At 36.9% G+C, this 288,358-nt stretch overlaps 8 protein-coding genes, 2 long non-coding RNA genes and 1 pseudogene across 20 annotated transcripts; 4 read left to right on the forward strand and 7 right to left on the reverse strand.

The window, feature by feature from the left end:
* Positions 1-18,357: 18,357 nt before the first annotated feature.
* On the reverse strand, positions 18,358-18,492 carry LOC119629916 (U1 spliceosomal RNA; annotated as a pseudogene).
* Positions 18,493-24,982: 6,490 nt separating this feature from the next.
* Positions 24,983-101,015, reverse strand: LOC101742262 (transmembrane protein 151B). Of its 2 annotated transcripts, none has more exons than XM_021349392.3 (8): positions 100,696-101,015; positions 54,019-54,167; positions 40,190-40,393; positions 35,171-35,255; positions 33,398-33,563; positions 31,794-31,917; positions 31,326-31,446; positions 24,983-31,246 (listed from the first exon to the last, which is right to left on the reverse strand). In XM_021349392.3, exons 1-8 carry the CDS (start codon positions 100,744-100,746, stop codon positions 30,356-30,358), a joined length of 1,791 nt encoding a protein of 596 aa, XP_021205067.1. In that variant the 5' UTR covers positions 100,747-101,015; the 3' UTR covers positions 24,983-30,355. The 2 variants fall into 2 exon arrangements, with proteins under 2 accessions (XP_021205067.1, XP_062529603.1); XM_062673619.1 differs by having other exon boundaries at positions 40,190-40,408; positions 100,696-101,009.
* A 16,680-nt stretch (positions 101,016-117,695) lies between these two features.
* Positions 117,696-142,886, forward strand: LOC101740328 (uncharacterized). 3 transcript variants are annotated; one of them, XM_004928151.5, is made up of 5 exons: positions 117,696-118,015; positions 136,090-136,183; positions 138,334-138,564; positions 140,561-140,690; positions 142,628-142,886. In XM_004928151.5, exons 2-5 carry the CDS (start codon positions 136,115-136,117, stop codon positions 142,726-142,728), a joined length of 531 nt encoding a protein of 176 aa, XP_004928208.1. In that variant the 5' UTR covers positions 117,696-118,015; positions 136,090-136,114; the 3' UTR covers positions 142,729-142,886. The 3 variants fall into 3 exon arrangements, with proteins under 3 accessions (XP_004928208.1, XP_012547457.1, XP_021205064.1); XM_012692003.4 differs by lacking the exon at positions 117,696-118,015 and adding an exon at positions 135,886-135,950; XM_021349389.3 differs by lacking the exon at positions 117,696-118,015 and adding an exon at positions 135,893-135,955.
* Positions 142,627-144,864, reverse strand: LOC101740195 (uncharacterized). The gene has a single exon (XM_004928150.4). It carries the CDS (start codon positions 144,810-144,812, stop codon positions 143,214-143,216), a length of 1,599 nt encoding a protein of 532 aa, XP_004928207.2. The 5' UTR covers positions 144,813-144,864; the 3' UTR covers positions 142,627-143,213.
* Positions 144,865-164,195: 19,331 nt separating this feature from the next.
* On the forward strand, positions 164,196-170,192 carry LOC105841941 (uncharacterized). The gene is made up of 4 exons (XM_038017375.2): positions 164,196-164,739; positions 166,772-166,895; positions 168,728-168,908; positions 169,912-170,192. The coding sequence occupies exons 1-4, from the start codon at positions 164,332-164,334 to the stop codon at positions 170,021-170,023; spliced, it is 825 nt and encodes a 274-aa protein (XP_037873303.1). The 5' UTR covers positions 164,196-164,331; the 3' UTR covers positions 170,024-170,192.
* LOC101740460 (multiple coagulation factor deficiency protein 2 homolog) lies at positions 170,024-183,656 on the reverse strand. 3 transcript variants are annotated; one of them, XM_021349416.3, is made up of 5 exons: positions 183,554-183,656; positions 175,571-175,724; positions 174,896-175,031; positions 173,902-173,992; positions 170,024-171,334 (listed from the first exon to the last, which is right to left on the reverse strand). In XM_021349416.3, the coding sequence occupies exons 1-5, from the start codon at positions 183,618-183,620 to the stop codon at positions 171,189-171,191; spliced, it is 594 nt and encodes a 197-aa protein (XP_021205091.1). In that variant the 5' UTR covers positions 183,621-183,656; the 3' UTR covers positions 170,024-171,188. The 3 variants fall into 3 exon arrangements, with proteins under 3 accessions (XP_021205091.1, XP_062529777.1, XP_004928209.1); XM_062673793.1 differs by lacking the exon at positions 183,554-183,656 and adding an exon at positions 182,545-182,672; XM_004928152.2 differs by lacking the exon at positions 183,554-183,656 and adding an exon at positions 179,950-180,141.
* A 12,301-nt stretch (positions 183,657-195,957) lies between these two features.
* LOC101742548 (homeobox protein unc-42) lies at positions 195,958-229,322 on the forward strand. Of its 2 annotated transcripts, none has more exons than XM_021349403.3 (6): positions 195,958-196,569; positions 213,874-214,043; positions 215,673-215,780; positions 220,328-220,495; positions 223,360-223,519; positions 227,066-229,322. In XM_021349403.3, exons 1-6 carry the CDS (start codon positions 196,047-196,049, stop codon positions 227,173-227,175), a joined length of 1,239 nt encoding a protein of 412 aa, XP_021205078.1. In that variant the 5' UTR covers positions 195,958-196,046; the 3' UTR covers positions 227,176-229,322. The 2 variants fall into 2 exon arrangements, with proteins under 2 accessions (XP_021205078.1, XP_012547476.2); XM_012692022.4 differs by having other exon boundaries at positions 223,378-223,519.
* On the reverse strand, positions 203,979-205,584 carry LOC101740683 (uncharacterized). The gene is made up of 3 exons (XR_209851.4): positions 205,290-205,584; positions 204,827-204,919; positions 203,979-204,274 (listed from the first exon to the last, which is right to left on the reverse strand). It is a non-coding gene; the product is annotated as an uncharacterized LOC101740683 (long non-coding RNA).
* A 1,597-nt stretch (positions 229,323-230,919) lies between the features above and the next one.
* On the reverse strand, positions 230,920-265,096 carry LOC101740787 (cilia- and flagella-associated protein 61). 2 transcript variants are annotated; one of them, XM_062673618.1, is made up of 32 exons: positions 264,868-265,096; positions 263,334-263,468; positions 262,825-262,985; positions 261,529-261,673; positions 260,503-260,638; positions 259,820-259,974; positions 259,177-259,271; positions 258,448-258,601; positions 258,274-258,371; positions 255,960-256,065; positions 255,133-255,244; positions 253,780-253,856; positions 252,514-252,690; positions 252,069-252,147; positions 251,040-251,165; positions 248,827-248,939; positions 247,528-247,659; positions 246,115-246,309; positions 245,310-245,438; positions 244,001-244,161; positions 241,427-241,611; positions 240,586-240,781; positions 239,882-240,051; positions 239,294-239,394; positions 237,163-237,225; positions 236,607-236,739; positions 235,173-235,346; positions 234,168-234,281; positions 233,260-233,364; positions 232,579-232,650; positions 232,186-232,218; positions 230,920-231,211 (listed from the first exon to the last, which is right to left on the reverse strand). In XM_062673618.1, the coding sequence occupies exons 1-32, from the start codon at positions 265,017-265,019 to the stop codon at positions 231,056-231,058; spliced, it is 4,140 nt and encodes a 1,379-aa protein (XP_062529602.1). In that variant the 5' UTR covers positions 265,020-265,096; the 3' UTR covers positions 230,920-231,055. The 2 variants fall into 2 exon arrangements, with proteins under 2 accessions (XP_062529602.1, XP_021205098.2); XM_021349423.3 differs by having other exon boundaries at positions 258,448-258,686; positions 259,172-259,271.
* Positions 265,097-266,345: 1,249 nt separating this feature from the next.
* On the reverse strand, positions 266,346-281,741 carry LOC101740926 (REST corepressor 1). Of its 4 annotated transcripts, none has more exons than XM_038017263.2 (11): positions 281,433-281,741; positions 280,953-281,105; positions 280,660-280,874; positions 280,389-280,577; positions 279,866-279,961; positions 277,977-278,092; positions 277,631-277,862; positions 277,067-277,220; positions 275,641-275,793; positions 273,170-273,258; positions 266,346-272,265 (listed from the first exon to the last, which is right to left on the reverse strand). In XM_038017263.2, the coding sequence occupies exons 1-11, from the start codon at positions 281,536-281,538 to the stop codon at positions 272,173-272,175; spliced, it is 1,596 nt and encodes a 531-aa protein (XP_037873191.1). In that variant the 5' UTR covers positions 281,539-281,741; the 3' UTR covers positions 266,346-272,172. The 4 variants fall into 4 exon arrangements, with proteins under 4 accessions (XP_037873191.1, XP_037873192.1, XP_012547681.1 ...); XM_038017264.2 differs by having other exon boundaries at positions 280,953-281,090; positions 281,433-281,736; XM_012692227.4 differs by lacking the exon at positions 279,866-279,961.
* Positions 281,742-282,494: 753 nt separating this feature from the next.
* On the forward strand, positions 282,495-285,677 carry LOC134200552 (uncharacterized). Its single transcript, XR_009975520.1, has 4 exons — positions 282,495-283,262; positions 283,431-283,502; positions 283,959-284,079; positions 284,171-285,677. It is a non-coding gene; the product is annotated as an uncharacterized LOC134200552 (long non-coding RNA).
* Positions 285,678-288,358: the final 2,681 nt, after the last annotated feature.

Raw genomic sequence — 288,358 nt, forward strand, 5'->3', positions numbered from 1 at the left:
ATCACTGAGCTAACGTTGAAACTCAGCAAACCAGCGATAAATTGTGGTTTTGGATGGGGCTTCATCACCAAATGCAGAAATCATCCGGTCAACACACTGTTTTTGTGTTAAACCACTTCGAAAGTCATAATAAATCATCGCTCTTGAATTTTCTCGAGTCAATTCCATTTTCTCAACGACTAAACAAGTTTGACAAAACCTCGTGACAAGACCGAGAATCTTTTTTTAAATAAATAAATGGTACCTATTCGATTTTTAAAACCAAGGAGTTTTCAATTAAAAATATTTTAATATGACAGGAACAGTGGAAATATTCCATTCCCGATACTTTTAGTGCAGCCTAGTATATATAGGTAGTCGTTATACCATTGAAACCGGAACGAATGTTTGCTTCGCGGCAGAACTAGGTAGGGCTGTCAATGTAAGCTCACAATACGACAATACCAAGTAAAAAAAGGGTGCGTGTACTGCGTAAGAAGTTATACTTTAGTTTTTATAAAATATATTTCGTTTTTTTGTTTTAATATTACATAATTAATAATTAATATTTAACGTTAATAATTTAATAATATTTAGTATGAATTATATTAAATAATAATTTTGTCATTTATATTTCTAAAAAATGAATGCTAATAACACTTTTTTTTACGAGTGTACATGCGCGAAAGTTCACCTGCGGCTATATTCAGACTCGCCAAGTTACGTCGGGCGTATTGTAATGAGCGATTTAGTGGGCAACTTCATTCTGTTAATATTGTCACTGTGCGCGCGCATCGTAAAATTTCACTCTCATCAATTTTTCATAACCCGCCTAAAGAAGTATAACTTCAAACGTACAAATCACTCATGCGTTCAACAGGTGCACCGCCTCACGGAGCACATTCTTGTGGGGCTTAATCGACCAAAACCGTTATACACGGGAGCTCTCTTCTTCGACGTCGCAAAAGCGTTCGACAAAGTCTGGCACAATGGTTTGATTTTCAAACTATTCAACATGGGCGTGCCGGATAGTCTCGTGCTCATCATACGGGACTTCTTGTCGAACCGCTCTTTTCGATATCGAGTCGAGGGAACCCGCTCCTCCCCACGACCTCTCACAGCTGGAGTCCGGCAAGGCTCTGTCCTCTCACCCCTCCTATTTAGCTTATTCGTCAACGATATTCCCCGGTCGCCGCCGACCCATTTAGCTTTATTCGCCGACGACACGACTGTTTACTATTCTAGTAGAAATAAGTCCCTAATCGCGAAGAAGCTTCAGAGCGCAGCCCTAGCCCTAGGACAGTGGTTCCGAAAATGGCGCATAGACATCAACCCAGCGAAAAGTACTGCGGTGCTATTTCAGAGGGGAAGCTCCACACGGATTTCCTCCCGGATTAGGAGGAGGAATCTCACACCCCCGATTACTCTCTTTAGACAACCCATACCCTGGGCCAGGAAGGTCAAGTACCTGGGCGTTACCCTGGATGCATCGATGACATTCCGCCCGCATATAAAATCAGTCCGTGACCGTGCCGCGTTTATTCTCGGTAGACTCTACCCCATGATCTGTAAGCGGAGTAAAATGTCCCTTCGGAACAAGGTGACACTTTACAAAACTTGCATAAGGCCCGTCATGACTTACGCGAGTGTGGTGTTCGCTCACGCGGCCCGCACACACATAGACACCCTCCAATCCCTACAATCCCGCTTTTGCAGGTTAGCTGTCGGGGCTCCGTGGTTCGTGAGGAACGTTGACCTACACGACGACCTGGGCCTCGAATCAATTCGGAAATACATGAAGTCAGCGTCGGAACGATACTTCGATAAGGCTATGCGTCATGATAATCGCCTTATCGTTGCCGCCGCTGACTACTCCCCGAATCCTGATCATGCAGGAGCCAGTCACCGTCGACGCCCTAGACACGTCCTTACGGATCCATCAGATCCAATAACCTTTGCATTAGATGCCTTCAGCTCTAATACTAGGGGCAGGCTTAGGGACCCCGGTAACCGTACTCGTCGAACTCGACAAAGAGGTCGACGTGCAACCTAACCCATGCATCAGCCCGCTGAGTTTCTCGCCGGATCTTCTCAGCGGGTCGCGATTCCGATCCGGTAGTAGATTCATTCGCGAAACAATTGCTCTTGAGTTGTTAGGTCTCCTTCGGAGGCGCTCGGGCAGTTGTTAGCAAATCCCACCCCTCTTGGCTGAGCCTTTGCTCGCCCACCTGTCCTGGTGAAACTGGAAAGGCCTTCGGGCCACCAGTAAACTTTCAATCATAAAAAAAAAAATAAAAAAAAAAAAAAAAAAAAAAAAAATAACTTCAAAAACTAAACAAAAAAAACTAAACAAATAAATAACAAGAAGTAAATCCGCAATTTATCAATTTAGTTACTTGTAAATTTGTAAACCAACAATACAAGCAATCAAGATGATTGTAACCTTCGAAACTGTACGAGTTAACGGCTCGAATTTAATTAATTATAGCCAAAGGTTAATTGGACGATGTTCGAATAAGCTCTATAGTTCAGATTACTGAGTAATTGTGACCAAGTATTGTATAAATGTTATCGTGATGATAAAATTTGTAACGCTTCTTGCTAAACCTAATCTATCTAATCATAAAGGCTTTTTGGGCTTAAGGATAAAAAACTTTATTATCGTTTTATGCAATTAGAAAAATACGCTACAATTTTCAGGTTATAAGCCTTTTGAAGCGGGTTCCTGCGGTGTCTGAATGGAAGATAATTAAAGGATTAAGAATGGAATATGAGTAAAACGAACAGTTAGAGAAAAATAGATATATTAATGAAACCGGGAATAATTAATTACTCAATTAAGAGCTTAGGAAGCTCCGGGTTAGCCGTGAGCTCGTTTGTCCAAAGAATCCATCCAGAAGCGATACAATTTTATAACATCATAGTGTATTATTATAGGTAATAGGTATTTTATTTACTAAATAAGTAACACAACGTAATCGGGATATAGTCTAGTGATAAATTAACGCATTGAAAACATAACGAAGGACGAAGGCGACTCTTTATTCAGCTTGGCAAGAGCTGTCTCTAGACGCGCCAGGGTGTCGCCAGGGAGACGTCCAAGGACGCGCAGCCGCCTCCTAGTCTCGGCCGAAATCGAAATTAATTTTCAAAGCCATAGGGTCGTACAGTAGGAACAACATAATAAGAAAACAACACTGAAATTGTCTTTGAATTTTGAGATTTAAAAGTATCATTTGAGATATTTGGTACGCTTATGCAAAACATCAGACTGTAAGTTATCCGGTTATACCAGTACTTAACATATTTTTAATAGTATTATATTTTTTTGTATTGATCTATTACATATGTGAATCTATGTTCCCTCCTTACTTGTTGTTCAGCAGATAGCAGGGTCCATAGACTTGAATCTCGTCACTCATTTTGAGATATTACCTTGCGGTAGAAATGGTAGGTATATGTCGTCGAATTAATACAAAGAAAGAATAGGCGAAGATGGCAGTACTTATCCGCTTACAATGTAGGATACATTCCAATACATACAAAAATTTCAGATTAAAAATAAACCTCAAAAAACTCATCATTAATGAAATAATTTAAATATTTTTACGTTAGAAGTAAATTTGAAGCCAATATCCGAAATGAATTTACTTAGGGCTTCTTAGAAAGAAAAAGATTTCCCTTGGTACAAAGATCCAGCTTTTGTAAAGTTACATGACGCTGTTAAATGTAAGTATAAAGTTATTTTAGTTTTGTGGCAAAATGTATTTAATATGAATGCTTTCTTAAAAAAATACATAGTTTTTTTTTTTCGAAGTGACGTGAAACTGCTTAATTAATTATCCTAAATTAACATATATATAAAAAAATACATAATAAAAATAAGAACCATTTGGCACACACGGTGCTCTATATTTGAATAGATCTAGAATTCTAGACCAAGGTTTAAGCTTCGTAATACATAACCCAGATCTTATGGCAAGCAAACTTAAACACCGTATGTACATTACAAGCAACCTTGGATTCAATTCAAAAACAATATCGAGGGACATGTCGTTTTATAGTTAATGATAGGCACGACGGGTCTTAACTCGCTGGTTTAGTTGCGATTGCATGACGTAATATAGAAAGTCATGGTAAAACGAAGATTTTAGGAAAACAAAGGAAAATAGTCTTTGTTCCGATGCGGTTAAATGGAAATTTGTATGTGCTGGATTTTGTTTGCGATATATATACGCAGACACCAAGGAGCCTCCGTGGCGACTGCTTGGCGTCTTATGGAAGACTCACAACAACGAGAAAATCGAAAGGTATAAGTTCTTTTTTCTTTGTTTCGGTCGTGTTCTAAAAATACATGGAAGGCCTTTGCGAAAGAGGATATGTGAGTAAAGATATGACTTATAATAGAAAAAGAAGAAATACTGTCCCGCCCCCCTTCATATTGGAATAAGGACAGGAATAAGAAGCGAAAGTTTTTGTTTTTTTTTTCAAATATCTTGATGGCTTTGGTAAAATTGTTATATCCTTAGATTGAGTTTGCGTTTGGGCCATAGTAGCCGTTGTTAATCTTATGCTAAAATTTCTAAAATCTTAATAGTCGCCTAAAATTAATTCATGTACATTTTCCGCAGATGTATTTTGAATGTGATCGAAGTCTCGTTTTTGGAATTAGACAGTTTGTGAACACAAAATGCTAATTTGACAAAACGACTCGCTTACTAAGAAAAGGTTGCTTACTTAATTTCTTTCAGGTATTATATATTTTTTCAATCATATCTATATATTTTGATAGAAAACGAAGACTTGTGTTTATACTTATTTTGATATAAATCCTATTAAGTCGCATTTCGGTTTGCCGACTCTTGTTAGGGCTAATGTTAGCAACGTCTCCAGATTAAAGTCCCGTGAGCTTACCTACTCTTTCGGCGAATCTAGCATGACCCATTGAAGTCATTAGAATAGGTAGAAAAAACTCTTTGAAAGCGTATTTACAGGCTTCTTTGATACCAGTTTCGTTGTTGTTTGGTAAGTAAAGTAGGTAGGTAAAGTGGTAGCAAATCATGGTGCTGAAAACGTCTCTAGACCACCAAAAAATCCTCCATCCTAATGAAGCCTGTAATAACATACAATTGATCGTGTAGCGTGTATTCTCAAAGCCGAAATAACTCACTAAAATTTCATAAGAAATATTCATTGACTGCTCTTTTCATTGTATAGATTGGTGAACAAGCTTTCTACCCACCTGGTTTTAAGTTGTTATTGGAGCTAATAGACATTAAAACGTGTTGGTTGCCGAACCATGAGATACAACGTGAAAGACTCAACTGTATTGTAAAATAACTATTTCATCCCTCAACTACCTAACAACCTGATACATTGACTGATCGTTTTGGATAATGTTTGGTGATTTGACCGCTTTATCAACAGTAAGCGGTCCCTACACCTACAATAATATTGTACAATACATTTTATTGCAATAACATTGAACTCAACTATTAGTTCAATTATTGCGCAATCTTCAATATTAACCCTAAACAGTAAATAATATTTTCCAATGCGCAATAATTGATCGTCTAGGTTGCCGCTTAGAATAGAAACGAAAATTTTGACAAGTCACATTTGTTTTTTAAAGGTATCCGACAATAATGAAATAAAGAACAAACTGGTTTAACAGAAAAAAAAAGTTCTATTTACCTTGTGAAAAATGAAAATTTGTACTGTATAAACGAACGAAAATTCAAAACGTAATATTAATTTGGACGCTTTCTGCAAAAGTTAAAGCTTATAATTCGTTATGACGAATGGCGTAGGATTAAATTGTGGGGTTTTGACAAAAATCCTATGCTAATTCAGGAATTAATGTTCAGTTTTGTATAATTGGAGTATTCATTTAAATTCCTGAATAAAATTTACTAATTAGATTTTATTTTTGTTTTGGATATTGACCTTACAGATACAGACCTTAAACACACAAAAAGAACGTTATAGTAATAATGTAACAGTAATAGTTAACTCAGTCATTTAAGATGACGAAAAGGATAGTATCAAATGTTAGATAATAAAAATGTTCTTCACATTCACTGATGTCTCCGCATTAACACACTTGTTGAACGTCAAAAAATTACATTAAAGGCTACCAAAGACTTCCGAACCAGTAACAGCTCTAAGAAAAACCGAGTTGGAATTTCATGGGACCCAAATGTAAGGGTGCACATAGTTCCCTAAAAAAACGATGTATTGGATACGGGTATTGCAAGCTTTGTTCGTATTTCCTCCTATGAATATTCTACGCATCGAATCTGTGGTTTTATTTTCTTTTAACTAAACTCACTTTCTTCACTTTTTGCTTTTTATTAAAATCTACTAAAAATGTAATGCTGCAGAATTACATTCACCCACTAGGATAAACAACAACATTTGGACTGTTGCGTCGGTCTAATAAGTAATACTACCAACTTGGTAGAACATTCACCTTTTCTAGTCGTTCTCTATAGACAAGAACTAATTATACGAATTCTTGATAAATAAATTCTAATAAGTTTTAACAATATTACTGGTGGTAGGACCTCTTGTGAGTCCGCACGGGTAGATACCACCACCCTGCCTATTTCTGCCATGAAGCAGTCATGCGTTTCGGTTTGAAGGGTGGGGCAGCCGTTGTAACTATACTGAGACCTTAGAACTGATATTTCAAGGTAGTAGCGGCATTTGCGTTGTAGATGTCTATCCGGTGAACACTTAACACCAGGTGGGCTGTGACCTCGTCCACCCATATATGCAAGAAAAAAAAAATCTCTTTCTGTTAACGTACTGATTGGCTTTACTGATCATGCCTACTATCCGAGCACATATTCAGTATGGTGATCCAATATTCAATCACAACCGAAACCGGCAAAGTGGAAACTACTATTTTGCCTAAAACTTGGTAACCCTGCATGTAATATTCATAGGGCATGACACAGCGCCCGCGAACCCTTTCATACCAAGTTATCTCGTCGTAACTGGATGAATTAAACATCAACATTATGAAGACATTATACGCTGGCATGTAATCTCAGCTTTTTAGGTTAAGCGTCTTCTTCGTACAGACAGATAAAGACGAGGTGAGAAAATGCAATCTTTTTTTCAAGATTAAGACTGTTTTCAAAAGTTTTAGTGGTAGCATTAAATGCTTGTTCTGATTATTTATATTGTGGTGTAGATGTATGTTTGTGTTTGATTGATGAATAAAATAATATTTCAGATTCCACAAGCAACGATTATTCGTTGCGCTAAACGTATCCGAAACACAGACGAGAGATAGTTCAGATAAAAGTTCTTTATAATTCAATATTAAGTGAAATCAATTTTAAGTTTATTAATCACGATACCGAAAGAAAATACTAAGAATAAGTTTCAGACCCTGAATATCAAATGCTCGAATTATTTCACGATGACAGTAACTGACTTTGGGCAGGTTATGCACTCAAAGCCCGTAGTGCAATAGTCAGGCTCTCTACTCGACAAATGACTTAATAATCCTGATTTTTATGTATAGCTTTTCATCTGTAACCTCGCACGTGGAATACACTTCATATCATGTGGGCGGAGACGCTCGCTCAGTAGTAGGATAAAAAGTAGCCGATATTCTTCACCGGGGCTCGATTTATTTCCATACCGAATTTCGTAAAAATCGCTTCAGTGCTTTGGCTGTGATAATATACCAGACCGAGTAACGTTCCTAGTGATAATATTATTTGCTATGCGACTTCTAACATCGAACAGCATAAAACTAAAATCATATTTTCTAAATGAACAATTCATAAGAAAATGAATAAAAGCGATAAGGCTTTATTGTGCATATGGAAAATTTCGTTGGCCAACTTAGAGCTATTTAGATGATTTGCAAAAATCTGACTACATCTACAAATATTGGGTGTGGGTATTGAATAAAAAAACGACGGAAAATCAGTCATATTTTGCTGTAGTTTCACTGCTTAAAAAAGGGTTTTCTTTCCGAAATTTAGTTATTTATATAATGTTGCATCATGAAAAGCAATGTAGCATTAACAGAAATGGTACAAAGGTAAGTTTATATTGAACTTTGTCATTGTAAAATTTCACTTTAGTCCTGAGATGTGATTTCGTAAAGCTGATTAAGCTTTAGTTCATCCCAAGAGGACAGTTTCACCTCAGAATGATCCTACATGACAAAGTAATTGGATATGTAAATAGCACCTGTTAAAATAAGGAATGATGTATAGGTTGGGAGAATTTAATGGAAGGATAACACAAAATGATAACAAAACCAAAATTGACTTCAACGAAACAGAATAAAATGACAACTTAACGATATAGTACGTACACGTACTTAGTACGTACTTTTACGATTAAGGAATAATAGAATCGAATAATAATAATCAAACCCCCAAGATCTATAAATTTATGTATTTGTTATAAGTAGGGCGTATTCTAAATTTTCACGGGTAGTGATAACCACTAGTTTACCCATTATGTGTCACGAAGTAACCATGCATTTTGAAAGATGAAACGTCTATTGCTGAATATCATTGATACGTTGTGATATCTATGAGTTCCAGTAACCACATGGCACCAGATAAGCACTGAGCTCGTTTATCCATATATTTAATTAAAAAAAGCACTGAAACAAAACCAAACAGTACAACGGATAATCAAATAACGGCTCAAATCCATTTACGTAACACATTGTACTACTAATTTTGAAACTATTTTGTACAAAGCGAACAATACAGCGAAAACAAAGGAAGTTTTCATTAAACGCGTTTTCATAATACCTAATATTATTCAACATTACGTAATTACTGAGTTTGTCGGACCTTAGTTGTGTGGGCAATAATGGGTTTTGGCCGACCGCTCCGTTTCAACTTCAAACCGAATATAACCCTTTAAAGACTTAAGGACACGTTTTCAGTTATTGAACATAACGAGTTTGTGGCCACAATTTCGTTTGCCCCAAACAACATGATTAAAGTACATTATAAATTTCACGTGTCTTATCAATAAATGTGGTGTGGTGTTTAGAGGAAGTCTGAAAGTGGCACCTGTGACAGAGAAGTTGGCAGAAGTTGGAAGTGCACGTTTGGGATGCTATTGGGATGGTATGTGCATGTGTTGAGACGAAATGACAATGAGGTTGGTAAGAGAATGTTAACTGTGAATGTGGAAGGCTATAGAGGAAGAGGTAGATCTAAGAAGAGATGGAACACTAGGAACAAACATAGGCTTACGTTGCCGGCGGCTCGAATTAAGAAAATAAGCAACTCTTTTAGGGGGCTGGGTGTACAGCTTTTCAACAAGATCCCACTAAACGTTCAACTACTACCTGTTCACAGATTTAAGAAAACTGTTAAGGAACGTTTGTGCAACAAGGCATATTATAAAGTTAAGGATTATTTACTAGATGGCACTACGTGGGAATGAGGCGCTCGCTCCTGGCCTTTTCATTTTTCATTATTATTATTATTTTTTTAATTGTATTTTTTTGACTTGTTTTTTCTTTTATTGTGAATATTTCTATTTATTAAAAAAAAAGAAAATATTTGAGAAAAATCAAAAAAAAAGCCCGCTGAGTTTGTTTCGCCGGTTCTTCTCAGGACTGTGGCTTTTTTTGGAACCGGTGGTAGAGTTAACATTGTTATTTGTATTTTGACATTCAACAAGTGTGTCATACTGACATCTAAGTTGAAATAAATGATTTTGAATTTGAATTTGAATTTGAATTTGGATGGATTGCGTGAAAGACGATATGTGTAAGAGGGATGTAAGGGTGTAAGACGATATGTGGTGAAAGGACCTCTTGTGAGTCTGCAAGCGTAGGTACCACCGACCTGCCTATTTCTGCTGTGAAGTATTAATGCGTTTCAGTTTAAAGGGTGGGGCAGCCGCTGTAACTATACTGATACCTTAAAACTTATATCTCAAGATGGGTAGCGCATTTACGTTGTAGATGCCTACGGGCTCCAGTAAGCACTTAATACCAGGTGGCCTGTGAGCTCGTCTACTCATGTAAGCAATAAAAAAAGGGAAGTAAGCGAGTCTGCGTACAGGGGCAATAAAAAAGATGCGTGGTGTCGTGGGACACCGGATAGGAACGAAGTTCCTTATTATAAAAATATTAATTTTAAGTTCTATTCGAGGTATAAAGAAAATAAAACTGGAGATTTGGCAACAACCCACGGTCATTCGGTAACGTACGAACTTATTGTGGTAGACTTCATTCACGGTTATTTGTTAAGAGTTAGTGTATTGCGCAAACGAACGCTCTGAGATCGTGGTCAATGAATGATAAAAAAAATATGTTATTTTTTGTACGTTATTACAAAACTAAGTCGTACACTGTGTGCATCACTAATAAAAATCTTACGTTACGGACGTTTTTTCCCGGTTAGGGTACCCCTCCGCATCGTCCCATAAGGAACTTCGTTCCAAAAAATAATAATAATTTAAGAATATACTTTTAAGAACAAATTTATTTTCTCATCAGAATTAACAGTACTGATATGTAGAATGGCGTTTGTCAATGAGCGATGAAGACGGTTCATGTTAAATATGCTGACGTACTTCCAATCATTCACGAATACTTTTGCGCAATACCAATACTTATGTCAGTGACAATAAAGATTCCCACTGTACCGAGTATTCTGCTCGACTTCATTTCGAGTTTTGAGCATCAGTTCAAACAATCGAACCGGAGCAACTATTATTAGATCTTGTTCAATTATTTCCGCAGTTCGGAAGGGAAGTTTGAAATCGAAACTGGATTTCGATTGGGTAATAGTCGTGAAGGGAGATTTCCTCTGAAAAATTAATGTTTTTAAGAATTATAAATAATTTCTTTGGAATTATGTTGAAGCTACTCGCTGAACTGATCCGAAAATGAAATGGATTTTTTTTCGACTAACCTGGATATTCAAGACGGGAGCTAGATTTTACGATTACTTCTCTATTACTTGCTCGTAAACGTAACCTATTGTAGGGGGTGAGACTAGCTGATTGTATGAGTTTTGACATTGACAACACTTACTTATCAATTTCCGACAGCAATCATCATCCTTACTCCAATGGAAAGATGACTACTTGGATATTCTCGAAGTCATCAATGACGTCATGGATCCATAAATCCTTAAGTTAACCATAAGGTTAAGAGTATTAAATAAGCATAATTAATACTCTCTCTAATAAGCATAAGCTTATTTAATTGTCATCTGTCCTTAATAAGTATACCAAATTTCGAGTAAATCCGAACTTTTGAAGGGGGTCCAAATCATGTGCAAAGATTCTGTGACATACATACGTCTGAAGCTAATAAAAGCGTATTAAAAGTGTATCGTAGCGCTACATGGCGTAGCGGTTAATATCTCAATTCTATCGTATAAAAACTACACCAACCTTAAAACCTAAAGTAAGCATCGACTGTGGCAAACACTTTATAGCAGGCGCAATACAAGAGAGACCTTTTTAAATAATCTAGACCTTTTAAATAACTTTGCAGGTCTAAGATTAATAATAAATGGTTTTTGCTTATAGTCGTTTATTGAGAAGCGCTTACAGAAGAAACATCAGGCGACATTTAAAATTAATGAAAAAGCTCCTCTCCAAGATTTTCATGTAGGTATTATGGCTGAAATGAAAACAAATCTTGTTTCGTGCTTATTTCGTGAGCGGAAGTTTCCAGTTTTCCCGGAGCTGATTTTTCAGAAATCGTAACAGGCAAACTTTGGGGTCGGATATAATTATTGTAGTTTTTCAACGCTTAAAGTAAAGCTTGAGAGTAAATGAATGCATTTTCATTCTCTGCAGTGGATATATTTTAGAAATTTTGAAAGGGCTCACTGAAGCCCAAGAAAACACAACACCATCGCTAATAATAACAACCTGCCTAAACTAGAATTATTTCGTGACAAATATAGGCAAAGTTTTAGTGCCTATCTGAGTGGAATCACACTAGTAAGTACCTTTCTTTTTTTTTTGTCAGGTGGAAATCTCCGGACTCCCACCCTCCACTGGGGATGGAGGGTGGGGCATATCGGAGTCGAACCGACTAAAACCTCCTGTCGCTCAACAACCAACGTCCAACCCTCGCATGAGACAGAACTCATGAAAAGGCAAGGGGAGGAGAGTGAAGCGTTTAGTGCGGAGCACGTCTTTCCCATCACCCTCCCCCTCGGGACGCCGGGCCAGTGATCGTCGGCGCCACGACCACCAGCCCTCTCGGTCGGCAGGCTGTCCGAAGCCCGCCTAGATGGCGCCGGTTTGAATAGGTTATCCTACGAAATACCCCGCTGGGTCAAAACCAGCGTGGGTCGAGGATAGCCGGCCTTCCATCACACGGATGCTCTTGCGTAAAACGCGTGCAGAGCAGCTTGCACGTCGTCTTCTTAAGCCCCCTTCGCCGGGCCCCAGACCGACATATGAGGGGGACCCGAAACACTTAAAAGGCCAGGGCTAGGGCGAGATCCGCCTCCCTGGCCCCCGTTCGACGGCAGCGGGCTTGTGCGTCTCTCACGCGCCCCGCCGCCTCCTTCTGCGAGATGGTGCACTCGCAGAAGTCGAGCATCGCCCTAGTAAGTACCTACATTAATTTTAATGTTACAAGTTTTCACTTCTTTCAGTGTAGAATCGTTCGCACGTCGATCTTTTTTTTCCACCTTGTCCCACTAAGTGGGATCGGTACAACTAATTTTTCTCTTCCGTTCTCTTCTATCAGCTATCATCTCAACCGTCACTCCTCTCTCTCTCTCTCTCTCATATCGTCATTCACACACTACTATCGACTTCTTCCCCCTCTACCTTGCACTACCATTCTCATACTTCCGCTCTTTAATTTGTTAATTACCAGGGTCACTGTCACACTTTCTGACTACCTACACAGAATCTGAATATAATAAAAATTAATTCACTTCACTGTCGTGTTATTCGCTACGACCGAGTGTATATGTTATTTTCTAAGCTTCCACATTATGCTTGGATTATCCGTTATAGCTTATGGTATTATATTTGCAACGCTAATATATAAAACGATGCAAATTCCATTTTACGTTTTAATTAAAACATGACGTACACAAGGCAGCGGCTTGGCTCTGCCCCTGGCATTGCTGAAGTCCATGGGCGACGGTAACCACTCACCATCAGGTGGGCCGTATGCTTGTCTGTCTACAAGGGCAATAAAAAAAAAGCGGCTGACCCCACTCTTAAAACCTAAACGCATTACTGCTTCACAGCAGAAATAGGCAGGGTGGTGGTACCTACCCGTGCGGACTCACAAGAAGTCCTACCACCAGTAATTACGCAAATTATAATTTTGCGGGTTTGATTTTTATTACATGATGCTATTCCTTCACCGTGGAAGTCAATCGTGAACATTTGTTAAGTACGTATTTCATTATAAAAATTGGTATCCGCCTGTGGGATTCGAACACCGCTGCATCGCCAGATACGAATGCGCTGGACGTCTTATCCTTTACGCCAAGACAACTTTAACACGATGATATTTTTAAATTGTATTCAAGCGTTTCAATGATTGTTTTGAGTTTTCTAAAGAATTAAAAAAATGGGTTTGCTTATGGTAATGTGATCGATTTGAAACTTTTTAAAATTACTGTCATTATGTCTGAGAATCTTTCCGGTAAATTATCATAGATAAACGACCGATACCGAACGATTGATACCTTCATCTCGTTTTTAGCCTCGCACCGCCCGCCACCGGAGTAGAGTTCATCCATACTACTTTGAGCCACTGTGATCATCCACAGTGCGTTTCCAGAGGTATTTTTTGCCACGTACTATCCGGCTTTGGAATGAGCTCCCCACCACGGTGTTTCCCGAGCGCTATGACATGTCCTTCTTCAAACGAGACTTGTGGAGAGTATTAAGCGGTAGACAGCGGCTTGGATCTGCCTCTGGGATTGCAGAAGTCCATGGGCGGCGGTAACCACTCACCATCAGGTGGGCCGTATGCTCGCCTGCCTAAAAGGGAAATAAAAAAATAAAAAAATTGACCGCTGAATCTTTTGAGTGAAAGGGGTTCATACAAGTAATGATATATACAGAGAAGTGTGCTTGGAGTACACTTGTTACCGATGACTCTTTTTTTTTAAATAAGGAAACCCAATTAAGTTGTTATATACCAATACTTACTTTACACTATTTTTATAAAATAATTAAGCCCGCTAGTTAACTTGGACTAAACAGTACCGCAAATAGGATTCTTTAAAATAGCTTCTAGCAAATTTGAACTTAGTTCATTGGCGTTAAAGATTATAATTGAAATATAACTCAACAGCAAAATTCAATAGCTGACAACGATTAATTGGATCGAACGACTCTGGAAACGTTACTTTTCGCAGCCCCGCATTCTATCTTGTTACACGAATCATAATCAATCAAACGTAGCGAGTAAATAGATCACTTAATCCTTTGCGTCAATACCAATTGATGTTACTTCCTGGTAAGCTTTCGTCAACATTGATTTAATATGAGCATGTATGGATACATTTCGCAACACTCTTCAGCTGTTTCATTTTTTTTATACGCTTTTATTAGCTTCATATGGAATTTTTGAACATGATTTTGACCCACTTCAAAACGTCGGATTAACTCAAAATTTGGCATACTTATTAAGGACCGATGACAATTCAATATTTTAAACAGTTTGATCCGTTATCTTAAATAGGATAATCCTGATTAGCGATTTTTTGTTTTCCTGATACTCGGAGTGTCTGCGTCAAGACCAAGAAGGGGTGGGAAAGGGACTACCAGGCGAGCCGATAGCCTATTTTTATCCTGAAAACACTGCGATATTCAAGCGAGGTTAAAATGAACAATATAATCGTATTGTTATCGGTTCTTGATGCGTGTGCAAAATTTTAAAGTTAATAAAATAATAAAATTAAGTACAAATAAACAAACATACCAAGAGATCGGAGTCTCAATGGTATCATTCGTAACGACGTTCCACCGTTCAAATAATCGATTCGCAGTAGAAATACTTAGGCAAGCGGTGATTCAAGTTACTATCCTTTAAATTATTCTGTAATCGGAATTATTATCTACATCTACACTTAGTCTGGCCATAAATACTGTTACAATTAAAAATAAAGAATATAATACATTTGAATTTGGAATCTGTCATTTTTATATGATTGCTCATTGTGTTTTCTTATTTTGGCGCCAATATATTGTACATTATTTTGCGATATTAAAATGGAGTGCCTTGCAACCCTTTGCGTGATCGAGAAACAGACATTCAAATGTATAATATTATACATATAATATTATTATAACAGTTAATAATATGATTATATTTAATATTAGTATTGTTATAAATATATAAATAAATATAAAAATTACTATTAGAAATATTGGCATAAAAGATATCCGACCTTATGCCCCTAATGTTGAAATATAAAGTGGCTGGCGGTAATCATAAAATGATGGGAAAGAACGTTTATAACGATGTGGCGTCGATCTGTCGCGACAGTGGGACGCCCAGTCCTAACAACCTTATTGAAAGGAAATCAACGAGCATGTTTTGTTATTTTCGTTGAGATCAAAAGTCTTCTTACGCATCTTCGCAATACTTTCTAATGGTAGTGTTTTTTCTATTAATTTAAGAAAATAGTTTGTGCTCGTGTTATTGGAATAGAGTACACGGCGAACATTCCGAATTCTTAACTACTGTAACAAAGATACTGACTCTGACAGCGGGAATCGAATCATTTGACGAACGAAGCAACTGAAGCTTTTTTTATTTTTATTACTCGACCCCTTAGACATCTATAACGTAAATGCTCCACCCACCTTGAGATATAAGTTCTAAAGTCTCAAGTATAGTTACAACGGATGCCCCACCCTTCAAATCGAAACGCTTTACTGCGTCACGGCAGAAATGGGCAGTGTGGTGGTACTTACCCGCGCGGGCTCACAAGAGGTCCTACCGCCAGTTATTTTATAAATCCATCTTAAGTATTTCCTGGATTTGAAGAAGTATAGTTTATTTTAACACAGCTTATTCAGATTGGTGTGGGACTTCTGTGTCGACCATCTTTGAATGTCATTTTCAATGACTTCAAGGCGTCCATTTATCTTGAACATTTGCAGACGGTCCGATGACAATGCAAGAATTTTAATCTTTGCCCTAATATCCTAACCAGTATTAACATAATAAAAAAATCCAAAATGTCAATATGGTTTTCTATTATATAATAATTGAAGTGTGTTTTTCGGTTTTTTAAACTACATTTCTGGTCATATAATTAAGAAAGATTAAAAATTCTAGGTTTTTGTAGACTAAATAATACCAAACTTAGTGTTTTGTTGTGTTTTTTCTTAGAAGTATTTAGTTGCGTTATAATCTAATCTATAAACTAGAAGAGAACAAACGGGTTTGGAAGGTAAAATAAAATCTTATTTTTTTTGCTTTTAATGTGAACTGGGTAAAGAAAAAAACCAATTTAAATCATGTTGTACTAAAAATAATTACTTAGTGGCGTGTTCACGATTTTTAATTACTGCTTAGTCTTTGTTTTGGTGCTTTGAAATACAAAAAAGAAAAACATACATACATACTTGTCAGTTTGAAAAAATCTTCTCTTTAAATGTGAGATATTACAAAGTATCAGTAAATGCTGTTTATAGACTTTTTAAATATACTTGAATGCACGTATCAGTATGTCACTTACCCTCGGCTATTTAATCAACAACGTAGTCAATGAAAATTAAAAGAATTTAAAACGACTGGTCGCGTTCTCACGTACTTATCAACTTAATATAATTTATTCATGACAAAACTACTTTAACATCGGAATGATACAACATGGTTAGAATAGAATATTCTAGAACAGTTTATTACATAAATAAGCCTCTATATAAATAAGCCTATATATGTTTAAGTGGCTCACATTTATTCCGCTGCACTGATAGATTAAAAGCTCGTACATTATTCTCTGTCCCTGTACATATTAGTCTCAAATATTAAGTGTATTATCTATGTATTAGTCTAGCCCCACCTCTCATATCCGCTAGCTGATACTACAACCAGATTTTACTGGTGGTAGGACCTCATGTGAGTCCATACGGGTAGGTACCACCACCCTACCTATTTTTGCGATGATTTAAATTAGTTTTTTTCTTTACCTAGTTCACATTAAAAGCAAAAAAATTAAGATTTTATTTTACCTTCGAAACCCGTTTGTTCTATTCTAGTTTATAGATTAGATTATAACGCAACTAAATACTTCTAAGAAAAAACAGAACAAAACACTAAGTTTGGTATTATTTAGGCTACAAAAACCTAGAACTTTTAATCTTTCTTAATTATATGACCAGAAATGTAGTTTAAAAAACCGAAAAACACACTTCAATTATTATATAATAGAAAACCATATTGACATTATTGATTTTTTTATTATGTTAATACTGGTTAGGATATTAGGGCAAAGATTAAAATTCTTGCATTGTCATCGAACCGTCTGCAAATGTTCAAGATAAATGGACGCCTTGAAAACATTGACAATGACATTCAAAGATTGTCGACACAGAAGTCCCACACCAATCTGAATAAGCTGTGTTAAAATAAACTATACTTCTTCAAATCCAGGAAATAAGATGGATTTATAAAATAACTGGCGGTAGGACCTCTTGTGAGTCCGCGCGGGTAAGTACCACCACCCTGCCCATTTCTGCCGTGAAGCAGTGATGCGTTTCGGTTTGAAGGGTGGGCCAGCCGTTGTAACTATAGTTGAGATCTTAGAACTTATATCTCAAGGTGGGTGGCACATTTACGTCGTAGATGTCTATGGGCTCCAGTAACCACTTAACACCAGGTGGGCTGTGAGCTCGTCCACCCAACGAAGTAATAAAAAAAATTGTTAATAATAATGCAACCTTACAACTCTAAAATACTTCTAATGTTAGCCTGCACGATAACCGACAAACAAATCAATAAAGTTGATATATCTTTCACTGCGTAACAGGTATAATGTCTGAAGCGGTCACCCGTGCTGACATGATCAAAGCGACCCGGTCTTTGATGTGCTTCCGAGCGCAGCCGCTCACAGCCATATGCGAGGTCAATAATATAATTATAAGACGAATTCCGGTTTCAAACTTTCGCAAAATAATTAAAAAACTTTTCGAAATTGCACGAACAATATTCTCTGACAGCAAAAACGGAGAGCGTGTGCGAATGAAAATTTAAATTACGTTGTTTATTCTCGTGAATTTTAGCCGATGAAATTTTAACAAAAAAAAAAGTGTAGTATCGGTGGAACACCGGATAGGAATGAAATCCCATATTATAAAAATATTAATTTTAAGTACTATTCGAGGTCTCGAGGTATAAAGAAAATAATTATTCGGGTATACATTTAATACTATGATTTTTTATTGATAAAAATAATCACAAGGGTCAACCACTCCGCAGTGCAATGGAGCAGACTCGCCCTGGGGGAACCGCCTGCATGATCACGGTGTCCCTCTACGCCAGGTAAGTATGAATCAACAAGAGAAATACGAGAACGTCTATCAACTGTGTAACATCTCGTCACCGCGATTCAGGAATTGTTGAATTTACGTACAGCGACATCTGTTGATAACAAACTAAATAGGAAAAAATCTTACGTTACGGACGTTTTTTCCTGGTTAAAAAAACGGCTCGGAAAAAAAAACACCTCGTACCCAATTACGGTCTATTCCAAAATTAATAAGGCATTTCAAAGAGAACATCGAATTTCAATTTTGAATTTCACGTCAATGTATTTTTGAATTATTATTTTTTCTCCACAATCAGTCTTTGACGAATCGTTTCTGAACGTGAATTAGCCACTCGAGTAAAAGGAACAAGGAAATTCATCTTCAATTCGTTCACATTACAGTCTCGCTGAGTCGTATCGTAAAGCCGACTTACGAAGCGTAAATTCGGGCCTGTTGTGAAATTCTTTGTGAGTAAAAATCAAAGAGCCCGCCTTTTGAGTTTCTTCTTAATTATTCAAGTTAATTACGAGATACGTGTCTGAATAAAAATGGTGGAGGGCAAAAATATTAAAGGAACTTCGTTTAAAGGCCAGAAAATCGAAATTTTACTGGTGGTAGGATCTTTTGTGAGTCCGCACGGGTAGGTACCACCACTCCGCCTATTTTTGCCGTGAAGCAGTAATGCGTTTCGGTTTGAAGGCTGGGGCAGCCGTTGTAACTATACTTGAGACCGTAGAACTTATATCTTAAAGTGGGGGGCGCATTTAAGTTATATATGTCTATGGGCTCCGGTAAACACTTAATACCAGGTGGGCTGTGAGCTCGTACACCCATCTAAACAATAAAAAAAAGAACTCCTGCACTCTTTATTAACTGCATTAGTTGTAAGGTTATTGTAGTTTAACAAATAATTGGCTAAGCGTTAAAGAAATAAGATAACAAAAAGATTGTTGTTGACGTAGACACTTCGTAGCGGTCGTAGCAAGTCTACGAACTATTGAACTACGAGCTTGTTTGAGACAGGGAGACCATTAATCAACGGTATCCAAGTTCCTTTACTCGGCCTATCTTGATTTTTCCCAAATTATTTAGTAACTACAATTAGAATTTTCCTTGAAGAGACCCGTTAGAACAGTTTGTAAATTGGTGTGAAAAAACATTTTATCTAAGCTTTGTTATTGGGCTTTCGGATAATATCGGTTTTCTTCATGACGTTATTATATTACAACATGTATTGTATTGCCAGAGCAATTTAGTAATAAGCCTCATTTAATATATTTTACGAGATGATCTAGAATTAGGTAACTGTAATACAGCAGAGAAAGTCGGGTTAGTGGTGCTATTTATTTGCTCAGTTGCCATTAGATATGATTTAAAAGTCGATAACAAAGATCGAGCCATGTTTACAAACGTACTAAGCACTTTATTTATGAAACTTCGCGCCTTTCAAATTGTTGTGTAAGTATAACCCCAAATCCAGATTTATTTTTATATTTGTTTTTATTATTTTCATCTGATCATGTTTAATATACAATCAAAATTATTTTCCTGTAGACAAGAATTGCCTGTAAGACAGTAATAATTTAATATCTAGTCGGTCATGATCACGTGATGAGAAATTAGATAAATACAGGAATTCCAAAGAGTTTCAATGTATGACAGTCGTAGCAAACGTCTCTTACAGAGACAGTACTGTTTGTTATTACATTTTAGTACACCATAAATATTAACATCAATATGAAATTGAGGCTGTCAACGCCAAAGTGGCCTAAGCTTACCTGAGCTTATTATAGTAAGTATGGAGACAATGAGGTCTGAATTTACTTTTACACTGCCTCATAGGCAAAAACAAAACGCCCAAAAATAATAGTGACAAAGCCATCTGCTATCTATGGGCGAAGCTAGGCATAGGCTAATTTTTACTGGTGGTAGGACCTTTCGGGAGTCCGCACGGGTAGGTACCACCTCCCTGCCTATTTCAGCCGTGAAGCAGTAATGCGTTTCGGTTTGAAGGGTGGGGTAGCCGTTGTAACTATACTGAGACCTTAGAGCTTATATCTCGAGGTGCGTGGCGCATTTACGTTGTAGATGTCCATGGGCTCCAGTAACCACTTAACACCAGGTGGGCTGTGAGCTCGTCCACTCATCTAAGCAATAAAAATAAAAAAATAGGCCGGTTTTGCATCAAAATTTATTATGTTTTAAATAAATTGCAATATAGTAGAACCACGAATATGAAAAAATGTAGGATAGGCCACTTTTGTGCTGACAGCCTCAATTAAGATTCTGTTTTAATGTTAAATGAGTATTCAAATAAGATACGGGACTTATAAATGCTACGTACATACGCCTACGACACATTCAATTTCAGTAACTACATATTTAGGTGCCTTTGATTATGCCTATATACGAGCAATTATGTGAATATTGTTTAGAATTCATAATTTTATATTCAAGCTCTAATGAGCTTATTGTGGAACTCAACGCTAATGGAAGCTTGGTTCGGGGACATGATATAATTGGATTATCGTGAACGAGTTCTCTCTAAAACTGTTAAATGAAGTTATCGATTTGTTATTTGTATCTTCTAACGCTATGATGATAAAATTTTAATATATCTTTTTAATATTTTACCCTTTTATTTTTATTTATTGAGAAAACACAAAACCATAGTAACAAATTTGAGTGAATATATTTTTAGTTCATAAACTTGTATAAGTATGTATTTATTTCCAGTTTTCTGGTTAATTTTCTAATAAATTTTTCATCGACGAACACTAGAACATGTTCTAAGTGTTCATTGAAAGCCGCTGTTGTTTCTTCAAAATGCATAAATGTTGTTTCTCTTATGAAATGCTTTATAATAATAATAATAACCAGGAACACGTCACACACGATCATCGGGCCCCAATCTAGGATTTCCTATACTATGTATTTATTTTTTTATTGCTTAGATGAGTGGATGAGCTCACAGACCACCTGGTGTTAAGTGGTTACTGGAGCCCATAGACATTGACACCCACCTTGAGATACAAGTTCTAAGGTCTCAAGTATAGTTACAACGGCTGCCCCACCCTTCAAACCGAAACGCATTACTGGTTCACGGCAGAAATGGGCAGGGTGGTGGTACCCACCCGCGCGGACTCACAAGAGGTCCTACCACCAGTAATAAAATGTGAACAAGAAGCTGATTAATATTAATACTTATATACGTTTTAATGTATATGTCGGCGCAACGCACGTCACATTTAGTTAACTAAAAACAATTAAAGCTTACTATTTCCTTAATATTACACATATTAACGATTGTTTAAGACAGTATTCAAGAGAATTCATGGCTAAACTACCTACACTTTCTACTATAAATACGAGTGACTATTGTCGCACAAAATCATTATGGATCCTCCCGATCCATTAACGTTAGATACCACAAGCACCGATCACCGTCCTCGTCGAACCCGTTGCTTGAAGGGCTCGACGAGTGAATTAACTCATAGACACAGCCCACTGAGTTTCTCGCCGGATCTGCTCAGTCTCGCGTTTCCGATCCGGTGGTAGATTCTGCGAAGCACTGCTCTTTCTAGGACCGGTGTTAGCAACACTCCTGGTTTGGCCCCCCTGTGCTTACCTACGTCAAGGAGAAGCTGAAATAGCCTCTGAAGGCTATCAGCATAGGTAGGGAAAAAAACGCACAAAACATTCCGGCCCGAGCAATCGGATGGGGTGGAGCTCTTTGTTGTTGTCGCTGTACACTTGAAATGTAATAAATGGAATTCATTGGAAAACTGAGTCTTAATTACGGTCACCATGGAAGGCAATGATAATCATGAAGCGAATGGCATCAGCAACGCTGACGTCACCACTTTAAAAACACCATGGACCCAGCGTCTCCGTCATATATATAAATACATAGATATTAAACGCGTAGACAAAGAGCAAACAAATATCTTCATCACACGAATGTTTGCCCAACGTGGTAATCGATTCCACGACCCTCGCTCCCAGCAATCAAGGACACTAGCTCGAGGCAGAAAATAATTATTTTCGGGTAACACTAGTTTGGCCTGTAAGTATCATTGCATCAGTTTATTGGTAGATAAGGAACTGCACTTTGGCCCTTAGTGTTACTTTCAAATAAATTTCGATTATATAAAGCTCTGGCTGCAAAATGTTGAGATGATTTACATTTAAAAAAAAAAAAAAAAAACTATGCTACGTAAAATGAAAGGTATAAAGTCCGCCCGAACTCTTATCAAATCAGTGAAGCTTACTTGATTCGCATTGTTCATGAATTTTTTTATGAACAATTTTAAAACCTCTATTCTTCGCTACTACAAAAAATACGTTTATAACTTGTTCTCTGTGACGAATGCACGTGTCTTTTTTTTTACTAAATCACTCTGACTGATTCAATGGCACGTTCACGCATTCAAAGAGAAAACAAACTCGATATGAAGATTTACGGGGTTTCGCTGTTCGCATGATTGGAGTCGCAAAAACATAAATATTTTAGCAGTTTCCATGTCATACATCAAATAATTTCGTCTGCGGTTTTGAGTTCACACGTGTGTTCGTAATTATCTATATTTCTATACTAATATTATAAAGAGGAAAGATTTGTTTGTTTGTTTGTATTAAATAGGCTCCGAAACTACTAAACCGATTTGAAAAATTCTTTCATTTTTTGAAGCTACACTATTCCCGAGTGGTATAGGCTATAATCTTGAAAAAAATTAGGTATCCTTACTAAAACTCCAATAATATAACCCAAGGTGTAAAATAATTACCTAAAATATTCTTTACATCGCGTGTCTTGCAAAAACTATTGATGATAGAATAAAATAATCTACTACGACTTTGTAGAACACATTATCATTTACAAAAAGTGTCGTGACAGGATATGTCTAACTGTTATAGTTATGCCGCAATAAGTGTTCTTTTATTTAAAAAATAAAACAATGTCAAATATCGTTGAAATTTTTGTTAGACCCGAGCGGAGCCCGGAGCGGGCCACTAGTTCGTTATATATACGTTATATTATATATTGTAAAAGCGTTGGTATCTATGTATATAAATCTAAGTGAATATCACTCATTCACACAAATCCGTTTGAAGAAGAGTTCTAATATCCATCTTGGAGGTTCGTCATACCCATAATACCATGACCCTATATAGTACCCTTCCAATTTCTGCCATGAAGCAGTAGCATCAACATGTAATAAGTTTGAGAAAGATTTGGCAGAGGCAATTAATAATTGGTTCTGGTGTCTGGTGAGCTACATAGAGAAAAACAGTAATCAACTCATAAGGTTTGCACAATTATTGTTTGTCAATTTTTAAATGTATCAAAATGATATTATAATGTATTCTTTTTGAAACGCCATAAACTCAGTTTTTATTTTTTATTGCTTATATGGGTATCTATCTAAATCTTTCTCAAACTTATTACATGTTGATGCTACTGCTTCATGGCAGAAATTGGAAGGGTACTATATAGGGTCATGGTATTATGGGTATGACGATTAATATTACCATTTACACTTACATTAATATTACTGATTAATATTACCATTTACTTACATTAATATTACTGATTAATATTACCCGGACAAGCTCACGGCCCACCTGGTGTTAAGTGGTTACCGGAGCCCATAGACATCTACAACGTAAATGCCGCCACCCACCTTGAGACATGAGTTGTAAAATCTCACTTTTAACAGTACAACGGCTGCCCCGCCCTTCGAACCGAAACGTCCTGCCACAAGTAAAGTAAGTACAGTATAGTAGTACAAGCATCGTGTATTGTTGAGAGTTTTAATATGAGTCGTGGTTCATATTTTATTATCAACAATTAATATTATAAAAAGTATATTTTAATCAAATAGCATAAGGTTAATTTTAGTATTTCGTCGAATTTGTAACAGGTTTCTTTAGGAAACGAATGATAATGATCCTTATTTGATTATCAAGAAAGAAACAGTCGTATCAGAATGAACTTTTGATCTATTCATTGATGTAGTAAACTTGCCGTGTTCATTGAACCACTAAGGCTCAATATATTTGTGAAAGATCTTCGAAGTTTATCGACAACGCAAGAGAATATCCGAGTGTTCAGGCATTGAAAGTTATTGTTTCTTTTAGTTAATAATCTGAGAGGTGTTTCTATTTATGTAGGTCTATATACTGAAACTGTGCCGGCTAAATAAAACTGTATTCGTCCAAAGGAAAGACCAGGGACAAAAGCAAAGTTGGAAAATCAAGCAAACGTTGGTCACGTAATATTTCGAAAGTGTTTGAAGTTTGAATTAAGGTTTAAAGAGTTGTCAGAGGTGAAAAGTCGTGGACGACTTCAATAGTTAGTCTGATAAAATATCGAAGCATCTAAAAATGATGGCCATTACCAAATTTAACTACAGTCACGAGTCAGTGAGGAAATCGTTGAAAGAAAATTTGTCTTAAATAATACAATCATATTCGGTAACATTGTTTATTGAAAATAATAAACATTTCCTTCATAAATTTACATTCATATTTCAGCATCATTTAAACGGTATTATTTTACATTATTTATTTTTATCTACACATTAAAAGCAAGTACTCGAAGTCGTGGTGTCTATAACAAACTTTACAGAACTACAAATGCCGTTTACTTACAAATATATTTACCTAAACAGCATAAACAAATTGAGCCAGGCTGTTGACGTGCGTGCTCTGGCACAAAATCAATGGATTCAGTTTTCCAAATAAATAATTTCGTGAAATCTTATTCGTAAATTCTCTATGAAAATTGTACATACCAAGTGATATAACCAGTATTTTTCAGACGGCGATAGAAAATTCAGAAAATAATGAAAAGAATTTTAAGTGTAAATAATAAATAAATAATTAACAAACAAGCCTTTATTGCTGTTAGATTTTAAGTTATTTAATTAAACATAAAATGATAACAATAGAGGTAAGAAAACTATAAGTTAACTAAAACGTATTCTCTTCATTCTTAAGTACATGTCCCGTAACATAAAATAGGTTATAGCAAACGGTCTAAAAAAATACTTTGGGCCAATTAATGCGAATCGTGACATTTCAATATTAAATGAATTGATCATCACATTTATGGAGTCAGTCAATTTGGAATTTTGACTTGTGTAAGATAGTAATAAATAGAAAATAGTATAGTGATAGGATCTCGTGCTCAGTCTTATATCGTCTCTTGATGAAGACGTTCGGAAAAGAAATATAGTTCGTAAGTCACAAAGAAATATTTAAAACCGGTTTCTTTTTATTTCGGGAATTTCTACAACTATTCATAGCCCGATACATATTTCTACCAAGCTTCTTCAGTTCACCGATAGATGAAGAAGCTACAGGAGCAAGCGAAATTACACCAGACCATTTTTGTTTGCATACTTTTTAGTCTGCAAAGTTTCCGAATTTTTAATTGAGTTAGCAATGTTCTTTGTTTTGTAGTTCTGTGAAATTTCAGTTCAGACTTTACGCTTCAATTTAAGCAGAAATTTTAACTCTTACACACAAAGATACATGTAAGTGTTAATCCTAGTTATTGGCACTTTATTTTAAAATTTATCACTTTTGTTATTTAATTACAAAGATGGTCATATCAACAAAAGATACCCAAGTATTCTAGAAATAAATTTGCTATAGTATAATACTAGAAATATTATTACAGGAATACTTTTATCCGGTTAATTAAACATCATTTTTATTAAATATGTTGATTAGCATATCCATGATAGCACTTTCAGCTGGATTATGATTTATGGTCAGTTTTAGAGAGTACGGCTTGCTCTAAACGCCATGATAATTTGGAGTCCCTAAAACAATCCGTACGATTGGCAGTGAAAATTTTTCCCATGGAAAGAGTGTGTGCTTCTATTGATAACTGGCCTCAACGTTTAAAGGACTGTATTGCAGCCAATGGAGACCACTTCGAATAAGCTTTTTATACTTTAAATTGTTTTATATTTATGTATTAAACTAACACACTGTAAAAGTAATAAATGTTATTTGCCATAGATTTTTTTTTGTTTTCCTTTGTAACAGTATTTATGGCCAGACTAAGCATATGTCCGGGTGTGCTATGCAGGCTAGCTTCATTCAAAACTATATCCCTTATGTATAAACATAATGTACACCTGCCATATGAATACCTATCTAAATGGAGATTCTAGAAGATTATAGCAAACCATCATGAAGACAACGTTTACACCTTAATCAGTTTATGGTTTACAAAGTGCTGATTGCGAAAATTTTGGAAAAAAATCAGTCATTCGTAACCACGAAAATTGTTTTCGAAGCGTCGAAAATAATTTATTAGCTAGTTAAATAGTTTAGTTTATTTTTACTGCAAAATATAAATGTTTTTTTTGCTGTTGTCAACAATCGATGCCGGAGATGCCGTACAACAAAACACCTGACAATGAATACAAACTCTTTTCAAACCTCGTTTTAGTGCTGATAATACCAAGGAAAATAATCATTACAAAGCCGCAGGTTATAAATGATTTCTGAAATGCACTGTGTAAGCTTCGTATGCTTATCAGTGCGTTGCAAAATTCTCACCATCGTAGTTCATAGTAATCTGTAATAAAATAATAAAAAAGCGACGAAATCGGATAAACCTTCAATTATGATTACGTCTTATTTTATTTACACTTACATTCTAGTTAACTTTAATTTATTTACAAGCAGTCATGAATATATATTTGTAAGCTAGGATTTCAATTTCATGGAGATAATCTTTAATAAGTAATGAAATGAGAAAAGTTTATATTATAAGCAACTTGGACGGGTTTTAGAAATATTTTTTAAAACAAAATACATTTTAGTTGTAACGAGAAAGATTCAAGAAATAGTTCTAAAATAATTTCAATTAGATTAAAATATATTTTTGATACGATTAAAATAATAGAGATCTAATTAATTAGTAGACTTATTTTTTAATATTGGAAAAATTTTCGTCATTTCATTTTTGTTTTGTTTGCAATATTAAAAGGTATTTGCTTGGATGAATTAACCAGCTCTCGGCCGACTGTAAATTGGTTATCGAGACCCATAGACATCACAACCCGAATGTCACCATTCACCTTGAGACATGAAGTGGGAACCTCAATTGGATTGTGGATCGGCTGTTTCATAAAGTGCCTTGTGAACCGCCAGCTGATTAGTAAGGTTTCCATCACGGTCGGTCAGCTGCTGATCTTCTTGTGTACCATAAAGCTGTGCTCAGGCCTTAGAGACCAAGGGTGAGGTTCTCGTTTTGAGCCTTGATATCGCGATGACCTTCGACGGGTCTGGAATAAGGCACTTCTGTTGAAGTTAGTAGCTTAGGGTATCACAGTCATTGAGGGCTACTGTTTCGATATCATGATTATTAAGGCCAGCGTTAGACAAGCTTTGGTCGTCTCCCCCACGGAGTTTATCCTGTATCAGTGACATGAAATGGCTTGATGACATGCCTTGCTCTGCCGTGCGGATTACATCACGAGGAATGCGCGACAACAACCACACATAATCAGATGGACCGTAACCTTGTCTGTTTACATTGGCAATAAAAAGGCTTTAAACACATAGTTATATCGCGGCAGAAATATGCAGGAGTCTGACGAGTTTTTGCCAGCACAAACAACAACTGAACTGAACTGTCGACTATGGCAAAGAAAAACACGATGAACTCTAAAACTGATACCTCTTTATTCCGAAAACAAAGCAATTTATAATCACAAAGTTCTTAATGAAAATAAAATAGAAACTGTATTTTAAATGTTGCTTTTGTTAACAAACAAACGAATTAGTTGTCTTTATTTTATTGCTTCGAATTTTTATTGCTTCAAACTTGTAGTAGGTTTTTTATTTTATTACTTAGCTGGGTGGACGACTTCACGATTACTGTGGTATTTAAGTGATTACAACGTAAATACCGCCACCCACCTTGAGATATGAGTTCTAAGGTCTCAGTATAGTTACAACGGCTACCCCACCCTTGAAACCGAAACGCATGACTGCTTCAATACCGAAACCGGCAGGGTGGTGGTACCCATCCGCGCGAACTCAAGCTCAACGATCAAACGCGGTCTTAAATAGACTTATGAACTATTCATATCATTATTTTTAAATGACATTTAATGATTGTAAGGAGTATATTGAGAGTCCGCTCGGGTAGATGCCATAATATCTATTTGTACTGGGATGGGTCAAACGTTTCTTTTAGAAACTTAGGGGCAGCTATACAATTTCCCCTACTCTGTTCGTCCCGGGTGGAGATCAAGCGTCGGGTGAGAGAGTGCAAATGGAGTGGTTTATTGAGTAAGGTCCCTGGGACCGCGATCTTATCCGCAAACCAACAAAACCCACATACTTCGCCCCTTAGGCGCGGAAATTTCTAATAAGGTTCGGCCTCCGCCCAAAAAAAAAAGCTCCAATATTGACACTTAGATCGTAAGTCTAATAGTAGGTGACGGCATCAACGTTGTGATGTGTATGAGCTCCTATAACTACTTAACACTAAGTAAACAAAAGCTCGCATCTATCCAATAAACAAAAACAAAAAAAAACATTACTAGACTGTCCTTCATTTATATAATATAGCGAAACATTATAACATTTAGTGGATAGAATTAAAATAAAGCTTAAATTATAATTTTTGCATAGTATTTTGCAAATATCTATACTAATATTATAAAGAGGAAAGATTTGTTTGTTTGTTTGTATTGAATAAGCTCCGAAAGTACTGAACCGATTTGAAAAATTCTTTCACTTTTTGGAAGCTACACTATTCTCGAGTGACATAGGCATAATCTTTTTTGAAAAAATTAGGGATCCTTACTAAAACTGTAATAATATAACCCAAGGTGTAAAAAATTACCTAAAATATTCTTTACATCGCGTGCCTGCGAAAACTATTCATTATAGAATAAAATAATGTACTACGACTTTGTTGAACACATTATTATTTACAAAAAATGTCGCGACAGCATATGTTTAACTATTATAATTAAGCCGCAAAAGGTGTGCTTTCATTTAAAAAAATAAAACAACGTCAAATATAGCGGGCTGCTAGTAAATAATAAGTGTAATATAAGAACGAATCGGGTTACAATAGCAAACATCACTTCAGTTTAGGACGTATTGTAAACCCGTGCGGGTAGATGAATCTTCTTATGTATTTCAAATCATTGCTGCTTTTTTACAACGGATTTTGAAGTGGTTCTAACAAAAAATACTTATTTTTAGAGGTATTTATTATGAAATAATGAAGAAAATCAAACAGAGGAAATGGTCCTGTAGACTGAATGAATGATTGTTCAATGCCAAAAATATAATTATGAAGTCTTATTATTTTAATTAGAAATGAAATTTCAGAAAATTTGTTCTCATAATAACATTTCCGACAGGGTATAATTTTAAACAAAAGACCCAATTGTTATTTTCTAATTATGACCGTCTATCTACAACACGTTTCGTTCGAACGATTTTTCCTTAATTAATTAATCCTTCATTATAAAAGCTGCTACAATAAATACACAAATTTTGCGAACATCTTTTGTTTTTATACAATTCTTTGTATTCTTAATAAATACAAGACCGAACGAATATCCCTTAGAATATTATTTTTGGTACCAATCTCACTGAAGATACTTTACCTTATAATTAATATTATTGGTGTATTTTCATTAATCTATACAGCTTAAACAAACACATTTACTTGCTACAATATTAAATGCAAAGCTCTTTCGAACGCTTCGACAAACTCAAAGCTTGTAAATACATCACAAACACTATTATTATATCAGCTTGTGTCACTTTTGAATTTTTCGTTTTTACACTAAACTATGCACCATAAGTCAGCTAGGCGATTCAAAAAGCGCTATAGATGTGTTTCTTCGCCTTCAGTGCAAGACAACCTGACCACTTTGGCCTCAGCTAAAACCCCGACTCCTTCTAAGCACGAACGTCTGTTTGCGACAACATCCCTCAGGAACGCTCTCCTGGAGCCAGCTAAATCGGTACCGGTTATGGACCTGGTCAGCTTTCGCAGAGCCGGTAGCTTCAGCGCTTCCTCGTACGACGGAGGCTCGTCCGTCGGAGTTGTTTGCGATCGACCACCGAAAGGGTCTCTCGAGCAGGTCGGCGATAACTCCGTTGAGTAATATAGCGTCGGCTCTCCGTTGGTGCTTCGAGCCTCATTCAGCTGTTGATAGCTGGACTGGTTCGATGATCTAAAGTCTTCAATGATTTGTCGAGCACTGCGAGCTGTTGTTAAAACACCAGCCCATGAACGTCTGTTCTGCTGTTTCGCTTCATCAGTGCGTGTGTTCGAGCTGATGTTGTAACTGGAATGCGTGCTGGCTATACCAGCCCGCGGTCTCCTCGGCGGCTCATCAAACGACAAGGCCTTGACAGTTGGCCGGTTCGGTCGCGTTTCATTTTCAATATCAACTAGTACGCTATTTGCATTTTCATTAATACCCTCCCTCAGAGCTGCGTCTATACGCATCGCTTCAGAGTATGATGGTACTAAGGCACAGTTTCCTCGGATGGCTGCGAATAGTTCTAAGCTGTCTACAGTGGAGGCGTGAGACAAGGGTAATGTCCTGACAGGGCGCGGTGCCGAGCGGAGTGGTGTACATTGCTCGTCCGCTAGGGCCCACGCGTAATTCGTAGCGGTAACAGGCGGCAATGTATCCGAAACATGAGTGTCTATATCGAGCTGACGACTTGGATCTAATTCGTAATTTGTTCCAAATATTTTCGTTATCTATAAAATGGAGAACAAATGATTACTAATATCATGTTAAAAAAATGTCAAATTTGAAAATAAAATCGTAGTCACTCACTGTGTAATGGACATAGGCAGTGTTACATTCTATTAGAATTCTCAGAGGCCACGACAACAGAAGACAAGACAGTGTCCAGAAGAGAATCTGTGATGAATACCATGGACAGTGGTCGGCGTCTCTGCAACAAAAAAATATTTTTGTTTTTGTAAAACAATTAAATTTTTGGCTATAATCTATACTAATATGTATATAAATCTGCAGTGGTTTTTACGGATGTTCCGTTATAACTACTGAACCATGTATCCGATTGACTTGACACTTGGTATCCATGTAGAAAATACATGTGCTTAATGGATAGGCTAATATTTATATGAGTGTTGGGCTCCCTACCTCCCTACCTGTTGCGGGGGCTTCAATGATGAGAATACTTGTGGGGGTGAGATATAATAATGTTAATTTTAAATGCCTAGCGAAGCGGACGGGTACAGTTAGTCAGTCTATAATATCAGTGACAAAGGTACGTACCTGTAAGCTACCATGTATTCCTTGAACGAACTCACTCCAATTAAGTCTAATCCCTCCCTCATCTCCATGAAATCATCGAATCTTTCATGTTCCGCGAAAAATCTCGAACGCTGGTCCTCGAATTCTGAAAAAACTGTACTGTAAGTTTCATACAAAGCGAACCTAGATTAGATTAAATGAAAACTAAGATAGCTTTATTAATGTATACTCAAATTTTAATTGATGTGAATTAAATTAGATTTTGAATTAACGTGAATTATACTAAATTTCCAAATGATGTGATTTTATATTTTAAAAAACCCATTGCTTTGTTATGTGTATTTATGGTAACAGCTTTTTTAATGAAGGATTAATTAATTAAGCAAAAAGTAATTCAAACAAAACGTTTTGTAGGTAGACGTTCATAATTAGAAAATAACGATTTAGTCTTTTGTTTCAAATTATACCTTGAATGAAATTTAATTTCAAATTATAATAACACGACTTCCTAACTACTGTTTTTTGCAACGAGCAATCCTTCATTAAATCAACAGTAATATTTCCTCTGTATGATTTTCGTCAATATTTTATAAAAACTACCTTTAAAAAGGGGTGTTTTTATTTTATAAACACGCCAAACATAACCTTGTAATGTTCTGAACAATACATATAAAGTGAAAAAGGTTTTGAAATCTAAAAGAGTTGTTTAGTAAAATTTACTTAGTAGAGCTCAAAGCTTTTTGTTATAAGATGGTTACTAGAGCTAATGGGCATCGTTACATGCCAAAAAACATGTCTTGAATCGTGAGATTGAATTTTCTATTCAATTAGAGTAAAGAAAACTTTCGCTTTTGATACGCTATGCAAATAACTTTTTTATATTTTATTGCTTAGATGTGTGGACGAGCTCACAGCCCACCTGGTGTTAAGTGGTTACTGGAGCCCATAGAGATCTACGACGTAAATGCGCCACCCACTTTGAGATATAAGTTCTAAGATCTCGGTACAACGGCTGCCCCACCCTTCAAACTGAAACGCATTACTGCTTCACGGCAGAAATAGGCAGGGTGGTGGTCCCTACCCGCGCGGACTCACAAGAGGTCCTACCACCATAAGTTTGCAATGTTATCGATCAGTCTATCACTATTTATTTGTAATAGTGGCCCCACAGTAGTCGAGATTCGACTATAATTAATTGAAATTATAAGTTTAAACATTATTATGGTTCTATTGTCAAACACTATTATATTTCGATAATATAATCACAGTATTCCGCCAAAACTGCACTATAGATCAATAATATTAAAGACAAACAATATTAATATATTTTCTATCCGACCACAGATTTTAAACAATAACAAAAGTTTCCCAATTGACAGTAAACAATGAGTATATTTTTATGTATGTTCTGTGTTAAATACATGGTAGTGTGTGTAATGTTTTCTTTATTGATTTAAAGTATCTTTTATGCATTATTTTTTAAAAAAAATTAGCATTGTGCACTCCTTCTCTATATTCTCTATAAGTGTGAGAAATTTCATACTCCTCCGTCCGCGCAATTTACGTAAAAAGGGATACAAAGTTTTTGCTTCACGTTTATATATATATTAATATATAGATGTTACCACTGGCAGCTTCGATGTTGGCGAAAGCGAAACCCTTGCTGAACCGGACTTTGGTGATGGGCGTCTTGGTGTCCAGCACGAGATTCCTGGAGGCGTCACGTTGTCCACAACAGGCGTGCGCAAATGATGTACTGGCGCTGTGCGTGTTCACTCTCTCGTAGTACACCTGGCGAACGAAATGTATCCAGTGGGACTATATATGCAGGGTCCATTATAAACCGATTGGCTTAAAGCAAAATAAAAAAAACTTACGAAAATCTTTTGTATTCTGTAAAATATATTTTTTTATTTTTTATTGCTTAGGTGGATGGATGAGCTCACAGCCCACCTGATGTTAAGTGGTTACTGGAGCCCATAGACATCTACAACGTAAATGCGCCACCCACCTCGAGATATAAGTTCTAAGGTCTCACTATAGTCACAACGGCTACCCCACCCTTCGAACCGAAACGCATTACTGCTTCACGGCGGAAATAGGCGGGGTGGTGGTACCTACCCGTGCGGACTCCCAAGAGGTCCTACCATCAGTGATTACGCAAATTAGAATTTTGCGGGTTTGGTTTTTATTACACGATGTTATTCCTACACCGTAAAAATCATTGGTAGCTGGCTTTTGGAAGCCGTCGGATAAGACGTCCAGCATTTAAGTTGTAGATGTCTATGGGCTCCGGTAACCAGTTAACAACAAATGAGCTGTGAGCTCATCCACATATCTAAGCAATAAAATATATCGAATACTCGAGGAGAAATTGGAAATCTATTGCGGATTAGGCAAGGCATATAATATCCTTGAGACATTAATCTATATTCGAATACTGTGAGGGTTTGTCGTATCAATGTTACCCCGGTGAGAGATACCCTTATTGAAGCAATACAATTAAATAGGCGTAGTGATACGGTCACGAACTATTTGTGAACCGATGTTGAGACAGATAATCGAATTCATCAAAATTAAATATGGAATATCTACAAATTGTGAATTTCGAAGTCGTCGTGGCCTAAAGGATAAGACGTCCGGTGCATTCGTATCTAGCGATGCACCGGTGTTCGAATCCCGCAGGCGGGTACCAATTTTTCTAATGAAATACGTACTTAACAAATGTTCACGATTGACTTCCACGGTGAAGGAATAACATCGTGTAATAAAAATCAAGCCGGCAAAATTATAATTTGCGTAATTACTGGTGGTAGGACCTCTTGTGAGTCCGCACGGGTAGGTACCACCGCCCCGCCTATTTCTGCCGTGAAGCAGTAACGCGTTTCGGTTTGAAGGGTGGGGCAGCCGTTATAACTATACTGAGACCTTAGAACTTATATCTCAAGGTGTGTGGCGCATTTACGCTGTAGATGTCTATGGGCTCCAGTAACCACTTAACACCAGGTGGGCTGTGAGCTCGTCCACACATTTAAGCAATAAAAAAATAAAAATGCACCTTTCTTTGCAAAATCTCAATATTTCTTTAAATTCACGTCCAAAAGAAGGACGGGATTTAAAAAAAGAAAACGGAACTAAATTAATTTTATTATTTAAATCATCACGACACTGTATACTATTGCTTGCTCATCTTTGTATCTCAGTTTAAATTCAACATTGAATAAAGATCGCATCGGGAGACCAATTATGAAATTCCAACACCTCATCGACCCGAAGAGTTCTTGTTCACCGGCAAATTAATCTTTCAGCCAATTACAGTGCCGTTAAAATAGAAATCAAGTCGAGGCAAAGTTAGAATTTAAATTCGCATCGAAATTTAGATTTACTCGAAGCTATACCTGAGTTGTTGTGTAGGCATCTCCGTTGCGGTATCGGGTGACTTGGCGTTTTCGACGAACGTAGTGATAGCATATCGCTTTCCACCTACAAAAGGAAATTCAAAATGTCTTTCAAATCGATAAAATGTTATCAAACGGTTGGTCACTTTTAAACTGTTATAGATGATGACCGAGCTTTTGATAACGCCATCTTGTTGTTTCTTAATACGGTTAGTTGCCCTCAATTAAGAAAAATAGTATTATTATTCACCAATAGATGTCGGAAAGAGTTGATTATTGAAAACACGAATAAAACAACATTTTCTGAAAATAAATCGTAGCTAGATCGATTTATCGCCCCCGAAATCCCCTGTATACTAAATTTTATGCAAATCGTTGGAGCCGTTTCCGAGATTCAGATTATATATATACAAGAATTGCTCGTTTAAAGGTATAAGATTTCTCCGCTGAAAAAAAAATGCGAACATATCACCACAGCGGATGGCAAAAAGGTATTTTAAAACTGGTAAAATCGAAAAAACTTTTATCGTGCGATTATGGCCTCATTTTTAAAATAGATAAATTTTAATTATTATTTTGGAGACCTAAACAGTATTTCCAATGCTATCATGTCTTTAAAGGTTTCGAATTTTAAATTTAAAAACGCAATTGGAGATGCATGTCGCATGTATTTCGTAATAATGTCTCACTATGTTTCAACTTGAACGCAGGAACATTCCCATTTTAATTAATGCCCGCGATTCACACCCGCAGGTGGCGGCGCTATGGAAAAGCTCCCTTCGTGTATGCCGCAAGTATTTGACAAATAATAACAGAAGGGGAATCCCCCGCGATTTAATTGGAAACTCGTAGGGAATTCCATGAATTTTGTGTGCGAGCTGAAAAATTTGCTTTATAATTTACATTTTTTTGAGAAAGCTTCAGTCAGCTCTTTGTTAAATTATACTAATGTCGTGAAAGTTCTTAGTTTTGTGCCATATAGACGGACTAGCTCTTTTGAATTTTATATAACGACTATCCCATCTAATAAAGCCGAAACTCATGATCACTTCACGGCAAAAATAGCTAGAGCATTGGCACAAACCAGTTTTTTTGTCTACCTATCTGTTTATAGAGTGAAGCAGCTATTTTAGCTTCATCATGGCCAGTGGACGAGCTGAACCAAATCCAACTCGTGCGAATAAAACAATCGAACACCCAAAATAGCAGTTGAGTTGAATGGCAGTAGCTAGACCTATGAGTTACAACCATACGGCCCAAGTTGAATATGCGACAATATTCTGTCCAGAACTAATTTCACCAAAGAGTAAGATAGAAATTTCATAATTTAAATGGAATTTGACTTAATGTCGACTTAATTTCGATGGCATTCGCGTAGTTATCTGTGTAGTAGTAGTAGTAGTAGTAGTATTTAGTAAACTCAACAGATAACCTAAATAAAATAAAAATAAAACTTTGGTCTGTGAACTCGGCAACATCTGTAGACCAACTTCTTTGGCAATATAGATCTATTTTTTCTACTTATTGTTGTAGATAATGATTTAGAATAGTTTTAAATTTTCTTTGTTACATTTTACATAAATAGGCCTTACTTTATTATACATAGGCGGCACTGAAAATTTCGGGAATTAACGAAGTGACACAACATTAATATTTAAAAATGTATTTATTGCTTTTCGAAGTATTCTCCGCGAAATTTGACACATTTTTCCATACGATGGAACCAATCATTGAAGCAACCATTCCATTCGGAAGTTGGGGTCTCCAAAATGGCCGTTTTGTAGGCGTCCACAGCTTCTTCAGGTGATGAAAATCTCTGTCCACGCAATTTATTCTTTATTTTAGGGAAAGTATAGAAATCATTAGGGCTTAGGTCGGGGCTGTACGGCGAATGGTCTAATAATACTATGTTCTCTTGCTCTAAAAACTCTTTTGTTCTGTGCGCGGTGTGAGAACTCGCATTGTCCACCATTTTTTTGGCAACACTCCGTGAACGAACAATTTTTGTTGGCTTTAACTCATTTTCGAACACCCAAACTCGTGACTGGTTTTTTTGTTTCGGGTTCGTACGCGTATATCCAGGATTCGTCACCTGATACAATGTTGTATACAGTATTAGAGGATCCTGCGTGGAATCTTTTGAGAGTTCTGACGCACCAAGTAACGCGAGCCGCTTTTTGCTCTTCACAGAGCGAATGCGGTATCCATCGGGAAAACAACTTTTTTACACCTAATTGTTCATGCAAGATTATTTGTATTTGACTCATGCCAATGTCTAAAGTTGCCTGAATTTCGCGGTATGTCACATGTCGATCTTCCTCAATCAGCTTACGCACAGCATCAACGTTTTCTTGGGTGACTGCAGTTTTTGGACGACCTTGACGGGGATCATCACTGAGCTTGACACGTCCACGTTGAAACTCAGCAAACCAGCGATAAATTGTGGTTTTGGATGGGGCTTCATCACCAAATGCAGAAATCATCCGGTCAACGCACTGTTTTTGTGTTAAACCACTTCGAAAGTCATAATAAATCATCGCTCTTGAATTTTCTCGAGTCAATTCCATTTTCTCAACGACTAAACAAGTTTGACAAAACCTCGCGACAAGACCGAGAATCTTTTTTTAAATAAATAAATGGTATTCGATTTTTAAAACCAAGGAGTTTTCAATTAAAAAGATTTTAATATGACAGGAACAATGGAAATATTCCATTCCCGATACTTTTAGTGCAGCCTCTATAACACTATTATTTAACGGGTTCTTGCCAAGGGCTTAATAATTCCTGATAATTCGGCGATGTAGCAAACGCAAATGATCATATTAGTGGTATCTATTTAAAACCTTAGATTTTAAGGACTACATATTTAAATCTAAAAAACTTCTGATTATAGGTTTCACACCCAGACTTTTCTATTTCAACGTGGACTTTGATTTAATTTGAAAAAATATAATTTTGTATACCGAAGAACAGAACTATATTAACAATATTATTTTATTTATCAGTGAAAGATTTATCACGCAAGCTGCTTCTTGAATGTATAGATTCCTGGGATTATAAATTGGGGTTTCGGGGCGTGATCACTTTCAAATTCAAATTCAAATTCAAATTCAAATTCAAAATCATTTATTTCAACTTGGATGTCATCAAAAACACACTTGTTGAATGTCAAAATGTAAAAGAAAATGTTAACTCTACCACCGGTTCCAAAAAAGCCACAGTCCTGAGAAGAACCGGCGAAACAAACTCAGCGGGCTTTTTTATGTATTTTCTCAACTATTTTCTTCTTTTTTTTTTTAAACAAGAAAACATATTTACAGTATACAAAAAGACAAGTCAAAAAAATACAATTCAAATAAATAATAATAATAATGAAAAATGAAAAGGCCAGGAGCGAACGCCTCATTCCCACGTAGTGCCATCTAGTAAAAAATCCTTAACTTTATAATATGCCTTGTTGCACAAACGTTCCTTGACAGTTTTCTTAAATCTATGAACAGGTAGTAGTTGAACGTTTTGTGGGATCTTGTTGAAAAGTTGTACACCCAGCCCCCTGAAAGAGTTGCTTATTTTCTTAATTCGAGCCGCCGGCAACGCAAGCCTATGTTTGTTCCTAGTGTTCACATTATGCAAATCGCAGACTCTGGGGAATTCTACAATGTTTTTACGCACGTACAATAAATTTTCAAAAATGTATTGGGACGCTAAAGTTAGAATTTTGATTTCCTTAAACTTGTCCCTCAAGGATTCCCTCGGGTGCATATTATAAATAGCACAAATAGCCCTCTTCTGCAGGATGAAAATTGTTTCGACATCGGCAGCATTGCCCCACAGCAAAATGCCATAGGACATAACACTATGAAAATAACTGAAATAAACTAGACGTGCCGTATCTTCATCAGTATACGTTCGTATTTTTTTTTACCGCAAACGCTGCAGATTTATATATTGCGCGCTTTATATATTGGATGACGGATACATTTTATGTTAAATGTAAATTTATAGTGAAGAGATTTTAGAACGCGTATCCGATTCTGATGAATTACCAAACGTAATACAGTCGGATTAAGAGCCGATATTTAACTCATCAAATAAAAGCTATCTAAGTGCTGACTGACAAAAGTAGATGAAATTAATTGTGTTATTCGCGCAAGGGTTTTTTTATTTAAGAGTAAAGCTTCTAGGTAAACAAAAGGTATGTTGTCAATGGAGACGGATTCTGTTCTGGACCTCAATGATATTGTTTTCGTTTGTTAACCAAGAAAATAAAGATGCGGCGACAGAGGGTTCCAAATACCACTTATTTATTTATTTATTTATTTAATCAACAATGTTTCAACAGCACTTAACTAGACACAGGGTACAGAGGATGTTTTTCACAAACATGAGCCAATTAAAGAAAAACATTATGTTTCCAAAAAATGTTAACATGATTAATGAACACAGGTAGTCCAACTAAGGTATAGGTAAGGCAATTAAATAGGTAGATAAATTTTGTCGAATGATAACTTGCAGAATAAGTTTGAATCTGATTGTGTTGTGTCGATGTGTGTAAGTGCGTGTAAGTGCGTGTGAGTGTATAAAGTGGTTGGTTTACATGGACGCTCAGTATGTGATATGTGACTTCATTCTCATTATAACAGTTAAGAAATTGTAGACGAGAATATCGTTGGAGGTGTAGTAGAAGAGTTTGAGTTTCATCGCCGTCTCGCGATAATAACAAAGCCAAGAGCCGTTCTGCTTATTATACTAATCAATTTTGTAAAAAATGTTCATGTTAAGCTTTGAATTTTTTTTTATTTAAAAAACCACTGACACAGTCGCGACACTTCATGCAAATACACAGGACATCTTGCCCCTTAGGTATTGAATTTCCATGTCAATATTATCTCCTGGCAGTGGAATCCTCGTTGTGTTGTGATCATGAACTCAAGTAACCCCTTAACATGAAATGACCTAACCCGATCTGCCTATTATCTTAGCTAATAAATAAATGAATATAAAATATTCCTGACTCACCAAACCCTTGGAGTGGCATTCCTCATTGCATGAACCCTTGCAGATACTGCAGCCACGTCAACTCTCTTCGTCAGCTGGATCCTGGCAGTGCTGTGATAGCACTCGACCAAATAGACCAAATATAATAATAATACGAACGCAATAGGAATGTATGCGTATCCAACGTCGCAGGGTGACTCGCGTACCGTTCGCTTGATGGGGTGCCTGATGGAGAGAAAACTAATTTAGACGTAAAATATAATAGCAATGTTTGTACACTTTTGATCAACACTAGCTATAGCCAAAATTTGGCTGAACTATTATAGATTATACACATTATAGGATCGTCGTTGCCTAAAGCATAACAGGCTCGCTGTAGTTGTATTGGGCGATGTGTTTACCCTTTGTGTTCAAATCCCGCAAGCAAGTAGTATATTTTCTAAGAAAATGCGTACTTAACACGTGTTCTTAAACGAGTTTCAAGCTGAAGGAAAAACATTGACTATAAAATCAAACCCGCAATTTTATGGTATTGCATACATAGATATGTACCGGCATACTGCCTATTTCTACTGTGAAATAATCATGTATTCTGCTTAAACAATTTTTGGGGGGGCAGTGAAGTCGACTCATTCAAAAAATAAAAAGATGTGTGGTGTCGTGGGACACCGGATAGGAACGAAGTTCCTTATTATAAAAATATTAATTTTATGTTTTATCCGAGGTATAAAGAAAATAAAACTGGAGGTTTCGCAACAACCCATGGTCATTCGGTAACGTGCGAACTTATTTTGGTACACTTCATTCACTATTGTTTGCATAAGAGTTAGTGTATTGCGCAAACGAACGCTCTGAGATCGTGGTCAATGAATGATAAAAAATATGTTAGTTTTTGTACGTTATTACGAAGTTAAGTCGTACACTTTGTGCATTACTAATAAAAATATTACGTTACGGACGTTTTTTTCCCGGTTAGGGTACCCCTCCGCATCGTTCCATAAGGAACTTCGTTCCAAAACATTTATAACTAAACGGTTTTTTTTTTTTTTTTTTTTTTTTTTTTTTGTCAGGAGGAAATCGCCGGACTTCCGCCCTTCACTGGGGATGAAGGGCGGGGCATGTCGGAGTCGAACCGACTAAAACCTCCTGTCTCTCAACAACCAACGTCCAAACCTCGCATGAGACAAAACTCATGAAAAGGCAAAAGGGGGGAAAGTGAAGCGTTTAGTGCGGAGCACATCTCTCCCATCACCCTCCCCCTCGGGACGCCGGACTGGCGGTCGTCGGCGCCACGACCACCAGCCCTCTCGGTCGGCAGGCTATCCGAAGCCCGCCTAGATGGCGCCGGTTAGAATGGTCTATCCTACGGAATACCCCGCTGGGTCAGAACCAGCGTGGGTTGAGGATAGCCGGCCTTCCATCACCCGGATGCTCATGCATAAAACGCGTGCAGAGCAGCTTGCACGTCGTCTTCTTAGGCCCCCTTCGCCGGTCCCCAGGCCGACATGTGAGGGGACCCGAAACACTTAGAGGGCCAGGGCTTGGGCGATATCCGCCTCCCTGGCCCCCGCTCGACGGCGGCGGGCCTGTGCGTCTCTCACGCGCCCCGCCGCCTCCTTCTGCGAGATGGTGCACTCGCAGAAGTCGAGCATCGCCTTCCACGACTCGTCGTCACCGAGCATCGATGCCACAACACTCGGCAACGACAAGTCGTTTCCTATTTTTGCGACGAGGACACGGCGCCACCCCTCCCATGCGGGGCAGGCGACGAGCGTGTGCTCCGCCGTGTCCAAGTCGCAACCACAATGGTGGCACTCTGCCGTCGGCTCGGCTCGGATCCGGTGCAGGAACTCACCGAAGCAACCATGCCCAGTGAGCACCTGCGTGAGCCGGAAAGTGAGGCGTCCTCTGTCACGATTCACCCAGTTCACAAGAACCGGGCGAATCGCCTCGACGGTCCTACGACCAGCCGAAGGATCGGCCAGCCGTCTAGACCATGACTCCAGTACGGACCGCCGAGATTGGGCCCTCCGCGCTCTGACCACACTGGGGCTGGGACGCGCCACGCCCCGTACACGAAGGTCAGCCCGCCACTGATAGTCAGCAGCGAGCGCCTCCGCCTCCAGGACCCAAGGCGGCGTCCCAGCCAGTACACACGCCGCCTCGAAAGAGATGGTGCGATAACCACGGATGACCCTGACCGCGATGGTGCGTTGCGGCCGTTGCAGCAGCTTCGCTACCCCCACGGCCAGGGACTGGCCCCACACGGGCGCCCCGTATAGGGCCATTGATCGCACCACCCCTGTATAGAGACGGCGCGTCACCTGGTCAGGCCCCCCAACATTGGGAAGGAGCCGGCTTAACGCGCCGGCCACCCCCAACAAACGAGGGACCAGATTCTGAAAGTGAGCACGGAAGGTCCAACGACTGTCTAGAATGAGGCCGAGGTACTTCAACTGCACCCCGACCCCGATACGGACGCCTCCAACCACGATATGGGCATCGACAGGTGGCACTCTCCGGGGCCTGTGGAACCACATGGCCTCGGATTTACTGAGCGCCACGTCGAGGCCCAATCTCCTGATTTTGCCGACGACATGCGCCACCCCAGCCGTAGCAAGACGGGCAGACTCAGCAAAACTCCCCCCCCGGGCCACGACCAACGTGTCGTCTGCGTAACAAACTAAACGGTTAACCATATATGACATCATCTTATAATTAGTGTTTTGATTGAAGTGAATTAATGTTGTAATTACTAGAATCTATTTATTGAATTTAAGTAAGATCTTTTCAAACTACTTTTTAGATTGTTTTTTGTTTGTTTGTGTCCTATATATGTGTATACGCTGGAAGCATTCGCGATGCGCGTCGTTTATTTGAATTGAAACTTTGTACAGTTGCTGTTGGCACTTTAGGAAATATTTTTGGCATAGTGCCATCAACTCAACCCGCCAGTAGTTGCAATTAAATTGCCTGTTTCATATAAAATTTCGCGATAGTTGTAAGGTCGTAACATTTTAGTTTCGTCGGATTAGGAAATGCCTTCGGGTGAAATTAAGTTCCGTATTGTAACTTAAATGTGAACGAAGCTACAACGTACGATGTCATTTCCACAGCTCAGTGTCTGCCCACACATTATCGTAATGGAAGGCCTATAAGAATTGTAGGGTTGGGCATTGTATGAATATTTTAATTATATAAATCCTGAAAGTAAATGAGGAATTGTTTGAGATGACCTCAAATCTATCGTCTCTATTATACAAACGCAAAACCTCCAAATGGAGCCAGAATACGTGGAACCACTTTCATCCAGAGTCCATTTCCAGATATTATTATTGGCTTTTATAAATATCTAAATGTTATAATGTAAAGCAATAAAAAATCCGTCAACATTGTCTCTTCATCGCTATGTCCTTCAAAAGTGGTTTTGAAAAATGGGCAAGCATAGCTCTTTGACCTTTCTGGTGTACAAGACCGCATAATCATTAGTAGGAGCACATTCTGTTGTATTTAAAAAACAATCAATCTAACACATGTATAAAATTCAGTTAGATTTACAAATGTGAATGAACAAATCTGGTATACGACGCTGATCACCTCGAGTGCCTACTTCTGCATCCCCTTCACCTGTAGTGATAGTAACCTCATTTGATTTGCCTACCAATTCGTTTACATTTACAGTCGAAGAGGAATTCAATGTGCATATGAGTCTATAAGGCCATTGATGAAAAAATCTGGTATACGACGCTGATCACCACGAGGGATTACTTCTGCTTCCCCTTCATCTGTAGTGATAGTAACCTCATTTTATTTGACTACCAATTCATTCACATTTACGGTCGAAGGGAAATTAAAAAAATCTGATATACGACGCTGATCACCTCGAGTAATTACTTCTGCTTCCACTTCATCTGTAGTAATAGTAACCTCATTTTACTTGCCTAGCGCTTCCACGAAGTGTTATTTTGGATAATGGCATTAGGGCAATTTGGTAGTCCGAATGGATCTTATTTTCCTGCTTGTTTTTCAAAAGACTGATATAGACGGATGAACGAGCTCATGATCCATTGACACTATGAGAACGTCCTCCTCACCCACATTGACATATGAAGTCTTAGTCAAAATTGTGCCAGACTCTCCCAATCTGCTAATCCACTAATAATTATAATACATGACAGCTTTGTTACCACCTCGTGCAGACTCCATAATGAGCCGTAAACTCACATTAAATACTACCTTATGGCAGTTTTTCGAAACATAATAATAATGAATACTGACTTATTCGACTATAGTAAACATTTATAAATATATCTAAATATACCTAAATTTATTAAGCAGTTCTGCTTATTCAGATATGTATTTTAATCTGACAAAGCCAAAATTAGTTGTGACCTCCGTTCCAAACATTGCTTTAAAGCCGATTCGCAATACGGTGAAATCAATTAATCGAGTTTTCATTTTCAATCACACGGTAAAATGTTCGTATTTTATCTTCAGGGCCTTTTTTTCATTCTGGCCAGCCCTAAAATATATCTCCAAAAATGTTTGCCTCGTGCTACGCATTAAGGAACAACACTGTAATCCAAATCGTCATAAACGTGATTCCGAATAAAATTATCATTAAGCATATCCATTACAATTAATTAATAAAACAGAAAAATCTAAAATAACTTTAGTTAGCTCTAATGTTATCGTTATTAAAGTAAACATAAGGTATAGCGATGAAAATTTCTGTTTGAATTAAACTTATCTGTTATTACTATTCTAATCGTTGTATTCATGGTGGTGGTGGACAGGGGAAAGTGGAAAAACATCTTAAGATTGATGAAGCTCATGGGTGATGGTGGTCACGACCCTCAGACATGAGGAACACGATTCGAGGAGGAGGAGTTATTACAGACAAGCTTAGATTATGAAGTATGGATTATTGTCCATACTCATAGTATGGGAAAGCGAGTTTATTTATAACTTTTATCGTCACAATTGCTCAGCATTTTCACAGGTTCAGAAAAGCATGTATGTATTCAAAAAGAAATACCATTCCCAGGATAAAATAAATTTTATACGTTATGGTGACCAAAACCTCACGTAAAAGCTATATAAAAAAAATCTAGCTGTCCATTACACATTCTCTTAAATACATCTAAAGTTTGATTTGCTTATTCTAGCATTTGACAATATTATTACTCGTAGACACAAATGTATTTTTATAAGTATAGAGGTCCCGCAGTAGTCGAAATTCGACTATAGTTAATTGGAATTGTAAGTTTGTACACTATTATGATTGTATTTTATACTTCTATAATCACAAATTCCGCCAAGACTACACTATAAAAAATATTAACAAAGACAAACAATATTTAATCTCAATTTGACAACAGACGTCAAGAACAAAAGTTTGACAATAAATAGTATGCATGCGTGTGTGCGTCAAATACATGGTATGTAGTGTGTGTAATGTTTTTTTTATTGATTTAATGTATCTTTTATGCATTATTTTAAAAAGATATTAGCATTGTGCACTTCTTCTCTATATTCTCTATAAGTGTGGAAAATTTCATACTCCTCGGTCCGCGCAATTTTCGTAAAAAGGGATACAAAGTTTTTGCTTCGCGTATTAATATATAGATTATTAACGCGAAAAATAGCTAGCAAAATTATAAACAGTTAGCCTATGTTATATGCAAAATCATTGTTCTCTTCTATACGGTAAATGTAAATTTCCTCTGCGTACATAAGTCGTTAAATGCCTCACAAGACATTCCTATTTTATGTCTCAAGAAATGTTTTAAGTCTGTTATCTGGATTAAAAAACCATGTAAGCGCGGTGCGCACAAGGCAATAATGGCTTGGTATCCTCCACATTTACCCATTCACTGTCTTTTTAACTGAGTTCCAAAAAAGGGGGAATGTTCTCAATTCGACTGTATTTTTTATGGGTTCTAAAACTTTTTTCTAGGTGAACTGATTTTGATGATTATTTTTTAATCGAAATCTGGCGATTCCGATGTGGTATTATTTTTATCAATTGTATCAAGTTCCGATTAGTAGTTTTTAAGTTATGCCTAATAATTCATATTTCATTGACTTTGATTACATTTTTGGCACTCTTAATTCATTTTATTGAAGTGATAAGTATTATTGTTGTCCAATTTTTTAAATAACAATCTTCAAAAAGGTTACAATAAATAAAAATGGGAAAATACTAGATATTCGCATAACATAACTTTTATTTAAGCGAAATGTATATTCTGTTTTCATTAAAAAATAATATCGTTATTTGGGCGTTCCTTATACGCAGAAATTATTAAAAATATTTGTTTTAATTGATTAAAAGACATACGTAGTTTGTGTATCATATGATAATAAGCAGTAAGGACTTTTTTTTTTCCTACCCAAGCTGATAGCCTTTAGAGGCTACTTCAGCGTAACCGTGGCTAGTAGGTGAGCTCACGGGGCTCAAACCTGATGACGATGCTAACACGAACCCTAGCAAGGGCCGTGCTTCGCAGAATCTACCACCGGATCGGAAACGCGACCCACTGAGAAGATCCGGCGAGAAACTCAGTGGGCTGTGTCTGAGAGCTAGTTTACTCGTCGAGCCCTTCGTCGCAAGCGACGGGTTCGACGAGAACGGTGACCGGTGCTTGAAGTACCTAAAAGCACCGTTAGTGGAAGTGAGGACCTTGATATCAATTGAATCCTAAATACGATCTAGTCTCGTTATGACTTCGAATAGATGAGGGTCGTAACAAAATTGATTTTATATGAAAAAACGGGCGCAAATATTTCTTCATAACAGAGATGTATGTAATATTGACACAAAAATGTACACAGAGAACAGAAATATCAATACGATTCACATATGTACACACATTCACGATTCAACAAATGTACTCTAATTAGAGTTGAGAAAAACTACACAAAGTTTAAATCTACTGGTTTGGAATTTACTTATTGAATAAAGTTAAAATATTACTAATTAGGAATTGCATTTTTTTTTACACGATACACAGCTATCAAATCTACAAATGTTAAGAAATTAGAGAAAGAAGCAATGAATTCTACACAATTGTATGTACATACATACAGTCGTGGTCAACTAATTAGGGACATTCAAGATAGTGAAGGGCTATAACCGGTTATGTACATTTAAATATAAAACCCTATTGATTTCTCAGCACCTATTATTTGCATAATGTGGTCCGATTATTATGCTATAAATGGCTGTAAATAAAAGATTTAATAAATAGAAAAAGTATTTAATATCAAAGATTAAACATGTATTAAATATTAAGGTACAATTCTGTAGTGGACATTTAATTAAGGACAGTAAAGTATAATGAAAAATACAGTTACACAAAACTTATAATCTTCAGTGTTATAATATCTTTAACAGCTCCATTTTATTACGTGTTAAATCAGTACCCAGTAGCAAAACCTTTGTTAGTAATTACCGCTTGACACCGATGTGGCATAGACATTATCAGTTTTTGACATGTTTCGACAGGAATGTTTGCCCATGCCTCACAAAAAGCTTCATGTAGTTCATCCAAATTTGTATTACGATAAGTGGCAACTTTTTTCTTGATTTCGTGCCAAAGGTGCTCAATTGGGTTGAGGTCCGGGCTATTTGCTGACCACTCTAGCACCGATACAAACTGACTGGTAAGAAACGACTTGACTGAATGGGCGGTATGTTTCGGGTCGTTATCCTGCTGAAACGCCCATATAATAGGGAGATGCTCCTCAGCATAGGGAAGCATAGTTTCTTCCAATATTGCCTTGTATTGATGTTGGTCTAAGTTACCCTGAACATTCCTCACAGGTCCCACTCCACGTCCAGAAAATGAACCCCATATTTTAATGTTTCCACCGCCATGTTTCACCTGTTTTTTTGTGAATCTTGGATTCGTTTCCGCTTTTACAGGACGCCGTACATATTGCCTTCCATCTGAAGAAATCAAATTAACCTTGGTCTCGTCAGAAAAAAGTACATGTTGCCATTGGGCGAAGGTCCAATGTCCATATTTACGTGCAAATGGCAAACGAGCATTTCTATGTTCTTTCTTCAACAACGGTACTTTGCGAGCCACTCTTCCGAACAACCCTGCTTCTACCAAACGTCGTCGAATGGTCCTCGCAGATACACCGGCTCTTTCGTTTGCCCCAAACACTTCGTGTTTAATTAAAATAAAGCCTAGAAACGGATCTTTCTTAGCTAACCTGGTTATCATTCTATCTGCTTGCGGAGTCGTTTTTCTCGATATTTTTGTTCTGGACACATTTAAAGCTGTGTTATAGCGCTTGAAATGTTGCACTGCATTGCATACCATAGTTTTTGAACAATTTAAATGTTGTGCTATCCTTCGGTATGACCAACCACGCTCGACAAACTTCATGATAATTTTTCGTAGTGTTGGATCGCAACTTTTATTTTTGCCCATTTTTCTTCAAAATAATTCTCAAAACTTAAAATAAAAAATCTGGATTGCCGCCAAAACGACCACTAAACAATAAGAAAAGAAACAAAAAAGTATTAAAATTCCAATTTAGAAATTAGAACGCATTACCTCAGTGTCCCTAATTAAATGGCCAGCCAGCATTCTTTGAACCAATAGCACTATGATATTGTATCAGCTATACTGTAAAGAGGTTTAATGTTTAAGAAGTTGTTATTGTTTGTATAATCGCGCACATAAATGACTAATTACACTTACATGTAAAAGATATGGAATATTGCTAAGACTCGTTGGAAAATAAAAAAAATATTCACAATTTGGCTAATTAGTTGACCACGACTGTATATGGCCTCAGTTTTCACTATCATCACAAAAACAATACTTATCAGATTTTCAATGAATTTTTAATTTTTTATATGACAATTGAATTTTCTGATTCCCAATTTACTTTTCAATTGATTGAAATTAATTTGTTGGATGATTAAATATATCACTTTTAGAAATAAGACCTAAGGTTCTAAATAGCGCATATTACTTTAAGTCGTACGGGTACCATCTTCCACCCTATTTCTATCGGGGTAAGACAGTCTTTATCACAATGCTAATAATATTTTTACCTCATGTCTTACGGTGAGAGACGGCATTGTTTTTCTACCTTATATAAGGTTCAATAGCCCCTTTATTATTATATACTATATTAATTAACCGGGTGAGCTCGGACTATCGACAACAAAAAGTCAAGAAGACAACAATAGCCCTTAAATAACATTTAATTAATAACAGGATACAATGTTTTCCGTGAAATCATCAACAAGTTTCGAGGATTTTGAGGATACAAGATAAAGCTTAAGTAAGAAAGGACAATTGAATTATTTCCTTTGTAAAATGCTTCGCAAACTTATTCATATTCGAATTACTTACTCTGAGAATCTTGAACTTTCCGCGAGTGAGTTTCATCTCAGATGTGCGGGTTACATTGAGGATTTGTATCTTACGAAAACTTTTCAAAGGAAATAAATTGGGATCTATAATTTATAATCACGGCTTTCATGAGAGAAGTGAAGTACTGACTTTTATGCTTTTTTCTTTTGTTTTGTATTTAATTATCTCCACTAGACTCCGTATTATAATGCCAGAGACGAGCTGAATTCTCTGGAATAATTTAGTTAAGCTCTGGTCATTGTTTTTTTCGCCCGAAATGAAAACAATAAAAAAAGTCGAACTCTGATAAGTTTTTTTTCTTTTTTTTTATTGCCCTTGTAGGCAGACGAGCATACGGCTCACCTGATAGTGAGTGGTTACCGTCGCCCATGGACTTCAGCAATGCCAGTGGCAGAGCCAAGCCGCTGCCTACCGCAAAAGTTTTCGAATAAGCGAAATTATTAAGAGGAATATTTTTTTATACATATCAAACTTTAAACTGTTTTAAAAGAATGGTGAAGGAACACTACTTATCTGCTTAGTGCTGTTTGTTTGCATCATCATTTATTATTTCCATACTGTTGATATATTATGTGTATGTAAGTATATTAGTATGTATTGTATGTATTGTATGTAAGTATGTATATTGGTATATAATTGGTATATATTTCATATTATATGTAAACGGTATATATTTTGTTTATTGTATGTACTGGCCCTGGTGACATACAACGTGCGCACTTTGAGGTTGGACGAGAAGCTAATAGAGCTGGAAGAAGAAATGAACAAGTTGCGCTGGGACGTTATTGGTTTATCGGAGATCCGAAGAGAGGGGGAGGATACGAAAACCTTACAGTCCGGCCACTTGTTCTACTGCCGGGAGGGAGAACAGAAGTCCCAAGGTGGTGTTGGGTTTATCGTCCACAAATCTCTCATAAACAACATTGTGGCCATCGAGAGTGTGTCGAGTAGGGTAGTATACCTTGTCCTCAAAATCTCAAAGCGGTATTCGCTGAAGATTGTACAGGTATACGCCCCATCAACGTCACATCCAGACGATGAAGTGGAAGCTACGTATGAGGACATTAGTAGGGCCATACGTAACTCCCAATCACACTTTACCGTTGTTATGGGAGATTTCAATGCAAAACTGGGCCGTAGAGGCGATGATGAGTTGAAAGTGGGGCCATTTGGATTTGGGCAGCGGAATCCCAGAGGACAGATGCTGGCGGACTTTATGGAGAAGGAAGGACTCTTTATGATGAATTCTTTCTTCAAGAAGCCGCCACAACGGAAATGGACCTGGTTGAGTCCCGACGGTGTAACAAGAAATGAAATCGACTTCATCATGAGCACCAACAGACAGATATTCAACGATGTCTCTGTGATCAACAGTGTTAAAACAGGAAGTGATCACCGAATCGTCAGAGGCATGTTGAATATCAATGTCAGACTGGAAAGATCGCGTCTGATGAAGTCAACGCTTCGACCGTCGAATGCACAAATCCAAAACCCCGAGAGCTTTCAACTCGAATTGGCTAATCGCTCCGAATGGCTAAACAGCTGCGCATCAGTGGACGATGTAAACAGCAGGCTGGTAGAGACTGTCCGTACGGTAGGGTCCAAATTTTTCAAAACCCACCGTAAGAATAGACCTCAGAAACTATCCGACCGCACCCGAAACCTCATGGCTAGTCGACGTTTGATGACGCTCCAAACTTCGGAGGACGCTGAGTCATATAGGCAACTCAATAGACATATCATGAAGTCCTTGCGACACGACCTACGCTCCTTTAATACTCAGCGTATCAAAGAGACGATTGAGCGAAACCAAGGCTCTAAAGTGTTCGCAAGAGACGCTTCTATTGGGCAAAGCCAGCTGACGAAGCTGAAGACCGAAGATGGACGTGTAACGTCGAATAAGTCAGAGGTCCTGCGGGAGATAGAGAGGTTCTACATGCAGCTGTTTACCTCGGTCTCAACTGAACCGCAAGGTTTAGCTGCAGACCCTAGAGCCAAGCTAACCCGACACTACACCGAAGACATCCCAGACATCAGCCTGTACGAGATTAGGATGGCTCTCAAACAGCTTAAGAATAACAAGGCACCGGGCGAGGATGGAATTACTACGGAGCTTCTGAAAGCGGGCGGGACGCCTGTACTGAAAGTCCTTCAGAAGCTCTTCAATTCCTCTTTGCTCGATGGAAAACCGCCACAGGCATGGAGCAGGGGTGTTGTGATCCTGTTCTTCAAAAAAGGTGACAAAACCTTATTGAAGAACTATAGGCCCATAGCACTGCTGAGCCATGTCTACAAGCTGTTCTCGAGAGTCATCACGAAGCGTCTCGAACACAGGTTTGATGACTTCCAGCCTACCGAACAAGCCGGTTTCCGAAAAGGCTACAGTACCATAGACCACATACATACGCTGCGGCAGATTGTACAGAAGACCGAAGAGTACAATCGGCCATTATGCTTAGCGTTTGTGGACTATGAGAAAGCCTTTGATTCCGTCGAAACATGGGCGGTCCTTAGATCTCTCCAGCGGTGCCGTATTGAACACCGGTACATCGAAGTATTGAAGTGTTTGTATAATAACGCCACCATGTCAGTCCGAGTACAGGAGCATTGCACGAAGGAAATCCCTGTAAAAAGAGGAGTGAGACAGGGAGATGTGATATCTCCGAAACTGTTTATCACTGCTCTGGAGGATTCCTTCAAGCTTCTGGAATGGCAAGGACTTGGCATCAATATTAACGGCGAATACATCACTCATCTTCGGTTTGCCGATGACATCGTGGTCATGGCAGAGTCGCTGGAAGATTTAGGGCGTATGCTCGGTGACCTCAGTAGGGTTTCTCAACAAGTGGGTCTTAAAATGAACATGGACAAAACAAAAATCATGTACAATGTCCATGTTGCACCCACCATAGTTACTGTTGGGAGCTCTACTCTTGAAGTTGTTGACGAATATATATACCTAGGACAGGCAGTCCGATTAGGTAGGTCCAACTTTGAGAGAGAGGTCAGTAGACGGATCCAACTCGGCTGGGCAGCGTTCGGTAAACTGCACAACGTCTTCTCGTCCAAAATACCTCAGTGCCTTAAGACAAAGGCGTACAACCAATGTGTGTTACCAGTGATGACTTACGGCTCGGAGACGTGGTGCTTCACTAGGGATCTTTTTAGAAGGCTCAAAGTCGCGCAGCGAGCTATGGAGAGGGCTATGCTCGGCATTTCTCTACGTGATCGAATCCGAAATGAGGAGATCCGTAGAAGAACGAAGGTTGCTGACATAGCCCGTAGAATTAGTGAACTGAAGTGGCAATGGGCCGGCCACATAGCACGAAGAGAGGACGGTCGATGGGGCAGAAAGATCCTGGAGTGGCGACCACGTACTGGCAAGCGCAGTGTGGGACGGCCACCTACTAGATGGACCGACGACCTAGTAAAAAGCGCTGGGTCTCGTTGGATGCAGGTGGCAATGAACCGGTCGCACTGGAAATCTATTGGAGAGGCCTATGTTCAGCAGTGGACGGCGATAGGCTGAAATGATGATGATGATGATTGTATGTATATATTTTCTATAATGTATTATCTATAGTACACCGCAACATACCTGCAATATTTTTTATATTTTCCAGAATTTCTATAAATTAAACGGTTGTCTGGAAGCTGCCGGTATCTGCTTTTTTTTGATTGTTTTTTGAATGTAAATTGTGTTTTGGTGTGCAATAAAGTGTATTCTCTCTCTCTCTCTCTCTCTCTCAATTTTTACCAGTAAATACAAGAGGGTATAAATTTAAATTAATCAAAGACACATGTATAAGCTCAAAAACTCAGATAACATCCATGAGTACAATTCTGTGTAAATAGGTATATACAAACGGTGTTGCTCGTAAATACAAATGGGTTTTCGATATTTTTATTATTGTTATAAAAATAATAGATTAAGTATGCGCGTGTGAAACTATGACAAGTTAATCCAGTAATATATTCAGTCTCGCCACCTGACTAAAACATAATAAATCTGTAGTATAAAAACACGCTGAAAATTATCTTTCAATTTCAGATCTATATACATAAATCATATATTTTATGTAATAAATAAGTATTTATTTATTTGTGAATGATCATCAGGACTTACTAATAAAAATTTAAAATAAACACAATTTACTGTTGCAACTCTAATCAAATGTAATTACAGAATGCCATAAAAAGAAGAAAAAAAACTAGTAGTTTATATAATATAAACCGGGTTCAATGGCGTACATTGGACGAGACCTACATATGTATATCCAGCAGTGGAAAGCTGTGGGTCGACGATGATCACAGCCAAACCAATAAGAACACATACGGAATACTACGGACGATTTTGTTCCGCGAGTATGACAACTGTACCTACAGTATTCGAAATATCGGTAATAATATTAGAATGGCAATAATTAAATTAGTAATAATACTTACTTGCTGAAATCGATGAGGTCTCGATCGATCTCAGCTGTATTGCACCAAGCGACGGAGCCTAGGCACCCCGCGATCATGAGGGTCAGCATGAAGCACTTCCAATTACCTTCGCGGCGTAACACTCCTCCCAAACTCTGCTGTCGTGGACGCTGTGAAGGAAAACGTAATAATTATATCACGCTACGGTGAAAATTTTAGAACAAGATATGAAATCATATCACTACATAGTATTTTTTTTTATTGCTTAGATGGGTGGACGAGCTCACAGCCCACCTGGTGTTAAGTGGTTTCTGGAGCCCATAGACATCTACAACGTAAATGCGCCACCCACCTCGAAAACAAATATAAACAAGTATAAAACAAAGTCGCTTTCTCTGTCCCTATATCCCTATGTATGCCGAACGAGAGGGCTGGTGGTCGTGGCGCCGACGACCGCCAGTCCGGCGTCCCGAGAGGGAGGGTGATGGGAGAGATGTGCTCTGCACTAAGCGCTTCACTTTCCTCCCTTTGCCTTTTCATGAGCTCTGTCTCATGCGAGGTTTGGAAGCTGGTTGTTGAGCGACAGGAGGTTTTAGTCGGTTCGACTCCGACATGCCCCGCCCTCCATCCCCAGTGAAGGGCGGAAGTCCGGCGATTTCTCCCTGAACAAAAAAAAATAAAATATCCCCATGTATGCTTAATTCTTTAAAACTACGCACCGGATTTTGATGCGGTTTTTTTAAATATATAGAGTGATTGAAGAGAAAGGTTTATATGTATAATAACATCCATTAAATAGTGGAGAAATCAATAATAAATTACAGTTTCCGAAGTGAAACGAGGGCGGGTCGCTAGTGTAAAATAGACTGAAGAAATATTATATTATAACTTCAGGCGCCTAGTGTCAATTAGTTTCCGGAATTCATGAGTATCATAACATAATCAACTTATTTTCAATAAAAGTTTTTTTCCATAATTTTTTTCCATTCCTACTCGTCTATTGGTTTTTTTTGCTTAGATGGGTGGAAGTGCTCACAGCCCACCTGGTATTAAGTGGTTACTGGAGCCCATAGACATCTACGATGTAAATGCGCCACCCACCTTGAGATATAAGTCCTAAGGTCTCAGTATGGTTACAACGGCTGCTCCAACCGAAACGCATTACTGCTTTACGGCAGAAATAGGCGGGGTGGTGGTACCTACCCCTGCGGACTCACAATAGGTCCTACCACCAGTAAAAAAAGTTGGATACCTTAAAGTTGCTGAAAACCTTGTTTAATTTAATGAAAATTTCAAAAGAGTCTTTCGTGGTACACTTATTACTCAACCTTGTCGGAAAAATATTCACACCGGCATTTGAAATCGGGTATTCAAATAATCTAAAACAGGCACGCGATCTTATCAGAATTACAAAATACCGAAAGAAAAATATGTTACAGTATAAATATTCTATGAAAATGGAAAAGAAAAAGTGGATTAATAAGGAAAATCGGTCGGCTTCAAAATAACTTCATCGAAGTGTGAAGAAAGCGTTTGGATGTGTTTGTTTGGTAGGAGTACCTTTACAGGGAGGCCCGATCGAGCGATTGGTCCCTTGCTGTTTACATTGCCCTAATAATTTCACCGTGACCCGCGCTCGGTCACCAAATATTTTCCCAACTAATTAAACACTTTCCTAATTTACTATATTGCTACGGTCGGGACGACAATTTGGCGTTCCTTTTAATAGTTCAATTTAGATAATTAGAACTAATTTTATTTCAAAGCAAACTACTAAGACCCTTTTTCTCTCTTTATATTATTTCTTATTATAGATATAAATTATAAAAAAATATGTGATTACATAGTTGAAAAAAACAACTGAATTAAGTTCATTTTGTCTAATTATTAAGAGCTTAAATAAAGAGAATCGGATTTATTCGATATTTCGCACAGTACGGGTTTTAGTAGACTCTTTAGTATGAAAAAAAATTATATTTTGAACTCTGTTCAACCGTGTCGGGTTCTATAAGGAACATACACACATCGACTAAATGTAATCTAGTAAGAGTAATTGCTAATAAGTGCGCAACATAATCATTCTCGTACGCTAAACTTTGAAACTGCACTCAGAAACGCAATATACACGTAAAGAAAAACCTTTATCATTTAAAACTCTTTAGTTTTTAAAAAGGATTTTTCTTCCGTGTCGTTCAGTATCATGGAGGGTTTTTCATTGAGTAAAAAGAGAGTTCTGTTTAATTTATTAATATTGTTTAATTTTTAATATTAATTTTAAAAGAGATTAAGGCCTTTAAGTGTTGTTTTCTTATTATATAACAGAAAACCCAATTAAGTCCTTTATTGTTTATTCATTTTGAAATACTCCATATTATTATTATATGTATACATATAAGCTTTTCGTTCAATTTGAGATTCACTGACCTATTATACCCGTAACCGGATAATAAAAACTGTAAGCTCCTGCGCTTATTGTATGGCTTTTATTATTTTAACGGCCGTCAGATGTAGTGGTAAGTGACATGGTCACTACACAAGGGGGTCGCGGGTTCGAATTCCGCCAAGGGAAGATATTTGTATGATAAATATAAATGTCTTTTCCAGGGTTATGGATGTATATTAAATATGTGTATGTGTATAATAAAAATCTTATATTTATATCCGTTATCTGGTACCTGTAACAAAAGTTCTTTACAAACTTATCACGGGACCAGTTAACGCGGCGTGACTGTTTGTAAATATTTATTTATTATTTATTATTATTATTTATTATTTATTTTATAAAAATTTTGGTAAATATAAATACACATGTATGTGTATTGTTTTTGTTTTAATTACTAATAAATTCATAATTATCTATTTAGAAATGGATCTAATAATTTAGACTATTTAGCTTGTATGTAAACACTTCAATCAGCTATATATGGCGAACGATCCAGCTCCGAAGGACCCCAAAGCACGTCATTACGGATCCTCTCGATCCATTAACGATACTTTTAGGCACCAGAATTATATATAATTTAATTTTACATTTAATACCATCTATTGGCGATATTCAAATAATTCTACCACATAGTGTAAGAGAACAATTATTGTAGGCGAAGTGTTAAGTTTCACAACCAAAATTTTTGTAGGCGAAGTGTTAAGTTTCACAACCACAATTTTCGTAGGCGAAGTGTTAAGTTTCACAACCACAATTTTCGTAGGCGAAGTGTTAAGTTTCACAACCACAATTTTCGTAGGCGAAGTGTTAAGTTTCACAACCAAAATGTTTGTAGGCGAAGTGTTAAGTTTCACAACCAAAATGTTTGTAGGCGAAGTGTTAAGTTTCACAACCACAATTTTCGTAGGCGAAGTGTTAAGTTTCACAACCAAAATTTTCGTAGGCGAAGTGTTAAGTTTCACAACCACAATTTTCCTAGGCGAAGTGTTAAGTTTCACAACCACAATTTTCGTAGGCGAAGTTTTAATGATAGTAAAGATCAACACAAACAAGAGTCGACGAATCGACGAAGATTGCGAAAAAGAATCAACGAAGAATGCAGACGCCGTGTCGTCGCGTCATATCAGTTGACCGTTGAACCCGTGTGTTAGCTAGTTTTATTTGAGTAACGATGCGCGTCGAAGAATCTAGAGTAGAAAAACATTCCAACAGAGATCGTTTATTTATTTATTTGCATTACCGTTTTCGAGACATTTTTCCATTCGCTGATATACGACACTATGACAAAAATACTACATAGTTTCATAGGTTTAGAAATTCGACGAAACAATTATTTAGAAAGTAAAAAAAGATTTAAGTGAAATTATCAAACCGAAAATTTTACAGTTCGAAATACTAAATTGAAAAAAAAAATCATTAAAGTAGTAGTTAGTACCTCTTGAGGGATCGCAAAAAGTTGGATCGTTAAAATTTGTTTCAAATTTGTTCTGATTCAGACGAGAACGAGGCATACTGATCAGGATAAAAAAAAAAAAACAAAATTCGAAGTGAAGCAAATTTCTGATAAAGTGAATCAGCGAAACCGGGTTGAATATTAATGTTTTGTTTATTCATAGAACTGTTATCGAAATCATGCTAGAATTTTACAATACGTTAATAAATATTATTTTAAAATTCTAATTTTAGCATTCTTATTCTAATAGGTTATATAACGTACGAAATTGCAGTTTAGACTTTTTGGCGGGAACGTGAGGAGTGAAGTTGTGTGATTTGTTTTATTTTGTTTATTTAGTGTTTCTTTAGGTTTAAATGTGTAATAACGGTGGTTTATTAACTGTTTAGTATCTGTGGAAGTGCAAAAATGTCGGAAAATAAAACAAAACTGCTGGACGTAATTTCTCGGGATCCTCCAAAAAGTCCCCTGAAAAAGTCTCAGTAAAAGACCATCATTTTATTGAGATTATATTTCATCCCATATCATCTCATTTAATTTCATCCCAGTTGATTAATGTCTCAAATTAATCATCTTGATTTCATTTCACTCCATATTGTAATTTTTCATAAAATTAAGAATATAAATTAAGGCATGACTTAAAGGTCTTAGTTACCAGGTCATAAAATCCCTTAAAAATAATAATAATTGCCGTTTAGAATAAAAACAGTTCTTAATTATTTGTATCAAATAAAATATGCATTTCTGCCAACGAAGTGCCAATTTTTCTTCTTGAAAAAGTCAGATGTCTGGGAGTCATAAACTCTTCAAAAGCATTTTATGCTCCTGCCTATCGGGTATTGAATTTATCCCTGCCAAAAAGTTATCCAAACTTTGGAAAAGTAGAAATCTGCCGGCGCAAAGTCTGGTGAGTCCGATGGATAACGCAAAACTTCCAACCCTAGCTCTCGTCTTGTAGCTTTGAGATCCAAAATTAACTTATACAAATATTTTACATTTATTAATCCACAGCAAATTTTCAACGAAACTTTGAGGATACGATGGTAATAACACCGTTTCAGTCGAAGGTCGTCTGACGTAAACTTTCTAATCGTTTTTCAGAGTTGTCAGTTGGAAACAGCACTTTTATTACTCCAGTATTTTGACTATCATGAATTCTAAACTATATAGATAATTAAATCTTAAGACTTTTGTGGAATGCATCACTTAATGAAATATGAAAAATGATTCACCCAAGAAAAGCTTAAATTATGCAAAGAAATGCAATTCATTCAAGTCCGTTTCACGGGGATTGAGTCATTACAAAAGTTTATTCCAGTCGCTGGGTTGGCACATTTTGAGTTACCTTTTTATGTTTTAAACATAAATTTTAGGTATTTTATGCATTTCAAAGATAAAGGTGAAGATTTTTTTTGTCAACTTCGAAAGGAGTATTTTTTTTTTATTGCCCTTGTAGGCAGACGAGCTTACGGCTCACCTGATGGTGAGCTGTTACCGTCGCCCATGGACTTCAGCAATGCCAAGGAAAGAGCCAAGCCGCTGGCTACCGTTAAGTGCTCCCAACAAGCCTTGCTCCACAAGAAGAACATGTCATAGCGCTCGGGAAACACCGTGGAGGGGAGCTCATTCCAAAGTCGGATGGTACGTGGCAAAAAACAAATCTCTGAAAACGCACTGTGAATGACTGCAGTGGCTCCAGGTAGTATGCATGAACCCTACTCCGAATAAATGGTTTGAATTAAAAAAAGTCCATGTAAGAACATGCAGTTTGAAGTGAGAAACTACTACCAACGCCATTATGTGCCTTGTGTGGATAGAGGAATTACGACTATCCTGCTTATTTCTCACAGCCTAAGAGATTGACCTTGTATTTCGAGATAAACTTATTTATTTACCAGTTAACGAAATTAAGACCCACCTAGCGTTAAGTGGCTACCGGAACCCATAGACATTTTATGATTTTATGTGTTATCATACGATGTAATTTCTTTACGAAATTTCGCGAGCCTTTATCACGTACGTATTTAATTAGAAAAAGTAGTCGTTAGCAGGATAAGAGGCGTTAAAGCCACAATGACCTCTGCCGTTTAGTGGCATTCACGCTGTGATGTCCATATTTACTAATTACTATTTTATACCAGACAGGCCGAAAGCTTATCTGCTCATTTACAAAAGATCGTTTCGCTGTTGCTCATAAGTAGTGCCGTAATTGAATCGGAGAAAACAAACATAACTATAAATTAAGAAATCTGTAACTCACTTTTTTGTAAAAAACAATATAAGTTTTTTCTTATCCGACCACAACCGGGCAACGCAAAGCCGCCATCTCCTGGCCTCATTCTCCATGCTTTTAGGTCTCTCAAACACCGGTCACCATCCAAGAGTTCGACGAGCGAACTAACCCACAAACACAGCCCACTGAGTTTCTCGCCGGATCTTCTCAGTGGGTTGTAGATCCGGTGGTAGATTCTGCGAAGCACTACTTTTGCTAGCGTTTTTTTTTATTGCTTAGACGAGCTCACAGCCCACCTGGTGTTAAGTGGTTACTGGAGCCCATAGACATCTACAAAGTAAATGCGCCACCCACCTCGAGATATAAGTTCTAAGATCTCAGTATAGTTACAACGGCTACCCCACCCTTCGAACCGAAACGCATTACTGCTTCACGGCGGAAATAGGCGGGGTGGTGGTACCTACCCGTGCGGATTCCCAAGAGGTCCTACCACCAGTGAAAAGCGTTAGCAAATTCTTTCAGGCTAAGCCCGTGAGCTCACCTTTTCGTCCGGGCGTAGCTGGAATACCCTCTTAAGCTACCAACGAATAGGTAGGGGGAAAAAATGATAGAAGCTTTTATAAAAGGCGACGTAAATCCGGATAAAAGTTAAAAATCAAAATACGTAATAATAAATTGGCCAAATTTTAATCTAAAACAAGAACAGGCCCCTGTCAATCACAATCGTTTGTTAATTAATTTGTATCTTCAAGTCAATCTGAGTTGCGAACTCCTGAGTAGTCTTCAAGATTGCGAAATAGTTTTTGAAATAACTTCGTTTTAATTATTGTACTTACTATATAAACATAATAAAATTAAAATATGTTTCGTATTAAAGACGGATAGTGGGTATAACGTGGCATTAATCAGTGCAAGCTGTTGTAACATGTGATAAATTCATCCTAGATCGGACAGTTATATTGTTCATATTAATTATTGCATTTTCCTTCGACAGTAACGCTTAGCGCGTTGTCTTTCTTCATTCACGCTGTCGTAGCAAGGATTACCGTAATGACCAACAAAAGGACCGAACAAAAGCCTTCTGTGACATAAACTGTGCATCCGGTGACCAAGACGTATTGTAATACGAGCCGTGCTCCAGAAAGGAACCCATTTGTCAGGGCTTTGAACAACAATACAATAAGACAAACGTACGCTTCGTAATTTTATAGTTTAGTTAGTACATGAGAAACAGAATACTGAATCTAGTTTTTTATTTATTTATTGCTTAGATAAGCGGACGAGCTCACGGCCCACCTGGTGTTGCGTAGCTACCGGAACCCATAGACATCTACAACGTAAATGCCGCCACCACCGAGCAGTATAGTACAACGGCTGCCCCACCCTTCAAACCGAAACGCATTACTGCTTCACGGCAGAAATAGGCAGGGTGGTGTTACCTACCCGTGCGGACTTTTTTTTTTTATTGCTTAGATGAGTGGACGAGCTCACAGCCCACCTGGTGTTAAGTGGTTACTGGAGCCCATAGACATCTACAACGTAAATGCGCCACCCACCTTGAGATATAAGTTCTAAGGTCTCAATTATAGTTACAACGGCTGCCCCACCCTTCAAAACGAAACGCATTACTGCTTCACGGCAGAAATAGGCAGGGTGGTGGTACTTACCCGTGCGGACTCACAAGAGGTCCTACCACCAGTAATTACGCAAATTATAATTTTGCGGGTTTCATTTTTATTACACGATGTTATTCCTTCACCGTGGAAATCAATCGTGAACATTTGTTGAGTACGTATTTCATTAGAAAAATTGGTACCCGCCTGCGGGATTCGAACACCGGTGCATCGCTCAACACGAATGCACCGGACGTCTTATCTGTTAGGCCACGACGACTTCAAAGACCAGACTGACCAGACGTCCTACCACTAGTAAAAGTTAGCGCAAAAATCGCTTTAATATAGATTCTTCTGGTCTAAGTACATGAAGATGCTTGACAAAAACACCTTTGATGTGTGCAAATAATGTTTAAGAGCACATTAAGTTAAATGACGCATTTACGCCGAAATTATATAATATTTAAACTATGAAAAAATAAAAAAAGGTACAATAATTCGAAGGAGAGATTTGTCAAAGAAATATTTATACGCATCGTTTCACATTGACGCCTACAGAATTCGGAGGTACAGGACCGATCTCATTAACCGAATTAAATGCGGTACTTCGCCCCTTTCTCACTCAACAGCCACAAAGGACTTTCCACTACATAATTCTTGAGATAACTTTGAACCGCTTTGAATCTCCGGCTATAAATAAGTATTCGCTTTTGTGAATTATATTTTGAGAGTTGTTCTGTTAATTTAATTGTCCATACTACCATATCTCGTAATGATTGAAATTGTTTTAATTGGTCAAAAAATTTATGGTGCCTGTAGCAAAAAAATCAACGTGGTATGGACATGTGATGCGTAGAGAGAAGATGCTTGTGACTAGGAGATGTATGAAAATGGTAGTGCAAAGTAGAGGGGAAGAGGTCGACCGAAAAATACATGGATGGAGTGTGTGAATGACGATATGAGAGAGAGAGAGAGGAATAAGAGTTGAGATGACGACCCCACCTAGTGGGATAAGGTGGAGAAAAAAAAAAAGAAGAATACTACTGTCAACTTTAAGACGAATTCAATTTAAATATAATTGAATTTGGAATGGCAGACATACCACCATGCATAGCTTAATCGCTTTACAACTGAACTAGGAAAATAAATATAGTCTTTTAATCTTAACTTTTCGTCAATATAGAAATATACATTTTTTTATTGCCCGTGCAAGCAGACGAGCATACGGCCCACCTGATGGTAAGTGGTTACCGTCGCTCATGGACGTCAGCAATGCCACGGACAGAGCCAAGCCGCTGCGTACCGCTAAAGATACGAATAAATCGATTTAATAATACAAACAGTCGGAATAATAAATTAATTAATCGCATGCAATCAATTAGCATTAGTTTCCTTCACAAGTTGCGCCATTACGCAAATAGATCAAACTCTCTGAAGACATTCAAAAGCAAATTGAGCTCTATTAACATTCGTTCTGTGTCTATATATGTATGTAAGAAGGTATTAGTAACACATCGCCCACGAGGTCGTGCGATGCTTTATGCCATAATATTAATCAATCATGTCTAACAAAACCGTGTTCATACAATTTTCTTTTTAAAACGTGTTTCATTAAATATATATTTTTTAATTGCTCGTAGAAGTTTTAAATATTATTAATTGTATCAATACAAAAAGTGTTGATTTGGCATTTAGGAAAATATCAACATGTAAATTGTACTATTATTATTTATAGTTTATTTCAGTTTTTTTTTAAACCATAACATTTTGTTAGTAAGAATTACTTGTAATCTATGTTAGTAATTTAAAAATCTAACACGTAACTATCAGACATATATTATAATATAATCATTACATTTTATTTTTTCTTGCAAGTGCCTGCTCCTAAGGCTATTAATCAGCAGTCCCTCGATTAGTGCGAGTTATTTCACGTTCTCGATAACGTAAAAGTGAAGCTAAATTTGTATGGAGATGGAACCTTTGCCTACGTATGCCGCTAGGGGCGCTGTTCCAACTTCAAACAAATTTGAGCTAACTTTTACGCTATCGAGATAGATAAACTCACACTAAGCATATTATAGAAGACTGTTGCCACTGTCCCGCACTCGACGCAATAGCGATGCACTTCTCTTCCGCATTATTGCAAAGAAGTCATCGGTGTGAGATTTTGTATGTATATGATTTTGTAGGTGTCTGTTATTGCAATTTCGATAAAAAATTCAGCCAAAAAAAAATCGGTTTCGTGACCCAGGATTGACAATGTCGAAATTTGTGTTAAACGCGCTTAAAATTCATGTCACGTATTTCGGAGAGGCGCTCTTCTCATGTCTGCCCTCGTCTGTGTGTTTAATCAGCTCGGATCTTGTACAAATACATCCGTGTAAAGTTTCTGTAATATTAATCGTATTATTGTGATGTGACTTTCTCAATTTTAGAATTAGGTATACACACTAATTCTAGCCGGTTTTGAAAATATATAATAATCATAATTTATTTATTTCTCTCTTAAAATTATAGTATAAATACAAATAGATATTAACCTTATAATTGATTTTGTAAGCCTTTGAAAGAGCTCAAGTCTGTAATAGGTTCAAAGACCTGTATTACTGATCTCCAGGCTCCCTCCTTCGTAACATAGATTAAGTTAGGTTAAGTTGTGAACAGATGCTGTGGACTAGTATTGAGAGATCATTAGGTGTTATCATATAAGAAGGTCATTATGTGTGTGTGTGCGTGCGTGCGTGCGTGCGTGCGTGCGTGCGTGCGCGCGCATGCATGCATGTTGTATTGTGTATGTGTGAGTATCTGCATCTATGTGTGTTCTTTATTACTCTTACATAGGTATGAGTATTTAATTGATATGAAATGTTTTTTATGATACTTTTTAAATTCTGTACCTAACATAGTTTTTTATGTAATTTTTCCGATCAAAAATAATGCGTTTCAATATGAAGATTGGAATAACTGTTCCTGGAACTGGAATACCACTTCAAATTTCAATCTCAAAGTGAGTGGCGACATCCACTTTTGTGATCGCTATGAATTCCGAAAACCATTTAACACCAGGTCGTATATTTAATACAATATCTACTACAAATATACATCAACGGTCCATAAAATATATACATTAATTTTAGTTAATTGTTATTGAAAAGGCTGAGCAAATAATATTCAAATTCTACGACTCGCAAAACCGAACCTTACATACGATGCAAATTTATTTGTCACTAGCTGACCCGGCAGACTTCGTAGTGCCTCAAACGATAAATAAAAGACCTATATAAGCTTTTGTATAAAATAAACTTAACGTCCGACGGGGGACACATCAAAGGAAAAACCAAATTGTTATTTTTATTTAATTACGAGAATTTGCATATTTATCTACCTTTTAAACCTTCTCTGGACTTCCACACATAATTCAAGACCAAAATTAGCCAAATCGGTCCAGCCGTTCTCGAGTTTTAGCGAGACTAACGAACAAGAAGATTATAGAGATTATTTTAATGATAAACTGTGAACTATGTAAAACTTCGTCCGAGACTAAGATGTGATCAAATTACGGAGCAATCTTCGAGTACCCGTGGAGATCCGGGCATAAACTAACTTTAATTAGCTGTCCGATGGCGGTCCGAACACGGTGCGTTGACTGTCGTCACCTAAAACTCAATCTGCGGGAATTAAAATCGTTTGGTTCGTATGATTCCACGTTTCACAACGCCCTCCACACTGCCAGAGACAAGAATATATGGAGAAAGATCGTGCTTGCGAAGGTGATACAAAAGGGTGGTCACGACCCTCAGCAATGAGGAATACGACGCAAGGAGGGTTCGTATTACATATTAACAAATAGTATATTTGGCCTCATAACTTATTCACTTAGACCATTATAATATTAGACAGTACCTTCCAAACGAATTGAATCAATCGTAGCCTAAAGCTCGTCTATCCATCTAAGCAATAAAAAAAAAGTCCGAGCTCACGGCCCACCCGGAGTTAAGCGGTAACCGGAGCCTATAGACATCTACAACGTAAATTCTGCCACCTACCTTGTGATATAAGTTTTAAAGTGTCAGTATAGTTACAACGCCTACCCCACCCTTCAAACCAAAACGCATTACTGCTTCACGGCAGAAATAGGCAGGGTAGCGGTACCTACCCGTGCGGACTCACAAGAGGTTCTACCACCAGTAAAACTTAAAATATAACGTAAAATATATGATTTAAGTCATTCAATTATCATCTAATCACTTACGAAATCCTGAGATTGCTAATTTTAACGACTCGTCCAGTTTTAGGAGCCCTCTGATTGAGAGCTAATGATGATTGGCAGGATTAACTAATGGCTACGGAAGTGCTCTTGACAGACCGACCGTTGTTCTTGTGTTCAATGAAACTTGTTTGGAAATGCTTTATGTAAGTGCATTGTCGTGTTAAATTCTAGAATAAAAGCCATTTACTGTACAATACACTCGTTTCTCTCACAATAATAAAAGCATTGAGTTAAAAATCACGATCAAAATCCAGCTGTTTCATGCGCGGCTCTTGGGATGACGCTCTCGAGAAAGCTTGATTCAACACTTATTCGTTTTTAGTTTTTAAAAAATCTTACCAACGTACCTATATCTATGTGACGTCTTTGTTGACGAGTTATCGCAAATGGCAGCCTGTTAACAACGTTTTAACAACGTTCATGTAAACTGCCAGTACAGACGGGTATTGTGCCTTAAGCGTAGAAGCTCGACGAGAGAAACTAATCCATAGACACCATAGATACACCGAGCCGCGTTTATACTAGGACGCCTCTATCCTATTGCGACGAAGGGTTCGGCGAGTAAATTTACCCACAAACACAGCTCACTGAGTTTTTCGCCGGTTGTTCTCAGTGGGTCGCGATTCTGATTTCAGTTTTAGATTCTAAGCACTACTCTTGCTAGGGCTAGTGTTGGTGAGTTCTCTAAAATGAAGCCCGTGAGCTTAAATATAATAGCTAGGATAGCCTTTTAGATTGGCAGCGAATAGGTTAGGTTAAAAAAATCAGACGCATAATGCTCGTCTGTATTGCAATTGCAATAAAATTTAGAAGTAGAGGTTTTGGTGGTTGACTATGTTTATTAGATCTGATAGATCAATGCGCTGGGAACTCAGTCAATTTACGTATAAGGCAAAATATAAAATATGTATATGAGACTAGTCACGAGATTGTTTTGTCATTATACCTACTATTATTTTCAATATTTCGAATACTTTTTATTTCTTTTCTAAACAGTAAAAGTCAAATTGTTTTAATTACGAACCTAAGAATATACTGAACATACTAATATTATTAGTATAATACGTAAAATGTTGTAATATTAATTTCACTGATAAGTTTTCGCGTATTACCGACATAATAATATGTATTAATTTGTCAACTGTGTTAGTATCAACCGTAACTCAAGTGGAAAGCGGTTTGATGATCCCAAACTTTATTTACCTATATCGGGACGGTCTGGACTGAATCATACAATAATCAACTTAATTAAAATCAATTTGGTCTTACTTGGCCATTGTGGCGTGTTCGTCCGAACTGACAGAAACTTCCACAGATGGCCACTGTAGTTCCGTACAGTGTAGTATTGAATGTACACTGTAGTATTAGAATATTATGTAGAATGTACACTGTAGAATGTCTTATATAACTAAAAACTTTCTATAAATCAGCTAACGATACCTTGGATATTCAAGAATCTTATTCTACTTTATAGGTAGGTAATTGATTTCGCGAGAAAAATATGACAGGAAAAAATAATAGCACAGCCCCAAAACGATGTTAAAATTCTTGTACGTCAGTGATCTGTGGTCAAATCACAATAAATAATGGCAAGGGACTTTTTGGCGGGAACGCGAGGAGTGAAGTTGTGTGATTTGTTTTATTTTGTCTATTTAGTGTTTCTTCGGGTATAAATGTGTAATAATGGTGGTTTATTAACTGTTTAATATCTGTGAAAGTGCACAAATGTGGGAAAATGAAACAAAGCCGCTGGACGTAACTTCTCGGGATCCTCCAAAAAGTCCACTGAAAAAATCTTAGTAAATGTCCACCATTTTACTGAGATTATATTTCATCCCATTTCATTTCATTTAATTTCATCCCAGTTGATTAATGTCTCAAATTAATCATCTTCATTTCATTTCACTCCATAATATCATTTTTCATAAAAATATGAATATAAATTAAAATAAGACATGACCTAAAGGTCTTAGTTACCAGGTCATAAAATCCATTAAAAAAAGTCAGTTCTTTTATAATTTTTTTAAAATTAATTGCCTCAATGGTCATGATTAGAACAAACACTCTTAGGAGTTATAGTCTTGTTTGTCAATGTGGTGTTTCATAATCCGAACATGTTTTCAAAGATATAGTAGGTACCGTACTTAGTTCGTGAAAAATTATAAATCTTATACCTTTAAACGAGCAATTCTTGTATACATATATATAATCTGAATCTCGGAAACGGCCCCAACGATTTTTATACAATTTAGTGTACAGGGGATTTTGGGGGCGATAAATCGATCTAATTAGCGATTAAACAGTAATAGCTACGATTTATTTTCAGAAAATATTGTTTTGTTCGTGTTTTCAATAATCAACTTTATCGATAATGAACTTTAATGAACTTCTCGACATCTATTGGCGAATAATAATACTATTTTTCTTAATTGAGAGCAACTAACTGCTTTAAAGACACAACAAAACGGCGTTATCAAAAAAGCATGCGTATACTTATGTACGCGCGTAAGAAGTTATACTTTATTTTTATTAAATTTATTTCTTTTTTTTTAAATATTAAATAATTAATAATACATATTTAACGTTAATAATTCAATAATATTTAGTATGAATTATATTAAATAATGATTTTCTCATTTATATTACTAAAAAATTAATGCTAATAACACTTTTTTTTACGAGTGTACATGCGCGAAAGTTCACCTGCGGCTATATTCAGACTCGCCAAGTTATGTCAGTCGTATTGTAATCTAATTAAAACTGTAACTTCATTTCTGTTAATTTCACTCTCATCAATTTTTCATAACGCGCCTAAAGAAGTACAACTTAAAAAAAACCGAGCAAAGCTCATCGTCTAGTTATTTATAATTGAACGGACTATATTGATGAAAGCAGCACTATGTCACAGATTAAAATTTTTGAGGCAACGGCTCCATTTTCTTCATGCCTCTGATGATGTCATCCTTGAAAAGCGCGGATATTGTGAATGCTTAAGAAAAGTTTAAATAACTTTATTAAATTAGTCTATAGGTATATTTAAAAAAAGTTTTATAAAAATCACACCCTTTTTTAACCAATGCCCATTAAACGGTAATTTGCACTATATTACCATATAGACGAATAGTACCTTACAGGCCACGTAAATCACATAATGTTTGAAACAACGAAATGTTTCGTAAATAAAAACGCGAGATTAAGCCGTAAAAATACTTTTTATTATGTCTACGACTATCGGAAACCGAAGGACATACTACAGTCTTAACTAGTTAAAATATATATGATGTAAAAACTAGCTAACTAGCTAGCTAGTACTCAAACACGATGGCAAAACAGACGAAACTGAGTTATCAAACAGTTGGTTGTTCGAATCGTTGTAATCTCATTTCGTTGCGCCAAGAGGGTCGAGTAATAGGGTCGTATGTTGTCGTGAGCTGACGAAACTAATTTTCTCATGACGCACCGGGAAAAGGTGTCGTTGCGATGTAAAGGTTTTTAGTCAGAGCAATTCCCTTTAAGGTTTCCTTTTTTTTGTTTTTTTTATTGACAGATGGGTGGACGAGCTCACAGCCCACCTGGTGTTAAGTGGTTACTGGAGCCCATAGACATCCACAACGTAAATGCGCCACCCACCTTGAGATATAAGTTCTAAGGTCTCAGTATAGTTACATACATAGTATAGTTTCTAAGAAAATCGCTTGTTTTTCTAACGGTACTGAATTATTTTCGAATTCACGTTAATATCACGGTGGACTGTTTAAAAACACGTGAAGTCTTTGTACCGTCAGGTAAAAAAAAAGGGGCAGCTATTTCAATAAGCGACCTTTTTGCTGGCAATGGACGGCTCAACTATAGTTTTAATTGATTATTCGACAGCCCAAGTGGAATTTCGTCACCCATTCTGAAACATGAAATTGAAGTCTGATATTGGGGCAACTGTTGTTCTTACAAACAAGAATGAGCGATTTCTTTACAGAAATGCGTATGACAATCTTACGGGCTCTTACAGATATCATATTATAGAAAAGATGTTGTTTATTAAGCGTGTGTTCGTTTTTTTTTCCCTACCTTAACTGGTAACCTTGGAGGGTTTTGCCAGCGTAACCGAGCGGGTAGGTGAGCTCACGGGACTCAAACCGGAGGACGTTGCTAACACTAGCCCTAGCAAGGGCAGTGCTTCGCAGTGTGCAATCGTGAGAACAATCCAAAGTACCAAAGTACCTGTCTCAGGATAGAAAAAAATGACATGACCAGCAAATACTTATCAGAATAATATCTGACAGCGTCGACCTCGGTCACGAATGGCTCGCCTTTGTTTGGTTATCCGGATCAGTGTCAAGTAGAATCCGGTTACCTCAATACATTACATCACAACGAGCAACACTTCGAGTCCAAGGGAGCAGCGTCTTTCAACAAAATGAACGTGAGTAGGCATTTTCATTTTATGAAGCCACCGTTGCTAGCTTCGTATTTTAAAAGTTGATAATTATCTAAGATCGGAAAATCAAGAAAAGCTCATGAATTATAATCAAGGTATCATTGATTTACTTAGCACGTTGGGCATTATTGTTTCTCCCTCTGGCCTATCATATTTAAATATAATATAATAAATATATATTATAGTAAAATGAGGACTACAGAGCAATTTTAATTCTTTCATTTAAAATAGTCAAACATCATACTTAAGGTTGTTAAATATTAAATCGAGTAAGTTGATCTTAAAATTAAATGTGGTGTTATATGGAAAACTACTCAGAGTTAGTAATCAATGATTGAACCGTTCTAGTTCTTAAAGGTGGAAAATAAAACGTAACTAATATAGGTCACCAGGTCACTATTGAGGTGCAGTAATAAACGCGAATAAGTTAACTTTGTGTGTGTGCTTCGGCAAATTCCGGGCTACCAACGTAACGAAACTTTTGAATATATTCCTTTCTTTTTGTTACCACAACAATATAATTGATTTAAATATAAATACTGATCGAATTAACTGCAAAACTTCTTGATACTTGAGGTAGCAAAATTAATTTAATTTTTTTTAATTACTGGTGGTAGGACCTCTTGTGAGTCCGCACGGGTAGCTACCACCAACCCGCTTATTTCTGCCGTGAAGCAATAATGCGTTTCGGGTTGAAGGGCGGGGCAGCCGTTGTAACTATACTGAGACCTTAGAACTCGTATCTCAAGGTGGATGGCGGCATTTACGTTGTAGATATCTATGGGCTCCAGTAACCACCAGGTGGGCTGTGAGCTCGTCCACCCATCTAAGCAATAAAAATAAAATAAAAAAACATTGCATTACGTAATGATTCATAGCGTAACTGAATACAACGTGGCATTTGTTCGATTGAAATTTTTAAGTTCCTAAAATCACCCAGAATTTTCTTGTTTATAATACAATATTTTGTATTGTAATATACTTTGCTATTATAAGATAAGAAGGTAGAAAAAGGTTTCATGTCAAAATATGAAACATAAGAAGTAACTGTGGAGTGGAAGAACAAGTCTTAATTTTATTTTGAAAGCCAGAACTGAACGCCGGCGGATGTGGGCGTAATAACAGGAGATTTATAACTTTATTGGAACAAATTACTTGCTCACCGGGTTTTCCTTTTTGAAAGGTAAGATTTCTTTAATTTTATTTAGTGCATGTAGCATACTATAACTTTTATTATATCGCTAGTTTTTCGATGTGATCTTAAATGAAAATGATCTATCAGGGTATTAGAAGATTTTACGCCAATCCCAAGTCTACCTTGCCAGGAAAGCTTCGTGGGGCTGGGAGCCTGACATTAACCGGGTGTCGGAACAAAATATAACAGTGATACATGCTGTGCGGACGGATTTGTTGTACGAAGTCGAGAGGCAAATTAGTAATACTGTTTATTATTATTCATATACCAGGTACTTATTACGAATCTGAAGTCGATACTATTATAATTAACATTTGTTTCTATCGCAATAATGACTTGTTTTAACTGTTAGAATTACACGGAGTAAGAAGGCAAAGATTGACGCTTTTGAAATGGGGTGTTGTTAGATGTTGCGAATTCTATGGATTGCACGTCGGACCAACTTATCCATTCTGAAGTAACTCGGTATTACTATAAGGGTAACCGCTGTCTGCTTCCAGATTATTCTCAAGTACTTCAGTCACATCGCTCGTAGAGATTCTGATAACATAAAGAAGCTTATGGTGGTCGGTTTAGTTGACGGGAGAAGATCACGCGGTCGCTCACTTATCCGCTGGTCAGAATTGATAAAGACGCTCACCGGCCTGCCAATAACCGACGCTATAAAGATCGCGGAGGATACGAAGACATGGAGAAACATAGTGCTCAACACTTCAGCAATGAAGATACCTAATAAGAAGAACTGTTAGGAAAATAACTGTTAGGTTTTTACTGGTGGTAGGACCTCTTGTGAGTCCGCACGGATAGGTACCACCACCCTGCCTATTTCTGCCGTGAAGCAGTAATGCGTTTCGGTTTGCAGGGTGGGGCAGCCGTTGTAACTATACTTGAGACCTTAGAACTCATATTTCAAGGTGGGTGGCGGCATTTACGTTGTGGATGTCTATGGGCTCCAGTAACCACTTAACACCAGGTGGGCTGTGAGCTCGCCCACTCATCTAAACAAAAAAAAATGTTTACTGCTCAATATCGGCCCATATTCTACTGTGCTATGTACATACATCAGATACATACTATGTGCAAGACAAGAAGAAACACACTCGGACCTTGAACTAAGGTACCTTTAATGAAAATACATCATTTCGACACCTAATGAAATTTGGTATGTTTGTTAATGTCACTAACCACTTAGCCAATGAGGTGTTTCATTTAGCAGATGTGGTGACTATGCCAAATACACAAGATTTTGAAAAACTCTATACTGCCTAGTTTTTCTGCTAGCCAGTCGTGTGTTTCGGCTTGAAAGTTAAGAGAGCCGTGATGCATTTATATTCTAGATTTCAGCCTCACGTCTTAGGGTGGGTGAAAATTGGTCTAGTTATGGTCTGTCTTTTAGCAACAGATACACCGTGAGCTGTTTCTTCACTAATTAAAACAATAAAAAAATAATGAAAGATAAGCTTGAAAAATATTAATAGAATTCGACTACCTACTCTGTGGCAGCAAAGCAATTCAGCGCCAACGCTCATTAAGAATAATAAACGATGCCCGAACAGGGAGAGTTGATGCAGTCAAGTCACGTCCCCTGAAGCCGATCGATCCCTGAATATATAACTGACCAAAGCGTTTGTTTACGAGACTACCCCGATCGTTATTTGGATACCGAATTAGTACCGTTACCCAGTCACATTTCTACATTTGTCTATTATTTGTTGCTAGTTCCACGGTGTTTCCCAAACGCTATGACATGTCCCTCTTCAAACGAGGCTTGTGGAGAGTATTAAGCGATAGGCGGCGGCTTGGCTCTGCCCCTGGCAATGCTGAAGTCCATGGGCGATTGTAACCACTCACCATCAGGTGGGTCGTATGCTCGTTCGTCTGCCTACAAGCGCAATAAAAAAAAAATTTTTTTTTAGCACGATTGAAATACAGGGTGCTCGTAAAGAAGATCATTCTCGTGGAAACACGGAAATCACAACAATGGAGACAATATACATTTACTATCCCTTTCCAATTTGGTGAAGCCGCAGTGTAACGCGAAGATAGTTGGCAGACGCCGACCTTGGAAACTGTTGATTTCGATTATTTTTAAATTGTTATGTCTATGGGCTCCGCTAGCCATTGAATACCATGTCAGCTAAAAGCTCGTCGGCCCATCTATTTTATTTTGGAACGAAGTTCCTTATGGGTCGATGCGGAGGGGTACCCTAACCGGGAAAAAACGTCCGTAACGTAAGATTTTTATTAGTAATGCACACAGTGTACGATTTAACTTTGTAATAACGTACAAATTAGTATTGCACACAGTGTACGACTTAACTTTGTAATAACGTACAAAAAATTAATTTTTTTTATCATTGACCACGATCTCAGAGCGTTCGTTTGCGCAATACACTAACTCTCTGGGTTGTTGCGAAACCTCAGTTTTATTTTCTTTATACTCGAATAGAACTTAAAATTAATATTTTTATAATAAGGAACTTCGTTCCTATACGGTGTCCCACGACACCCCACATCTTTTTATTTTATTTTATTTGGAAGACAAACAGTGAACTTAAACTGTATAAAGTAAAATAGAAATAAAATATGAAATATAAAAAATAAAATGAAATATGCTTCTAAAAAAAAAAAAAACCCGGATCAATAGTGATACTGTTATTGACATTTCTTCAGTAAACACATAAGTTGCTTGTTCAAAGAATCTCTGTATTCTTTCCATAATTCGCTCCCGTGAGTTCCGTGAGACTAACCGCCCGGAATCGTGTTTCCTGTAAGGTGTTTTGTTTTCTTTTGTTTTCCTTTATACGCAGATTCAATAAAAAATACCAAGCTGTTTTGTGTGTGTACAATAGGAAAAGTCGGATTGGTTTATTTAGACGTATGTTTGCGTTGAGAAATAGACACAGACGCAGCTTGAACGTTTTTTATTGCATAGACGGGTGAACAATCTCACAGGCTACCTGGTTAAATTAATTTTAATTAGATACATAGTTAATAATTATTAACAAACATTACTAATGTAAATTAAATTAAAGGTTACTGGGACCTATATAATGCCGTCCCTACGTGAATGCTGTCGTCCACGTTGGGACAGGAAATCTATCTCTAAGTCGCTAAACGACTGTCCCATCCTTCAAATAAGAACGTTCCTGCTTCACGGCAGAAACAGACACTGTGGTGATACTTGAAGTGATACTTGAAGAGCCTAAAAGCACCAAGAGTGGACCCGGGGGATCCGACAAGACATGTTTTGGAGGAGGGCGGCTTTGCTTTGCCCCGTCGTTTGAGTCGGATATGTAGTTAGCAGTGGCCACGATAAGAGGATTATCGTGCCGCGCTGCTTTTTCAAAGTAGCGCTCTGACGCTTTTCTAAGATACTTACGTACAGGTTCTAGATTTAGCTCGTCGTGAAGATTTACATTCCTCACGCACCAGAAATTGTGTTGCAGAAGGCCTATATCCCGTTTTATAATATAGGAGTAACGTATAGTTTGAATTAGAAACCAGGTGCAAAATTTAAAAAAATATAATGAGGTTCGTAATTGCGCTAAATTATATAAGCCGTATTAAACGTATGTAGTACATATTTGGGTGGTTTTACGTGTATGTATGTACATATAGGTGAGTAGTGTGAAGCGAAATTTAGCTACAAGGTTTTTTTACCTTCGAGACCGAGAGTTTTCTAATGTCGACGTACGATGTTATAAGCATATGGAAATGGAAATGTTATAAGCATATGGCCCTTTGGAAGGCATTTTGAAAAGGTAGTACGGATAGAAGGAGTTTTTTTTTTAAAACCTCGATCTTTGCTCAGAGTTACGCATTCAGCTGTTAGTGTAGAAGTGATTTTCAAAGATACCCTCATTTCCCGCCATTCTGCTGTTTCAGCCATGATATTTTTACTGTTCTCGTAGGCAACCTTCTTACTTTTTGGACTGACGGATGATTGAATTGTTTCACTACAACTAGCGTTCACTGGACTTGACAAATCTAAAGATTAAAATTAATTTCGTGTATTATACATTTCTCATTTGCTGTGTCTAAGACATTTCTTTTCTTATAAAGCTGAAAAAAACGTTCCCTAAATGTTTTGTTTAATAACAATTCGTAAATAGCAACTCTATTGATAGACAAGTAATAAGCTATGGCTGTTGTATGTGTATTTTGATGTATCTACTTCGTGTCCCAAATTTGGTAGTGAATTTCCCTTAATAATAATAAGAATAATAAAATCAATTACTGCCTTTCACACTAAATAAAATATAGAAAAGAAAAGAAAACAAGAAAAAGGCAAAAGGAGATGGCTCAGCTAATGTTGTTCAAAGTCGATAAATCGAACAGCGCTGATTTTCAGTCACCCCCGTTTCCCTTTGGTACATTGCGGGAATGAAGGCTAGGTACGTGTGTACAGACTTAGAACATAGTATAAAAAAGTATAAAAATAAAAAAAGAAACAAAACAAAAATGGTCCCTAGTAAATAACTACCATATAGAACTTTTCGACCCATAAACGCCATGGAAATAAAATCAATAATATAAGATCAAACCGCTACCTATTATTTCGAACTATAGACGCGTTCAACAAAATTACATTATTTGAACGTGATACATAAATTGAAGTGTCGGTTTCCGATACCAGGAATATTAAAATTGAGGGACGGCGTCGAAAACAAATTGAGCAGTCGTTTTTTTTATTTTCCTCATACAAACCAGATTTACTGAGAGAATAACATTATAATTTTGCGACGTATTTTCTGAGTTACTTTCATTATTTACTGTGTGACTGTGAGTGACTGTTGCTAAATGTACGAGAAACGCCCATTTTTTAAACTACTCAACATCACCATTCATCAGTTGATGGTACTATGGCAAAAACCTCCTCATAAATGCCAACAACATATTTGGTAAGTTTCACATTAATCGAATGATGATGATGATGACGATGGAGGATGAGGCGAGCCGAAGACCGGGCTCAGTAGTATAGATTGAGAGAGGTCTATGTCCAGCAGTGGATGACTGTGGGCTGATGATGATGACGATGACGACATTGATCGAGTAATCCATATGTAAGTGCGTAGATTACGAACAAAATTCATTTTTTAATGTTAAATCTAAATTTCCTTGTCATGTGTGCCATCATAGCTTTCTTTTTTTTCCATAAAATGGTTGGTTTTGGTATGGTTGGTTGGTTTTTTTTTGCCTAGATGGTTTGACGAGCTCACCACCTGGTGTTAAGTGGTTACCAGAGCTCATACACATCTACAACGTCAATACCGCCACCCATCTTGAGACATGAGTTCTAAGGTCTCACTTTTAACAGTACAAGGGCTGCCCCGCCCTTCAAACCGAACCGCAGTACTGATTCACAGCCGAAATAGGCAGGGTGGTGGTATATACCCGGGCGGACTCACAAGACGTTCTACGCGTTTGCTAACGCTAATAAAGTTTTCGCGCTTTGACTTGAAGGGTTCGCGTGTGACATGTTTTTACTGGTGGTAGGACCTCTTGTGAGTCCGCGCGGGTAGGTACCACCGCCCTGCCTATTTCTGCCGCGAAGCAGTAATGCGTTTCGGTTTGAAGGGTGGGGCAGCCGTTGTAACTATACTGAGATCTTAGAACTTATATCTCAAGGTGGGTGGCGCATTTACGTTGTAGAATGTCCATGAGCTCCAGTAACCACTTAACACCACGTGGGCTGTGAGCTCGTGGACCCATCTAAGCAATAAAAAAAAAAGATCATGGACAACTGAATTAATCAAATAAATACATATCCAGGTTCAACTGACTGACTTATCAAGGCCACTGACTCTAATAACTTGACTTTTAGATAATGGGCTTCAAGCATATACTCAAATTATTATAAAGTAAAAATATTACATTCATATAAAAATCGAATAGCCTACCTGCGACAGTCGTAGGAGAGCGACTCGTGGCTAAAACTTTTACCTTTGTCAAGTAAATTCAATGCTTCTCTTCCAGGATAACTCATTTACTCTCAGTACGTGCAGTAATGGAATAACTGGGATGGAATAAATATGTTTGTGGAGTTTACCAACATATTAAATAGAGAAATTTTGCAATTGTTATTTGCTAGTGAATCGTAAAAGTTTTGAATTTTATTTTATGCCTCTTGTTTTTTTTTATGATTGAAGGATTACTGGGGGCCCGGATGCCTTTTCAGTTTCAGGACAGGTAGGCGAGCAAAGGCTCAGCCAGGGGCGCCTCCGAAGAAGATCTAAGAACTCAAGAGCAACTGCTTCGCGAATGAATCTACTACCGGATCGGGATCGCGCCCACTGAGAAGATCCGTCGAGTAACTCAGCGAGCAGATGCATGGGCTCTTATTGTGCATATTATTATGTGGTTAGTTTCAAATTTTAATCCATACGACGAGGATATACATATATAATAGATTTTTTTTTATTGCTTAGATTGGTGAACGAGCTCACAGCCCACCTGGTGTTAAGTGGTTACTGGAACCCATAGACATCTACAACGTAAATGCGCCATCCACCTTGAGATATAAGTTCTAAGGTTTTAGTATAGTTACAACGGCTACCCCACGGCAGAAATAGGCGGGGTGGTGGTACTTACCCGTGCAGACTCACAAGAAGTCCTACCACCAGTAAAGTAGATATTTTAAGTGGTTTTTATTCGTCTAACTTTGACCAAGGCTTTATATACTAATTTAGCATTATTAGAGTTATTAGAGTCAGTGGCCTTGATAAGTCAGTCAGTTGAACCTGGATATGTATTTATTTGTATAATTCAGTTGTCCATGATCTCTTTTTTTGGAGTTTACTCCTTAAGAATCGATTTACATATATAGGCCCGGGGTATGAAAATTATGGGGACCAAAATCGTACTAGAGAGTATAGCATGTCACACGAAATGCGTTATGCGCCTGATTGGCTGATGGTGATGCGTGCGCGCGCCAATCAGGAGCCAACGCGCGGCCGCGTTATCGCAGGTGACGCCGGGCTGCTGCGCCGGCAGTCCGCCACAAAGCCTCGTACTGATCGCGCGTTTCTCTCATTATTGTATTTTCATATATTTGTTAGTCGTTTGTTTTGTGTCTCGTTAATTTGTTAATAATCTGTAGTGTATCGTGTTGTCGTAATATAGAACTATTTCTCGTATTGTTTCGTTTAATTTACCGACATCGTTTTGCTTGTGGCCGGACGCCGTTCGGGTTCGATTCCTGAACGTATCAACTGTTAGTGGGTTGATACCCGAATATAACCCGCTACAAATCATTTATTAATAAAGCTTATTAAATATAAACAATTCCTTCTATCAGTGAATGGACAACTTATATATTAATTGTAAAAGTGAATTATATAGACTTACTTAATTACCGCATCCACGTGTTCCGCAACTCCCGGATCATTCTCACTAGAATACGTAACTTCCATATTTTACTGTATTCAACTGACACAAATTTATATTTATATCCAGTAAACTCCAGTCGTGCGTCGGAGCGGACACACACACTTTTTTTTATTGCTTATATGGGTGGACGAGCTCACAGCCCACGTAGTGTTAAGTGGTTACTGGAGCCCATGGACATTCTACAACGTAAATGCGCCACCCACCTTGAGATATAAGTTCTAAGATCTCAGTATAGTTACAACGGCTACCCCACGGCAGAAATAGGCGGGGTGGTGGTACTTACCCGTGCAGACTCACAAGAAGTCCTACCACCAGTAAAGTAGATATTTTAAGTGGTTTTTATTCGTCTAACTTTGACCAAGGCTTTATATACTAATTTAGCATTATTAGAGTTATTAGAGTCAGTGGCCTTGATAAGTCAGTCAGTTGAACCTGGATATGTATTTATTTGTATAATTCAGTTGTCCATGATCTCTTTTTTTTATTGCTTATATGGGTGGACGAGCTCACAGCCCACGTAGTGTTAAGTGGTTACTGGAGCCCATGGACATTCTACAACGTAAATGCGCCACCCACCTTGAGATATAAGTTCTAAGATCTCAGTATAGTTACAACGGCTACCCCACGGCAGAAATAGGCGGGGTGGTGGTACTTACCCGTGCAGACTCACAAGAAGTCCTACCACCAGTAAAGTAGATATTTTAAGTGGTTTTTATTCGTCTAACTTTGACCAAGGCTTTATATACTAATTTAGCATTATTAGAGTTATTAGAGTCAGTGGCCTTGATAAGTCAGTCAGTTGAACCTGGATATGTATTTATTTGTATAATTCAGTTGTCCATGATCTCTTTTTTTTATTGCTTATATGGGTGGACGAGCTCACAGCCCACGTAGTGTTAAGTGGTTACTGGAGCCCATGGACATTCTACAACGTAAATGCGCCACCCACCTTGAGATATAAGTTCTAAGATCTCAGTATAGTTACAATGGCTGCCCCACGGCAGAAATAGGCGGGGTGGTGGTACTTACCCGTGCAGACTCACAAGAAGTCCTACCACCAGTAAAGTAGATATTTTAAGTGGTTTTTATTCGTCTAACTTTGACCAAGGCTTTATATACTAATTTAGCATTATTAGAGTTATTAGAGTCAGTGGCCTTGATAAGTCAGTCAGTTGAACCTGGATATGTATTTATTTGTATAATTCAGTTGTCCATGATCTCTTTTTTTTATTGCTTATATGGGTGGACGAGCTCACAGCCCACGTAGTGTTAAGTGGTTACTGGAGCCCATGGACATTCTACAACGTAAATGCGCCACCCACCTTGAGATATAAGTTCTAAGATCTCAGTATAGTTACAATGGCTGCCCCACGGCAGAAATAGGCGGGGTTGTGGTACATACCCGTGCAGACTCACAAGAAGTCCTACCACCAGTAAAGTAGATATTTTAAGTGGTTTTTATTCGTCTAACTTTGACCAAGGCTTTATATACTAATTTAGCATTATTAGAGTTATTAGAGTCAGTGGCCTTGATAAGTCAGTCAGTTGAACCTGGATATGTATTTATTTGTATAATTCAGTTGTCCATGATCTCTTTTTTTTATTGCTTATATGGGTGGACGAGCTCACAGCCCACGTAGTGTTAAGTGGTTACTGGAGCCCATGGACATTCTACAACGTAAATGCGCCACCCACCTTGAGATATAAGTTCTAAGATCTCAGTATAGTTACAATGGCTGCCCCACGGCAGAAATAGGCGGGGTTGTGGTACATACCCGTGCAGACTCACAAGAAGTCCTACCACCAGTAAAGTAGATATTTTAAGTGGTTTTTATTCGTCTAACTTTGACCAAGGCTTTATATACTAATTTAGCACTGCCACGTTATTCAGTTTGCAAGTCGAATGCTTGCTCAGATGTTTGCGAGACATAGTTATATTTTTATTAATTGGACGATACGGGTTTCCAACCCCGGTCTCAAGTAACTACCACCGGATTATCATTTCTTCAACATTGGCCTTTAGTATTAACTATAACGCTTACTGCAATTCTTACTTGAGTAATGTGATAATACACCTTATACTCATCACCTTGTCTTTTTCTGCCTCAAAGTTACCACGAGGTTCGGCAGTAAGAGCAGTAGTTTCGCCGGGACGCCCCCCTGGGACCTGGAGGCGGAAGCGCTCGCTGCGGATTACGCGTGGCGATGCGATCTTTGCTCCAGGGGGGAGCCGCGTCCTGGCGCGGCGGAAGTTCGAGCGCGGAAGCTTCAATCTCGGCGTGCCGTGCTCGAGGCGTGGTCTCGCCGCCTGGCGGACCCCGCCTACGGGCGACGGACCGTCGAGGCGATCCGCCCGGTCCTCTCGGACTGGGTGAATCGCGACCGAGGACGTCTCACCTTCCGAGCGACACAGGTGCTCACGGGACACGGCTGTTTCGGTCGCTACCTGCACCTTGTCGCCCGGAGGGAGCCGACGCCGAAGTGCCACCACTGCAGTGGCTGCAACGAGGACACGGCGGAGCACACGCTCGCGTACTGCCCCGCTTTCGCGGAGCAGCGCCGCGTCCTCGTTGCAAAAATAGGACCGGACTTGTCGCTTCCGACCGTCGTGGCTACGATGCTCGGCAGCGACGAGTCCTGGCAGGCGATGCTCGACTTCTGCGAGTCCACCATCTCGCAGAAGGAGGCGGCGGAACGGGAGAGGGAGAGCTCTTCTTCCCTCTCGGCGCCGTGCCGCCGCCGTCGGGCCGGGGGTCGGAGGAGGGCGTTTGTCCAGCTCCAGCCCCTATGAGGAGGCAGTCTCCTCCCGGTGATGGTCACGGGGCGACCTAAGGGGGTTGAGGCTGCGCCGCACGCTACCGTCACTCTAGCGCGCTGGCACCAGGAGGACGGGACGGCGCGTCGGCGGCTGCGGACTGCGATGCGGTCCGCATTTTCGTCGTCGCTGTCGTCGCCGAACATACTGTTGAAGAGCAACCCGGTCGGCGGTGTATCGCGTTCCGACCCGGCAGGCTGGTTCTGGCCCAGCGGGGTATCCCGGAACACCAGCGGCACCGCCCGGGCGGCCTGGTAGGGCCGCCGTACCGCGGAGACCGACGTCGTTGGTCGTCGACTATCGCCTCGACGACCCGTCGGTCGGGCGTCCTCGGGGTGGCGCCGCGTGTCTGGTTGTAGTGTTGACCGCGGGAACCCCCCTACTCTGAACGGGTTCTGACCCCGGACGGAGATCGGACGTCGGGTGTAAGAGTGCAGGGGAGTCGTTTAGTGGGTGGGCCCTAAAATCCTTGGGCCCGCGATCTGCTCTCAACACCTGCAGATCGTTGAGTCTCACATACCCCGCGCGGCCCCTAGGCGCGGGGACCTCGCAGGAGGTTCGGCCCCCGGCCCGAAAAAAAAAAAAAAAAAAAAAAAAAGTAGTTAAGATTACAGCTGATTCTTCCACTTATGTTTCAGAAGACAGGGGGCATTACAGCAATTATTATCAAAATTTGGTAGATCATGGCTATATAAAGTTGGGCGGCTTTAATTATAAAACCAATATGACTTTTAGCTTTAGTTCCTTGTAATTTGACTTTGTTAAAACTAATAGTAGACTTCGGCTCCGCTACTTCTCCTTGTTGGAGTCCGGTCGCATTTAAGCAGAGTTTTATAGTTTTGAACGTGCTTGTGAAACTTTATACCGCAAACAAGAAGTTTACATCCTAATAGTACTATTCATACTTGCTCCTTTATTTTGAGACTACTGAGATATGTATAATGTATTTTTTTTTATTGCTGTTTCGGGTGAACGAGCTCGTAGCCTACCTGGTGTTAGGTGGTTATCGGAGCCCATAGACATTAACGACGTAAAGGCTGCTCCTTAAAAATGACTACTTAAAAATGACTACTTACTAAACCTAACTTGAGACATGAGTTCTAAAATAATAGGTTGGGGAAAAAGTCTTTTCGCATTATAATAGTATGTATGAACTTGTAATAAAATCTCTTTGTCTATCCTATTTAATACGCAACAAGGTAATGCTGTGTGTGTGGTGGGATTGGAAGGGCATTATTCATTATGAGCTATTACCACCAGGCAGGACCATCGATTTTGAACTCTACTGCGAACAACTGATGAGATTAAAGCAAGAAATTGAGAGAAAGCGGCCGGAATTAATCAACAGAAGGGGTGTGGTTTTTCATCATGATAACGCTAGACCTCACACATCTTTAGCCGCTCAGCAAAAGTCAAGAGAGCTTGGTTGGGAGGTGTTAATGCATCCGCCGTATAGTCCTGACCTTGCACCTTCAGATTTCCACATGTTTCGGTCTCTTCAGAATTCTTTAGGCTGTGTCTGGTTAACATCACGAGAGGACTGCCAAAACCAATTGTCGCGGTATTTTGATCAGAAGCCCCAAAATTTCTATAGCAATGAGATCATGTCCCTACCTACAAGATGGCAAAAAGTTATCGAACAAAATGGTACCTACATACTTCAGTTAAACTTTTTCCCTAACCTATTACAACAGCTGCCTTACCCTTCCTACCGGAACACATTACTGCTTCACGGCAGGAATAGGTAGAGTGTTTGTACCTACCCGTGCGTGATCACAAGATGCTCTACCAGCAAAATACTAGTATTGAAATATCTTTGTATTTTAGCAGGAAAATTATAATGACAGCATTAACAACTTATTTGAAATGAATGAACGGGATCTATAATGACGATTTAAATTCTGCGTACGTGGAATAAGCGGTGTGAAGTAGTGATTTCAACAACATCACGATGTCGAATATGATGACTTTAAATTTGAGATCTATATCTTTTGTCAATGGAATTGGATTATTTGCAAATTAGACTAACTTATAATTTCTTATATTTTATATGACATTGGAAAATTTTTTTTATTAGATTTGATTCAATAAAAAAGCCCTTATACTTACATTTTACAATATGTTTTAATAACATACTGTAAGCATATTGTAATTATGTTTATAATTACTGACGCGACAGCCCGAAAAAACTCCACAAAAAATAACTATTATGCCAGGGTTTTCTCTTGTAGAGTTCTGCATATTTTGTTGAAGTGTAGTTAGGTTGGGATTTCAAGTGTCATTTTGAACAAACGCGTACAAACTACTGCTGTCTGAAAGTATGTATATATGTGTGCTCATAAAGGAATAACTTTACACCGCAACACTAGAGCTCACAGAGGAGTTCTTGTTTAAGCCTTTTTAGCCTTATTCTGCAAATTAAAAGTAACAATGTAAAATAAACCATTTTACCGTTCAATCTTTTTAATGTTATTTTATTATCTTAATTGAATTCAAATCAATGCTATTATTTAATTCATTTCAAAATAAGACTCGTCAAATGCTTCTTGTTTTAAAACCGCGCTAATCATGATAATGCATGAAATTTTTCTACAATAGCTTAAACTGTATTCGTGTCTTTCCTTGTGTTTGAAGTTGGCAGTCAATGCAAAACAAATAACGCGTTGTAATTATTTATAGGCTAAATATAGGTACATATCACTTAAATCAGGCAATGTTATAAATTTGAAAATTTAGTAATAGCTTTGATATTTTCAGTACTACAGCTCAATGCATTTTTAACAGATATTCTAGTATTGTAAACATTCTTGAACATACACAATTAGTTACTGTGCTTGAGTCGACTTGACGAGAGGAAAGGCAAGAGCGGCGGTCACCGACTCCAAATATAACAATAATTGTAACTACATTATATTATTATCGTTACATTAAGTTAGAGAAGAAAACGCAATTATTTTGGAACGAAGTTCCTTATGGGACGATGCGTAGGGGTACCCTAACCGGGAAAAAACGGCCGTAACGTAAGATTTTATGTTTGCTACCTCATAACTTTTGACTAGGTGAATCGATTTTGATGATTCTTTTTTATTAGAACGCTGATGCTTTTCGTGTAGTCTCATTTCAATTTAGTCCAGTTCTGATAATGGTATCCATGAGAAAACCATATAAGCCTTAAATTTGTATTTAGTACGTGCGCGACCAATAGTTAAATAACTCAATATCACGCCAACCGATTTCGATGATTATTGTTTTTAGTGCATATTCATTTGTTTTGGAATAGTTTTTTCTGAAGGCGATTTTTTTTTGTTTTGTTAAAAAAATTGTTTATTATAAATAAACACTTAAATCGTTTCCCAACTTTCATAAAAAAATATCTCCGTAGGTTAAAGGACAAATATAGACAGACTTGTGAATTTTTGTGAAATATGATAATACAATTGACCGACCGTTTCTCAAAGCTTATGTCATCATAACTTAGTAAAGTAATGAATTATTGTCAATAAAATAGCTGCATGTGGCAAAGAATGCCACGAATGTTAGCCCTTAAAGGACAAAGTTTGAGAGCGTGTAGTCGGTGTCTAAACTGCCAATAAATTGTATCCACCCTCTTTTCTTTTCCTTGCTAAAATATTTTCGCTCTACCTAATGTATTTTTTATATTATGCTTATCTTCTATGGTTAACTTAAGTTAACTGGGTCAGTAGGTAAACGGTGTTGAAGTAAGATGATTTCTTTTCCCTGATACGCATCAGTGTTTGGAATTGTGTAAATGATGATGAACCTTAAAAAAAATCTGTCACCGTAACTTTGAGAATCTGATCAATTGAGGGCTGAAGCATAGAAATACAATTTTGATTTTCATTTACATCGAAAGAAGTACATTTTGTATATAGGGAGAATAACATAAATATGCCTTTATTTCATTATTTTCAACACTGGGTAACGGGTATTTATATATATTTTTTTTTTGTCGTTAAGATGGGTGGACGAACTCACAGCACACCTGGTGCTAAGTGGTTACTGGAGCCCATAGACATCTACAACGTAAATGCGCCGCCCAACTTGAGATATAAGTTCTAAGATCTCAGTATAATCCTTACAACGGCTTGTTTGGATTATGTCGCGACCAAAAATGGCTGAAAAGGGCAATAAGTAACTGAACAAAGTAGCACGTATACATTCTAATCAAATGTAAATAAACTACGATAAAACAGTTTTTCCGCCACCTATTATTACAAACAACAGAAACTATTGAACATCGTGAAACTATTCGTTTGCTTGAATTTCGGTAACATTACAGAGTTAAATAAACAGGGTTACGATTGAATACGTATTCGTTCGTCATCAGTGAAACATTCAAAACTAATTATACCTATTATTCCTCGAGCGGTTCAAGTATACAGATTCTCCGATATAATGAATATTGAGACACGCGAGAAACACTAAATAATTTCCAGTAACACAAAGCACCAAATTTTCACTGAAAGACGCTTGAGTCGCTCATTTCTAACAAACAGCAAAGGAAAATATGACCTTGTAGTGAAGGTTGAAGCGGAAATGAGCTCCCGTTCACGAGCTGTCGTACTGAACTTACCTTGAAGACATTAAGGTCAATACTCATCCACACGACCTATACAAAACCGATGAATACACCATGACATATAATTAAAAGTATTGTTTGTGAATTTCTGCCGTGTAGCAGTAATACGTTTCGGTTTGAAGGTTGGGGCAGCCGTTGTAACTATACTTGAGACCTTAGATCTTATATCTCAAGGTGAGTGGCGCATTTACGTTGTAGATGTCTATGGACTCCAGTAACCACTTAACACCAGGTGGGCTGTGTGCTCGTCCACTCATATAAGCAATAAAAAAAAACTTGCAAGTGAATCGAAATTTGGCAGACTTAAATATTCAGATTTGTTTTTCAACAGGTTTAAAATATTCGAATCAGTTTTTGTTATCTTCTGTCGTGTGTAAAGTTTCTAAAATATTCGGGCGATTCGAATAATTTCACGTTCGGGACAACACTGAATTGCAAATTATGGATTTTGGGAACAAGGTCAAGCGTAAAATTCAGTTTCGGTTTGAATAATTAATTGTAAGGTAATGTAATGTCACGTAAACATACCAACCTATATGTTGAGAATTTATCACAAATTAGCTATAATTAATGCCTTCATATGCAGGTTATTTGGGCAAGGTTATATTTTCGGTGGGTAGAGAGAGATATATAGAGTTATTGAGCTTTGTTCATTTTTTTTGGAGCGAAGTTCCTTATGATACGTTGCGGAGGGGTACCCTAACCGGGAAAGAAACGTCCGTAACGTAAGATTTTTATAAGTAATGCACAAAGTGTACGACTTAACTTTGTAATAACGTACAAAAAATAACATCTTTTTTTATCATTCATTGACCACGATCTCAGAGCGTTCGTTTGCGCAATACACTAAATCTTATGCAAACAACCGTGAATGAAGTGTACCACAATAAGTTCGCACTTTACCGAATGACGTTGGCTTATTGCGAAACCTCCAGTTTTATTTTCTTTATACCTCGAATACAACTTAAAATTAATATTTTTATAATAAGGAACTTCGTACCTATCCGGTGTCCCACGACATCACATATCTTTTTTTTTGTTGCTGTTTAAGCAGACGATCATACGGCCCACCTGATGGTAAGTGGTTACCGTCGCTCATGGACGTCAGCAATGCCAGGGGCAGAGCCACGCCGCTACCTACCGTTAAATACTTTCTATAAGTTCAAAGAGTACCTATGCTCATTCAAGAGTATTCAAAAGCTTCAAGAGTGTGCTCATTAATTTGATTTCTTTGTTTGATACAATAAATAAAAACTGTTAAGTGGATGTGCGTTTTTTTGTGCCGGTGGTCGAATCTCCTCCGAGGTCTCCACGCCTAGGGGTTGACTAATGACTTGGATAAAAAGTCGTGAATTTTTTATATCGTTCCGAGGCCTAGATAAATATCTCACAAATTTATTGCCATTTTTGAATCCTTTCGTATATGGAAAAACACAAAGGACTTAGATCGGAGGGTCTGGCAATGTTTTCTGAAGGATAATCTTCTCGTGATTTCCCGTCATTGTATTACAGTTCATAGAGAGCACTTATCTAGAGAATTTCATTAGTCGGCTGATAATATTTTGCGAATGAAATTGCCTCACTAAATAGTTTATGAGGAGCAGAAACACGCATAAAAGATACGAACCTGAGGAAATGTGATTAACAACGATAATATGTTTATGGTGATACCTAGCACGGACCTCTTGATAAGGTAATGATAATCACCGTTCGTTGGTCCAACAACGGATATTTACCAACGTGACCCCACCTTGAGACGTGAGGTCAAAGTCTCAATTTTATTGTTCAATTTCGGTCTCACACTTCAAGCCGGAACGTATGACTGCTTTGCGGCAGTAATAGGCAAGGTAGTAAAATTTAGCATGATCTTAAACTTCATACAACCAAATACAACAATCCCAGCATTGTTTTACAATAGAATATACTGAAGGCTCAAATAAACTTTTAATACCTATTCAAATTCACCGTACTCCAGTTTCGCTCGGTGGTTTACTCTCTGAAACTGACAACGTAAATTCAGTTATTACAGCTGAAAGTCTTGTTTACATCATCAAAGTTTGACATTAAACAAGAAAGGACTCTTACATTTTTTTAAGTATGTTAAGGGATAACGTGACGCATTTTTTGGTAAATGATTCGCAATTTTGTAATAGTTTATTCAAAATGGATTCTCTCAATTTAAATCTCAAAGGCAGGGAACTATAAATATCTCATGGATAGTGGAAGTCCTACCTGATTCTAATAAACCCCTAAAACTCAGCCGATGATCACCAAAATCGCAATTGTTTCAAACGGGAACGTTAGATTGCTTCACAACGGAAATAGGCGGGAGTATGGGTATATATATAACTCATGTGGGTTTATATTATGGATCTTGGCGGACGAATAGGTACGACCATCCTGTCTATTTCTGTTACGGAACAGGAAACTTAGACTACAAGTCTGGATGGTGGCTTTAATATTGTGATATTTATGGCCTAACGAGTCCATTTTAATAGACATCTAATAAAGGCTCTCTGCCATCTGCTAACAACGTGCTATACGCTTCTTTGGACACCTCATGCGGTCTCCAAGATATGAATTAGAGAAGCCCATAACTTTAGGGCGCATAGAGGGCAAGCGCGCCGTGGGTAAAACACCAGCCAAAGGGTCAGATCTGGTTAAAAAATGGTTGGTGGTAGTCTATACCATGTGGTCCATGCTACCCATGATCGAACACTATGAAGGAAATTCACATGTGGTCGCGATCCACAGCAGTGAAGGAGAATCATAAAAATCGTAAATTACAAACAAAAAACTATTACTGAAATGAAAGCACACTCGAGCCCATTGATGTAAACAAGTTTCGAGAATTGGAGCAATGGAGAAGCCGAACAAGACAAATAAATATGTAAATGTTTGGGAGTTGCGGCTCCATTAACAATACAGAAATGGGAACAATTGTACAGGCAAATAACCGGAAAGTATTTGTTTGTTCACATAGATTACTATTTGGTTATGGAAACAATAGTGCTTTCTTCGGTTTACGTGAGTCGTAAGCATAATTAGAACCATACTAAAAGACGGATTACGCTGTGACAATGGAAACTATAAAATGGGCGAAACATCGGAAATAATATTATAAAATATAATGCCAAAAAAAGTAGTTAAATTATTTAGAAATGTTTTAATTTATTCTTCTTTCATTAAGATGTGTTTTTTATTGCACTGCAAAGAGATGTAATGATGAGCTCCCAGCCCGTCTGGCGTGTGTTATCGCCCAATTTGAGCCATAGAGTTAAACTCTTAATTGCTTTCAGATTACGACAGCTCGATTTGGAACCGGGATGAGACAGGTACGATAAACCGACAACCATTAACATGTTTATGAATGTAGATTTCTTTTTATAAAACGATTTTTGTTACGTCATCGTGGACTTCATTACAACGTTATACCAGGCACAATATTACTTAAAAACGAATTAACCGAATATTACGACACACTACAGTAGAAGGAAAGAGAGGTCGAGGAAGATCGCCAACCAGGTGGACGGACATTGTCAAGGAGGCCACAAACACCAGCGTCCCGGGCGCCATTACGCAGGCCGAATGCAGGCAACATTGGAAGAAGCTGGTGCAAAAACTAGACCAAGGTAGTCACGACCCTTAGTAATGAGGAAGCGACGAAGAAGAAGACAGTTGCGACTCACCGATTAGGAGCGAATCGGAAAAATGAATATACTAAAATTTGTTTGCGTTTTCCGTCAAAACTGTCAAGTGTCTTCTGACAGGGGACGTGATTTGTGTTTCCGTTCAAAAGATTCAGGGGTCGGAAACAATTTTCTGTTTAGTAACGATCCTCTCAATTATATATTTTCCTCCGAAAGCTTGGATGTTTTTCAAAACAAAATAGTTCGGACCGCAGGAATATTTTCACCATTTTATTTTGTTTTATCTATTACTGTCTCGTAAGTAGTGGAGAGGGAATTAATATCTAAGAGAAACACTTAAATTTATTATCCTAGGTCCTGTAGGTTTGTAGTTATGGATTTTTTTTATATTAAGATAAAATTGTCGTACAAATAACACAAAATTTAAAATTTACAAAATCTATTACTATAGATCGGCTCTGACAGTAAAATGCGAAAAGAAATATTAAAAGTCTTCAGTTTTATTTTATTAATTAATATTGATTTCATCTGCAGCTAAATTTTACAAAGAAAGCATGCAGTTGTTCACCATTTCAAAATATAACATGTAATAATATTTCAAACACCAACGAGTGCCAAAAAAGTATATGTGTATGTATGTGTGTATAAAACAAATGTTTCCTTTTAGGTTTGTCTAACGTGCACTAAAACATCGTCTATTTAAAATTGATTTAAAGCTTGATATAGCTATTGTTCACACTTTAAGAACCATGAACGTACATTACGCTTGAGTAGTTTCGACGGAAGAGCGAATTTTATAAACTAGTGGTCCCGCAGTTGTCGAAATTCGACTATAATTAATAGAAATTATAAGTTTGAAAATTATTATGATTCTATTGTCAAGTTCTATAATCACAGGAAAATATTAATAACGACAAACAATAGATATTTAATCTATTCTCAATTTGACCAATATGAAAAGTTTGACAATAAACAAACAGTATGCATGCGTGTGTGTGTGTCTAATACATGGTAGTATGTGTAATGTTTTTTTTTATCGCTATATTGTATTTCTTATGTATAATTGAAAAAAAAATGAGCATTCTTCGCTTCTTCTCTATATTCTCAATAAGTGTGAGAAATTTCATACTCCTCCGTCCGCACAATTTTAGAATTTTAGAATTTTAAAAAAGGATCCATAGTTTTTACTTCACGTATTAATATATAGATTTTTTTTATTGGTTCGAAGGGTGGACCGTGGTGGAAGTGGTTACCGAAGCCCATAGACATCTACAAGGTAAATACCGCCACCCACCTTGAGACATGAGTTCGAAACCTCCGTTTTTACAGTACAACGGCCGCCCCGCCCTTCAAACCGAAACGCATTACTGCTTCAGGGCAGAAATAGGCAAAATTAAACGCGAGGTACGACCGGGTTCTTAACGGAAACTAGTTTTTAATTAAAATTTACGACAGCATTAAGGTTCGTGTAAAAATTTTACCACAAAACTCAAGTTTATTCATATATGTGTAGGACACAAATTCGTATGCGGCGTAGAACAATAAGTCCCGGAGATTTTCGTGTTACGATCTGTGCACTCCATTCTTCAGCACGAGGTTGTGTCGGCTGAAAATGGAACGCGCGTATGTAAATGTGCGGATCGGTGCATTCCGAGGAAGATTGGAACGTACACGTGCCTTAGGAATTGAGTAGCTGCTTTTTTTTTTTTGACAAACAGCGGCTTTGTACATATTTTTGACGACTTTTTCTAAATTTCTATATTACTAGTGTTCCCGCGGTAGTCGAAATTCGACTATAATTAATTGAAATTATAAGTTTGAACATTATTATGGTTATATTGTCAAAAACTATTATACTTTCTATAATAACAGATTCCGCCAAGACTACACTATAGACAAATAATATTAAAGACAAACAATATTAATCTATTCTCAATTTGACCACAGACTTTAAACAATAACAAAAGTTTGACAATAAACACAGTACGTAGATATATATGTGTTTGTGTCAAATACATGTTAGTGTGTGTGTGTAAAGTTTTTTATTGATTTAATGCATTATATAAAAAAATTGCATTCTGCACTACTTCTCTATATTCTACAAAGTGTCGGAAATTTCATACTCTTCTGTCCGCGCAATTTTCGTAAAAAGGGATACAAAGTTTTTGCTTCACGTATTAATATATAGATAATTTTGATCGTCTAATATTAGTTCTGTCGAATACACGCAATCCGATATTCTCATCGTGCATTATGTTTTTCTTATTGCCTTTGTAGGCAGACGAGCATACGGTCTACCTGATGGTAAGTGGTCACCGTCGCTCATGGACATCAACAATGCCAGGAGCAGAGCCAAGCCGCTACCTACCAATAAGTAGTCTCCGCAAGCCTCGTTTGAAGAAGGACATGTCATAGCGCTCGGGAAACACCGTGAAGGGGAGTTCATTCCAAAGCCGGATGGTACGTGGCAAAAAAGATCTTTGGAAACGCACTGTGGATGAACGCTCTGAGGGATATGTGTAAACAATCAACTCTGTTGTGACATTTGTACTGAGCACTACTATATTTGTAATTAAAGAATAGAATCTGGTGAGTCTGTAATTTGAAAAAAAGTAATTGAAATAAAAAAGGGTTTATTAAAGAAGAGTTCCTAACAGAACATTAACGAGTGATTTTTAGAATCATTTTCTGTCTGTGTATTTTTTTGATGGTGCGCATCTCCGAAATTAGGGAATGTAGTTTTCACCTGTTAGATGTTCTGCATGTCTGTCACTTTTCCGTGACTAAGCCATTGACTAATTTTTTCGAAATCGTTAAGAAGTACCTATTTCCTAGGAAAAAAGCTAGTAGTCACTTTATATTTAGAATAAGGAACTATATATTGCTAAATATTTTGATAAAAAAAGCTGTGGGTCTATGTTAGCTATCAAAATATACATGAAGATAAGTTGTTTTTAATGATACAAGTTTATGATCATCATGCAGCAAATTTACGTCCTACATGCAAGGCAATATTGGCTCGATATCTTATGGTTCATTAGAACATACGGCAAACATTCATTGATCTCATTGTCAACTTCAATTCCACCGCCAATTTAGAAACCTTAAGGTGCTAACACTTTATATTTTAAAACCTCACTAACCCATAAGTTTCGAGAGATTTCAGTTAAAATCCATCCATTCATACATGCTAGCTTAGCTTTTAACACTAGATTAATCTACAGTGGAGCCTTCAAAGCGACAGAGAACCAATCAGGGGCCAGTATACGTTGCATAGCCGACTGGATTCAATTAAATTATACGAGATTGACGGAAACATAATGGAAGGTTTGATGGAAATAATATAATTTACCAGGCAACATTGTATTAACATGTTTTAAAGTAAAATATAAAATAAGTTTAATTGAGAAATTAGTTTTGTATATTTGCTATCGATTGATATATTTGCATTGTATCAAAAAAAATATTTCATAAATTGCGAATTCCAACTGACAATGGATATTATTTATATATCGTTTCTATTTTCTTATGTTGAATGGTGAAATACAATAGAGATCTTCGGCAGTCCCTTGGAGTAACCAACTCTTGTACTTGTGATTTAAGTTAGTATACTTTCTCCTTTTAACTATTTACAAATGCTTAACAAACGTAACTATCATAAGGTTTTTTTTATGTTATGCACTATTTTCTGTGCATTACGTGTAGTCATCATTTGCTCGTATTTGTATACTGAACATTAACCTCTTATTAAACGTGCGATTTAACTCGTTCGAATTATACGCTTCTCACCCCATTTCTGCCAATATTTACACTAACTAGATACCTACGATATGTATTTTTTTGTGTTTCATAAAAATAAAAAAAGACGTGTGGCACTCGGGGACTGCCGCGGTAAAGCTATTGCAAAGCATTTTTTATCAACTTATGTAATTACAATTAAACAATAATAATTTAATATTAAAACAATAATAAAAATAAGACCACGCTACATTTATAAACATTAACAAAAGCAAAACATTAACTGTCCCCTTCACACTCATAAGCTAGACCGCGTGAGAGAGAGATGGGCAGAGCTTTCATGATGCTCATGCAGTGCGACGTCACGCCGCGCGCTTATTCACAAACACTACACCAGCGCAACGTGTGAATGTGTTGGACGCGAGCTACATAGTAGGCGTAGTGGGAGTGTCAGGTTATTTTCGTTACGGAATTTCTTGATTCAGTCGCCGCGCTCAAGGCCCGCGATAGAAGCTATGCAATAGCTTAAAAATAAAATCGATTGATATGATTGAGTAAAAATCAGTTAGCTAGAAACTTCTTAATTTTATACCAGACAAAGAGCCCCCAAAAGTAAATTATGTTAAAAGACAAGTTTATTTATAATATTAGCTATAGGAATGAAGCACTGACTTAATTAGAGACAAAGTCAACTTAAAACCGAACAAAGAGAAAAGCGAAGGGAGCAAAATATGTTGAATGAATGAACACAACTTGATCGGTCATATTTCGGTAGAATTGAGAAGATTCGTAAAAATAAATTTGTAGATTCCGTTTAAAAACAACTTTGATGATTGGATTTATTATTCATAAAAGTAAATAATCAATATTTACCTTTCATTATAATATATTTCGACACCAGCCTAAATCCTATTTAATACAGAACTTAAATACATATAATATATAATAACATAAACGAAATGTCGAAATTTCGTAGCGACATATTTCAAACAAATATTATGTTTTATTGAAAAAAAAAAGACAAGTAAACGAAGTTGTTTTCCTTCTAATTATAAAAGAAAATGTAATTTACACATTTAATATAACAATTTATGGAAATATTTTTTATAAGGTGTTGAAATTTCCATTAAAACTTACACTGTCGTCATTTGTACCACTATTTTGTTTCATCTAATATAATGTAATTTATTTATTTATTAAGTTGCACCAACAAAGTGATCATCGATACAAAACATTCAACAATTTACAAAAGTTCATGGCAGATGTCACCTCAATTATAGGTACAATCGACAGGGCATTAACAATAAAAAATAAATAAATATAGAACTAAGATTTGATTACATTTGATTGATTGCTTAAGATTACGTTATATTTAATTGGGAAATGATCCGCGACAGATTTTTCCTGTAAGTTGTGAGACAATTAGAAAAAACATCTATTTCACTTAAAATTAATTATAATGCAACATAGTCGAAGAATCTGAATGATCATGCTGGATGGAATGATGGTTGGATTAAAAAATCTGTGTGATGATTTGAACTAGATATTACGTAATTGGTATTGTGATTTTGCTATGACATTGCTATGATATTGCTTTGACACCCTACTGTATTATTTGCGACGACGGTAAACATCTTTAGGATTATCCATTGTTCCCCATAAATCTCAATATTATCAGTAATTTTACGCCGTATTACCAAGATCTTCAATACATAGGCGGCACTGAAAATTTCGGGAATTAACGAAGTGACACAACATTACTATTTAAAAATGTATTTAGTGCTTTTCGAAGTATTCTCCGCGAAATTTGACACATTTTTCCATACGATGGAACCAATCATTGAACCAACCATTCCATTCGGAAGTTGGGGTCTCCAAAATGGCCGTTTTGTAGGCGTCCACAGCTTCTTCAGGTGATGAAAATCTCTGTCCACGCAATTTATTCTTTACTAGCGACCCGCCCTCGCTTCACTTCGGAAACATTAAAACAAACATGAAACCAAAAAAAATAAAATAAAAAAAATATAAAAAAAAAAGTAGCCTATGTTCATCAGGGACAATGTCGGCTTCTAATGGAAAAAGAATTTTTCAAATCGGTCCAGTAGTTTCGGAGCCTATTCGAAACAAACAAACAAATCTTTCCTCTTTATAATATTAGTATAGATTTTAGGGAATGTATAGAAATCATTAGGGCTTAGGTCGGGGCTGTACGGCGAATGGTCTAATAATTCTATGTTTTCTTGCTCTAAAAACTCTTTTATTCTGTGCGCGGTGTGAGAACTCGCATTGTCGTGATAGAGGATGATGCGGCGGTTGCAGTTCTCTTTACGGAGTTCAGAAACGACCTGTGGCAAACAAATGCTAGCATACCATTCTGCATTAACCGTTCTTTGTCCCTCAAGAGGAATAGTCGTAACATGGCCGGTTTTGGAGACAAACGTGGCCACCATTTTTTTTGCAACACTCCGTGAACGAACAATTTTTGTTGGCTTTAACTCGTTTTCGAACACCCAAACTCGTGACTGGTTTTTTGTTTCGGGTTCGTACGCGTATATCCAGGATTCGTCACCCGATACAATGTTGTATACAGCATTTGAGGATCCTGCGTGGTATCTTTCGAGAGTTCTGACGCACCAAGTAACGCGAGCCGCTTTTTGCTCTTCACAGAGCGAATGCGGTATCCATCGGGAAAACAACTTTTTTACACCCAATTGTTCACGCTAGATTATTTGTATTTGACTCATGCCAATGTCTAAAGTTGCCTGGATTCCGCGGTATGTCACATGTCGATCTTCCTCAATCAGCTTACGCACAGCATCAACGTTTTCTTGGGTGACTGCAGTTTTTGGACGACCTTGACGGGGATCATCACTGAGCTTGACACGTCCACGTTGAAACTCAGCAAACCAGCGATAAATTGTGGTTTTGGATGGGGCTGGGCGAAGAAAAAAGTCATGGCTCCGGAATATCCGGGAGTGGACCGGTATTGCCTGCGTCGAACAGCTGTTCCGGCCGGCTGCTGACAGAAACGAATACAGAAAGCTAACGGCCAACCTTCAGGATTGAAGAGGCACTGGAAGAAGAAGAAGAAGAAGATGAGGCTTCATCACCAAATGCAGAAATCATCCGGTCAACACACTGTTTTTGTGTTAAACCACTTCGAAAGTCATAATAAATCATCGCTCTTGAATTTTCTCGAGTCAATTCCATTTTCTCAACGACTAAACAAGTTTGACAAAACCTCGTGACAAGACCGAGAATCTTTTCTTAAATAAATAAATGGTATTCGATTTTTAAAACCAAGGAGTTTTCAATTAAAAAGATTTTAATATGACAGGAACAGTGGAAATATTCCATTCCCGATACTTTTAGTGCAGCCCTCGTACGTGCGGTTTCAACATAGATCTAATCGTACATGGTCGAATGAGTTCATGGCCACGGGGCCTACTATTGCCCACCTTAAGACCTGAATTCGAAAAATGAATTGCTTATTGAACTATAGCTGTCGTGACGTCAGGAAATACGTAAATGAATATAATTATGTAACCGACAGTGTTAATGTAGTTTATTTTTAGTTCTTAGTTTACTAATGCTGATGGTGGTCATTTCTAGGTCTGTGACGTAATTAAAATAGTTGTTAAGCAATTTGGCATTCACGTCAATACTATATTAATGGGCACGATAAATTTGAATCTTCTCATTTACCTACCTACCTAGTCACCTACCTAGTGCCATAACTGATTAACATTTTTATTTATTTCACAACATAGATATATGAGCTCACGACCCACCCACCTGGTATTGAAATGGTGGAACACATAGACATTTACTACTTAAATTCCCCTAGTTGATCATCAGTAGTAACAGGGGTACAGTCGAATCGGAAACTATGGTCATAGTTGCATTTATATTTTGTCAAAAAGTACAAGCGTAATTGAATTGAGACAAGTTACAGTAACGTAACTCTTAACGGCTTAAAATGACAAATTAGTAGTACAATGCTACTTTTACGTTGTTGATGACTCAAAGAAACTAACAAAGATGTTGATACGTAGGTAAAATACTTTGAAAGATATTTCTCAAGATATTAAATTGTCAGTGAGGAAAATCAAAAAAGCAGGCTGACGCAATACTTAAACGGCTCTATGCAAGGCGCTTTTTGGGACCTCGCCTTTAGCTACTGCTGAACATAGACCTCCCGTTTTTATGCTATAACTTGTGATCGCCCGCCATTCTTCATCCATGTTGCCCCCCCCCCCCCCTGCGAGTCAAACATGGGTGTACAATCCCCCAACCTTAATTGGGACAATCCAAAAGAAACTCTAGGGATTCCAAAATAACGGCACATCAAAATATTTTCATCTGTGAGCACGAAAACTGGAGTATTCTAAGGAACGAAAATAATACGAGTATTAAAAAACGCAACACGATATTAAAAACCGTAAAACTATTTTTAAATACATCTAAAATTCGTGAAAATCGAAGAAAATACTATCTAATATTTTACTATTGTTTTTTGCACTGTACGCAATGTATATTCCACAATTGATAGGATCTGTATGTGTTCTCGAGAGAAGGAGGGGAACGGCTGTCAGTTACACCCGCATTACACATACGATGAAGGAATAACATCGTGTAACAAATCAATTCGGTTAAAATTTGCGCACCAACTTTTTTCTCTGTTTTTTGGGTAGATCCTACCATCCTGGCTATTTGAATGTTGAATAAGGAATAACATCATTTTTTTTCATTGCTTTGATGGGAGGACGAGCTCACAGCCCACCTGAAGTTAAGTGGTTACTGGAGCCCATAGACATCTACAACGTAAATGCGCCACCCACCTTGAGATATAAGTTCTAAGGTCTCAAGTATAGTTACAACGGCTGCCCCACCCTTCAAACCGAAACGCATTACTGCTTCACAGCTGAAATAGACGGGGTGATGGTACCTACCCAAGCGGACTCACAAGGGGTCCTACCACCCGCAACAAATCGTGTAACAAATCAATTCGGTTAAAATTTGGGCGCTTACTTTTTTCTGTATTTTTGGATAGATCTTACCATTCTGGCTATTCGAATGTTGAATAATAAGGTAGAATTTCCATTGCTACAATACCAAGGTAAGCTTTACCTCGTGTCCCAAAATGGGTGTCTATGTCTTAGTCATTAAGAATCTTTTTAACATCGCTCCTTTATGATTGTGGCTTCTGAGACATGAGCATTATTTTGATCCTGATCGAGCGATACTACTCTAGCCCGATAACTTATTTTTTTTAGTTTATGGAATGGTTTCTTTTAAAGTGTCAACGAACCGTTGCCCACCAACTCTTGTGGATCCCCAATACTTCTATTCTTCATGCTGCTACCGCCAATAACATATTATCAATCTCGTCACATTTACAAAACAATCCAATTACTTTGACTTTTACTTAGGAAAGTTATATAAACATTGGTACCGTTAGTAATGTGGCCGAAATTTTAATTACAATGAAATATTTATTAAAATGCTGACACTGTACTCGATCAGATTGTTCGAGTCACGTGACAGACAATTAGCTCGTTAAAACGCGCGATTACTTTTTGAAATGTAAAAAAATTGCTTGACACCGATGGATATAATAAAACTTATCTGGTTCAAGCGTTTCGCCAGCATTTTATTTAAAAAAAAAAACAGATTCGCCTACTTTCAAATACCAAAGTTGCTTGACATTATATGATAAAATCACTGTTATTAAATTATTTCTATATTTGCTGGATAATTAATGAAAAGTAAATTATTAATACTGTTTTTTTTTAGATTTCACTAGATATGACTATTTGTGTGGTGTCCATAGCTTTTTATTCACAAATTTTACCTCAGCGTTATTTTCTCTTTTTTTAGATGGGGATTTAGTACTAGCTTATTGAAAAGAAGTCTCCGCTAAATCTAAAAGCAAACTATATCACATTTATTTCGTAAAGCTCCTTTGATTTACTTCGTTAATTACTTTGAGAATCACCTTAACATTGCTTACAAAGTTACTTGATTTCATTTAGACTGAAGTAATTTCTGTGCGAAGTAAAATTAATTTCTAAGCTTCCTTTTTAATTTCCTTTTTGAAAAGTTAGTTTTCCAGTTATCTGTTTTATCTAAGTAGCGTTAACGTCTATTGGTTCTTTCAAATCAGACATATAAGGAATAGAATCTCTTTTTAATAATATTTTTATAAATTACTAGCGGCCCGCTCCGGCTCCAGTCGTGTCTTTAACAAAAATTTCAACGATATTTGACGTTTTTTTTTTTTTTTTTAAATAAAAGAACACTTATTGCGGCATACCTATAATAGTTAGAAATATACTGTTGGGACACTTTTTATAATAAAATAAACTAATAATAATGTGTTCTATAAAGTCGTAGTACATTATTTTATTCTATCATCAATAGTTTTCGCAGGGCGCGCGATGTAAAGAATATTTTAGGTATTTTTTTTACACCGTGGGTTACATTATTGGAATTTTAGTAAGGATCCCTAATTTTTTCAAAAAAGATTATAGCCTATGTCACTCGGGAATAGTGTAGCTTCCAAACAGTGAAAGATTTTTTCAAACCGGTTCAGTAGTTTCGGAGCCTATTCAGTACACAAACAAACAAACAAATCTTTCCTCATTCAGTGAACATTTTTCGCCCCTTTTTTCTCTGGACATTTCAATATTTGTTTTTAATATTTGAATATGCAAAATGTAAGTACTGTATAGGTTGAGGTCGTTTAAAATTTATATAAACGAAAAACAATCCTGTAACTGCTCTTGGAACGGCTCCAGAGCTCAAGGGATTATTAAACACACCTAGATCCATTACTATAACATAGAAGAATTATCGTACCAAGTCTTCATCGTCGTCAGTGAATATGTTCGCTCTGTCTTCGGTACTCATGGCTGCGTTTCAAACATCCAATGCACGCACAATTCATCCATGGCTCACCGGCGAAACACATGAGCCATCATTCATAAACACAACAACTGCATCCCAAGAATCTTAATACTGTACGCGACATTTGATATCTGGCACTAAAAATAAGTCGTTAAACGAATATCGAATTATTTTAGATTTCCGAATTGCCAATTGTTAGTTCGAACGCGTCAAACGAATGGTACGCGAGTTTGTGTGTTTTCTATGAGACGTAACCGGGTGCTCCCTTTGAAGTAGAATCGCTAACTGCGGCTGGTAGCGGCGAGGGCGGGCAGCGGAGGCACTGCAGCGTCTCGTTGCCATAGCAACGGAAAGGTTTTCGCACAACTTGCTTCGAGAAAATATGATATGCATTTTTCTAGACAACTAGTGGTCCCGCGGTAGTCGAAATTCGACTATAATTAATTGAAATTATAAGCTCGTACACTGTTATGATTCTATTGTCAGAGATTATTTTACTTACGTAATTACAGACTTCGCCAAGACTACACTTTAGACAAATATTAGTTAATAATGACAACCAATATATTATAATCACTTCTCAATTTGACCATAGATTATAAGCAATAAGAAAAGTTTAACAATTAGCATGCATGTGTGTGTCAAATACATGGTAGTGTGTGTAATGTTTTCTTTATTGATTTAATGTATCTTTTATGCATTATTTAAAAAAATAATTTGCATTGTGCACTTTTTTTCTATATTCTCTATAAGTGTGGAAAATTTCATACTCCTCTGTCCGCGCAATTTTCGTAAAAAGGGATACAAAGTTTTTGCTTCACGTATTAATATGTAGATAACCGACACGGGAATTGAATTAGGGTGTAAATAGCAATGTGCACATGCAATTCATGCGTATGAAAAGCTGTTGAATATTAATGAAAAGTGCAATTGGATTCGTATTTTTCCTCGTACTACGTGTATAAGTGTATAAATCTGCTTACTAATCATGTTTTTATGTGTGTGTTTATGTTCATTAATGGCTGCATGCTTTTGAAATCACAGTTAAGTCTTTCTCGATAATTTTAAATTGTAACCCGAATAGTATTTTTTTAACACGAGTTCACACACATACTTTTACCAGAATAAAGTTAAATTAATAAATTACTTTTCCATTTTCCGAATAGTGTAAATATTGAAAACGTTTAAAAAAAACAGTTTTAATAATTTCATACAACCACTCTTTTTTTTCAGAATTTTTGAGAGAGTCTTCTAGTTTCTAATTATCTTACCTTGAGAAAAGGTATCCGGCATTTATATATGAAGTTTATTACGTTAGTTAATCGATAAAGTTAAAAGGATATCGGTGCTTTCGTGATATTGTATTTAAACACGCAATGTATTAAACAATTAATTGGGTTTCAAATTTTTCACTTTAGCGCTTTTCGGTATGGTTATCTTTATAGTAAAATGTTTTACATGGTTATAGGGTAAACAAGATTTTTTTATTGCACAATAAAACAATTGTTCCATTTCCACAAGGATTACAAATAATAAAAACTTTTGACTTAATCTGGATACAGTTGCTGCTTGATTTACTTACAATATTAGATTATGGGGAATGTATTTCTTAAGAAGAGACTCAGGAGTAAATCTTTTATAATATTACTGGTTAATTTTTTACTGGTGGTAGTACCTCTTGGGAGTCCGCGCGGGTAGGTACCACCACCCTGCCTATTTCAGCCGTGAAGCGATAATGCGTTTCGGTTTGAAGGGTTGGGCAGCCGTTGGAGCTATATTGAGACTTTAGAACTAATATCTCAAGGTGAGTGGCGGCATTTACGTTATAGATGTCTATGGACTCCGGTAACCACTTAAAACCAGGTGGGCTGTCTACCTGGCTCGTCTACTCATCTAAGCAATAAATAAATAAAAAATAATAATAATTGCATGATATCACTGAATGACAATACAAATATTGATTAATAATCTACAGCTACTTGGAGTAACGCGTTCCATATGCACGTTTAAAATCAATTTGACTATAGATTTTTATTTTTAGTTATTAAGAATTCCGTTTTGAATACGGATAACGTTAAGTCGTAAAGCGAATTTAATGTCTTCGTCTACGACTCGTATAAAGCTCACACAATAGAAGTTATTGTAGAGTTTGGAAATAAAGTGAACCGTTACTATCTGACAGGAAAATAAGTTTAAAGATAACTAATGTTTTTTTAAATGAATGCAGAATGGAATGCCGCTTTTTATTTTACTAGTAACTTTTTTTATATATATTTTTTTTAACTTTGTTATAAATCTTACAACTTTGTTCTGGCGAAATTTAGTCGAGGTCAAAATCGGTTGACGTTGTCCTAAAAAATGCCGAACAAAGAAGAAAATTAAAACTTTTAAATTTTTTCTTTTTATTGTATGTTTATTTATTTAATATATAAATCTACAGCGGTTTGTTCAGATGTTCCGTTATAACTACTGAACTATGCATCCGATTGACTTGAAAATTGGTATCCATGTAGAAAATACATGTACTTAATGGATGGGCTAATATTTATATGAGTGTTGTACTCCCTAATAATAATGACAATAAAAAATAATGCTAATTTTAAATGCCGGCTAGTATATTTATATTTTTATTTGAGTTGCTATTTATTTGTTCTGTAACTCTTACTCGAAAAAGCTATTCGCGTTACAACAGCTTTTTTGTTTTTTTCAATTTCCTTCTTTTTATTTTATTCGATTGTTAGAACGATTTGCGTATAAAGTGACTGCACTAACACTAGTCAATTATTACGAACACTGCACCGGCGTTCTCTCAACAAGCTCGAGAGTGCTATACGTCCTCAAATCTGTGATTGCAGCCCGACGGCGCACTCATATGGATGAACAAATTACCAAGCGTAGATTGGGACATCAAAATCAAAAAGCATTTATTTATTTATTGCTTAGATCAGTGGACGAGCTCACGGCCCACATGGTGTTAACCCACCGGACTTAGACCTCATGTCTCAAGGCGGGTGTCGGTATTTACGTTGTTAATGTCTATGGGCTCCGGTGGTCACTAAACATCAGGTCAGCCGTGAGCTCGTGCACTAAACAACCCAATCTAGCAATAAAAATAAAATCGTACTAAAACTGGACCAGAATTTCGTTTGAATGTACACATTATTTCATATTTAGCCCCTCGGAATTCATTATCCCTTATTTTTTAATGGGCCGAATTCCACCATTGTTTCACGGTGAATTGAGAGGAAATGACGACAAAATAACCGTCTTGTGTCCCTACAATGCGAAGATTTAATTGCTTTATGTAATGTTTTGAAAAAAAATGCCCTCAGTGTGCTTTACCACAATATTGTTAATGAGAATTTTTTTTTATTGCCGTTGTAGGCAGACGAGCATACGGCCTACCTGATGGTAAGTGGTCACCGTCACTCATGGACGTCAGCAATGCCAGGAGCAGAGCCAAGCCACTGCTTGATGTAAGCTTAAAGTTTCTTTAGATAAGTAAACGAGTCAGGACCTTCCGGCTCCTAAACGAGTCAGGTAATAAGTGGTCAGCGCCCATTATCTTCAAGTCCACCTGACACATAAGATTGGAGTTCCAATGGCGTTGTACATCAGCTACCTTTAAGCCTTTAAACCGAAACGCATGATTGTTTTACCGCAGAACTACGCACGACAGTGGTATCAACTCTTGTGGGCTCTGAATTAGTCCAGCCGCTACTGAATCGTCAAATTTTACTGGCCGATGCTCTGAGAACATAGCTGATGACACCAACGAAAAAAAACAATTAGAGTACATAATACGATATTCTATTATAAGCTGACACCGCCCATCAAAAAATTACTAAAAGCCAAATTATATAGTTAAGTAAAAGTATCTAAGTTCTTGGAAGATAATGCTTACGGAGTTTTCTTCTCTTTTTAGAATTATCGTTTCCGGTAAAATCTCAGATATTTAAGGCCTTATTCATTGTTCTTTGTCTTTACGATGTTGATAAGACACGAGCCTGTCTTCTAAAGGGAAAATGTGTACTTAATTGAGAATTTTGGAAACTGTTATATAATGTAAGTATAACACGATTAAATAAATAATATAGTATGAATAGGAAAAGTATTGTTCTTTTTCAAACGAGGCTTGTGGAGAGTATTAAGCAGTGGATAGCGTCTTGGCTCTGCCCTTGGTGTTGCTGAAATCCATGGGCGACCGTAACCCCTCACATCAGGTGGGCCGTATGTTCATCTGTCTACACGGGCAATAAGAAATAAAAAAGTACTTATTAATTAAAACTGCTAATACAGCTATTTAAGCATGCGATTTTTATCGTCAGTATATCACGAGTATTTCTGGAGTTTTACTGTTCACAGTGTTAGGAATTCGTCCAGAAGTCGTTTGCTAAGAAAAAAAAAGCAGCAAACATCAACTAAACATGTAGTCGCCTTCGTAAACGATACGATGTACCACTTCTGTAAATCTTATGTATAAAATTCCCGTGTCACAATGTTAGTTACCATACTCCTCTGAAACGGTTGGACCGATTTTTATGAAATTTTATATGCATGTTCATTAGGTCTGAGAATCGGCTACTATTTATTTTTCATACCCCAAAGTGATAAGGGTTGTCCACCCCTAACGTTTAATTTATATTTTTGGAATTTTTTTTTTGTTATAATGAGGCATCACCTATGTGGTTGAATAAGGTTTTGTTATTTTTATATTCCCTCGTCGTTCACAGCGCTACATGCCTCTTTCACTCATTTACCACATCCTTACACACTTACAGTAAGTTAGTTTTTTTTCTACACTAGAGAGTCCCTAGAAATCTTATATATGGAAAAACAACGTTTGCCGGGTCAGCTAGTAATATCTACTAACAATCGGTGTTGTCTTTTTTTGATGGCTAATAGTTACTTTGATTATGAAATTTTCGCAAAAAAAATATTTTTAGATTTTCCTTGATTGATTCCTTGATGACATTAAAAAAAAAAACAAATTCAAGCTGTTTCTTTAAATTACTCTAATTCGAATTACACTTATCCCAAAACTTAGTTTAATAATAAAACTCACTATAACTCCAACAAAAATACATCATTTAATTTTTATACTCTACGACTCGAATCAAACGGAAATAAGTCCAGAACGCAAAGAACGGACCCGTTATAAATTATTGCTATTAAACATGTGCTCAGAATTATTCCGGATGATAGAGCTAATGCAAATGGGTTAGCTCCATCCTAATGACACGAATTTGTAGTCTCGCCTTTTATACCCACTCTAATGAAGGTTGATTCTGTTTTTTTTATGGTACTAAAGGTCGGAATGATACCGTTATTTAAATGAACGCTGAAAATACGATGCTAATGATTGACGTAATGGTGCCTTTAGCTAATTCATAGAAAAATAGAACCGATAGAAAACAATTTTGATAAATTGCAACCTATTAGTGGATGAACATTTTTCATGTTTATTTAAATACATATCATCTAGTTCGACATTCGCAAAATAACTTTACTATCCGATTCGAAATATAATCCCCACTCTTGCTCACCGTTCGATTTCGTCAACATTTTAGCTTAGAATTAGCTTAATACAATTTAGCTTAAGGCTAAATTGTACCACTTCTAGCTTAAGGCTAAATTGTATCATGTATCTTAAATACGTCAAAGATGTGTAATCAATTACTTTTGTTAATAGGATTGTACATTATGCCAATTAATATCATATTTATAAAAAAAAAACCGAAAAACTACAAAGACTAAAACTGAAGTCGTCGTCGCAAACCAACTATACGAAACGCGTAAGCATGTGCATTTTACAAAATTTAAGCTTATATTTATATAATTTGCGTAATTACTGGTGGTAGTACCTCTTGTGAGTCTGCACGGGTAGGTGCCACGACAACAGGCAGTGCCGTGAAGCAGTAATGAGTTTCAGTTTGAAGGGTGGGGCAGCCGCTGTAACTATACTGAGACCTTAGAACTCATATCTCAAGGTGGATGGCGGCATTTACGTTGTAGATGTCTATGGGCTCCGGTAACCACTTAACACCAGGTGGGCTGTGAGCTCGTCCACCCATCTATGCAATAAAAATAAATAAAAATATTAATTCTTCACGTTTTTAGTCTTCATATGCGTCGTTTGTTACGATTGCGTGCATGAAGATATATGTATAAAGCTCAGTTATCTGTTTCGGGGTTGTAAGGGTGGGCGCCGCGACGTCGCGTCCTAACGGCGTCTCTCTTAATAATACACGAACCCTCTGGACGAAACTATTGGCCTTGCGCGTTGAATATTTACGAGGTATGTGGTTTTTTTTCGTATTTTGATTTTTGTCTCTATTGTCATTTGCAGAAAGTGTACATTGTATTGAATTATCACGTTGTTAATCTCTTTTAAAATAACTTGGATTATTTTTCAGGGCAAATGTTGTTTTCGAAATACCCTTAAATAATTTTAAATTTTATATTTTCTATTGAAGAAAACGAAAAAGAAAACACTGTCCGTGAATATCCAATTACGCACACACATACGCACTTCACACACAAATACCATTCCCTTTCAAGAGTGCCGTGCCAACATTATTTTCCTAGCATTCCCCTGCCCCAGCATTACTCAGCAATATCGACTGGCGAGGGCTGCCAAACTTTAAGCCAAGGTCGGGCTATGCAGCATTCGGACACGGCGGCTATTTAATATTACGTAAATACTTTTAGTTTGCGTAACATGGTAATACTTTAATGGACGCGGTTTGTCTGTTTTTAAATCAAATATTTAATATCAAAATAAATTTGAATCACTATACCATAATAGCTTCGTTCTTAGATTTTAAAATTTTCATTATTGTCCATCGATTTATGGGGCGGGAAGGGGAAGGGAGGTACTATGCTATGACAGCTATGAAAGCTTTAAAAATATATATCTCGCAAATCGTGAATTTATGTTAGGTACTTGGTTTTTTTAACGCTTTCTATTTATGAGTAGTATCTACAAAAAAATATAAGCGTCCAAATCGATAGACCATAACCGAAATTTATCAAATTTTAACCACGTTAGAGGTCACGTCTGTCGCATTATTTCATAACAACGGATTTGAAAAACGATATACTTCAGTAAAACTTAAAGTCTTATGACTACAATGCGTAAGATTAATGACCCACATTTCGTAATATTAGCTATCAATCATTCAGAGTATCGATGTTGATAGATTGATGAAACACACACGTTGTTTTCATAAAGGTACATTAAGTATAATGGCAAAGTTTAACATTTTCGTAATGCGTGATTCATTATGTGTATATCCGAATTAAGAGGTGATATTACCTAAACTCTTGCGATTGCAAATGTTACGAATTTTCTTCCAAGCACGGATTCAATATGTAACTTCAAATTTTGGAAAAAAAATCCGTCGCATTACGAGTAATATATAGTTAGCATCGTGATGGATATCCATATTTGCAGTAATAAGTAAGTAATTTAACACTAATACGGATTTTTTTTATTGCTTAGATGGATGGACGAGCGCACAACCCAATTGGTGTTAAGTGGTTACCGGAGCCCATAGACATCTATAACGTAAATGCTGCCACTCACCTTTAAATATGAGTTTTAAGGTCTCAGTATAGTTACAACGGCTACTTCACCCTTTTAACCGAAACGCATTACTGCTTCACGGCAGAAATATGCAAGGTCCTACCACTAGTAAACAAGTTTGTGTTTTTATTTAGTAGTTCTGCTATTCCAAGCCCTGTCGATAGGGTTTTAGTGGACTGTATAGGGTAATAATTAATTTACAAAAATTCTGAAATTATGTACTAAATTATCTTAAAAAAAGGGGTTTTCCTCATAGATGTAGGTTAGGGCCGGCTGCTCTGTTCGACTTTCGAAAATTTTGGGCGACAGAGGTGATCGCAAACCACAATGCGGATCAGGATTATATAGCTCACTTTCAACCCTACGAGCTCGTTAATTTGGCGGATTAATTACTTTATTTTAATGTAGCGGTTTAAGCGGTTATATTTTGGCTTTTTCATCTTTTGGCGGGAATTGAAAATAATCTCACCACAGATTATATTATAGGTACATTCTTATGCAACTCAAATAAGGATTTATGCGTTAATAATATTTTGCAATATCGGAACTACATAGTGTTACCGTGTAGGTTTGCAAATAAATTAAATACTGGTCAATAAGGGCATCGCCTTGAAACGACTTATAGACCTAAAAATTATTTTTATCTTCGTAATAATTTGTGGAGAGTTACTTTAAGCAATTACTATACTAATAACTATACTGAGACCTCAGAACTTGTATCTCAAGATGGGTGGCGCATTTAGGTTGTAGATGTCTATGGGCTCCAGTAACCACTTAACATCAGGTGGGCTGTGAGCTCATCCACACATCTAAGAAATAAAAAACAAAAAGGCGCCACTGTAAACAGACCATTTAATACTGAGTGGACGCCGACGCTCATGGACATTAAAAAAACCGGGAGCTCAAACAAACCACGAATCCACAAAACTGTCATTAACAAATTTATTAATATTAACTTGTTCCGGACAAACGTGTGATTTTGGGATCCTTATATTCAATACAGCAGTTTTTTAACTTACTTTAAACATAGATAATTTTAGTAACAGAGTGTGTAAGTACTGAAATTCAGAACGCATGTCTCAATGTGAGTGGCGGCATTTAAATTGTTAATGTCTATGGACCCTAGTAATCACTTAACTCCAGGCACAACTCTAGCGACACAATTATTACAAGTTTTATATTTAAATGTTATAAAATGTGTTTATTATACAATTAGAATTCGGATACTATTATAATGAAATACAAGTAAAAAAAAGAATACGACAATCAGTAGTTCAAATTTCAAATTTCCAAAAACTTTTATTACGTTACATTTCATTTCTTACATTCAATTCTTCTCAAACATTACATTTCTAAATACATAATCCGTATTTGTCGTAAGCTGAATGTTTTTATTTTTATTTTGAAGTTAAATAAAGAAATATTATACAGCACTATGTCTATGGGTTACGTTAACCACGTAAGAAAATATTACACAAACAAATAACAAGTAAAAATTCTGTTATAAACAATTCATTTTCATGGACAAAACATATTGTGTCCCTAATATATATATTTCTGCATTTGTCTATTTTACTCGCAATCGTAATATGTGAGTGGTTCGGTCGAGATTGATGACCCGACGTAACACGATACATCTGGTACCTATCTAGTATAATATATGAAATGGAACGACATGCCATAAATATTATTAAATGCGATACATTTCTGATGAAAGTTTCGTCGAATTTCCATATTTATTTTTTACAGATGGGCTCGTGAAATTTATAACATAAGAGCCTACAAGCACCTTGAGGTATGAAATCGAAGTCTCATATGAGTTCAACTCTCATCCTCCAACCTTAACCATTTTGGGAATTTTCTTTATTGTTTATCCACACCATCATGTTTAAAAAGTACTGAATTATTATTTTTACGGCGAAATTTTAGCTATCGTATCTATTTCCAATGTTCTATTATATTCAACACACTAAATTACTAATCTCAACAGAATATATATTTATTGAAAACATTTTTTCTAAACAAAAAATAATACTGCACTCTGAGAGTACGATGCATTTTAATCCCTGAATTGTTATGAAACAATAAATAATACTGAACTCTGAGTATAATGCCACTTAATAACAGAATTGTAATGAAATGTGTTCAAATTTAATTCATTACAAGCCACATCTGCCCTACCATTAAGAAATTCCTACAGCCAAATTGATATACTTATTTCACCTTTACGGCACAAAATAAATAATCGAATGAAACACCACAAGTATTTTTTCGTTCCTTAAATGTGTTATTAAGATTTTGCACGCAGCCAATAACGAAACAAACCAACTGGAGTGAAATGAGCACGGACTAATGGGATGTGAAATGAAATCGGTCCCAACGTGCCGCAGTCTTATATGATGCCATTTTTTTTATTGTTTACATGGATAGACGAGCTCACAGCCCACCCGGTGTTAAGTGGTTACTGGAGCCCACAGACATCTACAACGTCATGCGCCACCCACCTTGAGATATAAGTTCTAAGGTCTCAAGTATAGTTACAAACAGCTGCCCCACCCCTCAAACCGAAACGCAGTACTGCTTCACGGCAGAAATAGGCAGGATGGTGGTACCTACCCGTGCGGACTCACAAGAGGTCCTACCATCAGTAATTACGCAAATTATATAATTATAAGCTTACATTTTGAAATATGCACATGCTTACGCGTTTCGTATATTTCGTTCGTTGGTTCGCGACGACGACTTAAGTTTTAGTCTTTGTAGTTTTTCCGTTTTTTTGTTTTTATAAATATGATATTAATTCTCATAATGTACAATCCTATTAACAAAAGTAATTTATTACTCATCTTTGACGTATTTAAGATACATGATAGAATTTTAAGGCTAAATTGTATTGATTGTTGTCTATTGTTGTTGACGAAATCGAACGGTGAGCAAGAGTGGGGATTATATTTCGAATACCAGTAATTACGCCAATTATAACTTTGCAGGTTTGATTTTTATTACACGATGTTATTCCTTTACCCTGGAAGTCAATCGTGATCATTTGTTGAGTACGTATTTCACTACAAAAATTGGTACCCGCCTGAGATTCGAACACCGGTGCATCGCTCAACACGTATGCACCGGACGTCTTATCCTTTAGGCCACGACGACTATGTTATGTGTTACACATACCTCAACTTATTTATTGTAGTCGCTAAACGAACCAAGTGCTATATAGTTAGCAGGTCAGATTAAGATAGACGAATATTTAAATTTTGACGCAGACTACTAGTCGTAAATCGCTCAGCTTTTCAATTAGGACGAGATCCTGAAAATATACCAACCGCGGGGAATTCAATATCTTGTTCCGAAGTAAACATTCCATTTCCGAGAGTACAGACAGCCTCGGGGCGTCACCGTCGTCATGACTTGCCTCTGATAAAAACATCTTATCTGACGAGTTCGCAATTTCTCTTCATAAACTCAGACTACGGGTGTGAGAGGGATGGGTTTTTAAATAACTAACAAAGACTACGTTACGAATTAGAGATTTTTTTTTCTTTTTCATTAATGTATTTTCATTGCCTAAGTACGTTTTGTCTGTATTGGATTTTAAAGCTAAGGGTTCTTACAAGCTCCCATTGAACAAGCATATGTTGATCTTTAAATTACACGCATAAACCTACACATGTTTATTATTTTATTTATTGATTTATAACTTCATATACTAGAAACTATAAAGGCGGACTTAATGCCATAGGCATTCTCTAACAGTCTACCTTAGGGGAGTGCAGAGATGAAGCTTGGTAGGTGTAGTGTGAAGGTGACATTACTTAAACATATGTGTATATATAACATACATAATATTTATAAATACAAATACTCGTACTTAAATAAATACATATACATAAATATATACATATACATATCATAAATATATACATATAAAAACATATATAAACAAATATTACCAATTAGATGACTCTGCTAACTCTAATTTCTACTATTAAGCTCAATGATTTAAGATCTTCTTCTTCGTCGCTTCCTTATTTTACTGAGGGTCGTTGAGTGATTTAAGATACATTAGCTTCATTTAGAAAGTACATTATATTCGTTTTTAAGCCACATTTGGATAATTTTGATAAAGCGCCTGATGTTCTAATATATCGAACTTTGTATAAACAAATTTGCTTGCTTAATTACAAAGCATTATACTCATACATTGCTTTGAAACATCGAACTGATTTATAGTAAAGCCTAAAAATTTCTAAGTGAAACTGTCAAATTCCCAAATCAAAATCTTCTACGTCATAAATATATATATTTCTGTATACTAGAGGTCCCGCAGTAGTCGAAATTAGACTATAATTAATTAGAATTGTAAGTTTGCACACTATTATGATTGTATTATATACGTCTATAATCACAAATTTCGCCAAGACTACACTATAAAAAATATTAACAAAGACAAACAATATTTAATCTATTCTCAATTTGACCACAGACGTCAAGAACAAAAGTTTGACAATAAGTAGTATGAATGCGTGTGTGCGTCAAATACATGGTATGTAGTGTGTGTAATGTTTTCTTTATTGATTTAATGTATCTTTTATGCATTATTTCAAAAAAATATTAGCATTGTGCACTTCTTCTTTATATTCTCTATAAGTGTGGAAAATATCATACTCCTCCGTCCGCGCAATTTTCGTAAAAAGGGATACAAAGTTTGTGCTTCACGTATTAATATATAGATTATACATTGCTTTGAAACATCGAACTGATTTATAGTAAAGCCTAAAAATTTCTAAGCGAAACTGTGAAATTCCCAAATCAAAATTTTCTACGTCATAATTAAATGCATTTCTGTATATTGTGTGACATGAACTCTACTACTATATACATTGATATACATGTACATATGTATGTAAGCTAGTAAGCTAGAACACAGGCTTGCTTTATGTCCGGAATGGACAGGAGCGTGCTAAGCAATTCATGTAGGCCTGCAATATATGACTATACTACAATTCGAAAACATTAAATTACAAAAACGATTTACTCTTTACTTCTCTTTACTGGTAGGTCGTATTATAAAACCACACGGAATCCTGAAGGATGGAAAAACCCTTTACCAAACAACTGAGATTGATCCACATATGACGTTTATGAGCTCCAATATTAACCCTAGATGGGCCGCAATTGTATTCACTCCTTTCTACTATAAATAAATTTGAAAAATCCGCCTTAAAAATGTTATATTGTTAGTGGATGCTTAATATAACAATGGTTTGCGTGTATAGATGTGCTTAACTTTACATTAGACGGTTTTGTTGTTACGTTAGGAACTTTCTAGAGCCCTAAACTGCTCTTCCGTCCTCTTGTAATCTTTTAGCTCCCCTCCGAAGCGCTCTACCGGCACTTGTTAAAAGTGCACTTTTCAGGCATTTTTTCTCTGCATAACATGACATGCGAGAATCGAGGTCCACAGTCTCTAGGTCACAAAATAATTTGAAGCATTATTCTCGTAACAATCTCGAAACATTTTCAAGTAGGTACTATCTGTATAACATGATATCCGTGCGAATTCAATGCACGTTAAAAAAAAAGGCTTTTTTATATAATGAAATATCTTTTTTTTTATTGCCCTTGTAGGCAGACGAGCAGCACACGGCCTACCTGATGGTGAGTGGGTTACCGTCGCCCATGGACTTCAGCAATGCCAGGGGCAGAGTCGAGCCGCTGCCTACATATGCCTATTAAAATGTAAAGGGTATTGTATGTAGACGTACCTATATGAAATTGTGGTACGATGTTTAAGCCCACACAAGTAGGTACCGCCACCCTGCCTATTTCTGGTACAGCAATAATGCGTTCCAGTTTGAAGAGTGAGGAAACCGTTATTCTATAAAATTGAGACTTAGGACTTATGTATCAAGGTGGACGGCGAAGGAGGATTTACGTTATTGATATCTATGGACCCCGGTAACCACATCCGAGTGTCCATAAGTTCGTTCACATGCCTAAGCGCTAAAAGAAGGAATGTTCTAGAAAATTGTATTCTGTCGTCTGAAACTGAAACATTCTTACACGAACGAAACTATGACTCAGTTTATCGAAGTGACATCATTGTGAAAAGTTAAAGGTCAAAAGATTGCATCATAACTTACATTGTATATTTCAGTCTTCCCGAATAATTGGTATTGCAGTTTAGACAGTATTTTGTTTTTCAAACAATAATGTTGATGGTGACTAGCCCATAGACACAGCCCACTGAGTTTCTCGCCGGATCTTCTCAGTTGGTCGCGATTTCGATCCGATAGTAAATTCAGCGAAGCACTGCTCTTGCTGGGGCTAGTGTTAGCAATTCTTTCAGATTGAGCCCGTGAGCTCACCTACCAGGTTGCGTGCAGTTAAAATAACCGTGAAGCAGTAATGCGTTTCGGTTTGAAGGGTGGGGCAGCCGTTGTAACTATACTGGAGACCTTAGAACTTATCTCAAGGTGGGTGGCGCATTTACGTTGTAGATGTCTATGGGCTCCAGTAACCACTTAACACCAGGTGGGCTGTGAGCTCGTCCACCCATCTAAGTAATAAAAAAGGTCCTTAGGCTACCAACGATTAAGTAGGAGAAAAATTTTTTTGGTGACAATGCATATTGTGAGCACGAAAGGTTCTACCCGTTTCTGTCACGAAGTGGCTTGCGTTATTCAATAGAAGTGAGACTTCGAGGTTGACGTTGGAATTCACGATGTGTCCATCGGCTTCGGTAGCCAATTCACCACATAGACCGTGAACTGATTCGCTCATGTAATGCTATGAAAATGAAAAGCTCAATTCTTAAAATACAAACTGTTGAGTTTTTCGTATCAACATTAATAACACAAAATGTTTAATATTATTGTTATATTATATTTAATACTATAAAACTATGATATCATCAATATAATATATATAAAAATGAATTTTGTTCGTTAGTCTCGCTAAAACTCGAGAACGACTGGATCGATTTGGAAAATTTTGGTCTTGAATTATTTGTGAAAATCCAGAGAAGGTTTAAAAGGTAGATAAATATGAAAATGCTCGGAATTAAATAAAAATAACAATTTTGTTTTCCCTTTGATGTGTCCACCGTTGGACGGATTCCTTTTGTTTGTTTTAAGTTTATTTTATACAGAAGTTTAGGTCTTTTATTTATCGATTGAGGCACTACGAAGTCTGCCGGGTCAGCTAGTTATAAATAAATAAGAAGTAAAAATTGTGTTGTAAATACTTTATAACGGAATCATTAAAAATTCAAGTACATCTTCAGGGTTACTTAGTCAAATACCAAGAACATAATAAGTATGAGTACAAAATTGCGTAATTAAACAACAATACACAGGCGTGACAAAAGTTGACATATGCGTGTGGAATATCTTTAGATAAGTTGTAAAATATGGAGGCTTCGTGATCCAAGTGAATATCTGATGAGATACGATGATAATAAGCTAATAAAAAATATTCCTTCTTTCTCGGAAAATAAATATGTATATCAGATTTATTAAAGATGGCACATCAAAAATATGTATAAATATCAAAACAAAATTACAAAATGTACCCATTTTTATTTTGGGATATGAATACCAAAAGCAAATCTGGTCTGTAGCTTGTGACGTCACAAGATGATGAAGCATACATCAATCGTTTTTGGTCACGTTGAGTACAGGAACCAACCAAACCACAATTTGAGTACAGGAATTCTGGCCTGTATCCACGGCTCCCTAGCCTCCATAATTACAATAGCGATAATTATGACAGGACCCTAATAAATGTAGAAAATTAGTAGTAATAGAATATTACTACAAGAAAATCAATAATTTGAAGCAAGCCAACTTGACGGCTTTGTGGGACAACAATTATAATTAGTAGTGAACAATACACAAAATATTTGTGAATAATAAATAAATTTTAATGTAAAAAAACATTATTCTAATTATAAACAAAGCTTTAATCCTCCAGGCTTACTTAAAAATGTCCCATAATTTTGATTCAGTCTAATACACTATTTCGAACATTCTCATAATACCCTGATAAATGCTACACGAGAATTACAATAATTTATTTCGCTCTCGGCGTTTCATAACGCGACGGGACGCCGCAATACTGCGACTTTATCGCCCTTATTGTATTTATACGTCATAGCAGTAAATAACCCGCAACATTAGTGTTCAAACTTAGGTACTTATTTATCACTATACATACTATTTAAGCGGTGTTTCTAATGAGATACGTGTATGCTTCCATATTTAAATTTCGAAGTTGAGCTAATTTAGAATGCGGTAAAGAGGCGAGAATATCTTCAAAAAGAGAGAGAAAGAGAGAGAGAGAGAGAGTGTGTGTGTGAGAGAGAGGGGAGAGAGATAAAGATGAAAAGGCGTGTATAAGTTCCAATGACTGCCACAGAGGTCTTGAACTCTTTTAACTATTTTCCACTAATGAAAAATATACATCATAATGTTAATGCTACTACCAACTATGAGACCGAAGCCTTAACTTGTATTGTGCAAGGGCTGTCCCATTCATCAAACCGTAACAAACAAGCGCCTCGCAGCAAAACGACTAATTGCCATCCATAAGGTACTACTTAAAAAGTATTTGTCAGGTGTGAAGGTTAATACCGAAGTCACTATCAAACAATCAATAAATAAAAACCAGTTAAAGAATATTTAGGTTGTGACATTGTTTATGATATACAAAGGCAGTTACTTTCAAGACCACCCACTGCTTAGACAGTAAGCGCTAATGAAAAAGTACCTACTAGCGTTACATACTTTTTTAACGGATGATCCGAGAAATAGTAACTAGCTTTTGTTCAATCAATTTGAGTATTATCTTTTTTTAGGTTTTATAAAATAATTATGGTTATATTCAGGCTTAACAGTCGACAACAAAACAACGACGTAACATTTTTTAGTATTTTCTTGTGCCATTTTATTGGTGACCTTGGGGATACGATTCCCCCATCAGTCGCTAGTGTTACCAGAATCAAAATTTACATGAAAGTCAGTTTAATTTTTTTTTATTTCTCTGCCCAGAAATACGTAATGAAACAGAAGATGACAGGACAAAAATATTATATATTTACAAATGTTCCTTATATTATCAGTAAGCTATAATTTTTACCACGACTTTTCATAATTATTTATTTAATAATTACTCATACTTAATTTAGGCTTCATTGGCAATACTGTATTATTTTTAAGAAAATGTTTCTGTACCCAAATTTTTTGATACCACTTTTATTTACATTAAGCTCTAATTAATCTTCCCATAAAAATTATATTTACATTTAAAATTATTTCGGAATAAATCGAGGAAACTATTCCGTTTATATAGCAACACAGTACTAAAGTTAGTAGGTTGGATCGTCGACTTGCGAGGCTCACCGGCCTTGCTCTATGACGTAACCAGCACTGATCCTCACAAGCCGACCGGCGATCGACCGAGACATTGTGCGCTCGCGCATTCGATATATTCTATTTTCGAATTTAAATTTAACAAAATAACCGTTTATAACAGTGCACAGATAATAGCAGTGAAAACGTTTTTTACCGTAGATTTTGGGCATTGTGTTCAAAAATACGTTTGCCTTTTTTGTAATTTTAAAATACTTTACGTACATAGTTTCTAAACGACTAAAACAGAATATTTTGAATTACTTAGGTAAGTCTGTTTTACAATTATGTAAATTAATTAAAAATAAGTACTGGGTAAATTAATATATTTTTTAATAAATATATTTATCGTTTGATCTACTTGTAACAAACATTTACATGTAAAAAAAACAATCGATATTGTATTCACGAACCCGTGTTATTTGGCTACGATAAAACTTTTAATTAGTTCATCAATTAGTATCCAATTTGGCTTTATTCAACATAGATGTTAGTCTATTTCACTTGATTAGATTTAGGATACCACGAAACGAGGTTTCCAATCACAAATACAAACGCTGGCAATCAGTTAGCTGCTAAGGTCTAAATCAGCGGTGAGAATTTCCCAGGAAGTAGCGGGAAAGTGCTGAGCAACAACAGATCTAATTGGCTCGATAGAGACAGGTCGAAGTTCACTGACCTAAAATACGGCTGGAACAATTTTGTACGTCGATTTAGATGATATATTTTTATGAAGACATTATTAGCAAAAGTAATTTTAATAACATTATTTTTTGTGTCATTTTTGCTGAATTCCGACGAGTATATCCGGAACCTATGGACATCAACATGTGATGCCTCGCCCACGAAACATATATATATATATATATATATATATTTAAGTGATTTTATGACCTGGTAACTATTAATTTGACCTGATTAATTTGAGACATTAATCAACTGGGATTAAATTAAATTAAATGAGATGATATGGGATGAAATATAATCTCAGTAAAATGGTGGTCATTTACTGAGATTTTTTCAGTGGACTTTTTGGAGGATCCCGAGAAATTATGTCCAGCGGCTTTGTTTCATTTTCCCACATTTGTGCTCTTTCACAGATATTAAATAGTATATAAACCACCATTATTTCACATTTAAACTTGAAGAAACACTAAATAGACAAAATAAAACAAATTACACAACTTCACTCCTCGCGTACCCGCCAAAAAGTCACCTTGCCCACGAAAGATGCGGTTAAGACCATGGATGATACACTTAATATTTAAGGTTAAGACATGGTTAAGACTCGATTCTCGACTTCTGCGAGTCCACCATCTCGCAGAAGGAGGCGGCGGAACGGGACAGGCAGAGCTCTTCTTCCCTCTCGGCGCCGTGCCGCCACCGCCGAGCCGGGGGTCGGAGGAGGGCGTTTGTCCAACTCCGGCCCCTATGAGGAGGCAGTCTCCTCCCGGTGATGGTCACGGGGCGACCTAAGGGGATTGAAGCTGCGCCGCACGCTACCGTCACTCTAGGAGGATGGGACAGCACGTCGGCGACTGCGGACTGCGATGCGGTCCGCATTTTCGTCGTCGCTGTCGTCGCCGAACATACTGTGGAAGAGCAACCCGGCCGGCGGTGTATCGCGTTCAGATCCGGCAGGCTAGTTCTGGCCCAGCGGGGTATCCCGGAACACCAGCGGTATCGCCCGGGCGGCCTGGTAGGGCCGCCGTACCGCGGAGACCGACGTCGTTGGTCGTCGACTATCGCCTCGACAACCCGTCGGTCGGGCGTCCTCGGGGTGGCGCCGCGTGTCTGGTTGTAGTGTTGACCGCGGGAACCCCCCTACTCTGACCGGGTTTTGACCCCGGACGGAGATCGGACGTCGGGTGTAAGAGTGCAGGGGAGTCGTTTAGTGGGTGGGCCCTAAAATTCCTTGGGCCCGCGGTCTGCTCTCAACACCTGCAGATCGTTGAGTCTCACATACCCCGCGCGCCCCCTAGGCGCAGGAACCTCGTAGGAGGTTCGGCCCCCGGCCCGGAAAAAAAAAAGGTTAAGACTCGATTGTATTCGAATAACAGTTTTATACCCTTCGATGCAGAACGTATAAACTACTAACGCAAGCCGAAGTGAGCGACCCCGGGTGCGACAACCGTAAATTACTCAAATTTAATGTGTCAAATTGACAGTGACAATGTCAGTTTTCAGCAGGCCATCCGTTCATTCTCTAACGTCAGTTGTGCAGAGCTGTACAGAGTTTCAACCAATGAAGTAGGAAGCCTATGGAAATGAAACGTCAACCAAAATTTCGTGCCACTGTGACGTCATCTGGCCACAAAACATGGCGGCTTTAGTGCTGTACAAAAGATTTCAATGTTATCAGGTTTTATCGATAAACGTTCTTGGCTCATTTTATTTTAAATATTGTTGAGTATTATTTATTTGTAGAATTTATACTTTAATGGGAAGTAAGTAGGTATATTGTTATGTGCAAATATGATATGATTTAGATGAGTGAAATCTAAGACAAGTTCGTCCTTCGAATTTGCCAAGTAAACGATATGATGATTTTTAAAAGTTGCTACACTGATTTTATAAAGTTGTCGTTTGTCGCAAAACATAAAGATATGGCGTAGTTCAAAGCCATCAGCCCATTTCTAGCATGCTAAATGTTATCGTATTTTGAGTACGTGTTTTTCTTAGACTATTACAATCTATTTTAATTGTTTTGCTGACTCTAAAGTCCGTAACATACTACCGCAGCGCACCCCAAGGAAGGTGCGCCGCACCATTTGAATCACTTTCGCTTGAGAGTGATTCAAATTTTAAACTTATCAAGGGACCGCGTGAAAAAAAAAACACCTACAGAACATTTATTCATTAATTACAAACGTCATTCCTTGTGACTTCCTCTCTAAAATCACTTAATTATTAAATATTTAACAAATTTACAATAGTGTTTTACTCACTGCGGAATAAAACTATTTTATTTAAATAGTTCCGAAGAGATTTTGTCGGTAGCCTTTTTCCCGAAATATCTAAACAGAATGTCTAAATATGTTTTGATGACATATTTTAAAGCTTATATCAAATTTATTTATTATAAAAAAAAAGAACACAATATTCCTAACCTAAAAGTACATGTTATTATCCGCAACATGCTTCGTCAGATTACAGAAATAAAGTTATCAGCAACATGTTTCGTCAAAAAGTACAATACTTACTTTCAGCTGCAAGCGTCGTCATATTTTAAAGTGGTATTTATGATTAGTGTCATGATCAATAGATTCCGACCGAAAAATGGATTTTTCGGATGAGGGCTCCATAATGAATTTAAATACATATAGATAATAGTTTTAGGACATCGACTTTCTTGAGATCCTATAAAATACGTTTTAATTATTATTTTTGTATGTTTTAAGCATGATAAATTATGAAATTTTATATAATCAATCATATTAAATCGATATCATAGTCAATAAATAATGTACAACCCAAAACAGACGGCCGAACTGACGTGACAATGACATTTGGCGCGCAAAACATGGCGGATTTTCGGCCTCATTAGACGGAGACGGAGACATTTACGTATATTCATGTTTCATTTTATGTACGCACTGAAATACTGTTATATTGTTTTCTTGCGAGTTAAAGTGCTGAGTAAGAACGAGATAGATATATGTTTATGTGTGTGCCTTCAAAATGGGTGCTATTTATATATGCAATTGTACGTATAGAACAATATGTCGTGTCCCTACTATATAGGTCTATGGTTTCAACTAAGTCAGCAGTTTGACGAATAATTAAGAAAATAAAATTTAATTTGTAAATCCCCAGTAACGTCGACAAAATATTGATTGAGATTTCTTTTTTAAGACTTGATCAACTTTTGATTACAAGAACGCTTACACTGACTACGAAACCTCCGTGGTATATTTTATGAATATCAATCACGCGATTCCCAAATTCATTGAGCTATTTCAATATTTTTTTTATTATAAATATAACTAGCTGACCCGGCAGACTTCGTACTCCCTCAATCGATAAATAAAAGACCTAAACTTTTGTATAAAATTAACTTAAAACAAACAAAGGGAATCCGTCCGACGGGGGGGACACCTCTAAGGAAAAACAAAATTGTTATTTTTATTTAATTCCAAGCATTTTCATACTTATCTACCTTTTAAACCTTCTCTGGACTTCCACAAATAATTCAAGATCAAATTTAGCCGAATCGGTCCAGCCGTTCTCGAGTTTTAGCGAGACTAACGAACAGCAATTCATTTTTATATACACTTCTATAGATAGATAAACTAAAATGTACGGACTGTTATAAATTTCAGAAAATTCAAATTTATAGCAACCACGAATGAAAGATGAATGAGTAAGTTGAATGACTCTAACATTTAAATCCGGTAACAATATTTCCATTGCATGTTACCAAAACAAACTTCATTATGGTTAAACAGGTGACACGAACAAGCGTACATTATTAACTACACGTATCGTAGGTGGATTGAGAAGGTCAATAACCCGACATATTATTATCAATACTACTACATCGAACCATCAATGTGTAATAATAGGTTTCAAAGATTTATGGATAATATTTTTAGAACGAGTATTTTATTTATACTCGTAACTATGCGTTGTAGATTTAGATTTATCAAATGTATATTTATGAACGAATAGCTTTGGATGTTTATTTCAAGTATTCTTGTGTTCTATGCTTTTTACGTCATAGAGATCGCGTTGGTCACGATTCGGATTTTTTTGAAATGGAGACTTTAAATCAAAGTTTTGTTCTGTGCATATCATTTAGATGTTTTAATGTAATTATACACTTCTGTACAATATTTAAAAATAAAACCGATTACCATTTTCCATTACAAATAATGATGTATCTTTAATGAGTACTGAACGAGCAACGTCATCGATATTATTCGTCTAGTTAATTGGAAAATATCAAGAACACTTAAATGAGATTAAAATTTACTTCTCGTGCGAAATCGTATTCTCGCATTAAAACTGTATAATCTCAAAACTTACTAATTTTACAGGAGAGTGTTTTAAAGGTTTAAAAAGTGATATTTTTAATATTAATCATCTTTGCCACATTTACTTTTTATTTTTTACCAGTTACATTATCTGTCTTTTAAAGTAAGATAAAATTATATATTAATTTTGTTAGTATGTAGTACCTAGTCAAAACATAGGTAAACAAACAAAAAAAAAAAACTAAAACTAAACTACGCTCTTTTGATAATATTTATGAGAAAAATACTGGTGATACCAAAAGATTCCGCATATTAACTCAATTTCGAATCTTTTTGGAAATTGTGCATTTTAATTCGAAAAGACAAAATGTTTATCTATGCAATATTCGCATAATTGATCACATCTAAAGCGTTTACCATAAATCATGGACGTCACAATCTAAAAGGCGTCCTCTATGAAATAGTTCTTAGACAATGAACGGCAAGACTACGGAATTGCCATTACGCCGTACCACGACTCGAGATTATTTGAATTTTCCATAAGATGACCAATTTGCTTGTTTCATTTCATATATTAGTTAGGACCGTAGGAATATAAAACAAGGACAGTAGGAACATAAAACAAGATTTTAGTATGAAATGGTCCACATAAGAATGAATATTACCTAAGCTATAAATTCGTTACGGACACTGATCACGCAAGTCGTTAGCTTATCTGGCTCTTTCGATTTTTTATTATTACTGTTGTTATTAATCGATTAATATAAATCGATTTAAAAATCGCTTTTATGTAATAGAATAGAAGATTTTCTTAATTTACCGCTGGTAGGACGTCTTGTGTCTTGTGAGTCCGCGCAAGTAGCTACCACCACCTTTTTTTTTTCGGGCAGGGGGCCGTACCTCAAGCGAGGTTTCCGCGCCTAGGGAGTGCGCGTAGTACTTAAAGGTCTGCAGATGTTGAGAGCAGACCGCGGGTACAAGGATGTGTAAGGGCCCTACCCATCAAACGACTCCCCTTATACTCTCTCACCCGACATCCTATTTATACCCGAGGTCAAAACCCAGTCAGGGTAGGGGGGCTCCCACGGTCAACACTACAACCAGACTCGCAGCGTCACCCTAGGACGCCCGACCGACGGGTCGTCGAGGCGATAGTCAACGACTCTACGTCGACTCTCTCGGTGCGGCAGATCGACAAGCCGTCCCAGGCGGTGCCGCTGGTGTTCCGGAATACCCCGCTGGACCCGAACCAGCCTGCCAGATCGGAACGCGATACACCGCCAACCGGTTGTTCTTACACAACAGTTCCGTAGCACTGCTGCCCTGCAGCGCGCTAGAACATAGGTAGCACGCCGCTCGGTCTCTCCCCCTTGGGTCGCCCATTACATTCACCGGTAGATAGGTCGCCACCTACAGGGGCCGGAATCGGGCAAAAGTCCTTCTCCGGCCCCCGACTTGGCGGCGACGGACAGGTCCGGAGAGTTATGAGCTCTCCCTCTCTCATTCCGCCGCCTCCTTCTGCGAGATGGTGGACAATTCGAGCATCGCCTTCCAGAACTGGTCGCTGCCAAACATCGTAGCCACGACGGTACCCCAAGTAAAAATGACTTTTGATGACCGAAACATCACTATTATTATTAGTAAAGCAATAACTAAACTAATATACCTGTATGTATGTACATTTCATGTTATCTTGTTAATAAAATTATCGAAAGCAAGTTTTCCTTTAAAAATAGCTGTAATTATTTAACTGTTAATATAGGATGTAAAGACTTTGGCTGTATACTTCTAGGCACAGTACTAATTAAAACAGGTGTTATTGTTTACGATACGTCACCGCATAATGTTGTGACTCGTCACGGTGACACACATTGAATACACGCTTTAGGTAAAGCATTTTAATGCACTCGATACTGGTTGAAAGTACTGCCAGCAATGAACTGTGGCATGAAGGTAACATAGATAATAAAAAAAGGGTGCGTGTACTTATGTACGCGCGTAAGAAGTTATACTTTATTTTTATTAAATTTATTTCTTTTTTTATTTATTTAAATTTTAATCAATTTGAAAAAAAATCGATTAAACAACATCCTCAAACACGCATATTGGACATTCCTTTTCTTGACATCGTATAAATTCGGTAATTCTCGCTACGGTTCGGAAAGTTCACCTGCGGCTATATTCAGACTCGCCAAGCTACGTCGGTCGTATTGTAATGAGCGATTTAGTGGGCAGCTTCATCCTGTTAATTTTGTGTCACGGTGCGCGCGCATCGTAAAATTTCACTCTCATCAATTTTTCATAACGCGCCTAAAGAAGTATAACTTCAAAAATACCACTATATGTAATATATACATCGACGAACATCAGTGTAATTTGTAGATACCGTTCATTTCAAAAAAATGATGACAAAACAAAAGAACGCATAACTAAATTTTTAATTAATAACAATCATAAGCTGGCTTGTAAGGCGGGTATTATTGTTCAAGATTGACGACAGCATTGTCTTTGTGATTGTGTGTATGATCTGTGGTCCTGAAAAAATTACATTGATTTCTTAACTTTAGAGTTATCCAAGTCCTAATAAACAAAACTGATTGGATTAATTACGAATTTTCACCATAGATTAAATATTAAATCCCTATAAGTGTTTTAATAGGAAATAATTTACTACAAAAAAGAACACAGTCAGATTAAGCTACAAAGCTTGCAACGCGGACTTTTCAGTCGAAAATGACTATAGGGCTCTTTCTGAAAAAGTAACCAGCCAGCGATTTGGCTGGCCCCTGGCATTGCTGACGACCATTAGCGACGATGAACACTCACTATCAGGTGAGCCGTCTGCTCGTCGATCGAGAGGCAATAAAAAAAATGCCAAATTTAAAGGAACATGGCTGCTACCTTGCAGTGTCACCATAACGTTCTGAATCAACTTAGTTCACAATGAATTAAAAAATCCATTTTCTTAAAAACAAATGACGATTAGTGATATTACGATGACGTTTACGTATGGCAATCTACATACACATATCACTCGGTCCTGTGGAACTTATGCCGCATTAGACGTAGCCCGTGGTTTTATCCGAGTTCGACATTTTGTAATTCAGAAATAATGTAACACGTTATATTCTCCCAGTATAAAGAGTTGCTTGTATTCCTTCAAGTCCATTAACTACGAATTGTGGATCTTTTGATATGTAAAGTAGCGAGCCAGCAAACACACTCTCCTATATATTGTGGTAGATAGACCGACGTTACCGCTTGATATCATGTTCACTACAGGTTATATCTACTTTGTATATAAATTCGTTCAGTCATCTTTGCGTGATTAACTCACAAACTTTTTTTTTCTACCTATGTTGATAGCCTTGAGAGACTATTTCAGCTTCGCCCCAGCGTGTAGGTGGGCTCTTAGGGCTCAAACCGGAAGTGTTGCTAACACTGGGCCTAGCAAGAGCAGTGCTTCGCAGAATCTACCACCGCATCGGAAACGCGACCCACTGAGAAGATCTGACGAGAAACTCAGTGGGCTGTATATATGGGTTAATTTACTCGTCGAGCCCTTCGTCGTAAGCGACAGGTTCGGCGAAGACGGCGACCGCTTGAGGTACACTCAAACGCAAACGAAAGGCATTACAGATACATCTACGCGTTCATTTTTAAGAAATCTTTTTTGAAATTATTTGTCCGAAAGCTTACAGTATTAGTGACAGAAAAAACTACATAGTAATTCACTTAAAAATTTTTAATTTTCAAAAAAATGCTGGACAATGTAATAAAAATAAAGCGCACTGCGTTTGATTAAGCCGCTCGCTCCTAATCTTTTCAGTTTTATTTATATTCCTTTTTTGGAATTAAAGTAAGTTTATGATGGCTTAAGATAATTTACATAATAAAATAAAAATACAGGTCCTCAATTTTTTTTCGCTGCTTCTTCTCAGGACCTGTTGGCTCTTAGAATCGGTGAGTTTATCTTTACATTCAATAAGAATGTTAAATGTCATTCAAATCGATTAAATGTTTTTGAATTTGAAATTAACGTTAAGCCTATGACATCGAGAACTTTCAAACATTTATATAAAAAAAAAAACTTCAAAAGATACAAAGTAAAAGTTTGAATTTAATGATAAATAACAACCCACAACCGCCTACAGCTGGATGTCGAGAATGAAACTTGTTTTCGTAATTGGTGTCTAACGATACCATAGTAGGATATTAAATGTTTGTGATTTTTTATTGCTTAAATAGGCCAATAAGTCCACGGCTCACCAAGTGCAACGTGGCTACAGAAGCCCATGGATATCACGACACGAATGTCGCCATCCACACGTCGAAAACTCAATTATATTTTATTACGACTGTCCCAAACTTAAGACCGGAACACATGTGGAACGGAACACAATGAAGTGGTCGTGGCCTAAAGGATAAGACGTCCGGTGTATTCGTATGTAGCTATGCACCGGTGTTCGAATCCCGCCGGCTGGTACCAATTTTTTCAATGAAATACGTACTAACAAATGTTCACGATTGACTTCCACGGTGAAGGAATAACATCGTGTAATAAAAATCAAAACCGCAAAATTATAATTTGCGTCATTACTGGTTGTAGGACCTCTTGCAAATCCGCACGGGCAGGTATTACCACCACCCTGCCTATTTCTAAAAGCAGCAATGCGTTGGAAGCAATAAAAAAAGATGTCTTCTTCCTGACAATAAACAAAATGATAGTAACTACTCGTACGTGCTCACAACACAGCCTTTCAGTAAAAAGTGATTTGCCTCTGCGCAGCTTCACATTAGGAGACTTCAAACCAGATCGCGTAAATGATTCATGGGAATAACGGTCTTCACGATGCTATGTCTCGCGCGGTCTCACACCAAATTAACCATTGTGATAAATTTTAGTTCAGATCCATCACAAGTGGACAACATTACTGATCACGAGCTCAATTTACGGACGAAAATCTTGCGGCTGACCCTACAAATTCAAGTGTCCAAACATTAGCTAGTTATTTAATGTCCAAGTGTCGTGGCTAATCACAAATATTAGGCTTTTGAAAATTGCACGTGATTTATGTTTTATGCTACGGCATTATAACGATTAATTATCAATCATAGCAGTTTGTGGTGTGCGTCCATCAATATATTACCATTATATTATTGGTAATATATCGATGTGTGCGTCATTTAAATTTGGTCGAAGAGTAGACTGTATAGCGAGTCAGGTATGGTCTTATTGGATAAACTGTAATGGTTGAATTTAATTAAATTTTTTCTTTATTGCTTAGATGGGTGGACGAGTTCACAGCCCACCTGGTGTTAAGTGGTTACTGGAGCCCATAGACATTTACAACGTAAATGCGCCACCCACCTTGAGACATAAGTTCTAAGGTCTCAGTATAGTTACAACGGCTGCCCCATCCTTCAAACCTTCAACGGCAGAAATAGGCAGGGTGGTACCTACCCGTGCGGACTCGCAGGATGTCCTACCACCAGTAATTACGCAAATTATAATTTTTCGATTTACGGCAGACTTCGTAGTGTCTCAATCGATAAATAAAAGACCTAAACTTTTGTATAAAATAAACTTAAAACAAACAAAGGGAATCCGCCCGACGGGAGACACATCAAAGGGAAATCAAAATTGTTATTTTTATTTAATTCCAAGCATTTTCATATTTATCTATCTTTTAAACATTCTCTGGACTTCCACAAATAATTCAAGACCAAAATTAGCTAAATCGGTCCAGCCGTTCTCGAGTTCTAGCGAGACTAACGAACAGCAATTCATTTATATATATACCTAGTCAGGTCATAAATTCTGTCACATGTTTAACGTAAAATAATTGAAACAGGTTTATTCATTATGTAACCATTCATATACCAAAATGAACTTAACAAAACATAGATTCTTATGATACTAAAGTTTATTCAAAATGACCTCCGTGACTTTGAATACAGGCCTTCAATCTGCGCGGCCAGTCGTCTCTCGCAGCACGAACGAGGTCCATGTCAATATCGGCGGCTGCCTTAATCAAGGATGTCTTGAGTGACTCCAAATTGGGATGAGGCTTTGAGCCATAGACCTATATAGTAGGGACACGACATATTGTTCTATACGTACAATTGCTTATATAAATAGGACCCATTTTGAAGGTACACACATAAACATATATCTATCTCGTTCTTACTCAGCACTTTAACTCGCAGGAAAACAATATAACAGTATTTCAGTGCGTACATAAAATGAAACATGAATATACGTAAATGTCTCCGTCTCCGTCTAATGAGGCCGAAAATCCGCCATGTTTAGCGCGCCAAATGTCATTGTCACGTCAGTTCGGCCGTCTGTTTTGGGTTGTACATTATTTATTGACTTTGATATCGATTTAATATAATTGATTATATAAAATTTCATAATTTATCATGCTTAAAACATACAAAAATAATAATTAAAACGTATTTTATAGGATCTCAAGAAAGTCGATGTCCTAAAACTATTATCTATATGTATTTAAATTCATTATGGAGCCCTCATCCGAAAAATCCATTTTTCGGTCGGAATCTATTGATCATGACACTAATCATAAATACCACTTTAAAATATGTCATCAAAACATATTTAGACATTCTGTTTAGATATTTCGGGAAAAAGGCTACCGACAAAATCTCTTCGGAACTATTTAAATAAAATAGTTTTATTCCGCAGTGAGTAAAACACTATTGTAAATTTGTTAAATATTTAATAATTAAGTGATTTTAGAGAGGAAGTCACAAGGAATGACGTTTGTAATTAATGAATAAATGTTCTGTAGGTGTTTTTCTTTTCACGCGGTCCCTTGATAAGTTTAAAATTTGAATCACTCAAGCGAAAGTGATTCAAATGGTGCGGCGCACCTTCCTTGGGGTGCGCTGCGGTAGTATGTTACGGACTTTAGAGTCAGCAAAACAATTAAAATAGATTGTAATAGTCTAAGAAAAACACGTACTCAAAATACTATAACATTTAGCATGCTAGAAATGGGCTGATGGCTTTGAACTACGCCATATCTTTATGTTTTGCGACAAACGACAACTTTATAAAATCAGTGTAGCAACTTTTAAAAATCATCATATCGTTTACTTGGCAAATTCGAAGGACGAACTTGTCTTAGATTTCACCCATCTAAATCATATCATATTTGCACTTAACAATATACCTACTTATTTCCCATTAAAGTATAAATTCTACAAATAAATAATACTCAACAATATTTAAAATAAAATGAACCAAGAACGTTTATCGATAAAACCTGATAACATTGAAATCTTTTGTACAGCACTAAAGCCGCCATGTTTTGTGGCCAGATGACGTCACAGTGGCACAATGAAGTAGGAAACCTATGGAAATGAAACGTCGACCAAAATTTCGTGCCACTGTGTTTTTTCATTGGTTCATTTTATTTTAAATCTTGTTGAGTATTATTTATTTGTAGAATTTATACTTTAATGGGAAGTAAGTAGGTATATTGTTATGTGCAAATATGATATGATTTAGATGGGTGAAATCTAAGACAAGTTCGTCCTTCGAATTTGCCAAGTAAACGATATGATGATTTTTAAAAGTTGCTACACTGATTTTATAAAGTTGTCGTTTGTCGCAAAACATAAAGATATGGCGTAGTTCAAAGCCATCAGCCCATTTCTAGCATGCTAAATGTTATCGTATTTTGAGTACGTGTTTTTCTTAGACTATTACAATCTATTTTAATTATTTTGCTGACTCTAAAGTCCGTAACATACTACCGCAGCGCACCCCAAGGAAGGTGCGCCGCACCATTTGAATCACTTTCGCTTGAGAGTGATTCAAATTTTAAACTTATCAAAGGACCGCGTGAAAAAAAAAACACCTACAGAACCATACCCATTCATTAATTACAAACGTCATTCCTTGTGACTTCCTCTCTAAAATCACTTAATTATTAAATATTTAACAAATTTACAATAGTGTTTTACTCACTGCGGAATAAAACTATTTTATTTAAATAGTTCCGAAGAGATTTTGTCGGTAGCCTTTTTCCCGAAATATCTAAACAGAATGTCTAAATATGTTTTGATGACATATTTTAAAGTGGTATTTGTGATTAGTGTCATGATCAATAGATTCCGACCGAAAAATGGATTTTTCGGATGAGGGCTCCATAATGAATTTAAATACATATAGATAATAGTTTTAGGGCATCGACTTTCTTGAGATCCTATAAAATACGTTTTAATTATTATTTTTGTATGTTTTAAGCATGATAAATTATGAAATTTTATATAATCAATCATATTAAACCGATATCAAAGTCAATAAATAATGTACAACCCAAAACAGACGGCCGAACTGACGTGACAATGACATTTGGCGCGCTAAACATGGCGGATTTTCGGCCTCATTAGACGGAGACGGAGATATTTACGTATATTCATGTTTCATTTTATGTACGCACTGAAATACTGTTATATTGTTTTCCTGCGAGTTAAAGTGCTGAGTAAGAACGAGATAGATATATGTTTATGTATGTGCCTTCAAAATGGGTGCTATTTATATAAGCAATTGTACGTATAGAACAATATGTCGTGTCCCTACTATATAGGTCTATGCAGTGGCACGAAATTTTGGTTGACGTTTCATTTCCATAGGTTTCCTACTTCATTGCTTTGAGCACGCTTTTTCCTCCAAGTGTTGCCATATCTTGTAATCTAACGGATTCAAATCTGGACTAGAGGAGGGCCAGTCTTCGTTGAGGATGAAGTCGATTTCACGCGCCGCCAGCCAGTCTTGTGTGCTCTTCGCTCTATGAGCTGGCGCCGAATCTTGTTGGAATACCCAGTGCCTGTTATTGAACATGGTATGAGAAACAGGTTCCACAAGGTTCGTCAGGACTGTATTTTGATACACAACTGCATTCGTTTTTACACCTTTCTCACAAAAATGTACCTCTGTTAAGCCCCAATAAGAAACTCCCAACCATACCATGAGCGACGATGGAAAATGACCTCGTTGACGCGGAATACGGTTGCTCGCTTCTTCACTACTGTGTGCGTACACCTTATCATTTTGTTTATTGTAGCTCTCTTCTACGGTAAAAATTTTTTCATCACAAAAAAGATATTCCCGATATTTTTTTCCCGCGTACCGCTTCAACAAAGCGCGGCATCTCTTCAGTCTCAGGTCCATTAGACGAGCATTCAAACGATGTCTTGTTTTTCTTCGATATGCCCGAAGCCCTAAGTCTTCATTTAACACCCTTTTCACCGTGGTTCTGCTTAACCCCATCTGAAGGGCCAACAGTTTCTGCTTACGTTTGGGATTTCTTTGAATTCGCGCCTTCACAGCTTTTATCACTACTGGAGTCCTAACAGACCGAGGGCGACCACTTCTTGACCTGTCATCTACACTAGAGTCTTCATTGTATCGTTTGATGGTACGATAAACGAATCTTTTGGTTATATTCAAATTTTTCAGTATGTTAAAAATTTGAATTGGCGCGTAACCGCAACGATGCAACGCAATAACCATAGATTATACCTACACCTTTATTGCAACACGGTCTTCTTTAAGCGTCCACTCCATATTTAAAAATGAGTTAAAATTCTAAAAGTATACATTTTTATTTTCATGAACAATTCGAAATTCGAATTCAATAAACTTTTTTGTGGCCAGCATTCTAAAAGAAAAGTTTTTACTGTGTGACAGTACTTATGACCTGACTAGTTATATATTATTTTCGATGTATTAATATTATTGTATAATAACGTTTGTACATTTGTTGTAACTGACGATTTCAATTATAAAGAATTCTAAACGACTTACATACTTTATTCAACTCGTTTCGTCATAGAATGATATATGGCTCGTAACAATTTAGTGAATTGACGCGCGTTTGTTAAATAGGCCCATAAAAATAGTTCGTTTAAATAGCTTAAGGAACACGATGTGTAAGAGCACTGTTTATACAGTGTGTTAAATAAAATACCGAAACAGGAATATATTACTGAACTGATGTAAACAAAAAAAAAACAATTTATTTACTCAGCTAAGAATAAATAAATGAAATTTTTGTTTTGTTTATTTATTTATGTGTGATACTAACAGTACAATATATCCATATAGTAAATTAAAGATATGAACTATTTCACGGACCAAAAATTCTTGTGTCTGGTGGAAATCAGCTGAATATCGCCCTCTACTTTGATGCGCGGTACCGATGATTACACGCGGCATTTTTGATCGACATTTCAATAGAAAAAACGTTTGATCAATAATACCCAAAAATAAATCAAACAGCCTTACACCCTTCGATATGGTATGCATATATAGGTGAATATGAACGAACTCTTTACTGCCATCCTGACAATTCTATTGCGCTATACCTAATGAATGAAGATATTTTTGAAGTCTTTTTGAAGGATTTTTGAATTTATGAAGAATTTTTGAAGTCATCGTAGCCTAAAGTATAAGACGTCCGGTGCATTCGTGTTGAACGATACACCGGTATTCGAATCTCAAGCGGGTACCAATTTTTCTACTGAAATATGTACTCAACAAATGCTCACGATTGACTTCCACGGTGAAGGAATAACATCGTGTAATAAAAATCAAGTCCGCAAAATTATAATCTGCGTAATTACTGGTGGTAGAACCTCTTGTAAGTCCGCGCGGGTAAGCACCACCACTGCCTATTTCTACCGTGGAGCAGTAATGCGTTTCGGTTTGAAGGGTGGGGTAGCCGTTGTAACTATACTGAGACCTTAGAACTTATATATCAAGGTGGGAGGCGCATTTACGTTGTAGATGTTTATGGACTCCAGTAACCACTTAACACCAGGTTGGCTGTGAGTTCGTCCACACATCTAAGCAATAAAAAATATATAAAAAAAAAGTGATTCGTATGGGTTCAAGAATCCACTAATACCTAATGCGCGGAGATAGTCACGTATGCCTACTTATTGTTTTTAAATTACATACTTATAGAACGAACTAAACTGACTCTGAAACTAGTTTCGACCACAAACGTGGTGAGCAATAAGAACTGGTCGACTCGGACCGTGCTAAGTATTCGCGGGGGTGAACAGGTTTTTGCTACACATGCACCTTCTATGCACAGAAAGGCTGCACCTAGTTGATTTTCTAATTCATCGTAAATTTTCTTCGATTATAGTTTTTTATTCTTGATTGAGAGACTTAGATCATATGCCACAGGAAGAGTGACGACAATCACGTAGGTAGTGATATAATTAGGAGCTTTTTTTCCTACCTATTTGCTGATAGCCTAGGGAGAGTGCTATTCCAGCTACGCCTGGACGGGTAGGTGAGCTCATGGGCTCAACCTGAGAGAATATGCTAAAACTAGTCCTAGCAAGCGCAGTGTTTCGCAAAATCTACTAACGGATCGGAATCGCGACCGACTGAGAAGATCCGGCGAGAAATTCAGTACTCTGTGTTTTTGGGTTAGTTCGCTCGTCGAGTTCTTGCTAGCTGGTGCTTGACAGACCTAAAAGCACCGAGAGTAGATCTGGGGGATCCGACAGGACATGTTTCGGTCAAAGGCGACTTTGCGTTGCCCCGCCGTGGTCGGATAAGACTATTACCCTCTTGGAATTTGGCATACGAATGTTCTGTCTAATAAAAAATATTACACAATCACCATTAGTGCCATGCGAAAGGCCTAAGTCGAAACATATTTTTGATTCGACAATCGTCATAAAACACTTCATTGTATTCTTGAATTTCGAATATTCCCGACATACAGACCCGTTACGATTCACAGCTGCTTACAATGCACCCGGCGTTCGCATTCCCTAAAGAATCGGACATAAAAAGAAGAAAGGGATACACGGTGCCACATTTTGCGAGGTCGCTTGTGTTTTATACGGTACTGACCTTGAAGGGCGCGGTCGGGAACCTTAAAGGGCGCACCGAACTCCCGTCACGTACCGCCACGCCAAAATACTTGACAACAGTCCAGTTACAATGCGACACGACAAAATAACAGTTCATGAATGAGTTTTTGAAATCGAATTAATTCATTTGGATGTTCAGTTAAATTTAGATTCGTGTTTTACGATCATTTCTAATGCAGTTCTGAGAACCAACTTATACCCACGCTACGTAATACAATTCACTGTTTAAAAGAATTCTCTGTCGGATTCGTCATTGTGACTGTCTCGAATGAAGAATTACATTCATTTCGTGCATAAGAGTATTGAAAAATTAGACTCGAGGTTATTGACCTTATTTCCTATTAACAGTATTCCCATCTATCTTCCTATTTAACTTTCTAACTGTTAACCTTTATCTCGTATCTTAATGATTGGCTAGTGCCAAAATAATTATGCGTTCTAATTTAAAGTATAAAAACCTATGCTACCGTCGCAATTAAAATTTGAATCTTATCTGAAGGCAGCTTCAGCAGAGCACTTCGTTTACGGTGTTTATAGGCTCTTGTAACCTTTTAAACACGTCCTTACGGATCCATCAGATCCAATAACCTTTGCATTAGACGCCTTCAGCTCTAACACTAGGAGCAGGCTTAGGGACCTCGGTAACCGTAGGTACTCGTCGAACTCAATAAAGAGTTCGACGTGCAAGCTAACCCATGAATCAGTTCGCTGAGTTTCTCGCCGGATCTTCTGAGCGGGTCGAGATTCCGATCCGGTAGTAGATTCATTCGCGAAGTAGCTGCTCTTGAGCTGTTAGGTCTCCGTCGGAGGCGCTCGGGCAGCGGTTAGCAAATCCCACCCCTCTTGGCTGAGCCTTTGCTCGCCAACTGTCCTGGTGAAACTGGAAAGGCCTCCGGGCCACCAGTAATCCTTCAATCATAAAAAAAACCTTTTAATATTAGTTGGGTTTTTATTACACCATAAATTACAAACATAGAAAAAAAATTGATTTTTTAAAATCCATTCTCATTTTTAAACTTGTTACACTTTTAATTATGGCAACATCGACGTGAGAATACCCAAGGCAGGTCAAGTGTGACTCCTCTTTAAACCTCTATAAAGCGGTGCTGTGAACCGAAAAGGTTTCAAAAACCATTTTAAAGGGACTACCTTTTTGTTGTTTTCCGAACTTGGAAAGGTTCAATGCAATTTGGTGCTCATGATAATTATTCTGTGCCCATGAACGTGAAAATAGCACATCGTTTTTAGATTGCGAACGATTCGGTCGTGTAGTTGGGAGTGGGAACTACTTGTAAAGTTACGTTAGTTAATTACTTAATTAGGTTATCAGAAACTTTCTAGGAAAAACTACAGTTTAAAAAAAACAAACAAGAAATACAATAATTAATTATTTTTAAACATTCTAGGACACTAATTTTATTATTTTATTTTACAGAATTTCAGATGACATTACTATCAAGATGACAAGAAAGTTTTTGTTTTGTTTTCCACTTCGCGTGGGAAACGTTGTCTTCGGATTCATTGTTATTGTAAGTTGATTAATTAATTATATTCATTTCACATTTCTTATTTGATATGAAAATGGATATACGAAGTAATATATCCAGAGTTTAAAAAAAAATATGTAAATTTATGACATGAAAAGTCAGGTTTTTTATTATAATTTGTTACACGCTATAAATATATTCACTTAATAATGCTACTTATGGACACTTCTTTTTCCGTGAAAAATCTTGCAGGTGTTAAATAATGATGAAATAACAATTAAAAGGCTAAAAATAAAATTACTACGATACGAAAAAATATATATTTGGCGCCTGATTGAACTTAAGAAATGAATAAACAAATTGCATATTTTTTCTTTCAGGCGCATTCTCCTAATAAATTTAAGGTATTTTAACTTCACCTTCGTTGTATGCATATCTTGTTGGAAATACATGAGTATAAGTTTCATCAAACGATCAGGAAAAAAACGATGACAGCTGTACGATTTTTCAATTGTTTTAGTATGTTTTTTACGCCAAGCTACATTTTGATGATCAATATACCTAATTTATCTAAGCATTAGTTAATCTGACATATTATTATGTTGTAAAGTCCAAATTTTAATAACTTTTTGATAATTTTTTGAGCATTTTCTAATTATCCCCTCCACGTTTATTTCCTAAAAACTTTACTACTATTATAGATATCGATATTATATTGATTTACCTACCAATGAACTACATTGAAATGATACTTTCATACAATGAAAAATTCACCCTAAACGATATTTTAAAACTGAAATTTTCAGGCCTTATAATGGATATGATAAGACGATTCTAGCAATATTTCAATATACATATATTTTAACGAAAGATTCTAAACCATATTTATGTACAGTCGCGTTTAATAAGTTTAAATTACTCATATTTTTGAACAAAAGCGTATTTAGCCCATCTAGCATCTTTTATGCCCTCGCACGTGGTCAAAATAAAATAGGTACAAATGTAACAAGTTAATTGAAAGTGTCGAGGCCAGCGCCCCAAACACAGCTGCGCCCACACCCTGCACTATAGATAAAGCCGCCCGTGTTTTTGAATCAGTTTACGTCGATTGATACGTCACGACGATCCATTAACGGTGCTTTTAGGTACCTCAATCACCGGTCACCGTCCTCGCCGAACCCGTAACTTGCGACGAAGGGCTCGACGAGTAAATTAACCCATAGACACAGCTCACTGAGTTTCTTGCCGGATCTTTTCAGTGGGTCGCGTTTCCGATCCGGTGGTAGATTCCGCGAAGCACTGCTCTTGCTTGCCAGTACTAGCATCACCTCCGGTTTGAGCTCCTAGAGCTCACCTACACACTAGGGTAAAGCTGATATAGCCTCTCAAGGCTATCAATATAGGTAGGAAATAAAAAGATACGTCGCTGTCCGTGAGCACTCGTAAGCATATTTCAACTTACGTAACCATCAGAAGGCGGCAAACGCCACAGGAGACATGAACGTGTTACATGAATGTAACACAAACGTCAAATGTAACAACGTCACGAATGTTAAACGAAAATAAATAATAGCTTAATAGTTGGATTTTCTATAAAAGAGTATTTTGTTAGTTAAAATTTAACTAACAAAATACGCTTTTATATTTAACTAACAAAATACGCTTTTATAGAAAATCCAACTAAAATTAGAAAATCAATTTTAATAAATTTTAATTAAAAATAGTGTAAGAAAAAATGATCTTATTGTAAAAAAGCGTGGGGTGCTTTTCAGGATATTGTCAAAATCTATCCCTTATATCTCTTCTACTCATATCTATTCATAATATATTTATAACTACTGATACCATGCACCCCACGCTTTTTTTACAATAAAATCATTTTTTCTTACTCTACTTTTGATTCAAATTTATTAAAATTTATTTTCTATTTTTTTTTTGGCTTTTCTATAAAAGCGTATTTTGTTAGTTTTTTTAAACTATTATTTGTTTTTAATTTTTTAGTTGAATTTCAAATTTTCAATATGTTTTTCAATTATTTTCTTTTAATTTTTAATTGTCATCGGTCCTTAATAAGTATATCAAATTTCGAGTTAATGCGACGTTTTGAAGGGGGTCAAAATCATGTTCAAAGATTCCGTTACATACATACTGTCTGAAGCTAATAAAAGCGTATTAACATTTTTGTATTACAGATAATAGCTGTAGCGGTATTGGCGTTCAGTCTATTCGAATTGGCAGATAACCTGGTGAATGGCTACAGGGACGACACGAGGTTCCGTGACTTCCAGAACCTTGAAAAAATCTTCGGTTCCGACCGTGACATATTAGTGACATACACTATTATTGTATATTACATGTCCTACATAATTGTGTCTCTATTATTGCTTTTGTTCAGTATTTTACTCGCCTGTGGTGCTTGGAAGGTAATTTTGATATTTTTTTTAAGTGTTTATTATCTAGTTGTGAATAAATATAAAAATGGTCGCTCGAAGGAGTAGTAAGTAGGCAGCCGCTTAGTTATGACCCTGGCATTGCTCATGTCCATGAACAACGGTGACAAGTTACTATCAAGTGGGCCGTATGTTCATTTACATACGATGACATTAAAATAGACCAACAACTATTATTTTATGTCTGTATTCTAATTTTGAATACATAATTTTGGTAATGCTTTTGATTCTCGTATTAAATTTAAAAAGTTTTATTTAGAACGTTCGACTTGTGGGCGAACCCTTTTATTTGTGAAAATAAACATTAGAAATCATTCAAATTCAAAAACAGAACAAGAACCCGATAAATAATAATGTTTACATTTGCCGGAATTTATATTTAGTTTCACAGATTATACTTAGGTTATAGAGATGGCAACAAAACTTTATTTCATAGATTCTATGTATTTTTTTAAACACGTTTTCTAAAATCTAATATCAATTTACGAAACAAGAGCAGAAAACGGAAACGTAGCTAACGTTAATGGAACTCGGAAACTCGTTCAATAAACTAATTGATGACGTGTCTGAAACCAATAAACTCGTATTGGCAGCTCACAATAAAATGAACAACATGATACCTACGTGATCCATTTTGCGTTCTGCCTATAAGTGACGTAATCTAATGAATATATATTTTAGCGGTAGGCAGCGGCTTGGCTCTGCCCCTGGCATTGCTGAAGTTCATGGGCGACGGTAACCACTCACCATCTGGTGGGCCGTATGCTCGTCTGCCTACAAGGGCAATAAAAAAAATAAAAAAAAATTATAATAATAGGTGAAGCAAAAACTTTGTACCCCTTTTTACGAAAATTGCGCGGACGGAGGAGTATGAAATTTTCCACACTTATATAGAGAATATAGAGAAGGAGTGCAGAATGTTAATATTTTTTTTTAATTATACGTTAATAATACATTAAATCAATAAAAAAAACATTACACACACTATAATGTATTTGACACACACACATATATATACGCTTTGTTTATTGTCAAACTTTTGCTTGCAGTCTGTGGTCAAATTGATAATAGGTTAATATTGTTTATCTTTAATATTATTTGTCTATAGTGTAGCCTTGGCGAAATCTGTGATTATAGAAGTACAATAAATACTCTTTGACAATAGAACCATATTAATGTCCAAGCTTATACGGGGGACCACTAGTAATTGCACTGGATTTGTTAGTACCGTTGGAGCTCCGTGATATGCACATTTGGGCTTAAACGGTAAATAAGTGGCATCTTTCTCCTTCTCCAGTCGTACTCCTCATGGCTGAGGGTCGTGAATGCCTACCATTGAAGCAGATAGGATCTTATTTTCCGATTTCCGGCTTAGAGTTTTGATGATATATTTTTAATTCAACAATATTCACATAATCTGTATCCTTTAGTAAAAGACTAAGATGTCTGGTGTGCCTACGTCTATGAAGTAATTCAACCTTGCCAAGGTTTAAATCCTGGAGGCAAGGAGTAATTCGATTTTCGGTTCAAATTAATATTATTAAGAAATACGTTTGCTTTATCGAGATCTATGAGAAAAAAACCTGACTCAGGGTTGTTTAATATGAAATATTTATTACCTTTATTAAATTTAAAAATCTTCACGTCACAAATTGAACAAGGAAAGCGCGTCCTATACTTTTATCAAACTCCATAAATATTGGTTAACAGACAACGTGTTAATTTCACCACCTATTTCTGCGGTGAAGAAGTAATGCGTTTCGGTTTGAAGGGTGGGGAAGCCGTTGTGACTATACTGAGACCTTAGAACTATATCTCAAGGTGTGTGGCGCATTTACGTTATAGATGTCTATGGGCTCCAGTAACCACTTAACCTCAGGTGGGCTGTGAGCTCGTCCACACATCTAAGCAATTAAAAAAATAATAATAATATAAAATTCGATATTTATAATACGTTTATTTTTTGCAGGCCAATTCCTGTTTAGTGAGTACATTCTTCGTGTATAGTTTCTTCCATCTGTTCCTTACAATAGGACTTATTGTGTGGGAGGCTTTAACAGCTGGCTGGATACAACTCGGGCTGATTTTGCTCTCAGATGGTACTTATAATCTTAAATTATTAAGTAATTAAGTAGTATTAAATAATTTAAAAAATATTTTTCTTCTCCTACTAATCTACTTTTGTGAGTCGTTGATATAATTATAGTTTTAATTTACCGATTTAAATTAACCCATTGCCGATTTAATCTTTATTCTTTTTATTTTATAATCTATGATGATTCGACTAATTAACACTATCTAGTCTGGCACTATCTTTGACTTCAGATTTCATCTTCACGTCTATCGCATTTCATTCACATATCAGATTGAACCATAAAATTAGATTGAGTTGTATTTTTATTTCTAACTAAATACGTACTTCTAATACGTACTCAACAAATGTTCACGATTGACTTCCACGGTGAAGGAATAATATCGTGTAATAAAAATGAAACCCGCAAAATTATAATTTGCGTAATTACTGGTGGTAGGACCTCTTGTAAGTCCGCGCGGGTGGGTACCACCAACCTGCCTATTTCTGCCGAGAAGCAGTAATGCGTTTCGGTTTGAAGGGTGGGGGCAGCCGTTGTAACTATACTTGAGACCTTAGAACTTGTATCTCAAGGTGGGTGGCGCATTTACGTTGTGGATGTCTATGGGCTCCAGTAACCACTTAATACCAGGTGGGCTGTGAGCTCGTCCACCCATCGAAGCAATAAAAAAAAAGGCGATTTTCATGTAACAATTACAATTTATAATACTTCGGTGAAAGGACGTTTGAAGCACTTTAGTAACATAACACGGAGGTACATACCTCATAATCAAAAATAACAAATTAAAGTGATTGCCTCGTGTGAATTCTTTATAAGATTTCAATTCACTTTAGAGTAAAACGAATGCATTTTTTATTGAACATCAATATATCTGAGAAGTTCGCTGAATCCCTCGAGTCAACCAAGGCGAATGGATTTGTTCATTTCCTAATCCCATTATTGAAATGAGATTTCGATAAAAAAAATTACCAAGTCATGATTCATTTACTGTAATTTCATATGAATTTTGTTGAAATCGTGGACTCTAGAGGAAGCGCAAAGAAATTATTTTAGTATTACTTATGACAAATATTGTAAAATAGAGTTAAAACAAACAAATCTTCGACTATAAATAAAAGTAAATCTGTAAAAAGCTATCTTTCTTAACGGATAAGACGTCCGGTGCATTCGTATCTGGCGATGCAACAGTGTTCGAATCCCGTAGGCGGGTACCAATTTTTCTAATGAAATACGTACTTGACAAATGTTCACGATTTACTTCCACGGTGAAGGAATAGAATCGTGTCATAAAAATCAAACCCGCAAAATTAAAATTTGCGTAATTACTGGTAGTAGGACTATAGCTTATAAAGTATTTTTTCCAATTTCTCGAGTCGTAGACTTCTTTAAAGTACTTTTAGTCTTGCAATAATCGTTACATTTTTTCCTATGTTTCAAATAATGTACGATTTTTATGGCGACGGACAGCTGTCCAGAAGTCCACAAAGATAATTTTGATTGTAAGATATTATAGCTCAATTTACACGTTAGTTTACTAACCATCACAATTAACAAAATAGCTATCTTCTACACATCTAACATTAAAAGACAGTGGTTAGACTTTAGTCTAGCATGACTACGATAGTAGTACAGCACTCAGAAGCCATTTAAAAAAATATATATAAATTAGTCGGGACGTTTTTAAGTCGTATCATCGAGGAAATATGAAACTCTTTTTTTTTCTTCCTACCTATGCTGATAGCCTTGAGAGGCTATATCAGCTTCGCCCTAGCGTGTAGGTGAGCTCACAGGGCTCAAACCGGAGTGTTGCTAGCATTGGCCCTAGCAAGAGCAGTGCTTCGCAGAATTTACCACCGGGTCGGAAACGCGACCCACTGAGAAGATCCGGCGAGAAACTCAGTGGGCTGTGAGAAACACTAAATTTTATAACCATTTTGTTCCAGTGCTCCTCATTGTTTGCTTGTTCGGCGTCAAATATCTGATGGAAGCCATCCGAACAGGGAACATCTACAGTCGACCGGGAGAAATTTATGATAAGTACTAAAGAGAAACGATACAAGACCAATAAAACACACAATCGAAGAAACTTTGCCAAAATTACCTTTTCTCGCTATGAAATTCTAAAATTTCATTACTATTTTGAATGAAACACGAGTTTAGTTAAGAAATATTTATTTTAATTAAAATAAAATAACTTAATAATAACGCATTTTTATTCAACAACAACTTATTCCTTCTAAAAGACACGAAATCGACAAATATAAATAAAATGAAATAAAAACACATAAATGCAATCGATATTTTTAACACAGAGAGATGTCTTCCTTCCTTCAGATTCTTTTTTTAATATCCACTTCCGTTCCTTCAGATTCACTTTGTACAATTTTACAACGATTATTATCACGTCAAATAATTCCATAAAAATATAGAATTCAGAGATTCACACAATCCTTACTTCAACTATCTTGAATTAACTCAAGAATAAATGTCTCGAATTTGAAACTTAATCACACAAATATAGTATTCAGTCTAAAGATATTTGTGTAGAAACTTGTCAATTGATTCTTCAAGCGTTTCTCTTGAGTCTCTTCTTCTCCGACGACGTCCCAGCATCATGGGTACAACCATGGCCATGGTTGCTGGCACCATACCCGCTCCAACTGCCGCAAGCAGAGTCGAACTGTCAGGAGATGAATTCTGAATAATTTTCCTTCTCACAGCTCTATTTTTATTTGGCCTTATTTGCGTTGCAGCAACTTCTAAATCGTTTTTCTTGTCTAAATCTCGCTTAGACTCCTCGACAGTTTGGAAGCTTTTTTCTACTTCTAATAATCCACCGTGTGACGTTGTCATGTTTGTATGTGCTTTGTCCACTGGCAACACAGTTAAAGCAACTGCTTGATGGGACGTCATTGTTGTGACGTCATTACCGTCTTCCGGAGCTGGGTAGTTCAGCGAACGTTGGCGTTTTTTGTTCTTATAGCCTTTGGTGGTAGAAAGCAAAACCCACTGTCCGTCACTATATGGTGGTCTTGAGGAACGATCACTGTCGTACTCTGGGGAACCTGCATAAACTACTTGTGTTGGTCGACGCAAGGGGCGTTTTTGCATTGAACTTTGTGCTTGATGTAGAGCTTCGTATTCATAAGGGAAATTTGCTGGACGATTGTCAGTAACAACTGAGTCTGACATTCCATAATATCCTTCTTCATCGTTTGTATAGTTTTCATCCGTATCACAGTTCGGCTTATGAGGACGTCGTCCATCATCTGGAGCCCACATAGAAGGATAAGAAGCTTGCTGAGGCTTACTCCATGTTGTAAACGTTGGTTTGGATGGTAATTCCGGTTCATAGTCTTGAGGTACGTGTAACTTGTTATTAATAAAACCTGGACGCGCTAAGCTGGGTCTTTTTTGTTGATAATTGTAACTGCTTCCAGTGCCTTGATGTGATTCAAATCTATCGTCGTCTGGAAGTCGACTATCGTCCTCAGTCCACTGGTTGGGCTTTTGTTTTTTTATATTAGGCTTCCACTTAGATATCTTGCTAGTAGACCAAGCTACAGGTTCTAAAGTTACCCAGCCGTCTTTGTCATCAAAAGGATGCTTATGCTGTTTTACCTTTAGTCTATTCCATGTTGTGAATACATTACCTTTGTCTTCTTCCCCACTTTCCATTTGAGAGAAACGATCGTGTTTGTATTTGTCCTTTTTCAATTTGGCTGCTAATGCTGTGATAGCCTGTAAGCGGTCTAGAGGATAGTCACGAAAGTCCTTTAATTTGTCTTCACCTAGTGCGTATTCATCAAAACCATCTTCTTCTGCGTATCCTTCTTGACACGAAGGTCCGTAACATCTCGGTTCGTTACCATCTAAATCATGAATAATATGAGTCATAAGGTTCTTTACTTCCGCATCGTCCGCTGTGCTTTTGATTCCAAATTTCTTCTTCCACTGTGGTTGTCTATCATGAGCTTCGATAACAGTTATTGAGTCTCGTCCTGGTACTTCTAATTGATACTGCTTCGTTTTCTGATCATAGTTTTCAATTTGAGTAGAATCATTTGGATCGGCCACGGCTAACCCTAATATACAAAACACAACCGATCGCACTGTTATTTTCATCATGATAATTTCACTTTCGTTAGATCGCGTGTCTGCACGCGGGCTGTGCGCGCGTGTACTGAGATCCGCCGGTGACTGCGGCACTCTGATATAGTTTTCTTTTGGATGCACAATAACCCTCCCTGCGCTCTAATGCAATGGTAATTTTAGTTCAGTCACGACGAATAAGCGATATAATTATGTGACGATTGTCGTTTGCTGGCGATTATCTTAATTTGCTATCGCCACTCTCGCAGGGCCGCGACCCGCGCTCGGGTGAAACCGTTTTTCATTTTATGGGATGTTTTCTCCGTGGAATAAGAGAAATGGTTGCAGATGTATCTGTCAAGATAAAAAGTCGTTGCTTTCGTTCGTGTTGCTAAAACAACGCTTTCAAATTAATTTGGTTACTTTCTTTATCCAAAATTACATTTTCGTTTCAGTGCTTTAAAGCGCGGTATAATTTTGTGCTTTATCGAATGAGCTGAAATTTATGTAAGCAACTTAAGACAATTTACATAAAAAATAACGCATGAAAATTTTAAAGTAGAGTGTACATTATGCTGTATTGCACACTAAAACACGATACATTTAAAATTAAGGATTGAGTTTACCAATTTAATCTATCGTGTGCATTAGACATTATTTCTGATAGTTTACACTCGGTTTTTTAAGCATGTTGCCCATCATCAGAATCGGTCCAATTGTCACAAGCGCTACTACACGAACTCTCTCCATAATCGTGCAGATTATTATATCTATCTGGTCACGAATCTACCACGCTCTACTTGTAAGCTGCACTTTTACCAGTCTCCGATACGAATATGTTATGATGCCATTAAAAATGTAGTTTAATTATTGAGAGAGTTATATCATGTTTATTTACTACCTTTATTTATATATTTATGGAACAATAACAACAAACAGTCTGTGAACCATTGGCGTAAAATACACAAACCGAGTTTTGAACTATATTAATGGTTTTTTTAAAAACGACGTCCCTTTTTGAGCGTGATGGTTATGAAAGAAATAACACTTAAAAGATATTTGAAAGACTCAAATACATAATATTGAATAAAAGTAAACTACCTACCTTATCCGTGTTTGAAAATGCTACAAAACATATTTTGGGGAAAGGAAAACGCATAATAAAAGCTAGATGACTTTTTTCAAGCAAAACGAAATATCAAAATCCCATCAATCACTGTCGTATCCAAAAAATTTCGACAGAACTTAAAACTACTACCTCAATATATTGAATAAGCTAATACAACAATAGAAAAGATATTTTCTGAGACCGTCTTGATTGTCGCAATCAGGAGGGCGTCGACCCTCAATTACGGCCATCCATTCTACACAGCCTCATGTGACCACACAAAAATGTTAATCATATTCTCGATCAAGTAACAAATGAAAAATTAAAGAAATAAGATGATACATTCTAAGAAAGACAGTAAACGACTATTCGTTTTATTATTTAAGGTATTATTGTCCAAAGATATATAGATTTTGTTGTTTTCTTCAAAAAAGAAAGCTCTCCGTACTGTCAGTTACTTTATGTTTTTTATCTAATGGCCGTTGACCTTGCTTATTTTCTTTGATTAAAAAATACGTTTCGAGGAGGATGCTAACTTATTATAGAAAGCCAATACTTAATGAAAACAAATCTTTATGGTACCAAACTTTTTTAATCAATGCTAATTAGACCATTTTGTTTATTGACACATTCTATACGGCTATAAAGATATCTACAATGCAACTGAGACTTCATTCTCGTATCTCAGTGTAGTTGGAGACGTGCTGCTGATACCGCCATTCAGCATCAAGCGGACCAATCTCTAACACTGAATTATTTACTGGGCCTAGTAACATGAATGACTGTACCAGATCAAAACCTGATACCAAAATTACAACCTATAATGAAGAAATAAAATATTGGGGGTAGGACCTCTTGTGAGTCCGCACGGGCATGTACCACCACCCTGCCTATTTCTGCCGTGAAGCAGTAATGCGTTTCGGTTTGAAGGGTGGGGCAGCCGTTGTAATTATACTGAGACCTTAGAACTTATATCTCAAGGTGGGTGGCGCATTTACGTTATAGATGTCTATGGGCTCCAGTAACCACTTAACACCAGGTGGTATGTGAACTCGTCCACCCATATAAGCAATAAAAAAAATAGAATTAAAAAAACATATAATAAAAATTGATACAAACCAAATATTCCGCATTGTAAATACTACTATGAAACCTATTGTTTGATATTTCGACACTTTTTGTATAAAAGAAAGTGGGAAATTATTGTTGAGAAACGTGTTGACAAATCTCTTTATTATTTGTAGAAAGCATAAAGGAGTCAGCGGCCGTTAAATTAAGTTCCGCCAATCCAAAATAAAGGTATGTAATCAGACATACTGTTGTTATCATTCGGAGAAAGTACTATATTAATTGGCTTTAAGGGTAAATAGGTATAAAGGTTAAAAATGGTCATTACTACAAATAAAAACTTTGTGATGTATAAGGTAACAGTTTTATTATTAGTATTTTTCTAACTTACAGAAGCCACAGCCTACGTTTTATTCTACTTACGCGCGAGAATATATGAGTGAATGCATGTTAAGGTTTTGTATGTCCATAGTAATCGACTTTTTTAATTTTTTCTTGCACAGAGACAGGTTTATATGGACAATGCCAGTGGACTTGCGACCCTGATGTAGGCTTATGGGATTTTGTAATTATTTATATTCATTACTAGCTGACCCAGACTTCGTAGTGCCTCAATCGATAAATAAAAGACCTAAACTTTTGTATGAAATAAACTTAAAACAAACAAAAAGAATCCGTTGGACGGGGGACACATCAAAGGAAAAACAAAATTGTTTGTTTTTATACAATTCCGAGCATTTTCATATTTTTTCACATTTTAAACCTTCTCTAGACTTCCACAAATAATTCAAGACCAAAATTAGCCAAATTGGTCCAGCCATTCTCGAGTTTTAGCGAGACTAACGAACAGCAATTCATTTTTATATATAGAGATAGTATTAAAAACTTAACGAGAATTAATTGTACAATTTGCATAACAATATTGATTAATTTTCAAAGTTTTGCAATCCCGATATCCCGATATTAGTGAATTCGATGATTTTACATTTATTATTCACGACCCGATCCATAAAACGTTTTTAGCTAAAACAATATCTACATTTCAACCAGTTAATTCGTTGTTGATATCTGGGATCTGTATAGTAATTTTTTTTTTACTGGTATACTCAAGAGACGCAGCCACTACGTTACATTAGACAAAAAATTCGAAAAGGGAACCTGTTCAAAAACAGCTTAAATAATCTCATTAAAACTTTTTGACTAACGTAACTTCATTAAAGTAATTATTAACTGATTGTACTTTATTTGATCTAAGTATACATATTATTATGTATTTATCTTGTTCCAAGTCCTTACGTGTCTTTACCAACACTCAACCCATGGCCTCCCCGAACTTGTCATGGGTTCCGGTGTGATGGGTAAGAACGAGGTTGTACCGATGCAATTGAGACCGGTGATGCTAACTTAGAAAGTTTATTTCTAAATATAGAATGACAAAAATTCACCCTGGCAATTTTGTATGGTAACATTTTTGAACATTAAATTTCAATTACGTTTTTTGAAAAAACCACATCGGCCTCTACCTATATATAACAATTAAAAAAAGCAAAATTTAATATATTCATTTTTATATATTTAAAGAAAATAGATAATTTTAGAAAAAAATATTGTTTTGAATTCAATGAATTTCAGTGGATTAAAAAAAGCTTTAAGGACAGCGTTTCTGGTAACACTGATCGAGACTTTATTCTTACTTTCTGTTCTCCATGGACTCTGGTAAACCAGAAACCAGATAGATAGATGAACCATAAACTTTTTTTTTTTTTATTGCCTTTGTAGGCAGACGGGCATACGGCCCACCTGATGGTGAATGGTTACCGTCGCCCATGGACTTCAGCAATGCCAGGGGCAGAGCCAAGCCGCTGCCTACCGAAAACTTGAACAACCATGAGCACATCTTAGGTGATAAATGCAAAACTGAAACCGATTACCTTTCTCAACAGTCAAAGTATAATAACAACGAAAAAAAAACAGTGCTTAGAAGAAAGCCTGTGATTATTTCAATGTTTTGTATAAACACAGCTTACATTTAGCGCCACTCTCGTAATGCGGTTTGCTTTCTTTGAATCATTTAAGGCTTGCACAGACTAACAAATTGCTACAAAAATTATATATACATATATATTTCAGTTATGAGTTGCAAAATGAGCGAGTTCAATACAGAATTTAACATTATTATTAGAATGAGAATTAATTAAAAAGAAGTAGTAGAATTTTATATGTTTTTCACATGGATTTCAAAATAAATATCATTTTTTCAAATTCTCCGTGGTCTTAGTTAAAATTGCCCTAATATTTATGTGTACATACTTTCCACTAAAAGGTCATTAGTTTATCTAAACACCCAATTGACTTCTTACTGATTTTTAATTCTTCCTACAGCTAAAAAGAAAAACGGTAGCCAAAAATTAGAAGAACCATTTTTGAGAAGAAAAAATCTGTTCGCCTCGCGAACAATCTCTGTATAAGAATGTGTATATGTAGCTATACTATATAGGTTTTCCGTTTTTCACTTATTAAATTGTGTTTACTTGGTGTCTGAAACGACTAATATATATGGATATTTTACTTATTTTTTTAATATCCCTAATTTTTTTTTTTTTTATATGAAGTATTACTGGTGGCCCGGAGGCCTTTCCAGTTTCACCAGGACAGGTGGGCGAGCAAAGGCTCAGCCAGGAGGGGTGGGATTTGCTAACAGCTACCCGAGCGCCTCCGCAGGAGACCTAACAGCTCAAGAGCAGCTGCTTCGCGAATGCATCTACTACCGGATCGGAATCGCGACCCGCTGAGAAGATCCGGCGAGAAACTCAGCGAGCTGATTCATGGGTTAGGTTGCACGGCGAACTCTTTGTCGAGTTCGACGAGTACGGTTATCGGGGTCTCTAAGCCTGCTCCTAGTGTTAGAGCTGAAGGCGTCTAATGCAAAGGTTATTGGATCTGATGGATCCGTAAGGACGTGTCTAGGGCGTCGACGGTGACTGGCTCCTGCGTGATCAGGATTCGGGGAGTAGTCAGCGGCGGCAACGATAAGGCGATTATCATGACGCATAGCCTTATCGAAGTACCGTTCCGACACTGACTTCATGTATTTCTGGATAGATTCGAGGCCCAGGTCGTCGTGTAGGTCAACGTTCCTCACGAACCACGGAGCTCCGACGGCTAATCTGCAAAAGCGGGATTGTAAAGATTGGAGGGTGTCTATGTGTGTGCGGGCCGCGTGAGCGAACACCACACTCGCGTAAGTCATGACGGGCCTAATGCAAGTTTTGTAAAGTGTCACCTTGTTCCGAAGGGACATTTTACTCCGCTTACAGATCATGGGGTAGAGTCTACCGAGAATAAACGCGGCACGGTCACGGACTGATTTTATATGCGGGCGGAATGTCATCGATGCATCCAGGGTAACGCCCAGGTACTTGACCTTCCTGGCCCAGGGTATGGGTTGTCCAAAGAGAGTAATCGGGGGTGCATCCCTAATTATCCACATTATGAATGTATGAAACAAAAATACACAAACAATATGTGTTTACAGAGACAGATCTTATACCTAGAGGCATTATTAAGGGAGGTAACAAAATATATATGCTTTTTTAATAAATACAACCCAAAAACCCACATTTCGTTGAAAGAACTTCATGGTTTACCACGCGCCCAATTTCCCGCGTGTCGATTTTTGTTGTATCTCAGGCACACATTCCCAAAAATTCACTCACATAAATTTTCATAACGCGATAATAAATATTCAAAAACAAACAACAGAATACTCCAACAATCTGTCGTCGGCCTTACGGTAATCGTAACGTTACGTGTCCAACGCCATTATTTTACGGAATACAATTGCATCATGTTCGAAAGTGTAATTGACCATAATACGACACAAGAAAAAAACACTTTCTTCTCAAAATGCTATTAGGAAGTGTATTGCATGTAACGACATAATGTAATAGTGATAACATTAAGTTACATCACGTTTGATGAATCACGGACATGTATTGAGCAAAAAATCAGCTGTGACTTTATTATTAGTTATGTGCTGTACATCTAAATCGCAACTTAAGTTTTGAGTTTAGTATAGAAACATTTTTGCAAAATTATCAATTTTTAATATTTTTAATATATAATATCGTTTATTTCAGTAAAATAGTAAGTAACCTTAATATAACCCTTATAGTAATGTAATCAAGAATTCTAAAGAATTCAGCTTGGTGGCATTTATGTCCTATGTGCTCCGGGTCGACACTACATAAGTTCTGTGTGCTTAGTGCGAGTTTCTTAACGTTCTCGATCGTGTAAAAGTTAACTCTAATTTGTATGGCGTTGGGAACGTTTATCTACGTTTGCCGCTAGAGGCGCTGTTCCAAATGCAAAGTTAACTTTTATGCTATCGAGAACGCTAAAAAACTCGCACTTGGCACACAGAGATCACTGCCTATTCAACGGAAGTAAAAGTAAAGAGGTAAAGGAATCGATTATCTTAGTGCTTTTTTAGTTCAATGACACGTCACTCGACAAAAATATTCCCAGCTTTAGTCCCGCACATAATAAGGTATAGGTTTAAAAAAATACTATAGTATTGGCGACTTGTCAATTATAATAATACGTAATATATATTAATACGTGAAGCAAAAACTTTGTATCCCTTTTTACGAAAATTGCGCGGACGGAGGAGTATGAAATTTTCCACACTAATAGAGAATATAGAGAAGAAGTGCACAATGCTAATATTTTTTTAAATAATGCATAAAAGATACATTAAATCAATAAAGAAAACATTACACACACTACATACCACGTATTTGTCGCACACACGCATGCATACTATTATTGTCAAACTTTTGTTCTTGAAGTCTGTTGTCAAATTGAGAATAGATTAAATATTGTTTGTCTTTGTTAATATTTTTTATAGTGTAGTCTTGGCGAAATTTGTGATTATAGAAATATAAAATATAATCATAATAGTGTTAAACTTACAATTCTAATTAATTATAGTCGAATTTCGACTACTGCGGGACCTCTAGTATAGGTAAATGTATATTAGTTGTGTAATTCTTTTACATTATATTAAAACTCAAATGGAATACGAAATTAGATAATCGTTTTATTTGAAGACAAAACGAATTGCGATAATATTATGATTTCCTCCGGAAAGATTGGGAGGCGTGACGGTCAAGGCTGGCTACGTGGTTTCACTTTCTGATGCCAAAACATTTTCACCGGCCGCTCTCACGGCGACCGCTGCTAGTGAAAATAATTCTACCCTTGCCAGACTACAAGCGAGTTCGAAGATATACATAAATTACCAGTAGTTGCATAATTTTGAAATCAAACTAATAAACAAATCAATTGTTTTTAAAATTCTGAGTTAGGTAGTATTCGAAATTTAAACACCCACAAAAAAAATGCTTACGTGAACTATATATTTCCTTTTTTTTTTCCTACCTAAGCTGATAGCCTTGAGAGGCTATTTCAGCGTAACCGTGACTGTGCGTGACAGCGTGACAGCGTAACCGCGTAGGTGAGCTCACGGGGCTCAAACCTGACGACGATGCTAACACGAACCCTAGTAAGAGCCGTGCTTCGCAGAATCTACCACCGGATCGGAAACGCGACCCACTGAGAAGATCCGGCGAGAAACTCAGTGGGCTGTGTCTGAGAGTTAATTTACTCGTCGAGCCCTCCGTCGCAAGCGACGGGTTCGACAGGAACGGTGACCGGTGCTTGAAGTACCTAAAAGCACCGTTAGTGGATCGGGAGGATCCGAGATGACGTGTTTTGGGCGACGTCGACTGCTTTCCATTCTGATATTTACATGGAAAAGGTTATTATCGAAACCTATAAAAGGCTTAATTTTCTATTTTATTGAGTTATTATTACGCATTTCTTTATTAAATTTAAATGATAGCATACAAATCAAATAAAGAGATCCGTTACTAAAACTAAGAACTCCAAACAAAACATCGCCGAAAGCTAACGTAATTACAGACACTTTACTTTTTACCACGGTTCATAATAGACGCATTATGCTGACTGCAATGACCGTGAAATCATCGTACATTGAACTTCAAAACGAAATCTCTTAGTGGCAGCGGAAAATCAGACAAAGAAAACAAAAGATCTAAGGTTTTTTGTAAATAAAAGTTCGAATGGCAAGCAGGATCTATTAAAATTAACACGTAACGATGTCCCCATAGACAACTCACTGAGTTTCTCGCCGCATCTTCTCAACGGGTCGCGATTCAGATCCGGTGCTAGATTCTGCGAAGCACTGCTCTTGCTAGGGCTAGTGTTAGCCAATTCTCTCAGGTTGAGCCCGTGAGCACACCTACCCGTCCGGGCGTAGCTGGAATGGCCCCTAGGCTACCAGCGAATAGGTAGGAAAAAACGAAACAAAACTGTGTGCTTAGTGCGAGTTTTTTAACGTTCTCGATAGCGTAAAAGTTAGCTCATATTTGTATAGAATAGGACCGTTTGCCTACGTTTGTTGCTAGAGGCGCTATTCAAACTGCATACAAAATTGGGTTAACTTTTACGCTATCGAGAACGTTAAAAAACTCGCACTACGCACACCGATCGCGATGATTCGCATTCTTTGTTTTCGTACTGATTCAAAGTAACGTACCTAAGAGTTCACGGGGTAAGCCGCTAATTTATTTCAGCTTAGAGGACACCGATAACAAGCCTATCGTGTCACCTGATGATGTACTCAGCAGATATCTTCTACCACATTTCCTCGTCAGCATTGCACAGTTCAACAATCGGGACGCGAGTATAACATAATATAGATCATTCATGTATCACACTTTGGAGCAGTGCTCTGAGGCGCTGTTTGAGATGATACAGTCTTCTTCTATTTACATATTATTATTTCATCACACCGCCCGCCACGGGAGAAGTCTATCCAATGATTTGCAAGCGAGGTAAATTGTCCCTACGTCATAAGGTAACACTTACAAAACTTGCATACGCCTGGTCCTATACTATGCAAGTGTAGTGTTCGCTCACGCGGCCCACACTAGCTTGAAACCCCTTCAAGTCATTCAATCACGTTTTTGCATGATAGCCATTGGAACACTGTGGTTCTTGAGGAATGTGGATCTCCATGATGACCTGGAGCTTGACTCAATTAGTAAGTATATTATACAGTCGGCATCAATGCGCCACTTTGAGAAGGCGGCACGACATAAAAACCCTCTTGTCCTGCCCGCCGAAAATTACATACCCGATCCTGTGGACCGTATAGTAAAGGGTCGACGTCGCCCTAAGCACGTCATTACGAATCCTTCCGATCCATAAACGTTGCTTTTAGGTAGCTCAAGCATTGGTCACCGTCCTCGCCGAACCTGTCGCTTGCGACGAAGGGCTCGGCGGGTAAATTAACCCACGGACACAGCTCACTGAGTTTCTCGCCGGATCTTCTCAGTGGGTCGCGTTTCCGATCCGCTGGTAGGTTCTGCGAAGCACTGCTGAGTCCTGAGAGCTCACCTACACGCTAGAGTAACGCTGATATAGCCTCTCAAGGCTATCAGAACAGGTAGAAAAAAAACGGTAGTAGAGTCCATATAATACATACCACCTAATACTCACTGTGTTCATAGCCTCTGTGTTTCGAGATAAATTTTTTGCCACGCATTAACGTCTTTAGAATTAACTTCCTATCTTTCATCTCTTGAGCGCTAGGAAATGTTTTTCTGCAAACGATTTTTGAAGAGTTTCCTCTGCGGTAGGCAGCGCCTTGGCTTATCTAAATTAGATACGGCTACAACTGATTATCAAGCAGCTGTATGCTCGTCTTCCTATGAGCATGACTTTACCCATGGTAGGGCGTCTTGTGAGCCCGCACGTGTAGGTACCACTAATCTATCTACCGTCTAAGAATAATACGTTCCGGTTTGAAAGCCGGACAATCGTTGTACTGCAGAACTGAGGCTAGATCTCATGTCTCAAAGTAGGGGACAGCATTTACGTTATTGATTTCTGCAGCCACTATAGTAAACTTATCACCACTCCATCCACTTATCACTCGTGAGCTCCTATGAACCCGTTAAGTAATTTAAAAAAATTAAAAACACTTGAAGATTAGCAGACTCCATAATGTGGGATACGCTCGCTGCATCTTTTGTGTTAGTATAAAATGTCATAACTTATGATATAATGGTATTACTACCACGTAATATACAAGAGATGTTAGTACGTTATATAATTAATGTTGTTCTAACGAATAATGCTAATATTGAACTTTCCCAGCCTGTACCACCCTGTGTTGCCCATCTAATTAATAACTCTTTCCCGAGATATATCGATGTTAATACTATAACGTCAAATATCATTATAGTAGAAAAAAATGTAAAAGATATAATTTTAATTGGTTCTCCAATATTGTACTTTTAGCTTCAATAATAATAATTATATCATTTATCTCCAAAGAGTTTTGTGTTATCTTATTTTAAATTTAGCGCCATCTGTTATATACCAAATGAACTAGTGAAGCAGCACCTGGAAACAAAACAATGCCATCTATGAATTAATATGCACACTACACAATTATGTTCCTCAATCCAAGCCACTTTGTCACTTTGAGAAATGCAAACTTGATTGTTTACTTGTACCAATAGATGTCACTAATAAGCTTTAGAAATTTTTTAGTATATTTTTACAGAGAAATAATGAAAAGCAGTTGTAATAATAACTCGGGATGGCGGGGTCCCAAATTGGTATCTTCTGCTAAATTGTCGAACACTCTTTTATTATTTGACATTTTATGGGATTTCGCGTTGTCATGTATTCAATGCTTACACGGATCAACACCAAATTTGACTTTGATTGGAAAGCATAAAATTTCGATATTTTAGATCGTAATTAGACGAAAAAAAAATACATGGCATGAAACAGTTTTCTTTTGAACCTTAATAAAATCATCCACATATGAAACAAAATGCATCAGCATCATATTTACACTTTCGTGACATTTTAAGTTTTTCTGGGCTTGTACAAAACACCTGATCGTTGTTTATGACTCGAGTGCCATCTAGTGGCACTGTGTAAACGTAAACACCCCACTCTCATAACGCGGTTTTTTTTTAAGTATTAAAATTATTAAAATTTATAAAAAAATTGAAAAATGAGTATTATTACTATAACTATCACGAAAGCAAACTTTATACCAAAAAAAGGTATTTTATTTTCGTTTTTGTGAATAATTAACCGGAAAAACCTAGTATAAACATTAGGACAAAGAACGAAATTTTTTTTTTTACAGTTGTGTTATGTTCAAATATTAAAAATAAATCTATTAAATTATAATCTAAGATCTAGCCGTATTCACTAATAAGGAAATTAGTAGGAGGACCATAATAACCGAAAAAACCCAAGGGGGCATCGGGCAAGGTGAAATGACATAGACATACCCCGACTAAGTATTTTTTTTTTTTTATATTTTTCTGTATATGTATACATACCAGGTTATAAATAAATGATAACAAAATAATAATAAATTACATTAAAGCTACATTATGCAAAATTGTGTTGGAATTTGATTAATTTATTTAAAAAAAAAAAAACAATATTTTATATGATTGACGGATTATGTACTGTTATCCCGGAGGCATTTCCAGTTTCACCAGAACAGGTGGGCGAGCTAATCCTCTTAAATGCTAAAGTTCTGTTACTGCTAAATTTTCTTACACTTTGAATTTCGCATTCATGATTTTTTTTAAATGCAAATAAATTCGAAATTCTAACTGTATCGCCTAATAAGCACATATTTAATGCATGCATATAAAAAAGTTGCCATAGCAGCGTCTGCTATGGAAATAATAATTAACAGACCAGACTATGACAACCATTTATCCCGAGAAAATGCAAATTGTTTCATTCTTACGGAATCAAAATTTTATTGTGGATGAAACCGCGAGTCACGTTTAGTTATTAATAATTCAAAATCAAATTATTCTGACGTCACGAATATTCATTAATTACAAAGCGCATAATAAGTCTCGTTACACATAAATCGTTCGAAACAACATTCAGTTATATTTAAAAAAAAAAACGCTATAAAAACTGCCTCTGTCTATTGTTCTGTTAAATTTGGTTGGCGTATCGATTTTTTCAACTTATTCCTAAGAATGTTACAGATTTTCGTGTGGCGACTCTTTTATGACTCTTGCTCGTCCTGGACTTATATTGTATACGTTATTGTATGTTAACACTTACTGGTACCTGTTTCTCTACCATAGCGGCTAGATAACGGTATACGACAAGGGTTCCGTGCTGGATGTCTTGTTGTTCTCTTCAATGAAACGATTTGGTTCGTATTTACAGGTTTATTAAAAGATAAAAACTGAAGAACAAATAATCATGAAGTGCAATATGAGTGTAGTAGATAATGTAATCGTTAAAGTTGTATATGCGTTCGCGATCGCTCGATGAAGTGAAGCTCGGTGGTGGGCGAGAATAAAAACTTGTTTGGAGGGGGATTTAGAGATCCTTAACAACAAGTATTACTCAAAATAAACAAAACGAAACAAAAAAATAGTATAATAACAATAGATTAATTGGTGAGAAAAAGTCTTGAAGTCAAATGTGCAAACGCAATAAGATGATACGTGCATTTTCAATGCAAAAGTTCAAAATGGGTTATTTAACCCGTTATGTTATGTTTAGTGTTAATAATAATATTTTATAATAATATTATATTAATTATTGGTATAAAAGCCTTAAAGATTTTACATCCCTTTTCTTCTCTCCTATTTCTGCCACTGCCGTCTGTCATTTTTCCTTTTCTTATTCGAATTCTTCTAATACGTTGAAGTCCTTCTACCTAGATGCGGTATTAGGTCTCTAGTCGTCATAATGGCATCAATTTCCGTAGTCAAGTAGGTATTAAATTGATCTATTTCAATTGTTACTGTGCAATTGTGCTCAGGTTTCCCTTTTCATATCTTAGAAATTAAGTGGCATACCTTTAAGGTTATTGACCACAGGGTATAGCCATAAATAGGTTTCTTAGATTTACTACCACTTTTATTTCAATTGTTTGGTTTGATTACAATATCTGTGGGATATGGCAAACAATTTATTCAATAAATAAATATACGCTCCAGCAATCGACTCCGGCAATGTAAATTTGAAAACAACTATCAACCAAATAGGTACTATTGCCAGCTTGCCAAACGTGAAGAATTTTATGTAGCATTATTTCCATAATTAAGACTAAGGGAAGCATAGGGACAATCAGGAAAACGCTACTGTTGGTAGGGCATCTTATGAGCTCGCAGTGGTAGCTACCACCACACTGCCTATGTCTCAAGATGGGTGGGGCAATTACGTTGTTGACATCTATAAGCTTCGGTGACTATTTAAAACCAGGTGGGCGGTAAATTAATGCACCTCAGCAAGCAATTAAGAAAAAAATAGATAAAAACGAGACACTTGAAAACAACAGTCGAAGTCAAAAGAAACCTACTTTTCCTTAACCTACTTTAAATTTAGAAGTGCAGACAGAATTGTGATTGTTACGTATTGTTATGTCACATGTGTAATCAACAAAACGCTCCACATGTGCACTCAAAGGTGCCGTCATCTCAATTGACACGTTTGACGTAAACAAACATGTTCCGGTGAGTTTGACATTGTTATTCTGTTTTTTTTTATTGCCTAGATGGGTGGACGAGCTCACAGCCCACACAGTTAAGTGGTTACTGGAGCCCATAGATTTCTAGTTCATAAATGTGCCACCCACCTTGAAATATAAGTTCTAAGGTTTTTTTTTTTTTTATGATTGAGAGTTTACTGGTGGCCCGAAGGCCTTTCCAGTTTCACCAGGACAGGTGGGCGAGCAAAGGCTCAGCCAAGAGGGGTGGGATTTGCTAACAACTGCCCGAGCGCCTCCGAAGGAGACCTAACAACTCAAGAGCAATTGTTTCGCGAATGAATCTACTACCGGATCGGAATCGCGACCCGCTGAGAAGATCCGGCGAGAAACTCAGCGGGCTGATGCATGGGTTAGGTTGCACGTCGACCTCTTTGTCGAGTTCGACGAGTACGGTTACCGGGGTCCCTAAGCCTGCCCCTAGTATTAGAGCTGAACGCATCTAATGCAAAGGTTATTGGATCTGATGGATCCGTAAGGACGTGTCTAGGGCGTCGACGGTGACTGGCTCCTGCATGATCAGGATTCGGGGAGTAGTCAGCGGCGGCAACGATAAGGCGATTATCATGACGCATAGCCTTATCGAAGTATCGTTCCGACGCTGACTTCATGTATTTCCGAATTGATTCGAGGCCCAGGTCGTCGTGTAGGTCAACGTTCCTCACGAACCACGGAGCCCCGACAGCTAACCTGCAAAAGCGGGATTGTAGGGATTGGAGGGTGTCTATGTGTGTGCGGGCCGCGTGAGCGAACACCACACTCGCGTAAGTCATGACGGGCCTTATGCAAGTTTTGTAAAGTGTCACCTTGTTCCGAAGGGACATTTTACTCCGCTTACAGATCATGGGGTAGAGTCTACCGAGAATAAACGCGGCACGGTCACGGACTGATTTTATATGCGGGCGGAATGTCATCGATGCATCCAGGGTAACGCCCAGGTACTTGACCTTCCTGGCCCAGGGTATGGGTTGTCTAAAGAGAGTAATCGGGGGTGTGAGATTCCTCCTCCTAATCCGGGAGGAAATCCGTGTGGAGCTTCCCCTCTGAAATAGCACCGCAGTACTTTTCGCTGGGTTGATGTCTATGCGCCATTTTCGGAACCACTGTCCTAGGGCTAGGGCTGCGCTCTGAAGCTTCTTCGCGATTAGGGACTTATTTCTACTAGAATAGTAAACAGTCGTGTCGTCGGCGAATAAAGCTAAATGGGTCGGCGGCGACCGGGGAATATCGTTGACGAATAAGCTAAATAGGAGGGGTGAGAGGACAGAGCCTTGCGGGACTCCAGCTGTGAGAGGTCGTGGGGAGGAGCGGGTTCCCTCGACTCGATATCGAAAAGAGCGGTTCGACAAGAAGTCCCGTATGATGAGCACGAGACTATCCGGCACGCCCATGTTGAATAGTTTGAAAATCAAACCATTGTGCCAGACTTTGTCGAACGCTTTTGCGACGTCGAAGAAGAGAGCTCCCGTGTATAACGGTTTTGGTCGATTAAGCCCCACAAGAATGTGCTCCGTGAGGCGGTGCACCTGTTGAACGCATGAGTGATTTGTACGGAATCCGAATTGTTCATCGATGAGAATGCCCTTGGATGAGACGAAGTCTCTGAGGCGTTTGTAGAGCAGACGCTCATACAGTTTGCCTAGAGACATGAGGAGGCTAATCGGGCGGTAGCTCGTCGGATGATTTTTTGGTTTACCGGGTTTATGTATGCCGATAACGTCCGCTTCTTTCCACACCGCGGGAAAGATACAGTTCGCCATAGCGGCATTGAAAATAGATGCCAACATCAAGATGAGTTGGACGGGTAGAAGTTTAATAACGCGGTTAGATATACCGTCGGAACCGGGAGCCTTGCGAGGACGTAGGTCTTTGATCAAGTCTTTAACTTCTATCGGGGTGACGGGTGGTAACGCATCCGATGGTGGCAAGGAGGCTCTGCGTTCTACCTCACTGTCTACTAATTCTACATGAACAGGGTCCACGGATTGAGTGCTGGGCGTGCACTGGGTTTGCAATGTATCGGCCAGCAGCTCTGCTTTTTCGTCATCATCAAACGCCGCGAGTCGGCCTGAGGGGCCTACGAGGGGGGGCATAGTTACTACCGTATCCGATTTGAGAGTACGAGCTAAGCGGTAGTAAGACCTTTGGGAGGGCGCGAGTCCTTCTAAGAAATCAGACCATCTGGCATCTCGGACTTCGGCGATGCAAGACTTTACGTCGCGTTGTAGGGCACGCATTCGAATACGATTTTCCGCGGTAGGATACCTGTCGTAGGCGCGTATCGAGGCGTTCTTAGCTCTAAGGAGTTCCCTAATATCGTCGGACAATTTGAAGCGGTGAAGGAAGTCCTCCGCTACAACTTGTTTCGATGACCTATCTAATGTCGAAGTGATGTGTGACGTTAAGATGTCTATGGCTTCAGCGGTATCCTGAGGAGACGGGATAGAGTCCGGGTTAAACGGGAGCGATGGTGGATCAGATTCAGCCAGGCTGATGCCCAGCATGTGCCAATCCACCACAGTCCTCGTGACGGGAACGGAATCGGGAGCGCGACCGAGCTTCATAACGACGGGACGGTGGTCTGAATCTAACTCTGAAACTACTTCGATCGAGTGTAAGCGCAGAGTTACGTTTTTTAATAACGCTATGTCAAGTATATCCGGGCGATGCGCGATATTTAGCGGGTAGTGAGTCGGGGTTAGCGGAGCGACGATATCGAAGGCGAGATCATCGACTAACGCGTCAAGCCGCCTGCCATTCGGGGTTGTGGTGTGTGAGTTCCACCTGATGTGTTTACAATTTAGGTCGCCCGCCAGAATGACAGAGCTCCCCATACCGAGGAGCGCCTCGATATTACTGCTCAGAACGATCTTATCCGGTGGAAGATAAACGGACGCGATAACGATGGGCGCGTGTCCCGTCAGTGAGATTCGGCACACTGATGCTTCGATATTAGCGAGCGCGGGAGGATCGAGCGGGACGCAATGCAGGGCTCTTCTATAGTAAATGACGGTACCACCACCACGGGCAGAGAGCCTGTCGTTCCTGACCATGTTATAGTTCGCGATTTTAGGGTCACGGCGCGCGGGCTTAAGTAGGGTCTCCTGCACTAAAAAGATATCAATTTGATGGTCACGCAAAAAGTCAGAAACCTGATCACGTTGATTTGCGAGACCGTAAGCGTTAAAAAATCCTATCGTTACGGATAGGGGCTTTATTCTACTTATATACGCCATTGATTACCGGCGGAGTGAGGGGAGGACGTACGTATTTAATGACGCGTATACGTCGGCGTATTCCTGCACAACGGCGATAAAGTGTTGTGCAGTGGAGGCAGCGCGAATGGCGTCGCCCAAAGCGTTAACGCGCTCAAAGTTGATCGACTGAAAGAAGTCGATCGCTAAAGCGAGATTTTCGGACGCGGTCGGAGGGCAAGTCGCGGGAGAGGGACGAGTCGCGGGGGCGGGACGAATCGCGGAGGAGGGAGTTGTAGCCGTGTTCGTGTACGGCAGCGGTTTTGCCCAGGCCGAGACACTGGGCACCGCCGCCGGAACGAACGCTGGCTTAGCCTGCGACGCAGAGGGTGCCGAGGCTTTGATGTCTGGGCCGGAAGCTCGGAGGCGGTTTTGGCGGGCGACGCGGCGATTTATTTTAGGGGCTCGGGGGCAACCACGGTAATTCGCGGGGTGACCCTGTGTTCGACACAGGACGCAGCTAGGCGGTTCCGTCGCGGTTTTTTGGTCGCGAGCGCAGAGGGCCGTGGCGTGATCGCCCAAACACTTAACACATCGGGGGCGCGCGTGACAGTTACGGGAAGAGTGCCCGTACAATTGACAGTTATGGCACTGGCTAGGAGTGCCTTTTTTATGGGGGGCTTCGACGGCGATACCGGAGAGCCTACAGACGGTCTGTGTGTTGAAGATTTTCTTACCCTTGGGGGTAGGCTGGAGGGTGACTAGAACCATATTATATGGCTCCCTACCGCGACCGGTGTGCATACGGTGCACAGAATTCACTGGAAAGCCCTGTTCTAACAGATCGGCCTTGACGAGCTCTACATCTAACTCTTTAGGGATTCCGCGTATTACAACGCGGAGTTCGCGCTCCTCCTGGAGCGTATAAGTATGGAAACTTATACGTTCCTTACGGAGGTAAGAAGAGAGGGCCCTATGGTCGTCGGATGTTTGAACCTTAATTTGAATGCCGTTCGCGAGGTTACGGGCATTCGTGAAATTTATATTAGGCAAACTCGATCCCAAGCTGCCTTCTCCTGAAGGATAACCGGGGGAGGGGTCTGGGTTTTATTTTGTGCCACCGGACGCGGCGACGGAGTGGCACGGGCTGGGGGCGCAACGGGAGTCTGAGGGCGGGGGCGCGACGCGTTCACGGCTTTGCTAATTTTAGCGGCCGCGGGAGCTCGAGACTCCGCGGCACGCTTCTTACCCTTCTGTACCAGGGTGAATCCATCCGTCGATGAGGCGGGGGCGAGGTCGACCTCCATGTCCGAGTCAGAGTCGGAGCACGAGGAGGCGGGTGCAGGCGACCTACGAGCAAGTGTAGGTGTTTTAGAGGGCGCGACGGAGGCCGCGGGTGATCGCTCAGCTGAAACGATGGTCACGGCGGACGACGCAGCAGCTTTTCTCGCCAGTATAGGCGACACGGGAGCGGCAGGCACGACAGAGGCTGCGGTGCTCAATGCAGAAGCTCTGCACGCAGGTACAGGCGACGCAGGAGCAGCGAGCGCGGCGGAGTCCTCGAGAGGGCTCGCAGTGTGATTGGCCTTGAAGGCCAGAAACTCTGAGGCGAGCTGTGGGTGGCGAAGTCGGAGGAATTCCGCGAATACAGCGTCCATGATCGCTGAGTACCCAGGTGGGGCGGCCCCGGGTCTTGAAAACACTCGCCTTGCGGCGAGGCCCCAACTTCTCGGACCTGAGCGGTTCTATTGAACACAGGTGGCAATGCGGCGCGATTACTACAGGACAAAGAAAAAGCACAACAAAACAGAAATTACAAAAAGAAACAAAACAAATAAATACTTGCAGGAAAACACTTTGTCGGCAAATGTTCCACGAACACAAAAAGAACTAAAACAAAACAAATAAAAGCTTCCAGGAAACACACTTGGTCGGCAGATGTATCACGAACACAGGCCGCGCGAACAATGGCCGGGCTAACAAAAGCCGGGCGAACAAAGACCGGGCGATCGAGTGGACGATGAGCACGTCCGCACGTGACGGGTGCCTCTATCGGAATGAAGTTCTAAGGTCTCAGTATAGTTACAACGGCTACCCCACCCTTCAAACCGAAATGCATTGTTGCTTCACGGCAGAAATAGGCGGAGTGGTGGTGGTGGTGATGATATTCTGTAAAAAATATTCGATTTCATTTCATAACTAACATTCAATACAACGTGATTCTTAGCTTTATTTAAAATTTAATGTAAGTACCAATACTAGAAGGTTCCCGGCATTACCAGTTTCTTGAATTCCAACTCTATGCTCATCATTTAAAATAATAAATTTTATTTCAATTTGAACGGTACATTTGAAATCGTTACAATACAGATTCGCTTCTACGGACTGTACCTATCTAAATATTTAGAGTTCTGTATCAGTAAAAACACAAAAACAATAGACCCATTAGTAGATGTCATCGTGCATGCGACAAACAAAAGCGGTCAGGAAGAGATAAAACAAGTGACAGTAAACGAAGCACCGCATAATATACCGATGCTATCCGTCGATAGCACTACCTGCTTCCTCCAAACATTCGCTTGCCGACATTCAACCAGGATGGTCGCGATCATAATCCTCTTATCCTGCTTAACGCTCGCTTCAGGCGAACACTCGGGAGCATACTCGTCTCCGCAATACGCAAAGAAAATCTTCCCGAAGAAAGGTTACGATACAATTGCCTTGTTGCCGAGAGAAAGACCACCGGCACCTTTCAATGAGAGTCGAGAAACGATATCGAGGTTCGACGCGAATGACACTACTCAGTACGGAAGATCGACTTTCATGGAATCAGCCAGTAATTTCTTCAGCGGCACCGGAGGTCAGGTGATAACGAGCATTGCGAAGGACTTCATAGCGAGGTCCACGGGCAGCAGTCAGGTTGGTTTTGACTGCGTTTCGCAGGTTTGTATAGCACCTCTGTATTTATATCGCACGCTTTTTGCATGAATCCCGCCAGAGCAAAGTTAAAGTAACGTGACAAAAGTCAATATACCAAAATTATTATAAACTAGCGACCCGCCCTCGTTTCGCTTCGGAAACTGTAATTTATTATTGATTTCTCCACTATTTAATGGATGTTATTATACATATAAACCTTCCTCTTCAATCACTCTATCTATTAAAAAAAAAACATCGAAATCCGTTACGTAGTTTTAAAGATTTAAGCATACATAGGGACAGACAGATATAGGGACAGAGAAAGCGACTTTGTTTTATACTATGTAATGATTGTTTGTTTTTTGGTCCACGCCTTTATGGAATTTCGTTCACGTAGACCAAAAATTGTAGAATACAAATATTTGATATTTATCAAAACAAAATTTAATTTTGTTTACTTTCCCGGGATATTCCGAGATTGAACTCCTCATTACAATCAACAAGGATAAATTCAATCTTTCTCTATTTAAGACATCTGATTTTATACCTTTAATCATTACATCGATTTAGACTTTAATCTATAGATCACGATAACTCAAACTATTTTTCCTACCTAGTCGCTGGTAGCCTAAGAGGCTATTCCAACTATCCCGGACGGGTAGGTAAACTCACAAGCTCAACCTGAGAGAATTTGATAACCTTAGCCCAAACAAGAACAGTGCTTAGTAGAATCAACCGCCGGATCGGAATCGCGACTCATTGAGAAGATCCAGCGAAAAATTCACTGGGCTGTGGCTAAGGACTAAAAACCCCTATCTTCACCGCTGCATTCTTGCATAATGTCGTCCCAAAATTTGCTATTGTCGTAAACTGTAAAGCTCTCAAATTCTTCCAACGAAGGAATGTGGAGATAAGACTTGAATAAGTGAGTCACTACTGCAAAAGATAATTTGTTTTAACGAGAAAAAAAACAATACTAGCATCGTAGATTACCGATTCCTAATTTTGTAAATCTGAAGAAAACCACATACACTAACCAATCTTTAAATAGCTTCCGTATTTTTTCTTACTTATGAAGTGTAAGTTTCTATATCGGTGAATTGATAATTAAAATCTTTTCGCTTATTGCTTAGATGAGTAGACTAACTCACGATTTGTCACTTAATAGCAGTGGTTACGGGAGTCCAAAAACATCACAATGGAAATGCCGCAACCTAACTTGAGGTTTATGTTTCAATTGTAAAAACCACAAATAATACTTTATTAGGTAGATTTGATTATTATTACACGATGTTATTCCTTCATAAGAAAAAATTATATCTCCCTGCGGAAATCGAACACCGACATAGGCGCATCGCTTGATAGACCGGGTGTCTTATCTTTTAGGCCACGACAACTTCGCCTTTTCGAGGTATGAATAATACTAACTCACCATGCCATAGCCCGATACTCTAATAATAGCTATTTTAGACACATAAAGAATTATGCAATAATTTATTTTAATTTTATTAAACGCCTAATCGTCCTAGTTACTCATTCGAGACATCGGATAATAAAATGAAAGTAGTTACAACGGCTGCCCTCCCTTCCAACCGAAACGCATTCTTCACGGCAGAAATAGGCAGGGTGGTGGTACCCACACGCGCGGACTCACAAGAGATCCTACCACCAGTATTTTGCGGGTTTCATTTTTATTACACGATGTTATTCCTTCACCCTAGAAGTCAATCATGACCATTTGTTAAGTACGTATTTCATTAGACAAATTGGTACCCGCCTGAGATTCGAACACCGGTGCATCGCTCAACACGAATGCACCGGACATCTTATCCTTTAGGCCACGACGACTTAGCATATACCATTTAGTTATAAAAAAATCGACACTTACCTCTCGCAGCAGAAATTTCATCAAGTAAATTTATTGAATACATGATGATGATGATGATGAACTATAACTGTTACATATTTAATAATAAAAATTGCGTTCATTGCATGTAGCATTCTTCAAAATTTATTTAAATTACATTAAAATTTAATTAGAGCACTTCTGTTGCAGGTCTTAAGTCTGAACCTCACCAATCTGGTTATACTGATAGTTTTGAAAGCGCTGGTGCTCGCCGCCGGATTCTTCGGAGCTGGAGCGTGGAAAGGGGGACATTATTATGGAAGAAGTCTTGAAGGTATGACGGTGATTTTTGTTTCGACAAAATGCATTCTGCCATAATTAAATGTTATTCGAAATTAATATTTGATTGAAACTAGCCTATATTAGTATAATTGTGAACAAGTTCCGAACAATAAATAACATTAGGACCGTCGATCCAGTGAGCAGAACGCTCGACGTAACATATTATATTTACTTACTAACACTATTATTAGTGTTATCACCATATCCTATATTACATAAAATAAGTAATAACACAAATTCTTCTTCTCAATCGTGTCACTCTTGAGAGAGTGGTCGTTATCATCATGTAGTGTTGGAAGGGGCAGACTTGATGCGTCTCACGATGTCGCGCCATCTCTCCCTGCTCGAGGCCATTCTACTGCACTCATTTAGGGGAACTCCTCTACTGCAGTTTTAATTTGGTCGGTCCACCGCATTGGTGAATAACAAAAATATACGTTTATAAATCAATAGAATCTAGCCATATTAATCCTATGCCGTGTAGCCCAAATTAATTTATAAAGTAACTTAAGTAATATAAATTATATCATATTCAATTTAAATATTACGCACAAGCTACCCGCTCTAACAAACCAGCTTTTATATCAGAAGTCGTTGTGGCCTAAAGGATAAGAGGTCCGGTGCATTCGTGTTGAGCGATGCACCGGTGTTCGAATCCCAGGTGGGTACCAATTTTTCTAATGAAATACGTACTTAACAAATGTTCACGATTGACTTCGACGGTGAAGGAATAACATCGTGTAATAAAAATCAAACCGGCAAAATTATAACTTGCGTAATTACTGGTGGTAGAGCCTCTTGTGAGTCCGCACGGGTAGGTACCACCACTCTTCTTATATCTGCCGTGAAGTAATAATGAGTTTCGGTTTGAAGGGTGGGGCAGCCTTTGTAACTATACTGAGACCTTAGAACTCATATCTCAAGGTGGGTGTCGGCATTTACATTGTAGATGTCTATGGGCCCCGGTAACCACTTAACACCAGGTGGGCTGTGAGCTCGTCCACCCATCTATGCAATAAAAAAAAATAAAAAAACACGCCCCTAAGGCTTCACAACAAATAACCGAAATTCTAAACAAAAAAAAACACATATGCTCGTATTGTTCTCAAATTCAAAACTCCGATTCTATCTAATGTGCTTGCTACAATCACACTTAGGCAGCAATTCAACCACGAAAAAACCTTCATTGACATCCAGCATCTGCCACACAAAAGGCACGTGCCGAAACTGACCAGTCCAGACAACTTTAATCCCGTTTACGTCGGATGGATATTTCATGTTTGCTCACAATAATCCCATTGGTAAAGGATTATCTGTTTTTGCGCAGACCACGGCGACCAACCAATATTGCTAATGTTCTTTTCGGAAATCCTTTGTGCGTATTTAGTTTCAAATTTGTTTTTTTTTTATATGCCAAAGCGCCGCCGCGTCGTCAGATGGAAGGAAATATGTGATAAATGTGTTTATAAATAAATGTGATAAATTAACATTTGAAGAGTGGTCAGAAATGAATGGGTTCGTCGTTGGAGTATCTCACCCTATCTCTTGTACACCGGTGGCGTCCTAGTGCTTACAACATGATTCTTTGTTGTTGTGTCAAGAAATCTGTTTTTTTGTTGCAATCCGAGTCACCATAGATAATAAGATACACTTAGACACTACCAGTGGAGTGTCCTTGGGTTTCTAGAATTTTTTTTTAATTATTATTTAACTGCGCATGACTTATGTCAATAAAGATATTTAATATTAAAAAATGTATCCTAAATATTTCTGAGAGTGTTGTGACAGACGTAACCAACAACGTACCCGTACATTTATTTACAGATAATAGTAACGTGTCCTATATTACCGAAGATGAAATCTTGTTATATTTGAGCTACTTGGCTGGCCAACAGAATAAGGATTACGGCTGCCTGTACTTACTGTCTTGTCAGAGACCACACCAGGCTGGCTTATACTCGTCAGGAGCTGATTTACTTCTGCAAGGCACGAAGCTATTCCAAGGGTATGTTAAATTAAATGTGACAATGCATAAATGACATTTATAGTCAGATAAATAGATTGACATCTCAATAATGTTTGACAGTAGCTTTCCTATGCCTCTAGGGTTAGCTGACGTCCGAAGGTAACGGTGATCACTTATCATCATAAATGCTTGTCTGCCATCGACGATTTTTTTTTCTATTGATCACATTATATTTATAAGTTCTCAAAATTCAAAATCTACAATAATATTTATAATAAACTGAAATAAATCAAAAAATCTCACAAAGGCTTCTGCAGATTTCAGATTGAACCAATATTAGAGCTTATCATAAATTCTGTTTGATTTAAAACCTTTTTATATTCTTTGAGTTCAATTTAGCCAGAACCTGTTAATTTAAATAATTCAAGATTATCTCAAAATATCAACTAAGGTAATCAAAGTAGACGTCGCCGGCAAACTGAACGTGAGGTAAAAGTCTCAGCATTCTCGTATTACGCTATTACTTATTATATTTTACATTATATTTACTAATGGTAGGACCTCTTGTGAGTCGGCGCGGGTAGGTACCACCACCCCGCCTATTTCTGCCGTGAAGCACTAATGCGTTTCGGTTTGAAGGGTGGGGCAGCCGTTGTAACTATACTTGAGACCTTAGAACTCATATCTCAAGGTGGGTAGCGCATTTACGTTGTAGATGTCTATGGGCTCCAGTAACCACGTAATACCAGGTGTGCTGTGAGCTCATCCACCAATCTGAGCAATAAAAAAAAATGTATAAACCCTATATCATGATTTCTCACGAATCACGAATTCTTCACGGCAGAAATAGGTAGAACGGAGTTACTCAACCATAACTTGACACCATAAACCCTAGCGGTATTAAAAATTTAGCAAAATTGTTACCAGCCTAAAAAAGCAATTGCCGAATGCTAAATTAATTGTATTATTCTTAAACAAAACCATACTCTTCTTATTTGCGTTGTAATTACCGTTACTGTATATTCATTTTCAATTATTACAGCAATTCCGTCGATTTGGAACAATACGAAAACGTCACGTACGGCATTAAGCACGCCGCTGACTGGGGAGAGAGAGGAATGAACTGCGACACAAGATACAGATGTGGAAAATAATTATAACCAAACACCAACATAATTTATTTAATTCGAGAAAAAAATAGCTCTGTCCTTAAATCAATGAACGTTGATTTACTTTTGCTGTTTTTGTTTTTAATTATATTTTATACAATTTTGTTTTAACATTTTCTATTCGTTCTCTGATTAAAAAAGATCTGTTTGAACTGTAAAATATACATTGTAGCGTAAACTTATGTAATTATTAAACAAATAATTACAGATTACTTGCGAATATACATGTGTTCCGGTCTCAAAAGTATTTTCGTCAACCATAACCCAGGAAAAAATCATAAGGTTGTTGAATTCAAAATGATTAAAAAATGTATTTATTATCAGACGCGTTAATTTATTAATTTAATAAATGCTCGCGCGACAAAGATCAATTCACTCAGTCCAATAATGTTTAACCAAACATTTACTGAGCTAGATAATTATTTCATCAGCAAGATCACTCTGCTGTAGTTTTGACATTGAGAAATTTTTAAGTTCCTGTCTCACTTAATACAAAGTAAATAACACAACCACAGCTGCCGAACAGAATGAAATTATAAAGGAAAAAAATATTTACGTACCTATTACGATTTACTTTAAACACTAAAGTACAAAACTAATTTAAGAACAACAAAACCGAAGTGAAATTTAAATTTAAATTTCTTTCAACTTGCGATCATGGTTGGAACATTAGGTCAAATTAAAAATTGTACGGCCATGGGTCTTTGATACGTGTGTGAAATTTTCAAGTTACTCGGACTTCCCGAAAACTACGTCGAAAGACTCTGTTGCATAGTGAGGCCAAGCTAATAAAATAGTTTGGAAATAAACAAAACAATTAAGAAGCATCATACCTTTAAATATAATAGTTGTTTTCGAATATATTACAAATTTGTTTGTCGATATAGTAATTTAGGAATTAACACACACACACACATTTCAAGAAAAACTACCAAAAATAATTACTTATAATTTTAACGATTAATTTATCTCAAATAATTTTGGCCCCAAATTATTTTCAACGTAAATAATGCTTGAATTCTACGAGTCACTTGCCGAGATTAGCACAGGGGACATTTTCTACGGAATTCAGACTGGTGGTAAGCACTTCAGAGCGAAATCCTGCTTTAGGTCTCGAGTTTCAGGTATCGCACGATAAATTAAAATAGTCCTATTTACTACTATCCTGTGCTCTGTTATCGAGTATTCTTGATGCTTTCTTTGAAGGATTCCTGGCTCTGGCCGCACGGTATTCAGGATACGAGACATAACCGTCGCCGTCTGTGTCATCAAATTGTAAGGTTCGGTCCACCAGCACTGAAATTAAAATATTGTTATTTGACGGATAAGGTTTTTTTCTTCTTTACTTAGACAAGCAAACCAGTCTGCAGTTGCCTATGGCCGCTTACGAAACAGTTACCAGGATACGTAAATATCAATTAAGCGCAATCGCCTACCTTCTATACGTAAGGTCAATAACATTGCTATTTGATTGAGTTCCACGATGAAGGAATAGCATCGTGTAATAAAAATCAAATCCGCAAAATTATAATTTGCGTAATTACTGGTAGTAGGTGGGTCCGCACAGGTAGGTACCACCACCCTGCCTATTTCTGCCGTGAAGCAGTAATGCGTTTCGGTTTGAAAGGTGGGGCAGCCGTTATAACTATAGGTATACTTGATACCCTAGAACTTATATCTCAAGCTGGGTGGTGCATTTACGTTGTGGATGTATATGGGCTCCAGTAACCACTTAACACCAGGTGGGCTGTGAGCTCGTCCACACATTTAAACAATAAAAAAAAGAATATTTCTCAACCTACCCTAACTTATAAATATGAACGCATAAATGCTTCACGGGAGAGGTAAACTATAAGATGATACCAAATCGGCACAATATTCACTACTAAACCTACACAGACACAGATTACGGGAAGAATTGATACAATATTGCCCTTGTAGGCAGACGAGCATACGGCCCACCTGATGGTGAGTGGTTACCGTCGCCCATGGACTTCAGCAATGCCAGGAGCAGAGCCAAGCCGCTGCCTACAAATCTAATAGAATAATATAGGAATGCATCAACTACAAGTTCGAGTTTAAAAGACAATAATGTATTGACAGTACGTTTCGAAAGTGCTATAGAATTTTATTGTAAACTAGCGACCCGCCCTCGCTTCGCTTCGGAAACATTAAATTTTATTATTGACAGCTTAGTACCGCGGTTATTGTCGTAACGCGGGTGACGCCGCGGGGCGAGGCTAGTCTAAAAAAGTAGCATAAGTTACTCCTTATATCATCAGTGAAAGTCTCGTCAAAATCGGTCCAGCCGTTCCAGAGATTAGCCGGAACAAACAGACAGACGGACAGACAAAAATTGTAAAAATTGTTGTTTTGGTGTATGTACCGTATATATAGTTATATTCATATGCATGTAGTGAAAAGCGGTTATTTGAATATTACAAACAGGCACTCAAATTTTATTTATATGTAGGTATAGGTAGCGTCTAAATACAAAATCAAAATAAACTATAACTAATATAATAACTATATACCTAGTCAGGTCATAAATTCTGTCACATGTTTAATGTAAAATAATTGAAACAAGTTTATTCATTATGTAACCATTCATATACCAAAATGAACTTAACAAAACATAGATTCTTATGACACTAAAGTTTATTCAAAATGACCTCCGTGATTTTGAATACAGGCCTTCAATCTGCGCGGACAGTCGTCTATCGCAGCACGAACGAGGTCCATGTCAATATCGGCGGCTGCCTTAATCAAGGATGTCTTGAGTGACTCCAAATTGGGATGAGGCTTTGAGCACGCCTTTTCCTCCAAGTGTTGCCATATCTTGTAATCTAACGGATTCAAATCTGGACTGGAGGAGGGCCAGTCTTCGTGCCGGATGAAGTCGATTTCACGCGCCGCCAGCCAGTCTTGTGTGTTCTTCGCTCTATGAGCTGGCGCCGAATCTTGTTGGAATACCCAGTGCCTGTTATTGAACATGGTATGAGAAACAGGTTCCACAAGGTTCGTCAGGACTGTATTTTGATACACAACCGCATTAGTTTTTACACCTTTCTCACAAAAATGTACCTCTGTTAAGCCCCAATAAGAAACTCCCAACCATACCATGAGCGAGGATGGAAAATGACCTCGTTGGACACGCGGAATACGGTTGCTCGCTTCTTCACTACTGTGTGCGTACACCTTATCATTTTGTTTGTTGTAGCTCTCTTCTACGGTAAAAATTTTTTCATCCGAAAAAAGAATTTCCCGATATTTTTTTCCCGCGTACCGCTTCAACAAAGCGCGGCATCTCTTCAGTCTCAGGTCCATTAGACGAGCATTCAAACGATGTCCTGTTTTTCTTCGATATGCCCGAAGCCCTAAGTCTCCATTTAACACCCTTTTCACCGTGGTGCTGCTTAACCCCATCTGAAGGGTCAACAGTTTCTGCTTACGTTTGCGATTTCTTTGAATTCGCGCCTTCACAGCTTTTATCACTGCTGGAGTCCTAACAGACCGAGGGGGACCACTTCTTGACCTGTCATCTACACTAGAGTCTTCATTGTATCGTTTGATGGTACGATAAACGAATCTTTTGGTTATATTCAAAATTTTCAGTATGTTAAAAATTTGAATTGGCGCGTAACCGCAACGATGCAACGCAATAACTGCAACACGGTCTTCTTTAAGCGTCCACTCCATATTTAAAAATGAGTAAAATTCTAAAAGTATACATTTTTATTTTCATGAACAATTCGAAATTCGAATTCAATACCCTTTTTTGTGGCCAGCATTCTAAAAGAAAAGTTTTTACTGTGTGACAATACTTATGACCTGACTAGTAATGTTTAAAGTACGAAACTCACCAATAAATGAGTCTAAATCGTTTGCCTCCGGTTCTATTGAAGAATCGTCATCTGGATTCGGACTTTCATGGTCTAAAGTGTGATAGACAGCCTACGAATAAAGCATATATGTAGTTTATTTCTATAGATCACAAATCAAACAAACTACAAGATAATCAAACCAAAAATAGTTACGTCAGAAATGCTCTTATAAATTCAAAATACATTTTAAATATACATTAATTAAAACTTTCAAACGAAATCTTTTTGTTGTATAAAATTATAGTACTGTAAGGAAATGAGTAGTACAACTTAAGTAATTACAATAATTTTCTATTACGTTAAGTAGTGGCTTGTCTGTTAGGAACCTGTTGACATGTCCTTCTTCAAACGAGGATTGTGGAGAGTATTAAGCGGTAGGCAGCGGCTTGGCTCTGCCCCTGGCATTGCTGAAGTCCATGGGCGACGGTAACCACTCACCATCAGGTGGGCCGTATGATCGTCTGCCTAAAAGGGCAATAAAAAAAAAATACAAAGGAAATAAAACACTAACTAAAAAAATCTATTATGTTGCTTTTTTTTTCTACCTAAGCTGATAGCCTTGAGAGGCTATATCAGCGGAATTTTAACTAGTAGGTGAACTCACGGGGCTCAAACCTGACGACGTTGCCAACACGAACCCTAGCAAGAGCCGTGCTTCGCAGAATTTACCACCGCATCGGAAACACGACCCACTGAGAAGATCCGGCAAGCAACTCAGTGGGCTGTGTCTGAGGGTTAATTTACGAGAATGATGACCGGTGCTTGAGGTACCTAAAAGCACCGTTAGTGGATAGGGAGGATCCGAAATGACGCGTTTGGGGCGACGTCCACTGCTTTCCATTCTGTCCGCAGGATCGGGAATGTAGTTACCGGCGGTTACGATGAGAGGGTTCTCGCGTCGTGCCGCTTTATCGAAGTGTTATGTTGCAATGAAAACACATAACAACATTAAACAAAACTATACTGTACTTACTTTTAACATTTCCGAGCCGTCCAATTTCGTATTTCTGTCAAAATCATGAATTGAAAAATAATGAAACTCCAATTCTTCGGGTGTCATACTAGCCAACATCGCCGGTGTCAATACCTTTGAGTCCTCCTCTAAATGCCTGGATTATTAAAACAATGGAATCAGTACAAATTCGAGCTATGAATAAATAACGTTATCCTTTAGAACTCAGTTGAAACCTTATAACGAACGATAATACACACTGACAGACATATGCTGTCGCGACACTTTTTGTAAATAATAATTTGTTCTACAAAGTCGCAGTACATTATTTTATTCTATTATATCATCAATAGTTTTCGCAGGACACGCGATCTAAAGAACCTTTTAGGTATTTTTTATACCCTTGCGTTACATTATTGGAGTTTTAGTAAGAATCCCAATTTTTTTTGGAAAAAAATTATAGCCTATGTCACTCGGAAATAGTGTAGCTTCCAAGCAGTGAAAGAATTTTTCAAATCGGTTCAGTAGTTTCGGAGCCTATTCAATACAAACAAACAAACAAACAAATCTTTCCTCTTTGTAATAATAGTATAGAACTTTGTAATATTAGTAATATTAGTATACATTACCACTCTTATGGGCATTTTAACAACATCGCGACTAATATTAAAATTAATCTGTAAAACAACAACTCACTTAGCGTCATGCAGCAGCTGCGAGTCGCCAGTAAAGGAACCTGTCCCCATTGGTTTGTAATGATGGTGAGGACGTTCCACCGGCGTCTGCCCCGGCGGATGATGTGGACCTCGACGGAGCGCAAAAACACCATTAATCATCAGTAAAAGATATGCTGAAAACAAAACAGGCAATTGAATAAATAGCGAATAATTAAAGAGCATAATGATTTTTCTTCTCAGGCGTTTGCACTCTTGGCAGACTAGTCGTGATCATCAGTTTGGGTGGTGGTGCGCTTTACAAAACGTCGCCTTTCCTCGCGGCCCTATCATAGAGAGAAGGAGAGAGAGAGAGAGAGAGAGAGAACATACTTTATTGCACACCAAAACACATAACATCAGAAAACAGTCAACACGCAGATACGTTTGTACAATAGGCGGTCTTATCGCTAAATGCGATCTCTTCCAGACAACCGTTTTATTACCCGAAATTCTGGACAGATAAAGATACAGCAGGTATGTTGCGCTGTATTATTAACAATACATTATTATTATCATAATGATACGATAATGTAAGATGGTGGTGAAATGAGGAAATAGAACTTTCATTAATTATCACTTCAACTACATTTGGCCTTAATCTAAGGGTATTGAGCACAGTTATTTTGTAAACACTGCGCTAGCTCACTAATACGCAAGCTGCATTTGCATCTGGTGGGCCATGGCTCGCTAACTCATCTACACAATAAAAAAAAATATGGAAATTTGACCAAATTGGTAAACGTCAAGATTTTAACACCGAAAACAATTAGTGGCGACCTACAATCATCATCAACCTGTCCGTTGTCGAAAGCTATTGTGTTCGTCCGCATAAAGGGTACGTGGGCAGCTGGTCCACGGGCCTCATGGGGCAACACAACCCCATAACGGGACCCCATGGCGGGACATCCCGTAGGGTCGCAATATTCACACCTCATTTCACAAGCACCCTCCCATTACATTTGTCATCGCCTCGTCGAGAGTACTTGAAAATTAAATATTTGCAATGGCATTCTTTATTCATTCGTAATTAGCTCTATCATTGCCTTATTATTCCTGAATCTAATATGGAACAACTATAATACTAATAGATTAACGATTGATGGTCGACAAATTGATCGCCCCGTTGACCGTAAATGACCAATAACTATTGTAAAAGAAGTACAGGTTGAATTACTCGAGTTAAATAAATAAATAAATATAATGTATTATTTTATTTATATCAAAATACAGTTTAGCTTAGTAAAACTATAGCACAAATTGAGTTGCTCTTATAAAGAGAAATAACATTTAAAGCTATTTCTTCACCACTATTTTTATCTTTTTTATATTTTAATATTTCAAAAATGCTTTTATATTTCTAATGTTTTTATGTTTCAATATTCGAAATTCTATTTATGTCATCTTTATAACATATTAACCTCTTTTAAGATTAATCGTATAGAGGTTACATAAATAAACTTAATGTTCATGTAAAGAAAGTGCACATTCTTTAATTTGTAGATTCTTTAATTTTGCCGCACTTGCCCTTGTTTGGAAAAGAAGTTCGGATGTAATGTGGAATGTTAATAAAGCAATAGTGTCAGAGATAACAAATATGGCGTCTATTGAAGAAAAAAGTTGTGTGACATTATTTGCTAGTTAGAATTTTGTAATTCAATTACAATAAAACATACTTGAAATTCTTCGATGTGCAGAGTAATACACTGGAATTTTATTTGAAATAATTAAAGTGACGAGCTAAAAATCATTATATTCATTTATTTATTTCTTGTATGGACGCACGGTCCATCTGGTGCTTAGTGGTTTCAGAAATTCAAAGACGGAACGTAAATACCATCACCCAGCCACGATGAGACGTAAGCTCAAGTCCCCATTATATAGTATGTGGTACCACCGAACATAAAAAATATGGACAATGCATTAATCTCACTATTGACATTTTTAAGATATGTTTGCATTTTCCGAACAACATACCGACGATCGGACTACAGATCTATTTCACCCGTTCGATGGAAGATCTTCCCTTTGTTGTTAACTCTCAAAATTATATCGACTATTCCAATCTTTCAAACCCAAAACGCTGGTGACTACTTCGAAGCAGATATAAGCTGCGTGGAGGCATCAATTTATGCAGAATTTACCCTAGCTCACGCATTAACAATGACTTCAACATCAATACTAAAAGTAACTCAATTATAAAACATTCATTATCCTAAACAATAATTATTATTAACGATAGCTATTATTGTTTCTAAGTATTGGCGTTTAAGAACTAAAAGGTGACAAATACAGAAAGACCCTGCCTATTTCTGCCGTGAAGCGGTAATGCGTTTCGGTTTGAAGGGTCGAGCAGCCGTTGTACTGTAAAAAACTAAGAACTTAGAACGTTGTAGATGTCTATGGGCTCCGGTAACCACTTAATATCAGGAGGGCCGTGAGCTCGTCCACACATACACCTAAGGAATAAAATAATAATAAAAAACAAACTATTACGACAAAATTTCAATAAATCGAATACAAAATGCACTTTTGATGACCTCGCGCCCCTCTCTGTTCACCAGTCAGAACATTTGCTACGTAGAAAAACGAGCTCTTTAATCGGACCCCACTTTATTACAGAGCGCAGTGTATAAGATAAAGCCGTAAATGGAGTACAAATTATGCGTTCGTGGTGACAAGTGTACGTTCCATATGTCGGGGTGTCCGTACAAAGCATTCTCTGTGATGTTACACACGGCTCCAGCGTTAGACTAACAATTTTGCTAATAACAATTGTTTTAATATCTGTAATGTACATATTATAATTGCTGGAGTATTTTAAAATCGATTGTCTATTTATTAGATTATACACAGTATACAGATCCTGATGGATCAACCTGATTTACTCTCGGTGCTGTTTCACGCTACGAGTTCTAAGATAGCAACGACCAAAGCACCTTCGGGCCAGTTCTCTCGTGAAAGAGTTCATTATAACACTTAGCCTATAGCATCAATTCACTGAACATCACACTAAAACTTCTTAGCGGGTTGCGATTTTGATCCGATGGTAAATGCATTCGCGATGTTGCTTTGAGATCTTAGGCCTCGACTAAGCTCGGACAGTGGTAGTAGCAAGCCCCGAGTCTCTATTCCTCACATTGTAACGTGTATGAACTCCAATCTCCACGTATCAGCATATGGATTATGAGCTCGTCTGCCAAAACTGAATAGTTAAAAATCAAACGATTACAAATCAATAAAAATGTCCAATTGGAAATATTTTATTATTTATTTAACTCTTGGCATAGTAAGGTGGCGATAATGCTTAAGACATTCTCTGCCAGTTAACCAAGGCAGTTATAGAAAGTACTGTGTAAGTACATTCCTTTATTAACGAAAAAAGAATTAAATATGTTTGCAGAAACATATACAACATACTCGGACATACAACGCCATACCTCCATACATGATCTCATACATATAAAATAACAAACAATTTACACACACATATTACATATCCATACATATAAATTCATATACACATTTATCGTCATATATAATTAAAATATAAATACAATTGCACAGATGATTGCAACACATCAGATTGCAATTGTGGTTTTTAAATGTTTCTGCTATGTGTGTTAAGCTTAGCAACCGTGTGTCCCCATAGTCTGGAGCTCAGCTTAGTCGATGCCCCTAACCAGCCCATCGTATTATCGTACAATAAAACCCTAAATCCCGTATGATCACAATGAACTTAACTACGCGCTATGGGTCAAAAATTCCTTTATTCTCTACATTCAACACTGCTTATCTTTTTATACGAAAATGCTTGACTAAATGGTTTGACTAAGACTAAAAAACTAATTGATCTAACAAGTCGGACCAAAAGTACTATTTTTATTCTGAAACCCAGTCATGCTCAGCTGTTATTACATATTCCTAAAACTAAGAAATACACGAATTTGTTGAAAATTTATTAGCGCTACCTGTCGTACGTTGATGTTACTATGAAACCGTCCGTGAAATGTATAGATGATACACATAATGATTAAGGGCTTAATGCTAATAGCAACTGTAAGAACTTTCGTTACGATCGAATGAACTTTTTCGAACTGCATATAAATAGATACGAACATTCATTTTTCTGTATAGTGCACAGAAAATACAATGACAAAAATATTAACTACCTATATATTTTTTTTGGCGTGGACAAAGGCCAGTCACAACGTATTAGAGAATTTTCTTTTAACAATCCAAAAACAAAGAGACGACAAATAAAAAAAGGTGAAAGCCTATAACAACGGAAATAATATGGATCTTAATGCCTTGAAATTCAACGATGTCATTGAAAAATTTAATTATTCGAAAAGAACTTACCAAATCTGGATTTTAATTCAATCATTTTTATATTGATTCATTCATTCCCGTTCTATATCAGTGCCAACAGTATTTCGCGTCTAAATAATCAAATAAATCGCCAACATTTGCACTTTCCTGTATCATTTCTCTAAAATGTTCTATTTGTTTATTAAAAACCCGAACGCACACATTGTGTTATGTCAAAACGGTGACACAATAAATCGATGGTACGACGCTTGCGCAGATACTGCAGGATAAAATGCACCTTAACGTTATCAAATAAAGCTCGAATTCTAATTCAACGATTCATGGCTTTCCACGCATGTCTTTCAAACTTTCGCAGCCTTCACGAATGGATACTAGATGTCAGTACTTGTTCGAAGAGTTTCTTGGGTTGATAAATCGTGGCGAATCGGTTGTTATTTGCGTGCCTTAATAAATCCTATCTAGCTACATAGGAAACTTAAATTATAGAAAAATAATATCTAAAGCATGATAACCCTTACTTTTTTCCCTAGAAGACGCCCATCCACCGTTGGTAGTCACCATGTTTCATGGACATCAAATCCACATAAGAATCTGCTATCGCTTCTAGAAGCTGCTAGAAGTTCTTTCAAATAGCGTGATCACTTACACATCATGGATGGAAGCTCATTCGTACGTGACAGTGAAAATGCACTGTGAACTCTATGAATTAGGGTTCATTTACGGTAAGCTCCGCTGGCAAGTGATGCGGTGGTAAAAATGAGACGAAAGATGATGATAATAAGAGCCTCGTGTACAAATAGTCTGATAGAGAAAAATCACAAAGGTTAATAAAGCGATTTCTTCTTGTACCACATACAGTACAGTCAGTACTACACGAAAAAACCGAAATATTTCAATTTCATGGTCTAAGTGGCAAACACAATATCACTGTTTTTCTACCAAATCACTGATTTTTTTTCTTTTTTTTGTATCTTGGTACCAATTTTTGTAATAATACGACATGTTCACAAATCACTTCCTGTTTTTGTAAGGAAAGGATCGCTGATGGTATGACGACCGCACTGATGGGCGAACTCAAGAGTTCAGTTAAGTGGGTAAGACTTGCTATTAGCAAGTTTTCAATAAATCGAATACAAAATCAAAAGGGCGCTCAGGAAATTATTCCTGAGCGCCCTTAGAGGAGGTCTAACCGCTGTTTCATATGTCCATTTATCACTGGATCGAAATAGTAATCCACTGAGAAAGTCCTAGCAAGAAAGTCAACCGGGAAATTATTTCCGGGAATAACCGGGAATAATCAGAAAAACACGCGCAATATTATAATTTTCGTAATTACGCAAATTAGCGTTTTGCAAAACCTCGTGGAATCGTTACACCACCCTGCCTATTACTGCGTCAATGAAGTCAAGTTATCCGTGTCTATAATCTGGGATGGCCATTGTGTATAGTATCTGTATATGCAGTTAAAAAAAAGCTAGGTTAACTAATGGTGTAACTTTTTTAATGTTTAGTCATGTAATTAGGATTATTATTGTTAACTTTGTATTTGTTTGTATTGTAAGGTTTTCCAGATGGATCTTTCGGATTTACTATTCTAACGAGCATATTATAACCATAATTCATATACCAACCAAAAGTGGACGGTTACTTATACAGGATATATTGGTATTGTATTCTGAATAAGTAACCGTCCACTTTAAAATAATGAGTTATTATGGTCTAAATTTGTTGTTTTGTAATAAAAGCATGCTGCACAGGCCGTATACAGGTGCCTACTCCTGTGTTTTTTTTTTTGCCTACCTAAGCCGATAGCCTTGAGAGGCTATGTCAGCGTAACCGGGCGAGTAGATGTGCTCACGGGGATCAAGCCGGGAATGTTGCTAGCACTGGCCCTAGCAAGAGCAGTGCTTCGCAGAATCTACCACTGGATCGGAAATGCGACCCACTGAGAAGATTCGCCGAGAAAATCAGTGGGCTCTGCAGGTTAATTTACTCGTCGAGCCCTTCATCGCAAGCGACGGGTTCGACGAGGACGGTGGCCGGTGCTTGAGGTACCTAAAAGCACCGTTAATGGATCGGGAGGATCCGTAATGACGTGTTTAGGATGAACTCCTGTCAAATACATCAATGTGCGAAACTTGGTTTTATAATCGAACCCGTAAAATATATATTTGAAGTCATCGTGGTCTGAAGGATAAGACACTCGGTGCATTCGTATCAAGCGGTGCGACTGTGTCGTTGTTCAAAACCAACAGCTACAATATTTATATTGAAATATAATACTAAATAAGAACTTAACATAATATGTTCAATGGAATAGAATCGTGTAATACAAAATCAAACCCGCAAAAATTTTTATTTGCAAACTTCTGGTGGTAGGGCGTCTTGAGAGCCCGCACGGGTAGGTACCACCATCTTGCCAAAATTTTGCGGTGAAGCAATATTGCGCTTCGGTTTGAAAGGTGGAGCAGCCGTTGTGAACTCATGTCTCAATGTGGGTGGCGGCATTTACGTTGTAGATGTCTATGGGCTCCGGTAACCACTTAACACCAGGTGACCGTCCAGCCATTTAAACAATTAATTATATAACTAAACGAAACAAACGAAAATATAAATTGTGATTACTGGTAACCAAACTTTGAGTCCAATCCTGCTTATTTCTGCCTTAGCAACTAGACTTCACATCATAGCTTGAATGATTTATCGTATCTACTTGCGAGTGCCAACTATTTTCCATTCAGGCCACCTACCTATCAGCCTACTGAAACAATAAAACATATATCAGAGTGGAGGGCAGTTACAAAATCTAAAATGAGAATTAATTCGTCAAATAATATCCCTACGAGCGAGACTATTCTACGAACTCATCCACTCCGCATCGTAATATTATTTATACACATACATATGTACATACATATATCGTTTGTCAACAACTGAAAACTGAGCAAAGGCTATGACCAACTTCAATTTTGACCTCTGTAATAACAACGGAAGTCTCATTTTCTTTTAACTCTCATGATTGAAATAGATCTTTATTCCTTTAAAGACAGAAACAGAAATTTGCTGGCACAACAAGAAAACTCGAAAACTAGAACGCACTTTTCACGTTAACGAGAGTTCGGAACGTGGTCTTTCAGTGCAATAAATAAAGTCGAATTTTGTTTGCATCGGTATTTCTGTAAAGGCTTTTCAGTATTATTAGGTTTATGTTTATAGCTCTCTGTTGTGGGGAAGTTAAAAAGAGACGGGTGTATGTAAGCGTGTGAGGGATTGTATGATCGATACAGCGTAGAACGCGCGCTCTCGGCGTGTATACCGAAGGCTTCTCTAATGGTCGTTTTCTTGCATTTGCATGCTAATTGACTTCACCACTTCAGCCTTCTGCGATGTTCCTTTTGTCTCTCGTATGTGTGACGTAAATTGGCACGAATTACCGTCTTGTTGGCTCGTATAGACGAGAAGTTTAGCGAGAAATTTAAACAAGGCTTTGTCTTTCTGCGTCAAAAGTCACGGTCTGTACGAGTAGGTACTGATGTTCAGTTATTGAATAAGTAATTTCTTCTACGTAATGAGTAAATTAATTATTACGTTCTTAAATCTAAAACGTAATAGTTTTTATGAATTTATTTCGTACCTTTTAAATTTCTTCTCCTTTTTCTTCTACCTATTACAACTACAAATAAGAAATTGCGATGAATCATAAAGAGTGCAAATATCGAACACAAAAATACATAAAAATATAAAATCCAAAAAATGAGTACCTAAATAAATTTAATTTGTGAAAGTGAAAAAGTAAGCGTCAGATTTACATAAAAAAAGGATTAATATAGTTCCATAAACCTAAAAAGAAAATTTAAACGGCACCTTTTAATATATTCACAAAACATTTGCTTTCGAACATAAACTCGTAGGTATGTACAAGTAGAAACCTACTAAATGAAACATAAATCCGTGTGCTACGAACAATAAATTTTCGGTTTTCTGTATCAAACGGAGATTTGCGGCGTAAGGGGAGCCGGGAGGCGTTGCTAGGCAACGGCCCCCTCCTACGCCCCCCCACCCGGATCACTTTTAAACTTTTATGTCGGAAAGTTTTTAAGGTTTGCTTGTGGCTCTTAGATTCGCCGTCTTTTTTGTTTTAAGCCTCTTTACGTCGGAAAAACAACGTCGAACCTACATACGACCTTAGAATGTTCGAGAGAAATTGGCAGGTGGGTTCTGGGAAAAGCAATTCTTGTTCGAGATAAATTGATTTACTTTTAAAACATTTTTAAAGCTGAATGCTAGTACTATTATTACTAGTACTAGTACGCGTACGCGTTTCGTTTTACTAGTAGGTACTATTTATTTAACTTACTAAGATAAAAAATATAATATACCTATTCTATTTTTAATAGTATGTTAAACGTCCTGATGCTGAATAAATTTTCTTCACTATACATGAAACTAATTCTAATTTTCACGATAATAATTTAGATTAGAATTGATAAAAATCAATTCTAGAGATTTATCAGTTATTATTATATTAAAATATGTGCTGCAGATACAATAATAATAAGCATGATTTTTAATGTCATTAGCATAATATCATACATTCATGTATACAAGGCACGTATGAACATTATAAAGAATACGAATTAGCTACGAAAAAAATAAGGTTGAAAAAATTTAAAATGTTAACACTGTAACAGTATTCCAATGCGTGCTACTAGAAAAAACACTTAGCTACTTTTTTGAAATTATTCAAAAAAAAAAAACAAGATCCGCGCTATTGACAAGACCTTTATGCGAGGCTGTAAAAGTTTTTAATACAAGAGAGTACTGTGTACAAAATTGATGAGGGAACGTAACCGCGGCGGCAAGCAAACCCGACCCAAAGGTGCTTTTAGCCCCTAATTGTTTAGCTTTTAAGACTACCGCTTGTTCGTTTGACATCGCATGGTACCTATGCTTCAAATAAATCGACGTGTAGAGAAAAAAGGTAAACGTTCGGCACACTTGCGTTGTTTTTTTAAATTATGCAGGTAATTATTTCCGGACATTAGAATTAATTCTTTTTGACTTAAAACTTTAACTTAGCACACCACTAATTATGGATAGTAAAACAATAAACAGAGCTCAATCATAAATACAGCTGCTAAGTACTAAATATGTACAATCAAATAATAAAATTTATATTCTATATAAATGTTTGTTGTCAAAATTGTGACAGCATGCGCATGCGACCTAAAATTTACTTATATCGCTAAACATAAATAAGAGCATGTTTAAATATTTCATAAAGCACCTAAAGAAAAAACTTCAAAAGGGATAATCTTGTCTCTTTTTATTGTGTAGTTAAGTTTGATTTCATGGTCAGGGAAAATTGAAGATAAAATTTATCTATGAGTCCTTATGTCTAAGCGAGTCTATGTTTATGTTTATGATATGTTTCTTGTCAAAAATTTGAACACAAAAACAAAGGAAAAGAAAAAAACGGCTTATTTGAACAATTCTTTCTATGAAAAATATAATTTAAAAAATTTATTTTTAGTTTCTACCTCAAATTGCATTGTTATTCAGTTTTTTCTTTATACTGACAACATATTTAATAAAAGAATACAATGAAATTCGTATCACAAAAAAAATGGCAGAAGGCCAAATCCGAACAGCCACGTGGCAGCAATAAAAAAGTTAACACTTCTAATTTCAAAAAAAGTAGGCGGGACGAACGCGCGCTTCGAATTAGACGGCAATTTTGACAGCGGGACAACTTAGAATTTTCCTGTCAAAATATTTTTGCAAACAATCAATGCCCGGGTATTCGACCTCCCACTTTTGCTATAACAAAACAAAACCACAATTAGCATAATAGTTACTTTGTAGCGTTCATTGTTGTCGACTCGTATAAAAGAATTTCCAACAATTGCTTTCATTTTAACTGTGACGTCATATATAGATGAATTTGTACACATTTAAAACGTAATAATTAATTACTGTTTAACAAATCTGGGACTTCGTGAATTATTTATAAGAGAAAACGACTTAAAAGGATGAATTATAAAATGAACTCTCAAACGTTTCACGGTGCCTGAAAGGGCGTTTATACCTACGTTTGCTTTTAAGGGTCCCACATAAGAGTCTCTTCAGAGTCGAGAAATATACATTATTAAATATGAATGTAGTTCATCATTATGTTTCAATGACGATTAATAGATATTTATGGCAAAAATCGTTAAGTAATGTGGAATAAGTAGGATGCTGCTTATATTTTTTTAAATTGATTACACACAAAAGACAGTGCCGTAGAAAGTAGGATGTACCCAATAAGAATGGTTATAGGGAAATAATTATCTATTGTCTATGAAAATGTTGTTAAATAAAACTGAACGTTGGTATACTCGAAGTAAAAAAACATAAATGAAAACAATGGAATTGAAGTCTCAAGAAATACGACTTTAACATGCCTTCGATAATAGACGTGCATACGGACTATAGGATGGCCAGAATAGATACATAAATTTACAAAATAATGTCTTTCCAATCCTTCGGACCGGGACATATGAATGTTTCGCGGCAGAAACCGGCATAGCGATGGTAAAGACTCATAGTGACTCACATAGCGATACCACTAGCAAAAATGTCGGGTTCAAATTTGAGAATTTACGACTTTAGGAAGAAAACCATAACCTAGCCTTATACTTAATATTATTTTAAAACGAATAACGTAATCGAGCAGCGTATCAATAATAAAACAAGACAAATCGAAAAGTCAATATAAAGGGTAAGGGTGCATTCTAAAATGAAATTGAAATATTCCTTAGAACGACAGTTCGCAACTTCCACTTAGAATTGAACCCTGATTTCCGTCCCATCTACCTCCGTACGGTTCCTACTTGCAGAAGCTTAAGGAGGGAGGAGAAGCTCAAATGATGCTGGTCCGAAAAATTGGTGTACATTCGGGTACGGTTAAACGACGAGGCTCGTGCCGTCGTGGCCATTAAAAACTTATTAAACATCATCTCGAGCAATTACCTCCCCCTCCGCACCCGCTACGTGGGCCCCCTTCGTCTAGTTCATATCCCAGAGCCCAAGCGGGTAAAACACTGAGTGGATTCTTTATGCCTATTTCTGCCACGCAGTTTCGGCGGTTAAACTTAAAAATACTGAATTAAAAAAAAAAATTTTTTAAATCGTTGCCTGTGAATCGATTAGTTTCCTCCATTGCTGTATGAAAGAAGTAAAGACTTCAAAAAAAATCGAAATAAAAATTACCTCAGTAACGGTGAGGCACAGAATGACAAAATATTTTAAATTTGAAAGAGTCACAAATTAATAGAACGTATTAGAAGACACGTATAGGTGTGTCCTATTCCATCTCGAGCTAATATAGTCATTACTAGCTAACTTAATCCTATCACTAATTCAAAGTCTAATTTGCAATCCAATTGCTCATTGCCCAAAAAAGACGACCGATTACTGTAAACCGCAATGGGAATGCGGCCACCTCTGGGTCGAACATTAATTTCTTGATAATCTGACTCGCTTCTTGAATTCAAATATGATTTCGTTTAAGTATGTATTTGTGTATGTGAAATACTAATTTTGTTTATTCAATTCAAAACAGCTTATCGAGTTTTCTATATCTATCTACGATCTAGCTACGATTTATTTTCAGAAAATGTTTTAATCGTGTTTTCAATAATCAACTTTATCGATAACTATGTAACTTACTTGAGACCTTAGAACTTATATAGGTGAGTGACGCATTTACGTTGTGGATGTCTATGGGCTCCAGTAACCACTTAACACTAGGTGAGCTGTGAGCTCGTCCACCCATCTAAGCATCTTAATTGAGAGCAACTAACTGCTTTAAAGACACAACAAGATGGCGATATCAAAATAAAATAAAAATATTATTAATTAAAAATTACAAAAATTTGATGATCATCATCTATTAAATTAATATATATATGAATGCAGAGTACCTTCACGAACCCTCAACCAAATGTATAGTGTATTTGGCAAATATATGCAGAGCTTTGTTGCCTGTTGGCGTAGCTAAACAAACTCTAAAAATACTGACTTTTCTTTCTTAATAGTTGCTGTCTGGGTGGGCCCCAAGTTCCCTGCTCATCGTCAACAACAAATAATTACTTACGACATTTTCTTGTGCATAAGTCACAGTTCATGGCAATTTTAAATGAACTTACTTACCAAATATCATTTGAACACCTTCTTTTTATTGCTTAGATGGGTAGACGAGTTTGCCCACCCATCTTAGTGGTTACCGGAGCCCATAGACATCTACAACGTAAATGCCGCCACCCACCTTGGAATATAAGTTCTAAGGTCTCAGTATAGTACAAGGGCTGCCCCACCCTTCAAACCGAAACGCATTACTGCTTCGCAACAGAAATAGGCAGGGTGGTGGTACCTACCCATGCGTACTCACAAGACGCCCTATCATTTCTAAACTAGATTTTGAATTATAATATTTCGATACATATACGAACAGCAGACTTTAAATCGAACGTTTTCTATCCGGTCAGTGAGATAAATATGAAGAAGGTAGCCCCAGTCGTCTAAGCCGGAAACATCGGATGCGGTGCGCCCACGGGAAGCAGTCACGTCGTCTGCGCGATGAACCAGAATTCGCCCCGCCACTCGTCCGACGCGACCGCTCCTGATATATTTTATTGACGGAAAATTGCATGGGATTGTCGTTGAAAAATAACGTTGACAACGGAAATTGACGTCACAATCTGAAATTTTATATTGGATCATGTAAATATTGTGGAATATTAGGCGTGCTCTCATAAAATTAAGACTAATTGCCTCATATCAATGTCATTTCAGTAAATTGCTTTAAATAAAATGACTCATATTAACTTGATACAGCATATGATTATGTTACCACCAGCTGTAGTATATGAACAAAGTTAAACTATGTACATTAGAGGAATTTAGGTAACCGATGTCGTGAACAATGTAATCAAGCTTAGTACCTATATTGAACAGAAAAAAATACATAAAATAATAATTTTCTGAGATTGTAAATTTTTGTTTGATTTGGACCCTATCCTACAAAGTGAGATTTTATATAGAAATAGCTGACCCGGCAGACTTCGTAGTGCCTCAATCGGTAAATAAAAGACCTAAACTTTTCTATAAAATAAACTTAAAACAAACAAAAGGAATCCGTCCGACGGGGGACACATCAAAGGGAAACATCAAAATTGATATTTTTATTTATTTCCGGGTATTTTCATATTTATCTATCTACCTCTTAAACCTTCCCTGGACTTCCACGAATAATTCAAAACCAAAATTAGCCAAATCAGTCTAGCCGTTCTCGAGTTTTAGCGAGAGTAACGAACAGCAGTTCATTTTATATATATAGATAGGTTTCTACGGTACACGTGCTTTCTTTAGAATTTAACTATAGAAACGAATATAACTTCATGTCTCTGAATAGAAATAATTCCAAGTTCGTTGATCCACTGTGAAATACGTTTCCGATCCGGTAGTAGATTCTGCGAAGCACTGCTCTTGCTAGGGCCAGTGTTAGCTACACTCCTGGTTCGAGCCCCGTGAGCTCACCTACACGTCAAAGGAAAAGCTGAAATATCCTCCCAAGGCTTAACAGCATAGGTAGGAAAAAAATTTGGATCGGAAATGCATGACCAAACTGATTTAAATTAACTAAAAACCTAACATTTTTATGGACTTAATATTACGCCACGATTTTATCATTATAATCTTATTATTATAAATAAAACATTTATAATAAATCTGAAGGAGACTCCGTATTAATCTTACAATCGTTTCGCAAAACCTAACAATTTAGTACAAAAAACCGGGACTATATGATTAGAGGCATAGTTGGACGGGAGATCTAAATAAGGGGGTGGAGAGTAGGCGGCACCGCACATGGCCAAACAAATGTTGCAATTTGTCGCATTGTTATCTTGATGAAATATTTGGACACATTTCGAATTATAACTGAAGCAAACTTTAAAGCTTGTAATGTAAACGTTGAGCAATTAATACTTAATAAAACATACGATATAATAAAATAATAAACATATCTGTCTTCATTGTAATATTGTAAGCTCATAATATATTGTCACTTTTATGCAATCCATGAATAGCAGTTTAATTTTTGTCTAGTTATTTTCTATATTTATGTATCTGAAGTAAAGCTGCTGTATTCTTTGTAAGAGAAGCATTGCTGCTTGAGATGCAGGTTTTATTACCTAGTTCAAGTACAGATGCAAATTATGATTGTGTTTCTACGTCTATGTTAACAATAAATAAATAAATAAAATAAAATAAATTCATTAAAAAAATCTTACCTTAAACTGTTATTTTTATTTTACAAATCTCTCACGTATCGCGATTACTTTAGAGTTTTTGGTGTTAGGGAAAAATGAGTCGTAACAACTCGGCCGCGTCTCGCGAAAACCTGAGATTATTCTTGACCTTTTTGTTTGTCTAAGAGTTTTTGAATTGTCTTAAATTGGCAAAAGACCTCACAGTAAAGTTATATCAGGAGAACACCACAAATACCACCTTAACACGTAGGTATATGCTTGCTAAACTCCAAAATGCTTGAACCAGATTTGACATGTCTTACAAATTTTTTTTATTGCTTAGATGGGTGGACGAGCTCACAGCCCACCTGGTGTTAAGTGGTTACTGGAGCACATAGACAACTACAACGTAAATGCGCCACCCACCTTGAGATATAAATTCTAAAGTCTCAAGTATAGTTACAACGGCTGCCCTACCCAACAAACCGAAACGCATTACTGTTTCACGGCAGAAATAGGCAGGGTGGTGGTATATTGGGCTAGTATTGGATTGCGTATTTCAGATACTGATAATTACTGATAATGAGAGATACCGTTAACAGCCGAAAGACGTGAGAATGCCTTTCTGAAGTTCTTCACATCCAGTAGATTGCTCAAAGGCATGTCTATAAGTAACACAGTAAAGGAAATATCGTCAGTGTGATCGATAGGAAGCATAATTCGTAAAGCATAGTAATACGAATGATTCGCTCTTTGTCTCAGCGAAGTTCATATTTCATTATGTTTCGTGTAGTTTCCTGATAATCGTTCTTCAAACTATTTTTTTTGTATTCAGTAATTCATAGAAAAAATTATTCGTATGTCAGCAGCCATTCACTTGAAAATTATCTTCAGCCCTTTTGAGACTATTGTATTGAAATTTAAAAGGTACGTGTGCTGTATGAATCTTTTGAAAAATCTATCTTTAAATTAGATTTAAAATATGGTGTGCTTCTAAAATCGTAAACAAAATCTCAACAACCATGACAACTTTCATGAAGAAAAAAACACATTCGTACAAATCGGATTAGACAACATGTCTGGTATAGCTTTTGGGAAATGGAACATTTTATGTTCCATACTGTTTAAAATTTTACATGTACTTTTCTTTTTAAATAGATTTTTGCTTTAATCAATAATTGCTTATTTATCTTTGCGATAGTTATACGTTAAATATTAATACCATCATACTAAGAAAGAAGAAACTAAGAAATCTCACAAAGTGAGATCCTTCCTGCAGTTCCTGCATGGTGAACACGTAAACAACAGTAGAGTAGTATATATTAGTATCCTCAAAATTAAAACTGTTTTTTTTTTATTGCTTAGATGGGTGGACGAGCTCACAGCCCACCTGGTGTTAAGTGGTTACTGGAGCACATAGACATCTACAACGTAAATGCGCCACCCACCTTGAGATATAAGTTCTAAAGTCTCAAGTATAGTTACAACGGCTGCCCTACCCAACAAACCGAAACGCATTACTGCTTCACGGCAGGAATAGGCAGGGTGATAGTACCTATCTGCGCGGAATCACAAGTGGTCCTACCACCAGTAATTACGCAAATTATAATTTTGCGGGTTTGATTTGTTTATTTTAAGATTAACTTGTCTCATTGCCGCTATACAGTTCAGTTATTTTAATATCGCCTATCTATGAACTCCGTTGAATTTTAATACACCTGATATGATGCCATTTTATGTTTTAAATACGAAACCTATTTATTTATTTTGTAAAGTGAGTTGTACGATCAAACGGGAACTGATAGATCCGAAAATTAATAATACCATTTTTAAAATCAGATTACCGTCCAGTAATTCTAATCAAATTACAATATATTAAAATATACCAAGCTATTATAGATGTTATAATATTATTGTAATTTAAGAATTGGACACTAATATGTTTAATCATATACTCGTACATGCATTATGACTAGCAGTCATCGGTAGGCAGCGGCTTGGCTCTGCCCCTGGCATTGCTGAAGTCCATGGGCGACGGTAACCACTCACCATCAGGTGGGCCGTATGCTCGTCTACCTACAAGGGCAATAAAAAGAAAAAAGAAAAAAAATCATATTCATACGTTGAATCATATCATTTCTATAATAAACTAGCGACCCGCCCTTGCTTCGCTTCGGAAACATTAAAATACACATGAAACAAAAAAATAAAAAATAAAAATAAAAATTAAAAAAAGTAGCCTATGTTCATCAGGGACAATGTCGGCTTCTAATGGAAAAATAATTTTTCAAATCGGTCCAGTAGTTTCGGAGCCTATTCGAAACAAACAAACAAACAAATCTTTCCTCTTTATAATATTAGTATAGATGAATAAAGCGTTTATTCTAAACCAATGGATAAAACGTTTCAAGGCCCATTTACATTTTCATTTAACGGCCGTCTGGTGTAGTGGTAAGTGACATGGTCACTACACAAGGGGGTCGTGGGCTCGAATCCCGCCAAGGGAAGATATTTGTATGATAAATATAAATGTCTTTTCCAGGGTTATGGATGTATATTAAATATATGTATGTGTATAATAAAAATCTTACATTTATTTCCGTTATGTGGTACCTGTAACACAAGTTCTTTACGAACTTATCACGGGACACATCATGTTTTTGCGATCAATAAATAAACATTTTTTTCTTCTTTCTAAATATCCATCCATTACAAAACTAATATACATTCAACCAAGAAACGTATCTTTGTAAAGATCATCAGCTCTTGGAAACAAAGCTCTAAAAACACATTAGTACACTCTACGTCAGGACAAAAGTTTTTGCCACCATTAAAAGTTTAGGGCTCCTGAGTAAGTTGCGAATCTTTCCTCTAACTAATTTAGATAATGGGCTACGGGAGATCTCTGTAGAGCGCGGCGTCCATCCTTCCCATGGGCTAATTAACCATACAAATATATAAGATTCTAGCGCATTCAATGTAATAAATAATTTTTGTTTGACTATAAAAATGAAGCACTCGATACTGAGGTTCGAATTCAAATATCTCTTCACAACAACAACAAGCTTAACAAGATGTCTCTTCTAATAGTAAGCAGTAGGTTATGATTTGTGTGGTCTTACGTCTATGGTAATACGAAAAACAATACTATCTAATATTTTATTAGGAAAGTGACTAATAAAACAGCGAAACAAAAATCCAACGAGCGACTTAGATATCTTATATCGAACTATACGTACATAATATATCCACAGTCAAGTTTACACTAACATTTCTCTCTGAAGTTGGCTTAAGCCGAAGTCTTACTTCAAGGAGCGGGGAATCAATTAAAACTACTAATAAAGTTCTAAGACATTTCACTTCTCCCCGACTTACACCCCCCGAAACTTCCTTTTAGTTTATAAGTAGAATTCTACTTTGCCTTCCGTCTAATTTATATGCGCGAATTGTTTTAAACATCTAATATCTACAAATTAGCGAAGGAACTCGATTAAATAGTTTGAGATTTTTTAAATGTTATTTAACAGTGTTTCATAAAAACCGTCACATTCTTTCGTTGTAAGCAGGATATGTTGAAAGCCCATACATACATATATCAGCGAGATGTTTTTACAATGCGATCAAGAACTCAACCAATTAAAATTTTGATATTTGGTAAATAGCTCTCAACTTTTTTTTTTTATTGCCTTTGTAGGCAGACGGGCATACGGCCCACCTGATGGTGAGTGGTTACCGTCGCCCATGGACTCCAGCAATGCCAGGGGCAGAGCCAAGCCGCTGCCTACAAACTGTTGCGAACTGTTGCGAATTCGCGCGGACTAAAACGCGAACTTAGTTTTTTTTGCGTAGTTTATTTTATGACACGATAATGTTTCTTCATATTAGAATTAAGTGCATATTGTTTGAGGATAATTACATGCGAGATTTGAATCAGGTATAGTCGCATCGTTAAATTAATTTCTCATGAACATTTACTGGCGGCAAGACGTATTGTTAGTGCACACGGACATCACAATTGTGTCTATTTCTACTGTGAAGCGGTCATTGGTTCCACTTCGAAGGATGATACAGCCGTATACAATTAAATATTCGACCTCATGTCGTAGGGTGGACGGCGCCTATTTCTGCCGTGAAGCAGTAATGCGTTTCGGTTTGAAGGGCGGGGCAGCCGTTGTGACTATACTGAGACCTTAGAAATATATCTCAAGGTGTGTGGCGCATTTACGTTGTAGATGTCTATGGGCTCCAGTAACCACTTAACACTAGGTGGGCTGTGAGCTCGTCCACACATCTAAGCAATAAAAAAAAAAAATGGCTATAATGTCTACGGCTCTCATTAACAATTTAGAACCTCTGGTGGTAGGATGTCTGGTGAATGGCGGCATTTACCTTGTAGTTGTCTATGGGCTCCGGTAACCACTTAATACTAGGTGGGCTGTGAGTTCATCCACCCATCTAAACAATAAATAAAAAAGCAGGTGGACCATGAGCTCTTCTGGCGATTTATTTTTTAGTTTTTAAACCGTATTTATTAAAGTTATTTCTTTAGTTAAGTATTTAAATAAGCGTTTTTCATTTTTATTTTCAACATACAAATATTAAATAATTAAAAACTAATTTCCCAATAGATTTCTTTATTTTATAATGGATATGTCAAGGCATTTCGTGCGGTAATGAAAATAACACATAGATGTAAATAATAAAACAAATACACACAGATGTAAATTTCATGTATTTTAATTTATAAAAAAACAAACGAAAACAAATAATAAGGTCTTCGGGCAGGCTGGTTGCACCACAAGCAGTGACGACAACAGAAGCACTCTCGTCAGCAAAAGTGGTGCTGTTCAGTAAAATTCGTTCACGTTGATACTACACTCCGAGGTCATTGCTGCAGACTTCATTCTCAAGTGAGGAAGAATTGCAGCTCCAGACGATGGAGTTCTCTTGGAGCTCGTTCCGGCTACTCCACACGGACTAGTGGATGACTCCTCTCGTTTCCGTATAACAAAATTCAGGTTCAGTGTGATCAAAATTGTATATCCGAACCATTGAAACATAGTAAAACATTCTGCCAATGAAATAAAAATAATTCAATACCGTGATAGATATCTTTGAATATTAAATGACAATTTCGATTAATACCGAATTTATCTGCGGTATCTATTCGTTGATCTCATTACAAAGTGAGAGAACTTGATACAGCTAATGATATTCATAGCCGTAATGAACAGGGGCTCTGTGCAAAAGGGCTGCTATCTCTAAAATGGATCTTGGACACTTGTCGATCATGTGTATTCATGTTTGTTTTTCATACTTCATATTAGAATACGATGTATATATTTAAATAATTTATTATTATAAACTCTTATATTAACAACCAAAGTTATTTACACACACAAATAACGTCTTTGAATTCTCTAAAAGAATGCGTGTTTTGCTTCAAGAATTCCATACATGATTTTACGTTTTGTGAAACAAAACATGGTGCAATGCATAAACTTTAAACGCAAGATCGACGAGAAGCCGTGGGACAATAAAACAAAGAAAAGCGTATCTCGCCCGGAGCGGTGCGGGCGTCGAGTCGGACGCCGCCAATCAGAAGCGACGGACGATCCTGCCGCCCCATGGGCCCGCCCCCGCTGCTACGCGTCTCGCGACGAGGGTGAACGAGACGCAGCATCCCTATAAAGATTTTACATCGATTACGGGGACGGGCGCAGGCTGTTTCTGTCTCACCCCTGGGCGGGCGACGTGAGTTTCTGTCGCGCAGTCGCGAACAATTAACGCGCGGGGCGGCGCGGCCGATACGCGTCGCACGACGTCACTATAATGTGGTTAGTCAGTGAGCGTCGGAGCCGAGCCGACGGCGACGGCGAGTGTAACGAAGTCGAAGTGAAGAACGCGGGAGAGCCGCGCTGCTCGCTAAGCCAGCGCGCCGGCCACAGCACGGTGGAGTTCAAGAGCACGGCGTGCGCGGGGGCCGGCGAGCCTCACGCGCCGCCTCTCGCCGCCCTGCCGGACCCGCAGCAGTTCAACATCTTCCCGGCCTTCTTCAGCCGCCAACTCAACTTCACGGGTGGCGGTGGCTGCGGACAAGGCTCTAAGATCATGGAGGAGTTGCGGCCGAACCTGGTGGGAGGATTGCTCGGTGTACCTGGCTTGCTGGACGAACACCAGGCGGATGCCAAGTTCCTCACTTCTGGCGGCGAGAGCAAATACACGCCCGACAAGAGCCGTAAGTGCAGCAACGCTTCTTCATCATCGGCGGAAGAATTCGGCGGTCTGTACGGAGGGGAACACGCCGCCACGCCTCCAGCACCTCCACTCAGTAGATCCTTGCATGACAACACAGGTATATTGATAACAGGTACCTTTACATACCTTACTAACATCGAACTTCAAGAATTACTTAGTACTATTTGGTTCTATCGTGGTATTTTTACGATGAAAATTTAAAATATTTTATTTCAATTCGCTTGGCGTTAAACTTCTTTATTGAAAGTCAAAGTCTACTTTACTAAGAAGAGCTACAGATCTAAGATGAACCGACAAAACAAACTCAACGACCTTTATTCCGTGCAGTGTAATCTCCATAACAAACAACAAACGATGATAATCTCATCAAGACCTTCGGCTTTAAGTATCTAAAGAGTCTATATATTTAAAGTTATATATATGTATGTACTTAGTCTGGCCATTAATACTGTTACAATTAAAAATAAACAAAATATTACATTTGAATTTGGAATCTGTCATTTTTATATGATTGCTCATTGAGTTTTCTCATTTTGGCGCCAATACATTGTACAATATTTTGCGATATTAAAATGGAGTGGGGTGATAAAGACAACCGAATCGCTGTGATTGCATTACACAAAGTAGGTATGGAGCCAAATGCAATTTTTAAAACTCTCCATACGCTTGGTATTAGTAAAATGTTTGTGTACCGGGCTATTAATAGGTGCAATGAGACCTCCTCTGTTTGTGACAGAAAAAGATCTGGCCGTCCACGTAGTGTTCGTACGAAAAAGGTGGTCAAAGCAGTAAGGGAATGAATTCGAAGAAATCCTGTTCGAAAGCAAAATATTTTATCTCGGGAGATGAAGATAGCACCTAGAACCATGTCGCGTATTTTAAAAGATGACTTAGGACTTGCAGCCTATAAGAGACGTACTGGTCATTTCTTAACTGATAATTTAAATTAGAATAGGGTGGTAAAATCGAAACAACTACTGAAGCGGTACGCAAAGGGAGGTCATAGAAAAAATTTGTTTACGGATGAGAATTTTTTTACAATGGACAACATTTTAACAAATAAAATGACCGTATTTATGCTCAAAGCTCTAAGGAAGCTTCCCAATTAGTCGACAGAGTGCAACATGGGCACTATCCGACGTTAGTGATGGTTTGGTGGGGTATTAGCTATGAAGAAGTGACTGGGCCATACTTTTGTGAAAAAGGTATCAAAACAAGTGTATCAAGATACCATTCTTGAGAAAGTAGTGAAGCCCCTTTAACAACACCATATTCTATAATCAAGAATGGTCCTTCTAGCAAGACTCGGCGCCAGGTCATAAAGCTCGGTCTACGCAGTCTTGGTTGGAAACGAACGTTTCGAACTTCATCAGAGCTGAAGATCAAGCTGGCCGTCGTCTAGTCCCGATCTTAATCCGCTGGATTATGATTTATGTTCAGTTTTAGAGAGTACAGCTTGCTCTAAACGTCATGATAATTTGGAGTCCCTAAAACAATCCGTACGATTGGCAGTGACAAATTTTCCCATGGAAAGAGTTCGTGCTTCTATTGATAACTGGCCTCAACGTTTAAAGGACTGTATTGCAGCCAACGGAGACTACTTCGAATAAGCTTTTTATACTTTAAATAATTTATATTTATGTATTAAACTAACGCACTGTAAAAGTAATAAATGTTATTTGCCATATATATTTTTTTGTTTTCCTTTGTAACAGTATTTATGGCCAGACTAAGTATATCTGTCAGCAACAACTCTGCTAGAAGTCAACATAAAGAATTAATGAATCGTAATGCATGATATAAAACAAAAAATAATAATATTACCAATTATCAATACTTTATTCTTAATAAATAAAAATGATAATTTATTAGTTTGCTTATGTATATAGTATATTATTGCTTCTTATTTGATTGCTTATTTTAATTGTTCGATAAAGTTAACCGATTGTTATTGTGTGATGTTGGAAGATGGTTCAAAAACGTTTTTGACTTATTTCCGCAACGTAAGAGAAGTCGCGCGTGAGTATCTACCTCAAAAAAAAAATTGTTTTTAATATTATGTATTTTCGGACTATTGCTATAGTAAATTAATTAGCGTGCAACGTGACGAACGTGGAGACACATCAGCCACCTCTCCGGAGACTGATCGATTTGTTTACGCGAAAATATGGATATAGCAACTATATAAAATGCAATTATTATAAAAGCAATTTATATAAAATGAAAAACCAGACATTAAACAAAACTAGTAACCTTTGTTTTTCACCAATCGAATCCAGTTTTGAAACGATCAAATGTATAACAAAAAACTTTCGTTAATCACATGCCTTATTAAAAGATTACTTAAATATAAAAAAAAAAACATTAAGGAAAAGAATTTGAAACGAATAAAAGAATCATTTCTAATTCATTGAAATACAAAAAAAAAAACAGATAAAAAAAATTGATTCTTCAATTATTTTAGTTTTTATTTAATTATCCGTTCAATTTGCGGTATATACAAATCAAATATACTAACACAATCACTTGTCCTGATTCACTGACTGATTCGTGATCAACGGAAATACTTAGCCGTTGAGAAGATTTTAAATGTTGACAGTTGATGCCTTTAAAGTATCCACTAGAGGGCCTTACGATCGTAATACCTAGGAGTCTCCTGCAACCTTTCGATGGAATTGGGATTACTATGATCGACATTACGGGTTGTATTTAGTATCGGTAATTTGGAGAGTTAAATACTGCTAATCCTCAACCGAACCAAGGGGAACCATTCGTTGGGACGAAGACTTATGCATTACAGATCATAATATACGGCTCGTGTGAAGTTCGGCTCTCATCGCTAGGTCAAAGCTTCCATATAATATTTGACTCCAAACAGAAGAGAGCCGTTCGGACTGTTAATAGTTCCGTTTTCTTGTGTCGCTTGGAACCTCTGAACCAACAGAGGGACTTAAGTTCTCTGGGTGTTGTGTACTGTGTATGACATGGGGGAGTGCTCTGAAGAATTGTTTGCTATAGCCTCCACATAACATGCTATATACCATCTGGCTTGAGAATGAACTTGCCTCCACAGTATTTCCTGAGCGTGATGATAAGGATTTCTTCAAACGAGGTTTGATGAAGAACCTCAGCGGACTTGTGTCCATTAGCGACGATGACCTCTTTTCTATTGGTTGGCCGTAACCTCGTCTGCGAAAAGTTATAATAAAGAAAATATTTTGATAGCTTCGTCGCTAAGAGAAATGTATCGAAATCTGTCAATTTATAGCAAAAAAACTCGAACGCTCATACACTTGCGATAGAAGAAATAGTATAATAGGTTGAGGAAAAAGTCTTTTCCCATTATAGTATGTATGAACTTGTAATAAAATTTCTTTGGTATACTATTTGTATCTCGCTGGTTTTGGTATCATTAAAAGTTTAAATTTTAAAGAAGATAATTCCAAATTCAAATTAGGAAAATGTGTGATTTTATTTATTTTTCGTACTATCAAGATGAGTGTATCTAACGAAGAAATTCGATAAATTTTAAAATTTTCCTACCAAAAAGGTAAAAATGCAACGCAAGCCAGGAAAAAAAATTGCGATGTTTATGGACCTAGTGCAGTGTCTGTGAGAGTAGCACAAATTTGGTTTAAGCATTTTCAGTCCGGAAATTTTGATGTCAAAGATGCACGTCGCTCTGGTCGCCCTATTACGGATAAAATGGATGCCATTTTTGAAAAATTTGGAGCAAGTTTGGCATATCAGTAGTTACAACGTAGCTGAAGAACTGGGAATTGACCACAAAACAATTTTGGTGCATTTGAAAAAACTAGGTACACAAAAAAGCTCGATATTTGAGTATCTCACGAGTTCACTGAAATAAACCTAATGAACCGTGTACTCATTTGTGATTCTTTATTACGACGTAATGAAACCGAACCATTTTTGAAGAAGCTGATAGCTGGTGATGAAAAGTGGATTACGTACGACAAGAACGTCCGAAAAAGTCCGCTCAGGCTTCACAGACTGTGGCGAAACCCGGTTAACTCGCAACAAGGTGATGCTATGTGTGTGGTGGGATTGGAAGGGCATTATTCATTATGAGCTGTTACCACCAGGGAGGATCATCGATCCTGAACTCTACCGCGAACAACTGATGAGATTAAAACAAGATGTTGAGAGAAAGCGGCCGAAATTAATCATCAGAAGGGGTGTGGTTTTTGATCATGATAACGCTAGACCTCACACATCTTTAGCCACTCAGCAAAAATTAAGAGAGCTTGGCTTGGATGTGTTAATGCATCCGCCGTCCGTATAGTCCTGACCTGGCACCTTCAGATTTCCACCAGTTTCAGTCTCTTCAGAATTCTTTAGGCAGTGTCAGATTAACATCACGAGAGGATTGCCAAAACCAATTGTCGCGGTATTTTGATCAGAAGCCCCAAAGTTTGTATAGCAATGGGATCATGTTCCTACCCACAAGATGGCAAAAAGCTATCTAACAAAATGGTAACTACATTCTTTAGTTAAATTATATATAAATAAATTATATTAAAAAATGGTGTGAATTTTCTTAAAAAATGCGAAGAAACTTTTTCCCCAACCAATATATGACGGAGTAGATGAGGATATAAGGAGATGGAGAATGTAACGAAGGTGGGCGATCGGCGGTGTTTTTAAAAAGCTGCGGTGGTTCTCGTAGATTCTCTTTTTTTTATTTTTTTTTTATTGCTTAGTTGGGTGTACGAGCTCACAGCCCATCTAGTGCTAAGTGGTTCCTGGAGCCCATATACATCTACAACGTAAATGCGCCACCCACCTTGAGATATAAGTTCTAAGATCTCAGTATAATCACAACGGCTGGCCTACACTTCAGACCGAAACGCATTACTGCTTCACGGTAAAAATAGGCAGGTTGGTGATACCTACCCGTGCGGACTCAGAAGACGTCCCACCCACAGTAATTACGCAAATTATAATTTTGCGGGTTTTGATTTTTATTACACGATATTATTCCTTCACCATGGAAGTCAATCGTGAGAATTTGTTAGGTTCGTATTTCATTACAAAAACTGGTACTTGCCTGCGGGATTCGAACACCGGTGCATCGCAAGATACGAATGCACCGGACGTCTTATCCTTTAGGCCACGACGACTTCAAATTCATTTAAATCGATCATAAATACGAATGGGTACCGATATTTTAATACTTTAAAATCGATTAATAGGTGCACTAACAATCTTCCCCTCCAGTCGCACTCCTCGTGCTTGAAGGTCATGACCCCCTCCATCCATGACTTTCGTCCTGACAATGCTGTGCCATCTCATCCTGGTTTCGGCTACTCTGAGAGCCTCGTAGACGGTGGAATCGAGGGTGATGCGGACCTGGTTATACTAACGCATCGGACTGCGCTCCCGCCCTCTCTTTCCTTCCGCTTTGCCAGTAATCACCAGTTTTTCAAGGTTGTCTTCGTCCTTCCTACCAACATGTCCGAAGTTCTGTAAGATATATTGGTCTGTAATGCGGTTGGCGGTTCATGACATCCGCAGCAATTACCTCCAGCCCTAATAATATGAGAAAAGATTTCAAAGGCAAATAATTCAAATATCTCAAAGAAAATACGTGAAAGACAGCGTCAATGGTGCTAATATTGGTTACGTCAACAGAATAGCTCTTCATTCAGTTACAATGACACAGAAAAACAAACACGAGGTCGCCCTGAGGCTATTTGATGGATTTGATGGAATGGCAACCTGAATAAAAACTCATTGTATACTTGCTGATTTTTGTAACAGAGCTTCGAGACGAAAGCTCATGTAGAGAGAGAGCTAATTTAGACTATAAACTATCTCTGTACAAACATTTATCCAATTCCATTCAGTAATATTTGCGGGATTAAATAAAACATCCCAACATAAAAACTTTCACCTTTAAAATATTTGTAAAGACAATTCCAGCACGCTGAGAGCTTTGAATGCAATATGAACTATGTACATATCTCTATATATTATCATCTGTTCACAAGGTAACAGTTATTTGTCTTCAATTTGATAAATAGTTCATGAACAAATAAAAAATGACCACATACCATTCAATATCTCCTGATTAATATAAATTCAAATGATCAAATCTTTACCATCTAATTCAGTATTCAATACTAGTCTAGCACAGTTCAATTACTTCATTGTCCTAACAAAACCCGCTAAGTAACACGTAGACACTGCTGCCCGGAATATGTGCGTATAATTACAATTTCAATTAGGCTAGTAATATCGCAAACAATCGGCCCGCGGGTGACGTCATGAATACGAAATGTCACTAACGACCTCTCCCCGCACTCGCCCGCTGACCCCATACCTTCCCAAAAACTAGGGTTGCCACGCGCCTCGTATATCTGTTACTTTAATATTTTATATTCTTATTGTATGATGGCATGCCAATTTAACATATACCATATTCGTATCAACGTGAACGATCCATTCCAAATAGTAATTAGACATATATTATAGAAAAAAACACACTAAAATATTCATTCTTGAATTCAAATATTTATTCACTATGCGTCTACATCCCTACAATAAACAAAACGATCATCAAAATTATGTTATAGTCATAATGGCTGTTAACCTTATTAAACAATTGAAAAATAATTGATTTTACCCTTCTGACCTCGAGAGCTATGGAAGAAGATTTTACCACAGATATATATAATGGGACAAATTAGCGTTACAATTAGTGGAGTGATGTCGTGGTTATCAATTTGAGAGAATAGAATAATTATTAAAAGTCATACGTGCTTTGAACGAATAATTTAAATCGGCTAGTTATGTTCTGATACGCGTGGATTTGATATTGAACGAGGTATCACGATCATTGGAATATGCTGTATCTTTCCCGCAAACTGAATAGTTGCTTACCATTTTTTTTGCTGAAAATTGAAGTCATAACTCAGCAAGTGCTTTTTTTTGAAAAGTAGGGTTAGTTGTGGCCGAGGGGCTTTTCCAGCTTAACCAAGACAGGTGGACGAGCATGGGCTCAGCCTGGAGCTGATATGAACATATAAGATACTTTTTTTCTTACCCATGCTGATAACCTTAAGAGGCTATTTCAGCTTCACCATAACGTGTAGGTGAGCTCGCGAGGCTCAAACCGGAATTGTTGCTAACATTGGCCCTAGCAAGAGCAGTGATTCGCAGAATCTACCACTGGATCGGAAACGCGATCCACTGAGAGGATCCGACGAGAAACTCAGTGGGCTGGGTCTATGGGGTTTTATGCGAAAATAGTCACTCGTATTTATAGTAGAACAGTGGAGGTAGTTTAGTCATCAATTCTCTTCTATGGGTTAATTTACTCGTCGAGTCCTTCGTCGTATGCAACGGGTTCGCCGAGGACGGTGACCGGTGCTTGTGGTACATAAAAGCACCGTTAATGGAGCGGGAGGATCCGTATTGACGTGTTTAGGGCGACATCGACTGTTTATAGATGACAATGAAGACAATGAAATTAAAAACGCGGGATTAAATAGTAAAAATAGTTTTAATGCATAACTAGTCTATTAGGATAATAAAATTAACACACAAAGTCTATACATTGTTTTCATAAACTAGCACTGCTGAACTGTTGTAGTCCTAATATTCGTTTGAATTTCGGTAATGTCGTGACAGCCCTAGTTTGTACAACCCTCCGTGGTGCCGGGAGCGAAGGCTGAATTTTCAAGCGACTTCGGTTTCCAGTTCGGGCATGTACGATACACGTACTAAATGTGCATTGAATATATACAGTACTCACGAACATGAACATTCTACGCCGAATCCTGGTGTTATAGATGAAAGACTATTTATTAATATTTGAATTTAAATAATTTGTTGTGAAAATAACAAACAATATCAACGATTACTTGTCATTATTTTTTATAATTATTTGAAATTATGAATTGTTTTTAGCATAGTTTAATTATAGTCAAAATTACGAATTACGAATTTACTGTGGTTGGACCTCTTGTGAGTCCGCGCGGGTAGGTACCACCACCCTACCTATTTCTGTCGTGAAGCAGTAATGTGTTTCGGTTTGAAGGGTGGGGCAGCCGTTGTAACTATACTAGAGACCATAGAACTTATATCTCAATGTGGATAGCGCATTGACGTTGTAGATGTCTATGGACTCCAGTAACCGCTTATCACCAGGTGGGCTGTGAGCTCGTCCACCCATCTAAGCGAAAAAAAAAGTGAAAATTAAACAGAATCCCCTTGTGAATCAAACACATGCAATCCACACATGTGTGAAAACGTCCTGCCAAGTTTCCACATCCGCTGCATGGAAGAATCCTAATCGTCATGCCCCAGTTTCAAGTTTCACTTTAACTCACCATTTAGATAGTATTTAGATTCTTTCTGTAAATAAATTGAATAAGGTCGAGCTTAGGTGTCGCTTGGAGAAAATTTTGCTACGCAAATGCTTCCTGAAAATGACGAGAGAGTAGATCACGTTAGATAAAGACAGTGACTTTAACTTTTAAAAGCGCAGAACCTCGCGAAGATTTGGAACTGCTCGCGCCAACTTCCCAAATAACTAGGCACTTATTTTTCACATCCTACAAAGTCGAACGGATTGAATCAGAATAGATCTCACAGATCGAAACCGTTGAAGTTGCAGAAGGACTTGCAGTATCTCTGTAAGGTCTCCTGTATGTCCCACGGAGACTACTTCAGGAAATTATTCAATATGATACAAGTTTTTCCTTTTCACTATCTCACCAGTTATTGCCGTTGCCGAATTCACTTTTACTAGCTCTTTACTTAATGATCTCTTAAATAATGTAAATACCTTACCAATGGAGATTTTGTCTGTGGAAATTTAGAAAAATCCTTTGCACCGGCTGTGACCCAGCTATTATTGTTGGCAGCGGTAATCCTACTTCATCGAAACAAAGGACATGAGCCACTCTCCATACATTGCACGGCCCACTAAACGAAGTTCAAGGACAGTAATGAAGTTTATATAACAGACTATATATGCCTTTTATAATCAACAAATTAAAATCGATATTGTTCAAAGGGATACAGAGATATTTAAAAAATAAAATAAGAATTTTAGGTTGTAACATATGATTTTACTGTCAATACACTGACACTTTAACTTCATCATCAGCTTAAATCTATATATTAATACGTGAAGCAAAAACTTTGTATCCCTTTTTACGAAAATTGCGGACGGAGGAGTATGAAATTTTCCACACTTATAGAGAATATAGAGAAGAAGTGCAAAATGCTAATATTTTTTAAAAATAATGCATAAAAGATACATTAAATCAATAAAGAAAACATTACACACACTACATACCATGTATTTGACGCACACACGCATGCATACTATTTATCGTCAAACTTTTGTTCTTGACGTCTGTGGTCAAATTGAAAATAGATTAAATATTATTTGTCTTTGTTAATATTTTTTATAGTGTAGTCTTGGCGAAATTTGTGATTATAGAAATATAAAATACAATCAAAATAGTGTACAAACTTACAATTGCAATTAATTATAGTCGAATTTCGACTACTGCGGGACCTCTAGTATTATTTATATTACTACGAGTATACTTTATATTACAACAAATATGAAATGTTTTTTTCTATAGATATTTCATTAATGTCCTTGAGAGCACGAGTAGCTGGGCCGAAAATGGCCCATGTCCTTTGAATCTCAGATTTACATATTAATATGAATTTTTAATAATCACTTTTATGAATCGATGTGATGAAAAGCAACTAATAATTGTTTTTTGAGATAATTTTTTTCGATATAGAATGATTTAATCTTTTAAAACATGGCGCGTTCGATTTTGCATATCTAGAGTTCGTTCGCAAAAAAGAGCCCGACATTATAAAATTATGTCATTTAATTTTGTGCGACAGTCGGAAATGCTCCAATTTAAGCCACTGCTTTATTTTCTTGTTTTGCGGTCTATTTATTAGAGTTGGGACAGAGTGTCATCGATTTTTATCGCTGAAAAGTTGATTAGTTTACGGCGGGCGCATTTTATGCTCAACGATTACTGTTGTTCTACCGTCTAGGCTTTTGAATTTATCCACAGTGTACCAGTGGTAAATTTAGCGGCATCTATTAGCAATTTACTGGTGGTAAAGTTACTACTACCAATCTATCTATATTTATTAAAAATCAGTAAATCCGGATTCAAAGGTGGGATTAGTCATTTTTGACTTTGACTTTTTGTGTCAAAATCAAATATGTATTGTAAATTCCAAACAACATTCCGACTGAACAATATAATTTATTATTACGTATTTAACATTCAATTTAATCTAATTGAGGATAACACCGAAACTGAGAATGAAAAAAAAAGATGATGACTGAATTTACTAAATTGAAAAGTTCAATATCATATCAAACCATTTATATAATACTCGGCTTCCTTCATAACATATTAAATAATACATACAGTACAAACACATGTTAGGATTAAAGAGTAAACCATGGGTCCAGGGGATTTAACACTCAAAATGTAACCATTGACGTACCTAGTCGCGTGGCGGTCGCGTGTGATTCGCACCTGCCTATTCAAGTACAGAGAACCCTTTACAACAAATAACACGGAAGCAATTGTCAACGAACACGAATTTATCAATTGACATATTTAAGTTTCCGTTATAATTCTAGCATATTTCAATGCCTCAATCAATGAACGTGGTAATGTAAGAAATTGTAAGAAATAATTCTGTGTTATATTCTATTTTTTTATTTTCTACATCACTTTAAATGCAATAACAAATAAGATTAGAAAGAAAAAAGCTTTTGTGAAATCATTTATAGGTCCAAATAAGCTTCTCTGATTACGTATGGTAATAAAAAATATCATCGAAAATGATACCTCAAATTGGGTTTATGACGTCACTGCCGCTTTCACAATTGGTGACTATTGCTAGATCATTACGTATCAGTTTTCACTTTACACCAGAAAAAATTTTAGAAGAATATTCTAAGATTTTATAACATAAACTTCCAGGTTTCTGAAATGAAACATACTTACCAGAAATATCATATGGCGCGTGAATTATTTATTACAATATCTAACGGTACAACATGGAGGCATGCAAGTTTGTCATTTCCGTAGACTTCAATAGCAGCTAAATGGGCCACGAGTCGGACTGCCATTTAATAATAAAAAAACATTACCAAAGAATAACACATCAAATCAAAAATAATTAAAGTTTAATCAAGTACGATCTGTGATAAAAACCTGTGATAATAAAAAATAGAAAAAAAAAACAATAATCTCCTTAATAACTAACCAATATGCGCATAGTAATCCACAGTAGGAATGTACTCGACATAATGGAGTGTTCATTGTAGTGACGGCACCTACAAATCCCGTAAACCTATTGTACGGACGTACCCCTTTGTATCAGATGACACTTTAAAAAGTCGACAATGCGACATTTGCAATAAATTGAAAAGTATTAAAAGATAAGAGCTGCTGAGACTAAGGTTTTGATCGATACAAAATTGTAATAAAAAAAATAAAAAAATATTATAAATAATAAATTTAATAAAAATTTCATCGCTAGAATGCGAAATCAAGGTATTTTATAAATTATCACGAACAATGTTTAAGTTTTTCATTGGATTTACGCACATTATTTGTAACCAATTTAGGCGTAATGCGTGTGATTTTTTTTAGTAGCAACAACTACTCCATTACCGCGATCTCAGAAGACTATAATTTAAAACTGTATTTAGAATACTTTAAAAACAGCTTGATAATTTTGTTCATTTAAAAGTGGCCACTTGATAAATGAGGTTAAAAGAAAATCAACAGGAATTACTGTCCCGTAAAATAGAAACACAAGATTGCTTCGCATTAGAAATTGGTTGAAATTTATGAACCAAAGAAAAGCATTCGAAAAAGTTTTAATTATAGCTTTGTTTAAGCAAAAATTATAAGGTATTTAGACCAATGATACAAGTTATTTAGACCTATGAAATAAATGCCCTAACATAAAATGTTATCAGAAAATTAAATGACGTCAATGACGATCGTGGATTTGCGGCATTTGTGTCAATTATAAATCTATTAGTGGAAGGAGACATATGGATGGTCGGAGGGCTAGGCGCCCTCGGGCGCTCCAGAGGTGGTCCAGCCCTTCACTCGAGTGCACAACAAATAACTTTAATTCTTTATTCAAGTGAAATATGTTGACTATTGACAATTATGATTTTATTGAAAAACATGAACACATTATATGTCAGAACAGCTTATCTATTACTAACTGAAATCTTAAAAATGTTAATCATATTTCCTATTAGATTTTATACCTACTCCATACAGAAAAGTAATTAAATAGTTTACTTGAATTAACTATAAAAAAATATATATATATGCTCACTTAAGACGTGTGTGTGCTGGAGATAGTGAGTATCGGAATTTTGTTAACATGCGGCTTACAAATATGTATATTACTAGATATGGCACATATAGATCTATAACTATGGCTAGTAACAAAGCACCAGTTTTTTCGGAAAATGCATTCGACTTTAAATGATTTACAATGACAATTTTATGTGTAGGTATATAAGATGTTTTTGATGTTTTTGTTGCAAACCATACTACTAATCTAATAACATTTCATTATCACAAATCTCTTATGGAATATCTCCTTATCAAAGTCTTCTTATTCAACATATTTTTTTGTAGAACAATAAACGCGTCCCCAGCTTTTAACTTTGACACTTCGGATCCAGTCATCCGACACCTCTCGACCGCCACAGATGGTGCTTTCATGTCAATCGTCATAATTAGGGGATTACGACCCCCTAATGACATGTTACATTGAATCTCTTTTACGCCCACGGACAAATGTTCTACAATTTGTTCTGTAAATAATGAATGTTTGTTCTCGATTATTTTGTTTCGATTCTGCCTTGCACCTTACAGTGTAAGTCTGTAGATGTGTTCTGCTACAAAAAGAAATAGATGCAACTAGTCTTAAAACCGTCGCTATAGGAAATAAAGTGGTAAGCATGTTATTAAATAAAACAAAAACCACGAAAACAAAGTTGTAGCGCCGTGTTGTCTCTATAGTAATATTCTAAAGAGGAAAGATATGTTTGTTTGTTTTTTTTTTTTTTTTTTTATTGCTTAGATCAGTGGACGAGCTCACAGCCCACCTGGTGTTAAGTGGTTACTGGAGCCCATAGACATCTACAACGTAAATGCGCCACCCATATTGAGATATAAGTTCTAAGGTCTCAATTATAGTTACAACGGCTGCCCCACCCTTCAGACCGAAACGCATTACTGCTTCACGGCAGAAATAGGCAGGGTGGTGGTACCTACCCGTGCGGACTCACAAGAGGTCCTACCACCAGTAATTACGCAAATTATAATTTTGCGGGTTTCATTTTTATTACACGATGTTATTCCTTCACCGTGGAAATCAATCGTGAACATTTGTTGATTATTAACTTAAAATATTCTTTACATCGCGTGCCCTGCGAAAACTATTGATGATAGAATAAAATAATGTACTATGATTTTGTAGAACACATTATTATTTACAAAAAGTGTCGCGAGAGCATATGTCTAACTATTATAGTTATGCCGCAATAAGTGTTCTCTTATTTAAAAAAATAAAACAACGTCAAATATCGTTGAAATTTTTGTTAAAGACCCGAGCGGCACCGGAGCGGACCGCTAGTTTTAGGATAAAATTACAACAATTGATGTTTTTTCCGCAGAAATTATATCGAACAAAGTCCTTTTTCATTTTGGTCAACGACCGCGGGTAAAAACGGCAAATAAAATCGTTTCTCTAATAGCTTAATCGGATCCCAGGAAAACGTCAGGTAAAACGAAACCAATATGTTCGCCAGCAAAGCACCTAAAACATGGAAGCGAAAAAAAGCAACCTTTCAAACGTTAAAAGGTCCGCTTAGCGCGGACGCAAACACTTAACTCCGTTTTAATTAGTAAGTAGCTTGGAACACCGTCAAAGGGAATGCATGAATACTTCGAAACCGACCTTCGGCAGTGCTTTTAAAATCTCCCTCGCTTAATTCAGAAGCTCAGAGAAACCGAAGGTAAACTGATTATGTCGCCAATATGAGAATTTTTAGGCAGAAACGGTAAATTTCGAGTTTTATCTTTGATGTTGTATAAAAGCTTTTCGAGTTTGTCTCTCGGGATCGATTTTCTAATTACGAATCGAAGTAAAACATTCGACTTATATCACGAATTTACATTGAATCTATTATTCAAAAACACTTAAAATCGACTATACGATTGTTAGTGGTGTCTGGTACTGATTTTCTAGTTTTATTTATTTATGGATCCGGTATTTCTTATGCTATTATAATCTTTCGAGTTACCAAGAACACGATATTAAAGTTGCAAAGGTTGTTTTTTTCATGTTTTACTCATAAAATTGAAAGTCGAAAATAAATTCGAAAATAAAATCCTAAAAATAAAAAGAAAAAATAATAATATATTAATCCTAATATTGACTATATTGAAAAATCACATACTCTTGTAGCTTTTCTAGTTACACCTAAACAAATACATTGAGCTACCTGTGTGTCAGATATTTCAATCTTGCAACATTGGAAACTGTGTGTGCCATCTATTTCAAAATTATTACTCTTTTGTACCTTGTTGAACTACGAAAAGGCAATAATATTATAAAAAATATGTTTTCGTCAATCACTACATTTAGTTAACACAGACATTCGAGGCTGTGCCTCAGGCCTTCATCACCATCCATAGATTCATACTTTCATCCATAGATGGCCACAAAAAAGAACAAAAATGATCAGATATTTAAAAAAAAGATGCGTGGTGTCGTGGGACACTGGATAGGAACGAAGTTCCTTATTATAAAAATATTAATTTTAAGTTCTATTCAAGGTATAAAGAAAATAAAACTGAAGGTTTTGCAACAACCCACGGTCATTCCGTAACGTGCGAACTTATTGTGGTATACTTAATTCACGGTTGTTTGCATAAGAGTTAGTGTATTGCGCAAACGAACGCTCTGAGGTCGTGGTCAATGAATAATAAAAAAATATGTTATTTTTTGTACGTTATTATAAAGTTAAGTCGTACACTGTGTGCATTACTAATAAAAATCTTACGTTACGGACGTTTTTTCCCGGTTAGGGTACCCCTCCGCATCGTCTCATAAGGAACTTCGTTCCAAAAATTTAGAAGTAATAACAACACCACCTCCCGGTGATCTCTTCAGGCGTTTGCAAGAGTCTCGACGTGAAATCATTAGTTAACAGCGTTAGTTAAAGCAACGCAATTACAATTATGTGCGGCCCGCGCGAACTTGACCTACGGCACGCGGGTCGATGCGCACGAACCGCTTATGCAAATAAGTACCTATGCGGTTTCCTTAAAGTCTGAACTGACAGCCTTTGAGTACGTGTTAGTCTCATTCTTCAGTTTTTTCTTCAGAATTCACCAACATTGATGAAACAAAACAACCGAGTACTAACGACAATTAATAAAATCTTAAATATAAAATATTGCAGTGAATTTTTTTTTTATTGCTTAGTTGGTTGGACGAGCTCACAACCCACCTGGTGTCAAGTGGTTACTGGAGCCCATAGACATCTACAACGTAAATACGCCACCCACCTTGAGATGTACGTTCTAAGGTCTCAGTATAGTTAAAACGGCTGCTCCCCCCTTCAAACCGAAACGCATTACTGCTTCACGGTAAAAATAGGCCGGGTAGTGATACTTACCCGTGCGGACTCACAAGAGGTCCTACCACCAGTAATTACGCAAATTATAATTTCTGCGAGTTTGATTTTTATTACACGATGTTATTCCTTCACCGTGGAAGTCAATTTGTTAAGTACGTATTTCATTAGAAAAATTGGTACCCGCCTGCGAGATTCGAACACCGGTGCATCGTTCGATACGAATTCACCGGACGTCTTATCCTTTAGGCCACGACAACTTTAGTGATGATTTTAATATCGCATTTAAACTCACAAATATCACATGTATTTAAACTTACTCGAAATTCCTACTTGACACCAGTCAATGGTATACTTAGTCTGGCCATAAATACTGAATTAAAAATAAACAAAATATTACATTTGAATTTGGAATCTGTCATTTTTATATGATTGTTAATTGAGTTTTCTCATTTTGGCGCCAATACATTGTTCAATATTTTGCGATATTAAAATGGAGTGGGGTGATAAAGAGAACCAAATCGCTGTGATTGCATTACACAAAGTAGGTATGGAGCCAAATGCAATTTTTAAAACTCTCATTACGCTCGATATTAGTAAAATGTTTGTGTACCGGGCTATTAATAGGTGCAATGAGACCTCCTCTGTTTGTGACAGAAAAAGATCTGGCCATCCACGTACTGTTCGTACGTAAAGGTGGTCAAAGCAGTAAAGGAAAGAATTCGAAAATGGAAAAGAAATTCTGTCCGAAAGCAAAAGATTTTATCTCGGGAGATGAAGATAGCACCTAGAACCATGTCGCGTATTTTAAAAGATGACTTAGGACTTGCAGCCTATAAGAGACGTACTGGTCATTTCTTAACTGATAATTTAAAAGCGAATAGGGTGGTAAAATCGAAACAACTACTGAAGCGGTACGCTAAGGGAGGTCATAGAAAATTTTTGTTTACAGATGAGAATTTTTTTACAATTGAGCAACATTTTAACAAACAAAATGACCGTATTTATGCTCAAAGCTTTAAGGAAGCTTCCCAATTAGTCGACAGAGTGCAACGTGGGCACTATCCGACTTCAGTGATGGTTTGGTGGGGTATTAGCTATGAAGGAGTGACTGAGCCATACTTTTGTGAAAAAGGTATCAAAACATCGGCACAAATGTATCAAGATACCATTCTTGAGAAGGTAGGAAAGCCACTTAACAACACCATGTTCAATAATCAAGAATGATCCTTCCAGCAAGACTCGGCGCCAGGTCATAAAGCTCGACTTACGCAGTCTTGGTTGGAAACGAACGTTTCCGACTTCATCAGAGCTGAAGACTGGCCGTCGTCTAGTCCTGATCTTAATGCGCTGGATTATGATTTATGGTCAGTTTTAGAGAATTCGGCTTGCTCTAAACGCCACGATAATTTGGAGTCCCAAAAACAATCCGTACAATTGGCAGTGAAAATTTTTCTCATGGAAAGAGTGCGTGCTTCTATTGATAACTGGCCTCAACGTTTAAAGGACTGTATTGCAGCCAATGGAGACCACTTCGAATAAGCTTTTTATACTTTAAATTGTTTTTTATTTGTGTATTAAACTAACACACTGTAAAAGTAATAAATGTTGCAATAGATTTATTTTTATTTTTAATTGTAACGGTATTTATGGCCAGACTAAGTATGTATACATGTTCTTTTTTGTCAACAGAGGGAGCGTTTAAAAAGTTAAAGCCGGAGCCTGGTGGGAATGGGTCCGGTGCGTCGAGTGGTAATTCAGCACTATCGCCGGCTCTAGGACCACAGCACGCGGGCCACACGCCAACAACTGCATCATGTCCGACGCCAGCGAGGAGAAGACATCGAACAACATTCACACAGGTTACTCCGACGGTTTCGAAATTACATATAAATCACCAAGTCCGATAACGACTTAGACTGGCAATTTTTTTTTTTATTGCTTATATGACATGAATTGTGTCTAAAGGTATGATTCCGAACTCGGCAACAATAGCCCACTGAGTTACTCACCAGATCTTCTCAGTGGAAGCACGACTCTTGCTAGGGTTCGTGTTAGCAACGTCGTCAGGTTTGAGCCCCGTGAGCTCACCTCCTAGTTAAGGTTACGCTGAAATAGCCTCTCAAGGCTTAGGTAGAAAAACGGCAACAAGCAGCAGAGCTGCCACTAAGGTGCTGCTCGGTAGTGACGCGTTTGACGCCACAGCAAGAGTACCTACGTGAATGCGTTGGTCTCTCGCGGCGGTAGGGTGACACTAACGCGCAGTAATGCTGCCGCTACATTGCTGCCTAGCTCGGAATGTAATCTCATATAAGCTTATAGAGATTGTATGGGGACTAGTAGTGCGGCGACAACACTACTGCGGCAGCACTGCTGCGTGCAGCGTAGTTCGAAATCATACCTTTAAGGTCATGAAATATCCTCGAAAATAATCTTTATACTAGGAAATGAGTTTGCCACTAATAAATAGTCTTGCTGGGTCCCTAGCACGCTAGCCGATGGTAACCGTCTACTATTAGTTCGACTGCTCATCTGTACGTCAATAAAAGTGCACGTTATTAAATAAAATATAGTTAGTGAAGAACGTGAATTAAAAATGTATTTTTGGTTCATTTTTGTTCTTACATGGTACTAGCCCTGCTCGTCCGCTTCGCTGGGCATTCAAAATTAACATTATAATTTTTAGTATTAGGGAGTCCAACACTCATATAAATATTAGCCTATCCATTCATCCAACGAAGAAACAAGCATTGTTGTTTGGATCTAGTTACTATTTCAGGGATTTCAGGTGATACCTATGGGTCTATATTGATAACACAACAAATTAATCTAACTTGACGTATAGACATAAAAAACAAAATATTAGTGAAATAATGGCTGCAGACACACAATCGACGATGTAGTAGCAGATTAAAATGAAAACAATAGTTTAAAAATTTAAAAAAAATACGCTTTTATAGAAAATCCCTAGCCCTTCTACTCATATCTGTTCATAAAATATTTATAACTACTGATACCATGCACCCCACGCCTTTTTTACAATAAAATCATTTTTTCTTACACTGTTATTAATTGAAATTTATTTTCTATTTTTTAGTTGGATTTTCTATAAAAGTGTATTTTGTTAGTTTTTTTTAAACTAATGCATTATTTATTTTTCATTTTCTAGTTGAATTTCAATTTTTTCAATTTTTTTTCTAAATATTGAATTGTCATCGGTCCTTAATAAGTATACCAAATTTCGAGTTAATCCGACGTTTTGAAGGGAGTCAAAATCATGTTCAAAGATTCCGTTACAAGCATACCTACGTAGGTAACATACATACGTCTGAAGCTAATAAAAGTGTATTAAATATTTGGGTCGCTTGTCGATCCCAACGGTGGTACCACTGAACTCGGACACTTTATCTGGATAATTCAGCTATTATAATATATTTGCATTCAAACATTCTTCGAAGCATTAAATTGCATTTACGAATCTTTTCACACAGGAACAATTAGCAGAACTAGAAGCTGCATTCGCAAAGTCACATTACCCGGACATTTACTGTAGGGAGGAGCTGGCGAGGACTACGAAATTAAACGAAGCCAGAATACAGGTCAGTACCATAGAATTAATCACAATCTATACTAATATTATAAAGAGGAAATATTTATTTGTCTGTTTGTATTGAATAGGCTCCGAAACTACTGAGCCGATTTGAAAAATTCTTTCACTGTTTGAAAGCTACACTATTCCCGAGTGACATGGGCTATAATTTTTTTTGAAAAAAATTAGGGATCATTACTAAAACTTCAATAACGTAACCCAAGGTGTAAAAAAATTACCTAAAATATTCTTTACATCGCGTGCCCTGCGAAAACTATTGATGATAAAATAAAATAATGTACTACGACTTTGTAGAACACATTATTATTTAAAAAAACAGTCGCGACAGCATATGTCTAACTATTATATAAAAAAATAAGACAACATCAAATATCGTTGAAATTTTTGTTAAAGGCCCGAGCGAAGCCGGAGCGGGCCGCTTGTTACCAATAAAAGGCTTTCGAACGAACCTTATAGTTTATTTAATTACAACAAAAGTAAATTTTTTTTTATTGCTTAGATGTGTGGACGAGCTCACAGCCCACCTGGTGTTAAGTGGTTACTGGAGCCCATAGACATCTACAGCGTAAATGCGCCACACACCTTGAGATATAAGTTCTAAGGTCTCAGTATAGTTAAAACGGCTGCCCCACCCTTCAAACCGAAACGCATTACTGCTTCACGGCAGAAATAGGCTGGGTGGTGGTACATACCCGTGCGGACTCACAAGATGTCCCACCACCAGTAATTACGCAAATTATAATTTTGCAGGTTTGATTTTTATTACACGATGTTATTCCTTCACCGTGGAAGTCAATCGTGAACATTTGTTAAGTACGTATTTCATTACAAAAATTGGTACCCCGTCTGTGGGATTCGAACACCGGTGCATCGCTAGATACGAATGCACCGGACGTCTTATCCTTTAGGCCACGACGACTTTGCAATATGCAATGCTATGCCGATAACACCAAACTAAAGCACAACACGCACAATATACAGCCTTACCATTAATATCGACCACTTCTAGATAACCAGTGGTGAAAATAGACAAAACGGTGACACAAACAGATTCCAATAAATGTAATTTTTTTTATGAAAAATCAGAATTTTATATGAAATAAATTTTATTTATAATATCATATACATATATAATTTAAATTATTCAGATATAAATTTTATTATACATATGTGTAAACCCACCCGTATTAGTTCGTTTATGAAATTAAAATAATTAGTAGCAAACTTAAGGAAAATGTTTTATGAATTAAAAAAATATAGTACATTATTAGTTCTAAGCTTTATTTTGAACAAAGGCAACAATTAGATTTACCTTGATGATTCATTCCGAAATCGAACTATGCTCGTAAAAGTAGTGATTCGAGATTATCAATTCCAATTCTCTTGGATTTTAAAATGCGTATCGAAAATTTTACCACGTTTTACAGATACAGAGCAACTGAAGTAAAATAGTATAGTATATCAATCACACATAGAGCCGATCTTTATATAATCGCATGACATTGTTGGACGGTATTTATTGGTAAATAAAAGCAAAACAGACCACCCAGAACGCAAAAATAAGCGATAAAAACTACGCAGAGCCGCGCCGCCGCGCCGTTCTTGGATGGAATTGTCGAAATATCAATGATGCGCGAATACTCGGATAATACAATTTGGAGCGTAGGCCGGAGGCGGATTGAATTAAAGCGCCATCTGTCGTCCTCGACCGTATGAATACGAAATGCTTACAGTAACTCGCGAGAGATCTTTATCTCAGTTTTAAAATTGCTCAATCCCCCGGGACCGTTGATATTGATTTGTCCCCGGAGCACCTAATTTGTTGCTTCAGATATTTTATTTAGAAAGTGACTTGTGACATTCTACGAAACATGAGAACATTGGTTTTTCACTACTATCAGCTTTGAATGATAGTGCAACACGAATATTTTTCTAGTTACGTTATTACTTAAGACTAAAAAGTAAATAATATCTATATTAAATACGTTTTGAACAGAATAAAGCTTTGTGAATTACATTAGTCAGACTTTTACTTCTATATCGGTGTTAAAAGCTCGTAATTTGCGAAGCAATTTTACATGGATAGGTATGTGAAACTCCGATACAGTTAGCGCGTGTGTGTGTGGTAGGTACATGTGTACACGCGCTCGGTAGGAGGCTATTAACGTTTAGGCGACGCTACATAAGAATGTAAACGTTAAAGACGACAGCAATGTCGAGCGAAATTTCCTCTACAAGGATCCCTCCTTTTCGATATAAAAATACAACGTGTAGGGACGAGCCAGGGTTGCGGGGTGGCGGGACGCGAGGGGCGGCCCCTGAGGCATTGCAATCCCATCAAATGGATCCGTAACGAAGTTAGCCGCTCATCCTCCCCGCGCGCCTCTCGACATTGTCTCTGCCCTCAAATGAATTCTACAATTGGAAATAAGAAAATGTTTTGTTGGAGCTCCGTGCTTTCTCAGTTTAAAAGCGAGCGTTTTCTTTAGATAACTCAATACGTTTAGCGTAAGATACCGAACCACTTATTCACTGAACTTATTGAATAAAGTTAAAAACAAAGAATATAGATATAAGTTTTTAATAAATGTAGATGTTGTTTTAATTTAATAAAGGGTACACTTTAGAACTCATGTCTCAAGGTGGATGGCGCATTTATGTTATAGATGTCTATGGGCTCCAGTAACCACTTAACACCGGGTGAGCTCGTGCACCCATCTAAGCAAAAAAAAAAAAAACTAGCAAAACTACGTTATAAATCCGGCACGAATAACGTTTTTATGTGTTGCGTACAAAAAAACAGTGATTTTATATTAGTTATTTATTTACGAGAAAGTCGATAACCCAAAGGTATTGAGAGCAAACAACCGTATCTCATACAATCTAGTGAAAATTCGGAAATTGCCTCGTTTTTCATCACATCGCCCCCGTGGCGTGGGTCGGATGTCGGCTAGCTTTGTGAAAAAAACTAATATCCCAGTTGTTTCCGCTTGCTTTATGTACGTATGTATTGTACAACATTCCGGGAAAACAATTCTCAATCTGTATTTTTTTTGTTTGGAATAAAAAATATATGACACTTTGATAATTGTTTTTTTTTATACAGACAACAAATACAACTAAATTTACATTAAACAATAAAGCTCAAACTCTTTTCGACGTGTATTTTAATTGTATAGACAATCTCCATATCTATATCTATGTTTATTATTTTTCACGATCATACTATTAGTATTTTTTATTTATTCATATCCTTTATTAAAGTTTGAGAAGCATTGTAAATAGCCACATATATATTTTGGTTGGGGTGTGTTTTCTAACCGTTATATATAGGGTGTATCAGTTTATTTATATGGAGAGTGCGTAGAGAGGGTGCGGCCCCCGCCCCCGGGAGGGCCCTCCCTCTAATCAGCTCTAATCACCATATCAAACGACGCACGGTCTCATTCTCGTTGACAACACACAGATTAGGGCCCCGTGTGTTTTGTCCATTGTTTTCGTATTTAAATACATTTTGTCACATAGCAGCGTTCTAAAATAGAAATCTATATATTAATACGTGAAGCAAAAACTTTGTATCCCTTTTTACGAAAATTGCGCGGACGGAGGAGTATGAAATTTTCCACACTTATAGAGAATATAGAGAAGAAGTGCACAATGCTAATATATTTTTTAATTAATGCATAAAATATACATTAAATCAATAAAGAAAACATTACACACACTACATACCATGTATTTGACGCACACACCCATGCATACAATTTATTGTCAAACTTTTGTTCTTGACATCTGTGGTCAAATTGAGAATAGATTAAATATTGTTTGTCTTTGTTAATATTTTTTACAGTGTAGTCTTGGCGAAATTTGTGAATATAGAAGTAGAAAATACAATCATAATAGTGTACAAACTTACAATTCCAATTAATTATAGTCGAATTTCGACTACTGCGGGACCTTTAGTTACTGGAAATACACATGTGATGATGTCATAGGTACAATTATGTTTAAATTTTAGAGGACATTAAGGTAAATCTAATAAATTATTTAAATTTCCCTGGAACATATTTTTATACGCTATATTTTTAAGGATGATTTTCTATTTAAACGCATCTAAATGCACATATTTATTTAAATATATGTATATGTTTAACGTACATGGTATGGAAGCTCAAAATTAAGATTTCGTGAAAATAAAATTGATATAGCCATTTTCCTCTGCTTAAACTAAATTTATTACCTCTACATACTACTTACTACCTGGGATGAATGCGAATTAAATTAACAAACATTCATTTAATTAACGAAATACTATATCATAACATTCTGCTTCGAAGGATGCTGATTAATGATTAACATTTCGAGGAATCGAGAGACGTGTAATGGTTACTAGCCGAGCAGACGGCACGGCATAGGACGGCATGGCATTCACGGCAGAAATAGGCAGGATGGTGATACCTACCCGTGCGGACTCACAAGAGGTCCTACCCCTAGTAAAAAGACATACGAGACACTAACGCGATATTACGTTCTTAGGTCTGGTTTCAAAACCGCCGCGCGAAGTATCGGAAACAAGAGAAACAATTGCAGAAGGCGTTGGCGCCGGCCGTGCTGCCTGGCTGCAATGGAATGATGAGGAACATTCAGGGCTACCGAGGATACCAGCCCTATCCACACCCCAATACCATCAACCGGTATCCACAGGTAAGCTGAGGCCCTTATTTTAACATCATTAAGACTTTAATTTTAGACGATGCGTCATTTATAAACTCGAAAACAAATGAGATATATGAATAAAATAGAATTTAATATAGATGGTACACAGTCTAGTACTTTTTTTAAAGTCAACACAAGACAACAGGAATAGAGATTTACTTTATAACCGGCCTGTTGACGGGTAGACCATATTGCTGCAGCTATTGATAATATCAGGCGCATACCTATTCCTATTTCTATACATTGTGTTCTCAAGAACGGTAGCATAAAGATATTTAAGCTCTAGAATAATTATGATAATCGCAGTACTGGGCTTGACAACTTAATAATAATGCTTTTTTTTTTTATTACGAAATTCGGTGAACGAATTCACGGCCCGATTAATGGACGTGGTTACCATAGCAATCGCAATTACTATTATCAATACGATCGAAATCTCCATTTTACTGCAATAAAGGATGTATCAATCTTCATACCGAAATGCATGACCGGTTTTCGGTAGAAATAGGACGCTGGTCTCGTTAGGACTTACACTACAACGTAAACACTAGTAAAATACGATTTCACCTAATTCTGAATTTCATTCATTGAAAGTTTCATAATTCCTGACATAATGTATGTAATTCTCTTATTGAATTCTAATTTTAAATTAAATAAATCGCGTTTCGTTAACAAGAATTTTAGAATAAGTCAATTTAAGCCTTAACATCGACCTTTCAACAGATTTATATATTCATAAATACTAAAAGGACGTAGTCATAGCCGTGGCTAAACGATTTCAGCTCGATTTGTCCGTACATTACCATACGGCGCTAATCATTCGGTCTGATTACGAGGTAATACGATTGTGAGCGCGCCCGTACACGAACCACGAAAATAATGCAAATGTGCGAAACGACCTGTGTTTTCGGCGATTTTGACAAAATTATCGTTCAAATGCTCAGCGATGAATGATTTAGAAGAATAAACTATTAGGCTATGTACTAAGATTTATTTAAGTATAACTTTGGTTGAACTGTCAGCGAACATACCAAATACATATCTACAAAAACTAATATAATAAGTATTTCATTTTTCTAAAATCTTTTATGAAAATAAAACCAAAATATCATTTTATTAGCTACAACATAACAATTCAGAAATAGGAATGACTAATTAATTGTAAACAGTAATTTAAAATTTCTTTGAATTAAAAGTATTTTTTTAATTAGAAATTTCTAAGCTATTATTAAGCATAAATTAATACATCACTCAGGTGGTAGATTCAGCGAAGCCCTACTCTTGCTAGGGGTATTGTTAGCAAATCGAGCTCGCCTACTCGCGTTGAATATAGGAATAACTAGAATAGGTAGGCAAAAAAACTAGCACCTAGCTTCGAAGTAGCTAAAACTAAAATAAAACTATTGCTATAATTACGCTCTATTTACGGGGATGTTTTTAAGCGGTATGTATTGATCTCCGGAGATTTGGTTTTGGAGTTGCACATCCTGCTGTATTTCCTGAGACAGTTCTTGCGAGATCACGTTGCGAACAAGACGGAGATATTTGAATCAAAAAGAACGGGATTAGTGTCTATGCCAAATGATGGTAGTTGACAAGAATATTGACCTTGAACTATAAGAAATAAAAAAAAATGAAAAGTTTTCGTTGAAAATTAAATTCTTTCTTTAACTTCAAAGATATAGCTAAATTTATATTTTGTTTTCAATAAGAAAAAAATTAAAAAGTATGTATTTTTCATTAAAACAATTTTAATAATTCCACAATCAACGGCCCAGAAGCTAATATTTGCCTGTCATTTTGATAATAATTACGGGGCATGAAGGCATCACACTCGGACATTTCAGAGTCGTAATACCAAATACCTATCTTCAACAAACACACAGACTGTGACTCCGTGACACTGCGGACTAAACAAATATCTAAATACATAGAAAAACTGACTGGAAATGCACTTCGGTTATTTACAAACAAAAATAATCGACAACAGTAAATAAAAGAATTACAGCACTATCCAGTGTTGAGGACACCTTGTTTTTTAAGTGGTTTATTATGATAAATGGCCGCTTAATAAACTCAACGAGAGAACCGGCGGACTCGGTCCGCTAACGTAATTCCCCCACCACTATTCCATTAAGTGAAGTGTTAATCTGTGTATTAATAAAACCGACAAAAAATCATTTACCTACTTCGCAATTTTAATGATCCAACCGACAGGCTGCGGCCGTTTTAAATTTATAATTTGTGAAACTGAAATTGAAATAAAAGATGGAATGAGCTGGAATTTTCCAGTAAATTATTATGCGGATCTGTCTTGATTTCTATTCTGTTTATTTCTGCATAGAATCAATGGGACAGTTGTTATGCTATAATTGAGATTTCAACCTCATGCCTCAAGATGACGGCTTTCACTTTACGATGACTACGGGCTCCGGTAACGACTTAACACTAAGTGAGCTGTGCAATCATCCAACAATCGCGTGCAGTAAATGACCTTATTAAAAAACACAACATTTAAATATCGGGCCAATAATGCGTAATATTCCACTTAGAGTAGACTAATTACTCAAATAATTGCATATTTCATATATACGGATTGCGCTTTAAAACATTTAATAACCCAATAGCTCTTATTTATCTACAATTTCCATAATTCCAAATATATTTTTATATTCATTATCACTGTTCGGTAAATTTACAAATAAATATAGATAATATTGATTACTATTAATAATCTAAACAGAAATACGCTTGATTTAGTTTTAAAATTAACTTAAGCTTTCTATATTTCAATACTATAATTATCCGTTTGAATCGTGTACAGAATTTTCAATTCTAAACAATCTTAATAGTTTTCCTTCTATGAACAGCATCACGGCAGCTACGAAGAACTACAGAAGGATATATTTTCTTTATCACAAATGGGAGGTGGATCGTACCCTATGCCACAAGGATTCTCTATGGGGCACAGTGCAAACATGAGCGCTGTTGGAATGAGACAAGACACTATGGGTAAGATGTTTCGTCGGAGATATATGTTTTAACACGAGGGCAACGACCGAAAAAAATATCATCCTATTACGGTCAAAACCATTTTGAGACATTAGGTTAAATAATCTTTAATCTGGTGAGATCCAAATCGTCCAGTACGGTAAGTAAAGTCTTTCAAAATAGACGGTTTGCTATGTTTTGTATCCGCTTTTCATGTTCTTTATTCTTTATTTGTACACACTGTTAATAAAATACAGTAATTGGGATAAGATATAAAAAATGGCGTGCTTAACTCAACAATTCATATTACATATTGGTACTCATAATTTGAAAATTTCTGTCGGTACCTTAAAATTATCTTTCAACTAAATTCCGCACCCAGAGGTAGGTAGTGCTATGATAAAATTAGATAAATTTTATTTACATTTTTAAACGACTTGACGTGATTTTTTTTAAGATTGTTGTTTTTTATTCAAAATAATTAATTTGTTTTCAAGTAGACCTCAATAATAAAGTAAGGGGCGTGATTTAAAAAATTAAGTAAATGATTTCAAAACAGTATAGTTTCAATGGAAAAGTAATTTAATAGGTACAATTATCGACACGTTTGTTAGGTATGTTTTAAAGTCTACAAGCTTATCTTACAGAAACAACCAGAACATCAAAATCGATACTATATTCAATCGATTAAATAATTTATAATGAATTAATATTTAACATCACAGAACGCAACATCCAACTTTACCATCAAAGCACAACGTGAACGTTATCAAAATTCCAAGTTAAACTAATATCAAAGTCTAAAATGTAAGTTTGTAACGTGAAACAAAAAGCAGTAGACAGAGCGGCAGCTTTCATCAAGTTTAATATTAAAGCCGTCAAGGCAATTACCAAGTTGCGCGGAGCGGATGATCGCAGCTAGCTTTTTACAAATATTCCTTGTGATATAATGGGAAAACTTGCCACATAAACCCCCACTAACCGACAGCAGACGATCTTAAAAAAAGTAAAACTCGAGGTTCAAGTTATTAAACGTCTTCGAACGAGGTCTCTTTGCCGTTCGCTGATCTAATGAATATTATTTTCATCAATAAATCGTTTGATTGGTAAGTTGAATGGTTTCAGTGTCGGCTTGCTTCGGATCATCTGAATTGGAAACATGATTAGATACCGTTCGTTCAACTAATTGAATTTGTTAAGATAAACCATTGTATCTATAAATTAAGTTAACCTTAAAGGCAATTTCAGTTTTAAATATGAATTGAATGCAGTGAAGAATTGCATGTATTGTATGGCAATTCCTTGGTTGATCCTTTGATTATAAGTAGCCATTATCTTTCTTGAATATTATTTATAGGGAACAAAGTGAAACAGCTGCAAATTCTTAACGTTTGCTACGAATTCTGGTATTAATAAAAACCTAATGTGGTTAAGGGCAATGTTCGAAATGGTCAAAATGGTTAGGTCTGTTTATATGACGGCTGTTGCAATGATGTAATAAAATTAGCGGATTTTTCTTAACAATTTACAATTCCAGAAGAGAAACTCGCATTTATCCTTTACACACAAAACTCTTAAGTCAAAGTATAGTCAAAATATAGCTTTGTTTTCCGCGATCCAAATTCAATATTATTTATAATATTCTCTCCCAGCTAAGTTTACCATTTCGAGTAGGTATCTGCACTACTAGCTCGTATTATAGCTAACAGTTACTTTGAAGACGTATAAGTACTATAATTCAATGAGACTTGATTATGCGGCCGGAGATTATTAATTTGTGCCGATCAACTTAACATACGAGTTATATCGTCTAGCGTTTACATATCAACTTATCGTAACTATATAATATTATTATTACAATACAAACTTATACCTACATTTAATTTTGTTTTAAAATATTAAAATGATACAGTAGATACCTAACTTCATTGCAATCTAAACCACAATTAGTTTATTATTATGAAGAGTTTAAATATGCCATAATTTATAATTAAATTATTTCCAAAACGGCACAAAATAGGACAGGTTTTCATTCAAAATTTTTCATTATTTATATATTTTTTAGCTCCAGAAAAGCCTGTGGATGCACTTCTTTATTTTTAAATACGGAAATAATCAAAAATAATAAAAATAAAATAGAAAAAAGTTTTAGATGCAACATTCTCTATACATAACAACAGTCTATTTAAAAAAAAACTCATTCTTGCTGTTTAGATAAACTATAGGGTGCTGAAGAAATATTCGCCTAAATTTTGAATCCCAAAGTACTATTTTACAGTTAGATAAGACTTGTTTAAAGAACTTAACAAATAACATAGTAAAAATAATTTCTTGAAAAGTACGCAACGAGCGAAACGGCTTTAAATCGGTAGCCTCAGGGCCGTAAGATTCTTGCGTAAGAAAAAAACGAGAAAGTAATGGAAGCGAGGCATCGTACCGTAGATATTCTAATAAGAAAATTTCCAGTACATTTACTTTGGCGGGCTTCCTCGCGGCGTCTTCGCAAATATCTTATTTCCTGCGGCGAGATTGCATCTTGAGAAAACGCGAGGGTCGATCCGGAGCCTCACTATTCGCTTCCAACCCTGCCCTCAGTTTATCGCACCCTCGCACATTTATGTAATATACGTTGCCAGAGTTACGTGGCTGTTCTCAAATTGTAGCTAATTCAGCAACTTTTGAAAAGGAATTCTCATATTAGGATTTAGTTATTCACTATCACGAAACTCATTTGAATCTTGTAAAGATTCTACTAAATAATATTCATGTTTTGTGAACGATTTCTAAACACCCTTTATAATCGAGCAATAAAATATAGTATGCATATGACTTGAATACAGGCCCCAACGAAACATCTTCAGGGTCGCGAGTATAAGATATACGAAGCAATAAATTGCATAAACAACTATACTGGCGAGAAAACTGGGTTAAATACATGCATAGCAACTATTGTATGTAGTACCTAAATAACGTAACTATTAGAAGTTCTTCTGAGGAATATGAACATTTAATGTTTATGAAACATCTGGAATTGCGAAGTGATATTGATTGTCTTTGCTTTGTTTATATATATCATCGATCTCAAATATATCAGATCTTCTTTCAAAAATAAGATCGAAAATATTAAGTTCATAAACATTTTTTTTTGCTTTAAGTCATTTTTTTGCCGTATAGGCAGGCGAGCATACGGCCCACCTGATGGTGAGTGGTTACCGTCACTCATGGACGTCAGCAATGCCAGGGGCAGAGCCAAGCCGCTACCTACCGTTAAGTACTCTCCGCAAGTCTCGTTTGAAAAAGGACATGTCATAGCGCTCGGGAAACACCGTGGAGGGGAGCTCATTCCAAAGCCGGATGGTCGTGGCAAAAAAGATGTCTGGAAACGCACTTTGGATGAACGCAGTGGCTCCAGGTAGTATGGATGAACTCTACTCCGATGGCGGGCGGTGCGATGGTAAAAACGAGACGATGGTATCATCTCAAATAATTTTCAGTGAAAGCGTCTAACAAGTCGTCTGATGTTCGGGTAGTTGTTAGTTCGTATATTAATAAAATCACCTTCCATAGGCATGAGTGCAGAAGACGAATGGTACAACAAATCTCTGTCAGCACTCCGGATGAACAGCGGGCACCACGCGAACCTAGCGGCGGCACCCATGTTGCAGTACCAGACCTAATCGTTGCTACACGGCGCTGACTACTCACCAGCGCCGGCGCACGACTACGCGCCACCGTAGGACTCACGCATACTAAAACCAACTAACGTACTTCACTTAAATCAAACAGCCGATAAATATCAATATTTTACTGATGGTAGGACCTCTTGTGAGTCCGCACGGTTAGGTACCACCGCCCCGCCTATTTCTGCCGTGAAGCAGTAATGCGTTTCGGTTTGAAGGGCGGGGCAGCCGTAGTACCTATACTGAGATCTTAGAACTTATATTTCAAGGTGGGTGGCGCATTTACGTTGTAGATGTCTATGGGCTCCAGTAACCACTTAACACCAGGCGGGCTGTGAGCTCGTCCACCCTCCTAAGCAATAAAAAAAAAGAGAACTGTCAAACAATATTTATTTTCAAATGAAAAACTGCAATATTAAAATCAATCAGCTGATGAATTACAAAAAGAAAACTGTTAATCAACTTTATTACTTTCAAATGAAAAATTGAATTGTTAAGGAAAGTACTCCCAATCTGTTCGCAGAATTGTTTTTAGTATGTGAAGTCTGTATCTAGCCTGCCTGTGTTGGTTGAGGCTATGAGAATCGTAAACACATTCACGTTTTCGGATAGCTAATGTCTATTTAATATTTAGCTAATAAAATGCAATTTACAAATTCATTTCATTTTATTACAAATGATGATTCCTTTAAATCAAATCACAATAAGAAAATTCTGTCAAATGTTTTTTTTATTTTTTTTATTTTTTTTACTTTACTCATAGTATAATAATTCAATATTAATACGAAAATCTTAATGTTTAATCAAATTTATTAAGAACAATAGCTATACGAAGACAAGTAAGAAACGTGTCAAAATATAAATAGGTACAAATAGTGTTACAGTTTTAATATGAAACAATTGTTTCACACGCGTATGAACCTGTACTTTTTAATTACCAAAAGTAAAAAAGCGGGGGACTTTCTACTCATCTTCTACCCGCAGAAGGCATTTTTGGTCGCTTTTGCAAAATAAAAAGTAAAAAAATTATAATGGTCTTAATTAGTTTATTAATTGATTATCCCCTCGTGAATCGAATAGCATTTTACAGTGCTCATAATTTATAATAGAGGATTTCCTAAAAACTGACTTTTAATAGGAAATGAAACACAAAGTTTGGTCACACGTACCCAATTTATACCTCTTTTGAATAATATGTCAATTTATTTTTGGTAATTAAAAAAATTTCCGGTGCGTTGTATGCTAGTCATATTGTACAGACATTTTAAATCGATTTAAGTAACAAGTACTTGTATTTTCTTGATTGTTATAATTAAAATAAATTGTTGCACGACTTTGATTTGTGATACCTTCAAGATTTAATCGTAATATATACAATAAATATTTTTATAATTCGGTACAACAGAAAAGCAAAACATTTGTCAAGACAAGACAATAATGTGTGAAAATTATTTTGACGTTGGTTTTCAAGGCATATTTACTATGGGAGCATTACATTATTTTTCGCCTAGAGTAGGTATCACATTCCAAAAATCCTCAACATGGCGTGTAAATAATAAACGACTTTGCATATTTTAAGATGTTAACAGCTCAACGATATTGTAATGTTAACTAATTAGGCGAATTTTTATTATAAGCGGCCATTTTATGCCACATTCCTTATTTAAAAACGGCACAGATAATCTAGTCAATAGAAAATATTGTTCTTTTTTTTATTATTATTTTGATCTTATTCAGTCATTAACGGTTTTATCTACTATGACTGTTGGATCTCAATGATTTTTATGTTAAGCACTCTACACTACCAAAATCGTTATACAGCTATATAACTGAAAATAAATTTACATTCCTAATATTATAAGCCAGTATTGAAAAATACAGAATCCCTAGTTGATCGATTCATTTCTTTAAACGATTACGAACTTTCAACGGTTTCAATGGATATAAATGTTTAAGGTTAATAAATGAAGCTCATTTACTTTTGGCTTTTGTACAAATTTTACAAACCATATCAATTAAGACTGTTTGGACAAAGCCGAGAACAGCTAACGGTCACATTGTGCATTTTTATGTAAATATAATTTGTAAGGAAACTCGTCTAAATGATAAACATGTGTAAAACGAAATAAATTGTCTAAAATGTATATTTTCGTTCGTTTCTTTGACATTTCTAAAATTCAGTACTGTTAATTTTCCCAATAAAACATAGAAGAAATTAGAAAAATAAATGAAAAAAAAGAAACACCTAGAAATGGAATGTCTATGGTGAGTAAATAATAAATACATAATCTATAATTTTTTTTTATGTTTGAGAGTTTATTGGTGGCCCGGTGGCCTTTTGCCTTTTCAGTTTTACCAGGGCAAGTAGGCGAGCAAAGGCTCAGCCAGGAGGGGTGGGATTTGCTAACAGCTACCCGAGCGTCTCCAAAGAAGACTTGACAATTCAAGAGTAGCTGCTCCGCGAATGAATCTACTACCGGATCGGAATCGCGACCCGCTGAGAAGATCCGGCGAGAAACTAAGCGGGTTGATGTTTAGGTTAGGTTGCATGTCGAACTCTTTGCCGAGTTCGGCGAGTACCGTTACCGGGGTCTCTAATCCTAGTGTTAGAGCTGAAGGCGTCTGATGCAAAGGTTATTGGATCTGATGGATCCTTAAGGACGCGTCTAGGGCGTCGACGGTGACTGGCCCCTGCATGATCAAGATACGGGGAGTAGTCAGCGGCGGCAACCATAAGGTGATTATCATGACGGCTATAATAAAACTTATATTATAAAGCGATATTAAGTTTCTCAAGTATTAATTATGTTGAGCTTTTGGTCTAGTGGTCAACTACGCGTAAGATACCTTGGATAAGATACGTTCCAAGTTAAGACTAAGTAATAACTTAATTCATTTAGTATTAGAAATCGAAACATGAGACTTTTACTCTAGTGTACACGATTCTGATGTGGCTTTCTTTAGAGCCGTTATATAGGACATTCACCTTTAAAACCTGTCAACTATTCAGTAGTAAAGTGTAAGATACCTATTATTAATCATGATTTACGTAAAGATAAAAAAAATATGCTGAGACGGGTTGACGAGCTCACAGCCCATCTGGTGTTAAGTGGTTACTGGAGCTCATAGTCATCTACAACGTAAATGCCACCACCTACCTTGAGACATAAGTTCTAAGTCCCAGTTTTAGCAATAGAACGGCTGCCCTACCGTTTAAACTAGAATGTAGAAATAGGCAGGGTGGGGGTACCTACACGTGCGGACTCAAAATGTCCTACCACTAGTACAGTACTTTAATCGTTTTTTACTACATCCTCGGAAAGAGATGGAGTTGTGCTATTTTAGGCTACCATACAGTAAACTAGACAAATATTTATTCATTTTTCAGAATCTAAAAGCTTTTAACAACTTTTCTTGTTCAACGTTGTTTTCTCTTGTGAGTTTGAGGACTCTGAAACTTAGTTTTATATCAGCCTTTACACGAACATTCGCCTGCAGTTGGAGCTTATTTGATCCAACGAATCGGGATTTCTTTTGGTCTTTTAACACTAATCTTGCCTGTTATCACCGTTGTCAATGTCAAAACTGTAAAATGAACCTTTACTATTCGCCATGATACTTCCCTCTTCATGTTTAGTTTAGTGAAATCCTGAGTAGGAAACAGCACAGTTGTGCTCTTTCACTGGTTGGAAAAAACTTGAATCATTACAATCATTTGAATCATTCAATAACAAAACACTATATTTTCCATCAATTTACTAGACACATTAATACATGAATACAAGAATCATATAAAATATTTTAAAGTCAGGTAAGTAATCAGATTTTTTTTTCTATTATCAAATTGTTTTTAATTTTGTCCTGGAATCATGTGTGATTAGATAAATTCATTTTTGGGTGTGGCATAATGAGGATTGGTCGAACTATGTTTGAGCAAATATTTCGCGATGTGAGAAATCACAATCCGATCGCCGCCAATACTCTTCCAGAAACCTATAGCTGGAGTCTTCAAAGCAGCACTCTGGCCACATTCCTACAACAATGCCTTAGTTAATGAAAATTCTTAAAGCACACCATCAAATTATGACCTTTTTATTCTTCTAGATAGACAGACGAGTTCATGGTCTTTCTGGTACTAAACGGCCCCCGCAGTCAAAAACAACGCATCGTGAAGACCGCCATCTTGCGAAATGTAGATCGATTCTCAATTGTATAACATAACGGCTCCATCACCTTATCCCGATCCATTAACGGTGCTTTTAGGTGCCTCAAGCCCCGGTCACCGTCCTCGCCGAACCCGTCGCTTGCGACGAAGGGCTCGGCGAGTAGATTAACCCATAGACACAGCCCACTGAGTTTCTCGCCGGATCTTCTCAGTGGGTCGCGTTTCCGATCTGGTGGTAGATTCCGCGAAACACTGCTCTTGCTAGGGCCGGTGTTAGCAACACCTCCGGTTTGAGCCCCGTGAGCTCACCTACACGCTAGGGCAACGCTGATACAGCTTAGGCAGCGGCTTTACGGTAGACAGCGGCTTGACTCCGCCCCTGGCATTGCTGAAGTCCATGGCGACGGTAACAACTCACCATCAGGTAGACCGTATGCTCCTCTGCCTACAAAGTACAGGGGCAATAAAAAAAAGCTTCTCAAGGCTATCAGCATAGGTAAGAAAACAATCACCTTAGTAAAATAGGCAGAATGTAGTTATGTACCCATAGAAACTCACAATACACCCTATCACTTATAAACTCTAAGGGATTGTTTTTAACGTATGATGAAGTTTCTTCAACATCTAATTCGTTCGTCTTCACACGTTATATCAGAACAAAACGGTACCCATTCATTGGTTACTTGTTATCAGTATAGTACGGGAAGTCTGGCCGATTAGACCACGGCCGTTTCACATTATATGACAATACTAGGAAACAATAATATAATAATTATAATCTATGTTTTCTTAAATGAACTACGACATAATAATTTATAAATCAAATATAATAAATACAGTACCCGTGGTTTGTTCGTACATTTCTTTGCAGCCGCCTAAAAATGACAATAGAATATTGTTAATAAGTTCTTCATATTTCATTATTTAATGATGGGTGAGAAATCGGTACCCAAAACCGTTCTACTTCGATTTTTTTTTATTGCTTGATAGGTGGATGTGCTCACAGCCCACCTGGTGTTAAGTGGTTACTGGAACCCATAGACATTACGCAAATGCGCCACCCATCTTGAGATATAAGTTCTAAGGTCTCAAGTATAGCTACAACGGCTGCCCCACCCTTCAAACCGAAACGCATTACTGCTTCACGGCAGAAATAGGCAGGGTGGTGGTACCTACCCGCGCGGTCTCACAAGAGGTCCTACCACCTGTATTAAAAGTACTAATTTTTCACGTACAATCATCTGGCTGCTAGTATTCGAAATAAACTTGTCAATAACAGACCGGAACGTGATATCACTTGGCGAATCCTGAAAAAAAAAAGCGTGTTTAAAAACATACGAGGGTAATCTTAAATTCTATCGAACTAACAAAATTATATCAGAAACATTAATTCGCTTGCTAAAATATTAATTATTTATTAGAATAAATGTTGTTTACATTATACCAGAGACATTCGAAAAGGAATTGAAAAAGGAATTGAATTTAATGGTGGACAGCGGCTTGGCATTGCTGACGTCCATGAGCGACGGTGACCACTTTCCATCAGGTGATCCGTATGCTCGTTTGCCTATAAAGGCAATAAAAAAAATTTAAATAAAAATTATATCATTCATTGAGGATCATTATTTGATCATAATATTTGTGCCACCTTATGAAACACAGAACAGAAAAACTGTTTTAAAATCGAAATAAACAAACTACATATTTTTAATTTTACATAACCAAATACCTTATGTACCTAAATGAATCAAAAAATAACACAGAAACCATCGTTAGTAATAGTAGGCAGTGGCTTGGCTCTGACCCTGGTATTGCTGACGTCCACGAGCGATACTGACCACTTACCACCAGGAGGGCCGTACGCTCGTCTGCCTACAACGGCAAAAAAAAAATTTAGTAAAGTCTTGGAGTCATACCGACTGACCAAATCCACAAGTCTTTGTTATCGAGCACGAAGATTCCACACGCGATTTCGAAATTTCTTCGGGCGATGCGTATTTCGGTCTTAATAAATTGTATACCTTCCGACAAAACAAAAAAAAAACAATTTGTAAATTGATTGAATTATGTGAAATCAAACGTAAAATTTGACGTACAGGTCTGTCGTGTTACAGATTATTGTTATACAAAGAAAAGAACTTGGCTTGAACTTGAAAATCTAGGGCGACGGTGGCTATTTGTTATTCCGTCGTCTAGAGCGGGTGTGTAATTTGAAGCAGACGATAAGAGGGTTATTGTTTCGTATTCTCGGAAAAGCGTTCTGACCTTGTCTTCAGATATTTACTTATTAGTTCTACTCAAAATCGTCGTAAAGACCTACATTCGGTGATGGATTTAGGCATATGTCCGTGAGGCCCGGGCAGAGTGAAGGTGGCATGGCTTGAGGGGCGGCAAAATTTTTGATATTCCAAAATTTCAGAGACGAAAAAAGTTACACAAATTAAAAAAGTTAAACATAACTAAAAAAGTTGCGCAACTACACCGGTAAGTGGCTGCCACAACCACGACCAGTCGATAAAGTGTTAAATACAACCATTGCGTATACCATTAATAAAACAAATTCCTGACAAATTGATAATCAGCATACATGTATCGTGCATTAATATTAACTAAGCGAAAAACTAGAAACTAACTTAGCATTAAGAGGTTTTTATGTTTGATCCATAGATGAGACACACAAAGCCTACGAATGGGTATTGCAAGTACCTATAAGTAGTGTTTTTATGAATTTACACCTACACAAACCACGGAAATTAAGCCAATAAAATGTTGACTGACAAAAAAAACAACAGGTTGATTAAAAAGATGATAAAACTTAACGTACCGTGCTTACACTTTGTGCGTTTATTGAGTGCAAAAGATCCGAAAATGAGTCTTCATACATAGCCGACATCCAGGGTCGAACGAAAAACTCGTACAAGTCATCTATATCTCCTCTCTGAAAACAGTTACGGTTTGTATGTAGAATAACTAAGCACGAACAGGATTGTCTATATCAAAACCAAAATTGATGAAAGCAAAGATTTTCTATACCAAAACAAAAAACAATTTAGTTCGATTTTCTACTGTGTCAACTGATGTTGTTTTTTTTTGTTTGTTTAGTTACTGGTCGTAGGGCGTTGGTGAGCCTGCAGGGGCTAGTACCACCACCCTACCCATTTCAGCCGTGAAGCAGTAATCAGTGACGGATTTAGGCTTGATGCCACCGTGCCGCCCTCTTAATGTTAGAATAAAGTTCATTAATTTTGATCCAATATTTTCATTTTAAATGTCAAATAACTTTATAAATTCTTTTATGAAGATTAATCTGAACTGATTTTCAAAGGTCTTTACTGTTTTTCATCTCTGAAATTGACATTTCAAAAATTTTGCCGCCCTACGCCGGACTCTTGAGGGGCCTAGCGTAAATCCATCACTGGTAATAATGTGCTTCGGTTTATAGTATGGGACAGACCTTGTACTGTACAAATGGAGACTTAGAACTTTTAAGGTGGGTGGCGGCATTTACGTTCTTGATGTCTATCATCTTCGGTGATCACTTAGCACCAGGTGAGCCGTGAGCTCGTCCACACACCTGAGCAATAAAAAAAATGAGAAGCACCATCACATCTAACAGTTTTTACGCTGAATATTGTCCAAAATAAAGTACGTGCATTTACCAGCATCGAAAAAAAATTATCTTACAAAATGATTGAAACTATTACTAATTTTTATCTTCTATTTCTGTGTTATCAAAAATCTTAAGTGAACTTGTCTTTGAAATAAAAGTTTAATGCAAAATCGATGCAATATTAATTTACAGGTTCAATTATAATGCTGCAAAATATACCTGAAATCTAAAGAGAAGTTTGTTGAAGAATGCTTCGTGTTTGCCGTACACTTGCGCTAAGGTATCGCTCGAAAACGGCTTAGTCGAGAGGCAACTCACAGCGTCAATGCAGTGCAAAGAATTCAAATGTAATCGGAAGTAATTACCGCGCTTGTCGGTTATTAGAGTATGACCCTGGGTACAAGAAACAGTTTGTCATAGATAACTATGTTAATCTAATATATATATACAAAGATAAAGCAGGTTGTACGTGGATTAAGTCGCATTAGCGCACGAAGACTATCTTGTAAGAGACTATCGTGTTAACAAAGCCTTAAAACAATTATAAATTTCCTATACTCGTTTATCAATCTATGCAATAAAAAAATGTGTATAATGTTTCAAATATGGCGCTAAGAGTGACAGATGTCAATTGGTTCAATCTATATGTGATTTATGTCAGACCCTACAAATATAAGGCTTCAATAGCAATCTTAATTAGTCATTGTCGTTAACCTTTAGTATGTAATCGGTAGCTGGTTTTTTTTGCCCTTGTAGACTTCAGCAATGCCAGGGGTAGATCCAAGCCGCTGCCTACTGCTGCCTACTGTACAATAATATAAATCTTTGCTAAGATATTTTGTAGGTTATTTTAACTCTATCTCTCTACCCAGAGAAGAGTAAGTTTATTGCTGATTTTTTACTTTTTGCCAAGTCGTATTTTTATAAAAATACATTATTTGGCATAATTATAAAATCGTAATTAAAGAAACCTATAACTGCAATATCACAGAAGTGACGCGTGTATACGCATTCGTATGCATAACACGTCACGAAATGAAAAACAAAATGGCTACGACAAATTACCTGGCATAGTGTTGCTTTGCTTTTTAGGAAATAAATAGAAAACTGATTAATATCTTCACTTGTGACTATACGCGATTTTAACCGATTATATAATTAAACATAATCACATCTAGTTAAAATCACCGTAGAAGCGGCGTAGCTACGTTGTCCCACAGTAAATTATCTGACATAAATAACTAACAAGACAGTTTTCTTCTCTGTTTGTGAAACGATTTTCTTGCTCATTTTTTTTATTTTGCTTCAGCCCTATCAATTAAACATTCGATACTGACTTTCTTTTTCAAAACCTCAATTTAAAAAGAAAAAATGCGATACATTCATCTTGAGATGTCAGAATAGATTTTCGAGCAATGGACTTTTCCAGGCTTCGAGAATTTAATTCCCCCGTGCCCTCGAGACCGTAAATCACGCGTGTCCGGTGACCTAATTGCGATACATTACGTGCAAAATTAATGGCCAGCACTTTAACCCTGTCATTGATTTGTCCGTTCCAATAGATACAGTTTGTACAAATATTAGTATCATTCGGGATAAGGGAAAGCGAAAAGAAAAGCTTATAAATTCTATTCGAAATTCGTTTCCACTTACTTGCTTCGGCAAACACATCTGCACCGCCATAGGTAGTTCTCTCCCTGGCTTCCTAACTTTCATGTAGTATAGTGGACCAGGCAACGTGGCTGTCTGTACTATTGGCGATTCGTATTTCGCTACCGGCTGCCATCTGATTAATTAACTTTATCAATTATTATAACTATTACATTAATTCAAAGACCTGATGCTATTTTTATTGTCTTTTATTGGCTGATGTATGGATGTATTGGCTGAGTGGTGTCAGCGTAAAATAACTTCACCACAGGTGTCGTGATGGCCTCAACAGAGATTGAGTAGCGAGCTCTGCCGCGAAGCTGTCTGTCATGCGTTCCGGCTTATAGGATGCAAGTGTTATTCTGTTTTATCTTAAGAGTACAGTTTAAGATTTCGTCAACGAATTTAAAGCATGTAATAATAACCTCTCATGATATATATTATTATATTGTAGCTTCTAATTTCCGATTACGAGGACTTTTGTAAGCTTATTTAAATTGATATTCTGTGTGTTTTTGAGACGCAATTTACAAACACTGCAATCAAGTTTTACACTTACTTTCTCCAAGTGCCTGTAGATGATTTACTCGTAATGCTGCCGTGAGAATCCTGAACCTTAAACCTACAGATATAGATTGGATTATTTCATAGCTCTTAATTAGTTACTCAATTAAAATGGATATCTATTTTGCATCTGCCTAACAGTTAATACTACTGTAAGTACCCAATCCCAAAGATTAACAGAAATGTTAACTAGTCAATGTCAACAACATATCTTATTGCGAACTGTCTAAGGCCCATAATGGTGTCCATAATAGAGTTCACGTAATACATGTGTGTGGCGGTAGCCATCACAGAGTACAAGATACTTGACATATGCCTGAATCTCCCTCATGACATTTTCCAAATAAGCTTGCATATTATATACAAGTTTCGAACAACATTCGGACCGTCGGTCTACCGAGCAATATCACCCGCTCGGTGAAAGATACCTTTGTCGTAATATCTTCCACATAGTATTTAGTTTAAAAACTTAAAACAAACACGCTTAAAGAGCAAACCTAACTAATAATAAATTTCATTTTTTTTACCCTGTTGATACTGATTAGAGTATTACAGAGAAGTTATAAAATTATTGTATGGTCATCGGACCTTGATGCGTGATCAAAGTTTCAAGTTAATCAGACGTAGAACTTGATCAAAATGACGTTCAAAGATTCCATTACATACAATCATATCAGTCCAATAAAAACGTGTTCCAATTATACTTGATTTAAATTTTAAACTATAGCATAGCTTTTATCGCGGGCTTTGAGCGCGGCGACCGAATCAAGAAATTCCGTAACGAGAATAAAACCTAACTGGTCTCCACTCTAGGATCTTTCTGCCCCATCGGCCGTTCGATCTTCGCGCTATGTGGCCAGCCCACTGCCACTTCAGCTTGCTAATCCTACGGGCTATGTCAGCAACTTTGGTTCTTCTACGGATCTCCTCATTTCTGATTCGATCTCGTAGAGAAATACCAAGCATAGCCCTCTCCATAGCTCGCTGCGCGACACTAAGCTTCCTGAAAAGATCCCTTGTGAAGCACCACGTCTCGGAACCGTAAGTCATCACTGGCAACACACATTGGTTGTACACCTTTGTCTTTAGGCACTGAGGGATTTTGGACGAGAACACATTTCTTAATTTACCGAACGCTGCCCAGCCGAGTTGGATCCGCCTACTGACCTCTCTCTCAAAGTTGGACTTACCTAATCGGACTACCTGTCCCAGGTATATATAGTCGTCTACAACTTCAAGAGTAGAGTTCCCAACGGTAACTGCGGTGGGCTTAATATGGACATTGAACATGATTTTCGTTTTATCCATATTCATTTTAAGGCCCACTCGTTGAGAAACTCTATTGAGGTCTCCGAGCATCTGTCCCAAATCTTCCAGCGACTCAGCCATGACTACTATATCGTCAGCAAATCGAAGGTGTGTGATGTATTCGCCGTTTATATTGATGCCAAATCCTTGCCATTCCAGAAGCTTGAAGGAATCTTCTAAGGCAGCGGTAAACAGTTTCGGGGATATGACATCTCCCTGTCTAACTCCTCTTTTAAGCGTGATTTCCTTCGTGCAATGCTCCTGTACTCGGACTGACATTGTGGCGTTATTATACAAGTACTTCAACACCTCGACATACCGATAGTCAATACGGCATCGCTGGAGAGATCTAAGGACCGCCCAAGTTTCGACAGAATCAAAGGCCTTTTCATAGTCCACAAACGCCAAGCATAGGGGCCGATTATACTCTTCGGTCTTTTGTATAATCTGCCGCAGCGTATGTATGTGGTCTATGGTGCTAAAGCCTTTTCGGAAACCGGCTTGTTCGATAGGCTGAAAGTCATCGAGCCTGCGTTCGAGACGGTTCGTGATGACTCTCGAGAACAGCAAATTATTATTGTCTAATTATAATTGCATAAGTTGATAAAAAATGCTATGCAATAGCTGTTTTTTTTAACTGAAGGTTTGACGTGTCTAAGCTTTGCTTGGTGAACAGTGAAACTCTATTATCATATATGTATTTTCAAAATCGAAATGTGCTAAAACGAAAATCATCTAGTAGGTAACGTGTATTGATTGAAAGGTAATCTAATCTGTGTTACAATAAATTATATTTAATATTACAAAAATAAATTTACGAAAATAAACTGGAGCCAAAATGTGTATTATCTCCACCGTCATTCCCTAAGTCTGTATTTGTTACAAAAGGATCCAGTTTTAATAGAAACATTTTCGCCAGCTGAAAGACAAATATAAAAATTATTATACACACTTAAATACTCACTAAAACACCAAATCTGGCTATTTCTGCCGTAAAGCAGTAATGCATTTCGGTTTGAAGGTTGGGGCAGCCGTTTTAATTATACTGAGACTTTACAGCTTATATCTCAAGGTGGGGGCGCATTTACGTTGTAGATGTATATGAGCTCCAGTAACCATTTAACACCAACTGTGAACTCGTCCACCCGTCCAATCAACAAAAAAAAACATGAACCTAAAAACTAAAAAATCATTAGATTTCCTCTTTTCTTTCAAATATTAATTTCAACGTCATTCTACAACGATGTCGATGTCGTCTGAAATAGTGAAAATAGAATAGAATAGAAATATGAAAATTTCTACGCTATTTGATCAAAACATTTATATATACGATATTTCTCTATTTACATAAGGTTAAAACTCTTTCTTCTTATAGTTAAGCCTATAACCGAACATAATGAGAATACCGCCTCTCCAACATCTTCGGAGCAATAATAACGATGCAGCCGTTCTGATGCGTACAGCCTTCGGGAATATCTCGTAAACGTGCCAGCTCCGTAAATCGCGGGATCGTTCGTCTCAAAGTTTTGCCCCACGACTAGACCGCCGTCATAAACCAATCCACACTCGTTAATCGCTACAACGAAAAATTCCTTATCACAGACAGACAAATCATAATATAACAAAAAAACTTCTCAATCGTTTTCTCTTCGCCGAGAATAATAAAGCCTTCGCTCATTTGAAACAGTTTTTTGACCTTGTCTCTATATCGATTTCTGTCACTGGAAAACTACACGACAAATTTTGTCTAGATGTCCGGTACCTAATCCGCCATGAGCATTTATCCTCTTTTCTCTTACTGGTGGTAGGACCTTTTGTGAGTCCGCACGGGTAGGTACCACCACCCCGCCTATTTCTGCCGTGAAGCAGTAATGCGTTTCGGTTTGAAGGGTGGGGCAGCCGTTGTAACTATACTGAGACCTTAGAACTTATATCTCAAGGTGGGTGGCGCATTTACGTTGTAGATGTCTATGGGCTCCTGTAACCACTTAACACCAGGTGGGCTGTGAGCTCGTCCACCCACCAAAGCAATATAAAAAATAAACTCTCAATGATTCCACACCACACTATTAATACAAGGAATAGTGAGGAGTTTTAAAAAAACACTAACCCTTAAAAGCATTGACATCAATAGCTTTAAGACCGTAATAGAACAATGCGAAGCACGGCAAACGTATTGCGTACACCGACGACATGAAATGCAAGGCCTCGACTCTGTTGTCCACCTGCCTCCAACTCGCTAGATAGCAACGCCGATAAATCCGAATACCCAAACTCTCTAGGTTAGCCTGAACGCGTTCGTCAACCTAGAAATACACAGAATCGATTATACAGAATCGATTATAATTGTTTCTTGAACCCACCACACACACAACACTAGTATTCAATTGTAAAAACAATTGAGATATATTAATTACATAGCAAGAAATGTTGAAAAAGTGTACATAACAAATTAAATAGGTGTTAATTTAATATCATAAAAATATTATATCGTGTTTATTGTTAGTATTGCTTAGGTTAACGCCCTGGTCATTCTGTGACGTTTGACGTTTGACGGCACACATAGAGCCCATTTATTTATGACTACTGCATTTTATGAAACCTAAACAATATAGGGATGTTTATTTTAAGCGCAAACAAAAAATGATAGCATGGTAAAACTTTTAGTAGAAGATACAATAAAGGAACCTGCTAAACAGTGGATATTTAAAAAGACGAGATATACAAATAGATGCGACTCTTTCTAATAAAAGATTAAATTATTATTAATTAATAAAACTCTATCAATAAAAGACTATATTATTTAAATAATGAATTTACAAACCTATTTTGAAATCAATGGGCCTTTTTTCTAAAACACCAAAAAAAATTTTAGGCATTAAAGTATTTTTTTGCTAATCGTGGTTCGGACTCTACTTTTCAATGTTCAATAAATAGATATATATACATACAGTTTCGTTGTTGAAGCAGTTGACCCTAAGAGCATTGGAGTCCTCTGGAGGGAATGGCTCTACGAAGACGATCATGTTAGGTGAGATGCCCAGCTCTAATAAAGCCGCTACACAACTATACGCCTCAATACAATCCCCGTAGACTATCACTTGATTGTCTTCGCTCAGACAGAACGGTTTTTCTTCTGTTTTTTAAAAACAAAATAGTAGTGAATTTTTCACTAGAATTTCATTAGTTGTAGGTGTTTTTCCAATGAACATTTTCTTATTTTTTTAAAGATCTAATTATTATCATATTTTTGAGGAAAGCAGCGACTCAATTATGTATCTGGTAATGCGCATGTCTATGAGAATTGGTAGGTACCAACGTAAATATAATCGGTACGTTCACCTGAGTTCCACTTCATTTAAAAAAAACGAATACAAAACAATGATTAAATTCATCGCCAAAATTGTTAAAATCCTATGAAATAAGCAGCAATGTAAATAAAAGATTTAAAAGGTTTAAGGTTTAATTTCGCGTTTTTTTATTATTCTTCTTTTTTCGTAATCACAAAAACTGTAAGATATTCGAAACTACGAAAATTATCATTTCAAACGCTTTATAATTTTATTTTATTATATTTAATAAAATTTAATACGTCGACGACAATATAGTCGTATTATATTTAATGAGAATAAAAACACGAGATTAAACGATAAAAGTAGTTTTAATTATATCTGCGACTCGCGAAAACCGAAAAAAAAATTACTAAAAGCTACAATGTAATTTGAAATGCATCAAACGCTACGTAATAACACGCCTTTAAAAAAGGAAATCGAATCACTAAGCGAAGCGCGTCTATGAGTGTTGATACTTGCGCTTGTTACTATTTTGATACGAAAAATATAATCTCACTTACTTTGCAAAAAAAAAACATTAAAAATATTACCCTACCTTATTTAATGGCTTAGACAAGTAGCAGTTACCGTGATCTAAAGGATAAATCGCTATACTTGTACCGAGTGATGTAATAATGCTAGTATTACATTTGAAGTCGTCGTGGCCTAAAGGATAAGACATCCGGTGCATTCGTATGAAGCGAAGCACCGGTGTTCGAATCCCGCAGGCGGGTACCAATTTTTCTAATGAAATACGTACTCAACAAATGTTAACGATTGACCTCCACGGTGAAGGAATAACATCGTGTAATAAAAATCAAACCCGCAAAATTATAATTTGCGTAATCACTGGTGGTAGGACCTCTTGGGAGTCCGCACGGGTAGGTGCCACCACCCCGCCTATTTCCACCGTGAAGCAGTAATGCGTTTCGGTTCGAAGGGTGGGGTAGCCGTTGTAACTATACTGAGACCTTAGAACCCTTATCTCGAGGTGGGTGGCGCATTTACGTTATAGATGTCTATGGGCTCCAGTAACCACTTAACATCAGGTGGGCTGTGAGCTCGTCCATCCATCTAAGCAATAAAAAAAAATTCATTTATCGCAGGTAGGTTTCAATAGTTCTAGGGAAATCGTGTTTATCACGAACCAATTCCACGATGAAGGTATATTGTCGTGTAATAAAACGGGGTCAGAAATATTTATATATTAGCGTAATTACTGGTATTGTACTGCGCTCCAGCTTAAAACTTTGGACTGTCGTTATACAATACAATAAAATGGAGACTTCGACCTCATGTCTCAACAGGAGCAGAGGCATTCACGTCGTGATGTCTATGGGCTTCGGTATTTACGAAACGGTTAACGAAGTCCATAAACAATATCGCACCTTTAGAATTAAAATAGTTTAATCCAAAATTCTTGTTTTTTGGTAAACGTCAAAAATGTAATTGAAGAATTTCATTTTTGATTTTAACACTTTAGGCTTTAAAGCGCACAACTTAAAGTTTACAGTATGCGCTCGATTTAAAAGAGACGGAAAGTGCACTTTGTCCTTTTCTAATTAAAGTTTAAATTTAATTTAATAAAAATTAAATTATATGTTTAATTTTTTAAATTTATTTTTAAAAGCTGATAGAATACTTGTTTATAAGTCGTTCAAAGCTTAAAACTCATTTTCATAATGTTTTTGGTTAAGTCACTTCAATACTAAAGGTACGAAATCATAAATGCGAATACACCACCCTCAGACATGAAATCTCAATTGCATCTGCCTTTTTACTTCTCGCACAACCATGAACGCGCTCACAGAATTCAAATTCAAATTCAAAATCATTTATTTCAACTTAGATGTTGTGCTGTAACACACTTGTTGAATGTCAAAATATAAATTAAAATGTTAACTCTACCAGAAATAGAAGTTTTTTTATTTATTTATTGCATATGTGGGTAGTCGAGCTCACAACCCACCTGGTGTTAAGTAGTCAGCGGAGCCCATAGACATCTACAACGTAAATGCCGCCACCCACCTTGAGACATGAGTTCTAAGGTCTCGGTACAGTTACAACGGCTGCCCCACCCTTCAAACCGAAACGCATTACTGCTTCACGGCAGAAATACGCAGGGCGGTGGTACCAACCTGTGCGGACTCACATATTCTACTAACTGACGTCTATACTGACGAATATACTAACTGAAATCAGTAATGGTACGCATCAGTATCCTCAAACGCATATTAGCTTCAAAGAGGGAGTTGACCAGCATGACGTTATCCGGCAGATCTCTGGGTGCGGCGACCCGATCTGGTTTGTATTGTATATTGTCCATTAGTATTCTATGGCATGGCTCGCCTTTCCTAATGGACAAAATATAAATTCAAGCTAAGCATTATGAACACCAAACATACATACATATATACAACAAGCCGTACTTCGCTGCGCATTTAAAATTAACACTATTACTTCTTGTCATTATTATTAGGAAGTCCAACACTCATATAAATATTAGCCTATCCATTAAGTACATGTATTTTCTACATGGATACCAAGTTTCAAGTAAATCGGATGCACGGTTCAGTAGTTATAACGGAACATCCGTAAACGGTAGGCAGCGGCTTGGCTCTACCCCTGGCATTGCTGACGCCCATGAGCGACGACGACCACTTACCATCAGGTGGGCCGCATGCTCGTCTGCCTACAAAGGCAATAAAAAAAACTGCTGTAGATTTTTATATTAGTATAGATACATATACACTGTATATATACTATATTAAGACCATGCAGGTACAATAGTATCACATTATCTTACAGTGAACGCCTTTTTTTTTTACGGGTCATATAGAAATCCTATCTATCACGTTACATGACAATTTTTATACTATCGTGATCCTAGACAATTAAGATGTTACAAAAATAAAATACAGTGTAACCATTTGTTATGTTTAGTAGTAATAATTGACAAATTAATCCACTACTAATCGAAATTTTCATTGAAAGTAATAAAGCTTATTGTAAAGTATTACGGACAAACTATGGAGCCTACACTATTTAGGGCTATATTAACCACATTTATCTATTACCTACGATAGCGAGGAAGAAGGCTGACAATCTCGAAAAACTACTCATCACCGACAAAGTGAAAGGAAGGAAAGAGGCCAAGGAGGCGTAGACCACTGCGCTGCTACGATCAAATTAAGATGACATTGGACTCCAGCTTAAATGTCACCATCCACTGCGTCGAGGACCGGAAATAATGCATCCTGCATAGTCCAAACAAAAATGCTACGTAAAGATCACGACCCTCAGCATTCAGCAACACGATGCAAGGTTAGGCTTCCAATATATATATTTTTTCGGGCTTTTGCTTAACCTCCTTCGAGATCCCCGCGCTAGCAGACGTGCGGGGCATTTGGGATTAGTGTCCAATACGCCCTAACAACAATAAAAAATTGCTCAAATGCTCCAATCGAACTCAAATTTACATGGTCCACTGCTGCGTACTTACTGAATTTTTTTAGCTAAATACAGGGACTCCGTCAAATAATCTGGATGTTGGAATTGGTGGCCACATGTCAGTACAAGTTCGTCGTAATATTTTACGCCGCCACCTTTCAAATGAATGCATTTATTTTTCCTGAAATACAAATTCGGTTTTATGACACATACGGTTACAACAAACATGAACGTAGCGACATCTACACGCCACTGCCATATTGCTTTTATTGCTCTGCATCTTAAGTTTATTTCGGGTGCAGATATTTATAAAAAAATTATTTGGGGTCTGTTTGTTCGGACGTGGTATATCCGATTAACCGCAAATAGTTGGCAATTAAGCTTCGGTAACAGCACCGGCACGTGCTATAGGCAAAGCGCAAGTCAATAAACCGGCGCAAGCCCTACATTTCGAGGTAGGCATTTTTTTCCCCTATCTATGCTGATAGCCTTGAGAGGCTATATCAACTTCGCCCTAACGTGTAGATGAGCTCACGGGGCTTAAACCGGAGTGTTGCTAACACTGGCCCTAGCAAGAGCACTGCTTCGCAGAATCTACCACCGGATCGGAAACGCGACCCACTGAGAAGATCCGGCGAGAAACTCAGTGGGCTGTGTCTGTGGATTAATTCGCTCGTCGAGCCCTTCGTTGCAAGCGACGGGTTCGATGAGGACGGTAACCGGTGCTTGTGGTACCTAAAAGCACCGATAATGGATCAGGAGGATCCGTAATGACGTGAGGTAGGCATTGCCAAGCATAGCAAGCGCTAGTTACAAATATATAAGTTCATAAATTTCAAAATTATTTTGCAGTTCACCTGTCAATTCCAACCATAATCGCCGAAATAACGTCTACGTAGAAGTAAAACGGTACGCTTTTGAGATATCTATCGTTGTAACGTCCTTCTCTAGGGACGCATGTGTCGGCGGCTTTCAGACATTCGGTAATCGTGGGCAGACCATGCTCCGACACTAAAGTGACGTTACTGAATGTCAAGTATTTGGCTGTTGGGCTGTAACATATTAAACACTTATAACGAAATAGACAGTTGAGTTTTATTTTTTATTAGCTGACCCGGCAGACTTCGTAGTGCCTCAATCCATATAAATAAAAGACCTAAACTTTTGTACAAAATAAACTTAAAACAAACAAAAGGAATCCGTCCGACGGGGGACACCTCAAAGGGAAAACAACATTTGTTATTTTTATTTAATTGCAAGCATTTTCATATTTATCTACCTTTTCAACCTTCTCTGGACTTCCACAAATAATTCAAGGCCAAAATTAGCTAAATCGGTCCAACCAATTCATTTAGATGGTAGGACGAGCTCACGTCCCACAAAACGGGTTAACGTTGGGTTAACGTGGCCCATAGACATCTACAACGTAAATGCCGCCACCCATCTTGAGACATAGGTCCGAGGTCTCAGTTTTTACTGTACAACGGCTGCCTCAGTCTACAAACCAAAACGCATTACGGCTTGATGGCAGAAATAGGCGGGTATTTACGACCACTATTTTTTTTAATGTGTGTTACCTCAAAACCTGTTGATATCTTTTGATACTTGATACCTGATACTTCTTATGTGCTCCCATTTAAATTTTATCAAGATCTGACCAATAGTATTTAAAAATTCATAAATAATTCTAAAATTTCATGATATATTATAATAAATAATTCTATTTTAAAAATGTTAACCCTTATAAAAATATATCAAGTTCAATTGATCTTTAGTTTTTCTAGCTAATGTCCACAATAACGAGCTATTCTCGTGAAGACAGTCAAGATTAGAGATTTTATAAAAAATGGTTCGAAATTTCATCGATCAGTATAATTATAATTTTATACGTGGTTAGGTCACATGGGAAGTACCTAAATAAGAATTTACGTAAAGGCTGATTGTTGGTACTTCCAGATTAATACATCTATACTAATATTATAAGAGGAAAGATTTCTTTGTTTGTTTGTATTGAATAGGCTCCGAAACTACTGAACCGATTTGAAAAATTCTTTCACTGTTTGGAAGCTACACTATTCCCGAGTGACTTAAGCTATAATATTTTTTGAAAAAAATTAGGGATCCTTACTAAAATTCCAATAATGTAACCCAAGGTGTAAAAAATTACCTAAAATATTCTTGAAATTTTTGTTAAAGACCTGAGCGGAGCCGGAGCGGGGCGCTAGTAATTAAATATAAAACATAGCTTAAAACACCCGTTTTGTACTCACCCCATAAATAAGCTTTCCAGGAATGCCAGTCCGGTACGACTGGCTCCGACCACAATGATACTGTTATTGACGTATACTTTTGGCATACTGCATAAGGGACGCTCTATGATCCAAAGGGCAAACGGTGTTGCACTAATAAAAGAATAATCATAATAGATGGTGGTAGGACCTCTTGTGAGTCCGCGAGGGTAGGTACCACCACCCTGCCTATTTCTGCCGTGAAGCAGTAATGCGTTTCGGTTTGAAGGGTGGGGCAGCCGTTGTAACTATACTTGAAACCTTAGAACTTATGTCTCAAGGTGGGTGGCGCATTTGCGTCGTAGATGTTTATGGGCTCCAGTAACCACTTAACAGCAGGTGGGCTGTGAACTCGTCCACCCATCTAAGCAATAAAAAATAAATAAATAAAAACGAGCTTACAGCCCATCTGATGTTAAGTGGTTACTGGAGCCCATAGACATCTACAACGTAGACGCGCCACACACCTTGAGATACAAGTTTTAAAGTCCTACCACCAGTAATTACGCAAATTATAATTTTGCGGGTTTGATTTTTATTACACGATGTTATTCCTTCACCGTGGAAGTCAATTTGAACATTTGTCGAGTACGTATTTCATTAGAAAAATTGGTACCCGCCTGCGGGATTCGAACACCGGTGCATCGCTCAACACAAATGCACTGGACGTCTTATCCTTTAGGTCACGACGACTTTCGTCCACCCATTTAATCAATAAAAATAAAAACGATCATTTGTAGAGAACACTTATACTTTCATAGAATTCTGACTGTGCCCCTGGCAATGCTGACGCGTCCATGACCAATTTTGAGCCCTCTCATGATCACATGAGACGCTTGCTTGCCTGCCTTCGAAGGCAAAACCACATGTCGAAACCATAATTGATTTTTAAAATAGTTTTTCCGCCCATCAAACGTGAATAGAAGGCTGCGTCACGGCAGGAATAACCAAGATAATGGTAGATATCTATGCGTACTTACTTACAAACTAAGCCCACAAAAGTCTTGTGGAAATTGACCTTTAATACAATTTGAACAGCAAAAATCATGAATATTATCAATTTAAGAATTTATCGTTTCATTTTTATACGATTTCTTTATAAATAGTTCGTAAACACGCGCAATTATTGCAGAAGGCAATTAAAGAACTTAAAATATTTTCAGATAATAGTAATATGCCTTCATTAGTTCAGTAGCAATAAATCTTGACAATTGACACATTATTTAAATTGTGATAGGTATGTATTATGTGAACAATAGTACTCTAAAGCATGATACTAACACATCTTTCAAAATTTTATCCAATATCTTGTTTTTAAATATATTTGGTACTGATATACGTGGATGAACGGGTACCATACAATCAGCCAGAGACATCAAATTGCGCCCGGGATTCTAAAATTCAAATAAATTGTTTTCATCTTATTTTATCAACGTTTGTCTTTATAGTATAATATTATTGTGGCATATTTAAAAAGAATACCCTAGTAAATTCTGGGGAAAGGTGAACTAAAGGTAAGTTCGGCAATCCTGATATACTAGGTTGAAAAAGGATTCTGTGAAAATTTGTTTTCTTATTTAAGCATGACGAAGACATATTCTTGCCTCAAAGGTCACAAGATACTGTTCTAAAGACAAAATAGTAGGGACTATTCCAGCTACGCTCTGGTTGGTAAATGAACTCACTCCCAACCTGAGAGAGTTTACCAACCCTGGCCCTAGCAAGAGCAAGGTTACGCAAAATCAACCACCAGGTCGGGATCGCGACCAGCTGGTAAGATCCGGCAAGAAACTCAGTGAGTTCTGTCTATGATAACTGACTCAGAAACTCAGTGGTAACTGATAGCAGGCGAAATTAGACTTGATTTAAGCAAGCTATCAATTATTTTTAATGTATTATTTATAAATTCAGAGTGCGAACACTTTCGCCAAAGCGTCTGTGACCTTTGGTAGCTGCTTTAGATTTGGGGCCTCTGCATGTCTGCCCATCTTCGCAAATAATATTATTATGTATATACATACAACTATAAGTTACAACAAATGATCAGAATGAGATCCAAATTGCGTTCAAAGATAAAATATTATCAAATTATGAATTTGTAAACTTACTCTACGATAGCTAGTCTAAAAGAACATCACATTGTTTTCATCGTAATATTCAGTAAAATTGTTGATTGCTATTAAAATTATTATTAAAAAGTAGATCACGGACCAAAACATTTTACCGGCGATGTTATACGAGTTCAATTCGGTTTATTAAAACAGTTCATGACCAACATGATTATCTACCTCCTCCAAAAAAGTATATTTGTATGTATAGATTAGTAAAAGAGAGGTCAAAAAGTATGAAGTCGAATTTTACATTTGTTGGTTAAAAAAATTACATTGATTCTTTTGTTAAACTATAAAATACTGAATCCTCTCTCTAAATTGACTTATTTTAAATTCAGCATAAATAAATCAGCAAAAAAACAAGGGTTTTTTTTTTAAATACATAGGTTGCAGCACAAATGTTTAGAAGTATGAAAGTTGTATTTGGAGAAAGCTGGCCTTTTTTTTATTTTTATTTTTTTGTGTCAGTAGGAAATCGCCGGGATTCCGGGGCATGTAGGAGTCGAACTGATTAAAACCTCCTGTCGCTCAACAACCCACGTCCGAACCTCGCATGACACCGAAGTCATGAAAAGGCAAAGGGGGGAAAGTGAAGCGTTTAGTGCGGAGCACATCTGGAGTGATGGCACTTTTTAGGCAGCGGCTTGGCTCTGCCCCTGGCATTGCTGAAGTCCATGGGCGACGTTAACCACTCACCATCAGGTGGGCCGTATGCTCGTCTGCCTACAAGGGCAATAAAAAAATAAAAAAGAGAGCTGGGCTAACATTATAATTACATCGTTTTATTGTTTAATGGCAACTATACTAGACTTTAGCCACGACGACTTCGAGTAAGAGATCTAGAAAAAATCAATTGTATTGATTACACGTTCAAAAACTGCAGCGTCAGAATATGTCCTTTTTATCCAAAGCAGCATTTTTAACAGGTAAAAACACAGACATTAAATTTAAAAAAAAAATGTACTGGGTATCATTAACAGTTGCATTGAATTTAATTAAGTCATTAGTTCACCACCACAGCGCACCATAAAATCGTGATTTTTTATTTAAGCTTAATACCAATTAGTATTTATTTATCAGTTGTGTTTTGACTGCGGCCTTAACGCGCTCTTGAGTGCTCACGTTATGAGTGTAATAACAATAGGATATTCAAGAAAAGTAAACTGGTGGACCTCTTGTGAGTCTGCATGGGTAAATACTACGACCCCGCCTATTTCTGCCGTGAAGCAGTAATGCGGTTCGGTTTGAAGGGTGGGGTATCCGTTTTAACCATGCTGGCGCATTTTACGTTGTAGATGTCTATGGGCTCCAGTAACCACTTAATACTAAGTGGGCTGTGAGCTAGTCCACCCATCTAAGCAATAATAAAAAAAAACAAAGTACCGCCTCTCCCTTAGCGAACAGCCTGCAGATCCAAAACAACGTTGAGTACTGCGAACGTCTCAGCAACTCACGCATGAACCATCGACGGTGCGGCTCTAAAACTGGCGATATCACGCTCGCCAATACCTAAATAAATATACAAATAGCTTTAAACCAATGATTACGAAAAAAAAAATATGTTCAAATTATTTGAAAAGTTTAAGATGAAGGAAAGATTTTATTAAAGAAAAAAAGCAAGCTTCGCCTTAATTGCGGCACTTTTGAAGTAATTTATAAGACAAATTTCAATGTGATGTTTTTATTTTATTATTATTAGGTTCACACAACTGGATGTGGTGTGAACACATCTTGCTTAAGAGCGGTTGTGCTTAAGATAAAAATATCGTTAACTAATATTAAAACAAAGACAAAGAAAACAAAAAAAAATACATAAAACTATATATAAAAACTTACAAAAAAACAATAAACAATAAAAATATTAAAAAAATTAGGGAAATTAATGTTCAATAAAAATCAAATGTGGTTGGTCTACAGCTCAGTGTGGATCACGGATTTTAAATTTATTTTAAATAAGGCTAGAGAAGCGTGGCAAACAAATATGTCGATTTCATCCATAGACCTTTTTTCATCATGTATACTATTTGTCAGGGAAGTCATACGATAGACAGGAGAGTGCTGGCCAAGATTACTTTTAATTTTTGGTAGGTTGAAAATTTTCCGATTATATAAACGGCTGCCGAAGCGCGGTACACTTAAGTGAAAGCGCGGTGCACTTCACTACATAGTACAAAACAAAGTCGCTTTCTCTGTCCCTATATCCCTATGTATGCTTAAATCTTTAAAACTACGCAACGGATTTTGATGCGGTTTTTAATAGATAGAGTGATTGAAGAGGAAGGTTTATATGTATAATAACATCCATTAAATAGTGGAGAAATCAATAATAAATTACAATTTCCGAAGCGAAACGAGGGCGGGTAGCTAATAAATGAATACTTATAATTTACAATGATTTTTAACGTGACATACACTCCCATCCGTTCCAGGGCGAACAGGCTCCGGTTCCAAATCGTACTGCACCCGAATCGTTGTACCGTCTTCTAATGGTCTGAAGTATTGAAAATTAATATCTGTCACAGAAATACGCACTCCGACCGGGAATAGAATTCGGACCCATGGTATCATTGTAAGATCACTAACTTCTGTATAACGATAGGAAACAGAATAGAATAAATAACAGTTTAAAAAAACAAAAAAAATACACTTTTATAGAAAATCCAACTAAAAAATAGAAAATCATTTTTAATACATTATCTAAGTTACTATTGTTGATCGAAGGTCCTTACTATTTCTTGGTCTAAAGAATAGTATATTCTTCGATTTGTCTACGTTTAACGTTTACATCACACAACTTCAATAGCACGCTTCGATTGCTTTAAATTTCCCCTTTATTCAATTCGATCGAGTGTCTTACCCGAGCACAACCATGCCAATTGGTTGATTCTCGCTTAGCATTATATAGCTCTGCAATGTGCGCGAAGTGAGGGTAGAATCAAAAAGGTCTAGAAGAGCTTGAGCGCGGGGCGCGTGATCTAATAAGTTGTGAAGAGCAGGAACATCGAATGCCTCGCCTGGACGTATACTCATATTTCTAAAGCAAACAAAAAAACAGCATTTTAATATCTTTTAACTTTAAACGAGCAAATCTGAATCTCGGAAACGGTTCCAACGATTTTCATAAAATTTAGTATATTTCGGTGATTTCGGGGGCGATAAATCGATTTAGCTACGATTTATTTTCAGAAAATGTTGTTTTATTCGTGTTTTCAATAATCAACTTTATCGATTATAATTAAACTTAAATATGACTCTTCCCGACATCTATTGGCGAATATTAATACTATTTTTCTTAATTGAGAGCAACTAACTGCTTTAAAGACACAACACTAAAGCTACCTCAGCAGATGGTGTTGTTAAGCAACCCGAAGCCAATGAGTGTTTGATTTAAGTTTAGACTGAGACAATGAATTGTTTATTTATATTATTTGTGTCTTTTTAACACACGTGTTCACTTAAAAATGCCTAAACGATCTTGTAAAAAAACGCTTATAAACAATTTAATTTCACGAAGTCGCAACTCGTCTCAAGAAAACCTTGAATAACATCCTCATCAAGTAGTTCATATTTAAATATAATTTCTAAAAAACCACCATTTATGAAGAAAAAAAAAACGTTCATCTTCTAGTGACATTAATACCGCCAATTTCACGCTATGGACATGTTTTTTTATTGCCTTTGCAGGCAGACGAGCATACGGCCCACCTCATGGTAAGCGGTTACCGTCGCTCATGGACGTCAGCAATGCCAGGGGTAGAACCAAGCCTCTGCCTACCATTGAGTACTCTCCGCAAGCCTCGTTTGAAGAAGGACATGTCATAGCACTCGGGAAATACCGTAGAGGGGACTTCATTCCAAAGCCGGATGGTACGTGGCAGAAAAGATCTTTGGAAACGCATTATCGATAAACGCAGCGGTTCCAGATAATATGGCTGAACTCTGCTCCGGTGGCGGGAGATGTGATGGTAAAAAGGAGATGAGGAGATAATCTCGAATAATTCTTCAGAGCAATCCCCTTGGAACATACAGTACAAAATACAGTAAGATGTATCTATTTGTGATCTCCTTGATGGGAATTTATACGTAAGAAAACTAGCAAAGAATAACTAGAAAACATATTTACCCTCTAACAGAATTTACGTGAGCCACATAAAGGGTTTGATTTACAAATTTCAAACGAGTAGTACGCGGTGCCACGAGCTGAAAGAAAGTACGACAATTTGTATAGTATGAATATTACCAAAAATAGAATCCTAAATACCAACAACAAGATATTTCACTTCAGAGCCTGAACGATGACATAGTATACGGGTGCAGTAACAAACGTCTTATCCAATTAGACCACAGACGCATTACAGAATATAAGGTCTTAACTATTATTGTAACTAACTAAATACGTTTTTAGATTATTTTTAAAGTTATGCCGTGCTCTTGATCGACCCGTATCACAGCCTTGTTTCAGATTGAAGTATCTGATGCTTGAGAACAGAAACCCGAAATGGGAAATTCCACACTAGATTGAAGGCGTGGCTTGTGAAGCACATGCCTCGGAATAGAAAGAAAGAAAGAAAGAAAATCTTTATTCGCCAGAAATATAGTTTACAAGATATAGGACATAGCTTCATATATTTCGCCTGTTTAGGCATGCGAAAATTTAATTTATTTTTATATTAACATGACATGAAGTAATTATATTGCCGTGTTGAGAAATCGAGAGATATTCTAAATTAAGAATCCGATGATTAACGTCTTCTTCTTCTTACCGTCATCCCACTATATGGGGTCGGCGCAGTATATTCTATTTTTCTATTCAGGTCTATCATACTTCAACACTGTATTGGGAGAGGCCTATGTCCAGCAGTAGACGACTATGAGCTGATGATGATGATGATGATGATGATGATGATTATGATGATGATGATGATGACGATGCTACCTCAACACTGCACTCACACCCTTCTCTCGCAAATCTTTTTTCACACAGTCCGTCCAAGTCTCTTTAGGACGCTCCCTTCGAAAATACCAATAAATTGGCTTTTTTTTATTGCTTAGATGGATAGACGAGCCCACTAGGTCTTAAGTGGTTACTGGAGTCCATAGATATCTACAACGTAAATGCGCCACCCACCTTGAGATATAAGTTCTAAGGTCTCAGTATAGTTACAACGGCTGCCCCACCCTTCAAACCGAAAAGCATTACTGCTTCACGGCAGAAATAAGCGGGGTGGTGATACCTACCCGTGCGGACTCTAAAGAGGTCCTACCACCAGTAATTGCGCAAATTATAATTTTGCGGATTTGATTTTTATTACACGATGTTATTCCTTCACCGTGGAAGTCAATCTTGAACTTCGACCGATGCATCGCTAGATACGAATGCACCGGACGTTTTATCCTTTTTGGCTACAATGATGCTGATGATAATAAAATCGTAATTGTCTATAACTCGGATTTACAATTATAAATAATCGAGTACCGTAAAATGCTCAAGAAGCGGAAACGACACGTGATTTGAGGGTAAACACACAATGCAGTAATCTCTGTTCGGGAAGAGTTCGTAGGCCGCTTCAAGCATATCAAAACCATGTCTGTAAGAATATTGATTATCTCCCATTCAAATAACACCTAATACAAAAAAGGCATATGAAGGCTATATTAGTAACTAAAACAGCATTAAAGAACATCAAATGTTTATAAAACACGTTTAAATAATTAATGTTTTTAGTTTTAAGACGTTTGTCAGTCGGTAATATTAAGCTATTGCATAGATTTTATCGCGGGCTTTGAGCGCGGCGACCGAATCAAGAAATTCCGTAACAAAAATAACCTAACACCTCTCCGCCTACCATGTAGCTCGCGTTCAACACATTCACACGTTACGCTTGTGTAGTGTTTGTGAATAAGCGCGCGGCGTGACGTCGCACTGCATGCGCATCATGAAAAGTCTGCCCATCTCTCTCTCGCGCGGTGTAGCTTATGAGTGTGAAGGGGACAGTTAATGTTTTGCTTTAGTTAATGTTTATAAATATAGCGTGGTCTTATTTTATTATTGTTTCAATATTAAATTATTATTGTCTAATTATAATTGCATAAGTTGATAAAAAATGCTATGCAATAGCTTTACCGTGACAATCCCCAAGTGCCACACGTGTTTTTTTTTTGTTTTCTGGTACGTTTCTACGTGCGATCATTTCGTTACTCTACGTGCGATCACCTTGTAAATGTGCTATATTGAAAATTAAGACTGAGCCCTAATCAACAAATGTGATTACAAATAAACCAGTTAATTATAATCAAAGTTACCTCTCGTCATAATCTGGATGCATAGCAAACAGTTCTAACAAAAACGCATTTGGTGTCCCACTGTAGTTTGTACCATCGGATAACCCATTATTGCTTCCTGCCAGTGCTGCAACACGTACAATTTTTTTTTTTTTTATTGCCTCTGTAGGCAGACGAGCATACGGTCCACCTGATGGTGAGTGGTTACCGTCGCCCATGGACTTCAGCAATGCCAGGGGCAGAGCCAAGCCGCTGCCTACCAAAATGTACAATTCTTAGTAAAATGAAGGTAAAGATCGCTAGACAAACTATAACCCTACTACTTAATGCGGCATTACATTATGTCCTGGAACAAGTTAAAATAAATTTTAATTATTTTATAAAAAAATTTCATTTATAAAATTTATTTTCTATTTTTAGTTGAATTTTATATAAAGCGTGTATTTTAGTTTTTTAAACTATTATTTATTTTTCATTTCTTAGTTAATTTTTTTTTTGCAAATAGAATAATGGAATAATCTTATCAAATTAGTGTATTGTCATCGGTCCTCGATAAATCTACAAAGTTTGAATGAAATCTGGCCGTTTAAAGTGGATCAAAATCGCGTCTAAAGGAGTCAGTTACAAACATACAAACATACATACAAGTGAAGCTAATATAAAGCGTGTAAAAAAGTAGTGACGTCTGTGACATTTTGAACAATAGGATAAAATATATCTATCTTTGGTAGCTTCAATGAATAGATTATCTTCACGTCAAATCAAGGAAGGTGTTGCTTGTCTCTAAAGCCATTTTAAGGGCGGGGCTCACGAGACGACGCTTCCTTTTCACGTGAACGTCATCTACGACGTCAACGAAAGTCAAGGTCAAGGATGACACTAAGACCATGTGGTGTTGAAAGAAGGCAGGCTTTAAGCAATGCTCGTGATTTTTTTTATGATTGAATGATTACTGGTGGCCCTGAGCCCTTTCCAGTTTCACCAGGACAGGTGGGCGAGCAAAGGCTCAGCCAGGAGGGGTGGGATTTGCTAACAGCTGCCCGAGCGCCTCCGAAGGAGACCTAACAACTCAATAGCAGCTGCTTCGCGAATGAATCTACTACCGGATCGGAATCGCGACTCGCTGAGAAGATCCGGCGAGAAACTCAGCGAGCTGATGCATGGGTTAGGTTGCAGGTCGAACTCTTTGTCGAGTACGGTTACCAGAGTCCCTAAGCCTGCTCCTAGTGTTAGAGCTGAAGGCACCTATTGCAAAGTTTATTGGATTTGATGGATTCGTAAGGACGTGTCTATGGCGTCGACGGTAACTGGCTCCTGTGTGATCAGGATTCGGGGAGTAGTCAGCGGCGGACAATGTTCGTGCTGTGTAGTGTTACGAGCATTGATACTCTGTGAGATTCCTTAATAAGCTACGTTTTTGTGTTGCGACCACCTGTTATTCGACATAGGCATTCAACATGATTTTTTCAGGATTCCAACGTCTTAATTAATAATTTAATATTAAAAAAATTACACGATAAAATCACTCTGCGGTTGCGGATAAGTAAGTGCGGTTGAAGAAAAAAGTATCTGAGACATAATGATAAATCAACAAATTTTCATACGTTTAAAGATTTAATTTGTAATATGAATTTTGTTGGAATCATGCTAGTTTAGTGGTAGTTAACACAACATTCAAAAGTTGACGAAATCGAGTTTAATCGTTTATAAACACAAAAAATGGAGTACACGGAGACACGTCGAATATATTTAAATAAAAATATTAACCACAAGATTAAACTGTAAAATAGTTTAAATTAAGACACTCGATAGCCGAAGACCTGTAACTCGATTATTGCTCCATAATTATAATACCGGCACAGCCTTAAATATATTCGTGTTTTCTGCTTTACATCAAATAGGCACCGAGCTTGGGTGGCCATAAAACTAAAAAAATACGCTACAAGTACGCAAATTTAAATAAAAAATATGTTATTTTTTGTACGTTATTAAAAAGTGAAGTTTTACACTTTGTGTATAACTAATAAAAATCTTACGTTACGGACGTTTTTTCTGGTTATGGTACCACTCCGCATCGTCCCATAAGGAACTACGTTCTAAAAATGACTACAAAATATGATTCGTCATCGTAGAGATCATTCCTGAACACGTCATATTAAATCAATTACGCACCTTCGGCAGTCGGTTAAATACTTATAATTTATAGCGTAAACAGAAGTATTATTTGAAAATACTTGGTAGCGGATTGAGAAACCAAACCATAGCACTGCCATATCCCCCGACGTTACCACACCAGATACTTAGTTTTATTGTAAAAACCATCATTTTCACATACTTTTTACCCTATCTTTTTTCAGATTGATATCATAAGTAGTTTCCTTTTTGGCATGTCTGCCGCTACCTTCAATTATTTTCAAGAAACTTTCGGCGGGACTGCAAAAGTATTATTCAGTATATTATGAACACATATGGGAATCAAAATCATTCAAAAACACGATGAGCATCATACCCTTTTCCTAAAGCATCATAAGACAGATATTTAGGAAGTTTCAATAAATCTGTAGCGATATTGACAATATCGAATTCTAGTTCATCATCGTCGTCGTCGTCAAGTATACTGGTCACGTCAAACGAAGCGTCAGCCTCTTCGGATTCGTCTCGACCTAGACCAGCAACGTCATGAGTAAGCTCTTTCTCGCCCTCCCCTGGAAAGTTTATGCATTCGTCTTCTCCGAATAACCAAGTAACCTGTAAAAAGTACCTCGTAAGCTCCTTCTTTACTCTTGCTTTTAACATTCATTCTTTTCTGGGCCAAAACCTGCTGAACTTTCATACAATAACACATAAGCATCATTTCAGCAAGGCATTTATATTGTTTTAAAAAATAAAGAAACATTATTTTTTATATCTTAGGAGAGGAACGAGGTCACAGCCCACCTGGTGTTAAGCGGTTACCGGAGCCCATAGACATCTACAATGTAAATGCCTCCACCTACCGTGAGATATAAGTTCTAAGGTATAGTTACAACGGCTGTCCCACCCTTCAAACCGAAACACATTACTGCTTCACGGCAGAAATAGGCAGGGTGGTATTTGGAACCTACCCGTGCAGACTCACAAGGCTTCCTACCACCAGTAAACATGTAATACATATTTATCAAAAACACAGTTAATACTAATGATATCTGATATTTTATTTGCCGTAAACGAACTATTTTAAAGTATTTATTTACCTTACTTTTAGTGCCCCTGTAGTGGGCGCTAGATTCAGTACTTGTACGTCGAAATTGGCTAGCACTTTCCAATAAACCAGACGATACAGCACTTGAAACACTGAAAGACATGAATCAGGAATAATATAGCTCTTCGGTCAGGATCCAACTTTGAAAAATGTCACATAGTCATGATAAAATTTAAAATCGGCTATCATAATAAAATACATAGACGAAATTCCATATCCGTATCGCTAGCTTATGAAGAGTTCCTTTATATGTAGCTTATCCTAGGCGTCTTCAGATCATGCTTGACATAGTTATTAATATGTATTGTCATTGAAACTGAAGGAACATGTAAAAATTGAACTCCGTAAAATAAGAGGTATTGGGTCTAATTTAGCTTGCATAATTTGACCTTAACAAGCCACAACAAACATTGTAAGTTAAATAACAGCTTGTTTTAAAGCAATTTCATTTCGGATTATACATATTTTTAACTTCTTCATATGACCTTTTCAAATTAACATATGTTATTGTACTATCAATTTCAATAAATTACAATAAATCCTATAGGTAAATCTACGAACAAACATACGTATTGCCTTTGATCGAAGTTATAACTTCTAAGTATAAGTATTCAATCTGTCCAGACATATAAGATCTTACCTGAAAGCCGAGTCTCCAGCACTATACTTATGGTAAATCGAAAGTGTATCTACTTTCCTCAGACCAGCGAAAGGCATCAATTCGAAGCTCTCATTCAAGTCCTCGTAATTTATCAAAGTATTAAGACACATGACACCAACTGCTAATTCTTTGTGCTTAAAAATAAATAACAATCGATTGTGGGCTCATTACAATTATTGCACATGGCGATAATAATTCTTGACAGTCTATGCGAATAACCTCATTATAGCAGCAACGTGTTCCGCCTAGAGACCCTGGGCCCTTTAAGGTAATTAATATTAAAGTAAACTATCTTAATGTGACAGCTATGTGCGGCATTTCTATTAAAAAAAATCTAATATTTTCACATAAGAAATGAATTTATTTGTTAAGGATATACAAGAATAGTGAGCAAGGTACCACACCCATACGTTAACAGATCCTTTTCCTGACAACACTCGTACTCTAAAAACGATGAAAATTTATTAACTGGAAGAAACTAGGAGACCTAAATAATCGCTCAATCTCTAAAGGAAGAGAATAACCATCGTTTTAGAACGATTTAAATTAGATACCATTTGGAGCGACTGGTCTCAAATTACCGTCATTACATTTTTAACTAGGGCTGCCTCCAACTTTAAACATACGAACCAAACTGTACTTTTAGTTTTCTTAAATTATACCTCACAAACTAGCAGGACCCTGTCAGATTCTGGATGTCTTGAAATGAGTTCGCTAATGTAAAATTCTCCGTAAAGTTCACGGAGTCTGGTAGAAAAACGTTCGATTATAGGCACTATATCATCATTATCCTCTTCGCTAAAATAGATTATTGTTAATGTCCAATATTTGTTTATATTGTTTTCAATTATACTATGCAGTGGAATATGTGCGTAATGAATACATGTCGTTCATTGAGAATGGACAGCGTGAGTGGTCTTCCCACAATGTGGCATGTAGACCTGATGAAAATCGCACGGTCCCCTGAATACGGCAGCGCAGTATCAATTATTGTTGCGAATCTTGGGAAAAACTTTCCAGCAGTAGACGTCTATAAGCTGATGATGGTCATAAGTCCTTCTTCAAGTAAGATTTCACAAGACTGCTGAGAGAAAGACAGCGGTATAGCTGTACCCTTGGTTTGCTAAGTTCCATGAGTGACAATAAATCGTTATCGTCATATGAGCCCTGCGTTTGTCGGCGTTCGAAGGCAATGAGAAAATACAACTGCGTTGCAACAGATCAAACCATATACCTACATATTACCATCAAATTATGCATCGGATCCCATTATTTTGTTGCTCTTGCAGACACTCGTCCGCGACCCACTTGGTGTAAATTGGTTACTGTAGCCAATAGACATGGTAAAGTAAAAGTCCCCACTTATTGCTTATATGGGTGGACGAGCTCACAGCCCACCTGGTGTTAAGTGGTTACTGGAGCCCATAGACATCTATAATGTAAATGCGCCACCCACCTTGAGATATAAGTTCTATGGTCTCAGTATAGTTACAACGGCTGCTCCACCCCTCAAACCGAAACGCATTACTGCTTCACGGCAGAAATAGGCGGCGTGGTGGTACCTACCCGTGCGGACTCACAAGAGGTCCTACCACCCGTGAAAAATACTTATAACTTAAGTCTGAATAAAAAATATTTCGTCTCCATTTAACGTTATTAAAACTATCGACAGGTATGCTTTAACTAACACAGCTCTTCGAACTCTCAGCCTAGGGCAAACTTCTGGGCGATCAGCTACATATAAACCAGGCAACTGATCACCTGGGATACCACGCTCCATTGCTTGAACACGTCGAAAAGACCCTTCTGATCGAGACTGACCAGGAACTAATACTGAAATAGGTTATTGCTAGAAAATTTCGTCGTTTTTTCACGATCTCTTAGGGTTAATAATAGTGTTAAAAGGTTTTTACAGGCAGTCGGGGCAAGTGCCCAGTGTGGCAAATTAGTTTTTTTATGTATTATAATATTTATGTATTATAATGATTATGAATTACCCTTAGTGCCAAATTTATAATTGTTAGAAAAAAAACTAATATTTATTTATGTTTTTGGAATATATAACATAATATGATAAAGTTTCTGCAATAAACTAGTTATTTTAATTTTGTAAAATAAAATATAATATAAACTATAAGTTTAGGTAAAATTCCAGTATTGGGCCGGATTTTTTCCGGTGCCCAGTAGCGGGATTAAGTTTAAATCTGGCCCTGGGAATACCTACTATGGTGTCTTTGTTACACATATTATTGCTTAAAAAGGATCAACAACCTCACGGCTAGCCTGGCGATAAATGATTTCGAGAGCCCATTGTCAGTAACGTCATTATCAACGTGAGCACCGCCAACTATTTTGAGACGGCATAATGCTTCGCGACAGAAATGGACCATATATGAGTCGTCTATTATCAAAGGTGGCAATCTGTGCATTTGGACAAAAAAATGTTATTGATATGTTAATACAGATTGATTTGAATATAATCGTCTCCTTCAAACAATACGGTTCAAAACCTGCATTAAATAAAGGTTAATAGTTAACCTGTTATTTATCTAAGATATCGTTCCGAAGAGTTTTGTGACTGCCAATGGAATACAAAGTCAATAATTCGTTTTTCTGATTTACCAATAATTGTCCAAAAGTCACATTGCCGGCTTTGATAATAGTCGACTCATATACCGTGCGCTCTACGAAACTATATTGTTTATTGATTTTATCCTAACTAATGTAGGAGGAACTTACAAAGGACAAATATAACGATTTCACATTCTACAAGCTGTTTAATGAGCCGGATTTTGGCAAGACAATAAGTACTGCTACTAAGATACTGAGATCTTAAATGCTAAATATTTTTAGTAAAGACTATCAACTCCGACGGGAAACCGAAGCCGGATTGTAGTAGTAGTCCAGCACTCTACGCTAGAGTACGTAACGTAACGTGTAAATAACAGCAACTCCGAGGATTTAAATATTATAATTGCACTCACAAGGATAATCCAACATGCACTTAACCATAGCAACGTGATGAACGTAAGGATCGTGCATAAATATCGATTCAAGCATACTATCAACGCATTCACGGCCGTAAATTTGGTTCCAGCATAACAGATGTAAAAACATAGTATTTCGGGCATTAAGCTCTACGGCCCTGCAATAAAATAAAGTTAAATTATATTAAATGAGACTGGTTCAGAAGATACGACTATGCCACGGTTACCTTTTTTATTTTTTATTACTCAGATAGTTAAACGAGCTCGTAGCCGACCTGGTTTTAAGTGGTTACCGGAGCCCATAGACATCTACAACGTAAATGCGCCACCCACATTGAAATATAACTTCTAAAGTCTCAGTATAGTTACAACGGCTGCCCCACCCTTCAAACCGAAACGCATTACTGCTTCACGGCAGAATAGGCAGGGTGGTGGTACCTACCCGTGCGAACTCACAAGAGATCCTACCACCAGTTAAACTACCTCGAGCCACTTATATTACTTACTTGTATTTTGTCCAGACATACTCCTCCCAAGCAACCGGGTGCACTGAAGGGATCAATGGATATTCCCTTGCGCATAAAAAACCCACTATACTTCCATTCACGTCTAGTTGGCATACCGAAAGTATACCGTTTTCTCTGCAAAGAAGCCAATTTAAATCAAAATACGAATGATTTTTTTTTATGTCATTTCAAAGTGATTTTTTTCCCTACCTAAGCTGATGCTCTAGAGAGACCATGTTAGCGTCATCGGGCTAGTAGGTGAGCTCACGAGGCTCAAAACTGACGATGTTGCTAACACGAACCCTAGCAAGAGCCGTGCTTCGCAGAATCTACCACCGGATCGGAAACGCGACCCACTGACAAGATCCGATGAGAAACTCAGTGGGCTGTGTCTGTGTCTAGGTCCAGGTCGTCGTGAAGGTCGACGTTCTTGACGAACCATAGCTCATGACGGGGCGTATGCAAGTTTTGTAGAGTGTCACCTTATTTCTAAGGGACAATTTACTTCGCTTGCAAATCATCGGATAGAGGCGTCCTAGTACGAACGTGGCTCGGTCGGGTACCGTCTGTATATGGGGGCGGAATGTCATCCCTCTGTCACGGTGACGCCTAAGACGCCTTCGAGGCCCACGGTATGAGTTGGTCGTACATGATGATGGGGCGAATGGCAGAGGTGTTTCCGCACCTATTAGGGAGTGGGCTGCTCGAAGTGGTATTCGGGGGGTCAAAGTGAATGTGAACAACGCCCAACTCGAAAATCAGATCGAATTCCCTAGTAGGTAAGGATAGCCGATCCCACCGCTCAAACTTACGACTGCTTTTCGCATTACCGTGAATCTCATAGATCGTGAACACATATCTCATCAAACATTAATTTTGCTACTTATGGGATTTCAGGTACATTGTTGGCTAATGCATCATACTGATCAACCGACAAACAGAATCAATTTAACTTATTAGAACACTTAACTTATTATCTAGTGTTTTGCTAAGCAAGCAATCCCGGTTACGGTGGAAGGAATCTCATACAATTTGACCAAGTGACTTGGCAGAAATTTGGTCACAGATGCAAAATAGGGAGTTTTGAGATTCTTTCCATTCTTCTAGGCAGTACTAGGTACTATTCCATTATGCCTATGACATCTATGATGTAATTCTCTATAATTTTTTTGCTTTCAATAACTCTTTCAGATATTACAAGTCCAAGACCTACCGATATTTTGCAAAACATGCAAGCCAAATTCAACTTAAATATGAATATCTGTATCGTCTCTACGAGTGTAAGTAGTATTCTATTCCACTTTACAAAAATCGAATGGGTGTCCGTTCGATTTGTCCAATCCTAGGCCACTGAAGTTAAACAGTGGGCAATGCCAGAATGATTAACTCACAGAAACCTTAAAAATGTTAAAATATCCCAAAACCACTGTGGTCACCACCAATACTACAAGAAATACCAATCCTATCTATTTCAACATGGGTATAAAGCGGATTCGTGCACTAAAAAAGTGTAATGCACGAGGATTCGACTAACATCAAGTTAACAATATTATGTGAATCATTTATTCGGAAGTTCATTGACATGGACTCGTTCACCAATTCAAATATCGCAGGTACATCATCCAGGCACGCTAGCCTCAAACGCCCTAACGCTGGACACTTGAATATGCGAGAAACCATTTTCATATAATGTTTATTTTTATTTCACTATTTGTTTTTAATCAAGAAATATAATCTTTGATCAATTTCAGTGACAGTTGACAAGCAAGTTGTGTGAAATTATATATTATTCTGATCAGTAGGTAGTTCACCCTAAAGGTTGTTCTTGCAATAGATGAAACTAGTACATAATGATGACGATCGTTCATACTTCTTGATTTTATCCCTCAAAAACACCACTTCCAATCATAAAAATCTACTTTAATCACGTAGGTAAGCTCTACTTAAAGCTTGAAAGTAAATTTTTATTATTGTTTCTAATTGAACCTGATCACGCTCCCCTAAATCTACCATTGAAAAATTCATTGAAGCTATATACCCGCGCGCGATCTTTAGAAAATTAATGGTACTATGAAAACACTGTCCCTGAAATTGTAACAAAAACTACACACACACACATATTGCTTAGATGTGTGGACGAGCTCACAGCCCACCTGGTGTAAAGTGGTTACTGGAGCCCATAGACATCTACGACGTAAATGCGCCACCCACCTTCAGATATAAGTTCTAAGGTCTCCAGTATAGTTAAAACGGCTGCCCCACCTTTCAAAAGTGTACCGCGCTCGGACAGCCCTTTATGTAATCGGAAAACTTTCAACCTACCAAAAATTAAAAGTAATCTTGGCCAGCACTCTCCTGTCTATCGTATGACCTCCCTGACAAATAGTATACGTGATGAAATCGACATATTTGTTTGCCACGCTTCTCTAGCCTCACTTAAAATATGTTTAAGATCCGTGATCCACACTGAGCTGTAGACCAACCACATTTGACTTTGATTGAACATTTCCCTATTTTTTTATTATTATTATTATTTCTTTTATTATTATTATTATTATTATTATCATTTCTTATATTTATTGTTTTTTGCAAGTTTTTATTTGCAATTTTATTTTTCTCGTAGTTATAATGTTATTTGTCGATATGGTTAGCATATTCATAACCGTTCGTAAAAAAAAACCAGGAGAAACAGGCAAGTTGGTGGTATCCACACATGCGGGTTCACAAGACGCCCTACCTCCAGTACTTATAATATTATAAAACTTATAATATTACAAAACTTATAATATTATCGTATATTACAAAATAAATATGTATGTATGTGTCGTATGGTTTTTCGGATAACCAGAGTATATGTAATGCAAATTGCTTGGATATGTAATAATAATTATGTTTAATTTTTTATTAAGTGTGGATTCATATTTGGTACAGTTTGTGCGTGCGATCACAAGTAAACTAAGATAAAACAATGTACATGACATAGCATCTAAAATAAAAATAAAACACAATTAATATTCGTACCTATCTCTTTATTGATAATTCTTCAACTCAAAACGTACTTATTAATATTCGGAAATATTACTTAAACCACTATTTGTAAAAACCGCAGCCGTGTTAGTTAATAAGAAAAGAAACATTTTTAATAAGAAAGAAATAATTGAGTCTTAACTTAATCATAAATTAATAATTTCATTAACCGATTATCATACTTAATATACAGAACACAATACTCCTAATAAATAATTTGTAATTTATAAGACTACAAGCTACAGGCAGCATCAATAAATAAGATGACCTTATTCTCTGGACCTCTTTGGACTGATTACAAAAAGATCAAGATAGTGCTTCTTTAGGTATATGAACGAAAAAATTAATATTGTGTTGAATTAACAACAATCGCCTGTTTTTATTCATTTATCCTTTACCTAATTTTTTTTTATTTTTCACTCACCCAGGAACTCTATTTTAAACTGGACCGAATCCTTCATCATTTTGGATTTATTTACTACAACTTATTTGAGATAATGAATGGAAAATAAAGAAAGTCTTGTAAATGAACTAAGCCCATACAATTAACTTTATGTATCGAATTATACGCATTGAATAAAAACAATAAAGAAAAGACATTCGGTAACCTAAATATTATTTATCAGTCGTGTTCGTTATGTTATTAGCAATGGGTGATTTATGGAAATATTTATATTAATTGTATTATTACTATTAAGGCTTTTTTATTAGTCATTCTGTTATTACTTTGCAAATGCTCTCAAGTAATCTAAATAACTTCCGATCCTTTAGGTATTAAAAGATCCACTATATTTTTACATTGTTTTTTTTTGCATCGTAGTCGGAATAGCTCGCCGAGAGTGTAGCCAAGCCGCTTGTGCACATTTGTATTTTGAGTATTTATATATTCTACACTTTTATTTATCGAAATGATTAACTCAAAAGAATCAAAAGTTACCCATTTTAACTGTGTAACCAACTTCGGTAACCGGAGTATCACATGTCTTAGTGCCTTACTATTAACGTTTGCACAAACCTTGAATTTTGATTAGGGATTCATGTCTAAAACAAAGCAAGCTTGTTATACCGAATGAGTGTTGTTTTCCGTTAACATTGATGCAGTATATTCGTTTGGGGTACTTGGGGAAAGTTCCTCCACACGCTTTCTTGTGAAAATCCAAAAAAAAACTTAAGATTCAGTGTTCGTAAATTCCTCAAGGTTATCATCATTCCCTGAGAGAATACTCGATCGTAATTTTCGGATAATAATTACGTAAAAATAAAAGGTACATAAAAATTATTGCCCGCGGCAATATTAGGCGGACCGTCGACCCTAAGTTCTTCTATACCTACATTATTTTCAGAAGAACTATAACTCGCTCCTGGCACATTATCCATTCACAGTAGGCAAACAGACAGTTATAACAAAATGTAGGAAGTATTTTATGCAAAACCAATCAATCACTATTTTTATCGAATATCATAGATTACCTACCTTTCCGCACTCGTGGATAACACTCAAAGCCGCGTGTACAGAAACGCGTCTTAATAATGGGCCTAAGGAAGCCTTATGTTCTTCCCCAGAATTCAAATTATTTCTATAACGAATTTCGTTAAAATCCATTGTGCTTTGCACATGACAAAGTAACAGACAGGGTTACTTTAATATTTATGATATTAACACGTTGAACGCCATCCTGTCCACCGGTGGGCCTGGCGTACTATACCATTCGGGCCAAGCCTCAATCAGGGAATCAGTAATTTTCATCAAATTGAGATTTTCATTCTAAAATTTATAAAATGCGATAATTTGCGATAATAATGCGATAATAATTTTTATGCGTTCAATTACTACCTGTTCATAGATTCAAGAAAACTGTCAAGGAACGATTGTGCAACAAGGCATATTATAAAGTTAAGGATTATTTACTAGATGGCACTACGTGGGGGGAATGAGACGCTCGCTCCTGGCCTTTTCATTTTTCATTATTATTATTATTATTTTAATTGTATTTTTTGACTTGTTTTTTCTTTTATTGTGAATATTTCTATTTATTTAAAAAAAAGAAAATATTTGAGAAAAAACAAAAAAAAAGCCCGCTGAGTTTGTTTCGCCGGTTCTTCTCAGGACTGTGGCTTTTTTTGGAACTGGTGGTAGAGTTAACATTGTTATTTGTATTTTGACATTCAACAAGTGTGTCATACTGACATCTAAGTTGAAATAAATGATTTTGAATTTTGAATTAGCACGGCAGATAAAAATTTGCGACTTTTACCGTCTAGTTTTTAAGATATTATAAAAGGCTATATATAGGCAGTGCCTAGTGTGGAGAGTTTTTAGCAAACAGTTATATGTACATGTTTTCAAGGTTAATAAATAAATTATTAAATTAATTATTATAATTTTGATAAAAACTACCATTTTCTATTGGATTTGAAAACCACGCCGTTCGCTTCGGCTCAAGGGCCACGCGGCTCACGAGTGACCCTCATGGCCCGAGCGGTTCAGTAAGATAAGGCTCACCCGTGAGCACCGTAGCCTGTATGAGAATACTCGATTTTAATACGTTTTTATTAGCTTCAGACAGTATGTATGTATGTTTGTAACGGAATCTTTGAACATGATTTTGACCCCCTTCAAATCGTCGGATTAACTCGAAATTTGGTATACTTATTAAGGACCGATGACAATTCAATATTAAAAAATAAAATAAAAAATTTAAATTCAACTAAAAAATGAAAAATAAATAATAGTTTAAAAAAACTAACAACATACGTTTTTATAGAAAATCCAAAAAATATAAAATAAATTTGCATTAAAAATAGTGTAAGAAAAAATGATTTTATTCTAAAAAAGCGTGGAGTGCTTTTCAGGATAAATTATCAAAATAACCCTTCTACTCATATCTGTTCATAAAATATTTATAGCTACTGATACCATGCACGCCAAGCTTTTTTATAATAAAATCATTTTTTCTTACACTATTTTTAATTCAAATTTATTAAAATTTATTTTCTATTTTTTAGTTGGATTTTCTATAAAAGTGTATTTTGTTAGTTTTTTAAAACTATTATTTGTTTCATGTGGCGTTCAACGTGTTAATATGGATTTACATAATTTTAAAATTAACTACACGTACCGAAACCGGACAGTTGTCGTTATTAAAAATTGCCACGTAAACTTTACGAATCGCTGTCGAGCGCAACTTGACCACGTGTGACGTCATTAGAGGCCAAAATTTACAAGCTACAATATCATGCACAGTTTAAACAGAACGATTCACCGTTTTCTAAATGTACAGAGTGAATTAAACACTCCGATGTATCTCGCGTGATGTTCAGCTGTGACGTACCCATATGTGACGACACGAGAGGACGGACTACATAATAATATGTACGTAAACTCAGAAGCAAGACCTAACAACGACATAATTTTGAGTAGTTAATTATTTTCATAAACTTGTCCGACAACAAATTTATAAAAGAACAGTATAAAGATTATAACATCTGGCAGATAGTTCGAATTTATTTTCTTTTTCTTTTTGCGTTAGATAATTCTAAAATTACGGAAAAACTCAAACTTATAAATTTTTATTTTGAATTTACAGAAAACTTTTCGTTTTAATTTTTTTTGTAGCTTTGATTAGTAGAGTAGTGTTGTTAGGTGGTAACAGGAGAGTCCATAAACATTTACAACGTAAATACCGCCACCCACCTCAAGACATGAATACTAAGGTCTCAGTTTTAACAGTACAACGGCTGCCCCACCCTTCAAACCGAACCGCGTTACTGCTTAACGGCAGAAATAGGAAGGGTAGTGGTACCCACCCGCGCGGACTCACAAGAGGTCCTACCACCAGTAATTATGCAAATTATAATGGAATTACGAGATAAACCTAAAATAGTCTAACAAAACCTTAAAACATCGGTAACAGAAGTTGGGGCCCGTTTTATTATTTAAAATCATTTTATCCGTGATGCTAATGAACTAGTAGATTACGCTAGAGACGAAAACACTAAATACCTTAACTAATCATAATAAAATACCACTAATCTTATTAAAAACAAAATATTGTAACTGTAAACTTAAACATTTTCCTAAAATCACACTGTTTTCTATGAGAGCTGAGTACAAAAATATTTTATCTATTTGATTCTAATCTAATATTACAGGAATCTGTTTTCACGCTATAATTTTTGAAGTTATAACACTTTTATGTTTGTAAATATATAAGAATATCTATCATCATACTTTTATTTAACATATATTCTGATTTAATTCGAGGTAAATGCAGTTTTGTTTGAATCTAAATTTATAGATTATATGTGATAAAAGCCTATTTATTCAAAGACACAATTTTTGAAAATATACAAGTACTTACACACTAAGATACATTAAAGTATTAGCTAAAGTTGATTTCGTCTAATAATCAATTAATATAATAAATACTTACATTGTACCGCCAAAAAGAGCAGAAAATCAATTATTTTCTAATGTTAACATAACTCTATATCAGAGGAAAGCATGCAAGTATATTAAACGAGTAAAAAATAATGTCAGTGAATCCTAATATAATAATTACAAGTTATTGCTGATGTTTAAACTAGATGCAGTGTTTTTCTTTTTTTTTTGTTATGATAACAAAATAGGTAATATACATACCTATTATTCGTTGTAGCTATAAATGTAAAAATTGGTAAAAACATGTCAATCCAGCACCAACCGCATCTCGGGAAAACCCCTTTAATATATTATCATCTTGCTGAACTGTTCATTACTATTTCAAAAACCTACCAACAATTATGGATATTTAGTAAAAATCTTAATTTAAAAGCGAATATTTACAAGTCCATCGATTTCCAATCAGTATACATTATCGTTTTGTTATTTACCACATTATGGAAATTGCTTATTGCGTCAATGTCCTCCGATAATAACGGTGTTTACTCGCGCAACCGACATTCATATTAATTCTACTCTGTACGCTATCACAATTTATTGCTTATTGAGATGATGACATACTTAAAATTATGAATTAGGCACTAGATAATGGAAAGCATTATTATTATTATTTTTATACTTAATTCGAACGGAAAGCTAATACAGTCACACGAATGACCGTCTCTATAATCATACATATTATATTAGAACATACATGTACATGTATTGAATTTCAATAAACCACTTTTACATATAGTTGTTTAAAATCTTTAAATTATTTTCAATTGTTATATAGATATTTTTTTTGAAAATTTACATAGTAACATCTAGTTACTTGCATTTCCTAAATAAAAACTATTAAATGTTGTTTACAATATGACCATGATAAGAATAAGATTAGTCTTTCTCCATTGTGGTTCCAAAACTGTAATAGGAATGATTATACCCATTTAGACTTTAACATTGCATTAAAGTCACAGTAAAACATATTATTACTGTAAATTTCAGTAATATTAGGAATATTAATGACCATTTGTGTTTCAATCATTTTGTGACCATTAGACATTTGGTCAAATGGTCACAAAATGATTATCATTCCCATTCTTATTTAAACAAATCCTAATGTATTATTTTGGATGAATTTTCCAAATTCTACATTGAGTGATGTTATTGAAAAAAAACACTCCACTTTTGTATTAAAATCAAATAAAACGGTAAATAAATATTAAGTTAAACCTTTTTTTTTTGTTCAAAGCGGAATTTTTGAATGTTCATAAAAATTTATAAATTGTTTCACTTTTCTGTCTTTTACGTTTAATCATTCTGACCGTTAAGGCCATTAGGAAATTGTCATTTCCTCACGCGTAGTGGAAAAGTGGTGGTGGGCGCTGATCACTTGGATGGTTTGTGTTTGGGCGGAGTCGTGGGAGGACCGCCCTGTTCAGCCGAAGCACCCAGAGCCACTCCTTCGCTATCCACCTCTGTCTGAAATGTTAATATTTATGATGAGCTTTTGGTCGATAGTTCCAGTGGTTAGTGGCCATAGGTATGGTAGAGGAAGAAGAGGTCGATCGAAGAAGACATGGATGACGGCTGATAGAAGAGAATTGGAAAGAAAAATTAGCTGTGCCGATCTCACCTAGTGGGATAAGCTGGAGAAAAAGATGGTTAGTGACCATAAATACTGTACACAGTAGATCCCCACATGCAGTTAGTGTCTAAATATATTGGTTTTACTTTTGTGAGTTAGTCGATATTAAGAAACCAAAGGACTCTTTTATTGCGCAGACATTTACAAGGAACTATGTTCTGGCTCAAAAACGAATACCTCACTGATCACACCTATCATAACATAACAATAAAAGCACAGTTATAAAGCAATGTTCCAAAAATGTAGGTAGATGCTTCTAAACCAATGTTCCAAAAACAAAGGTAGATGCTTCTAAACCAATGTTCCAAAAACGAAGGTAGATGCTTCTAAATCAATGTTCCAAAAACGAAGGTAGATGCTTTTAAATCAATGTTCCAAAAACGAAGGTAGATGCTTCTAAATCAATGTCCCAAAAACGAAGGTAGATGCTTCTAAATCAATGTCCCAAAAACGAAGGTAGATGCTTCTAAATCAATGTCCCAAAAACGAAGGTAGATGCTTCTAAATCAATGTCCCAAAACTGAAGGTAGATGCTCCTCAAATTACGTCACCAAAAAGTCGCTCTCTAAAAGTTTTAGATAACCTATTTGTGGTTTATCTTAACGTGTCTGACGCATCTGTAGGCTGCGTTTAGAGCACAGTCAATCTTAGCTTCAGGACTATGTTTTTAACTAAGTACCTTAGTTTCGGCTTCTTTGTATGTGTCACATTGACATCTTTAAGGCGAACTTTACTTACTTTCTCGTCTTTAGAAGTCGTCGGTGACGCCGTGCCGTTCTTAGCGTTGGAGCTGTCGGCTGTGTCCGCAGACTCGGTGCTTGTTGTACCTGCCACACAAATATGACATAACGTCGTTGTCAAACCAAATACTGCTATAGATTTTTTGGCGGGAACGCGAGAAGCGATGTTGTGTGATTTGTTTTATTTTGTCTATTTAGTGTTTCTTCAGGTTTAAATGTGTAATAACGGTGGTTTATTATCTGTGAAAGTGCACAAATGTGGGAAAATGAAACAAAGGCGCTGGACGTAACTTCTCGAGGTCCTCCAAAAAGTCCATTGAAAAAATTTCAGTAAATAACTACCATTTTACTGAGATTATATTTCATCCTATATCGTCTCATCTCATTTCGTTTCATTTCATCCCAGTTGATTAATTTCTCAAATTAATCATCTTCATTTCATTTCACTCCATACTATCCATATTTTTCATAAAAATAAGAATATAAATTAAAATAAAACATGACTAAAGGTCTTAGTTAGTTAGTTAAGCAGTCATAAAATCCCTTAAAAAAACTGCTATGTTCACTTTTTGAGATTTTTACATTTTGACCTTTTCGTATAGTTCACAGCCTTATCTACGGTATAAAAAAAAACGGTTATGTGTCTATCTATAGCTTTAATAGTTATGTATAGCTTTCATTTGTTAGTTTCTTAAAAATTCTCTTTCATATAAAATTTTATACGAAAATGGTTTTTACTCGTTAATTCAAAATTGAGTTTTTGCACATAGCAGATTTTGGTTTGACAGCGACGATAAGCAATATTATTATCATTTTTTATTTATTCATAACACTTCATGTAAAATTTACATTGGCGAACTTAATGCCTAACGTATTCTCTAGCAGTCAACCAAGATAGTGCAGAGTAAATAAGGGTAGGTGCAATGAAATTTATATTAAATTACAAATACATACAATTCCAATTCAAAATCATTTATTTCAACTTGGATGTCATCAAAAACACACTTGTTGAATGTCAAAATGTAAATGAAAATGTTAACTCTACCACATACATACCATATTATATACATACAATTATGTATATATATAGATATATGCACATACACATATAGTAGTTTAAACAGTATTCAAAGGAATACATTAATAAATTCACTTAACAAATAACTTGATTTCAACTTAATAAATTCATGACGATATTAATAGTTTATTAGAGGAAAATGGCTACATTTCGCAGTGAATTGTGAGAAATATGAAATACACAAATGACACTACTCGCTCACCAGTCGTAGTGTGATTATGTTACTTGTTATTATAAGAATAACTAACGTTTTAGTAGAAGGTATCATTGTTGTATATTTACTTTTATCATATTTACAGAATTTCATATCTATTTATTTTGTTGAATTTTGATGAGAGAGGTTCACTCAACCAACTGCAGTGTTTTGTATCAGTGATAAAATTAATTTACTTATGGGGATCTGAGGTGTCAGTTCATTTTGTAAAGGGGTTGTTTTGCCCAAAATGATTTGGGACACCGTAATGTATTATATTCTACTTACTACAGTTCTATGAATTCACTAAGAACCGATTTTGTATCATACAATTTTAATGTAAATTAACATATTGTCCCTATTAAAATTTACACATTCCACTTCTCATGGAATGTATGAATGCCTGAACTATTTTTATTGCTTAGATGGGTGGACGAGCTCACAGCCCACTTGGAGTAAAGTGGTTACTAGAGCCCATAGACATCTTCAACCTAAATCCGCCACCCACCTTGAGATATAAGTTCCAAGGTCTCAGTATAGTTACAACGGCTGCCCCACCCTTCAAACCGAAACGCATTACTGCTTCACGGCAGAAATAGGCGAGGTGTTGGTACCTACCCATGCGGACTCACAAGATGTCCTACCACCAGTAATTACGCAAATTATATTTTTTCGGGTTTGATTTTTATTACACGATGTTATTCCTTCACTGTGGGAGTCAATCGTGAACATTTGTTAAGTACGTATTTCATTAGAAAAATTGGTACCCGCCTGCGGGATACGAACACCGTTGCATCGCTACATACGAATGCACTGGACGTCTTATCCTTTGGGCCACGCCGACTTCTCAATACGGTACTACAACCGATACGTAGACATCGTGTCTCGTATAATGTCTACAGGTTTAACTGTAGGAATCGATTAGTTCAAAACTAAGTTCTAGTTTAGAATTGAGATTCATATTGTTCCGAGCGTTATTTACTGGTGGTAGGACTTCTTGTGAGTCCGCGCGGGTAGGTACCACCACCCTGCCTATTTCTGCCGTGAAACAGTAATGCGTTTCGGTTTGAAGGGCGGGGCAGCCTTTGTAACTATACTTGAGACCTTAGAACTTGTATCCACTCCAGTAACCACTTAACACCAAGTGGGCTATGAGCTCGTCCACCCACCTAAGCTATTAAAAAAAATATATATTTACCAGCTTGAATGTGATGAGTGTTCCCACGCTCCGCCTCGTGTTCGCGTACGACCGCATCCAGGTTGTATCGACGTCGGTATGAAATGAAGAATGACCGCACGTGCGCTTCGGTCTTGGTCCCAAGGGTCTCGGCGATGGCTTGGAAGTCCCTTCCTGTAGTACATTTAGTCAATTTTATATAAATTCCTACCTATTCTGAAAGTCTTGAGAGGCTATTTCAGCTTCGCCTTGACGTGTAGATGAGCTCACGGGGCTCAAACCGGAAGTGTTGCTAACACTAGCCCTAGCAAGAGCAGTGCTTCGCTTCCACTGAGAAGATCCGGCGAGAAACTCAGTGGACTGTGCCTATGGGTTTATTTACTCATCGAGCCCACCGTCGCAAGTACAGTGACCGGGAAAATTTTACTAGTGACTAAGCAATGTAGGTAGTCGCACAGACAAAGACGTCTCTAGCATATTTAACGCCCGTGTGCAATCACTACCCTAGCGCCGTCTAGTATGGAATACGAATTTAATAGATTCGTTGGAAAGTGCCAACGGAGTCTGCACCATACGTAAAGCCGCCTCTACGTAATGGGGCGACTAAAGGAATCACACGAAAATAGACAGCAACGTTCTCGCAGTATATACAACGTTCAACACGTTCATATACAACGTAACGTTCTTGTAGGATTACTGGTGGCTCGGAGGCCCTTCCAGTTCCACCAGGACAGGTGGGCGAGCAGAGGCTAAGCCAGGAGGGGTGGGATTTGCTAACAGCTACCCGAGTGCCTCCGAAGGAGACCTAACAACTCATGAGCAACTGCTTCGCGAATGAATCTACTACCGGATCGGAATCGTGACCCGTTGAGAAGATCCGGGGAGAAACTCAGCGAGCTGATGCATGGGTTAGGTTGCACGTCGATCCCTGTGTCGAATTCGACGAGTACGGTTACCGAGGTCCCTAAGCCTGCTCCTAGTGTTAGAGCTGAAGGCGTCTAAGGCAAAGGTTATTGGATCTGATGGATCCGTAAGGACGCGTCTAGGGCGTTGACGATGACTGGCTCCTGCATGGTACTGCGATCGTATTAATGGGTCCATTATACTTATTTCTGTCGTGAAACAATCGTACAACGAGCAATCGTGAGCAAGACTGAAACTGCCGTTTCAGTCTTCAAATTGAAAAGCACGAATTTAGTTTAGTTTACTTAGCGAATTCAAAACAAATTAGACTTCAATATCGTGTTTCAAGATGGGTGTGGCGACACTCAGGTTTATGTCTATCGGCTCCGGTGATAACTTAACACTCGGTGGACTGTGAGCTCGTTTTCCCGACTCTGAATTTTGCACAGCATTTTTGATTTCATATGAAAGACTTATTTGTCACGTACAAAATTTATTTTGTTACCGCCACAGCAAAGGGAGTTCTCCAAGATAAGTTCCTTACCGTACTTTCTTACTGCAGTAACGGCCATGAGTAATTCGTCATTTGTCCAACGTGAATTTATCTTGGCAGGAGGCTCGCCAGGACGGTAATCCTCCACTCCAGTATCGCCAACTTTGCGTTTCATGGCGCTCAATTGCTGCTTGTTTTGTTGTACCTTTAGATAGAAAATAATGAAAAAAACGAATTTAATTTCTTAATATTTCCATTGGTTTCGATATCGATTATGCATCTAAGATCTATGTCGGGATCTAACTGGACCAGCCCAACTAATGAAGCAAGGCGGACATGGGCTCGGTTTTGTAAAAGCCAATTTCTAACAAATATAACTAATGTGTGCAGAATAATTTCATATAAATGATCACCTAAACTAGACTTACTTTTTAGACGATTAGCATTTTAATCTACAAATCAAGTCTAAACCTATACAAAGTGCGCTTTCTCACGTTACGTCACACGACCTCCTAAAAAAACAAAGGACTTATTTTGATTAAAAATAGTGTTAACATAAGATGAGAATGTTTCTAAGGAGGCTAGGTAGCGAGGTATGGCGAGATACGGTCTTACTTGTCTTTTTAAAGATATAATTTCTCTGTCCATTGATTTGAGTATGGCTTCGCCCTGATTGATAAGCCCGGGCTGCGGAAGTTCACCAGGTTGAGGACCGGTCGCCATCGCGACGAGATCATCGTGATTGATGTAAATGCCGCGAGGTAGCCGATGTTTGAACCGCTGTTGCTTTGAGCCGGGACCGCGTCTGCCCGAGGGCCCGCACAATGGTCTCATCGTTCCCGTGCGTCTGTCACATCACAACACGACGGCAACATTCAAACAAACAATTTCATTTCTCTCTCAAACGTTACATGCAAGTGTCATTGTACGGTATGGAGTTAAAGAAAGTCATGTTACCGACCTGGCGTGCACGAGGCATGCCTGACATAACTTGTGGGAGTTGTGCGGCGTGGTGTGAGTGCACTGAATGCCGCACACGGAGCACCACTTGCCCGCGCCCTCGCCGCCGCCCTCGCCCTAAACCCCAATATACACTTTACATTCTTGCCTCTGCCACATCCAGTTAATAACTAATCTATGTAACGATGGACAATACACAAACATTATCTCACACACTTCTTTTAAAAACCCGTTAGAATATTATATGAATCTATCTGCACACATTAGATTATAATACCAATACCGTCTCATCTGGGGCTGTTAAAGGAAGCATGCGGGAGCAAAAGGTAACAGGGAAGGAGTAAGGTTTACACAAATACAAAATACAACAACACCACACGTCTCAATTACATCATAGGTATTCTGAATCCTACTAATCATGAAACAACAACTTATACTCAGGTTTTTTCGATTCGCAGACGGTATTAAAACTACTTTTACGGAGAGTCACATGAATCTTACACGACAAAAACCATTTGGTAATTCATTTTGGTAGAAGTCAATCTAGGTCGTGGAGCTTATTGTGAGCCTACACGGGTTGATGACAATATATATCAGTTTGGCTGAAAGGTGTGGTGGGACACCAGTCATCTAACCCGTGCGTGTCGTATAAGGGGACTAAGGGATCCATATAAGAATAAGTAGAAGCGTTCTGAGCGACATGAGTTCTGGTTTTAGCTTTAAAAGTAGTTTTAATCATAAAATCAATTGTGAACTAGAATTAAGGAAAACGAAAAAAGCACAAAAAAAACATTTGCTTGACAAAGCTATCCTTTCTAAGTTAATTTTCATAATAAAACTGGAGGTTTTATAAGTGGCTTTGAAGAACCTTTTTTTAATGTAAATAATTATTTAGAGAAAAATGCAGAGCACTTGGTAAACTTTAAGAATAAGCAATGATGTAGGCAAAACAGGTATAATTTATTCGCTAAGTAACTAAAAGCTAACATAACATAGACATTTAAGCAGCTCTACCGTTAAGTTGTTGTCGGTTGTATATTTATATTCACAATTAATGGATTCAATGATATGCTATCGACAGACAATGGGAATGAAAGCATTTTGTTTTCTTGAAGAAGTAATGCTTACTGGTTTAACAACTTTTGAAATTTGACTTAATTTTATCCTTTAGTATAAGTCAAACTAGTGGCTAAAATATTTGAAAGGCACTAGATTTGACCTTTAAATTTTACTTTTACTTTTAGTTTAAATATTCATCACTTCAGTTGAAAATTATTATTTAATGATTTTACAGACATATCCAGTATAATAGCTGCTAATACATAATTGTAAAATTTACAAGACAAAATTGACATATTTCGATCACATACAGCATTACATTATTTATTTATGTGCTTTAGACTTTATTATTTAGGTAAAAATACTGTTAAAAAAATATGACAATAAGTACAGATCTACAGCTTTATGTAATGCAGTTGACATCTCAAGATAAAAATATACTTATTTAGAAATTGTTTTCAATTGAATCTGACGCCCCTGTTAATTACATCATGATTTATGACATCACACATATTAATATGTGTAATATGTGTAATGTCATTCTTCCTTTCCCCATTTCGAAAATTTTACTTGTTGCCCTTCACAAGTAAGTTGTTAATACTTTACAACAGCTGCTGTAAAATGTTGCTGTTTTTCAGACATGTTTTTTTGCAACGTTTTCTGGTACAATGAAAATAGTACAATTGAACAATCCCAATTGATTTACATTGAAAAGAATACATCTAATCTTTATGTGACACATGACTCAACAATAGAGAAAATAGAATGAAGACACTGAGCATGAAATGTATTAGTGATTGTTGCAGGACTGGTTGGGACCTGCACACCCACCTGGGTGGCGGGCCCCGTTCGGCTGGCACGCTGCAAAGCCACACTCCTTGCTGCATACTTGCCTCCCCGAACTATACCACGGTGGACAGTCCACTTCTGTCATACCAAGACATCACATACTTATTAAATTTAATCTATACTATTGTCAAGCATACTTATCATATCTTAGGTTATCATAGGTCAGCCAAACCTATGGCAGAATCAGACTGACTTTGTATTTCACTACCTAGAAATCTTAATTAGTATCTAATATGCTATCTTCATTATGTTCATTGGCACTACCTATAGTAAAATGCTTGATTTGATTGTTAAAATGATATATGATAATTCACAACTACTCTGCATTCTCATTTTTAGACATTCACATTTGTATTAGAATATTTTTGTCAAACAGCAATTCACTTATTCTGATATTTGAAATACCAATTGTTTCCTCTTGTTATTCCTTGCAAGCCTAATTTGGCAAATAAACAAAAACTAGCATTAAAATGTTGAAAATTTTACTGGAGAAGATGTAACATACCTTTTCATCATTGTCAGATTCTTTGTCTGAGCCGCCAGGTTCAGATGTAGTCCCAGACTCTTTTTTTCCAGACCCTGAGCTTGCAGCATTTCGCCCTTCACCAACAACATCCATTAAGGAAGTACGTGCTCTTGTTTTCTTCCATGAATAATAGTATTTGACTAAAGATGCAATAGATTTATCTGGAAGCTGTGAATAATTTACAAATTTTTACTTTTATGCTCAAAAAATGTTCACCTTCTTAATATTGGCACTATACTTGAACACTAACCATTTGACGTATTCGATGAAAGCTTTTACCATGAAACTGAAAAGCTTGTTCAAATAACACCTTGTCCTCCACTGTCCACTCATCAGGAAATGGTGTGAAGTTTGCAAGATCCAATGATGCACGATTAAGATCATGCTTGTGCCAGAAGAGCATACCAAGAGCTTGTTCACCATTATAACCATATTTTTCTTTAGCTGTTGTAATATATTCATCCACTAGAACAAATTCAAACCTATTTGACAAAACACCAAACAAAAACAGCACTTAAAATCATCAAGGAAGGCTTTACTTACATTTGATATCAGCTATCTCAGTAGTTGGCGACCAGACAAGCAGAGCCCTATCAGAAATTAAGTCTGGTCTTCTTGCTTCAACTGGTTCCAATTCTGGACAGACTGCTTGGTAATCCCGACCAACCCGAATCTTTTCGGCTGCAAACGGTACTACTGCTTGGTTTTACGTTACATTTGCGGATGAGATGAACGCAGCATGAAGGCGATGATGGTTAGCATAAAACAAAGCATGAAAACAGATGAGCAAAGACAGTCACCAATATGTTAGTTTATATTGTTAATACATACAGTTATTTAAGTAGTAAGGTGTTAAAGTACCCAAATATAAGTAAAGGCGTCATAAACAATAAACGCTTCCCATATTATAACACAGCCGTAAATGACACGAAGAGCACCCGTCACGCAAACGAGTTTTTTTTGTACTCTTTATTTAAAATTATGTTAAGCATATATTCACATCCGATAATCCGAGAATCATACCATTTTCTTCATCCGAACTTGAATCTGGACTTCCATGACCATTGGGGCTTGGCCCCCTTGACCGCTTCCCGTTTCGAACATCATTACTTCGTTCTGCTAGAACCATGATTTATCCCAAAAAATACAATTATCACTTGTTTACGGAGCAATGAAATAGTTTATTTCTGTTTTTCACTATTAAAGCTAAAGAGATAACAAGAAAGGAAGAAAGAACTTCGCACTAAAATTCAAACGTGATTCAAACCACCGCATCAATAAATTGACAAACGACTACTGAATTCACTGGGTCATTTCATAACGTCTGTACTGTGTTTAAGGTCTGGCGCAGGGGGGTGCAACTCTCATACAAAGGAAAATAACATACAACTAGCGTCATCTTACTCCTGTGGCGACGTCATTTTTGTAACTTTTAGGCATTAATGATCTAATAAACTCACTAGATGGCAGATATGAGTTCTGACTCAATAAAAAATGTAGCGTACTTTGAAGCAGTGCTTCCACTTTTAGGGAATTCTCCCTTTTTTAGGGAAAAATAGCTGATATTTTGGATGATAAAGACAATTTAAAAAATACCAGGATTTAGGATATTTCGGGGTAAAAAGCAAAGCCTATACTAGTAACTGTTGTGAATTTTAAAATAAACGATAATTAAAGTAAAACAATGAACATTTTATTTTATGGAGAGAGAATGACATTAAGTCGAGTTGACAAGTAAAAGAATAAAACAGAGTTGTGTATAAAAACTATAAAGGTTTGATTCAACAGTAACCCTCTAGTAAAGTAAATCATAGATTAAGCCACTGCTTTTTCTTAGGGATTCCCCAGAATCCCAATAAGTATAATCCGCCAAATTTTTATTTACCTATTTTCGTTGATGTCACCAGAACTTACTTGTATTGTAATATACAGGTACTTCATGTACCATGAAAGATTATCATGGTAATTTCATTTACGAAAACCTTGCAATTGTCATTTCACTTTTGCTAGCAGTTCCTTCTTCAAAGACTGAGGTGGAAAGATTATTCAGTGTTCTCAAATTAAAAAAAAAAATGTGTGCGTGTACTAGTGTACACACGTAAGAAGTGAAACTTGTTTATGGCCTTATTTTTCGAAAAATGATCTACATGCAACTTTCTAGAAATTGGTTAAATAAAGTTAAATTAGATAAAGTTTAAACAAAAGGATTTTATTATCATAGACATGAATACAAAAAAGTTAAATTAGATAAAGTTTAAACAAAAGGATTTTATTATCATAGACATGAATACAAAACAGATGGCGCGTAACGGAAAAAAGTGACGCGTAACCGAAAAATGTGACGGTAAATTTTTTTCCAACGCCGATAAGGAAGTTTCACTTCAACTGACAAAAGAAACAGGCTTTCTAATGAAACCCTGAACGGCTTGCTTCATAGAAAGTTCCCAACTTTGCCAGCAAACAATTGCTCAATTTTAGAACCGAACAGTGTTAGGTTGTGCAGCAAAAGAATATAAAAGCAATGCGTCGACTTCCTTGAAAATTCTAATCCTATAGATCTATGATCTTCTGGGGGCGTTTATATTATATATACCTACATTAAATAATATGCTGTGGTTTATTTTCTGTATTTTATTTACGCTTTCTATATAAAGGATTTATGAAAGTTGTCTAGGAAATTTTAGGGTAAATTCAAAAGAAACTAGGGTAAAATGTGTTAAAAAAAACGTAAGTGGAAACACTGCTTTGAAGTTTTCAAAATTCCAGGGCCGTAAAACAATCTCAAAAAAAAAAAAAAGTTTTCAAAATGTCGTAACGATTTAATTTTTTAAATCGTTTTTTTTTGGTCTTGGTGTGAGTTATTTTACGTTGTAGTATTAATTTAGAGCAACTTTTAGCTTTATGAGAATATTAGACATTGAGAAACTCTGTTTTGAATTCTCTTTAGACATAACTTGGCTCCAATACTTTTTTCTTCGTTAGCGTTTCGTAAGCCTGTGTAACTATTTTCATTTCTTACAGAATGTTTATTATTAAAAATCAGCATGCCTCGAAGATCGAAAATGAAATGCTATTTCGGATGCCTTGATAACGGTGAGTTTACACTATTTTCCCGGTATATTATTTGCTAACAGAATTATTATTCATAATATAATTAAATGAATTAGCACCAACTAATGGTCCTTCCTATTTCTGCTGCCTAGCTATCATATATGTTAAGTTTTGATCAAAATAGTCGGTATTAAGTCTCGTACTATCACACACACACCTCAGATAATAAAATTGTCTCGAGTGGGTGGAAGTATTTATGTTTTGCAACTCAGCGTATTATATGCTTATTGTCAAGTGGGCCCGAACTAGTTTTTTGGAATGATCAATCAGTCATGCTTTCCTGTTTAAATAAAATACAGCACAATTGATCTCACATCCAAAGTTAGATGATGGCATTCACGTTTTGTTTCCTGGTGTTTGATAACTAAGTTACACCAAGTGGCCTGTGACCACGTTCATCCTTCTACCCAATATAAAATAATGTTTTTATTTTTGTAGACAAAGGTTTGATAATGACAAAATTTTATGGAAAAATTATAAGGAGCACTAAAATGTCTGAAACATGAAAAGATTGATGCACTATATTTGAACCAGAACGTGTTATGTAATATATTAATTTGTAAGTAAGATTACATTAACACTAAATTTTTCATGGTCGTATTTTTTCAATATTTGTTACATACTTAAGATACTTTGTTTCTCCGTTTCAGAAGAGAAACTGATTCAGCAAGGAATGTGAACTCTCAAGGGATCTTAATTTTTTTTAAATATGTTTATAATTGATAAATTAATAATTGAAATAGTTCATAAGAACTAAATTGATGCCAATTTTGTTTTAAAATAGGTTGTTTAGTTCTTATAGTTATAGTATTACGTTTGAATAGTTGTAATTAGTAAGTTAGTAATATATGAAAATACTGATATAAATTTTTGTAAATAACCTTTTGTAAATTCTACGAGAAGATGATTTTAATTAATGATCAAAAGTCAACGGTCTTTAAAAGCATTATTTGCAATTATTTAGATTAACTGTGGAATATATTTGCTAAGTTGTGTTTTCTGTATGAGCAGATATAAATGAAAATGCCCAAACATGATTATGTTTCTTACATTTTCATTATGTGAAATCAATATGCTTGTGACTGAGTATATTAATAATTTATTAAAACTTAAGTGATAGACAGCAACCCCTATTGCACTGCTGAAGTTTATAAGCACTGGTGACCACTTATCATGGGCCGGGTTGCGTGCTCGTCTGCTGTTGAGTGCAATAAAAATTTTCGAAACCCTTTCTATTATTTAGATGTAATATTAGTGTACATTTAATTTGGATTAAAAGATAAATTTACATTTTATGTTTGCATGTGTATGTTTATAATTCATTTGCATGTAACGAACACCAGTTTCTTTTGTAACAAAATGTAAACTAATGGTTTGTAATGAATGTAATTAACTTTAAGATGATTTTCTTTCAATCTGCTGTTTGTTTCATCTAGTATTACCAAAGCTAAAGCATCAGAAACGTCAGAATAGAAATAATTTAGATAGGGAATAAAAGTATAACTAATGTAATCATGTCTAAGATTACTATAAGCGTCATTAAGTACAAACTATCAATATTTAAGAGTACTTTAAATCATCATTACATTTTTTAAACATTTTTTGTTTTTCAAATCATGTAATAAAACGTTTGTGCAGAACAAAATGTCACATGTTATGAACATGATTGTGGGTTAATCGTTTCTTAAATTTCTAAATGTTTATAAGAATGCTAAGAATAATTTAGTATTCACTTTAGTGTGTGTATTATCTCTACAATGCTAGTATAAATGACAATTATTGTATGACGAAGCATAGGTAGTGTTTATAGATGTAATATTTTCATACAAGGTCATGATCTGTCACGATCAACTTTAAGCAAGAACTGCTATAGTTAAGAAACAAATTTATTAAATTTAATTCAAATTGTCTACTATGTTTGTAATGGAAAGCTGACATGTTTATATTTCGCACAAATGACTTAAGTGACATTGAATGATTTGATTATCTAGACTTAATTAACTTTTAGATAACTTTCGATTTAATGTTATTAAGTACTCTAGTAGGATTAATCTAGAGGAGTTATTGTTATTCGAAATTTTATACAATTGTACGTTCATACTATCTTTTAACAGTAAATTGTTTGTAATATAGGGAAATTAAATAGCTTACAGAGAATTACAGCTTTTTATTTAAAAAAACTGTTTTCTCTCTGTATGAAAAGGTCTTATCGATTAGAATGCTGAACACAATCAAACGTTCTTTAATATTTCATAAGTACTACCGGGAATTTCAGCGATTCTAAACGATAAGATTTTTTCATAAAGAGAGTTAATTATAAAAAATATTAAAATTACTAAAAAAAGCCACCTGGTGGGGGGTAGGGAGACTAATAATCGACAGCAGCGACGCCTGCTGTCCCGGGCTCTAACTAAAGCAAAAATAAAAATGAGAGTTGCGCATCTATCTCAAATATATTAAGTGTATAATCTATGGTCTGGCGTTCACTTTTTAATACCTATTTAGCAAAACTGTTCATTTTATTAAATTAATAGTTAAAACCCTTTTTAGGTCTTATTAGCTTCTATTTAATTAATTTATTTAATTATCAAACAATCTACTTTTAATCATATTTGGTTTCAAACTCCTAAAACTTGGCAATGCAAGCAGCAGTACAGACTTTAGATAATGTTCTAAGTTACAACTCTGTAGACAATAACTTGTAAATCGTACCTAAATCACAAAAAATAAAGCCAATTGCACGACGAACTGAAAGGATAACATGTAGAGGATCATTTCGTTATAAGGAAAAAAACCCCAAAGTACATAATATACTGAAATCTCAAATAAAAAAACAATACTAACTTCTTCGGTGTAGATTTCTATGCACAAGATGGCGCTGTGCTGGCTACATAGAGTTACTATTCTAACTGGAGTGCTTACTTCGTTTGACATAAAAACTAAAAATATACTTTATCTCTATGGCTTAAAGTTTATTTTTAAATAGCAAAAGATGTAAGGAAAAACGGTCTGAAAAGAGAATGATTATTAAGTGGTGGTGTCCCTCTCGCACATTTTACAAACAAAAAGCAGTGTTGCTAGCTTAGAGGATTTTCCATAAAATCTCGGAATTTGGACCCCCGTCTTAGTTATCAAAAATGGCTTTTAGTGGTTAGTGGATTTTTTAGTAGCTTGGGTGTTGTTGAAAATTATCGAAAAGGTTAAAATCAATCCACTTTACAGGATTTTAAACATTTTATGACAATAATATATCTAAATACATATTATTTAAACGATGTGACTTAAACTTAACTAGAAAATGTTGCGAGAATTTAGAATTTCCATCAACGTCAAAAATTAAATTGGTTCAAAATAAACGTACAAAGTTATGGTGAAATTAGTTTCTGATGATGACAATTTATTAAAATAAATTATATAAGAAGTATTGATTATATGATATATATTGATTTTTAATAGAACATCATATATTAATAAAGCTTATTAACAAAAAAATTATTGTTCTATATTAATAAGAACTCTGTTTAATGGAAAATTTAATGGTAGGTACGTAGATTTCTGATGGTTTTCATGTTGAATTTGGTGGGAAGCCAGATTAATTGTTGGCATCACCGAAAAAGAGCTATGAATGGATTAAAAGAAAAATGGCGTCTATTTACGTTTGTAGTGCGAAGTTAAAATGGCACTGATACAGCTTGTGGCTTGTTTTTTTTCGAAAATTGTGAAAGTTTCCGTGTAATCATGGTGAACACTTTTAATTTAAGTGGTTTTAAGCGAGAATCCTCTCCAGTTTGTGGAATATCCTTCCATAAGTCAGATTCATTGATAAATTTTTACTAGTGTGAGCATATATTTTTAAAATGTGAGATATTTTTTCTCATTATAATATTTAATATCATTTGTCTTGTAAATTGTACTTAATCTATGTCATATACTAAATTTGAAAAAACAATCGTGAAAACTATAATTTTGCAATGTATTTTTCATATTATAAGAGCCATCACGTGGTATTTTTTGAACTTTTTTTATTGTATTGAATAGCGTCGCACGCAAGCATGTATATCATTTGCCTGACGTTAAGCGAACGAGTAGGATCTTCTAGTAAATATGACGTTGGAATTTCTGGAAAATGTCCTATATAAAGGTCAAACAAGAAGAATCAAGTACTCAAACGCAAGAAATAAAAAATACCCAAAAATGTTAAGGTATTGAAACAAAAACTTAAAAGTCGCGAAATAGTGATTGTAAATATAAAGTCGATTTTAGATTATTAAAGAAAAATGGTGATTTTTAATTTATTAAAGAAAAATGGCGATTTTTAATTGAATTGATATTTAAATTGCGAAATTTTAATGATACTCATGGTCCACTTAGATATTGATTAAAATAAATTATGTATTTCGTTGAAAAAAAATAATTTACTTAAAATAGAGGAAATGTTATATTATAAGACTACAGAAAATTTACTGAACTTAATAATAATAATATGTATAACCAATATTTTGTAAATAGAGATCAAGTACTATGTGTATCGTGTTATGTGTATTGACTTGTCATTTAAGAGTTATTTAATTGTCTACATATAACAAATAAATGAATTTCAGTTCATTTCATTTTATTACCCATTGTGTTTTATTTCCTAAAATGTAACTAGTAGACTTAATATACACGTGTCATGAAAATAGCACAGAAGTAAAAATACAAGCAATTTTAAATCAATTGAAGATGTGAATGTAGGAAAAGAGCACCCGATACGCGCAGACCATGTGTGTTGCAGTGTCTCACTCAGTGTGTCAAATATTAATTTGCACGGCCCACTTAGCCAGTACATTAAAGTAGGA

Source organism: Bombyx mori, chromosome 18 (assembly GCF_030269925.1).
Source record: "Bombyx mori chromosome 18, ASM3026992v2".
NCBI lineage: Eukaryota > Metazoa > Arthropoda > Insecta > Lepidoptera > Bombycidae > Bombyx > Bombyx mori.

Excerpts from the sequence above, each read along its gene's own strand:
- LOC101742262 (XM_062673619.1), bottom strand. The coding sequence starts at position 100,746 with ATGAGTACCGAAGACAGAGCGAACATATTCACTGACGACGATGAAGAC. Across the intron at positions 54,168-100,695 it reads CTGACGACGATGAAGACTTG|CGTCCACGACAGCAGAGTTT; the intron begins GTACGATAATTC and ends TTTCCTTCACAG. Across the intron at positions 40,409-54,018 it reads GACCTCATCGATTTCAGCAA|TTTTCTCTCCATCAGGCACC; the intron begins GTAAGTATTATT and ends CGTCTAAATTAG.
- LOC101740328 (XM_004928151.5), top strand. The coding sequence starts at position 136,115 with ATGACAAGAAAGTTTTTGTTTTGTTTTCCACTTCGCGTGGGAAACGTT. Across the intron at positions 138,565-140,560 it reads TCGCCTGTGGTGCTTGGAAG|GCCAATTCCTGTTTAGTGAG; the intron begins GTAATTTTGATA and ends TATTTTTTGCAG. Across the intron at positions 140,691-142,627 it reads GCTGATTTTGCTCTCAGATG|TGCTCCTCATTGTTTGCTTG; the intron begins GTACTTATAATC and ends ATTTTGTTCCAG.
- LOC101740195 (XM_004928150.4), bottom strand. The coding sequence starts at position 144,812 with ATGATGAAAATAACAGTGCGATCGGTTGTGTTTTGTATATTAGGGTTA.
- LOC105841941 (XM_038017375.2), top strand. The coding sequence starts at position 164,332 with ATGCTATCCGTCGATAGCACTACCTGCTTCCTCCAAACATTCGCTTGC. Across the intron at positions 166,896-168,727 it reads TTATGGAAGAAGTCTTGAAG|ATAATAGTAACGTGTCCTAT; the intron begins GTATGACGGTGA and ends ATTTATTTACAG. Across the intron at positions 168,909-169,911 it reads GGCACGAAGCTATTCCAAGG|CAATTCCGTCGATTTGGAAC; the intron begins GTATGTTAAATT and ends CAATTATTACAG.
- LOC101740460 (XM_021349416.3), bottom strand. The coding sequence starts at position 183,620 with ATGATTCATCGCAATTTCTTATTTGTAGTTGTAATAGGTAGAAGAAAA. Across the intron at positions 175,725-183,553 it reads AAGGAGAAGAAATTTAAAAG|CATATCTTTTACTGATGATT; the intron begins GTACGAAATAAA and ends TTTTGTTTTCAG. Across the intron at positions 171,335-173,901 it reads CGATTTAGACTCATTTATTG|TGCTGGTGGACCGAACCTTA; the intron begins GTGAGTTTCGTA and ends TTTTAATTTCAG.
- LOC101742548 (XM_021349403.3), top strand. The coding sequence starts at position 196,047 with ATGTGGTTAGTCAGTGAGCGTCGGAGCCGAGCCGACGGCGACGGCGAG. Across the intron at positions 196,570-213,873 it reads ATCCTTGCATGACAACACAG|AGGGAGCGTTTAAAAAGTTA; the intron begins GTATATTGATAA and ends TTTTGTCAACAG. Across the intron at positions 215,781-220,327 it reads TAAACGAAGCCAGAATACAG|GTCTGGTTTCAAAACCGCCG; the intron begins GTCAGTACCATA and ends TTACGTTCTTAG.
- LOC101740787 (XM_021349423.3), bottom strand. The coding sequence starts at position 265,019 with ATGAAAATGGTTTCTCGCATATTCAAGTGTCCAGCGTTAGGGCGTTTG. Across the intron at positions 236,740-237,162 it reads TCTACAGGCACTTGGAGAAA|ATGGCAGCCGGTAGCGAAAT; the intron begins GTAAGTGTAAAA and ends TTAATTAATCAG. Across the intron at positions 234,282-235,172 it reads AACTTCTCTTTAGATTTCAG|AGAGGAGATATAGATGACTT; the intron begins GTATATTTTGCA and ends AACTGTTTTCAG.
- LOC101740926 (XM_038017263.2), bottom strand. The coding sequence starts at position 281,538 with ATGGTTCTAGCAGAACGAAGTAATGATGTTCGAAACGGGAAGCGGTCA. Across the intron at positions 280,578-280,659 it reads TTCATCGAATACGTCAAATG|CTTCCAGATAAATCTATTGC; the intron begins GTTAGTGTTCAA and ends AATTATTCACAG. Across the intron at positions 277,863-277,976 it reads GCATGCCTCGTGCACGCCAG|ACGCACGGGAACGATGAGAC; the intron begins GTCGGTAACATG and ends GTGATGTGACAG.